Source organism: Rhipicephalus microplus, chromosome X (assembly GCF_043290135.1).
Source record: "Rhipicephalus microplus isolate Deutch F79 chromosome X, USDA_Rmic, whole genome shotgun sequence".
Lineage (NCBI taxonomy): Eukaryota > Metazoa > Arthropoda > Arachnida > Ixodida > Ixodidae > Rhipicephalus > Rhipicephalus microplus.
In genome coordinates, this window is record NC_134710.1 from 357,508,462 (window position 1) to 357,796,819 (window position 288,358).

The 288,358-nt window shown below is 45.1% G+C and overlaps 3 protein-coding genes and 1 pseudogene across 4 annotated transcripts; 2 read left to right on the forward strand and 2 right to left on the reverse strand.

The window, feature by feature from the left end:
- Positions 1-1,315: 1,315 nt before the first annotated feature.
- Positions 1,316-1,933, reverse strand: LOC142776349 (bublin coiled-coil protein). Its single transcript, XM_075879860.1, has 2 exons — positions 1,828-1,933; positions 1,316-1,660 (listed from the first exon to the last, which is right to left on the reverse strand). Exons 1-2 carry the CDS (start codon positions 1,916-1,918, stop codon positions 1,500-1,502), a joined length of 252 nt encoding a protein of 83 aa, XP_075735975.1. The 5' UTR covers positions 1,919-1,933; the 3' UTR covers positions 1,316-1,499.
- A 142-nt stretch (positions 1,934-2,075) lies between these two features.
- On the forward strand, positions 2,076-26,400 carry LOC119161134 (spliceosome RNA helicase DDX39B). The gene is made up of 9 exons (XM_037413483.2): positions 2,076-2,167; positions 2,504-2,723; positions 2,825-2,952; positions 3,942-4,218; positions 17,142-17,260; positions 18,575-18,816; positions 25,696-25,840; positions 25,929-26,076; positions 26,156-26,400. The coding sequence occupies exons 2-9, from the start codon at positions 2,531-2,533 to the stop codon at positions 26,167-26,169; spliced, it is 1,266 nt and encodes a 421-aa protein (XP_037269380.1). The 5' UTR covers positions 2,076-2,167; positions 2,504-2,530; the 3' UTR covers positions 26,170-26,400.
- Positions 26,401-27,460: 1,060 nt separating this feature from the next.
- Positions 27,461-195,975, forward strand: Sardh (Sarcosine dehydrogenase). Of its 2 annotated transcripts, none has more exons than XM_037413481.2 (19): positions 27,461-27,564; positions 28,244-28,445; positions 31,397-31,510; positions 37,156-37,334; positions 39,617-39,796; positions 39,873-39,996; positions 43,900-44,105; positions 51,382-51,511; positions 61,561-61,738; positions 65,612-65,753; positions 65,835-65,918; positions 70,402-70,515; positions 74,932-75,070; positions 89,520-89,630; positions 104,199-104,346; positions 104,819-104,912; positions 119,095-119,257; positions 183,588-183,756; positions 195,617-195,975. In XM_037413481.2, exons 2-19 carry the CDS (start codon positions 28,268-28,270, stop codon positions 195,906-195,908), a joined length of 2,745 nt encoding a protein of 914 aa, XP_037269378.2. In that variant the 5' UTR covers positions 27,461-27,564; positions 28,244-28,267; the 3' UTR covers positions 195,909-195,975. The 2 variants fall into 2 exon arrangements, with proteins under 2 accessions (XP_037269378.2, XP_037269377.2); XM_037413480.2 differs by having other exon boundaries at positions 27,533-27,672.
- On the reverse strand, positions 37,876-38,863 carry LOC142777019 (uncharacterized; annotated as a pseudogene).
- Positions 195,976-288,358: the final 92,383 nt, after the last annotated feature.

The following is a 288,358-nucleotide window of genomic DNA, read 5'->3' on the forward strand; positions in this document are numbered from 1 at the left end:
GACACTCTTGAATGGGACCCTTTGGGGACCCCCTCCTTCCCTCACGTTGCCACGCTGCACTCAACAAAACAAGTCACGATGATGTTTTAGCCATCACTTTAGCCATCATCTTTCTCGGCAGCTTGTTGTGAGTGCGTGTCTGTGGCGCACGCTTGAAAAGTTTTGCGTTAGGTGACAATGCAGTCCCATTTTCTATTCAAAAGTCATTATTGATGCGGACCGTGCGGAAGTGTGTCACAGTTCTGTGTGCTGCACATGCTAGGTGGCGACAGTTACACCCTGTTTTCAGAGCTCTCTCAAACCGAAACTGATCAATAATGAGGGGCCTGTAATTAGTTATCTGTCATGTGCTTCAGCAAACGATGTGTCGTGTCATGACTAACAGCAAAAAAATGCGAGGCCAAAGTTATTGTGTCAGTACCCCTTGAAGTCATTTAAATTGACATCCCACATACAGTTCACATCAGTGTTTAACATTTTGGCGTTATTGAATGTCAAATGTTCCTTTTAGAAAAGTAACCATTCAGCAGCCAGCACAGAAAAATTATGTTGCACACAAAGCATTGTAACTTATGTCAACACAAGTGTAATGTTTAAGCATTCATGGCCATTGAATGATACTTGACATTATATTTGTCGATATATACATATAATGCAATTATACTGGGTGAGACTCGCCATATTTTCATCCCTTTAACCATAAGGTTCCATAATACCACACTTTGCTTCCAAGTGCCAAATCATCTAGATTACTTAAACAATAGTTTTTTATTACACAAGCAGCTGAGCTGTACAATGAGTTGCAAACATTACATAAGTGAGCCTAATTTCTTTAAACGAATTTTTACAAATCTTAGAGATGATCTTAGCTTATGGTAATTGATGGTATTGCAGGATAAGGACACTCACATAAGACACATTCGACACAATGCAGTGTTGTGTCAAATATGCCTTTTTTTGTGCTTGCTTGCCACTAGCTTGCACGACCATCAATAACAAACCCAAATTATCTCCCTTATCAATGATATATTTAACTTTGTTTAGAAGCGACGGAATAGTTGATACCTGGCCTTTCTTCAACATTTATGTTCGAGTGATATTTTACTGTAATATATTAACACTGAAATTCGCAGGCATAGTGAACACCCACAGTACCATGAAGTCAGACTCGACTCATTTGTAAAGAAAAAAAAAAAGAAAAAAGTGCGGTACGCAATGCGCGAAGAGTGAACGGGGACTTTGTTGCTAATATCACGTACCGGCAAATGCACTAAAATAAAATGCCGCTAACTGGTGCAAAAGGAATAGACAGAGAGGGAAAAAAACTATTTATTTGGTCACACAGGCAGGGGAACACGGCATGTAATCATGTGACCGACTGAGGCGAAGACTACATTGAGCTAGCAGGGTGTTCTTCGTAGGATAATCACAGGACAGAAAATGGAATGCGGGTGTATTCGCGAGAGTGCGAAACTTGCGAACTTGCTTTCTCTTTCCTTTTAAACTTGTTCATTTTCTTCCATCGCTGCAGGGTCGCTGTCGGATCGCTTCGTTTTCTCGAGAAGTTGGCGCATTTGTTGAACTAAAGCGTTGTTCTTTCTCTCCAGAGCGTCCAGGCATGCGTTGATTTTATCCATCGCCTCGTTGAGGGCCTCACATTCTGCAATAATAATAATAAAAAGTTTTAATACAGGTAGGGACACCTCTAAACCCGCTTCTGTCCGGGCCGATACTATTACGCAAATTATCCAAGCGACGGTGGCAAAGCGCACCAAACAGAAGCTAGGCAAAAATGAAAGTTTTCAAGCATTCCAGTTGCTTACGAACCCTCATCACAGATCTGATCGATATCATTTATATCGAAGTCTTCAACGTTATTTTTCGGAGCTTCTTTCGGTTCATCGTTGCCGCGCGCCATCTTGCCAAACCAGTGTCTGCGCCTAATTGCAGCGCCGCATAAATTAACAAAGTACTCAACTGTACTTTGTAAAAATGTGCCTCAAATTTAGTAAATAAAAAATAAATAATTTAAAAACTAATTTTTATTGTTTTTATTTTTATTTAGTTTTGTTACGTTAGTTAGTGCGATTCTGTTCTATCCCATCTTCCATCGCTGCCTGCCGAAAATTACTAGCGCCATTTTGCGTTTTCTCTAGGCCTCTGTGTTGTGAGTATCGCATCAATCCTTTTACTAATTTGAATAATTAGTGGTGATTGCAATGAAAATGCATACGTGCTGCTTCTGTAGCTTTATAAAGACTCGTAGTTTGGGAAGACGAGTTTTGTTATCGTGCCAGAGGCACCAGTAAATTAATGTTATCAAGCTTCGCTTCGGTGGGTTCGAAAAGAGAAATAAATAAAAGTGCATGCGCCGGTATACACGGGCCGTAACAACTTCTTATAACTCTTACTGCTGGAAGGGTCTGAGTAGAAAGAAAAGAGAGAATCCAGCCCCACTGTTTTATTCGGGCGTTTCGAAATATTTTGTTGACGGCGTTCCTAGGACGAACCTTACGCACAAAGGATCGACATGGCCGACAACGACTTGTTGGACTACGAGGACGAAGATGATCAAGACCAGGCCGTGGGGGAAAGCATCCCCGATGTGAAAAAACCTACCGGAGGCTATGTATCCATTCACAGCTCAGGATTCAGGGATTTCCTCCTTAAGCCTGAACTCCTGCGCGCCATCGTTGACTGCGGCTTCGAACATCCATCCGAAGGTGACTGCATGCTTTCACACCTGCAGTTCATATCTCGCAACGAGCTGTTTTCAAGATCACATTGGAGTTGTGTTATTGAAATTTTGGCCTCGCTTTTGCAGTGCAACACGAGTGCATACCCCAGGCAATCCTGGGCATGGACATCCTGTGTCAGGCCAAGTCTGGTATGGGAAAAACCGCTGTGTTCGTTCTGGCGACCCTGCAACAGCTTGACCCTATCGAAGGCCAGGTACGAACGATAATACGAACGATTAGCCCTGCACGTTGGATGAAGGGCTGTGGGAGTGCGGACTTCATTAGTTTCAGTTGTCAAATCTCGTGAAAAATCCAGGGGACATAAGCCGTTCTCGCACGTGATGTTTGAACACGCTCTAGACTGGACATTTGGCAATTTGTTTACACGCGTCATGATTGCATTGACAAAAAAAAAAGGAAATTTGTTGCTCTTCGTGACATTGCAGTCTTGCGGCACAAAAGATGTACCCGTAGTGGTTCCCTAAAAGACGAAGCAGCAGCTCTGTCATTTCATTTGAAGTGATGATTAATGAAGCACTGCATAGCTAGAATGCCAGCTTATTGTTATGACTATACGGGAAAATGGTGCTGCCTAAAAACTTGAAAAATTGTGAGGAAGCTGTCAGGGCAGTTTTAAGTCTGGTTAAATAACAAATGCCGATTACAGTAGATAAAATGAAAAGAATTCGCATACATTTGCCAGGCATCAGATTCTCATTTTGTCTGCATTAAACCTGTTTATGCAGTTGGCTCTGTGTAAACTTGCACTGTTTTCATCCTCAATGGTTTAGCGAGTCTGATACTGCCCTTGATGGGCCCAAATAATTTTTCTTTATGCAAAGTGCCTATGCAGTACAGCATGTCGGCATTACGATCGTGTCACTGAAATTTAACAAATCCAGCTTGGCATTTTCTATTATTGATGCATATTTAACTTCTAGATTAAATGTACCTTTGTACAGTGTTGTCCAGTGTTATAGTGAACACTGCTCAGCCTGGCCGCGCAACGTCGTATGCGCACACGGGAGATGCTTTATGCCATCTGCAGCATCATGCGAGCATGGTGTTCTACAGTAGGCAAGCGCTAGTCTTGCTTTTCAGTAGTATAGCAAGAGTGACACGCTTGCTGGAAGAATCCTCGAGCTCCACTTGTGCCGAGGTTTTCATGCCAATTGCTGATGTGGCTTGGTGCGGATCATGCAGGTGTCTGTGCTGGTGATGTGCCATACCAGAGAGCTGGCCTTCCAGATCTCAAAGGAGTACGAGCGGTTCTCCAAGTATCTGCCGTCGGTGCGCGTTGGCGTCTTCTTTGGCGGCATGAACATTACCAATGATGAGAAGGTGCTCAAGAGCAGCTGCCCCCATGTCGTGGTGGGCACACCTGGCAGAGTTCTGGCCCTTGTTCGGTCTCGCAAACTGCAGCTGAAGTACATCAAGCACTTTGTTCTGGACGAGTGTGACAAGATGCTCGAGCAACTCGGTGCGTTTTAGTTCGCCTTGTTCATTATGTGTGCGGCATTCTGGCAGTGTGGTAGTAAACCTTGAATCCTTCATTTTTTAAGCTTGTGGTCATGCACTGTACCTCGAATAACTTATGGGTGCAGCAAGAATCAAGGCCATGTCTTAGTATAGGGGGTATGCATTGGACGTCATTTGCGAAGATAGCTAGCGTCTGGGTTTGCCGTTTTGGAGGTCTGTGTGCTCGCCACACGCGCAAAGAACTTGCTGCTCGTGCTGTGTCCAATATTTGTACAGCAACTTGGATGTCTTAGTGACCTCTGGAACACCTCCTGCACGCTGAAGCACGGCCAGCAAAACACGTACGAATGGACCTTCAAGATGTCGTTGCGATAGTGTTGCCCCCTTGCGGATCACAGCTCTGTGTGCATACCCCTTATAATAGGGCAAACTGTGGGCCGATGAGCGATTGGCAATGTATGGCCTCTGCATTGTTACTTGGTCACTCGGCCCACTTTTCTTTAGTGCCGATTCTGCATGACAGCCTGAGCCCCGCCGCCGTGGTCTAGTGGGAACGGTACTCAGCTGCTGACCCACAGGTTGCGGGATTGAATCCCGGCTGCGGCGGCTGTATTTTCGATGGAGGCGAAAATGCTATGGCTTGTGTGCTTAGATTTGGGTGCGTGTTAAAGAACCCCAGGTGGTCGAAATTTACAGAGCCCTCCACTACGGCGTCTCTTCTAATTATATGGTTTTTTTTTTAATGTTAAACCCCACATATTAATGAATGATTACAGCCTGCCGGATAAAAAAAGTACAACTGAAGGTAGGTTCTCTACGTGTGCAACCAGTTATCTTGCAAACTTGAACAATTGAACTTGCCGGAGGATTTATTTGAGAAGCATATCACGTTTATTTGCACATTTTTTGCTCTGGTTACACATTTCGTGCTCTACTGCAAGTGTGTGCAGTGTAGAAAGATAGACATAGTGCCGTCTTTCTAGACTACCAAACACAACTGCATGCACGCATTCCAAAAGGTGCCATGCAGTTGTGGTGCTTATTTGGTATTCTTGCTTGCTGCATCATTGCAACTGTCTTGTTTACAGGTAGGGTAAGGACTCATTTTGCCTTTTAAATGATTGAAAATTGTTGCACAAAGAATGTTCGGAGTGACTATCATAAGTCTAGGCTTGCTATTGATTGCTGTACATTTGGTGTGGTCAGTGTGCAAACCACCCGTCAGCGTGTGTGCAGGCACTTGCATGTGTGGGTGTGGCTGGCTATGAAGGTATTCAACTGAAACTTGTGATCAAGTGACAGACATTCAGTGTTAGTACTGCTTTTCAGTAAGAGACAATTGAATTGAAATTAATCTGAAGTTAAGTGACTGCTTGCCATAAGCCAGTTCAAGACACAGCTGCTGGTAGATTTTCTAGACCATAGATTCGGAAGGTTCATTCTGCCTAGAAAATAAAATTCAAAATTAGAGCTGCTTTAGGAATTTCAAAGAAGACAAAAAAAACGAATGCCTTGCTTCATAATATGCCTGGAAGTGGTCTCCTGTGACCACTTCCAGGCATACCACTTCCAGTTTCACAGGAGTCACAGGACTCCTGTGAAACTCTTAACTCTACTGTTGAAGTTTGCTGGTAGCAGGCAATGTTGTTGAGCGACTTCCTGGCTGCAGCTCACCTTGGATAAAATTCAGTTTGTGATCTGCACAGTACAACAGTGTTATCTACTCTTGTAAAGTCTTAATGTCACTGCGGTAGGACTGTTCAGCCTGCCAATTCAGATGTGCACATCAGGGCCTCCCATTCATATGCTGAATCTCTTGATGTCTAGGCAATCAGCCTCATGCTCTTCTAAAGGGAAAAAATTTGCATTTAAGGGGGGACGCGGGTCTTAAAATGGTGAAAAATGGCCAAAAAATCGATCTTAAGAAAATGCGATATTTGAAATTTTTAGACCTATAAGCACGTGTCCTCAAATTGTGAACGCTGAATTCGATCAGTAAATGAATTAAAATTGATTATGAAGTCGCCACGGGAGCCGCAAAACAACCCATGGGAGGTTAAATTTGTTCAAACTTCCCGCGCGCGCCACCGGCGAGGCAGTCGGCCGATGGCTGCCATCTTGGGCTTGTTTTGAAGCTGATTCCTTTGTGCGCATTTTGCCACCCTTCAAAATGGCGTCGCTTAAGGGGGGAGGTGGCATTGAAAAAAAACTTTATTTGTTGACATACAGCAATGAAATTTGGCATGCATACTCATAAGTGTCTAGAATAGGGAAATATAAAGTTTCATCATGATAGCTTCAGTAGTTCTCAAGGTACATAATGCTACACGATCCAATTACATGGTCTGCTCATGGAAAGCCTAGCGCTGCAACAAAACATGCCAGGAAGCTGTGAATGGTGTTGATCTTTACTCTAAAGAAAGCTACAGGGTATGGCACTCAGATTTTTTTAATAAGTTCTCTCTCTCTTTTTTTTTTTTAGAGATCATCATTGCTGCCGACACACATTGTCAGAAACAGTGGCACGGACAAATCATCGCCTAGAAAAATAACAGGGCCACAAAACAGAAATTGAAGATTGCGGTACCCACAAGCAGTGTTCAGGGATTCCGGAAAAAAAAAAAAACTAAATCGGTCCAGTCATTCTCGTGCTACTCTTTCCACGAGCAATGCACAATGTCCAAAACACACTTGTGAGAAAAAGCCTGTCGAAGTTTTGGACAGGCTTTTTTCAATTAACTTTTTTGTTTCTCGTTGGATATTGATGAAGATTGGCACAGACACTAAGAATAACCCCACAGTGCTTCCAGAAAAATTGTGAAGCGATACCACAAATACTTTATGAGAAACAAATTATTTCTTCATTGAACCATGTGGAGGGGCTGAGCATAATGTCAAAAAAAAAAAAAAAAAACCAGTATTGAGAAAGCTGCGTTTAAAGTTTCAACTTTTCTTTAAGTCTCTAAGACACGTAAAAATTGTGATCTCAGGTTTGTCTTGTGATATTTGACTTCTTTTCATGATTTACTCCTTTTCATGATTTACAAAGAACAAGTATGGATTTCAAACCAAGTTCTTTGTATGAAGGAGTGGTGTGATAGGTATGACAGAAAAGATTGTAATTGAATAAAACCATATACTGAAATTATTACACATACTTTTTGTGCTGAAGTTGTAATTAGCGTAATTAAGTACTTGATAACAAATATTCACTGAACTTTTTTTATTTGAAGAGGTTTATTGCATCAGAAAAATGGATCACACCATGACGGCCTATGCCTTCTTTCTAAATAACAAAGTTATGGGCGGAAGACTGGTGGCACGGGAATTTCTAGCAGTATAATTAATGATACGAAACGGGCATATAAAAATTTGTGCCCCTGATTCACACATGCTCTTTCGCCGCTCTAGCCGTGAAACGCATCATCATACAGCCGGTCGCGGAAACTCTAATCTACAGCAATTCATTAACCTCGGAACATTCATAGACGTTCGTGGCGATACCAAGCACGGACGGCTCCAAGCACGTCTGAATCTCATCACAAAAGCTTACTGACAGCACTCCATATGACCGTGGGGTGCGCGGCCGCGTGGACAGTGCCGTCGGCGCGTAATGCACTTGCCGGCGGCGTTTGGTGACGATGCGCGAAATGTGTAACTACGAAGACAAAAAATCGGCACACACTGCACTTGACATTGCATTTTCGAATGACGACGTGCGGAACTGCTAGCCGCTGTTCCGAGCGATCCTTGGAAGTGAAGCGGGGGGGGGGGGGGGGTGACGAGCTTGACTGTGTTGTCCGCTGCCGATGCGTAGAATGCCCGTACGTGATTGAGAGGAGCTAGCGAGTGATGTGGTACATTCTTTGCGAAGAAGCACTTCGCCAAGAGTGCGCTTGCCATCGTTCCTGCCCGCAGTCTCGCTGTCAGCGGAGTTAGGCCTAAAGCCGACTCCGATGACGCGCCGCTCTCGTAGACCGCCGCGCGCCCGCTCGTTGTAATCTGATCGAGCATCCGGTGCGGCCACTCGTAGTAATCAGATCGTGCCGCCGCTTACAGCTTCGTTGCTTGCAAAGAAGCACGTCGCCACGAATGCGCTAGGACGTCGTTCCTGCCCGCAGTCTCGCTGTCGGCGGAGTTAAAGCTAAAGATGACTCCGATGACGCGCGGCGCTCGTAGTAACCTGATCGCGCATCTGCTTACTGCTCGTAACCTAAGCGTAGTTATATCTTAAGTGATTATCAAGCCGTGAACACGTCATGAAGTGGTGATTTTCGAGAGCCATGTCCTCGCGGCGCACAAGCAGCAGACGACGATCTCCCGGAGCGAGCATTGGGCCAATGGCGAGGCGAGCTGAGGCAACATGGCGGCCACGGCCAATCAAGGACCTCAAAACGACCTTAAAACATTTGCTTTTTGCTCGCTTGTTAAAGGAAGGAGCCAGCTGAGGCGGGAAAGTTAAACACGGAGAAATGCTCTTTCCGATGAGCCCAAGAAGCCGGCTCCCGGCCCAAGCATCGCGAAGCTATAATGTTTTGAAAATCGCCGTTTTCTCGCCATTTCCAGAAAAAGTTTTGCTACCTAGGTGGCTGAAAAGAATTTTCCGAAGCACTTCTGCGCGGTTTTCAGTGTAGATATTCTGGAACCAGATAGAAAAAGGGTTCCAGAAACTACTTGAGTTTCAAAAAAATCAATTTTTTTGCCATTTTTCGCGATCCCAAAGCCGCGTCCTCTCTTAAACAGAACGGCTGCCCTCACCCCTTTTCCGGAGCCCCCTTCCGGGCCGCTGATTGGCCGGAGCGCGCGCGCACCAGGCGAGCCCCCATGTTCCTCGCTTCCCATTGGCTGATGCGGCCAAAGTTGCCCGCGCTTTTTTTTTATATTGTTCGTCGGCCGCCGGTTCCCGTTCGCGCGCGTTTTTCGTCTGCTTCCTGCATGTGCCTGCTTGTGCCACGCGACCGACGCACCGACTTTCCGTCTTTTGCCGGCATGATTGGAGACGCTCGTCTAAAGAAGAAGACGCGCCAAGCGTACAGCAAGAAACAGAGGCGCCCATGGAACACCCGCCAGAAGAATGCAGCCGATTTCGCCCGATGCCGCCGAAGCGGCGCATTCCGACGACGGCGCGCAACCGCGGCTGCTTGTGTCCGAAGCAGTGCACTCTCCTGTGCCTTGCAGCAGTACCTCATCGGATTGTGTCGTCGGATCGTCATCTTGCACTTCTAGCAGCATCTTAGACCACATTGACACGGCGTTTTATTCGGCGGACGAGTTTGCTGAGCACGCGAGAAATGCAGCGGGCTTGAAGGCATCACTCGCATCGCAGTGCGCGACGGAACGTAAGTTCGAGTTACTAGATATTGATCTGGAGGATAGTGGCAAAGAGAACAGGACAGAATTTGTTATTGTTGATCTGGCTGCGATATGCTCGTTATTTGGACTTGTCGCGTGCCCAGAATGCGGTGAAAGAAGCGCCACTATTTCAAAGGCCATGAAAGAGTACGGGCTGTGTTCGAAGCTGATAGTCGCGTGCGGCAGCTGTGACTTTCGCGAAGAGCGTTTTTCTTTTCGTCTCTACGTATAGCCACACGAGACCGACGCCAAAATAAGGCCGCTTGAAGTTAATATGCGTGCCATGAAGGCCATCACTAGTATCGGCAAGAGGGCAACGGCTCTGTCGGACTTCTTCGCCGGGATGAATGTTTCGCATCGAGGGCTTCACCACAAGCGTTACCAAAGCCACATGAATATAATGAAAGAAGCCTGCTGTGCGACTGCTGCCGAATGCGAAGCGGCGAGCGTTGCTCGCGTCAAGGAGCTCTATGCAGAGTTCGGCAACGCGCCCGGAAACGTCGTCATTTATGACGGCACCTGGCTTACGCGTGGACATAGCTCGCATATATGTGTTGGCTGCATTGTTGAGATGTATAGTGGCCTCGTGATAGACCATATCGTGCTATCGAACTTTTGCCTGGCTTGCACCACAAGACCAAAGGAAGGAGAAGAAGGACATTCTGCCTGGCTCATTCAGCATGCCCCTCTGTGCCAGAAGAATGTTGATTGTAATGCTGGCAAGATGGAAGTGGAGGCAGCACTACACTTGTTTGAGCGGTCACTTGAAAAGCACAAGCTTCGTTATACGACAATGCTGTCGGACTGCGACAGCAGGACATTCCATGCACTCACAGAAAAAGAGGTGTATGGCTTCATAAAGAAGGCCAAAAAGGACTGCATAAATCATGTACACAAGCGTATGGGAGCTGGCTTACGTACCCTTGTAGAGAAAAAAAAAAAAGCTCAAGGTGGCTCACTTGGTGGAAAGGGCAGACTTACGCAACAAGAGATAAAGATCACCTCATACTATGGCTACGCATTGAGAACTAGCTTAGGTAGTGAAGTTTGGTTAAGATTGAGCAAAAAATTAAAAAAAAAATTTTAGAACCCACGTCCCCCCTTAAGGGAAGGCGTGGCATTCAATAGCAACTTATTTTTTAAGGGGGGAAGCGAGTCTTGGAGCAATAAAAAATGATCGAAACATCGATTTTTGCAAAGCTTGTTTTTGGGGCGTATGTACTTCTGAGCACCTACTCTCAAATTGCTAACGCCGAATTCGGTCGGGAAATCCGTTAAAATAGGCTTTCAATGCACTCTGGTCGCACTGAAATGTCCCCAAAAGGACGAAATTTGTTCGAACTTCCCGTGCGTGTGCCATGTGTGTTGCGACGGAACGAGCGCCGCCATCTTGGGCTTGATTTGAAGCTGTTTTCTTTCTGCACATTTTGCTCCATTTCAAAATGGCGTCGTTCAAGCGGAATGGCTGCTGTCGTGGGTTTTCTGAAGGTAATTTCCAGCGATTGGCTCTCACGCGGCGCGATTTTCCGAGTCTCCCATTGGCTTGGGTGACCGACATGTCTTTTTTTTTTGTGTGTGTGTGTTGCATTGGCCGCTATGGCTGTGCGTTGGTGTGCGTCTGCTCTTGCGACCGTGCGTGTTTCTCGACGCACCGTGTTTCCTCTTTGCACCGGTACTTTTTCACCGCGATCGAGATGCCTGGAGACTTTTGTTTGAAACCATCGACGCGACGAGCTTTCGGAGGCTGTAAAAAAGTGCCTTGGAACAAGAAGGCGCCGGCCACAAGTGCCCTTTGGCAGCTAGTTGCAGTCGCGGCCAGACTCGTTGGGTCAGCCGAAAACTTCAACGATGCTGTCTACTGACGATACACTTCGGATTGATGCTGCGTACTACTCAATGGCGGAGCAGGCGCAGCGATTTGAGAAATTGGCGAAAAGGAAGACAGTTTTGTCAGGAAAGCCTGTTACCTGAAAGTTCGACCTCCTTGGAGTCCCTGCTTATAGCCTTCGCCATCTGCTTTCCGGCAGCGCCTACACAGCCAACGTGCTCGAAGTTGACGCGAGCATTGATAATATTGTCATTGGTGAACAGCGACAGCATGACGTATAGCTGAAATTGAGGCAGACATCATCGCGGGCAAGCGGAATGCCGCGCAAAAGAAAATAAGAGACTTCCGGGGGGGGGGGGGGGGGCAACGTGTTGACCACTGAGGTAGCATTGGCAACATCGATTTTATATATATATATATATATACAGCTCTTTTCAGAGCCACATACATGATGCGTTTACAAGATTGCAATAAGAATTTTGTACTTCAGCCGTGACCCTCTGTGTCAGCAAAAAATACCCATAAAAAAGGGGCATTTTCACGGGCATTCGTTTTTCCGGACGGATGCCCGATTTCCTGGACATTTTCTTAGTCCCTTGAGAGTCCAGAACTCGGCAACTTATTATCCAGGGCAGCATGCTACTTAACAGCTAGTCGTTTAAGCCTCATACCCCACAGCTTTTCCAGAACCTGTGAACAGCTTCTCATGATGGAGTTCTGATGATGCTTTCCACACTGGAAAAATTTCGACATCTGTAAAATTTTTTAGAAATGATTCTAAGGGTGGATAAGGCACATCTTGTTTTGTTTTGCAGGGGATTTGATAGGAAACATGTGTAAAATTTGAGGTAAAAGTTCCTTATATAAAGTTTTGCAGTGCATGTCGAGACTTCAAATGCGATTTTCTCAGCTTCACATTCTTTACCAACCTGACCAGCCTAACGAAACATTTCATCATGTTTTTGTGAAGCACTGTTTCAAAATTTTATACCAGTGAACTCGTAAGTGTGCTCATTGCAGTGTTGCTGAAGAAAATGTCAACAAGTTTTGATGTCAGAAAAAAATTTTTAAAATTCCGCCTTCTTCAGCATACATTTGTCTGTGCGTACAGTAATTACCAACTATTATTGTCATTTTATAAATCCTCGAGTCTCTCTACAAGGTTAAATGAAGAAATAATTTGTCTCTCATTAAGTATTTGAGGTATCGCCATGAAATATCTATGGAAGCACTGTAAGGCCATTCTTAGTGCCTGTGCCAACTTTCATCAATGTCCAACCAGAAACAAAAAAGTTTGTCCGAAAAAGCTTGTTGAAAACTTCGAGAGGCTTTTTCTCACAAGTGTGCTTTCTACATTGGGCATTGCTCATGGAAAATGTAGCACGGGAATGACGGGATGATTTTGATGCAGTTTTTTCCTGAATCCCAAAGCGCTTCTTGAGGGTCTGACAATCTTTGAATTCTTGTTAATGGCCCAGTTTTTTTTCTAGAAGATGACTTGTACATGACACTGTTTCTAACAATGTGTGTAGGCAGCCATGATGATCTATAAAAAAAGTGAGAGAAGTGATAAGAAAATTGATATCCTCATACGCAATACAGTCGAACACGGTTATATCGAACCCACATATATAGAATATTTGGGTATATCGAACTCTCAAGTTATCCCCTTGAAATTCATTTGTAAAAGTATAGAAATTGGCACGTTTATATCGAGCGGTAATTTTACCCACCTTCGGATATATCGAACGCTGCAAGAGCTGAAGGTGCACTTCAGCACTTGTCTTCGCCCCCCCTCGTGATCTCCGCGGCAGCGCGGCTCCGGGCGCGAGTTGGAAGGCACCCTTTGGTACTCGAGCGCCCAGCGACGAAAGAAGATGAGGGCGAGAGGGCTCGGACTGCACGATCTCTAGCTTTTTTTTCCCCGTTTCTCTCTCTCACGCTTTCTCCGTGTGCCCGTCCAGTGATTGACCCGATGGCTCGGAGAGCAGGAACGAAGGAGCTGACATCCTCCTCCTTTCGCCTTTTATTTTGTTGCTGTTTTGAGAGTTCTGATAACCCAACCACAACTCGCGCCTTTTGCTGTTTCCCTCGCAGGTGGCAATCAATCGCCTTGCGAGCGCTTTGTTGCCTCCGCTTTCGCTGCGCCTACGTAACGGGCATGCGTAGCATTTTTTTTTTGTGTGCTTGGTGTGCAAAGCCGCTGCAAACATTTTGAATTGTCGACTTATCTTGTAGCTATGGCCAGCGTCAAGTGCAAGACCTTTGACTTGTGACAAAGTTGAAGGCTATTCAGTGTGTTCAGGTGGGGTCGAAATATTCGACCGTCGTGGCCGACTTCAGGATACCACGGAGCACTCAGAGTACCTTGTTGAAAAACAAGGCAGATGAAGGCAAAGGTGGTGGAGCAGCAAACGTCGGGAGCCTGTCGTGTGCATGCTTCTGCCCACGGCTATGTCGAAAGGGCACTCTATGCCTGGTTTTTGTAAGCGTGCGCGTAGAACATTCTGGTGGATGGCCCAATGCTGATTGCCAAGGCCAAATGGTTTGCCGCTAGACTCGGTGAAACAACTTCGCTGACAACAGTGGGTGGCTTCACCGATTTTAGCAGCGCTACAACATCGCTGGCAAATCCAATTCTGGCAAAAGCGAAGCTGTCAGCAGCCAGGACATCTAGCAGTCGATGACGGAGTGTCCGGAAATCTCTGCGGAGTTTTCTCCCCTGGAGTTCTTCTTCAACGCCTGGCGAGACGGGAAGACTGACACAGTGGTCAACTGCTTTCGCAAGGCAGGCTTCAAGACAGCGGAACTTGAGGAAACCGGTGAAGACGACGCGTTTCGCGAGTTGTCTCGCTTCTCAGCAGCAGTTCCACACGAAGTGCCTGCGGACAACTTCGTAGAAGCAGACTGCAATGTCCAGGCTGATAGCTCATGTGACGAGTATCATCCAGACGAGACACTGGCTACACGCGCGAACTCCGCTGCTGAACTGGCGGCAGCGTTCGGCATCATTCGCCGGTTATACTGGCCACATGGAGAGAACTGGGCTGTCACACCTGGACAGCCTTGATAAGGTGGAGACTAGCGTCTTCAACATTTCAAAAACGAAGAAGGCCAAGATTAGCGATTTTTTTCATGTAAATAAATCATTCTGTTGCGACGTGTGTGCGGGATGAGTTGTCATTCTTGTATGCGCCTATTGTAGGTGATGATCCACTTTGAGTTCCACGATCCCTTTGATCCACAATTTCCTTCGAGTTCAATATATCGGTGTTTGACTGTAGTCTTCTTTTGAGTAAAGATCAACACCATTTGCAGCCTCCTGTCATGTTTTGTTATAGTGCATTACTACCATAATGCGGAAATCGTCACGCTCTTGTCTAGGCAACAAGGGTTTTTTTTTTCTGGTTTTCCAGTAGCCGGTGACGTAATGGGGACAAATAGCCCTTCGTGACAGCAGATGTATCGTTTCTCCAAAATCTTGTGCATGTGGTTGGGCGGGTTGGGTCTTAAAGTTTCATATTTTCAGTAAGCGACCATTGGTTGGGCCTGGGCTGTTTCATTTCCCCGCTCACTGTGTGCGTGTCAGCTGCAATGTTTCTACACTCTGAACCCTGCTGTGGGTGAAAGGGGAGAGGGAGGGAGTCGAAGTGTGTCGGCGTAATAAAAAACTGAAAAGATCGAACAGGCAAGGTGGTGCCTGCCAGTTGTTGGTTTGCGGGACAGCAGCGGATGAATGTAGGGTGTGCATTTATTATGTGGGAGAAAAAAAATCAAATTTGATGACCGAAGTGGAAGGTGCTTTTATTATGCAAGTGCATTCATTACGCGAGTACATACGATGGAACTTTTTGTAAGCCTAGTTTTCAGTCATCTGTGTCGCAAAATGAAACTGCATGCAGTCATTTCTGATTGAGCGATTGTTTAGATACTGCAATATTAATAGACTTTCGTTTCTGTCCTCTACTGTTGATAAAACTACTGTGTAAACATCACAGGGGCTGTTTATTATTTTTAATCAATTTAAGGCTAGTGTTACTGCATATATTGCTAAGTAGTGGGAAAAAGGGAGCAGGAGGGCATGTATAACTTCAATAGATCATTTTGTGTATTTGAAAGGGCTCAGTGTAGTCTATTGTTTTTCAGGGCTTTCTAAGGGGTTGAACATCTCTTGGAGGTCACTAGCCTCGTTGGGCGGTTCCTGGCGTGGGTTGTGCTTTGAGTTTTTTGCACTCAATTATGCCTTATGCTTTTGGCACGAATAATGAGCATCAATGATGAGGGCAGAAAAACTGTGCTTATCTCCAGGGTGGAAGGGCTGCACCAATTGCGCCATTTTGTGACAATTTGACCTGCTGTGCCGAGCTGCACCTAAACGGCAATTTGCACCGGCAACGTCAAGTTTAGGAGTTTTATCATCGACTGAGCAAACGCATTGGCTACACAAAGGACGCAACCATGTCAATATCGAATTATTTCGTTGCATCGTATTTCGGTTCATGCATGAATGTTGCGCCACGTAAACAGAATGCATGAGTCTTGTTAAGGTGTCGTTTGTGTGCATATCTTATTATGCAACTCTATATATGTTTAATGGCGAAGTCGAACTATAAGGCGTGGGGAAACTTATGCGTGGGGAATGTTACTTGTAGGTTACGTGGAACATGGAGGTGATGGCGAAAACTTGAGTGTCCACAAAATTCCTATCGTAATTAAAAAAACGTTAATATAATTGCCTAGCAATGATGTGGTGAGCGAATATAAATTCCCTCGCAGTTCTGTCGGCTGTGGCACTAGGTTTTTCATTTTTAGAGCCATTTTGTTTTAGTATGAAGATAGCATGTATTGTATTAGATCTCTAGTCTTGAGTTGGTGTTCATGTCGAATGCAGTGTTTTAATCACATTTTGAACATTGAAACATTTTAACATTAAATTTTTTCATTCGTCTGAGGTTAGCTGTCCAGAGTGCCACTTATGTTTTTCATTTGAGTTGCTGTGCTTTCAGCTTTGATGTTGTAAGGCAGTGGTTCTCGGCCATGGATGTGTCGGGGACCACTTGTGGACTGGTTGAGGTGATGGGGGGACACCTTGCAGCGGAGGAGGGGGAGGGGGTACATAGGTAAATTAAAACTCAACTTGAGCGTGAAACAGGTGCCTTTTATTGCTACCAAAAGCATCAAACAAACATGCCACATCACTTAATTTTGGACAGTTCATTAATACGTGACACAGTCACGCTTAAAGAAAAATGCGGGTGAGGGTTTCGTGGATCATAGAAATGGCTTCATGGACCCCTATTTGGGAACCACTGTTGTAAGGTTTAATAGATATCAAGTTGTGGTAAGTCTGGTTGCCTGATCAGTATTGCGTCCTTAGTAAAAACCACTCAATTTTTTGTGTTTACCAGAAAGTACAAATTCTAATTAACAGGGAGAAATCTGCTTCAAAACAAAATTTTGATGCTCCAAAATGCACATTTTGGTGCTCTAAAGCTGCTTGGAAACTTTTTTTACTGCTCCAAAGCTGCTCCAAAAGACTGAAGCCGGCTTCCGCCCCTGTTATTTATCTGCCCTTGTGTTTGTCAACCATTTTTCGCATATTACCAGCGAGGTAATTGGCATTTGTGTGCAGCCTTGTGTAATCTGTAATGCTTGGCCATGTACTGGGCTATTGTGTAATAAATCTGAGTAAGAAAAGGTTGTGGTTTGCATTTGTTCAAATGCTCTGTGTCTCTCCATTTCAGACATGCGTCGGGATGTCCAGGAGATTTTTCGCAACACTCCTCACGAGAAGCAGGTCATGATGTTCAGCGCTACGCTGAGCAAGGATATCAGACCTGTGTGCCTCAAGTTCATGCAAGACGTAATTACCCCCTCCACACACCATTCCTACCAATCCTTCTACAGACACACTGCTGTGTCTTCAGCTGCAAGATGGTCGTCCTGCAATGTGGGCCGTCATCGTCTTGCACAGTTGTTAAATCTAAAAAGAAGTTGTAGGTTGCGGTGGTTAGCAAGGTTAGGCATGTTCAGGATTAGTTATACTTAAGGAATTTTCAAGTCCTGCAAACCGTCAATCTGAAATCCACCGTCATTGGGAAACAAATTGAAGCCAGGTTACGAGGTTGCTCAAATGTGATTGAAGAGGTGGAAACAAATTGAAGCCAGGTTACGAGGTTGCTCAAATGTGATTGAAGAGGTGGCAAGCATTGCATTCATCGCTCAAGCCAGGTCGTACTTGTCTTCATAGTGGAGCCATCATGTCCCCGTGCCCCCCTGTTGCCACTCTACTCTGCAAGCGCTGCCTGTCTTCCACGGGTGCTGCTGCTGCTAAGGATAGCTAGTGTCCATCCTTGGAGCTTCGCCGTAGGGTAGGTCCCTTCCAGTCTCCACCACAAGCCCCTAATATCCTTTAGTTCGTTTGACACAAATTTGACCAGACGAGAAAAAAGTGCGCGAGATTATAGTGGGAGGTTTTAGATGGCGTGGCGTCGTCGTGCACATGTGGACTTTCGGGCGGCTGCCGTGGTGTGCTCTGCGGTGTCGTGCGTCGGGACATTTGATCACTGAAGACATTGTGGGGACGAAGAGCTTGTGTGTCTGAGGCGTTCCTGGCTGCTGCCTTCTCCGTGCTCTGGAGCGGCGCCGGTGGCTGGCTGTGGCGTGGCTGCGCACTCCCGGACTTCACCGGAGGACTCGTGTTCTGGGTGGATGGTACCTCAGGAGGGCGCTAAGCTATTGAGAACGGGCAGCTTTTTATATTGAGCTTTTTATTTCCTTTTTTGGTGCTGGTTTACACTTGGGCGCAGATATTGCACGCATCATTTCTTTTGTTAGTTAAAATATCGGGCTTATATTTACGATACCTTATACATAGGTGATTAGCTTATACATAGGTAGCTAGGTTATGCTTCAGGTTTTCATTGCGCTGCTAAGGCTGTTTTTGATACAACAAGCCAGTCTTATGTGTGATGCATGCCATATAGTACAGCTAAGCTGTTTTGCTTACTTTCTGAAGGATATCATTCATCAGAACTAGTGTGCCTAATGGCGTGACATGCAGATTTTGGAATCCTATCTTGTTCGCTTGAGCTATCTGGGATTTGTTGTTGCATGGGCGGCAGACTGGTGCAAAGTCTGGTGCTTCTACTAAAAGTTTGCGTTTTTTCATATGTAGCCAATGGAGGTTTACGTCGATGATGAAGCTAAGCTGACGCTGCACGGTCTCCAGCAGTACTACGTGAAACTGAAGGACAACGAAAAGAACCGCAAACTGTTTGAGCTGCTCGACCTCCTGGAGTTCAACCAGGTGGTCATCTTTGTGAAAACAGTTCAGCGTTGCATGGCGCTCGCCCAGCTGCTGGTTGAACAAAACTTTCCTGCCATTGCCATCCATCGGGCCATGACCCAGGAGGAAAGGTTTGTATTCTACTTTGCAGTCTGTCACTTCTGTTTATAGGGTAGCCTGCAACGGGCAACCTGCGGATTTGCCTTTCCTTTTTTCTTGCGCCTTGAACACGTTTGCGTGACGGTGCTTTTGTGTGCTTTAAATTATTTATCTGTACGTGATCAGTGCCATCCACAGTCTTACTGTTTGTTTTTTGAAAAGTTCGCTGGTTTTTGTTTAGTTTTTATTACTGTGCATTTTTTGTGTGTGTTTGTGTTGTCTATTTCGTGCGCGCGCGCGTGACCACTGCGCAAGCGATGCCGGGACGGCTTCCCTTCAGTCTCCTGCGGCCTTAACCGCGCCAACCCCCGCATTGAAGAGGCAAAGTACGAAGCAATGGATTTGGCTGCGAAGGTGAAAATATTAAAGGCGTTGCAAGCGGGAGCATCTCGAAAAGAAGTGACGAAAAAATTCAATATGAAGAAAAGCACCCTGAACACTTGCGTGAAGAACGAAGAGCAGATTATGCAAGCGTATGACGAGGACATGTTTGGGGACCGAAGGAAGAGACTTCGAATGGCAGCGCATCCCAATCTAGAAGCTCTGTTGCACTGGATTGTCGTTTCGCGCAATGTGAGTTTGCCCTTGAGCCAGCCCCCTTATCTGCGCACAAGCAGAGAAGCTCGCAGTGACCATGAACATTGAATCCTTCAATGCTATGGAAAGCTTGTTCGACCGCTTCAAGAAGCGACATGGGGGTGGAGTTCCGCAACGTGTGGTGAAAGAGGTGCGGTTGACGAAGGTGTTCTTTGGACTGGCGGTCTGGGCTATCCCACGCGCCTTTCTACGTACGAGTCTATAAGATTCTGCCTGACGAGACAGTCGGAAAATGAAATAAAGAGTGCGTAATCGGTGAAAAACGAAGTAAAGAGTGCGTGGCGGTTCTTTTGGCTGCTAACATGACCGGCACAGAGCGGCAGGAGCTGCTGGTGATCGGGAAGGCTGCGAAGCCAAGATGTTTTAAGAATATTAAGCAGCTGCCTGTCGACTACCGGTTAAACAGAACGGCTTGGATTACTGCTGAACTCTTTCAAGCCTGGCTGCGTCAGCTCGACCACCGCTTTGCGGCCAAAACTCGGAAGGTGTTTTTTGTGCTAGACAACTGTAATGCGCACACGAAGGTGTCCGGGCTTGGAGAACATTGAACTGCTATTCCTGCCTCTGAACACCACGGCTTCCCTGCAGCCGATGGACCAGGGAATAATACAGTTCGTGAAAAGCCGCTATCGAGGGCAGGTACTCGAGCAGATGTTGCTCTGCATGGAGTCAAGCAAGCAGTACGAAGTAAGCCTGCTAAGTGCTATCTACATGTTGACATACGTGTGGAACAACACACCGCCTGCAGTACCGTATTTACTCGAGTAATCCTTGCACTCGCATAATTCTCGCTCCCCCCACATCGCCCAACAGAAATAAGATTTTTTTTCCCTCGAGTAACTATCGCACCCCCGAAAATTGCCGCAATGTCGTCTGCTCGTTCCAGCCATTGATGATAGCATGCGCCATCTCTTAAGCTTCAAGCATGCTATTATTGCATGGAGATTCAATCCAAGCCAACGTGGCAAGTGCACGTTGTGGTGTGTGTTGTCTGTAATCTTGTCACCTTATGGGGCGATACTGAAGCTACAGGCTGCTTCAAGTTGAAAGTGATTGATCATGCACTAAACAACAGCAACAGGGCCGCCGGTAGGCCCTTCAGAGTCTACTAGTTTTTTGTTCGCTACTGGTGACGGCAGCTGAAAGCCACCAAGACGCGTTAGGCCTGCCATGTGCCTAAGACTGGGATTGATAGTAAACTTTATTTCTTCAGAAGGAAACTGCGGACGATTCTGTTCAATAGCCATTAGCCCAATATTGACGTCCTACGCTTACCTTTTGGGGGCTCCTGTTGAGTTACGAATGCAACCGCTACGCCTGCAAGGCCCACTAGCATTCTAACTCTCGACTATTTCCTTGCACATTTTGTGTCTCAAATAGATCTTGCCTTGTGTTGAACCTGTGTTTTTATTGTTGAGGTAAATTTTAAATAGTACTTCTCAAAGCTTGCTGTTGATTGCTGGTGTGAGAATCCCGATTTGCGGCCACTTCGTTTTTTTTTTTTTTCGCTCTATACGTTTTCGTGGAAAGCTTTCCCCGCGTAATTCTCGCGCCCCCCCAACTTTCCATCAGTTTTCCTCAAAAAAAAAAAAAAAAAAGCAAGGATTACGCGAGTAAATACAGTAGTCGCAAATTGCTTTAGGCATGACTGCTTCGTGCACAACGCTGTGCTGTGCGATGAGAGGCGTGTGTTTCTTGGTACATATTTAAAGTAAAAAAAAAAAAAAACTACGAAAAAGTTGATGTCGATAGAGACAAAACATCATTCTGCGATGCCAGTGCACGTTACAGAACACCGCATTGTCAAAAATTCCGGGGTCTTTCACTACGGTGTGCCTCATTTTCATATCGAGGTTTCAGCGCATAAAACCGCAGATATTTTCATTAACAAGCGTAGTTCTCGCTCAAGGAGAGAACGGCACATGTAGGTCTAAGAGATTTTTCAAAGCAAAGGAGCAACTCTTGATTCAAAAACGGTGCATTTTGTTATTGCGATGTAGAGATGCATTCATATCTAAACGGCCACAAAGAAAATAGAAGAGCACTTCAACTTAAAAGGAAAGCAGTATTGAAGCCATGCGTGGAAAACAAAAGCTATGTTTTTTTACTTTGAAACAGCAATGGCAAAAGCTTGCGCAGCTTTTGAGGCTTGTTTGCCTCATTCTTTTTCATTTGTTTGCAATATTGGTACATACACACTCCTACATAATAGTGTCTACATTATGCTCCCTACATGCCCTGCCGCGGTGGTCTTGTGGCTAAGGTACTCTGCTGCTGACCCGCAGGTCGCAGGATCGAATCCCGGCTACAGCGGCTGCATTTCCGATGGAGGCGGAAATGTTGTAGGCCCGTGTGCTCTGATTTGGGTGCACGTTAAAGAACCCCAGGTGGTCAAAATTCCGGAGCCCTCCACTACGGCGTCTCTCATAATCATATGGTGGTTTTGGGACATTAAACCACACAAATCAAATCAATCAAAGTTAATTTCCGATTCAAGATATTCTTAATCTTGACATAAGGGGACCAGTAGCTTTTGCATATTGCAGAGTACGCCCGCCAATCTTGCTTTTCTCTCCAATGTACTTTTGCTTATTATATTCGGCCCTAACTATTGGCATTTCTATGTGAGAATTTGACCTCTGTTGTAGTTTTGTGTCATGGAGGAAGGAAAGACAGGAGAGGGCATGCCCAGCCGGTGCGCTACGTGAGAAGTGTGGAGGAAATGACATCATGGCGGCCATATTCACTGGGCACAATGGCGGCGTTGCTATGGTTACGTGTTGCACAGTGGAGCCAATCTAGCAGTGAGCGGCCGCAGCTGGAGGCGAAATGTGTGCCTCCCCAGGTCTCGTGCTGAGCTGTGGCGGACAATATTCGTGCTCTGCGCCGCGTTATTGGTTATGCAGTGTTCTCCTGGCACTTGCTGTACTCTTAGCAGCGTTTACAAATCCTTTTGTCCATCACGGGGTTTCAACAGTGACGAGTGCATATCCATGTGTTGTGCGGCAGATGAAGCAATAAGTAAGTGTTCAGCAAAATTGCGTTTGGCACCATGTCGAAGCGGAACGACGACGAATGCCTTGCAGGTCAGTGACCGTTGGGCAGTGCTCCTGCTTGTGACAACGGACGATGCTGTTGAGCCCAGCAAGACGCAATGAGGACCATGTGCACATACGTAGTTTCGTGTTGTGTGTGTACAGTAACAACTTGCATGTGCGTATTAAAACACCTTTTTTGTTCCGCTTCATATAGTCTTCCCCAGCATTGCATGTAATCTCAACGTAACAGCAACCACGTTCAAGTGTCACTTGCACCGTGCTCAGTCACCACGGTTGCAGAATGTTGACGCCGGTGAGTTTCACGCGGAACACGGACACAGTGGGCGGACGCTGCGTTGGCCGCGTGGCCGAATGCAACCGTAGAAGGTGCACGACCGATATTGTTGTCTGTACAGTTGCTGAAACAGCTAGTGCTGAAGCACTAGCTGTTTTTAGTGCATCTAGCGCGCATTCTCTTGTAGTTGCTTCGTTGTCGGTGAGCTGTTACTCGCTGTTAATACTCGGACGAAATGATTTCGCTGAAGGTGTCGCGCTGGCCCAGAGTGTTGAGCCTTTTTCCATTACTTTCGGATCGTCACGCCACGCGCACTGCGCAGCTCACGTGCTTTCCGAGCCGGAGAGAGCCGTGACTTCTACTTTACATTTAGATGTATACAAGAGAGGAGAATTTGCCCAGTCAATATGGCCGACTTCCGGCTTCATCGCGGCTTCACATTGAGTGACGTCTGGGCCTCTCCTACCTTTCCTTCCTCTGTGTTTTGTGTACATTTTCTGTGGAATCTGTAATAATTCAACCGCTGTAACCGCTCAGTGTGCGAGTTGGCCATGTTTCCCTCAAGCTGCTTAAAGCAGCTTTTTCGCCTGATCTCCTCACAACCTTGTGGCACAATAAACTCAATTCTATTGGTGGACAAGCTTTTTTTCTAATCACTAAGCATATTGTAATGTTGCGACGTCAGCTATGTGGCTACTGCGTTAGGCACGGCAGTCTGTAAATGACATTGTCTTGTCAATGAATATTCAGACATCGAAAAGCTTGTTCGAAGATGGAGGCGGAAGTGTCGAGGCCCGTGTGCTAAGATTTGGGTGCACGTTAAAGAACCCCAGGTGGTCAAAATTTCCGGAGCCCTTCACTACGGCGTCTCTCATAATCATATGGTGGTTTTGGGACGTTAAACCCCACAAATCAATCAATCAAGCTTGTTCCAAGAAAAAAAAATTTTAGACATGTCAGTTGCGCTACACATTCTTCGGTATACACACAATTCTAAGCCTAAATGTCCACGTATGTATTGCGAGGAAGTGTTAAGATAACAGCTGTTAGGGCGCGCTGCGCGGCGAGCGTTCAAATGTGTATGATTGCTCCTACACGAGAACTAAGGTTCATAATAGGGCGCGCTGCGTGGCGGGCGTTCAAATGTGTACGGTTGCTCCTACATGAGAACTAAGCGTTGATTATTTGATGGGATAAACTCCGACGGAGAGCTCGTTCAGTCATTTGTACCTGCCAAGTATCCCGGATTGTCCGGGAGATCCCCGAATTTCGACCGTTTCTCCCGTTTTACTGTTGTCTCCTGGAAAGTGAACTTTTTGTGCGTGATCTCGCCGCATTAACACAAATACCGCTCAAGTTGCTCTTAGCCTTTTGCGAACCCACCACATTTTATTATAAACGAGTTTAGGAAGCGTTCATCTAAATGTACAGTTGAATCTCAGTGATGCAAAACCGCGGCAGATACGAATTTGTGACATTCCCCGAGCGAAATTCCACTGTGTTCATTAGGCCGAAATTCGAATGTTCCGAACACTTTTTGTAATCGCGATGGGTGATACCGAAACGGGGGGGGAGGGGGGGGTACCTTCAGTATTTCGAAACTGTTGAACGAAGGTTAAGATCAGCAAGCTCGAAGCTTCGAAAGTACGCGTGCGACCAGCGCGCTCAGTCTTCTACAGTGCGTGTGGTTGTTGTTGCCACAACCGCTGTTGACATAACTGTGGTCTTTCTTGACATGATCATGCATGGTGACGACGTAACTGACAGAACTCCGAAAGTGTGTGCGTGTCCAACGCTCGACCGTCCAAAGCAACGCTGCTTTCCGCAAACTCGGCGGTCGAAACCGTGGCAGGTGCGAATGTAGGTAGCATAAAATGACCTGCATGTGCACAGCCAGTGCATGTGGATAGAAAACGGAACTGCTGTTTGCCGGAACTGCCGCGCACTAAACGGCAGTCGCAGCAATGCAATAACGGTCTACGAGCTTTGAGCGCATGGGGCTAACGCAGGCGTAGATTAAAGGCAAAAAAGACGCAAAAAAGGCTAGAAGCGTTTTGCTGTCCTGTCAAAAGAATCTAGTAGCGAGCAAAGCTTTCACCTGCGCTTTCTTGGCAGCCATCTGTGCTGTCCCGTTCATTCATGTGTGTCCCAGGAAGACATATGCGAGTTGTTTTGACACAAATAGATTTTGCTAGTTTTGATTCTTTGGGACTCTAACCTTAGTGGGAAACCCTATCTTCGTGTCTTCGTGTGTTCTGCCACTCCAAGCGGCTCTCCATAGAAAAAATGACCTAGACTTTTGCTGGCCCAACATGCATGGCCAACCTTGTAGATGGCAAGTAGTGCACAGATAGATTTAATTATTTTGTACAAATGACCTTGTGCATTCTAGTGACAGTCGGCCCTTTCTCTCTCCACGTTGCGGAAATCTCCAGAATCAGAATCCTTGAAGTTCGCAGGCATGAGCATTAGTACTTGCAAAAGTGTTGCAGAGACCCATAAAGGGACCCTGCAACGTGGAAAAGGTACTGGTCCTGTCATTAAAGGTGCAGCAATTTGCTTATCTACCACCTCTATTGTGATGGTTGTATCTAGAACTAGTGATGATGATTTATTATGCATAAGTCATAATGATGAAAGGAAAGTACAGTAATGTTGATCTGTTTACTGTATTTAGTAAACAATTGAGCGTTGGGTAAATTAATTTTTGTGCAACTGAATTCATTTGAACAATTCTTCAAACAGAGTACTTTTTAGTCCAAGAGGTGTTAGTAGATTCCACTGTACTTTTGAAATGAATATTAAACATAGTATTCTGAGTTTAATTTATAACATTGAATACCACAAATGATCTTGTACTTGAAATGGAATTTTTGTGAGTTGCATCAGTGCTAATGTGCTGTAAAAATGTTCTTGTGCAGATTATCTCGCTATCAGCAATTCAAGGACTTCCAGAAGCGAATCCTTGTGGCCACAAACTTGTTTGGACGAGGGATGGACATTGAGAGGGTCAACATAGTTTTTAACTATGATATGCCTGAAGACTCGGACACCTACTTGCACAGGGTAAGTGGACCTCGCCACATCCCTGGAGCCTTGCAGCTCCTGCTTACCAAGTGAGACCAGCTATAAAAATTTTGCTTCTCTATTTCAGGTTGCTCGAGCTGGACGCTTCGGCACCAAGGGGTTGGCAGTGACATTTGTCTCTGATGAGCAGGATGCAAAAACCTTGAATGAAGTGCAAGACAGGTTTGACGTCAACATCTCTGAGCTGCCTGATGAAATCGACATTTCCTCCTACAGTATGTATCACTTTTCACCTGCACTCATTTCAGAAAGTGTGTGTGGTCATGTTGCTAATTGAAAATTTCCTATTTTCAGTTGAAGGCCGCTAAGCTCCATTGATTTCCAAGCACTTCCTGACAGCAGTGAAGGCCACTGAGCTTCATTGACTTCAAGAAACCACTGACGAGGTGTCTCATCACATCAGATTTTTTTTTTTCACCTTCAAAGTTATGTGCAGAATGTTTTTTTTTTGTCCATTGTCATTTTATTTCATGACTCAACCCTGAAAGTACAGTGTTGATGAAAAGTCATCAGTGAAAATACACTTTGAAAGAAAACAAGTGTTGTGTGAATTACTCTATTGAAGGTCACCTGGGCAGGGCCGTCGTGGGATTATTGAGCAATGCTGTCATATCACAGTACGTAGTGGCATGCGTCGTCACTTTGGAGTTGAAGTCTGGTTGCCCATTTCTTTAGCATCGTGCTGTCTGTCACTTGGTGCAGATTGTGGTTTATTCTTGTCTTTGAACCTCCGTGTTGGACATGCGGTGACTGCTGTCTTTGCATCTTGAGGCACAACTGGTTCGTTCACTTGTTTGTCCATGCTCCTGCGTGGGTTGCATGTCTCGTTATTGTACTGATACACTAATCTTCACATCCAGCAATACTAAGAACTTGGGCACGAACAATGTACTTCAGTTGCATCCCTAGAGGGGCACCAGGTAGCGATTGCCTGTCCCATTCACGAGGGCGGTCGTGTAATAAACGAACAGCGTGATATTTAACACGGGGACACAAAAGAGGAGACCAGCTTGGCGCTTGTCTCCGTTTCCTCTTTTATGTCCCAGTGTAGAGAAATCGCGCTGTTCGCACTTCCTAATGCGAAACAACTAGCCCATAGCTTCACGATGTCAACCCCTGTTTTGAGGTAGTGGTGTCTGTACACAATCCTCGTTTTTCTTGCATCGAATTTTTCTAAAGTGGTTCAGCTAAATTTAAGCTGCGCGGTAATTTCTCATATATGTTAACAGCACGGTTAATGGACGAAGGGGATGCACGACGCAGCGTCGACTTCCATGCTAATTTAAAATTTGGGATGGTAGTCTACGCTGTGTTGTGTCCCCCCTTTCTCGTAGGCGTTTGTTGTGCTGGTGGCGAACTCACTTGGACATAGCCATCTGTTGCGCATGGCGCTTTTTTTTAAGCGTTGAGAGGGCAGCACCCCGATCGGTGGAAGACCACTCGTTTTGGAGGCCGCCAGTATCGAGTCAACACTCTTATCTCTTGAGGTCTGCTCGTATGCAGTGTGTACCGGTTCACGCAAGCCTATCGCCCGCCCCAGCCTCTGCAGCGTTCGTGAGGTCGGAGAGGGACGGCGCGATAGGTCCCGAAGTAGTTGTACTACTTCTCCGTCATGTGATACGCCATATTGCGAAGCGCCGAGCTGCTCGAGCGATCTGTTGCATATTCCCAAGAGAACACTTATCTTCGGCGTCAGACACTGAGTGAGCATAGAATAGCTGAGTTTGCGGTATCTGGGTATAAATATTGCCTTGCCCTTGAGTGTTCGCACTACCTAAATTGGCTAACCTTGGAAGAAGCACGCTTCGCAGGTAAACATGCGTATATTTCATACCTGGATTACACACTTGATAGTATTCCGGGCTCTTTGGGTGAAGCGCAGCTTGCACTTAATGTTCAATGGCTATGAAATGCCGCTCGGCAACATTCGGTCCAGCACCTTTCACTCCACTAAGTAACTATGTGCGCAGGTAACTTGTATGGTTTTGCCCCAACGTTGCTTTTGCCCTCAGTATGTTGACAACATTGAATCTTTTTTCCCGTGCTCCTTTGCCCTTTGCGCGGCGAGTTCAGTTTGTTTTGATGGTTTTCGCCAGTTTTCACAAATGGAAGTTTCAAAGTGAAACGTCTCCTTACTTAGGCGGCTATATAATCTGGTGGAGTTGACTCGGCCAATCCTTATGCGCGATCTATGTCTGTTAGCGTGCCGATGTGATATATGTAATGCGGACCGATTTTGCGGAGAAGGCGCAAACGTCACAGCTAGCGTCCCCAGCAGCTGAGCAACTTTACCTGCACAGGCTACCGATTGAATTTACATTTCTTCTACAATAGTTTTGCGCCCGATCTTTATATGCTGTGCGCTGAACATTTGTGATGCAGTGGCTGTGAACTATCGGCGCCAAAATGACCTACTTGAGAAAAGTACCTGCTACCACTGTGCTAAAGCATTGCGGCCCTCGGTTACTCGGGGCAAGATTCAGATCGTCAAACATAGCGAGTGCTGTGCCTTACGAAACTCTTGAAAACAAGGAAGTGGAGACTCCTACCGCACTGCCTTCTTCAGCGGACGTCGTCATTATTGGTAAGGCGTTACCACACATTTTCACACGTTTCGTGCAAATAAGGCGCACAAATGTTTCAGATATGCGGATTCGGGGCTCAAGGACTATCTTTAATCGCCGTCGCTTCTTTTTAAATGAATGAAATGACTTGCAGTGTCACCGCATAATTGTCAGGGTACTTGTATTTAATGATGTGGATTAAAAGATATATCTATTTTTATGTGACCATGATGTGACCACTTCGCTTTGAAAAGCCAGCAAAGGTGTTCGGCCTGTTACGGAGTTTAACGTGGTTTAGCTGGTTTGTTTGCCTAAATCAGGCTGTCTGAAATGAAATTAAAGGCCGGGTGCTCTTGCCTTTTCCACATGACACTAAATGCCTGTAACTATACATGCATAAATGTATCGTTTAGAGCGCATCCATCTTTTGGAGGTGTTTGATGAAGTTACATATGTGATTACCAATTTTATGGTGGATGTGTGATTGAATATATGTGCAAAACGTTATGATAATCATTACAAAGAGTAGTGCATGCCCAGTGACCTCAGCTGGCATGAATTCAAAACAGTTTAATCCAGAAACAGGTGATTCCCTGCCATTGGTCATTTACAGAAGCCTCCATAAATCAGTGAAATATTCTAGAAATGCCAATTGTATTGTAGTTTGGCAACTTTTAATACGAGAAAAATTATGCAACCAGTATGCACAGGGCAAGGAGTTCAAGATTTTTGCTTGACATAACAGTTCCTTTGATACACTGTCAAACCTCATTGGAAGAAGGTCGCATCTGCCATGAAAGTAAATTAGTTATATCTGAAAATTTATATAAACATATCTTTGTAACATTGTGTAAGACAATTAAAATCATTCTTCATTTACTTTATGACCACCAATTTGTTATACCAGTTTTGTTATGTCAAGGTTTGCCTGTATGAATTCTAGTAAATGTTTCTTCGTAAAATTTGCTAAGTGCGTTTATGTCAAGATAGTTAGCAACACACACGTAGACCAGGTGCACATGTGAGGCATTTGCTTTTTTTCTTTTAATAAGTGCAACTCAGGGAAACGCAGTCGTTTGTTACTGTTGGTGTGATCTAAACTGCTGCAACAATTTTTCGTCAGTGTGGTTATGTCACAAAAATAGCTCAAACCTATGTTGAAGTTGAAATGTGCCTAGCCCACTATTGCCGGTATTCAAGAGGAAAGTTTTGATTTGGCACTCTTTCAGTAACTGTCCCATTTTGATTAGAAAAATTTTTTTCAGCGTGAATTGGATATTAACAAAAAGTGTAAATGGTGGTGCTTGAACGATATCGTAATTGTTTGCGACAAAGTTAACATCATCAATGTGCTTTTATCAGTACCATTTTCTGTTGCATGGGCAGATTCGTGATGATTAGATTTGTTGAGCATGCGGTTCTTCCTGGCAACAAGCACACCTGCCTTGAATGTTTGAAGGCTTTTCTGGTTCTTGCCATTTATTGAAAGCTTCTCAAAGGTAGCTTCAGCTCTTCTGAGCTTCTTCGTAGCTGAATTTATGCGGAGTCATATAAAATCACTTTTTCTTCGAGAAAAAGATTAGTCCCCAATGTCTTTGTTGCTGTTGTCTTCCATTTCAAATATACTGTCTTGGAGCGAAATACTGACTCATTATCGTAGCATGAAACTTGAGGAGGAAGACTAAAAGGCAAACAGGAACAGAAAAGATTGTCTCCTAGTCTTCCTGCCAAGTCGTTTCTGTAAGTACCAGCTCACCCAAGATAAAGTTATTGGGGAGAGAAAACAACAGCAAAGCAATCAGGTCACACATGAAGCAGATTAAATGCGATCATATTGGTTGTTCTGGTCACAAGGTGTTGATGCAGCAATCTTTCAATGTATCTGGCTCAGTTGTAGTCTAGCAGTTGTAGCGTTCGGCTCATTTTGGGTTCGAAACTGTTTTTTTTTTTGTGTCTCCACATTGCAATCAGGAATGAACCCACTTTGATTAGGAAGGTTTCTAAAATGAAAGCTTTATGTGCCTGTGAAATGTAGCCCAATATGAGGTTTTGAGGTTGGCTCTCTTAGAAAGAAAAACCCTTCATATATGTCCATCTTGGATATCTTAAGTTTTGAAAAGGACTTTTTTGTTAAATTGGTTCTTATATTGCCATCTTAAATTAGTTCTTACATAACTATATCTTACATTACTAATTAAATTGGTGCTGATATTATTATATCTTACATTACTAATTGGTGCTTACATTACAATGTTGCAAGTTTATCATACAGCAGACAAAGTTTTTTAGGTACACTTCACTGTGGTGCAAAGTACATTTTGTGAGAAAGGGAAGAACAAAGGAAAAAGTGAAGTGTCGACTACCAACTATTTATTGACACTCCAAGAAAAGGACAGGAAAAAGGACACTTTTCGTGATATAAACTGCTAGAGAGTTGTTGGAAAGCCTTCTGTGTCATAACGAAAGGGTCTGATTGTGTGAAGAATTGAACCTCTTTCTTAATATATGTGTCTTCATTGAACTTCATTCTGCTGTGTATTGATGCATTGATCACTTTGCTTAAAGTTGTTTGACGTGCCACTTTCCACAAGCCATACCAGAAGTGTATTGTTTGCTCAAAATGAATATTACTGAAACTATGTACTCTTCAGAAATGCATTTTCTTGATAACATGTTTTCTTGACAATGTCGCTTGACATCATACATTGGTTCTTTAAGAATGCACGGCAGAGTGAAGTGCACCTAGCAAATATCTTCTGAAAGCAGCAACAGCATATGCATTTGCCGTTATGATTTTGGCACGTGAAACACCACTATCAAATATTTAATTTATTTCAAATTTGTGCATACCAAGCTAAATAACTGCATAGCCATTTAAGATTCTGGCTGTAACAAACTCGGCATTCAAGTGCACTGATAATGTTCTGCTCACTTACATGTAAATGGTATCTTCCTTTTTGTGCGTGCTTAGGCGGTGGCATCATTGGCTGTAGTACACTCTATCACCTCACCAAGCTGGGCTGCAGTAATGTTGTACTGCTAGAGAAGGACCGTTTGACTGCAGGAACAACATGGCACACAGCAGGTTCGTTTGTCTTTGCCTTTGGAAATGTTAACTCTTCAAGGCACTTTGTACACATTTGTGTACACATCTGGTTTCTGCTTGTTGTTAGATAAAGCAAGGTACATTGAGCTTTGGAAGAATTGAACCTCTTTCTTAACATATGTGTCTTCATTTAACTTCATTCTGCTGTGTATTGATGCATTGATCACTTTGCTCAAAGTTGTTTGACGTGCCACTTTCTACAAGCAGAGGTGTATTGTTTGCTCAAAATGAATATTACTGAAAACAACGTTGCACTATACTTCTAGACTAAGATATCATTTGATTATAGTAAAATTAGAACATGTATGACATCAGGATAAATACATCTTTAAGTACAATTCAATGAAGATTAACTTCCGAAGAGCGCACTAGTAAGTGTTTATGACATTATTTTTGTTGCAATATACAACGCCTTGAAATTATGTTCTGTGAGTTTGATGCATTTACCGACAGTCCTTTATAAGTCATGCAAGAAAGGGTTAAAGGACACCTTGCTGAGCTACAGTGAATGTTTTCGTTGCGAGCTGTCCTCCAGGGATGGTCCTACCACAAACATTTAAAAAAACAGATTTAGGTACATGTGTTGAAAATTGGGCAACTTGGTCCGTCGTACTTAAACTGTTATAATGAATTACGAGAAGAAAAAAGAAACTGCTGAGCAGACCAACACAATAGGACAGAGCGCTCTGTCCTCTTGTGTCACTCTGCTCGACCATTTTTCTTTCTCGTAATGCTCTATACCAGTTCAATTTATTTACATGAAGGGGAGACAGAAGCCAATTTAAATCTTTCAAGTTTATCATGTTAGGAGCTTGACTACTTTGCCCAAAGCAGACTTTGTCTACCGGCGTTTTTAAGCTCATTCTTTTTTTGTCTTTTCATTATTTTGTCTGAGATGAGGGCTGATGGGACATTTTCATTTCAAGCCCCACCTGGGTTCACCTATCTTTTCTTTTATAATGGCACAGGGCATTTCTTGTGATTCTTTTTTTTTGCACACCCTGCTCTTAGTGGGAATTTCTGAATATCTGTAGGTAAAGTTGTGATAAAAATATTTTATTGCCTTCGTTGTATTGAAGTACCAAATGATGAACCTGCTACACAAATAAAGCTTGTATTGGTCTATTCTATCATGTGATAGACCTGACAGCCTATGTTAGTTTATTAGACTTCAACCAGATAGACCATGTGCACTAATAAAACAGATAGACTTTACCAGTCTATAGAATTATAAAGCAGTCAGCCTTATACACCGAACCTGTATAGGTATGTACAGTATCATAAGCATGCATATGCGTAGTTTTGAGCACTGTGTACAAAAGCAGTTCACAGCCACACAGTGAGCAACAGGGCATTATGCTCTGTTGTATGGCAATTTTCATATATTTTGTTCATGTGATTTTTTTGGCTTACTTATATGTGTTGAAAATATTTTCAGCTGTCACTTATTGCCACGTAATTGGCCTCCTGGGCCCCAGTCAAGCTCTTTGAATACAGCTTTTAGTCAGACTGTCTAATATTTCGTTAATTTTGAAAATAAAGAGAATGAATGAATGTAGAAATATGATTCAGAAGCTCTAAGTCATGTGAACATTAGGAGCACAAAGTAAAGTAATTAAATGTGCACACAGTGCACCAGCACAATAGTAGCATGAGCATAATCCAACGTTTTTAGATACTGTCAGTTGAAAAAGTCCGCTCCGGAGGTGGCACCAACTCGTATCCGCTCCGAGGGGCGGCGCCGGCGTAGCGTTGAGATTGAGCCACCACCGACTTCCCGCGGCAACGTTGAATGTTTTTTTTTTTTGAGGTCGCTTGCTCAGACGCAGTAGCGCGAGCTTGAACGTTAGATTTCGGTCATCGCAAATAGTATTTAACATGTTACACGACAATGAAGTATGCTTGAGTGAATTAGCAGTTTAACATAGTAAACATGCCGACCTGCGGCGGGCCGGGTTGTCGAAGTGGCTATGTCTCTGAAGAGAACACTTGCGATCGGCGGCACTTCTTCAAATACACAAATTACCCTGCAGTTCTCAAGGCCTGAACAGCTGCTATTCCACGAAAAGCCTTTCAGGTGGCAGTCAAGACATACATTTCTGACTTGCGTTTCGAATCCGAGGACCTAATCACTTGCTACTAGCACATTGTAAGGGGAAACCTAAAATTTCCATGTGGTAGGTGGACACTTAAGCCCGGTGTTGTTCCTCGAATTTTCCTGAATATTCCTGCATACTTATCTAAACCAGCAGCATCAAAGTGCAAAAGGAAACCACCGAAACTTAGAGAACCCGCGAAGTTCGAGGGCCGTGTGTCGGCAAGTGGTGGCGTTGTGTCGGGCATTAACATGAATAACAGCGATGTTGACAAAGCTACTGGCGTCCCCTCCGAACTTGAGTTGTGTCCAGAGGTAGCAACTTGGTTCTCTGCATTAGAAGACCAAATAATGTTCCAATCCTGGAATGCGTAGCTTCTCTAGGAAGTTATTTTTTTTTATTTCGCTCTTTGTGCTACGCTGGAAGCTTCAAAGCGAAGTCAGACAGAGGGTAGCACTATGAAACTGAGTGGCTGATTACTTGCCTGTTTCTTAAAATATTGAGCCCTGCTGCTGCTTATAGGTTGATGTCAAAGGTTAACATACTGCCTCGGCCGAAATCATCATGCCTTAAGGAAATAAATTATCAAGGGAATGCCTTGCGAATTGGTGTTCAAAAAGGTTTCACTCAGCAGCCTTGGTTTTTGTGCTGGAGGAAGACCGGTCATCAGATATTCCACTTGACTGGTAGAACCTTTTGAAAGCTGTGTTTTTTGATTTTCCAAATGTCCTTTTAACTTTTTCTCGAAAAACTGTTGCCCTAATAACCGTCTTTCTTAGTTGTTTAGTAGTTGAGCGTAGTTTCTGGTGAAATTTTGTTGGTTTTGTAGATTTCTTCTTTTTTTTTCTTCTACCGAGCTCACTGATTCTTCCTTGTGCTCTTGCACGGTGGGCATAAGTCTTTCCGGGACAGCCCGAAAGGGCTCCTCCACACATGCCGGATCTTCAAGGCTGATGTTGCGGTCGAAATCGAAGGGAATAAGTTTCTGTGACAGCCTGTGCATATCTTCAGGTGATCAACATAACTGAGAAAGGTTGATAGCATCTGCAAGCTCGTGAGTTTCAGCTGGCTTCCCAAACCATGTTTGCTATATGCGCACGAGGAAAAAAGCTTCCCTCTATAATTGAGGACAAAGGTGAATTCTTTTGTTACCACTCCTGCCTGGTCGATTTCAACAATGCCTCTGTTTTAAACAACTTTGAAAAAAATAAAGAACTCCTTCCTTGATAAGCTCGACATTCCTGCAATGGAACTTCCTTTGGTCTTGTACTGCAGGCAACCAAGTTGCTACTTCTGGTCGTAACTCTGGATCGGAGGGGACGCTAGTAGGTTCGTCAACATCGCTGTACTCCATGGTAACTAACGTCAGGCATATCGCCTCCAATTGCCGACACACGGCCCTGGAAATTCACTGTTTCTTCTAGTTTCGAGGGTTCCCTTTTGCGCTTTACTGCCACTGATTTAGGCAGGTGTGCAGAAATATTCGGAAAAGTTTGAGAAACAGCATCGGGCTCAAGTGCCAACCTTCCATGTGGAATTTTGACAGCGTTTCCGCCTACTATGTGCTCACAGCAAGGGATTAGGTCCTCGGATTCAAAATGTAGGTCTTGACTATCACCTGGAAGGCTCCTTGTGGAAAAGCAGCTGTCCAGGCCTTGAGAACTGTATGGTTATTTGGAGTTTGAAGAAGTGCCGCTGATCGCAAGTGTTTGCCTCGGAGGCATGGCAACTTGACAGCCCTGCACGCTACAGGTCGGCATCTTTACTATTCTACTGCTAATTCACTCAAGCATGCTTGATCGTCATATCACGTGTGAAATACGAATTGCGAAAGAGTTTTTTCAAATAAAAGGTATTTAAATAGTGGCTATATGTCATTTACTGTAGTGCATTCTATTTTTTCTTAATTTACTCTTCCATCAGTTTGGAAGCCCTTCTCCTAACTCCTCGTATAATTTCAGCTACAATCCAAGGAATATTTGTGTATGAAATGCATCTTCACATAAAGATCATACCATTTATGTCAGCTGGGTCACCTCTGAGGCTTGCAAACTCACCGATATAAAGCACAGCAGGATTGAGGTGCTCATTCGCGCAAGACTGCCCATGTGGCCTGTATATTTTTCCTTAGCTGTTCAAAAAGAATCATAATCATTTCTAAATATATTCTTACACGAAATTTATACGATGTGTAATTACAACAGGCTCGTTCATTTGGAATTGTCCTCAACCTGAAGGCGCAGATAAACCCTATTTATTGCAGAGGTGCAGGTAGAATTTTTTTTCAGGGGGTAAAGGCACCATTTTGGTCTTAAGAGGTTGCTGGACAGGCAAGTGTGGTCGAGTGTCACTTTTTGCTTTGTAAATAATAGCGGAAAGATTTGGGGGGGGGGGGGGGGGAAGAACGGCACAGGCTCGGTGTGCCATCCCCTGCCCACCCCACTGATTCCTTGCAGGCACAGAATCAATCATGCAATCATTAGGTACAGGCGCGGCCCTTATCTGTCACTAAGTAGTATTCATTCGTCCCTCATTTAGGTGCTTTAGCTAAAATCCGCGTATTTGGAAACGAATTTCTCGCTGTTTCGCATCCAGAGGTAGCAGACGACGCTTCTTCGCTAATCCCAAAGCGTCAGCAGCGTCGCCGCTGCGCGGAATACGGAAGGGGGCTGCTCCTTGCCGCTGTAACCGCGTGCGCTTACCCAACTGACAGTATCTAGAAACTTTGGCATAATCTAGACTCGAAACATACAATAAAATGTATGTTGCATTCTTATGCATATGAATAAAGTAGTGTCATCACTAATAAGTTCATAATTGTCATTAATAAAACAGTGCCAATGAATATGCATTTAAAATAATTCATACTAAAGCTCTGTGTAGCAGAAATTCACTTTTCAGATGGAATTTATTTTCCCATATGCTTTCTGCATATAGCTGTCAGACTCTCTTCTTCACACGACAAAATCTACCTTTTCTGCAAATTTTTTTCATTTTTAATTGTTCTTTTAAGATTTAATACACTGTTCTTGCACATGTCATCCACTGTGTTAGTTTCTTTTCCATGTTCTGTAAGTATCACTCGACACTTTCCACAGCAAGTATTTTGCGAAACATTTAGCGCAGTTATTAAAGCAAGTGGCTAAAGCATGCCAAGGCATTTTTTTCCACATTTGTGCTAGGCTGCACTAATGTGTTTTGACAGCCTTGTGTGCATAGAGAAGGTGCTGGCTTATTGCAAACTGCACTTCAGAAAGTGGCAATGCACCCCTGCATGTTTTTACCCCATAAAGCTGCGGCACCTATTGTGTTTTCAGCATATTTTGTTGTACTTGAGAAGTTACAGCGAGTAAAAAACATGGCAAAAAGAACTACTGTGTATAAATTTAGACTGTGTGTACTATTAAACTGGGTGCCTTTTTTTGGGCTAAAAATGGCTTATTTTTAAGTAAGCAAAGTGAAGAAAAATTTGTTGGCATATTGGTTAAAAGTGTATTGTGTCACAAGACTGCTTTCTACTCATGTCAGGGCTCATATGGAGGCTGCGACCAAATGACACAGACATCCAGATTCTGAATCATACTCGCCATCTTCTCATGAATGTGCTAGAAGCAGAGACTGGTGTTCATCCTGGATTTATCAATAATGGTGGCCTTTTTATAGCTAATTCAAAGGAGCGCCTTGATGAGTACAAGCGTCTAATGACGGTGGGTGACTTTAGTCTGTTAAGTTGCAAGTAGCTCATTGTTGTTTTTCAGGGTTGAAAATGAGCTGAAGGGTGTATACTGTTGCATTTAAATGACCTGGGGAGTACAACTACTTAGAACAAAGAAAAAACAAAAACCAGGGAACTTGATATTTTAGTGCAGTAATGCTCGTGAAGCCAACAGACGTGGAGCCAATAATTAAATTTACTTGAGACAAGTAAATTGAATTGGTGAAAATCGGCTATCAGTCAAACAATGTGCTGAACTTAATAACTATCATTGTTGAAGCAGTGACAATAACATTATCATTACAGAAAAATGGAAGCTGTAGGAAAGATTGTTTTGTTAGCACAGGAAAGCAGATTCTCCACCTCCATGTGGCATATGCAGGGCTCTACCACTCGAGCCATGGCAACTGCTGTCCTCTTGTTTATTGGGTATTTATGTACCGTTACGCATTACTAGGGCCTCTAACTTTATGTGGTGGAAAATTTGGAATTCTGCAATTTCAGCTAGAAAAACCTGCAAAATTTCATAGCAAGCCTAAACTTCACAAAATTTTGTGGCAATATTTAACGAATAGAACACATATGCAACAATTTATTTATCACACTTTCAGGCTTGAAATATGCCTGCAATAATTACATTTGGAGAAAGCTGTCGAGGCGTACCATCAGATGATGCTTAGTGCTATCTTCACCTCGAGAGTGACGCTAGTGGGACACAGTGTCACTATTGCAACTAAATGACCTCTCTTCATCAAAAGAGCTGATTGTTATTGCCTAGTACTTGGGGCAAATTACTAAAGGTTTGGAGTAAGTTGTTACATCCCTGCCCAGAAAGCCAGGACATCAAAATTTGCTCCTGGATTTAGTTGCTTCGGAAACAAATGGAACCAACTCCCTGTCACAGGTCTTTAGTTCTTGGCCGGTCTTCAGATAAATCTATCATTCATCAGTGAGAAGTAGCAATTTGTCTTCAAGTCGAGGTACGCCTGCCAGCTCCGTCCTCTTCTTTGAAAGGCACCAGACTTGCAGAGGATCCGAGCACCTAACGTCCTGTGAGAATTGCCAGGTATTAGACTTCGTAGAGTATACTATTACTTTGTGAGTGGCTTTAATTGTTGCAGCCTTCATTTTACTTACAATCTGACGTGGTCCTCGTTTTGTGCAACATCTTCTATCTTCATTTATGTTGCTAAGTCCTCTTTTGCAGCTGCTTCGAGGTATTCCCAAAGTGTAAACAAAGCATTGTAGACTTTGTGACAGGCTACGCGCTGGCCCTCTGCTGCTTTCAGCAAGCTTGAGACTTTTTTCTTTCCCAAATACTGCTATGCATTTAAGCTCAGTTGAGTCTTCACTAAGCAGTTTCAGAAGAGAATCAACACGTTCTGCTTCTTCATACTTCTTGTAGACTTGCCTAAGCACATGTGCAAATGCCGTTCTTTTCGGTTCAAAGGAAGTGGAGACAAACTTGAATAGTAGCAGGATTTGACTTCCTGTAGAATGCAAGTGATAATTTGTAGAATATATATGTTAAGTTATAAAATTTATTATACTCAAAGCACATAAGCCGGTACAACAAGCTTTTAAACTTAAAAAAAAATATAGATGTGAGGGTAATATGTTCATTTAATCTTTAAGTGAGGCTTCGCAACAGTGTGGCATTCTTTTTTTTTTTTTGGTAAAGTGTTTTCATGGTAAACCACCTTTACAGGGGGTTACATACAGATTAATATGCATCTTTTCGTTATTTTTGACTACGTTGAAATTTTTGATAATTTAATTTTGAATGGAAACAAATGCAAATACTTTAATATTCATCCAATTAGTCAAAGTACTCGAATATTCACACAAGCCTAGACTTTTGACATTTAAAAAGAAAGAAAATCTAGGATTTTTCACGAAATGTACCTTTTTTTGCACATTACTGCGAGAAGACGTCGATTTTACAATTTTTCACGGAATCGCAGAAAGCTAGGGGTCTTATGCATAACCTATTTCTGCAAATATCGGCCATCACAATGCCTTTGGCATCGCAGTATATGTGGAAGAACGTCAGTTCAACCACCAGAACTATATAGTGCAAATGTGGCCTGTAAGAAGTACTGATATTACAAAACATGTTTCTGCCCCCCCCCCCCCCTTTTTTTTTCATTTGGATCACTACTGACTTTGTACAAGACTTTTTCATACCTAATGAACTGATGGTAGTGGTTACCTGGCATCATAAACTACTATAAGGAATGGACTTATTTTATTTCCCATTCTTTATTTTGACAGATAGGCAAAGCTTTTGGTATTGAATCTTATGTCCTGAGTCCTAAAGACACTAAGAAGCTGTACCCACTTATGAATGTCGATGACCTGTATGGAACGTTGTATAGCCCTGGTGATGGTACTGTGGACCCTGCTGGGTTCTGCACAGCTCTTACAAGGGCAGCCACTGCTACCGGAGCAAAGGTCAGTAATTGTGCTCAACTTGGTTGAAGATTATTTAAGACTGAGTCTTCACCATGCTTGTGGTTTCTTACCACAGGTGATTGAGAAGTGCCCTTTGGTAGGAGTGGAAACGAGCGAGGATGACTTTGGAACAAGGCGTGTGTCTGGTGTCCAGACTGTGGCTGGAACAATCAAAACCAAAGCCCTCGTCAACTGCACAGGTGTGAAGTTTCAGAGGTTGATAAATAAATTTAGGATTTGTTCCTATAAGAACTGCCTTGGAGGCCTGGACAATCCAACAAACAGTAAATTCAGAGTACGGCAGTTGGTCACCTCTAGCTGCCTTTTTTTTAGCACTTTTTTTTCATCTTTCTGTTTCAGCTGTCTGTCATTAGCCGTTGATAGCCTTGAGTTCCATGATGTCTTGCATTAAGTACGTGTGGCTAGCTTCTTTTGGTGAGGTACATAATTTAACACGGACTATACTTAATTTATGTTTGTTTATGCACTTGGCACATCCAGCACAACTGTTAGTCATGAAACTGTAAGTGCACATAGCTTTCAAGCGATGCTTGTATTGACTGAGCTTTGAAGCTGGCGATGGTGGTGTTTCGAGAAATCCAGGTGACACACTCACCCAAAAACCCTCCTGGTCCACAGCTGGCGTGCACCATAGAAATAATAAATATAAATAAATAAATTTTATTTTTAGGGCTGGGGTTTGTATCTAGGTCCACCCAGACTGAAAGCAAGTACATTGACCGTTAGGCCACGCTTTCATGCTTACCCAATGTGATCTGAACTGAGGCATACGAATAGGCTCCACTGATGATGCGAAAACCAATTGGGAAACAGTATACTTGCTTTGGCTGTTTTATTGAAATGTTTCATGTTGAAAGACTGAAGGCAATCTGCTGGACAACGTGTTTGGTTGATATAAGGAATCACACAATTCAGGAAAACTTTAACTTTGAGGAAACTGAATTGCTTACTACATTTTTATGGTTGCATGATGGTCTTTTTGTCGGGCTATTCTATAAAGGCTGAGAAACACTTGAAGAAACATGAAAGACGCCACGCTGATTCAGTCCAGAAACAGCATTCTAGGGACGGTCGCTGCCTTTAATAAAATTGAACATTTTTATTAGAAGGAAGCATTGCCCACTGCAAAAAAAAAAAAAAAAGAAACAAAATAAAAAAAAATAAAAACAGTAGGTCAGGTATGCCTATGTCAAGCTTTGCTTGCCCCCAATTGCCCTGACAGAAGAAGGGCTTTGGAATTTTCGGATAGTTTTTATTTGCATCCTGTACTGTGTGGTTCATGGACATCGTTGATGCTCACGTGCCTCACATCTGGGATGGCTTCATTAGTAGTTTTCTGGTTGCATTGGGCATTGCTGTGAAGGAATTTGAACGGGAAACTTGTAGACGGGTACAAACTGCAGAGCCTATAATGAACTTGGGTGAATTAGATTTTTTAGCTCAAGAACCACTAAAACCTGTGTTTTCTTATAATAAGCCAATTTCCTTTTATTTCACATTTAATTGTTGTTTTGATGCAACAATGATGGTGCAAAACAAAAACAAAATTTTGTTATTGTCAAAGGTCTTGTAGATGAGTTTTTAATGTAATGTACCATACATACCATATTTATGAATGTTATAGATGATATCCTGTAACAATCTGGTTGCTCTGGGAACTCTTTCAGAAATTTCTTGTTAGTATACCTGGAGCTTTTTTTTTTTTTTCAGAAATAGTACTGTTCAAACAGAGAGCACATAAGAGATTGAACTTGTAGGTGAAGCATTTAATTAGGCAGTGTATTAAGGTCTCTGCTCTTTCTAAGCATGAATCCTGTGTAACAAGGTACATGGGATCTAATGTCTTGTAATTTGCTGAGACACCAGCACATGAAATCTGTGTTGTTTTACATGCTGGTTACTGGCATGGATTTTGTTGGCAGAGGAAGGGTGGCTGTTCACCTTGAGCAGGGACATTTTGAGCATATCAAGTTGCAAAATATTGGTGTGAGAAACGTCGTTTACAGTCCACCGAGTCTGTGCTGTTATTTTATCTGTAGCACTACTGCCGATGCTGTAGACGTTGGAGCAGCAAAACGATTAGGGCTATCACACTTGTACAGTAAAAGCTCATTAATTCAAACTCGACAAAAACTATAAAATTGTTTCAATTAAGTGGATTTCGAATTAGCGAGCAGGTGCTAGAATTAACAGGCATTGTGTCACACTTTGAGGAAAGTACCCAGAGAGGACTCTTTCCTGCAAATTAGTCGATTTTACATGTTCACGGCTGATAATTTGTGTCGAAGTGTGTTGGAGAATGGAATAAGCTTTCTGAAAAACAAGTATGTTGTGCAAATGAAGACTTATTTGTATCACTCTTGTACCCCCCCCGGCTGTAATGCCTAAGGGCGATGCCGGGTAACTTTTGAATAAAGAATATAAAAAATTAAGTTCATGCTCTGCCAGTGAACAGAATTAAGTCATCAGTCAGCGATACGCCAGACACAAGCAGTGATTTGCATTCACATGAACAGCGAGCCTGATTCCAAAATATACAAAACTATTTGTGCTGCAAAACACGTCTATATACATCGCAAAATTAACGCAATAAAAATTTAAAGCCTTTCTTAGTTCTTTTAGAACAATATCGAAATTGCCCAAGGTGGCACGGCTAAAGGAAAACATTGCCTTACTGAGCCAAGCCACCCATAGAGCAGTAGTACCAGGCACACGTCATTATAAACCACAACGTAAACATGTAAATCAATCTCTTCCCTTATTTTACCCAGACAAAAGTACTGTGTAACTTGGGTCATCATGCTGGGCCGCTTTGTGCGAGGAGGGACGAAAGCCAGGTGTTCCCAGTTCGAATTAACTGTTGTTCATATGAATGTGTTTGAAATAATAAGAGTAGTACCTGATAGACATACATAGGGGTGTGCATGCCGTGACCAGGGCATCAGTTCGAATAAACTGTAAGTTCGAATTAAAGAGCCTTTACTGTATTACTTGACATTCATTGCACCATGAAGCATAAAACCTTGAAGCAGTGGTGAGAGATGTCCTGTGTCATGTGTATTACCAGCATGTGATCGCAGCAGTCACTCTTTCAATGGTTATCGAATGCTCCAGAATACATAAAAACAGAGAGCTCTCTCTTGGTGGTAGAGTTTGCAGCTACAGAATGTATGAATTAGTACTAAGGGAGTGCGAATGTTCGAGTTTTGAATTCAAATTGAATGACACCTAACCGAATAATCTGATTCGTTTTTCAAATAGCTAGGACTTGAGGTTTCCAATAATTCAACAGGACGAATATCTAAAATGTGACAAAGGGCAATCAATAATGCAACTTGGTTAAAGTGGGTTGGCTGAAACTAAAGCTAACATCGTTGCAGTAGGCCTTTGATTACAAATTTCTCGATATCCTGGTTCAAAATCAAGCATACATTCATTTTAAAAGATATTGTGGCATTTCCGCATGTCATGGCTCCAGCAAAGAAGGTCCGGAAACACTCTGAGAGACTGTGAAACTGCTAGCATCAAAAAAACAAAAAGAAAAATCCAGCGCACTAAGCTCAGACCTTATATACAAAAGGATAAAAAGTACATTGAACAATGAGTTGTACGTTAATGAGCCCCTGATCCCCAAAAAGGATGATCTTATTAAGATACTAGAAAGAGCACGAAGCTGCACTTTATCTAGGTATCACCGAAATTGCTGTGTGATACGGTCCCACGAATGTTGCTGAAGTGTCTGATGAGCGCATGTTTTAACTTCAGGAAACGCCGTAAAATCACAATGAGATAGCTTGATGCCAGTTTGTTTGGAACAGCTTGTGTTTCCGCATGACAATTTGTAGTCTTTCGGTAACAGTCACTCACCGCGTGATGCGCTCGAGGACATGAGCAGATTCTTTTTTTTTCGTTCTTTATTTCCACTTTTCACTAAATCTTTTCTATTCCCTATTCGATATTTTTGGCAGCTATTTGGCCCTATTTGATTCAAATTCTATTCAAGGAGACATTTCACTAATTGCACACCGCCAATTGTTACGAGAGTGACAGACGTAATGATACTCCCGTGTGCTACCCTGCAGGAGCCTGGGCGCCAGCGATTGGTGCCATGGTGGGTGTGCCAGTACCCCTGGTTGCCATGAAGCATGCCTACGTGGTCACGAACCGTATTGAGGGTATTCAGAACATGCCAAATGTTCGGGATCATGACCTTTCTCTTTACCTTCGCCTGCAGGGAGATGCCCTCTCAGTTGGAGGCTACGAGCCCAACCCAATCTTTATCGATCAGGTGAGCAGCTCTCTCGTGGTTGTAGGTACAGTTCAAAACTGTCCGTGTTTCATCCATAGAGCTGCCTTTTCGAGGTATCGCCAAGCGACAGTTATTTCTTTTGGCCATGATGTGCGTTTCGTGTGCACCCTGAGAGGGTACATTAAAAAAAAATATATATACTTCTGATTGGTGTAGTTGGTTCTAACGTGTTAATATACTATCAGTAAAATTTACTCTCATTATGCACTCTTATGAAGGACATCAACAGTGAACCAACAAGTGATGTCTCAGGTGCCCGCAGTTTAGTATTGTGAAAACTTGCGCAAATTGGTGAAGCATGGTGAACCACGTGCAATTATCAATCAATGTCTCCTATTGGGACTGAAGCTCATGGCAGTGTAAAATTAATTGACACGCTTAGAGTGTTCTGTGCTTATGGTGTTGATGATATAAATCCAAGATTTCTTAAAAAGAAACTGAACATAGCTAATCTCTTTTTTTCTCGTGCGAAATAATTAAACAGTCTTCAAATGAAGGTGTGGTGCCACATGTTTAAGAGGCGAAGGTGGTTCAACTATGTAAGGTTGGAAAGAAACATATGTCACTAAGTACAGACTTATTTCACTTACTCGTAAACCTTGCGAACTTTTGGAGCACGTAATATTGTCTAACTTAGTCAGATTTCGTCGATTAAACTCATTCTTTTATTTGTCGCAGCATGGATGTAGAGAATAACTCTCATGTGAAACGCCATTGCTCTGTTTTACCCATTCTTTACATGCCATTCTGAATTAAGGTTCCTGGGTTGATTGCATTTTTTTTAGATTTTTCAAAGGTTTTTGACAAGGTTAATCACCACCTACTACCCTACAACCTTAGGACTGATGGCAGTATTGCTATTTGGATTGAGTTGTTTTTAACTATTTGCTCACAATATGTTATTGCCAATAATTACAGCTTACCTTCTTCCTCTGTCACTTTGATGTGCCCCAGGACTATGTGTTTGACCCTTTGCTTTTATTGTTTATAATAATGATTTACCCAGTGTTGTAACCTCTTCTATTAATCTTTTCGCAGTTGACTGCATTGCTTATCTTGATATTTCAAGTAACTTCGATGCTAGTTTCTTGCAAACTGACTTTACTAATGTTGCTGGCTGGTGAAAACCTTAGCACATGGACCTCAACACTAGCAAATTTAAAGTTATACACATTTCAGGTACTACCGGACCTCCTGCTGATTACACCCTAAATAATGCTACTCTAGATTCTGTTATTACGTACAAATACTTGAGGATTCACATAACATCTGATTTGAGCTGGAAACATTGCATTAACCACATTATTAACTATAACAGTCGCATGCTAGAGTACCTATAACACAACTTTAGTCCCACCCCTCGAGCCGTGGACTATAAAACACTAGTACATCCAAAACTCGAATATACATGTTCTATTTGGGACCCTTTTCAACAGTACTTAAAGGGCCCTGCAACACTTTTTGAGCATGGGCAGAAAGCACTGCCGATCGTTAATAGAGGCTCCTAAGAACTCACGAGCCAAATGCTACAGCGCAGCACGGGGCCTGGAATTCAGAAGCTCGTACACAGGCTCATGTACTGCGTGATGTCAGCGCACATTAACGAACACCACATGGTCGAAATTTTCGAGCCATCCACCACGGTGTCTCTCATAATCATATCATGGTTTTGGGATGTAAAACTGTAGATATTATTATTATTATTATTATTATTATTGTTGTTGTTGTTGTTGTTATTATTATTATTATTATTAGTGGTCGTAGTAGTAGTAGTAGTAGTAGTATTTTTATTATTATTATTGGAACCACCTTCCCCCTGACATTGTTTCCATTTCAAATTATGAATTTTTCTCCTCCGTTCCACCATACACAATTACACTAAAGCCTCGACATAACGAATTATTGGTTTACAGAGTAAATGAAAAATAGCTTTGTGATAGAGACAGTGCTACAAATATATGTCTACAATGAATTTTCAGATATATAACGAAGTATTTTCGTGGCAGGTGTGACTTGGTTATGTACCGTAATTACTCGAATCTAACGCTCACATTTTTTCCGGTTAAGCGAGTTCATAAATCGCATGTGCGTTAAAATCGAGTGCGAAAAAAAAATGAATACGGTCATTCTATTACCATCGGCATTTTCAAAATGGCCACCCCCTACGTGCTTTGGCATGGCGCGTCGGCCATTTCTGCCTATGTGTTTCCCATGTGTGGCACTTCGTACGTGTGCTGAGGAGTTCGTCATCTTGTAGTTCATTAGCATCGGCGGCATGGAAGGGCCGACTCCAAAAACTCGACGAGTGCACCACAATGCCGCTTTTAAAAGAAAAGTCATTGCGTGTGCCGAAACAGACGGAAATCAGGCCGCATCGCGGTCGTTCGGAGTTCCCGAAACGTGCGTGCGGGACTGGCAGAAACAAAAGCAGAATATTGTCGACAGCAAAGATTCACGCAAAGGCTTCTTTGAAGAGCTGCTGGCCGAGTATGTGCTTGAGCAGCGAGCGGCACAGCGGCCCGTGACGACAGAACTGCTCCAAGTGCGGGCTATGCAGTTAGCTTTAGAAAAAGGGCTAACGTGGAGCCAGTTCAAAGCGAGCAGGTGCTGGCTAACTAACTTCATGAAGAGGAAAGGGCAAGGTTCTGTTTGGCGTTGCATAAATTGTTGCCAGACTGAGAGGGTCAGTGTTGCCAGATTGTTGCCAAATTTGGTAGAGAAATTTGCCCCTGTAGTTGTGGCTTCCTCGCGTGAGTAGGGTGGCCCCCTTCTAGCCATCCTAGCGCGAGTTTAAGTGTCGTCTGCGGTGCATTTTGCGAGTGCATGAGCGATGCTGGCCGTTTTAATTAACGGAATGAACCGCGCCTTACAGATGTTGGGGCGCATTCTCTTGCTGTGTGCGCTGCTGTGCAATTAAGAGATCATGTCTCCGAGTTAGGGAACCAACGACGCGTCGTCCGCCGGGCGTTTCGCGAGTGTGATGAACTTTTTTGCGAGAGTGTGTGCGACGTAATTAACGCAATGAACCGCGTGTTACAGAAGTCGGGGCCCGTTTTCTTGCTATGTGCGCAGCTGTGCAATTAAGAGATTGGGGCTCAGTATTAAGGACGACGTCCCCCCCCCCCCCCTTTTTTTTCACAACTGATCGTGCCGCGTCGACCGCGTGTCACGACGGGGACGCTACGCTTCTCCTAGCTGGAACCCCACATAAGCATTCAGTATTTGGAATTTTGGTCGTTTGTGCTTATTGCGGGTGGGGCCCTGCAAGCGACGGTGGCTGATCGGCGAAGTCCTATTTACAGGTACGCGCGAGTCGCGTTAATTCGCTCCAACTGTGTCGATAAAGCAGCCTTCCAGGCGTATATAAGCTGTAGCATACCCGACATACCCCAATTAGCCAGCCTTGGGACGTTTATTCGCCACATTACACTAGTCTGAACGATATGTCTTGTGCTGACACAGCTAGGGGAACTGTAGCGTCCCCGTCGTGGCACGTGGTCGACGCGACACGATCAGCTGTGAAAAAAAAAAAAAGAAAGGGGGGGGGGGGCGTCGTCCCTAATACTGAGCTGCTATCTCTTAATTGCACAGCTGTGCACATAGCAAGAGAAAGGGCCCCGACTTCTGTAACGTGCGGTTCATTACGTTAATTACGTCGCACACACACTCGCGAAAATGTTCATCGCACTCACGAAATGCATGGCGGACGACGCGTTGTTGATTCCCTAACTCTGAGACACAATCTCTTAATTGCACAGCAGCGCACGCAGCAAGAGAACGCGCCCCGAGTTCTGGAACACTCGTCTTACGTTCATTTTGTTAACTAAAACGGCCAACGTAGCTCACGCACTCGCAAAATGCACCGCGGACGACACCAAACCCTCATGAAGAAGCCACAACTACAGGGGCAAATTTATTCACTAAATTTGGTGGCAGTCTGGCAACAACCACCCCAATGTCTGGCAACTGACTTATGCAATGCCAAACAAAACCTTGCCAAAGAAAAGGCTTTTCCCTCCGAAAGCGAACGGGCATTGGCCAAAACTTGCCGGAGGAGTACGAAGAAAAGCTTCACAGTTTTCAGAGGTTCGTCCTAAACTTGCGACACAACAACAGCTACCTGCTTGTGCAAATCGGGAATGCTGATCAGACGCCTCTTTACTTCGACATGCCTGGCGCCACAACCGTCGAGAAGGAGGGGCGAAGCAAGTTCGCATACTGACATCGGGCCAGGGTAAAACAAGAGTGACGGCAATGCCCCGTTGCACATCAGATAGGCACAAGCTTCTCCCGTACCTCATGTTTAAACGGAAGACGCTCCCGGAAGGAGTCGTTTTCCTAAGTAGTGTGATCGTGCGGGCCAACAAGAAAAATGGGTGTGTGTTGCAATCGATGTCTTACTTTTTTTTTTTCGTCGTGAAAACTGAGTGCGCGTTACAATCGAGGGCACGGTAGAATCGAGTAAATACGGTAGTGAGGTTTCAGTGTACTTACTTGATGATGCATGTAAAGTGTGTGTGCTTCTGTGTGTGTAATTTGTTTTGTATTTATCATACCTATATTGGCATTCACTTGTATTAGCCTAGCATCATATCTTCATAGGTATTATAATTGTTATTATTTTCATGTTATTTTATTGTTTCTTTATAACATACTGCAGACCACAATTCAGTCCTTGCAGGAAGGGCACTGATTTTACCTACAAAACAGGAAGTCCAATACAAAATATTCATACAGTTAGACCAAAAATATACAATACCTCAGACATAATTCACAAAGAACACTGATATGTATACATACAAGAAGTGCAACTTTATGCAAGAAATAAAACTTATACAAAAAAAGCAATTTTGTGTACACCACTCATCTCTGAAAAGCTATGTGAGATTGAGGGCAAAATAAGTTAAACAAAACTACCTAGACGAGGGTGATAATAAGAAGGACGAATGAGGCACCGACTTGTAACTGGTTTAGTTCCTTCATTTTAAAACTTCAGTTCAAAAACTCAGACACGCTTACCCGGGCTAGCTTTAGTGTCTATGAGAGGCATGGGCATCAGCAGGATTTTGTCTCTGGGGGGTGCAAAGTCAGGTTGCATGGCATTGGTGGTAAGGGTAGAACTGGTGTGTTATGGAGTGGGGTGTGGCTTGAGGGGGGTTAATAAGCGCTGGTGTGGCTTGAGGGGAGTTAATGCCCTTTTTGCACCCCCCTGCCAACGCCCATGATGAGAGGTGCAGTACGGTCATTCAGCCAGCATGAGCATATAGTCAAGCCTCACTCTAATGAAGTCGGAGGCGTTGTCACACTTACTTCACATAACAGTTGTACATTTTCACAGCCAACACTGGCTGTCATAGAAGACGGCGATGCACTGTTAGTAGTAACTATACTGAGTCAGCCATTTCAAAAGCCGTCTGCTGGACAGGTCATGATATTGTTCTCTATTGCATGTTCACTGACTTTATGATGTTACTTTATTTCTTTTGTGCAATTTGAAGTAGTCCCTAAATGTGTTTTTATTATTGTCTGGTCTGCATCAAAATTAATTGCTGATTTTGCCACCATTACAAGTATGTTATGTCAATATGAGTCACAATAAACTGAATATTTTTTTGCTGTGGAACTGAACCAGACCTGAAGTGTTTTCTTGTACCCTAGCAAATTTTGAAGTACAAAAACTTTCTGTTCTGACTTACTGGTAACTTTTCTTTTTTTCAGAACTCCAGTTTTTCAAAGTTGATGCCATGCAGTTTATTTCAGCCAGCTCATACCAAGCTTTTAAAAAGCAATCCTCTGGTGATAATGTAACAGACTTAATATTGCTCGAAGTTAGTATCTGGAGCAGTTGAGTAGAGCATGATATTAATTGTCAAACTTTTCAAGTATTAATACAAGGTCTTCACTGGGGAGGTTATAAGAGGGTATCGACAAATATTAAATATTGTAATTTTTTTTATGATGATTGCTTCTGTGGTTTTAACTTTACTGGGATACAAAGAATGTGCATGAGAAATGAAAAGGCGCCTCATGAATACCAGTTGGCACTGAAAAGTTTCTGTCTTCACACAGAAAGTAGGTAGTCAAAGGTTCGAAAGCGCAAATGGCCCTTCTCAGACTGATGCTCTTTTTACATGTTTGTGTCCTTTCTTCTTGTACATTTAAAAAAACAAGCTTGCGATAGGTCTTCAAACCAGCTCTAAGCAGCATGTTTGACATAAACGATGTTGTCAGAATGACGATCCTTCAATTGTATCTTCAACTTAGGAAACGGAATGGTGTCAGAAGGGTCCAGGTCAGGTGAATAGGGGCAATGGTGAACCAATTGGAAAGGTTCTTCATTTTGGCAGCACAACTTTGGACTTTTGCAAATGCTCGCTGCTCAAACATTTCAGCATTCACTTTGCTGAGAGCTTGTGAATATATGTAGGATATGGGCATGATGCTCCTGGCCAAGAAGCACCACCAAAAAGATGGCCCTGCACCTGTGCCATTTTTCTGGTGAATTTTAGCCTATCATCAAGAATCAGCTTGTGGGTAGTGTAGTAGCTTGTTACGTTACCAGATCTGTGGAACGATCACTGTCGGTTTCATCTTCAATGGTAAAATGCCCCATATTGAAACTAGATATTCAGCTTTTGACACTTCACTGTGAATGTCCTTCACAGACTTTCCCTGAAAGAAAAAAAACTGCTTGACACTCGGTAACTTCACCGACAAGAAATCTGCTTGTGCCTCTGACATCTCATGTTTCATCTGAAATAAAACTATGGTAGTTATGAAAATCAGACACGTCTTCTACCTGTGAAATTTATTGACAAGGTATCAAGCCTTGATATGGTTGTGCACTTATGTTTCATTTATAAATGGAAGGTGACAATGCCAGTAACTTTTCAGCAATCCCATGTAGTTGCATGCACCTACATTAGTGCTCTCAAATATGCTGTAATGCCATCACAGAAAGAAATTATTTAGATGTTTCTCAATTCTTCGAGGATTACTTTTCCTGTTGGTTATTTAGTTTTTAACTATTTATCTAAGCTCATAATAAGAGTACTCTTGTTATCAACAGGATGGCAAATGATGCTACGTAGGTTGCATTTTCGTAATGCATGCTTTGATTCTCCACGGCTTGGCTTAAGCCGAAACATCTTGCATAAAGTCTTGTAGATTGTTTTCAAGATGTTTTATATGTGTGGCTGTTTTGCATTTGTGTGTGTATTTCACCGTGTTTTTGGGTTTCTCATTTACTTTACAGTTGCCTCAAGACTTTGCTTTCGGACTCTTTGACCTTGACTGGGACGTATTTGGGACACACATAGAAAGTGGCATACACAGGGTCCCAGTGTTGGAGCAGACAGGCATCAAATCGACGGTTTGTGGACCTGGTAAGGCATGTTTGATTTTAGATGTTCAGAAAGTTGTTCTGTAGATTTATTTTCTGAGTACTCACACTAAAGGAGCAAGAAATAGCACTAGGAAACTAAAAATACAAGAAAGAAAATGCAAGTGGTATACAACTTTGGGCTGTCCCTCGATTTATTTCTTGACTTTTTTATTTACCTTGTGACATATATGTAATATAAAGAGTTCTCTTTATCTGCTGTTGCAGGACAGACTGATGTGGTAAGAAGTTGAAATTTTAAAAATTCAATTTGCGTGGATTTAAAACTTTCCTCAAACTTTGCTTTCTTTCACTTGAATGAGCACTTTGTAATGGTTTAATTCAAGAAATGGGGCTGTACAAATGATATTTCAAGAAACGTTCCTGCACATTGTTTTTAAAAAAACTTGCACACTGCCAGCTGATGCCTTACCTGTTTGCTCATGGCAGTCGTAGTTATGGAAGTCTTTTCATGTAGCGTTAATTCAAACAGAACAACCAATTTATCCTTGGAGCTAGAATAATTGGTATTTGTAGTGAATGGAGGGAAAATGGTAGGTTAAAATAAGTGGAAAGGAGACAAGGAAAATGCTAAGCAGTTGAGAAGAACTGAGTGCTACCACAATGTGTTTAACTGAAAGTATCAGTGAAAACTCCAAATGTTTCATAAGCTGTTTCAACTGGTCTTGCTCCTATCAATCAAACACTGTCATCATATTCAAAAGTACATGATACAGATGAAAGCATGAGTGTAGCCATAAGTTTATAGGCAAGGATTATGCAGGTATAACACACAGGAACTTAATTTGGCATAGACAAGGCATATGTAAATGATATCGCTGAAATTGTTAGTGATTCATACATTGTGCTGTACAGTTATGATACAAGTTTGTCTCTGGCCATGAATTGATAATCTGTTGCAGAAATCTTGCATTATTTTTTTAAGGTGGTGGTTCCACTGTCGCCATCTTGTCGCTAGTTCTGAAAACAACCCCACGCGCCACCACTAAGTGAAGAATAGGACAACAATTCGGAGGTCAACCTCCCGAACTTGCGCTGGCATGCGATACTGGATTTGGAGGAGGGAGGCGGGATGTCACATTTCAGAGAATTGAGGCATACAGCGGGGGCTTTCTTTTCCCCCTTCAACAACACTTCTATCTCTCCTTCTAAAAGCGACGCTCAATTGTCCACGTCCCCCGTGGCATGGTGCTTTCTGTGCTGCAAGCCGCTCAAGTTTGTGGTTTGCAATCATAGAGTTTCCTAAATATACACTAGAGAGAACTCTGGCGCTAGTGTCTATGGGAGCTGCAACGCATGGCGCTTCAGCGAGCATGGGAATGATTGGTACTACACGGATTCGTCTAATCTTCGTACTTCTGGCTTTGTTCGTGTTCGTGTGGCTTGGATCTTTTTTCTCACGAATCAAAAATCAGGAAATGTTCAACAATTACGCTTCAATGCTTTCCTTTAGACTTACCTTTTCAAATCAGGTTATGAAGTTCAAAAGGGTTCGTTATTTTTTTCAAAACAAAACCGAAACACAGCAATAAACGAAGCCATTAGTGCAATTCGCCGCGCGTAAGTACGAAGACTAGGCAAATCTGTATACTACCCATCATTCCCTTGGTCACTGGACGATCACTGCGCCAGAGTCCCCTCTAGTTATTATTAGGGAAATCTATGTGTGTAGTCTGTCGACGAGTCCTGCTCACTGGCCAGCCACTCACCAAGGCACTCGGTGTCGAAATGCGCGGCTGGTTGAGAAACTCTCTTGGGGAAGTCGCATCTTATTATAACCACGAGACAACCTTCGGTGTACATTTGTAAATACCGTATTTACTCGCATAATCGGCGCACTCGCATAATAGGCGCACCCCTAGTTTGGTCGCGGAAAATTCGATTTTTTTTAATTCCGCACATAATAGGCGCACCCCGAACTTGGCCGTGATCAGAAACGATTCTACCCCCCAGCGGTACAGTTGGAACGCGGTCCCCGTACCCTGAAGAAAAAAAGAAGGCAAATCGACGAGCAAATAAAAAAAATTCGAAGTGCAACGACCTAACCAACGTGTTTGTCGAAATAAAACTTGAAAAAAAAAAAAAAAGCGTCCATGAGCGAAAAAAAAAAAAAAAACGGCTGTTCCATCAATTACTGATACCCCCCAAATCGCCGCGCTTTTTGGAGGTCACGTGTACACTGCCGGGGGCTCGATCGCCATCACCACCATCAGAGAAAAAGAAAGAAACGCCACTTTGCAAGCGGTGTGCGTATGTTGTGGTCGCGTATTGAACTTTGGTTCCACCATGGGGAAGTACGCGAGGAAAAGTACGCGAGGAAGTTGTCAGGAAAAGCTTCAAGAAGACGGGTATCTCGAACGCACTGGATGCGAGTGAGGATGACATGTTGTGGGGTGCGGATGATTCGGACACCGAAAACGAATCCCCGCTCGGCGAGGATGAATGTGTGATCTCCGACTCGGACTCCGAATAGGGAAAAGGAGGAACAGCTGCGACTTTTGTGTAAATAAATTTTACGTGTGTGTGTGCAGTTGACGGCTCTCGCTTGTTCATTAAAAGGTACGTAGGTATGTTTGTTTTATGCTGAATTAATTGGTAAACGATAAAGTCGCTTTTTACTTGACAAGTGTGCAGATTTAAAGCGCGAGAACCGAGTTGAAAAAATTTTCGAAAATTTTACCCCGCGTAATTGGCGCACCCCTAACTTCGAGCCGGATTTTCTGAAAAAAAAGTGCACCTAATATGCGAGTAAATACGGTAATTTCTTGCTAGCGCTATAGTTTACCCCTGCCTCATTCAATCATTGCCACCGTTCAGTTGTGATATTCTTGAGCCAGGCAGCGGTCATATAACGAATTCGCCTTTTCCTTTTATTCATTTCTGTATAGTTTCTCAAGTTAGCAGCCATTCATTTCTATCACACTCTACCATGCCCTTTACCGGGTAGGTAGTCTGCCCATGCGGGCTGGCCTTGACCAGGCACGCGCCATGATTTTTTGGTGGCCAAAACGTGACACGTGCAGATCAAGTGACATCTGGTGTCACAAACGTGCAAATGTTTGCCCCAAAGAGAGGCGCGAGCGTTGGCCTCCGAGATTGCCTAGTGGCATGTGACAGGCAATGCCAGAGTCCAGAGCCACCAGTTTTGATTTCGACGATGTCGTCTTGCATCCTCTTTCCTGAGGAAATAGGATGAAAAGGGGACCGAGTGGAGGAATGATGCAAGGAAGGGGAGGGAGGGGGCTGAACTCGCGGCAAACTGGTTGGGGAGGGGGCGCAAAATGGGTTGTTGCGATTCAGTGAAACGAGGCTCTGATCAGGGGCTTTTTTCGGCCTGTCTTCACATTCATGGGAACGTGGTGCGTGACATGCCAGCTTATGGCTAACTGTAACCACAGGTGTACCTTTTTTCTTTCCTTGGGAAAACGAATGGCACCACACCATGATTCATCGTGGAGGCGAAGTACTGGCCTCTTGTTGAATGAATACATGTCAGTCAGTTTTCCCAGATGGCATTGGCAGATGAGTTACTGGTAGTCGCATTGAGCTAGCAGACTATAATCTCGTTTACATAAATGTGGCCATAGCGCATTTGCTCTGCAGCGTGTTTCTGAAAGGCAATGCGACACCATTTACAGGACCCCTCGCATTCTCGCCGCAGTGGCCATGTAGCGAGCGAATAAGGCTTGATGGTCGTGCCTTACTCTCTCGCTACATGGCTGCTGCTGGGCGAGTTCGTTGATCTCAAAGGGATACGTGTGCTGACCTGTGTGTCCAGCATGGGAGACAGAAATTAGCTTGCGCTATTATGAATTCCTAATAAATAAAGAGGCACGGTTAAAGTTCACACGACATGGGGCTATCATTCTCCTCCTCGTAATTTATGGCCTCCGAATCGACCAAGACTCGCAAAATTATCCCTGTGTGACACATAAGTGTGATGTGTCTTTCCGGCGAATTGCCTTTTTTATGGATGTGATGAGCATTTGTGTAAGCGTGTTATGAATAACGACGCCACTATGCTTGTTATGAACTTATTGTCTTCGAAAACTCTTTCCTCTTTGTCCGGCTATTGAGCGCAAGTCCAAGTTCACCTACGTTGGCTCGTCAGTGACTCACACAGTGAGTCTACAATCCACTATCTTCAGACATTGCAAGTTTTAAACATGGTAGATTTACAAAAGTCGTTGAATTGTTAGCCGCTGCTGCATTCCCCCAGCGTTTCTCTTTCAGGCGAAAGCGGTTGGATATAAAGAATGAGCTGAACAAACATAAAGAGGAGATGTTTCGTCGGCGAGCACAACAATACTATGCACTGTGCATATATGAAAAGCTGCTCATTTCAGCCGCCAGTGCAGCAACACAAGCCCAGAGGCATGCGCCTAGATTTCGAAGTGGAGGCTACGAATTAAATGTCACTGTGTTCCAACGGCAAAAGTGTGTTGTGTCAGACGATGTGATACTTTGTCTCTCCTGCTCACCACCGTCGTATTTATGCACGTAAATTCTCGCTAAAGCGAGAATTGTTGCGTAGTAACCAATCTCGGCTGTGCAATACTGTATATATAAAGCAACGAAAGAACCGGCGCACCAAGCCTATCACGCATACCAAACTTTGCCTGAGGTTGTTTACTGAATAATGAACAAAAATTTAGTATGGAAACATGTGAATCCGAGCTCCAAAAGAGATGTAGACCATTCAGAAAATCCCAATGAAAAGTGTGCCCACACATGGCACAGGGTGACCAGAAACACGGCCGAATTTTACCACTGAGGCTTTCGATATGAACTTTGATTGTGATTTGAGCGAACAGGTGCACAAATTTAGGTGTGAAGCTTGCGACGCATATATACAGGGTTGACAAAAACCACGTTTCACACCCTAAAGTTCATTCATGGAAAGCAAGAGAAATGAATCGGAGCAACACGCGAAGAGTTGGAAAAAACACGCTCGCACTTCTTCGGCATGACCTGAAAAAGGTGTCTAAAGGTGCACGCTGTAGGCGCGGGGGTAGATACAGGGTAACCATGGAACTGTCTTGTTGAATCATGTTCTACAAGGGCAGTGAAGAAAACTAACAAGTGGCCTACCTGGCGTAGCGGTCCTTAGATTGAGTGGTATAAACGTTCACTGCATAGGAAATATGGCTACACAAACTGCACGAAAAAAAAAGACAAGAAACAGAGAAGGCACACACACAAGCGTTTGTGTAGTTATGAATTACCAACTCACCCAGCGTTCAGTCCTCATAGGGAATATGAATTGGCTTTACCACTGCGGTTGCCTTGATTTGGCGTTCCTGGCAAAGGGTATTGTATATGTTCGTGTGTGGTTCTTGTCTATGGTAACATATACTCGCCTGCCTAATTTACCCCCCACCCCTGCCCCACATCAGGAAGTGTAGTCAAAACAGAGTGCATAAGTTCCCCTCATTTATGCCGTCCTGGAGGAACTGACTTGTCGAGAGTGCTCCCCACTGAAAAAAAAAAAAAAGGATCCTAGCACCGTCGTGCTATCTTTGCCGCAAAGTATTTTCTTACGTTATGGCCATCTGTCAGAAGTTCATTCTGATTCGCTTAGTTATTTGTGGCTGAAGTTTCCAAAAATCCATGCTGTGTTCCTGCAGTAATCAATGAAATAAATACTTTTTGGTTCTGTGGTTTATTCAAACCATTGACAAATATGCACAGCCGACTTCAATAAAGAGTTCGCAAACTCCTGCGTTCTCTTGGGGTGAGCTTGATCTACGAATGGGGAACAGCGTCAAGCGGCACCCCTGCACGATTGGAGTGCACGGCAATATGCACACGGGTGTTCCTGCTTTTCACTGCCATGGCAATGCACTTGCCGTATGTGGAAATCAAACTCATATCCTCAAGCTGAACAGTGCGTCGCATGACCTTTTGATAAGGTATACCACACACGGCTGGTTTGAGGGAGCGTATTTTGCCAAATTTTCATGTGCAGCCTATTCTAGCAAACTTGGAGCACAACAAGCGCACTTGACTGTGATATTCTTGCAAGACGCACTCCTGCCGCGCAGGTAGTTCGACTGGCCCACATTTTATTGACGCAGAGCTTGTGTTCATTTGTTTAGGTGCTTGTTTCGTAGCAATGACAGAGAGGAACACTTAGCAAGCACAAAACGGTTTTCGTGTTGTTTGAATCCTTTATGTGTGCATCTTCTTGTATTTATACTGTTTATTGCTATCTATGGATTCATACCAACAAGCCCGGAAAACTACACTTCTAACCTTCACTATTCGCCAAAAGAAAAAAAATAAGAAAAATGGATGTGGCAATCCAGAGATACTTCACGTCTACTCACTTAGCTTGTATCGCACATGGAGTGTCCGCGTTCCTGCTATCTTTTGTCTGTCGTTGCTTTACTTTATCTAGATGCAAATTCAACCACAGAAGTTGAGTAGGTTCTCACGAAAATGGGCAGAGGTAGGTCAATGTTTTGAATATATCACCCAATTTAGATCACTTCAATTCAAAAACCAAAGGTTGTACGTCAATGAAATTAAACACTCTGACGGAGAATGTTATTTTCTATACACACACCGAAAATGAACATCCTCTGGCCTGTAGTTAGTGGACAGTCTACAGCTAAATTTGCGAAGTTTGACTGTATTCAAGAGATGACCAACAATAAAGTAGAGGTACTACATAAATTTGGTACATTGAGAAAATAGATAAATATGTATTAAATGTGCTGTTCAAAAAACAGTGATGTAACTGTAGCAGATTTTTCAGAAAATGGTCACAACTGAGGCACAGTCAGGCTAAATCGCGTAACTAGCACTCATTCTTGCCTGCTCTATACCAAGCAGTAACAGTTGACTTGTTTTAAATGAACATGATAAAATTGTACGAAATTGAGGCTTTTCAATGATATATAAGTCAACTATATAAAGCCAGTAGAACTGCCACCGCATCAGTTGAAAAAGTGGCACAAATTATGTACTCGGGCCGCCGGAGTGAGATGGCCGCCTTAAATCTGTTGGCGTCGGTTCCTAATAAGGCTTTAACATTTAGCAACTCAAAATCAAAAGGCCATATTATTCAACGCCAGAGGCAGTCTCATTGAAGAATTGTTCTTGGATGGTGCTCCCATTGAAAAGAACGAAGAATATGATCTGTCCGTCACCACCATTCTCGCCGGGCTGAGCAGACCACTGCGAACGCCTCAGCGAATCGGCAGCCAAATTCTGCCTGCTGAGCAGATGACATGAGACTCAGCATATGCAATGGTGTAGAAGATTAGCAGGAATAATGCAGTAGCAATGAAGCATATAGACTTACATGGACTCTATGAGCAAATACAATAAGTATCCTTAAATACAATTATATGCACTGTTTTTTTTTAATTTGAAGCTATGTTACCAAAACGTTGGGGGAATATAGCACTGCACCTCATTTCATGAGGGCTAGCATGTATAGGCGAGCGAAAAGTTCTTCACATTTCTTCATGTTAACATAAGTCCGACAATTAGACTGTATAAAGTGGCAAACCATGTGTTTCTGGTGCATGAATTAAACTGACTGGCTCCTGAAATAAAGCGGTTGGCAATTGGATTAAACATGGTGGCACATGGATTAAACTCACTGGCACACGGCCTAATTGAGTTGGTGCTTGGAATAAATCTATGGCACATAGATTAAATAGCTTGGCTTTGAGATTATTTCAATGGCGTGTGGATTATTTAAGCTGACACATGGATTAAAATGAGTGGGAGAACCTGTAGTTGCAAAATCTTTGCCATGGGCTTGCTGTCAGCATTTTTTTTCTGGAGAGTGTGGAATTGCACATATATTATGCCTCGTCTGAATCGCATCTGTATTATTGTGCACTTGTGTGAGCCACCACCACAAAAGGTAATATTTGTGCACTTCTTCAAGTTCAATGTTGAGTACTTTGACAAATAGTGAATGTACCCAGTTTTCATCCCGCTGTGCAACTTTTTCAAAAACGTAATGTAGCAATGTAAAAGCTCGTTAATTCAAACTTGCAGTAATTCGAGCTGTCACTCTGGTTCTGGGACAGCCCTGTGTATTTTATGGGGAAAGACTCCCGATCAGTATCCATGACTGTTACTAATTTGAACAGTTTTCATTGCCCTGTGCAGAAGTCGGCCTAGAGCGACCACAATGTGTTGCAGAGTCAAACCATACCAAACTTATTAGAGATTCAAAATAATGAAACCGAGGTCTTTCTCAGCAGATAACAATTTGGGCACTGTGCTGGAACTATTGCAAAAGCTGCAAACAATGATCATGGAAGCTCGAAAGAAGAAATGCAAGCCAATACAAATTACTGATTGCTGATTACTGGAACATAAATATAGTATCATACATTATTTCTACATTAAGGCTCACTGCTCACATCAATGCATGTCGGTGCTTAATTGTTTCTAGAGTATCAGTGACTGATTAATTAGTTCTGTATGCTGTTAGAGCTCCATGATCCTAATTTGTGAAATCAACTGCCATAAACGTGTAGTAGTACTGATAACGAGGCCTCAGGTGGCTTCCTTTGGTACTGCCTGCACAGTGCGGTGCAATATTGATTAATTTTAGTGCCCGCCCACTAATTCAAACTCTGCTTGATTCAAACAGTTTTGTATGCCCCCTTCAAATTCAAATTAATGAGCTTTTACTGTACGTGCAACAGGTCTTTGCAAACACTGAGTTCTATATGCGTTTTGTTTTGGCTCCAACAATATCAAATCTTTCTGAAAACATACATAATGACTTAAATACAAAAAAAAAGTCACTCGTGAACTTGTAGCCAAGACAGGTGGTCCGTACAAAGTTATCTAACACAGTCACTGAAATATAACCTACTTTCATTGTTAAATAAACTGGGAAAAGAAAGACTTACTTTAAATACTTCGGTGTGAAAACAAATGAGAGAGTCTGTTGGCGGATCTGAATGAAAGCATAAACGAAACAATTCTTATATTTTCTTATTGTTTATTTTTGTATTATCTATTTCATGCTCAGTGTTTCAATAAACAATGTATCATCATATTGGGGAATCACAGTAATGTTTATAGTACTAGTGATTTTCTTAGTGCTGTAAGCACCACTGCTTCTTATGTATAACAATGTATTCTGACATTTCCTCTGACTAAATGTATTAGATTTCTATTTTTTAAACAAATGCCATGTGTTTGTGTGTGTTATGCAACATGTTCCATTTTTTTCAGTTGCATTGAAATTGTGTAATTGGATATATGCTGAACATGTGTCGTAGTATGCTGGTTTTAGTGTTACTTCTTTCATATGAAGGCCATCAGGCACATTCAAGCTGGACCGTGCAGATTTTCACCTGAAGGACCCTCAACATTTTTTTTCAAAAATTAAAAACATTTCTGATTCCGATATTGTCATGCAATATCAACAACTGTGGGGGCAGTGCCAAATTGTCTACTGTATGGTATGGAATGCTATAACAAAGCACCATAAGTGCAACCAATGCTCGCTGTTGAACGAGCATTGTTACGTGTGTTTGCTAGTTTCACTAAATCTAAGGAGCCTGTCAATACAGTTTACAGTGTTACTCTCAAATTAAAAGAAATTTTCATTCCTACAACTTTGCATTTGATGAGGAGCTTGCGAGGATACAAATGACAACTACGCGACAAAATTCGAGTAATATTTCATTCGTTATTTGATGGTTTTGACGCTGAGTCCTGCGTTTTGTTGGCCCTGTTCATGCAAAAATGAGCACATGCGAAATTGGAGCCTTGGCTCGAAGCATTGTGCAGCTAGCTCTACAGAGATAAATATAGAGATGAAAAAAAGCAGAGAAGTGGGCATGACAGAGCACTACTTCTATGACAGAGACTTTGACTATTTGTATAGCACTTGCAGCAATCACTTGTATAAGTGATCGCACTGACTAGCCTACCTCTCTGACAAATGACATAAAGAAGTTTCACTCAACAGTACTTGTGCTGTATCACTGATTGTAAGCCGTTTGTGGAGGGACACAGATTCTAACTGACATGCTTGCTTTTCAGAGTCATTTACGGCAGACCACAAGCCCCTGCTAGGTGAAGAGCCATCTCTTCGAGGCTTTTTCCACGGCTGTGGATTTAACAGCCTCGGGATGAACGGTGGTGGTGGATGTGGCCAGGAACTGGCGGCATGGGTTCTGCAAGGAAGGCCCAACCTGGACATGTATAGCTATGACATTCGGTACGTATTGAGCTCTTCATGGACGGAGTACATCATCGTAACTCGATTGTAAGCAACAAGTCTTAAAAATAAAATGAGAGTATTTGCAGTCTTTGTTTTCATATTTAATCATTGGTCTTAACAGGCTTATCAGGCATATGGTGACATATACTTTTCATGTCACCGTGCCTATGCCAGGCAGTTCACATGCCTTCATGTAAGCTCGGGAACACCCTTGCGAATGTGAACAAATGTCTCCTGTCATTTGAGAAGTTCCTGCATGTAGCATATACTGTTTCCTATGAGCAGTGTGACTACAAGGACATTGGGAATTTCAAAAGAAGACTCAAGAAGCATAAGCATGCGCAGAGTCCCTCATAGAGGAAGCGAGGGGGGCAAAGTTGATTGCACCCTCCGACCATCCTTCCCGCTTTGGTTGAGTCCAAATGACAAGATGCAGCACAAGAGATGAAAAAAAGAAAAAAGAAAATGGAAACAACGACTTGCTTCTCACAATGGCCTGCCTTTGGTCTCTTGCTTTCCTGAGATATAGATAGGAATTAAACAGTTCTTGAAATGCAACATCCGGGCTCTTTAGCTGCCATTATCATAAAAAAAAAACTGCATAGTCATAACTGAATAAACATGTGGCAGACTTTACGCCGCCCCTCCTTGGGGATTAGAAGGGCGGCTGCTACTTTCCCCTCCTCTGCTTCACTTATGCGAGCACCTATGTCAAGGAGCATCAGAAGGGCATAAACAAGCACTGTCTGGCCTTCTGTGCTACTTCAGAACATGCAGACTTTACCGGTCACCTGATATTTTTTGACAGTGCCTGTGTTACTTCAATTGAAACAAATACTAGTCAACGGCTTTACCTTCAGTTACTACATATCCGGGCTGCGACACACAGTTTGAACCACATCGACAGAAGTCTAAATCTAGTCTACACCCCAAAAATGAAGTCATGTACTGTACTCCACACAACCTCATTTGCTTCTCGTTTTACAAAACCCTTTGTTGTGAACAAGGCTTCCCCTTGGGGGTGCCTAAACATCTGTAGCAAATTCTTGCCTTGGTCAGTCTCTGTTCAAATTTATTGGCAAAAAGTATACAACCTTGAGCTGAATGTTACATTAAGTGGATTATTTTGAGATTTTCTTTTTTTTTTATATTTTGTCTGCTGGGTTTTACATGATTAGTCTGCATTCTTCTCGTTTCATTAGCAGAATCTTCAGTCACATAGCAGGGCTGCGCACATGCACACACACATACACATGCACACACATACACACAAACACACACAAAACATGGATAAAGAAAGGCAAGTACACAGGACGGGCACAGTTGAACTTTGCCCCCCTTATGTGTACTGGCCTTTTTTATTACTGCTTGTGTTTTTGTTTTTTGAGCTCGACCTTGCTATATGTGTTCAAGGATGTTCCAACTACTAGCCCAAATGAGTGATTTATTGTTAGTTTTGCATCTAAATGTACTCTTATAGCCCTTCTGTCATTTCTGTCATTTTTAGAGACAATGCATGCAGGCTCCCAGTTTTGCATATATTAATAATACTAAACTATCTGCTTTCTGATGTGGTCAGATTTCAGGCTAAGTTGGCAGCCATTTGCTGACTAATGATGCACATGCATGCATTATGAAAAGAAACTGAGCAAGAAGAAAATCTAGCCAAAGTGAAAGTTACTTGGAACACAAAATGAGCCTAGCTCCAAGTTCCTTGCGGTACTGCAGATTGGGGAGGCTCGTGCATTATAATGTCATTTTGGTTTAGTGCAGCTCAGTTTGGAAGTTAAGCACGCACCCTGCTACTTGAGATTTCCTTTTTGCTATTGTTTCTTTCCTTTGTGCTCAAACTAAGCAGTGCTAGAGCAAAACGAAGTTCCTTCCACTTTGTCTTCATGTTTTTGTGCTGTTTCTTTTCATAATGCCAGCACAAGTTTTCCAACTTTTCATCCTTATTGAGATAACAATGTAAATTTCCATTCTTATTGTGCATAATAACACACCTCTCTACCCAACCACTTTGTCTTCAATGCATTTCTATTGAAATGATAATGAATAGAGAGGTGAAGAGAAAGGGCAAGGTCTATGGAGGAAAGGAAGACCAGGAAAAAGAAGTGTGGAAAGTAACACGTGAACAAGATGCACATTTTGTTTGTGTGTTACTCTCTACATTTTTTTTCCTGTTTTCTTTCCTTTTCACCATTAACCTTGCCCTTTTTCTTTACCTCTGTATTCATTATCATTTGGATAAAAATGATAAAAGGACAAAGTGATTGGGTAGAGCAGCATGTTATAATAAAATTAAAGGAAAGGACCTAATACAAAACCCTGTATGACTCGAGCTCTTTACCTGGGGTAGTATTTAGGAATCATGGTCACTGACAGTTAGTACATATTGATACCAGTTACTTAAAGATCACGAAAACCAGAGAAGATTATTATTAGTATTGAGTAGAATGACCTAATTGGCTTTCATTTTAATTGGTAAATTGTCATTTACTTTGTGGAATAATGATAAATTGGGGATAATACAGTATATATGAGGATGTTTTTCCAGGGTTGTGTGCAAAGGCATGTAAAATAGAAGGGGTTGCATTCTCTAAAAGTAGGCTTGTGTGTGGAATGCGTAGTCACTTGAGCGAAGTTTCGCTGTCGAGGCTTTTCATCATTAGTAGATACAACACTGCTGCTTCGACAAGATGAAGCACCTGCTGTACATTCAAAATCCCAAGTGTGTTGCTCATGTATACTGTCGTAGTGCTTATTTGATGTTATTTTTCCAATCTTGGATGGAACCTAACCCCATAAAGCCCAGCGGATCATATTTGCTGTGCCAACTTTGAAGCTACGCCCGCTGCTGAAAACCGAAACTGAAAGCGCAAAAGCTGGTTGGCAGCGCTTAGGGAACGCTGAAGAGTGTTTAGAATCTCCGTGCTTCTAGTTCTTGCCACCAGGGCGCCGCTAACTCACTATCAAAGATGACCGCCTTGAGGACTGCACTTGATAAAATTCCTGCCTCGAAAGCTCTACACTAAAAAATATAATTACTACATTTGTTTTCTGAAAGCTTCTCTGAACTGTTTAGCCTCATACATTATCTGATCTCTAGCTATGATTTTTCGGGATGTGCCATAGCTTGAAACTCTACGATAGCGGGGTAATTTCGCCCACAGCATATCTGATACAGTGGACGTTACTTGAACGCCCACTCCAAGCTAATGAAACGGCGTGTGTTCATAGCTGTGCTGTCAAAGTGGCATATGGAAAGACAAAAAAAGGGATGCCCTTTGAGCTTGCCTTCACATGCCCCCTAAATAGAGAAAAGTTCCACTAAGGGAGCCCAATGTTGACGTCAGGAAAGATGGTGTTGGGCATTACCCACTGGTGACAAACCAGCGGCTGCGCCACAGGAACTGTGCGGCAAGTGAGAATAAGCTCGATTCCATCATTTGTTTCGAAAGTGGCATTACACTTTGCCTCAGCAAGGAAAGAAATTGTGTTTTTGATTATTATAGGTGCTGAAGCATGACATTGACATGCCGCTAATATCTTTTCAGGAAAAAACGCACTGTATCATATATGATACGAATTGTATTTTTTATGTGTCACATCTCTACTACGGGAACTTGTTTTAAATAACGTTGTATCTCAACAGCAAATAAACGAGATATCTCATTTTTTTCTACGACAACTTCTATACGTGGGCTTTCTGGGGTTAAGCAGTGCAACATGTTCTGTAACTTGCACTCTTCATTAACATAAACAAATTTTTAAAGCTGTAGCAGCATCTAAACACCTAATTTTCTTGTTAGTCTTTGTTTCTTATAGGTTGTTTACATACTAACCAAGTTTACTACTTTCATTTTTAAGACGATTTTCTCCTTCACTCACCAAAAATTCCCAGTGGATTCGAGAACGAAGTCATGAGTCATATGTCAAGAACTATTCCATTGTTTATCCAAATGATGAACCGCTCGCATCAAGAAATATGCGGAAAGATCCATTCCACGAGGTGATGCATCTTTTGAAGTCTGATATAGTGTCACATGTTTTACACCTTTTGTAAAAAAAACAAATTTTTCTGTATGTTAAGGTTCTTTCCCAGGCAGGCTGCGTGTTCCAAGAGCGACTAGGCTGGGAACGACCTGGTTGGTTCGCTAAAAATGGCCCTGCTCCAGTGAGTACTTATATCTTCTTTTTTTGCCTTAAGTTTGCGAACTGGACCTCTTTAGAATTGTATTCACTTGAGCTTGTGGATTCATAGCTAAGAGGAGTTCGACTAGTGGAACAAAAAAGACAAACTCAAAAGCTGAGACAGACAAAGATGTCAGTAACTCATCTGTTTTGAAGTGAAGCTGAAATGGTTCAGTTTAGTCTGCAGAACATAAAATAATGTCCATCTGTTGTTTTTGCTACTGCTCGTAAATTTAGGGCCAATCACAAACATGATTAGAGTTGTAGCTTGCACTCTTAAGTACTACAGCTCCTTTTTTTGTCTGTAACACCTTACATATTTTTTTTTAACAGCAAAGCTGTTCGTACTCAAGGCTTTCTTGTCTGTTAACATAGTGATGATCACATAACTTTGCAGTGAGGTGTAAGGGAGGCTTAGTAGGAAGGGGAGGGCTGCGCCGTGCTCCGAGAGGAGAGGGCATAGGATGTTGAAGCTCGGAGGAGCGTTGAACCTTCTAGAAATGTGCCAAGAGGAGGTGAGGGTGAGGCTCAGTGTGGTATGACACAGCGTGTCAGTGTTCAGGAGTTTGCACTTTTACAATGGCGAATATTTTTCACTGTCGCAATGATAGAAGCCACCAGATGCGAGCATCGGCAAAAGCGGGCATGTCATCGCCGAGCCAACCGCAGTGTTTGTGCAAGGGAAGCTGAAGCAACCCTTTTAGATGCCACCTTTAACTGCGAACTGCCTGTGAATGCGTGAAATCACCACAGTGTTATTTCAAGGCACTAAATAGTGTACAATACAGCAACAATAGTTTAATTGTACACAAAATGTCACAGTAGTTCAATTTATGTATATTACAGTAATAATTTGTAATTTCTTTATAGTTAATTACCTATTAGTTTTGAAGCCATTTATGCCCTCTTTTTTCATAAATAGGATGAAAAGTAAGGCTAAAAGTGTAGTTCCAATTTGTTTTCAGTTATGTCCATGTTTGGTGAAGAAAAATTATACTTTTTTATTGAACAACTCGTCGAATATGGTAGTGCCTTCAGCAAAGTGATCATATGGAGCAGTGCAAAGTGATCATATGGAGCAGGTTGAATGAAGACAAATTAATTATGCAGGAGGTAAAATTTATCCAAAGGCCAATGTATGTTGTTTTTTTTAGTCCCTAGTTAATATAACTAGCAAAAACAGGTGGTGTACACAATTGTGTACATAGTGTCTGAAAGGGCTAAGCATCAATGATGGGAAAACTAACACATGGTGGCAATAGTGAAGTAGCTGAGTTTTTGTACAACGTGAAGCGAGAAACAAAAAATGCACTCTTTCCTCGTGTGTGTTACTAATGCAGTGCATGTCTGTCTTAGGCTATGCACCCAAGCTATTAATGAATATCGGATCATTTTTTTCTCATTTTCGTATTCCAGCAACTTCTGGGAGCAGCTGTACAGTTGTCAGTAAAGTTTTAAACCTATACCGCCTGTGTATTGCACCGAGTTCCTGCGTCACGAAATTTTATTTTTGTAACATTCTTTTTCTTCTAAGTAGGTACTAAAGACAACTAGCTAGTTCTTGTGGAATTGTAGTTTAAAACAGTAATGAGAGGGTACCCACTTGACACAGAAAGAACGAAGCATGTCTAGAATATGTCCTTAAGTGATCAGGGCTTTATCTAAGCAAAGTTTCAGTTTTAATGTTACTTGAATGTGCACTTATTGAAGGCCTGAAGGCCTGCAGCTCTTCTTGTACCATATTAATGGTCTAGAAGTTAATGAAACTTTATAGAAAGTTTTATTCATTTATTTCTATTTGGAAGTAAATGCATTGCCAATAGTCACAGCTTAATACATTGTAATAATGACAGTAGCAATTTATTCAGTCATAAAAACATCGGCTATAAGTTTGGAAATGCAGCATTAGCACAACACTATGCTCATTCAAAAATAAGCCTAATATCACCAATGTGATACAATGTCAATAACGGCATCAAAACTTTTTTTGAATTGGCATCATTCAAGGTGTCTGTTGTTGCTGGAATGGTTCAGTGTATGCTGCAGTTGCATTGGTAATTGCAATTTTTTTCAGATTCACGGGTGTCGAGTTGTTAGTAACATGATAGATAGTAGCTTCTTGTCAGCATTTTATCTAAATGATCAGTGTAATGGTCTGGTTGCAGTGCTGGTGTGTATTTAAGGTAGTGAGAGAAGTCGAATACCACAATAGTGGAAATATGTGGTAAAAAACATTTCTATTCAAATTCAAATGCCTTTTCTGCCCATTATGGGAGATGCTTAAGGGCCTTATATAAACACTGGCTTCTGCGGCGGATATGTGTGCAGTCATGCTCGATTATTAGTGCAACTTCGGTCGGTGGGCTATTTGGAGGCACTGTCACGTTTTTTTACTGCATTGGCTGTTGCCATGGTGTTGCAGATATTAAATTGCTGCTTTTTCACTGCGTGGTGTCAGAACTGATAATTTGAGCCATGTAGAAAGTTCAGATACCACCCCTGAACTTTACTTGCACTTTTTCAAATGAACGCTGCTAAGCATTGGGCCCCATTTATGCAACACCAAAACAAATGAAGTTCAATCCTGCCTTTATTACTATGCCTGACTACAACCTAAAAAAAGTTATCGGCTATACTCCCCAGTCATTGCCATCCCTCCCACAGAAAATTAGCACAAAGGCTCTATCCAGTAACACTTGCTCATTTTCATGATGTCAAGCACTCCTTGAGTGTTTCAAATAGTCGACTTTTCTATACGCGCACATTTGTGTTGCTGGTTTAGGTCGAAAAGTTGAATGTCCTTGTAAATTTTGTCAGGGATTCTGACATCACTGCTTAGCCTAACATCATGTTTTAGGTAGCAAAGACGGAGCTTTATTTCCTTATGGTATGCGTAGTGCTATTCACATTAGCTTGCTTTTAGTTTGAGTGGAAACCAGCGGGCACGACTGTTTTCCACCGACAAAAGGCAGGTGACACGGTGCTGTGGGTGGAGCTGAGATTTTTTTCTTATGTTGTAAATGATTATAATTTATGAAATGCCAGCAAATGAAATTGACCTTTTGTACTGCAAAATGCATTCAGAATAATTACCGTACAACCGAAATATAGGTCGGACAGGAATACGTATAGGTCGACCCCCCCCCCCCCCCCCCCCAAATTTGGAATCTCCGAAAAATAAATGTTTGAAAATCTCAAAGTATCGTGGCGCACCCTTACCTTGGTAAATAGGCAACACAACCGGCTGCACTGTTGCGATATTTCTTTTTATTTGGACACTAATCTTACGTAGTTAAATGCCAGTAGGCCACCAAATGCTGTCTCTCAGACTCGTCCGAACTTCAGTCTGATGACGTCTGTGTTTTACTAGTAATGTCCCAGAGAGCATCGTCTGCCGTTCCATCTCACTCGTTGCTGATGGAGCATTTGCGGAAAGACGGAAGTATGCCGCCTCAGCACAAAGCCCTTCCGCTTCTTAAATCGGTGCACCCACAATGGGGATTCCTTGGAATTGCACCATCATGAGCCCAGAGTCATGCACTATCTCGAGAGCTTTCACGCGGATGCACTCCGCTGTTATAGGTAGCTACCTTGCAAGCAGTTCCCAGACGAATTCGGCGAGTAGCGTTTCCAGTTCGGGGTGCACTGTAGTCATTTCTGAAATGATGTTTTTTTTTTTGTTGGTGCTGCAAGATGTGATGCGCTACTTTTGGCTGCTCTAGTATCGGACGCTTTTCTCCAATGCACCGAATTCCCATTGTGCCGCCAGACTGTCGTGCACTTCAGCATACTCAATAACTTTTTCTTAAAGCCTATCGTAAACTGCCATCGACTACCACTCATTTCTGAAGGAAAAAATAAACAGCAGACTGACAGCAGATAATCGAGGCAAAATGGCATTGCTGGAATACTGTAGGCTTTGCCTAGCCTTGCCCAACAGCTTCGCTGCTGATGCTCACGATGGCAGTGGAGGCTTCGACTTCAGCTGCACATTGTTGCGGGACTTCCACATTTTTTTCTGCCAATGACAAGTATATAAGATAAGATTGCATTTTTAAAAATTTTACCTATATTTCAATTTTTACGGTAACTTGATTGTATTATTTGTTATCCCTTTGAATGCACTGCTTGAAATTCTGGTAATTTTTAAATATGTAGTCATGAATATGGTAGAAACGATTTGCATATTTTAGCATAGTAGGACTTGTTGATTTGTAGTAATGCTCAGTTTTTTTTATTTACCAGTAATTGGACATTTCATTCTGTCTGGTTGCATTTTTTAATGCTAAGGTTGCTATTATGAGCTGCATGAGAGAGCTACACTTTTTTCTTGTATAGGGCTTTATTCTGTTTTTGAGTGGACTGCTGTAATGGACAGTTGAATGAACCATATCCTATTCAAATGCAAGCCACTTGCAGTGCACATAAAGTGAGTGGAGTTTCGCATAAGTTTTTCTACTTTGCAGGTTCTTCCTTACGATTACTATGGCAGCTATGGGAATGAGAAACACAAGAATTATACCTATGAGGACCTGTTGAAATTTGATTATACTTTTGACTTTCCAGGACATCATGAAATTGTGAGTAAAGCATTATCTTAATCATTTTTCAACATTTTCCTATTCTTTCAGCATTTTCGTTCGTGCATGTATATCTGGCAATATAGCCTCTTTTAGAGCAATTTGTAGTGCCGGCAAATTTAGCCCAAATATATCGCTGTCTTTAGAAGTCCTGGTCACGAACAATGATGTTACCGCAACAAGCACTCTTCCAGAAATGATGTGTATGGCATTGAACTTAACTTGCGCTCAGAAAAGCATCACTACAATGACAACAGTAGTGGCAAGCAAGGTCGTCATTCTTCAATCCTTGAATAAATGGCCGCCATGGGTTTGCCTGGTACACACAAGGGCATCACCATACATTATAGATTTTCTTTTGGTAAACAATTGACCAAGAAAAGAAGATTAAGCTTACTATTATCTTTTATTCAAATTGAGAATGTCCAGTGATCAACCCTCAAGTGTACACTCTTTTGAGACAGATATATTTTTTTACACATGGCTGCAACAACATCGGAGATGCACAGGCAGCCCAATTTTTTCAGCTCATTTTGTTTGATGACATACTGATTACAGTTGAAGTGGTGCAATGCACAATGCTCACAGATTGAAATGTGACAATTTAGGGATAGGTAATGCTCATATTTTCATTGGCATCATTTTCAATGCTTCATTTTGCCATATCAGTGTAATTTCGACTCGAACGCTTTGATCAGAGCCAACAGTACTGTACAAGGTAAAAACAGTGTGAATTAGATGTAATGCAGCGAAGGAACACACAGAATTATCCAACAATATCTTTAGCTGCCAGTTTTGTAGTGATAATATATGGTTAGCTCGAGAAATTGTGCATATGAGTTGTTTCTATAAAAGTTTTGATGTTGCATTTCGATTTCTGAGCACCTTACATGGTAGTATTAACCGTAATGAAACGTGAAGTGAAAGTTCTGATGACCCAAATTTTTTTAAGTAGTATACATTATCATTGTATACAAGTGAAACAGGAGTAATGTAATCATAGCTGTAAATTTGAACCAGATGGTTTCAATTTAACAAGGTGTTAGTCTGCTGCAGCAGTGAATAGCTGCATGGCCCCACATTGAATGTCACAGGTCTGCACGGCTGCATGTTTCAGCAACTATTTGTCTCTCCAGTTCAAATATTTTAACAGGAGTGTCATATGTTTCTGTATTTTGGTTATTTTAGAAACTCTGCGGGTCGCGAGATCGAATCCGAGTTCCAGCGGCTGCATTTTCAATGGAGGTGAAAATTCTGTAGGCCCGCATGCTCAGATTTGGGTGCACGTTAAAGAATACCAGGTAGTTGAAATTTCCAGCGCCCTCCACTCAGCATGAATAATTAAGACTGAATAATTGACATGACAACAACTGAGGCTCAAAATTGAGGCTCTCATAATCATATGGTGATTTTGGGACATTAAACCCCACATGTAAATCAATCAATTATTTTGGAAGCTACATTTTGCTGCCTGTTATACAATGTCTGTCTTACCTTCAGCTCTCTCATTTTCATTTCGCTCATGCTTCATAGCTCTGCTACATAGCCCTTATGCAATGTAAAGTTGGTTTATAGCGCAACACTGGACACACAAACACAAAGAAAGACACGGTGCTCTAGTGTTGTGCTGTAAACCAAGTTCATAATGAATTCCAACCAACTGGCCAAAGTTGCTGTCTTACTGCCCTTATGCAAGCCCATGGTGTCCATTAGGCTTCAAGAAATTTGCGTTCCACAAAGCATTGTTGAAGTGTACTTGGGCTTGCTGCATTTCATAGTGTAAAGCTGAAAAACAGTGAAAGTGTTGCATTCAGGCCAAGCACCTGAAAATAATTCACAGTGTTGTCTCGAGTGAGTAATTTCATTGGTTGCTTGAGGTATTGCAGTGAATATTGACTGCAGTAATAGTGACAATATTGTGGACAAGATTCAGTACCTTCGTAACAAAATTTTGCATTATTTCTTCGCAGCTGGTTGTTGAGACTCCAAAAAAATCTTGAATAGTTGTGTGTCTGGGACTGTTTAATCAAACAATTTTGAGCCTCAGTTGTTGTCATGTCAATTATTCAGTCTTAATTATTCATGCTGAGTTATGACTGTTTCATTCTGGTGTTTCCTTTTTCATCAGTAAGGCGCAATGTTAGAGGTTTATGTACATAAATTTTTAGGTGCTCATTAGAAGACTCCAGGTGGCGGAAGTTTCTGGAGCCATCCACTACGGTGTTCCTCATAATCATATCGTGGTTTTGTAATGTAAAATTTTATATATTATTGTTATTTTTTGCTATCAGGAAAGCATATGAAGAGGCTGTTAAATTCACTCGCTTGTTGCTAAGCACTCTGTGCATACACGCTGGAACATGCACTAGGAAACTGGTTGGAACAGTTAGGAAACAGCCCTCTAAAGGGCGATAATTGCTCTTGACGTTGGTGGCAGCCAAAAAGTTTTGGCAAGGACTATCTCAAGATATTACACTCTTCCACACTGTTTCTGCTGGCCTGTTGTTATGCATTATGTCGCGTCTTAATTGAGGGTTGTTGTGCAGCCAGTGTTCAACCAGAAGAGCTCTCGTCATGTAAATACTGCTGGTTGCTACATAAATGAGCTGATTTGCATCTATTTGCAAATCTTTCTTTCTTCAATATAATGCCCCGTTCTCTTGAGAGTGTTCTCAAAAGAAGTGTGACAAGCAATTGCAGTACAGTAGACTCTCTGTAAATGGATCCTGAAGGGACCAGAAAAATATGTTCCATTTAACAGCAGTTTTATTTACTGAGAGGTGAACATGGGTTCAGAATACAAGCCCGAAACCAAGCATTGCAGAGGCAACAGTTATGTTCTAGCAGTAGTACCGTTTAACAGATTTCCATTTACTAAGAGTCTACTGTACTAGTGTCTTTAATTCCTGTCTGATTCACGAAGTCCCATAAAAAGTTTTTCTAGTCCGGCTTTCTTTTCCTATTGGGTTAGAGCGATATTATTATTGTCATTTGAATGCGCACACTTTTCTCGCATTATGCATCTAATACTAATCAACCCTCTTTCCTTTCATTTCCTTTCCCTATCTCAGTTGTTAGCAAAATTAGTATGATTAATTCGTCTTAAGGGGGCAGACTGGTCTTTGGGGCTAAAAAGTGACAAAAAAATTTATTTTTGAGAATTAACATATTTGGTTTCTGCAAGCATTTTTTTTATCTCTGTGCAAATTTTCACACACCAAGAAGTGGTTATTTTTTTTGTAATGCCATTCTAACTGTCTAAATTCTTGGTGCTGTTAACATGCAGAACCTACAAAAAAATGGGGAACCGACTTCAAGGCTTCTTTATAATTGGCCCCCATCTGTTTTAGAAGCTCTGCTACAAATTTATGAGCACCTTTATGAGGGCCCCGCCGTGATGGTCTAGTAGTCAAGGTACTCGGCTGCTGACCCGCAGGTCACGGGATCAAATCCCGGCTGCGGCGGCTGCATTTCCGATGGAGGCAGAAATGTTGTAGGCCCGTGTGCTCAGATTTGGATGCGCGTTAAAGAACCCCAGGCGGTCGAAATTTCCGGAGCTCTCTACTACGGCGTCTCTCATAATCATATGGTGGTTTTGGGACGTTAAACCCCACATATCAATCAAGCACCTTTATGAGGATTGCAAAACATGCGCATCATGATTGTTGCTTTTTGAGGAAGCTGTGTGTTTTCAGTTTTTTTCATTTTTCTCAAAAAAGTAAATTTATGACTGTTCAATTTTAAAGCCTCAATATCTCTGCAGCTAGGGCAGGTACAACAATAATTCTTTTTGCAATGGAAACATGTATGTGTGTAGAATGAAAATATGAGAGCATAATTTAAAGCACAAGCCCTTTTAATTAATTACTCATCAAAATTGTAATACAATTCCAACTGCTTTTAAAAATTTATGGTTCATTTTGCTGTAGAATAACAAAAAAAGGCCCAAAAACAAAAACTCTTGTATACTTTTACTCTATAATCATTAGTCTATGTTGGCATATCTTAAATATCACTTTTAATTGAGCACATTATTTCTATGGCGGCCTTAAATAATAGGGGGTAAACTTAAGTTATCTCAGGAACAAGATGAGGTACAGGAAAACTAATTAAATATTTGAAATCAGCAGAAAAAACTGCATAATCCTGGACAGTTTGATCAAGGTCACTGAAGAAATAAACAAAAAATGTCTAAGACCAGTCTGCCCACTTAAGGGGAATCGGCACAGAATGGTGCATTCAGAATCTCTTGCACTGAAACTGTGCCTGAGACTGGGTTTCTTCCAGGTTGGGTGGTGTGGTAAACTGTATCCACCGGTGACTCTGGGTGGTTCAACAGGCATAGAACTGCATAAAGAAGCATGTGCTCTGGATTTGTCTAAGTGTATCGCTCTCTTTCATACACTCTAATTTCAGATAAAAAACGAGTGCCTGAGCTGTCGAAGGAATGCAGCCATATTCAACATGTCATACTTTGGAAAATTTTACATCACCGGACCTGATGCTAAGACTGCGACAGACTTCATATTCAGCAACAACATGTGCAAGCCAGCAGGTTGTATCACAATCTTTCGTGCTTGCAATTTCATTATGCAACGCTTCTGGTGCAAACATTTTGTCATCTCAAAAAAGTGTGACTACATTGCGCAGCATTCTGGAGCTTTATACTTGTTGTTTTGAGTCGCTCGCCTAACTTGGGAATTACAAACAAATGTGGTGCGTAGATCATGAAGGGGAGATTACTGTCTGCAAAACATGGAACAGCTGTATGGCTTGTTCTTCTTCATGAGAAAACCATGCTTCAAACTGGTTAATGTCACACATGCAAATTTTTTAGACGACATGTGTACTGTGTAGCATAACTGATGGTGAAATCATTCATTACTGAGCATGCTCACACTTGGAAATGCACCATGAAACGTGCTGTAACAGGCAGGAAAAACAACGTGGTGCTTGTCACGAGAACGTGACACACTTGCTCAATGTGGGAGAACAAATGGTAATAATGCTCCTTGCAGATACTAGCTGAGGCAGAAGTAAAAGTTGTCTATGTGAATATTGCCCCTCGCTTCTTAGCAGGACACCATCACTTTCTTTTCACTCCATCAAAAATGAGGTAAAAAACGGTAAAGCACACTCTGGATCATATCTACAAGTCCCAGTGTAATACAAAATTTGCAGTGGGTGTCTGGTGAGGTAGCTTAACTTATTCCAGATGTCTTGTTTTATTCTAGGTGTATGTACTTTGTTTTATGGCCTCAGTGCCACATTTGGGTTGAAAACATGGGTTGAAATACATACATACCGAGAAATATCCAATTTTACTCAGTGGGGCTCTTCTAAGCCAAAAGTAGCCTATAAAGCAGTAGGGCACTGTTAAGATTATTTTATGTTAGCCCTTTAAAAAGACAAACAAATTTTTCAGAAGTAAGAAGCTGATTTTTTTAAGCATGCAAATGGCTTTGATAGTCATTTGAAGCAGTGCACTCAAACCTCATTATAATGAAGTTGAAACTTACACAAAATTAAGTTTGTTATATCCAAAAATTCATTTTAAAGGTACAAACTTAACTATAACTGTCAAGACTATTCTTCATTTACTTCATTTTAACCGATATTTCGTTACACCACAGATTCATTTATCGAGGTTTGAGTGTATTTTGCAAAGCATTTTTGTCAGAATAGTGATGTTTACAGGGGAAAAAAAGATATTTTCACTCTGGTCTGAAAGGAGTTCGCCTGCTCACCAGTGTCATCTGATGCCAGTTCTATATGATGTGCAGGCGTAAAAAAATGAACTCTCAGATTCACATGTTTTTTCTCCCTTTAAATGCAACTCAAATCATGAATACTTGTACCACTAAAAATTTTGTTCTGAAATAGACTGCTAGCAACAAAACAAAAGGACTTTTCTGAAATTTACTCATCAGTAGCTCCTTACGGTATCTGATCCTGATATTGTGTGCAAATGAGCACAATATACACATCCATTCACACCATCTGGATGAAGCATGGAGTATCACAGGAGCTTAAAACATCTTTAGGCCTGTATTGAGGAAAGAAGTGTAAATTTAAGGGCTCGTTTTCTTTGTTAAGCACAATAATAATGGGGACTGACAGACAATGATGCCAAGAAAAGTATAGGGATGTTATTAGAAGTAATTGTAATGTAAGTGTGAAGAAAAGTGAACGAAAAGATAACTTGCCGTAGGTAAGGACCGAACCTGTGGCCTTCGAATAGCGTGTCGAATGTTCTATCACTGAGCTATGGCAGTGGCCATCCCTCCGTCCACTTTGTAGGGTATATATGTGCATTTAATTGTTGGAATGTCAGTCAGTGCCGCCAGGAGCTATCATGGCGAGTGTGGAACACTTTTTTTGCCTGTTGGTGTTTTAACGCACATGATCTTAGTACAAGCTTGCTGCTGACCAGTGATTTTGCACATACTACCTGAAGGTATCGAGTCTACCAGAGCGAGATGCCGGCTATTAATGAAGGAAAAAAGTCTAACTTTAAGGGCTTGTTTTTTTTTGTTAAACACAATAGTAATGAGGACTAACAGACAGCGATTCCAAAGAAAGTATAGGGGATGTTATTAAAAGTATAATTGTATTGTAAATATGAAGAAAGAAAAGACAACAAACCGATAACCTGCCGCCGGCCAAGACTGGCTATGCTGACTGACACTCCCACGTTTAAATGCACATATAACAAAAGGGGGTTAAGAATATCATTGCTGAAACCAAGAAGAAGAAATGGACACACAAGGCACAAAGTGAATAGGCAGGATAACCACTGTAAGGGAAACTGACTGGATTCCAAGGGAAGGCAAATGTGTTAGGGGGAGACAGAAAATTATGTTGAGATATGAGATTAAGAAGTTTGCAGGTATAACATGGCAGCAGAAAACAGGACCAGGTTGATTGGCGGGGAACATGGCAGAGTTCTCAGTCTTGGGTAGTAACTAGTTATTAGTAACACGTTACTGGTAACTAGTTATTTTTAATGTTGAGAAAGTTGTAACTCTAGCACTGTAACTTTTTTTTTCAGTAACTGTAATACAAGATACAGTTACAGTTGCTTCAGTCTTGTTCTTTTACATCTTTTTGTTTTTTTATTATCCACTGAAAACATTCGATAAAGGCCAATCTTAAACGCTCTTTGCTTTATCAAACTTTCTTCTATCATATCCTCTTCACCTTTCAACTGTCCAAAAGAGGGCTCCCCTCGCAGTTTAGGAGTAGTTTCTAAGAGGAATATCTTTCATGTAGAAAGCCGTGTTCGGAGTTTACTTCATGACGTAAATCAGTCATGCTGCTTGTAAAGATAACATTCCTTTTCACTTGGTGGTAGAGGGGACCTATGCTCTTTTTGTCACTTGAGCTTCTAGCTCTCTTCTTTGTTTTTCTATGGAGCACTCCTTTGTCCAAGGCTCCGAGCTAATTGTGCTCGACAGGCGGCTAGAAACCAGCAACGCGAAATCGCTGAAAGCCAGAAGTGCCAAAACTTCTTTGTAACTGATTGTCAAAGATCTACACCGACTTAACAAAATTACAGACTTTTGGTTCATGTTGGAAAATTTGGTTGTAGTGCACCCTGTCAACCTCGTTTGTCCATGTTTTTTTGCTGCACATCAACTAAATTTTTAAACATTAACGTAATCTGACTTGCCTAACTTGCCATCTTGCTGAAGACTTTACATCTCAATGCGGGTGGCATGTTCATATACACTGAGAATGCAACAAAAAGAAAAAAGAGTGTACATCGATTAGTTCATTAGTTGCACATCCTTGCAGTTGTAGGCAGCAATTGCTGTTGCAAGACGATGCGTCGTGGCAAATGAAACACATTTCCAGAAGTCGGCCCCTCTACTTTTTGTTAATGAGCCAGTGTCGTCGCGTCATTTAGGTCGAAGCTATGCCCTGTTCAGCAGTGTTCAAGCTCTGTAAGGATGCGTCGCAGGCAGGTGGACAGTCTTTGGGTTTTGCAAACATGTGTGGCAAGTTACGGCAGGGCTTATACTCCTATCGCACAGCAAATATAATGTCATTTACAGCAAATGTGTTTCCTTTGTTATGTCACTTGTTTTCTCTCACACGGGGAAACTAACGTCATTCGAAGAAAATGACATTTTCTGTCGTTCTAGGAACTCGTGTGAATGAATTGTCGAAGCGGTGCACGGCTGCTGACACAAAGGTCACGGGTTCGATTTCGGCCGTAGTAGCCGCATTTTGATGGAGGTGAAATGCTAGAGGTTGTGGGGATCTGACTGCGCGATGTCAGTGCACATTAAAAAACATCAGAAAGTCGAAATTTCCGGAGTCCTTCACCATGGCGTTTCTCATATTCATATCGTGATTTCAGAACGCAAAGCTGCAGATAATGTATTACTTTTAGCTTCTCTAATTTGTAAACATGTTATTTTTTATACTAGACTAAGTTATAACTGGTTTGATGACGTTATAACTCGGGGGGAAGTTGCTCAAAGGCTACTCAACCATTGTGGCTGGACGCTGGTCATGTTTATTTATGCTCTGTTATTTTCGAGGATGCACACATGTTTCTTCAAAGTTTTAAGAGATATCTATTTCTCCGGAAGTCATGGTTAAGGTAGACAAGGTCATGGTCATAATTTTAAAATGGTATTTCTTTTCATCGTGCACCTATACCATAGTCCACCTATAGCCACCATCATTCATGAAGGTTCGGTGATGTCAAATCCACTAGACATTGCCAATTCATTTAGTGATTACTTCTTCTCTTCCATCCCTGTTCCACCCAGTGTGCATGACGTACTTGATCGATGTGGCCACTCATTTTTTCTTTTTCTGCTATGCCTGAGGAAGTAATAAGTACAATTGGTAGCATAAAATCCTCCAGCACAGGTATTGATAGCATTTATGCTAACCATGTGAAGCTGGTTGTTCATGTTATTACAGATGTGCCCACCTACCTAATCAACCTAATTTTTCAGTCTCGTGTATTTCTGCATTACTTAAAAATTAGAAAGATTGCTCTAGTATTTAAAAAAGGTGACAGATGCTCAATTTCTAATTACAGGTTTATATCCATTCTTTTTTTTAGCACAGTAATTGAAAAGGTGATGTATGTTCAACTGTCCAGCTACCTCAAGAAATTTCACCTATTGCATCCTAAACAGTTTGGGTTTAGACAAGAATATTCGACTAACTTAGCCCTCATTTGCTTTACAGAAAAATGCAAGCTAGAAATAGACAAGGGTAACTGTCTTGGTTTCGTTTTTCTAGATTTTACTAAAGCATTTGATACACTTAACCATGACATTCTCTTCACTAAATTATCATCTTATGGCATTGGAGGCAACTCTCTCAATCTTTCCCGCAGTTACTGATCTGATTTAGAGCAATTAGTATCTACCTCTGGCACCTATTCCACTAAAAAAGCATTGTCGGTGTTCCACAAGGCTCAATTCTGGGCCCGCTATTATTTCTACTCTACATTAATGACCTTTCGCAATGTCTAACCAGGTCAACTGAATGCATTTTATATGCTGATGTCACTACTCTCCTGCTTAGAAGTAATTCATTAAGCCATCTCATAGCAACTTTTAATGTTGAACTTCTTAATGTTAGTGCGTGGTGTACTAAATATAAGCTTTTGATAAAAATTTTAAAACGAAATTTTTTATTTTGAATTCCAGGTCATAAATAACTCAAATTTTACCACTTTTTATCCACTCATATCCCAACACATATCAGATCATTGTTTCTTCCTTGGAATTCAGTTGGATTCCCAGTTAAAATTTAACTTACATATTGAAGAGCTGGAGCAAAAAACATCTTACGATATTTGGGTACTACTAAAAGCTAGATGTTATTTTGATTTTACTATTTTGATCACTTTATATTATGTATTCATTCACAGTCATCTTAACTATTGCGGTCTTGTGGCTAAAGTACTCGGCTGCTGACCCGCAGGTCGCGGGATCGAATCCCGGCTGCGGCAGCTGCATTTCCGATGGAGGCGGAAATGTTGTAGGCCCGTGTGCTCAGATTTGGGTGCACGTTAAAAGAACCCCAGGTGGTCGAAATTTCCAGAGCCCTCCACTACGGCGTCTCTCATAATCATATAGTGGCTTTGGGACGTTAAACTTCACATATCAATCAATCAATCTTAACTATTGCATTGCTTCACGGGGCCAAACAGATCATTGTCATCTTTCTTGCCTCCAACATGTACAAAATTAAGCCATTCGCACTATCACCTGAAGCTGCCGGCGCTTCTATGCTACTGACAGTCTTTCAATACCTTTACTGATCGTGAAGCTTTGCCATAACTCTATGGGAAAGCCTTGTGCACTATGAGCGAAGGTCGCGGGGCGGCGCTCCATCAACGCACAGGGCATCGGGCAGACCGGAGGCAAGCTGGCTGCTGGTGCCGCTGTTGGGTCAATTACTAATGTCGTGGCGTGTCGTTGCGTAGTTTTTCACCGTATGATTACTATTGTGCCTAGTGTGCCTGAAGATCGGGAAGGATACTGTATACCTGCTGGGTACCTGGTTGTCGATCCAATCACAAAAGAAACGACAAAAAAGTCTCCAAGTTCTCACTGCCTAGAGACAGTGAACAGTGGGAAAAGTGGAAGTGTGTAATGCCGTGGCAAGAAACTGGTGGTTTCCCATTTGTTTCCCCGAATACGCCCGTGTGCTAAAAGCACTTCGATAAGAGTGACATCGTTCGCATGGACCAGTGGCTAATTGGAAATGTTGTTGTGAAGTCACCGCACAGCGTTTCGAAGCTTTTGCCGACACTGTGCCAAGGATTTTCCACCATTTCACAGTGTATTTGTACAATATGAAAAGATGCAGAGCTCTCCCGCCTACCAATCCTCGGCAGGAACCGTCAGCGAGCTGGAAACTGTTGAGGATGCATCGACACTGTGCATGAGCCCTTTTGACATAACTGCAATAGATAATTACGAATTTAACGAAGGTGAGCATACGGCCGCCTCTTCCTCGTTCTATGCCACTAGGTAATACAAAAGCCCGATGAGAGAAACGCTCACCGTTTTTGTTTATACAGACACCGAGATGACCAAAAGTGTAGAGGTGATATGGCGAACAAGTGGAGCTATATGCTGCTCCTCACAGCTTAAAAAATTCAAAGCACAGACCCGTTGCATAGAACAGAGACTTCAGTGCTATCGATAGCAGTTTGCTAGAGTGACAGCGCTAGAGAGGTTGCACCAAAATGCTGTTCAAAGCTTGCACAAGCTGTAAAAGCGTGAAAAGCCAATTTTCGGTATCAATGCGTCAGAGCACAAGAAGATAACTTTTTGCATCACATGTTGACGTCGCCGGCGCGGGACACAGTCAGTCAATTTTCACGTTTGAGGAGGCATGTAAGGCTTTCGCCTTAACAGGGTAATCAATAAAGAAGGACAGGAAAAACACAGCATCCATTAGCTACACAGCACAGTGAAGGACCAAGAAACTACATTGCATGGCCAACCAAACTTAGAACACGCTACGGCACCATAGTGATAAATTAAGCAAAACAAGACAGGAAAACAAGGCAAACATCATATGAAGTACTGCTTCATCCTCATCACTTGCTAAGTTAAAATCACTGATTCATTCAAAGTTGCCATTGGTTTAAGGGGAGAGACAGGCAAATTTGGGCAGCTGAAAATTTTTCGAAAAACCGATTTTTTGAAGTATTCTTTTTTTCATAATCAATAAGGTCTAAAGAAGCTCTTCCGAAAATAATATAGCTTTGTAACGTGTATTTGCCGAGTTATTGGGTCGCAAAGTCAGTTCGGTGTCCATTTTCGCTTGCAAAATTACTTCAAAAATGGTCATATTCATTGCCGCAGCGCGTGAGAACTGCGCAAAGTAGCCCGGCCATTATAGTCTCATTTTGAAGGCGCATTCTTCTATTATCTGTTACTAGCGAAAGAATGTTTTCCACTAGCAATAACTCAGCTATCGCTCGTAGAGAAAAACTGGATACTCGCGTTTCGTTGGTGCGGTTTTATCACAGGGGCAGTTCCCGATTTTTATTGGACGCAAAAAGATTCGTCTGCTAGACACCGGCGCGCAGACACCGGCGCGCAAGCCATCATTTTGGGAAGAGGCCTAACAACGGCTGTGCATTTGGTAGAATGGCAGGCGGTCTTTGGAAGTTCCGGACTACTCATACGTTTGGAAAATGTCGAAAACGGTGTTGGAGAACCCACGCCTTCTGCCGCCAAGAACACGTAAGAAGCAGGTGTTACCAACATTTTCACCGCCGTGGCACCTGCGATCATGGACGCGATAGTTGCGTCCTAAGATCACGCGATAGCTGTGCGCGTCGACACTCGTGTGGTGTCGAACGCTGAAAAAGTGGCCATCGAGCGTCGTGCGAGTGATGTCCTGCAAGACCTATCATCAAAGTCAGCCACACAGCGGAAGTGGTCTTTTTTTTCGAGAGACTGATGAAGCTGCAACGTCTGGTATGCGGTTCACCGCCGTTAGCTTAGAGATGGTGAATGAGCTTCTTCAGTTTATGAAGTGCAGTGTGTGTGGCATGCCTGTCAGAATCTCCAAGGAAGACCGCGAATATGGCATCGCTGCGAAACTTGTTCTCGCGTGTGATAAGTTCAGCAAACTGAAGACTGTGTAGAGCTCGCCAAGAGCAAGGGGGACACCGCGCCAGCCTCTTCTAAATTAACCTGCTCGCTGTTCGCGCGGCAATCAACACAGGGAACGAACAAACTGTGCTCAATGATATTTTTTCGCCCTGAATATTTCACAAAGAGGCCTGCATACCAAGACGTACCAGGACTACATAAAATGAACCCTGCAGCACAGAAGGCTGCCGCGTGCTTTGTAGACGACTGTGCGAGCATTGTGAAAATGTTGTATTCGGATTTAAACTACAGAAATCCTGGAAATATTGGCGTTTCCTTTGATAGGACTTGGTTAACCAGGGGCCACTCATCTCATATTTGTGTAGGGACCGTGATTGAACTATTCACGGGTTATGTGCTAGACTTCATCGTTCTATCCAACTTCTGCTTGGGCTGCCAGCTAGGGCCAAAGGAAGACAACCCTAACTATCAGTGGCTAGCTGACCACTGTTGCCAAAAGAATACCTCCAGTAAACCAGGAGAAATGAAGGTGGAAGCCACACAAATTTTGTTTGGCCGCTCACTGGAGAGACTTGGGCTCTGCTACACAACTATGCTGTGTGATGAAGACAGCCGTACCTTCAACAGTCTGCAGGAGGCACAGGTATGTGGCTTCGTGCCAATAGAAAAAGAGGACTGTGTCAACCATGTGCATAAGCGCATGGGCACAGCTCTTCGAAACCTCCTGCAAAAACAAAGAGCCAAAGGAAAGCCAAGCCTTGGCAGCAAGGGCAAGCTGACGGGTGAGCTGGTCACAAAGCATACTTCATATTATGGATGTGCTTTGCAAAGTAACCAGGGTAACGTTGAGGCCATGCATAATGGCGTCTGGGCAACCTTTCTTCAAGTTGTATCAACTGATGCAAGCTCTCAGCACACTCATTGTCCAACTGGGGAAGAGCCATGGTGCAAGTACAACAGGGCTGTAGCCAAGCAGGAGACTCCTCCAAAACACCTCTACAACCTGCCGGAGTGCGGTGTTGTTGCGTTGAGGCCTGTACACAAAGAACTGCTGGAGCATTGTCAGCGAGGCAAAACGCAAAACCCAAACGAGAGCCTTAACTCCATCGCCTGGTCACTCGTGTCCAAGAACAAACATGCATCGCTTTTCACTTTTTAAGCTGCTGTGGCCGAAGCCATCGCAAGATTCAACGCTGGTAAAGGATGAGCAGATGCTGCCATTCTGAAGGAGCTGCATTTGCAGCAGAGGGTTGTGACAGCTGAAAGATGCTCGAAAAATTAGAGTCGCCGACTAGTGGCATTAAAGAAAAAACATGAGCATGCTGAAAACTTCACACATGCCATGAAAAGAAAGCGCACTAAGGAGAATGACGATGACTACATTCCTGGTGGCTTCTAACTTAGTTAATACACTAATTTGTACCTTTTCTTGTTAAAAATATATGCTCAGCATGTTCTTAAACTTCTTTTCTCGTTTTCTCAAAACAACATTTTTCATCACACCCTAAGCCATTGCCCACAGTATCTTTTATGTAGCAGTTGGATTTTGATAATTGCAGCATTTGAAAGCTTATACTTTGACTAGTGTAAAAAAAATGAGATATTGTTGTTCAGAACAGTGATTTAATTAACAACAGAGCTAAGCAGCGATTTCAAATTTTTTATAAGTATACCTGTTAAGGTCATAACTCTGCTACCAATGAAGCTAAAAATAAAATTATGGTTTTATTGCATTCCATGGCTTTCACAGAATGCTGTCATATCACATTTATAGCGATAATTTATGAGAAAGATGTCAAAGTGCTGGGCCGAATGTAAGTTTATCTAACCGTCAATATTTAAAAATCTGGAAGTGATCGTAAAAAAACTACTTGCATATTTGTTTTCAGCGGTGAGAAATACATTAAGCATAAAAATTTTGCCTGAAAATACTGAAATATATAAAAAAAAAATTGGACCAGTGTCTTCCCTTAATAAGTGCGAGCCAATTTAAAGATATATATCTTCGCATATAGAAACACCGAATGTATATATAGTCTGTAAGGTTGGATATGCGCTGTGACAAATTGCAACCTCTGCACTTCTGCGAGGCGTTAAGAACTACCAGAGTCATTGAAGAACTCTGGATTGTACACAAAGGTTCACTAGATGCTTCAGAAAAAAAAAATAAGCATGCTTTTATAGCAGTAACATATCTTACAGTGTAATCAGCTTGCCATTGAATTTATAGCTCCAAGGCCTTATTCGACGCTAAATTTCACTGTATTAAAGCTTTCCCGAATTTCCTTGAAGCTAACATCACTCTGAAGACGTATTCAATCTTCACGGCTAGCTACATTTAGTAACGTTTCACAGCTCCAGTGCGTGTCGTACAATCGCAGTGCCACAGCCGCTTCGATTCCCCGCCACGGGCGAGGGCGCCCCTAGTGGTTGCTCCTGTCTCTATATCAAACTTTTGCCGAAGCTTTATGACCAGTAAAAGTATTGAAAAACTTTGCTACTGATTTGTACCGGGAACTAAACATACTATTGACAACCTGAACAAATTTAATGTCCACACATTTGCTTATCAGGTAGTTAAGGACTACAGCTTTCTAAAATTTGTTGTCATCCAAAACCTATCTAGTTCGAACATTACCCGTTTTTCTTCAGACAACAACTTTTTACTTCTCAAAGTGCGAACCAACTATGGTTCTCAAAGACTAGCTTTTGTTTTAATCAAACTCTGGAGTTCTTTGCTATATAATATTAACTGTGCATTTTCTGTTTCGTCATTCAAAGATCAGCTTTGAAAATTTATGTTCAATGGATATTGCCCCTAATTGAATGTTCTTTAAACACAACTCTAATTACTATGGTATGTAACGTTGCGCATATACTCGGATGAACACAGGAAGGAAAGAAGCGTAATTGGAAAGAGCGCTTTTTCCGTTTCCGAAAACATGCACCAACTCTCTCAGCACCAACTGCACCAACTCGCCCAGCAAGAAGTTCTTCTTAAATACAACTATAATTATGTCATGATTAGTATCTGCTTTTTATTCTACTATAGTTCCTTCTCCTGAGGTTTTTATGGCTTTGATTGTATAACTCTTAGAATTGCCATTGTTCGGATTTTTCTTTTTTTACTCTGTATTATGCATATTATGCAGCATTCATTTTGCTGTTAATTAGTATTTTCTTTTTTATCATTATAATAAGGTCCCCCTACAGTGTTTTCACTATGAGACCTTTTTCTGTATAAAAATGTCTACTCTGCATATGTTTTCAATACCTAATGAAGTTCAATATTCAAACAGTGGGCAGGTAAAATAACAGTAAATTTAGCTAATGCACTCGTTGTAAATGACGGTTGATTGGCCGTGTGACAGGGACATCAAAAACTCTTTCTATGCCCAGTAGAAGCAAAGCTTTCTGAACAGTGTTTGTTGAAACACCTTGAAGATTTTAAGGCATAGACACCATGAACACCGTCTTGGCTCATTAAGCACTTCCCGCGCCTCGGCTCTTCTCACACTTTATTACATAAATTTCATCATTTATTATATAACCAATAACTTGTTTTAAACGGTAACGGAAAAGTAATGATGTTACTTTTTTATGGTAACTGTAACTGTAACAAGTTACTTCTGGAAAATCGGTAACTGTAGCTGTGGCAGAGTTACTTTTTACTGGTAATGGGGTTGTGACTGAGAGGCCTTAGCCCTGTAGTGGGTGTAGTCAGGCCAGGGGCGGATCCAGCCACCCATTTTAGGGGGGTCGGTCGCTTGAATTAACACCGGAAATGGGGGTGTGTGGTCATTACTTTTTGTTTTTACTACCACAATAACCCTGTAATCACTTAAATACTGGTAATGTGTGCCATAGTGGTCCCACTCAATTGTCCTAACTGGTGAAAGCAGATGGACGGCAAGCACTGAAGAGAGGGGGAGGGGGTGCTGATAGACTTTTTGGGGAGGGAGCTATCGCCTTTTCCACTCCTCCTCTGGATCCGCCACTGAGTCGGGCTGATGATAATGATTTACCCTGTAAAGTGGACAGAGGGAGGACCGCTGCCATAGTTCAGTGGTAGAGCATTGGACATGTTTTTCGAAGGTTGCAGGTTTGGTCTCTTCTGGCAGCAAGCTAACGTTTTGCCTGCTTTTCTTTTTTCACATTTACATTAGAATTACTTCTAATAACGTCCCTAATACATAACTTGCATTGACTTCACTCTGGACGCCATCTTCGGGTATGAGCTGGTTTAAATGCTGCGTGAACTCTTGCTCGAATACACGTAGAAAAAAAATGGAGACATCAGATTAGTGCCAGGGCCCTCTCCATTCCTCTGTGCTCCCCCTCGGCTTGGCTGGCAAACATAGATAAGTGGGGAAAGCACAAAAATAATGTGGGAAGCAAATGACTCGCTGTCGTCTCCTACACTGACACACTCAAATGCTATAAAACATCATGGTGGCCACCATATTCAAGTACCCAGTGCGGAGAACCTGTCTGGGGTGTCACGTGGGAGTTTTGTATACTTTCCTTGACATCGCTTTCTGTTAGTCCTGATTAAAGGGACTCTGAAATGGTTTTTTGAAGTACTGTTAGCATTTAGTCTAAAGCATCATCAAACTATTCGTCCCACATATTTAGCAACATTCCGTGTGCCAAGGTTGCTAAGGAACAATTATATCATACCCTCCCTCACTTCTGCCTTGCCTCAACTCGTGAGACAAGCTGGCATCGCTAGCGATCACAGATCTCTCATGAATGCGCTCGACAATTTGAGCTTTGCTCAGTCTAGACCTCCGAGAATGTACACCGACAGGTTGCGTGTAGTCTTGGAGGCCTCCACTGCGGTGTTCTAGTGGCTAAAGTACTTAGCTGCTGGCTTGCAGGTCACGGGATCGAATCCCGGCTGTGCCGGTTGAATTTTTGATGGAAACGAAAATGCTGTAGGCCCGTGTGCTCAGATTTGGGTGCACATTAAAGAACCCCAGCTGGTCGAAATTTCCGGTGCCCACCGCAACGGCGCCTCTCATAATTATATGGTGGTTTGGGGGTGTTAAACTCTACATATCAGATTAAATCAAAGCAATCTTGGAGGCTATAACTCAGTGCATCCGGCAGCACACACGGCGTCTAGCAATAGAGGCGAAGATCGCAGAGCAGTTGATATCTGTTCCGACAGGTGCCGCCCTACAAGCGAATCTTACTGCTGCCCATTCCACAGCCAATCGGATCAGCAGCCTCGGTGATGTCGCGTTACCAGAGCATATGGTTCTGTGAATTGGTGGTTGAAAACAGCTTTGGCTGAGTCACAGCGATTTGCAGCAATTCACAGCTTTTAAAATGTTGTAATTAATTACACAGTTTATGCAGAGAGTTCAAATCAGTCTGCAAATGACCCTTAGAACTTAGTCTACCGGCCCAATGTGTTTGTACGAAATCGTCAAAACCATTTCAGGGTCCCTTTGATATTAGGCCTGCATGGAACATGAGCTGAGCTTTTATTTTATCCGTGTGGGGCTAATACAGAATGTTAGCATACTAGGGCTTCATTATTAAGAAAAACTTGGAGCACAGGAGAGTTTTTCTAATGTTGCAGTACCAACTAGCCCACTTATGCATCCTATTATACCACAATTTCATATTTCAGATTAACAGCTCGCTACAACAAAGAGTACTCACTGTTTATTTGTGTGGCGGTATTTTATTTAAGTGTATAAATTTTAAATAAATATCTTTCTGTCTTGTGCAGTGGCGTGACCTGCTACAATGATCTAGTGGTTATGGCGCTTTACTGCTAACCCAAAGATGGAAGTATGAAATCTTGGTTGCAGTGGCCGTATTTTTGATGGAGGTTAAAATGCCTGAGGCCTGTATACTGAAATTTGGCACATTAAAAAAATCCCACGTCATCGGAATTTCGGAAGCTTCTCCGACGGTATTCCTCATAATCATATGGGGGTTTTGGGACATTAACCCCCCAAAATTTAGTTGCCGGGCATGTTCTCATAAGCTTAGAAAGTGTCAGTAAAAAAAAAAAAACCTTTTACTACTGTTGATGAGTGTACATTTAACTACTGTGTCATCTTTCTTTTTCACAGATATGTTTCAAGTAAGTAAATTGCTTTGAAGTTTTGTGTTCCCGTTCTCTTGTGTATTGCATGTAAGCATGGAATGTGACACCACTTTAAAATTGCTCTGCCATTGCATCATGCTGTAAAAAGTAGATATGATTGTCATTGGTGTTAGTTTCTATGAACTAATTTTCTGACTGTGTGGTTATCTTCTACTCAACATTGATGGATGCATCAATTGGGTATTTCCCGTGTACTTACTGCATAGCATGATACGTACTGGCATGTTAAAACAAGATCATTTCATTTGAACGGTTTTTGACAGGTTCCACCACATACACTTGCATGCTGAACTCTCGAGGCATGGTAGAAGCTGACCTGACGGTTAGCTCAATTGCTGCTGGAGAAGGTTCTTCGTGTGACCCCAAATTTAGTGGTAAGTGCAATAACCACTGTGGACGCACAAAAAATCGGTTTCACCCCACACATTAAGCGATAGTACTGATAGTGACTACTCGTATATGTTAGAAAACTACACAAAGTAATGTTTATAGCTTTATCAACCATATTGTACTATGTCAAAATAAACATAAGCTTACTATTTAGATTGCTGTGAAACATTGCGATTCAGGTGACTAATTTGTGGAAATGTTGAAGGCTTGTAAATTGCTAAGTGACAGTTAGTTGGCAATGTTATGAATAAACTTACATGACTACAGCACATCTTAGCTATCATGTGCTGCATTTTAAGAATGTGAACGTTCTTCTTGAGTAACGGTAAGTGAACGGTTGTTCAGAGTTTTGTTACAAAAATGCCAGCAAGTTTAATCCACGAGATGCAATTGTCTAATGCACTTTTTAAATTACGAGCACAGTTATAAAGATGTCAGGGGGTTGTAGAGATTACAAAGAGATGTCAATATTCGAGCAAGGTAGACATTATCTGTCTACTTTCTTCAGCAAAATGAGATTCTAGATTAAACATGCTACCTTACACTGCACCTATGCTCTCAGGATAACAGTCTAATGAAATGATCGTGGTGGGGAAGCTAGCTGCTCATGTTTCATTCAAGCTAGTAGTAATGTTAACAACACAAACATCCACTCCATGACAGGAGAACAGAGACTTGGCTATCGAGATCAAGACAATGCACTTCTCAAAACAGCGGTCCTGAGATAGTTTGTTTTCCCATCGAGGGTGCCTGACTCCACTGCTATTCCATGCATGCTACACGAAGTCACATGTTATATTTTGCATTGGACAGGATTTATTTATTTCTCAGTAATTGTAAACACGTGACTTGTACTTTCCTGGAAACATTTCATTTTTACATGTCTTACAATTTCGTGCCACTGCCCAATTGACCTCTTGACCATTGTAACAATTTAAAGATTGATTTTTAACGAAGTGATGGTATCTCGGAGACAAAAAAATAACTGGTGGCTCCTTGATAAGACCTGGATAACATCGACATATTCTTAATTTTATTTTAGAAATTGGGCTTGTGAAAGTAGTAAATTTTATGTTGGAAGCAAATGGAGGCTTGCTCAAATAAAATCTAATTGAATTCGAATAGTATATATGACACTTGACAAAGAAAAATGAGCATACTTATCATTATGCAACTAACCTGCACAATATTTTTAAAACCTTGAGCAAGGCATGTGCAAATGTCAACCTTTTGCAGGATTTTACTTCCAGTAGACTACAAGTGATAACTTGTAAAAACATTTTGTTTTAGAGTTGAATGTAATTAGAGTATACGAGCCAGTATAACAAGCTCTTTAACCTAAATAAAACTTATGAATCAATGGGGAGATGGTATGGCACACCTCCACTGCTTTATGGGGAGGTTCATTTCGAATCCTTCTGAATTTCCAATAATTCAACTTTGAAGTGAAACAAATTTAAATATTGTAATATGTGTTCAAATATTTGAAGTGCTTGAATATTCCTACAAGTCTACTAGAAATACATTTCGAGAAAGAAATTAGTACAAAAGTAGGTCTCAGTCATGAGACTGAGTGCGGGATGTTCCTTTAATGCATAGACCAAAGAAAAATATTTAAACTATGAACATATTAGACTATGTATTTAGAAAAGCTAACATTATGCAGCGAGAAGAAGTATTAATTAGTAAAATGAATACAGCATTACTAGCAGAGAAGGTTCTGAATGTAAGCATAAATTCCTCTGATGGTACTAACAACCAATTTTCATGGTACTTGTTTTCTTTAGTGCAATGGAAAGATTAGTGGTCAGAGTGTCTAATCATGGAATGGTAATGAGGAAAATGCCAGCAAATGTTTATAATCAAATTTTTCATTCTGCGGCGATTTGAAGTTGTTAACTCGCAAGTCACAACACATGCTGTGAACAGTAGGTGGGGAATGTGAGAGCGCTCTATGTTTATGCACTGCAGTTTGCAGCACGTGCATGGGCTCCATGCACATGCATCGCAGCTTGACATGTTCTGCTAGTCTCCACAAAAGCAGTGCCACTTCTGAGTGTGTAGGTTTTTTTGCTCGTAAGCAGCACAGAATTGAGTGGGGATGGGTAATAATATGCTTACTCTAATTTTGAGCATTAACTATGGCACGCATTGAAGCACCTGACTATATATATATATATATATATATATATATATATATATATATATATATATATATAGTGTAGTGTGTTGTGTCAAATGTGTCTTTTGTCCTTGTCCTTGGCCTGTGCTACTGCTCTCAATTGTTATGTAGTATATACGTGCACCAATGCAAACGATCCTATGATACAGCTTCAAGACTCTTCTGTTAGGATGCATGACATACCGTTTTTTTGTGATTACGACTCGCAATTAAAATATATAAAACCCTACTCAGCTCGCGAAAAAATGCTCAGATCTGTCATTATAATTCACAGTATTTTCATTTCCACCAGGAACTAATCAGACATTCTGGACAGTTGGTTCCCTTAAGTGAATACTGAATCCACTTTTATAGCTACAGGCAATGAATTTCAATATGGAACAGATGAAAAATTTGCAGTAAGCTTGTTGCAATTACTTCTAGGTTTAAGGGGACACTAAAGGCGAATAATAGCTTACATCAGAGTGAAAAGTCAATGCTTGAGAATCTCTAAAGTAATGAAACTTTGTACAAAACCTCTCTAGTAATTGAGAAACTAAGGTAAGGTTAGGACATAATTTGCTCCACTGGCGGGACGTTCTCGAACAAGAGCTCGGTGACTTAGAAGGTCCTCAGTACCACAACTAATCAGTAGAACTCCAACTTCTCATGATAGAAAAAAACCATTGCAGTGCATTACAAGACAGAACAAAAATTCAACCTATGCATTTCAATTTGATTCTTAGAAAAGCAAACTTCTTAACACTACCCTTGAAAATGAGACTTTACTACGCTGCGCCACAGCCCACGCAGTCAGCTGTTGGAAGTTCAGGGCAGTCATGGTGAGTACTGCATGAGCAGGCTATTTTGAGATGGGCCGTTTAAATCATGCCAGTGATATACAGACCACCAAGACGTGGTTTTATTTCAAACCAAGCATTTTTTTTTGGCAGAAAATGAGCTCTGCAATGTTTCTGGAAGGCTATGTCAATGATCCATGTAATATGTGCATTTAGTGTTTAAGTAACAAGTGTAAATATTTAATGTCACTTGGTAGCTAAATAACTTTGTGACTGCAAGATAACTGCAAAATGCATTGAGCAGACATGATGCCTTTGCATTTATTGCAAGATCAAATAAAAGAACCTTCAAATAGTTTCTTGACGTTTTGTCAGCGTTTAGGCTACAGCAACATCTTATTCCCATCATGAATTAGGCAATGCACCTTGTATGAAGGCAGCTATGCACTATTGTATATCACCTCCCTTCTCAGCAACAGTGCCTTTTCTCCTTAACTTGTTCACTTCACAGCTGCTACTGGTGACAGCGCTATGCTTTCCATTTTAGGCAGCGGAGATGAAACAGATGGCGGAGTGGTTGAAATGTTTCTTGGCAGGTATCGCAACACTACCAGCCATTCTTATTTTATTCTTCTGAATGCTGATAATCAGGAAACCTTAAAAAGTATGCAGAAAAACAAAAAGTATTTAAAAAGGTCACCGATAACCATATTTGTGCTTGGGCAATTAATGTAGTGGTGTATTTAGGGGCGAAGTTACAGCCGCACATGCATAGATCCTGCCTTTGGTTAGATAGCAAGAGCACAACGCTCACTGCACTGATGAGCTGAACAGACTACAATCGATAGTTGCCTTGCATTTATTTACATGCTGTCACAGCTTTACTAGTCACTAATCACTAGATTTGCAGCACATAATGCTGCTAGGGAATTCACGGTTTTCAAGAAAAGAAGCCTCGAGATAAACACTGTTGCACAGCTCTCGCCAACATGGAGCATGTTCTAACACTGGCAGACAATGCTTGATGGCCACCGGAGGTTCAGTGATGCGGACTGGTCTTATCCAAGCAGATGTGTCGATGGTGCCACATTTAATAGAACAATGCTAGGTAGAAGGGAAGCAGCAATTTGAAAACTCATTCAGCTGCACCACTGCACTCTGTAGCGATTTGCATGTTCTAAGTCTTGTAATGAATTACAGACTTGATGCAGAGAGCTTCAATAAGTCTGCAAATGATTCTGAGGACTTGCTTTACCGGTTCAATGCATTTATCAAAATCATCTGTACGTCTTCAAGACCCCTTCAACAGAGAGATCGCACATTATTTGTAGTGGGCACTAATGCAACTTAGAAGTGTAGCAGCTTGGGCTAGTTGGTATGGCATGACGATAGTTATAGCGCGAGAAGAAAACGTGTCTTTCGTGCCCTTCTTGTCTCTGTGTCGTCGTTTTGTTCTCGCGCTATAACTATCGTCATACTAATGCAACATAGGGAAATGCAACTTTGAACCTAGTATCTTTATGGAATTTAAATTAAGTAGCGAGGAGAATCATTTCCATGGATTGTGTGCTTTCTGAGCACTTCGAAATTAGCATTTTATTAATGGCAAACCAGCAAGAGTACAATGCACTGTGTGTCTATTTTTCCATATTAAGTGTTATGACGACACCCATATTAACCGTTATACTAACGTTATGACATAATACTACCTCACTGTGGCTGCTGAAGTTATATTCACCTGGTGCGCCACCAATGGCGGTGCTGCAAATGGCCCTCTAATGATGCGATGGTGGAGATTCGGCTTTTGTCATCTGCTAGGCTCCAGCTAGAACAGCAGTATTTTCCTTATAGTAATTCGCTCGTGTCGCACGGCGTTGCTCGACTACTAGCTCTATTTTCTTTTGATGATTAGTTCTTTACATGGCCGCTAGAATTACAGCTGGTTAAGGAAAGTTAACATTTAACATATTTTCTATATACCGTATTTACTTGCGTTATCAACGCAATTTTAAAAAAAAATCGGAGCTAAGTTTGGGGGTGCGTTTGTTACGCGAGGTAAATTTTATGAAAACTTTTTTAAGAGAAGGAAAAAATGTGATAATGTAAAAAAATAGGTTAGGTTGCTCAGCCTTTCACAATTTACATACACGTACACCCTTTGGAAACAGCTTCTTTGTCGCACTTTACACATTTTCAGTGGTTGATGGCGCTATCTTCTGCAAGCTGTTCCTCAGGCTGCCCACGCACGAACGCTTTGTGACTATCTTTTTTCGCAATAATTTAACCGTAACAGTGGTATCTGCTTGTGATCTCGAAGGGCGCCCAAGAGCGTGAACTCACGGGGGAACGGCGAATGAAGGAACAGTCAGAATGAAGAAAAAAGAAACTTGGCTAAAAAAGAAAATTGGACGGGGTTCGCACGAAGAGGCTAACGTCGGTTGGCGCGGGCAGTTTGGTGACCTTTGTTCACTGTGTGCGTATCAGTAGGGATGTCTCTACAATCACAATGCTCGTAAAACCCGTACAGGTAGAAAGAAAAAGTCACAGCATTGCCAGAAAGGCGAAGCAACGAACGCGATAGCAACAAATTGAAAGGTCACGTGCAGAATTGAAAGCAAATCGAAACATGCCCCGCGTTCCTCTCATGCAAATGACACACAAAGCGTACTCACAGGTACGGATGCACGCGAATAAGCGTCTCATTTGTTACTTTGCTGTGTCTGAAAAGCGTGCACTTTTCGCAAATGGAGACTGCAATGATTGCAGTGACCGTTGTGCACCAGGTAACTACAGCAGAATCGTTCCAGGTTAAGCCCGAGACCAGCCAAGGTGTATGACCTTCCCCTCCTCGCTGGGCAAAGTACGGGTAGGAGATTAGAGTGGGCGCTGCCGCATAATGTGGCGATGCGCGCTCATGGCGCCATCTTGCTGTTAAGGCTGAAAACACGATTCCCCCCCCCCCCCCCCTGAAATACTCGTGAGCAGCGGTAAGTGGCAGATATAAGTAGCTTGCCGTTTCAACGGTGAAGGATGTGCTGCGGGGTGGCTCAGTGGTTAACGCCTCGCTTTCACGACGCAGAGGTCCCACGTTCGATTCCGCGCGCCAGAGTGTTTTTTTCTGGATTTTTTTCTTTCTTGCATTTTCGAACTTGTTAATTGTTAGTAGAAGGTATATGCATCGAAGCTCTAGTGGATACTGGCACTGCTATTTCGATTATTTCCTCTGACCTTTGCTCCTGTCTCCGTAAAGTCACAACACCTTACTCGGGCGCGTCTCTTCGTGCTGCGACGAATGCCATTACTTGCCCAGTGTACAGTTCGTGTTTTTATAGACGGTATTCGTCATCATATTGCCATTGCAGTTCTCCGTGAGTGCACCCACGAACTCATTTTGGGGTGGGATTTCCTGTCGTCTGCATGCGCTTCTATATCTTGTCGTCAGCGCCTCATCCACCTCTATCCCACTGACTCTTCTGTATCGGAACATGAGGAGCGCATTCGCCTCGTCACCACTTCAGATGATGTTCTTTTGCCATCCTGAGAAGAAGTAATCAGCGTTAATTGCTATCAACATTATTGATGGTGACGTGCTTCTACTACCTTATGGCCACACGGTACATCGAAGCATTCTGATCATTCCAGGCCTTGTTCGTTTTTCTGAAGTGTCTGCTTTTATTACTGCGTTAAATCAGACCCCAAACCCTTATTGTTGCCCTGTAGATCAACAGCCACATGCGCTATTGACCCGCATCCCATTGCAATTGTTGCTCTTCCAAGTCAAGAAGACCTACCAGAGCTAAGCTCGCCACCACTAAACCCTCCCACTCCTCTATCGGTGACGATAATCCCTGATCTAATTGCGGCCCAGAGTCAAGAATTGCTCAATTTATTGAACAGACATCTTTCTTTGTTTGACGTTCATTCAGGTGGCCTTGGTATGACATTCCGCGACTCACCGAATTCAGACTGACGGCTCCCGAATTATTCACCAGTGCCCATACCGCGTGTCTCTCGCAGAAAGGAAGATAATCGAGGTAAATGTCTCAGACATGCTTCGATGGAATATAATACGTCCTTCCTTGAGTCCATGGTCTTCGCCAGTTGTTTTGGTGCAAAAGAAAGACAGAGTAGTACGTTTTTGCGTTGATGACTGGGCACTGAACAAAATAACGCGTAAAGATGTTTACCCTCTCCCACGAATTGACGATGCACTAGATTCGTTGCATGGCGCAGAGTATTTTTCCAGCCTTGACCTGCGATCAGGCTACTGGCAAATACCAGTGGCTGAATCTGACAAAGAGAAGACGGCTTTTACCACCCCAGATGGGCTATATGAATTTAATATAATGTCTTTCGGACTTTGTGACGCACCCGCTACCTTCGAACGTATGATCGATAGCGCACTGCGTGTCCTGAAGTGGAAAACCTGCTTATGCTACCTCGACGACATCATAGTGTTTTCGTCTACCTTTTCGCAACATCTGCAACGTCTCAAAGAAGTTCTCGGTTGCCTTGCAAAAGCTGGTTTACAGCTGAATACGAAAAAATTCACCTTCGCAAGCAAGACGATCAAGGTTCTAGGGCACTTAGTCAGCAAAGACGGTATTCGATCGTATCCTGAAAAGCTTGCCGCCGTCATCGAGTTTTCTCGTCCATTGCGTCAAAAAGAGCTGCGCAGTTTTCTCAGCTTGGCATCCTACTTTTGGCGCTTCATATGCAATTTCGCAAGGCTTGCATCTCTACTTCATCAACTGCTTGCAAGTAACACGACATTCGTTTGGTCCGAAGACTGTGAAAAGGCTTTCCTGGCGTTGAAGCAAGCCCTGACATCTGACCCGATACTATGTCACTTTAATCCAGGGGCACCGACCATTCTTTACACTTACGCTAGTGGTCATGGTCTCGGTGCCGTTCTACTGCAGCGTGACAACACCACACGCGAACATGTCATCGCTTACGCCAGTCGTGCTTTGACTGCTGCCGAGAAAAATTACAGAATAACCGAACAAGAGTGCCTCGCTGTTGTATGGGCGGTACCAAAATTTCATCCATACCTCCATGGCCGTCACATCACAGTCGTCACCGACCACAACGCATTGTGCTGGCCTTCGTCGCTAAAGAACTTATCAAGTCGTCTTGGCCGCTGGGTGCTTCGTTTACAAGAGCACAACTTCGATGTCGTCTACAAGTCTGGTAAGAAGCACCAAGATGCTGATGCTTTCTCCCTCTGCCCTCTACCCAACCGTCATAGCCCACCGTCACTAATTTCCACCGTGGCATTACCCATCGCAGGTCTCAGTTGGCTAAGATCCGGCCGCCCATCTGCCCTTGTGTCGCATCAACGCGTTGAGCCTTACTGCCGCTTCATAATAGCATGCTTAGAAGGCACATTCGCTCCTTCGAATGCCCGACAACTTCGTCGACAACTGAAAAAATTAAAGCTTTACGATGGTGTCTTGCATAGCTATATTTACCATGTTGTGTCTTTACGTGTCCGTGTTTCGCTTCGAACTACATCAAATTTTTTCACATGCATCACCAACAAGCCCACATGGCAATTCTCGCCGATCATGGAGGCAATACAAAACCAGGTGATGCGTAGAAAGCTTGGCATTCCTCCTCTCCTGGGGGCAGTGTAAAACCACGCTACATCCAGCAAGCATTCAGAGAGGTGTGGGAAAGGAACAATACATGGCTTTACATGGCAGGAAAAAGATGGCTTATGCCTTTGAGTCATCTTGGGGAAAGGCATAGAGACCCTGTGACTCTTTTTAGTAAAGAGATCGCACCACACCCTGTCAGGAGTCGACCATTGATAGGGATTAACACTGTTATTTCAAATACATTGTATCACACTTTCGATGTGAAAGCTTTGTATTTATCCACATTGGTTAGAATACACCACAATAGAATCTCATTAAACAGCACCTGAAGGGACTGAAAAGATGTTTCCTTTTACAAGAGTTCTGTTTACTGGTGGGTTGCAGCATTCAAGTATGAAACCGATCATATCATAGGCAGTTGTTCCGTTCAACAGATTTCCATTTACTGAAAGTCTACGGTAATTCTGTTCAGCAAAATTTCAGATGATCGTGAACGAGTCGTCAAACGTCAATTTGCTATCTCAGAGATTAAAATGTGTGGCAAGAGAAAAAAAAAACTCCACACAACCTACCAGTATTTCATATAACCGTCGTGCATCCCCTTTTGACTTGTGCCTTCAACCTAATTATTTCTTAGTTAAGTTTCATAAAGTTACGATGCACTTAAGAATTGCTGAAAACCTAATCACAGGAGTTAATGAAAGGTTGTTGCCTGTGATGACCATTTAGTTTATTTGAATCTCATTGCACTTTGTTTCTCATGCGCTTAAAACTCCGAACAAAAAAATTGAACCGAAGGAGCCGGCTTGGCAACCAAACACTCGTAGCACGTGATGTGCATATGTTGCACTTCAAGGCAGACACGAAAGCCAAGGCCCTAACGCTGACATCAGTGACGAAAAATGGGCCAGAAAGTCATTTTGAGTGCACCATGGCTATAGAGCAGTCACGAAAAAAATCGTCGCCAGACATGCAGATGTACACATTGGTGGCGAGCAGACAACAGAAGCACTCGACACTGAACGCGCTCCTATTGGCAACACCACTTGATTTGTCCTAGCATTTTGCTTGAACATTCAGTACAAATTGCTTTATGAAATTGCCAACTAAGTTTCAATAACTCTAGCAGGAGAGACTGGCCGGCAGCGTCTAGAAGCTTTCATGTAGTGAGCTCGCACATGCAAAGAACGACACTTGAGTCCCCTCTCTGACGTCACACGCAAGACGGTGACACTCAAAGATCACTAGGCGAACAGCATAGTACAGTTTCAGAAAAACCAGGAACCTCTTTAAGGCAATAGATCCAACACCAGTAAATGCCCCAGTTAGGTTCCCAAATTAGGCAGGCTTCATTCTGACTACTGCACTAGCCATCACACTTGCACTTGGCGTAGGTGGTTCTCGTTGTTGGCCTACTGGCTCAAACATGTAACATGTCAGGCGAATCACCTGCAAGTGGTCAAAATTATTCATAATAGCTAATGAGCTCTACTGAATTTTATGTAATGTAGCTGGTGTGCCTAGCCAGAAGCAGGCTCTTGTGAACCCCTGAATTTACGTGATGGTGCATGCCAGATTGGCCACATGCCACCCAGCATTGGCTTAGCTTTTTTTTCTAATAATGTGTTTCTGGTTGAGTGATGTCAGATTTCATTCACAATTTGAGTTCAAAAGTACCGAAGTTACTTTATAACTATTTTTTTCGAACTGTTTAGTGTCTCTTTAAAGGGGACGTGCAACGCTTTTCAGCAAGGTCTAAAAATGCTGCTGATGGGTAGTTGAGGCTCTTGAGAACAAAAGAGCCAAACATTGTAGCAGCGCACATAGCTTGGAATTTACAGTTAATGCTCAAAGTCAGCTAGATATCGCTCGCATTTTTTTCGACAGATGATGCCATAAATCCTAATGACTGCACCATAAATAAACCCCAAGTCCACAGCCATTGGCTTATTTGAGCATCGTAAACTGCACAGTTACCAGGACTGCTGCGGGATGCCACCACGTGCCATGCGTGCTCGCAATCACCCTAAAAGTAGGGTGCTAGTTGGAAGAAAAAAAAAACGGAATGTGCTCAAGCTTTATGCACTGACAAAGGGACGCATTTTCTTGCCCTCTTGTCTTCCCCTCTATGCGTAGTTCTCAGTGGGCTCACTAGTAAGAAAGAAGAGAGAAAGCACTTGAAGGGTGTAATAAATCCCTGTAACTACACGCATACTTTATAAATAAAAAATTTGTAGGCATTCTTTTCGTGAGACAATAAACTCTTTTTAATAAAGCCATTCAGTCATTATCTGTAAAAGTGTTGCAAGGTTTTTTTAAGCTCTTTTTCACAGATGAAACTTTGTGCTGAAAAAGTAATAAAGTAGAATTGTATATAAAACAGGAGAAGGTTATAATGCGCATAGGTCAACTTTGAATCTGTTTACTGAAGGATAACAGATTAGTTAAGGTGTTATCACATGAAAAAATGAATTCGGTAATATAACAGTGAGTGTAGGCATAATATAGTTACAAGAAGATTTCAAAATTGAAATAAGGCCAATGTTTTACTGGAATTCTGATATTCCCTTTCTTGTAAATAAGGCTGTGTGGATTTTCAATTTTTTTTTTGTCAAGCTCACCTGATGAATATAATACATTCATTAGCATAAATGGCAGTCTTACCTTAAACAGTACGATAGCTAGGAATATTTTGGTGAAATCTTCATTTGCTATACAGGTGAAAAGATTTTGCATGGCATGCAAACAGAAAAGTATAACTTCATCAAGTTCTATCTGCTGCCTTTAGACAGGATGTGTCTCGTAAGTAGCTCGTGTTGAGCAACACTTCACCATGTGCAATGCAAAGAAAAGCCATGCACCACACTTACCATCACCAGACCTCATTAACAGGGTTGCCAAATGCCATTGGGCAAACAAACGAATAGTCATCACAAAAGAAGCCCAGAACAAGTGGAAACAATCAATTTTGTAATATTTAAAAATGATTAAAAATGTCACTAAAACTTGAAGCAGGGTTTAAAAAAATCACCTAATTATTTTGTATAGCACAAATATGCGCAACTATGAATGAAAGCACATAGCTATTTTTGATGTTGTCTCTAGGGCAGTCTCTATTTGGTTGAAGGCACGTTTGCCTGCACATGATTAACATTAGTTGTTGGTTCCCCCAACATTATGTTTAACTTCAACACTCAACCATAGGCATGCGCATGGGGGGAAAGGGCACGAGAAATCTGCCCCATACATTGATTTAGTAGATGCGAGAGGGCGCTGTGGTAAACCTTTGCTCCCCTTGATAAGAAACCCTGCGCTAACTTATACACTCAACTATTCGAAGTCATCGATAAACACACTCTTAGTGAATCACAAACATGCATAGCTAAACATCATGATCACTAAAATAACTATATTCACTAGAAAAATGCAAATAAGCGCACCAAAAAACATCACAAGTGAACAGAAAGTTTTACCAGCGAGTCGGCGAAAGAAGCAACCTATATCCAATTATTGTAAGCAGAACTGGCAACTCTGCCTTCAAGCAGCTGTGTACTAACTTGACCTATACATGAGTATGTTTAGAAAGAGTGAGTTTTGTGTTTTCACTTAATAACCTCCAAGCGGCGATGCAGCGGCCACTGCAGCACTGCCGTTTGGCTTCGCGCTTGCTCTAACTTTGCTTATAGTTATGCTTTTCGTAATTATTACGCAGAGCCAATCATATATTTCACCCTACTTCTTATCTTATATTACCTCTTGAAGATGCCAACACTTAAAAAAAAATTTGTTATTGCTTTTTGAAAACTTTTATTCATATTAAAACACAATGAAGTATCTATTAAACTATGCTGCACATGTTGATGGAGCCACCAAAAATAAATCATTGTTGTGGTAAACATTTTTATGTGTGTATTATATTAATAATGATTCAAGAGGTGATTCATTAAAAAAAACGTTTCTTTACTCAGTAGCTTAAGGCAATGAAATTTTTATGGCTTACATAAGTTTTTATGTTGATTTCAAATATGTAATCAGTTTTGCAGTAACTTGCATAATTTTGTTTTGTACTATGACAATGAATGTGTAAAATAAGCTTCGCCTTTAAGAGCTGAACGCAATAGCGATATCCTGTCCCTAACGCGTACTCCAAACACTTAGTGCATACTTTTTATTGTATGATGCTACTCAAGAAGTTTAAACTGTGGATTATTCTATAAAGTTGAAAGTGGCTTGTGTCAGTGAAGCTTTCCGATATGGCTACATTGTGTGTAATGGGTACTATGCTTTAAATAACAAGCAATCATGCTTGTAAAATGTTTTCGAACTTGCTATGCACCCTCTATGTGATATTAAGGAGATACGTGCAGTAACATGTGTGCTTTTTGTAATGAATGGCTGGCCTTATACTAAGCAGTCATTATGATAATTACACGTTCTCCTGATGGCAATGTACACTTGTACCACGCAATATTACTGCTAATTTATATGTTGTATTATGAAGCCTATGTACAGAATATGTGTGTTTATAAAGCATGATAGTTGTTTTCACTGCATTTCTAAGCAGACGCGTGGCTGTGTGGTAGAAAATCTGCTTGCAACATAAACATCCTGGGTTCACTCCTAACTCGGACCTAAAAATTTTTATTATTTGTTTTAGTGGCATCTTTTGTGATTTTTTGGACAAGATGATATTTTGCTCACAATCAACGATGCCCACGCCGGCACCGGTGTCGGAATCGCTGCGAAACGAGCTCTTTAGCGCTTTCGCGTTAATATACCTCTTTTTGGACAGACTTTTTTTGCCACTGAACTTTTGTAATTATGAATCATTAATGGCTAATATTGCTCCACATTAACTGTAGAATGTAAATAACTATTGAAAAAGTGTTTATCATGCATTTAAATAAAGAAAAATTTTCATGTGAGAAGTCTTTAATTCTCAGGCCATACTAATTCCTTGCTTTAAGTTCATCTTGATCTGGCTATCAGAAGTTCAAAAAAGAAGTTGCCTTAAAGTTTCATCTCGAGGAAAACTTATTTTAAACATATAAATGAAAGCTCAGCTATGTAGCAATGATGTGCTTTCTAAAATGATTTCTTTCATTATGAAGGCTTGGGAATCATGGCTGTTCTTAGCTCGTGGCTTTGGTGAATTCCTCATTCGAAATGCAATAGCAAGCAGCCAGGAGCCAATTTATAAGGGACTCTGGACAATGAGCTCTTTTTAGTTTTCTATAGCCACCTTGTGTTCTTTAAAGGCAATTTCTGCCTGCTTTCAGTTTAACTACAGCCCTGATTTTTTTGTCAGGAAAGTAGAGAAACTGAACTTCTGAAAGCAATTAAAAACAAAAAATATGTAGTTTTGGAAGAAAACTTCCGGTTTTCGAGTCGCATCTCCCCGTGATCCAGCTATGAACTACATTCTTAGACTAAACTACACCTGGTAATTGGGGCTGCTGAGGTATATGGCCTGAGGAAAGAGAAGAGGTGAGCTCCTTCTGCCTGTAATTGACATCTCTTGCTCCAGCCACATACCTTGTTTGATGATTTCTCATCGTTTAAAAAATGTTGCACTTAGTCTGTTTGGGGAGTGTAAAGCAATTAATGTATATATGATTAGAGACGTTGCTACCCATAGCGGTATCTACAACCAGTGCAGTGACCCTGACTACCTGGTGAAATAAATACAGCTTTTTGTGGCTGAATTTATCTCTTGTAGCTTGCGATCTCTTCCTGCTGATGGTGTCTCTTGTGTCCCACATGTCATTTTCTGGCCATGGTAGAAATATTAAAGTGTCAGAAATACTAGTTTCTGTCACACATTGTTTCAGACAACTACCTAAATATGTATCTCTGTTTAGTCTTTTTTTGTATTTCGTGAAAGTTGTTTTTGTGTAGTTGGCCCTCCCGAAAGCTTTCGTAAAATATTCAAAAGTATGCGCTTTGTCCTTTGTTCAGAGTAAACTCATGTGCATTCCTCATTTCTAGGTGATGGATTTTATGTGGCAGCTGCTGGAGCGAGCGCTAACCACTGCCTTTCTCACATTCGCTCTGTTGTACAAGATTGCAAGTTCAATGTTTCCATTGCTGATGAGTCTGAAAATATGGGGATGCTCAGCATACAAGGTCCAAAAAGGTTGGCATCCTTTCTGCTAGTATTTTATTTCCTTGTAGCTGCTTCAGGTTGCGAACTAGGTGAATGGCTGTGCATTCCTTTCATTCATACGATTTCATGTTCACTGCAGTTCTTGACAGAGCTACGGTATGTAACATATATTTCTTCATCACCATACTTTTGGAACTATGTTTTTATGTTTGTTTTTTATGAGCCAAAATATTAGAGTAATAGAAAATGGCTATGTACTAAACTTCATGAGATGGCCATGCTGAAAAATGTAACTCCGTGAGTTATTTGTGAGGTCTCTATTTCACAAACTGAAGGCAGGCTACTTACAAAAACAATATGAATTAGGCCCTTACCAAGATATTGCGACTCACACTGTTGACTCACACTCACATGGTGACTCATACTCACACTATATTATATTACTTTCGTTGCAATTGATGTTAATTATGCTTATTGTTTCTTCCTCTGCTTCCTCTTTTAGCCGTCAAATTTTGCAATCGCTCACCGACACAGATCTTTCGGATGCTTCTTTTCCCTTCTCCACAACCAAGGTCATCACTTTTGCTGGGCACAAAGTAAGAGTTGATCTTGTGAAATTATTGAGCTGCAAGATTAGTTGGCTTCATTGACAATACAACGAAAACGGCCATCTGGTTTAATTTTAATATATTCATTGTTGTACCTTTTTAAGGACTATCAGGCTAAAGTACTATTGTGTTGAGGCATTTGAGGCATTTGAGGCATTTATCAAAAAAAAAAAAGAGGTAACGGGGCCTTGACATCAATTTGAAGGCCTGTATTAAGCATTGCATGTTGAACAGTAGGCTGGTCACATTTTAGGGCAATGGCTACTGCAAGGAAACATGCATATTAAATTTTTTTTAATGTGTCAACTGAGCTATGTAGCATTTTGGCAGGGCTAATAGGCAGTTTAGTAAAACGCCACCCCCATCTGTGGCTTTTTAGTAGTAATGGAGGCTGACTTTAAAAATTATGCTTTTCTTGTATATAATACCCCTGTCACACGAGAAAGTTTAATGTCATTTGCACCCAATGACATTTACATTTAATGATATTAGTTGGCTGTCACATGGGTATGTCTAATGTCATTAAAAGAAAATTACTTGAGAAAATGAATGAGCTAGCCGAACTCATTCGAAGGAGTTTTCGTCACGAAGATGTACTGTCGCCGGAAGAGGGCAGTGAACAGATTATATATGAAGGGGTTAATAAATCATAACAAGTAATAAATGGTTTTGTTTTTAGGAATTCTTTAATTTATTTACATACAATTCAACTGAGCCGTTGAAAAAAAATGTGAATATTCTCGTTCACAGCGACATTCTCAAAAGCGTTGCCGTCCATGTTGGCCATGTCAGCCATGTGCTCAGTGTTTACGCCAGCCTCGGAGCTGTCAGGTAGCCCACAACTGACTCGCGGAACCCATGTATACCATGTCGTCGACGTGGTGGGTAGCGGCACGCAGCCTGCGTCGAAAGAAAGGGTCCGTTGGACGGAAGCTGAAACTTTCACTCTGATAAGATTATGGGAGGACGATTTAGGAGAGCAGAGATGCGCCAAACGCAATGCGGAGGTTCACGCGTCTTATCCGATCGGTGCGAGAAGTTGTAGTTGCTTCCTCGCACTCCGCCATGTCAGCCATATTGAACGGTTACGACGTGACCCCAAGAGCGATAGTGGCCGCAGTCTCGCCTCGACTTCGTATGAGCTACGAGCTTTTCTTGAGATATTTAAGAAACTGCATAATAACCTTTCATTCTCAATTTATTTCATCCATGTGGAAGCATTTTTTATAACCTTTAGTATACATAATAAATTTTTTACACACGCTGGGACTGTTTTTTGGACTGTTTTTTGTTCAGTCCCGTCCGAGCGACATCGCGATCGCCATCATTTACAAATTACATTATATCTTCCCATGTAGCAGCACACGTCTCCTAATGTCATTCGATATGTCGAATGTCATTACTCATTCGACTAAAATGACATTAAACTTTCTCATGTGACAGTGGTATTAGCCACTGAAAACAGTTGCAAAAACCAGGAATACATTACAGTTACCTTACATGTTTTGTGGATAGTTCCTCAACTGGTTCTCTGATTTATTTTACTTTTATCTGGTTGGTTTAAAATTTGGCAGGTGTTACATTCTTGTAACATAAGAAGACGAAAGCCTGGCTGCATTTAATTAGGACAACATGATCTGTAATGAGCAGTGGATAGTATGTTTGGCATTAAGGCAAAATGTCATTCGAAAAAAAAGTTTTGTTAATCTGTAGCCCAGGGAAAATAAATTTTGTGTTTTATATATAGGCTGTTATGCTGATTTCAAATATGTAATTAGTTTTAGAGTAACTTGCACAGTTTTCGTTTTGTGCCATGATGTGTAATATATAGTTCATTTTGAACAAACTTTTCATGCCATTAAACTGTTATGGTTCTGTGCTATTAATGGCTAGTATCGCTCCACACTAATTGTAGAATGCAAATAACCACCAAGAAAGTGAGTATAAGACATTCTAACGGACAACAATAATTGTAATGTGAGAATTCTTAGAATCATCAGCCCATACTAATTGCTTGCTTTAGCTTTGTAATAATTATACAGGTGATATAAAGTTTTAACGGTAATACATGCACTCTTCACATCTTAAGAAATATCTGGTCAAAACTTCATCCTGATCTGGCCATCAGAAGTACCAAAAACATGATGTTTAAACTAAAGAAGTTGCCCAAAAATGGATCTTGAGAAAAACACATTTTAAAGGTATTAGTCAAAGCTCATCTATGCAGCAAAGATATGTTTCTTAAAATGATTTCTTCCATCATGGTAGCCTGGCAATTATTGTGATTTTTGAGCATGTGGCTTTAGTTAACTCCTCATGTGAAATGCGATTGCAAGCAGCCAGGTGACACTTTTTAGGGGGCTCTGCAGAATGAGCTATCTTTAGTGTTTAGCTTCCGCCATGTGCTCTTTAAAAGCGATTTTAACTTACTTTTAGTTTAGTTACAACATTCAGTTTTTTTTGTTATGATAGTAGAGAAACCAAACTTGTAGAAGCAAATAATAAAGAAAAATAGATAACTGTTGTGTAGTGTATAGGGGGCGCTGTCAATGCTATCATCTGTATATAAGCGATTGCCATCAAAATAAAGGCAGTGGTTCCCCGTCCATGGATCGGTCCGACTTATCACTCGGCGCTTCGCGATACGGTGATAGCACATTCTGGCGCAGTCGGCGAAGCTAGCGAGCTAGCGACGAACCGTTTCCTGCCGTTTTAAGGGGCGTCGCCTACGAGATGGCAACGTACGGACTACCGCCATTACCGCCTTTTCTGGAGACTCCTGGAGATGCGACAATCCCATGGGAGCAGTGGCGCGATGATTTCACAAATTTCCTTGAAGCAACGGGGATGGACGCGCAACCGCCACCACGGAAAAAGGCCATTCTACTGCAATGTCTCGGGGTCGAGGGACGCCGTATTTTTCGCACACTGGGCCCAGAGCCGGCGCGGACGCCAGGCACGACAGAAGATAAGACGGAGGCAAGTGGAAGAGATAGTTACATCGAGGCGTTGGGCCTATTGGAGCGTCAGTTCTCAAGCACCGTCAACGTACTGGTAGAGCGACGTCGATTCACTTTACGTCGGCAACTGCCGAATGAGCCTATACGGGAGTTCGTCAGTAACCTCAGACAGTTAGCGAAGACGTGTGACTTCGGGGATTTCTTGGAGGCGGCTCTGCGAGACAGGGTTGTTGATGGAATACGGAGCACTGAGTTGCGACAGAAACTGCTCGTGAAGGGGTCCCAACTTACGCTGGCAGAGGCTGTAGAAATGCTGCAGACGTACGAGCAGGCAGCGGAGGGCGCTGCGGTCTATGACCAAGGGTCGCCACAAACGGACATAGTACAGCACGTATTCCAAGGCAGAGGCCCAGACGGCGACTCGACAGCGACGTCGGTGCGCAAGTGTTACCGGTGCGGCTCTACAAGGCACCTCGCTAATTCACAGGAATGTAAAGCACGGGGGAAACGTTGCTCCAAATGCCACAAGATGGGACATTTTCAAGCGGTCTGTGGCATGAGGAGGGAGCAGAACGTACGGACGGTCCGGAACGACGGCGCTAGCGAAGAAGGCGTGCTCACTGTGCTGGCGGTCAGACAAGTGGAACGACGGACTTTGGTAGTTGACGTCGTTGTTGAGAACGAGCCACTTCAGTTGCTGGTGGATACTGGGTCGTCGGTGTCTATTTTGCCCGACCACGTCTACCGAGACAAGTTCGCCAACAGGTTTCCTTTGACTGCGGCTACAGCGACGCTGCGTGATTTTTCACAGAAGAAAATTCCAGTCTTGGGATGGTTCACAGCCAGAGTTGTACGCGGGAAAAACTCGGCTTGCCTCCGCTTTTACGTTGTTCCCCAGGGCGTGGCATTACTGGGACTAGACGCGGTGCACCAGCTACAGTTGAACATCATCGGTTCTACATTGGAATGTCTACAAGTCACGGCCAGCCCCCAGTCGCTCCCTTCTGAATTGTGTGAGTTTTCTTTTCTTTTCGCTGATAAGTTGGGCTTAGCGAAAAACTTTGTACATTCTGTAAAGCTGCGCGCAGACATAAAACCAGTAGCAGCGAAAGTTCGACGCTTGCCCCTGACGCTGCGAGATAAAGTAGCGGCTGAACTGACAAGATTATTGGATGCAGGCATTATAGAAAGGGTTAGCGCTGCGGAATGGGTGTCTCCTATAGTGGTTGTGCAGAAGAAAGATGGAACTATTCGCCTATGCGTCGATTTGCGCGAGCCAAACAAAGCAGTAGTCATTGATGGATTCCCTTTGCCGCACACGGAGGAACTGTTACATGCGCTGAGCGGAGCAGCATGGTTCTCGAAACTGGATCTTGCTGCAGCCTACCATCAAGTGGAATTAGCCGAAGAGAGTCGCGAAATAACGACGTTTATTACGCACGAAGGCTTATTTAGGTTCTGCAGAGTTTGTTTTGGCCTCGCATCGGCACCTGCCGCGTTTCAGCGAATGATGCAAGAAATATTGAAGGGCTGCAAGGGCGTGTTGTTTTATATCGACGACATTATAGTCTTTGGAAAGACTAAGCACGAGCACAACCGTAACCTTCGCGAGGTATTGCATCGGATCGCTGAGGCGGGGCTGCAGCTGAATCAGAAATGCTTATTCGCTGTCAAGGAACTCTCCTTTTTGGGTCATCACGTGAGTGCAAGAGGTCTGGCCCCACTTAAGTCAAAGGTGGATGCTGTGATGAAAGCACAAACGCCTGCCGATGTAGTCTCGCTGCGGTCTTTCCTTGGGCTCATAGGCTATTACTCTCATTTTCTCCCCAATTATGCAGAGGTGGTGGAGCCGCTGCGACGGCTTCTTCGTAAAGGACAGAAGTTCGTGTGGGACCAGAGCACCGAGGAGAGTTTTTGCAGGGTCAAGAAGATGCTGTCGTCATGTGGGGTGGTGGCCATGTTCAACGAGTCTTTGCCTGTACAAGTGACCACTGACGCCTCGGCATATGGACTGGGAGCTGTGCTACAGCAGGTAGTCGACGGAGAAGTACGTACAGTGGCATTCGCTTCGAGGACACTAACGCCACCAGAACGCAAGTACTCTACCGGGGAACGAGAGGCGCTGGCATGTTTATGGGCGTGCGAACATTGGCATGTTTATCTGTGGGGCCGCAAGTTTGTCTTACGAACTGACCATCAGGCTTTGGTGACACTGCTGTCCACAAATGGGGTTGGAAGACGGCCACTGCGTATTGAACGCTGGTCTGCTAGACTTCTGAGATACAACTTCACGGTGCAGTACACAAAGGGGAGCACCAATGTCGTTGCGGATGCGCTTTCTAGGCTACCGTTGACCCCTGCAGAGGACGACCCTGTGGAGGAAGTAGTTGCTGTGGTTTCCAGCATGATCACAAAGAGTGAGTTGCAGGCAGCGACAGCTGAGGATTCAGTGTTAAATGAGGTGGCACAGTATGTTATGTCCAGATGGCCGGAAAAGGGCTGTTTAGCTGAAAACATAAAATTGTTTTTTCGTATGCAAGAAGAACTGTCGGTTATAGACGGACTATTGTTTCGCGCTGAACGGGTCGTTCCCCCAGCAGCACTTGCTTCCAGGCTGGTCATGATGGCACACGAATCGCATCCAGGCATTGTAAGGACCAAACAACGGTTGAGGGAACAGTACTGGTGGCCCGGAATGGACAGTGATGTTGAATCTTTGGTTAGGAATTGTGCTGTCTGCAAAGCATCAGATAAATCTGCAAAAACTGTAAGGGCCCCGTTGGAGCCAGTGCAGTGGCCCGAGAAGCCGTGGGAAAAGCTTGGAATTGACATCGTTGGGCCGATGGAACGAGCCCCTCCAGAGTGCAGGTTTGCAATCACTATTATTGATTACCACAGCAAGTGGCCTGAGGTGGCATTTGTGTCCACAATAACTGCACAGGCAGTAGTGAAAGTACTCGTGGAAATTTTTTCGAGAGAAGGGTACCCGAAAAGCATTGTGACTGACAATGGGCGTCAGTTCATGTCGACATGTTTTGAGCAGTTTTTACGAGACCGGGGAATTCAGCACTGTGTTACAACATTGTACTACCCGCAATGCAATGGGCAAATTGAGCGGTTCAACCGCGTTCTCAAGGAGTATATGCAGGTTGCGGCATTGGAGCGAAGACCACTGAAGGAGGCAATTTGGGACTACCTGGGTGTTTATAGGGCCACCCCGCATGCAACTACAGGAGCGTCGCCGGCTTACCTGCTGCATGGAAGAAAACCCAGAACGAGATTGGATGTTGTTGGCCTCCCAGAAAGGGAATTTTTTGAGGAGCCGCGTGTCGTCATGGAAAAGTTGAAACAGCGCGTTAAGGAGCAGCAACAACGAACAAAAAAGTACGTCGATGAAAAACGAGGTGCCAGAGCGTCTGTCATTGAGCCAGGAGATTTCGTAAAAGTAAAACAAGGCGGACCGAAGACGAAACACAAGTTTTCTTTGCCGATCCAGGTGAAGAGACGTGTGGGCACGAATTCGTTTCTACTGGCAAACGGGACGAAATGGAACGCATCAAAGTTAACAGTAATTAGTAAAGGAAGGACAGGACAGGCACAGGCACTAGCTGACGCGGTTACAGCGCGACGCAATGCATCTTCGGGGTTTTCCTACGACATGGATCTTCACATAGGAAAGATGGCTCAGCCACAAAACCCTATAGTCGTGAATGAATCGGAAGTGGGTCCATCAGAAGACACCCAGGGAAGCGCTAACCATTCTGACAGTGCACAAACCACGGTAACGGAGCCCATATTAGAGGTTCCCGATCAGCAGGACACATCTCGGTCGCAGTTGGCCACAGCCACAGCACCATCACGCACCAGGCCGGAACGAACAAGAAGAATGCCAACACGGTATCAAGACTACGAGCTGACCTGACTACAAGAACATCAAGTGTGGTGAAGTGAACGTGTGCTGTGAAGTGAGTGCGCGAAAGTAGACTGACTTTAGTTGTGTTGTTAATTTTTATGAGGGGGGAATGTGTTGTGTAGTGTATAGGGGGCGCTGTCAATGCTATCATCTGTATATAAGCGATTGCCATCAAAATAAAGGCAGTGGTTCCCCGTCCATGGATCGGTCCGACTTATCACTCGGCGCTTCGCGATACGGTGATAGCACAATAACTATGAAAAAAAGTTGCGTTTTTCAACATGCAGCTCCCCTTAAAGTAGATCCCTCGAACGATTTATGCAAGCCCTTTTTAAGATGAAAGTCTTAGATGCTTCATCAAACATGAAAACTGACCATCGGTGGCATCAGTGCAAGTGATGCAAAATATCACCATCATGTGATGGCATCATCATGACATTGCAGATCGCCAAAATTTGTGATGTCATCAAGATGTCACATAGTGTGACATCACAGGATGACGTCATCACATGATGTCATTGCTCGGTCAAAGGTGGGCCAACCATAGAGCCAGTACAAAACCATGTTAGATACAGAGAGCTTTCAAAGGGGGCAGGGGGAGGATCAGTACATTGACTGAAAAGAAAAAAAACATAGCTTGCACCTTCAAGTTATCTTAGTGTGAATGCACAAGGGACCCTGGGAGCTCTTTGTGTTGTTCATGTACATTTACATCTTTCACTTGTCATGCCTGTCGTTTTATTTGTTGCTTCTGCAGTTCGGGATCTCAATGTCTCTTGCATCGTGTTTGTAGAGACAGCGAAGCATGAGCAGCTAAACCCACATTTCTTCCGTCATTATACACTTGCATGGCCATACGTGCAAACCTCCATCACTCACCCTCTCACTGCTCACTGTAGCGCCGCTGTAACAACCCTTGCTGCAGAAACTGCACCTAATTAGACATAATTGCACTATGCACACACATCCATTTTTATGGGCAACACTACCTCTTACTCAAAGTAGTTACGTTAGTTGCTAATTCATCTTGAACAAACTGCACAGGAGTGGACTAAGAAGGAAATAAAGACAAAGACTGACTTCTAACTGGGGATCCGCTCACATACATCAGCATACTCCATCACATGCGCACACGCAAATCATCGTGTAACAGACTTCAAGAAGCTGAGTAGAAATATTGAACGTAACAGTTGTCACAATGCACAAATGCAGAAGTAGAAAACAAGATAAGGAATGAATGTCGAAGAGTGTGTGCCATGGCTTGTGCCTTCTGGAAATGCCAGTTCTCTGAGGGTCAAGGTAAAGGAGGGCTTGTGGACACAGTCTCTCTTGACATTTACACAGACCTCAACAATCACTCTTGTCTGATTATTCACGTGTTTTCACCAGTAGTGCAGTTTGCTGAAATACTGGGGTGCTATTGCACTTGTGGCAGTACAGGGTGACAAAACCCTCATTTCTTTTCTGCACCTTCATATTACGTTCTTTTAACCATATATTCAGGCATCACCCTATATGACCAACATATTTGACACCACAAGAAAGGTTAACATTCTACAGTTCCTTAGCACATTCAACAAAATGGATTTGATGTTTTCCTTTGCACTTGCACTGTGCCAGCTTCACTTAACATGACCTAATACAAAATTGATGAAGTGCGTGCAGCACGCACAAAAAAAGTAACACGAACACCTGAATGTAGGCCACTGGGGTTGTGTTAATTTTTTTCAACCCGTCATAACATATTGTATGTGGCCAGCTGCAAGCAGTGTCAGCTCCACAAACGCCCATTGACTGCTCCAGCCGGTCGTCTACAGACCCTGCCACCTCTAAGCACACAAAGTGGTGGAGGTGCGGGGCACCCGCACAAAACGACGGAACCATCACTGCTGCAGCTTCGTCGAAGCCATGGACTTGCCGGCCTCTCGCCATCTTACGAGATTGTCCCCAACATGCCTGAAGAAGGAGATGCTTCCAAGGCAGCACATTGTGATCTGCTGCAGTACTACCTCCGCCCTTTGGCGGAAAATTGGCAGAAGATGTCGACGCGTGGCTCATCCAGTACAAGAGTCAGCAAGTACAACGGCTGGCATGTCGCCGCTCAGTTCATCAATATTGTCTTTTGCCTTATGGATACTGTACTCGTGGGGTACGAAAATCATGAGGACACGCTGACGACGTGGGATGTTTTTGTTGCAGAACTGAAGGCGTGTTTTAGCGACTCAGGCATCAAAAGGAAGCAGGCTGAGCAGACATTGTTTCAGCACACGCAGCTGCCAGGTGAGACATGCACCACATATATAGAGGATGTGCTGAAGCTCTGCAAGGTGGTCAATGCTAAAATTTCAGAAGAAGGCAAAGTTAGACATTTGCTCAAAGGCATACCCGAGGATGTCTATAATTTCCTCATCGGAAAAGAGGCTCGGTGTTCGATCTCATTGGGCTTTGCCGAACTTTCAAACAGCTCAAAATGTGCAGGATTGCTCCAAAGTTTAACCGGCTTACAAATGTTACAACAGGTTTCATACCTGTATTTGACGATTCGACAGATTGTTTGCGAAGAACTTTCTTGCTATAGAGAGCAGTCACGTTCAGTAGTTGACCACAATTCAGTATATGACCAACATTCGTTATATGCGTCACATGAGGCTGAGACTGTGCTGCCTTCCCCAGCCCTTTCGCAGCCTATGGTTAGTGCAGCAGCTGTTGAGGGCAGTGCAGCCTCACAGCCAAGGAGGACATCAAGCTTTTTAGATCCCAGCCATGACCGGCGCCTTCAGCGTCTGCCTTCTTCACGACACTCTTTCTGTCACTATGATATACGGGACAAACCGACCCAGTACGCCAGAGAAGATGATGCTTGATTCATTGAAGAACATTCGATGTTTTGACCTCTCCCAGTCTGCTACTCCTGTGATGTTTAAAACAGATCTCATCATTTTGCAATCCTCGTCATGTAGCCCCACAGTATAGCCCGCCACTACACTTTACACAACTGTCTGAACGATCTCATGACGACCCATGAGCAACACACTATGGCCCACCTCAACACATTACACAATCGTCTGAATGACCACACGATGATTCGAGAGCAACACACCTACTGCCTGGTGACGGCTATTGGGCACACAACCTCTGGAACCACTCCCCTACGTCTCACAGGAGTTTTACACCTCAACTATCCTTTTGCGCACGTAGATCAGGGTGTACACTGCTGAAGGCACCATTTATTATGCCACGAAGGGAAGCGCAGGAGCGGACAACAGGTTGATGATCCTAGCGTCGTCGTCTTCTCTCTCGCTGCAGATTGGTGTGGCCAGCATGTTTACTCATCTTCGTTTTTCTTCCAGGTATACGCGACAATATGCTATGGACTACCAGGGCCAGGCAAAAATAATTTGAAACTGTATCGCGATATGATACAAGATGCTACTGTAATTATTGCATTCTATACGATAGTTCCCAGTTGTATCTTGAGATACTTTGATACATTTGCAAATTTATTATTACATTTGAACACCTTTATAAAAGACATGCACCGGTCAGTAGTTATTTTTTTTTTATATGTGGTGTCTTTTATGAGCAGGGTACCAAGTAAGCATTTTTTTATCAACCCCTACTTCACTCTAAGTCTGTTGCATCAGTCTGTTGCATCAGTGTCTCTTTTAAGTGGGTTCGAATGTGTAGATCTATATGATGATATAGTCTCCTGCATAAATTGTGTCAGGATACCACTGCTTTTCCCACTAGCACCACTTGTAGCTCCGATTGTCCAGTGATTTGTAATAGTAAAAAATTTGCGGTGATTTTATAAAAGAAAAATATATCTAAGTAAAATAGGGCCCCCTCCATTTTTCGGGAGATTTGAAATATGCACCAATGATTGTGCAAATGTTCCCCCCCTCCCCTCATGCCATTTTTACTGTTTCAATTACTCTTTTTATCTGCCCGCCGAAGTCTAATAAGAATAGTAAATACATGCGTATTCAATAAAGCATTTCAATAAAAGCACAGGTTTGGGGCCTTTACTCTTAGCGGCTGTTTTGCTGCAACCTTAAGTTATGATCTGCATTCAGCAAGGGCCCACCTCCAAATCTTGTCAGATTATTTACTGAGTTGTAAATAGAACCTTTGTTACTGTGTACTCCGGGCACCATACGTCGGCTTACTCACTCATGAGTTGGCTCATTTGGACTCACTCAGACTCAGACTAAGCTTTGAGTCTTTGTCTGAGTGGGTGCGGGTGAGTAATATTTTCGTGAGTTTGAGTCTAAGTGAGTGCAGTTGAAAAAGATTTTCGAAAGTTTGAGTCCGAGTAGGTTCCGCTTAGAAAAATTTTGGTGACTCTGAGTCCGAGTCAGTCCGAAGCGTAAGATATTTTTCTTGAGTGAGTCTGAGTGAGTTCGACTTTCTTTTGCTGACCAGTGACCATATATACTCATATTCAGCATTTCTGTCGCCCTTACCTGGATTCCCGTTTATACTCATCTACTCACATGTATTCCAAAGCAGTTTAATTCATACACCATTTCGATTTCTATTGATCAGAGGTGCGAATTACATAGGGGGGTGCTTTGACCTCACCCCCTCCTCCAACTCTTCCGGGCAAGTTCCTAATAAATATATTACACCATCTCTTTAAAAAAAAATGACCTTGCTGGTGTGCAAGCTCTCATAAGTTGCATTCAAAGCTACTTTATCAAAATGCGCCAAGCAGAGCACAAATTAGTGCAATATTGGTGTTAAAGAGTATTGAAAACATGGTTGAAAAAGCTAATTCTAGACTTACGAACGCATGAGTCGACTAGCTCAGACTCTTTCAGACTCTGATCAAACCGTGAGTCTGGGTTAGCAATATTTTGTTGAATTGGAGTCTGAGTGAGTCCAGTTAACAAAATGTTCGTGATTGTGAGTCCGAATAATTCCAGCTCATAAAAAATTTGGTAAGTGAGTCCGAGCGAGCCCTAAGTGCAAAATATATTTCATGAATGAGTCTGAGTGTGCACCACAAGTTTTACTTACCTATGCCGAGCACACTCAGATTACTTCATATTGGTCCTCAACGTCTCCTTGATATGACAGCAAACTCGAGCAGAAGCTAAATATTTAATATTAAAAATTATACAGACAGTTAAAGACATAATAATGCAGAGAACTTGTTTTTGCAGCAGATTACACAATATGTTTTGCTGTGAACGGCCAAAAACTATACAGAGGCCTAGGTAATGTAGGGCATGCAAGCAGAAAACAGCTGTGGGAGCTCGAGTTGGGTTTCGTTCGTCCTTCTGCTAGCCCTTGCTAATCCTTACACAGGATTTTAAAGAAGACAAGTGATTGTAGGTCATGCGGAGATTACCGCACGTTAAGCAAACATTTATTAGCCTGGTGATGAAGCTTTTGCTACGGCCATGAAGTCCGAAGTTCTCAGCCTCTTTGTCTTTTGCGGATGCAGAGCACACTGTCCACTACACAGCTAAGAAATCACTTTTGCTAATTATGGTTATGATGAAAAAACTTCACATTTAGCAGGAAAAACAAACTTGCAGTATGCCAAGATATCTTCTGTTACTTGAATGCGTGTTCTATTACCTCCAGCATTTGCACAAGCGTTGTGATTGTTTTTAGAATCTCTGTTGCACATTAGTCAATCTTATCATATGCAAGCCGAACTTGCATCCACAAGATTCTTCAAATCACTTATGTGTGAAAAGCGTGAGGCACAAAGCAACTCTATTCTCGGTTGAACTTTGTAATGAAGTAGCATGCAGGAGAAACTTTATAACCACTCTACAGTGGCATTGGAATTTGCATGTGAAAGGCACCGCATCTATTTGAGTACGCAGCACAATATAGTGGCTATGGGCAAGTGTCATGGCACTGAAAAAATTGAGAAAATAAATAAATAAATAAATTATTTAGGGCAGCGGCTTGTAGACATTCGCGCACTTATTTTTGTCAGTGAGCTTCAACACATGACTGCTCTACCAGTGGGGGAAACACAGATTTCACCGCCTGCCTTTGCTGGAGGACTTGGCAGAAAGACGAAAGAATGTCATGGTATTTAGGTGACTTAGCAGCAGTAGTGTCAGCTTGACAAGCCGAGTTCAGCCAATGTATGATTATTGGTTTGCACGTTGGTGCTGCTATGGCAGTATCTTGTATCTCAAGATACAGGGTACATTATTGCATATAGCAGAAATGAAGATACAGATACTAGTCTTGCAAGACAAGTTGGGACACCGATAGATACATGATGAATATCTAAGATATTACCCGAGAGACATAAATCTTCCATACTGCCCAGCACTGCGTACCGCAGTGTGTAGATCAGAATGCTTGAGGTAGTTTTGAATTTTATCTGAGAGGAAATAATGTCGCCTGTTGCAAGCAAGCAACATAGCCATGGTGCGTAATCTAGAACTTTATGTTGTTGCACAGGGCATGCCAAAATAGCATCACGAGCAGTGAGAGGGCCTCAAAGGCAGCAGTTTAAAATTGAAATCGCTGGTAAAGATATGTCCCGAGAGCCCAGTTTTTTTAGGGTCTTACAATATTGCTTCCTATGGCAGCTTATTTTCATTTACTATGACAAGCAGTCAATATATAAATGGCTGTATTATGACTCTTTTTAAAAATGAAATCCAGTATAGTTTTAGGGAAAACTAATAAAAACTATGGGGGAATTTTCATTGTTTTTCCGAAAAATCTGGTACAATGCATCTCTCTCTATTTTTTTCTTCAGCTTCTCATAGTATTGCTTTCATTACTTCACGGAATGAATGGCACATAGTACAACGGCAAAAGCTTACAATTGCAGTGATGGTTTTTTTATCGTACAGTTACTAAAAAAGAACATGGCACTGTCTTTTTTTGTAAGTTTTTATACGTTTTAAGACTAGTCTGAGCCTTCGTACTCGTTCGTTTGCACTTATCTGAATCTGTGCTTACCTTTACTTATATTCTTGATATGTCAACAGATGAAACTTATGATGCAATTTCTTCTTTCTTTTTTTTCTTTCCCTTCATAAACAGTATTTTTTATCTGTCAGCTTTTTCTTGTATTGATGGCAGTCATTATACCATCTCAAAGGGAGGATTGGTAGATTTTTGTTTCATTGAAATATTCATGGCAGAAGAGTCCTTTTGTGCATTTGTTCCATTTATGCTACCGTATCTTATGGATGTGATTACTGACACAGAAGATTTAGTGAAGGCTATAAATGGGGAATATTTTTGGATTGTTTTTGTTTTAAAATCAGTACGTCACTTCGCATAAAGCCCATTTTTTATGTTTCAGGTGCGAGCCATACGTTTGACATTCGTGGGTGAAATGGGCTGGGAGCTGCACATTCCATCAGCATCGTGTGTTCCCATCTATACAGCAATTATCCAAGCCGGCAAGGCTTTTGGTCTGGTGAATGCTGGGTACCGAGCTATCGACTCGCTAAGCATGGAGAAAGGTAAGAATTGAAACTTTGCCTTGCGTTGTTCCTATTCAACTTCAGGTAAACCTTGAAAAGTGGCAGTAGTTCTCATACAGTATTAATAAGAACTAACTGAGCATAGACGAGTTTCAAAAGAGTCTGTTGCAGTGCCATCTGTACATATGTACAGGAAACGACAAATGGCCGCCATTGTGCATGAGTACTAGTCCGGTGCGTTTGGCCGGCATACGAGCCACCTGAATCCCACAAAATGTTCACGTCGAAATGAATTGTCTATCTCACGTTCATGCTTATTTTCATTCGCATGAGCTTTGTGTTCTTGAGCGTCTTTTTGTTTTCATGCACAGTGGTGACTTAGCCCAAAGTTGCATCAGCATTTCGGGGCTTTTCACAGTGGTGTTGGTATTTGTGAAACTGGTTCATAATGCCGAGGAAAGTATAGGGGATGTTAGTAGTGATTGGAATGTAAATCTGAAGCAATGAAAGTGGACGAAAAGGTGACTTGCTGCTCGCAGGGACTGAACCTGCAGATTTTAAATAATGCGTCTGATGCTCTACCATCTGATCTGCGGTGGCGGTCATCCCTCCGTTCCATTTTGTGGGGTATAGGTGTGCATTTAAAATTGGGAGTGTTAGTCAGCAGTGCTAGTAGCCATGACGAGAAGTGTGGAACACTCTTTTTCTGCCTGTCGACGTTATGTAGCACGTGAGTTTAACGCGAGCTGGCAGCTGACCAATAATCCCTTGCATACTACCTGAAGGGGTCAAGTCTGTCAGAATAACACCCTCACTTTGAATGAAAGAAAGAAGGGAAAACCGCAACATGTGAGGAGCAGATGAGATGTGGAGAAACAAAGCTTGTTGTACCTGCATGTAAAGTGTAGGTGTGAAAAGTGCATGTACTGCATTAGTGGAGTTCTGCACATTCAGCTGGATGGCCTGATAGGCTGCTTGGTTTCGTTGTTGGGAAATCGTAACATTGTGCTTAGCCATTGTGCTTGGCTAGTCATTTGATGAATCTACAAATGATACTTTGTAAAATATGTAATATAGCTTTTGCTAATGCTGTCAATGCTACCTTTTGGATTTTTGACCCTTTGGATCAAGCTGCTACATTTCTCGAGTGCAAGTGCTGCAACTCAGTTGCACTCTGAATGCTCGGATATGCTTGACGATGCTCACAATGTGGTTGCAAGTAGGACTCTGGGCCAAAGCGGCTGTGACCTGCCAAAGCCACCATGAAGGAGGCCTTTGGTGTTGGGGCCGAATGTTCAGGACATTTTTAGCAGATATGTTTACATTATGCACATGAAAAACAAGTCAAAGCTAGAATTATAATTTTCTATTCAGCTGCCTTCCTATGGCTATGTATCGCTTTAAAACCCCTGGCATCCTCTATCATTGGTGTTAAAATAAAGACAGGAGGGGTGCAAAAGTCCATTGGGTGCTGGGTGATTGTGTGCTGCACCTCCCGAGCTCAAACCAATTTCTTCCACTACCAGGTTAACGCTTTGACATGTTATGTACACAATAGACCGTTTTTAAGCACGCCAGTGCTGCCAACAGGCACGCAAGTGCTCGTGGGAAAAGTGTGGATGCCGCAGCAGCTGTTCTGACGAGTGCAGGGCCTCACACTTTAGTGTTCCACTTGCACGATGCCATCACCTCTCAGATAATATGAATTTCGCTAAGCACAGCATATTACCACGTTACCCTATCACGAGCTTCAGTGTTTAGCTTGAATGGTCTCTAAGCCTTCCATCTGTCCAACTGTCGGACCAGCTGAGCGGCTCAGAGTTCTTCACCTTTCTCTTTTTTTAGTGCCACTATGCCTTGCAGCACGAAAGAAAAAAAAATGAAAAGATACAATCGATTGCCAAAGAAGTGCACGAGTGGCCTGCAATTCGTGGAATCTTTAGTAATCAATGCCCACCAATCATGCTGTTGATTACACTGTGAGCTTCTGATAGTTAATAGAGTAGAAAGTATAGTCGGCATTTAGTAAAATAAGAGGCATTCACTAGACATTGTGTGCATCGCACGCACAATTGGTAAGAAATGATAAGTGCCTACCAACCTTCTTTGGCTACAGGTTGAAATAAAACTTAGAGCACAAAAAGAAAGAAGCAGGACAAAGACAGAAATACTCACACCACAAGTGATTGCTCATAACTGAATGTTTATTGCATGTGTGAAAAACATACGAATATGAAGATGCATCATGCCTGTCATAATGAGGTGTAAAAGTATTCAAACAACTCAAGGCGTGTGTTTACAGTTGATTAATATAGCTGAATTCCTTGTTATGTAAAGAAAGTTGACTTTAACAAAGTGTGGTATTCTTTATGATACAGTATGTCTCTTGAGAGTCCTCGTGTGACCTGATCAGGGTACAATAAACAATTGCTATGCTTTCATATGAGGGATTACATTTGCATGACTGTCAATGTGATGCTCTTTGAGGTGCGTGTCTGGCTGACTAGTCTGGCCGTGGTACTTGTTAACACATGAAAGAGGAATTTGATGAACACCACCTACACAACTTTTGTCGTGCCTTTGAGCACATTTTTTTTTGTCAACAGGAGACCTCGGCGACTGCTTGCACACTACGAAACCAATGTGACTATGCTTGTTTGGTGCTGAAAACACTAGTCAGCCCATATCGTTTTTTTACGTCTTTCAGGCCATGTGACTTTTTAGGCATGTGTGGAATAACTGCAGTGTTCCTACTTTATTCATTATTTGTGTGTGGAGGACATCCATATTTATCTTTCGCTGCAATGAGAATGAGCTTTTTGCAAACCGATGCAATGATACGCATGATATGCCGCCTTCCCGAGGCGATCAGTGTGCAGCTTGATGCTACTGCTCTGTTTATAAGCGCAAGTTTTTTTTTTTGCAACACTGTGCTTAAGCATGACATCACAACTCATAATTTAACAATATTCGAATGCATCAACGCAAAATTTATCACCGGTTTTGCTGAACATGAACTGCCAGCAAACATGCTCTGCAGTGAAACTTAGCATGTACCAAGAAACTTCAAATTATCAGAGCAAGGCACCTCGAAAACTAATTTAGTCTCAGCACGTGTAAATGTATTCACTTGCTTATACAGCAGTTGACTCGTCAATTTAAATCAAATAATAATTTATATAAGTATACCTGAATACTGAACACCTCTCTGCAGTTTGGTGTTAACAACCCGATCACAAGCTGCTATTGCATCAACTCTTTCATTACCGCGCGAAAATGGTTGTTTTTCATGTCTCAAGAAGATTGTTTTTGCCAGTTTGAAAAGTACTCCAGCACGCATTGCAGCATACCGAACTTTGCACAATGAAATGCTCTTTTCAAAAAATATATGGTGTAGAGCAGTGAAGATATTTTAGAATTAATAAAAATTTGAAAAGTGTGGAACTTTTGGTTGTCAGCTAGTAAACAGAGCAATAAAAAACACTATATATGCAAAAATATTCAAAACAAAGAAATTGAGAATTTACATTTTGTACATAAATGACCCAGGAATAGTATAAAAAATAATTAATGTTGAACAATTGTTCCTCTTCACAAAGACAAATAAAATAAGAAGCGAGGTACTGCATCATTGCTCGTGACATGCGGTAAAGCATCGCATGGTTTTTCGCGAGACAAAAGTGTACTTGTACACTTTTTTTTTTTAGTAAATTTTTGCTGTCTTGCAATAGGAGTCTCCAAGTTTTTCAATATACATGGATACCCATGATGTGAATAATCTTTCTATAAATGAGATATCCAATGAACTTCGCTATTTCATCTAGTGTCGCCTCTTTCCTTGAGCCACCTCACTCTGCTTTGGTCAGCGTTCCAATATATGCATTCAAGCATACTTCTTTGCATTTTTGCGCATATCCTATTAAAAAAAGGGACACTATAGTGTGCAGTTCTAAAGCGTTTCACCCTGCTTCGTAGTCGGGGCAAAGATGTGCTCCGGGGGCCTTCTTGTCATTAGGAGAAGCTTTGCAGCCAGTGCCAGCACACCGCGCCCCAGCGAAGTCTGGACCACGCACGTAACCAGAGTAGCTATAAGATTGTGCACAAAGGTCAGAAGCTGTACGCACTTGTGGTGGAGGAGACAACTTGAGGATGTAAACAAAACAAACCGATGAACGGTCGATGAACAGTCTCAGGCTGACACAAAACATTGTCGCCATAAAACTTGAAGCTGAGGTGCTGTAATTCTCGAACTCTAACCTCGTTCTCACTTATTTCAAGTGGGGTTGCAAGACAGTTTTGAGCAGCGCATGTGTTTTGCAGCGCTAGTGCGCACCCATGCACGCGTAACGTCAACGTCATAGGAGCGACTAGTGATACTAGATGCGACCCTGTGTCTGACATAACAATGCCAGCGAAACCAAAGCAGCTGGAAACTGTCACGGAAGGCCACCTCGACACTTTAAATGCACGGTGGACCTTCATAATTATTTTTTGTAGAACGAATTTTTCCTGACTCCTAGAAACAGCTCTCTATTGATTAGCTTGCATGAATTTCTGGCAATTATTACTGCCCAAGATAGTCAAATTGCGAAGCTGACAATTTAATTTGATATTTGGCTTTTAGAGGTTCTTTTCATTGCAGAACTTCGATGCTACTGTAGCATAATCATGAGGGGCACGCACTTCTTGCAAGTTCGTCAACCTAGTGCACTTTTTCAACAATACAGGCACATTAGTTTGCTGAAAGGTCTGTCTAAAATCACTTTGTTCCCAAAACTGACACATTCAAATTGATTCTGAAAGTTTAGTGGCTGGACTGACTACTATAAAGTGCTGAGTGCGTGAGAAATAAATTCAACATGCCAAATCGATGCTCCAAAAGCGTCGATCACCGGTGATCGATTTGAATAAGAGTGGTATCAAAAGAGTTAAAGGGAGATGCGAGTCGAAAAACACATCTTTTCTTTTTTTCAAAATGACATATTTTTCATGTTTATTTGCTTTCACAAGCTGTGTTTCTATACTTTCATCATGAAAAAAAAACAACTGAAGAAGTAGGTTGAAATCGCTTTTCAAGAGCTCAAGCTGGCTACTCAAAATTAAGGAGAGCTCATTTTCTAGAGGCTCCTGGAAATTGTCACCTGGCTGCTTGTCATTTCATTTCGCATAAGCAGTTCACTAAAGCTACATGCTCAAAATAACCATGATTTCCATGCTCTTGTGATAGAAGAAATTATCTTAAAAAACGTATCTTTTCCGCATAGATGGGCTTTCACTTATAGTACCTTTAAAATAGGTTTTTCTCAAGTGCACTTTAGGGCAAGTTCTTGAGTTTGGACATCATGTTTTCGATACTTCTGATAGCCTGATCGGGAGGAAATTTCGACCACATACTTTTTATCATGTTAAGGGTGCAAGTATCTTATATAAATTTGATATTGCCTGTATAATTAACATGAGGCTGAAGTAAGCAAGTATTATGGGCTGAGGACTCTAAGAATTCTCACATTACCGTTTTTCTTGTCCATTGAAATGTTGTATGTACAGTTTCTTGATAGTTATTAGCATTCTACAGTTGATGTGGAGCAATATGAGCCAATAATTGCTCAGAACCATACATGTTTAGGGGTATAAAAAATCTGTCCCAAACAAACTGTTGTTGTGGCACAAAATGAAAACTGTGAAACTTACTATAAATATCACTTGAAATCAGCTTAAAAGCCTATATATTCAGCAAATAATTTCATTGCCCTAGGCTGCAGAATGAGGTAACTTTTTGTTTGCCGAACCGCATCTCCCATTAGGTGTCATAGGGGCTTGTGAACAAGTAATTGTTGGATAAATGTGAACTCACAATGCTAAAGATAGTAATGTTCGAGCACATGTACTGGCACGCGAAAACTCGCATAGCCATTGAACTTTTACATTCGATATACATAATTTCGGTAAAATAACTACACTGTCTGACTGGGTTATTCCTTTCACATTTCATTCCTAGAGATTCATGCAGGTGCAATCGGTTATGTTTAGTATACATAGTCAATAAGCAGCAACGCGTTATTTTCATTGCATACTGCCATGATGCCACCAAACAGCAGGCAAAAGAACAGCCAGCTCGCTCAATGTGCAGAATTTTCCCATAGTGCTCCGTGTACCTGCGGGGCATGCTGGCATTGTTTGAAAAAGGTCTGTTGTGTACACCACTTGTTTTCTCCATTTGTAACAACCAGAGGCTAAGAGAGAGCAAGATACATTAAGCTTTAGATTAAATGGACCTCCTGCATAATAAATTTTGTCTTCATTTAACTTCATTTTTCAGTGTACTGTTGTAGATGATCAGTTTTGCTGAAGACATTAAGCAGTTCGATGAGTCATTCTATGAGGCCCCGCCACGGTGGTCTAGTGGCTAAGGTACTAGGCTGCTGACCCGCAGGTCGTGGGTTCGAATCCCGGCTGTGGCGGCTGCATTTCCAATGGAGGCGGGAATGTTGTAGACCCGTGTACTCAGATTTGGGTGCACGTTAAAGAACCCCAGGTGGTCGAAATTTCCGGAGCCCTCCACTACGGCGTCTCTCATAATCAAATGGTAGTTTTGGGACGTTAAACCCCACATATCAATCAATGAGTCATTCTATGAGCTCGTTCCCGCAAGCCACGTCAAAAGTATTTTTCGTTTCTCTAAATGGACTTGCCAGAAAATGAACTTGCACTTTATTTATGGCATTAGGTCTCATTCGATGTCATAATAGAATGAAATAAATGAATAAATAAAGAATTAATTGCTATAGCCATGTAAAAAGACATGTGATGAAATGTTCTTGCGATAGAATTTCGAGTACCTTGAAATATTGTATCGGTTTGGTGTATTTACAGATAGTTCCTCATAGGTGGTGTCTGAAAGGGTTAATATATATCCAGCCAAGGTGGTAGTAGAAACATTTATTACCATTGAAAAGCACAGGGATGGAGCCCCTTACACGGCACGTGGGTGCTCCCTCATTGTGAGGAGGCACTTTTACAAAGTGAAGGAAAGCCCTTGAAGTGCAGTCCTCTGCATCATTGCGAAGGAGATGATCCAACGCTGATTGAAAGCAGGAGTGCTGGTCATGATATTATATCCAGTCAATGCACCGACATCTTTTTCTATGCCATTAACAGGACTTATCATTGCACAGCAACATATTGCAAGTGTTTTTTTGAAATCCGTGGCATTTCTGAATGCCTGTAATTTGACTAGCAGCCAAGTGCTGTAACCACTATACACCATTGCAGCAAACATGCATAGTACCGTTGTGCCCACGTGCTTTCATTGTAAAGCATATCATACTATCCCAGGGGGTAAAAGTTAATATAAAGCCCTCCACTATGGTGTATAACTCATGATAGTTTTTGAAAGTGAAACTCCAGAATATAATGCTCAAAATTATGTTCTTTGACAAAAGGTGAAGAGCAGTAAGTAATGTGGCTCTGGCCAGTGGGGGTTCGCAGCAGCAATTTCTGCACTAAATTTAAGAAGCCTGCTAAGAATGGCACAAAAGCAGAATATTTGTACTATTAACGAAAAAATACAAAGATAACCCTCCCTTATTATTGGTAGTAGATGTACTTGGCCACATAGAGCACGTTTTGCTCACTGGAAGGTGCTCACCAGAGAAACACATTACCAATATTATAAATCTCTAAAACAACAGATTTGGCTTTGTGCAACTGTAAGAGCTAACCAAGTGAAACACATAACATTTAACAATGTCATAGGCGATCGCAAAGGGCTAGAAGACATATCTGTTGTGCACAGAGCAGAAGGAAAACCCCAGCACAACACTAGAATCCTGGCATGCTACAAAGATGAGATATAGATTAATTTGCAAGACTTATATTTCGTTACATACAAAGGTGAAGTATACCATTATGCATATATATATATATATATATATTGAAAGCAAATACATGATCTGCGAATGATGTGCCTCGTGCATCATATTTTGCTTGAAACTTTTCACTGCGCTTTCTCTCGATCATAAAAACAGTCCAAGAACAACAGATTAACAAGAGGCATTTGTCTTAACAACCAACTTGTCTGACTTACTAAAGTTACGAGCTTTCTCTGCAACTGAAATGTCAAAATTACCGAGTTGTGCTCTGCAACTGAAATGTCAAAATTACCGAGTTAAAAAGCACTGTTGCTTCTATGCCTGATTTCAGCTCACATAAGCCACCATAATCAGTTCTCATCATTCAGGTGTTGAGCAGCTAAATATGGTGTCCAAGTATGCCAGCAACAATGCAATGAGTGATAGAGAGATTTGCTGGAAGAAATGAAGTAGTGCAGAAAGAATCATACCAAGCAGGATTTGGTAGCATGCTGTCTTCTGAAATGCAATTTCCTTTTGGCACCTAGCAAAATGTAATTTGTAGCCACCTTATCTGAAAGCACATCTCTTTTCATTCTCTTCACCGTGTGTGGCAAGCTAACCTCACTAAATTTTTTCCAATGTATTTTCTGTAAAAGCAACAAAACACAACACTTGCAGAGAGAGGCGACATGCTAGTTTATAAATTCATCCAGTCAAAAAATTACACAAATGCATTTCAGAGCTAAATATTTTAAATGATTTAGATCCATACATCTCTTTGTCATTATAGGATTGTGTCCTGAAAGTTGCAGCAGTTGGAGACTTGTGCAACTTTATCCACTATTTGCCAGAAACAGTCCCCTCCTTCAGCTTCCCTAAACTGGCAAAAAGTGATATTAAGTTTTCTTACTTTGTTTTTAAACTCTTCTCCACACCTTTCTCAGTGCCAGCCACAAAGAACGTTAAAGTAAAAGCTTGTTAATTTGACTTGCACGGTACCAACAAAATTATCCAAATTAAAAGAATGCTGAATTACCCAAAGTACCAAGAACACAACAAACAACTCTATTAATGATTGAGTTTTCATTTCCTCGATGAACACATAAATCGAGTGCCTACTTTGCATAAGAGCAGCGTGAAAGCTCCCACTTTCGTCATTCACAACATTCGTCACGTGAGTGCGGCTGAAGACCGCTGTCTACAGCCAAAGCGTGGTCTAACCACTACTACAATCAAGTGCATGAAACATTTTTTTCGTTGCAATGATAGTTGCACCCTGATTGTTTATCCAGATAAAATCCCTACAACAGCAGAGAACACCTACTAGCCACTTGACATAAGCTGAAGAGCCTGCTGAGAGTGACAATATCGAAGATATCGCGAGAAGGGTGTGACACCTTCTCTAACAAGGCACTGAAATGAACAGGCCCATGAAACACTTGCAGGTATCCTGTTTCGGCACATCATAAACACTGTACCGCAAGTTCGACCACGATGAACTTACCTCTGTATCTGCTCTGAGACCTTTCAAAGTTCTCAAAATCCACAGTATCGTTGTACAAAAGCTGAACCACGCAGCTGAAGCCATAGAGTTTCTCACTCACGCGACTTGCGTGCACACAGCTGCTTTGAATAAAAAAGGCAAAACAACACAACTACGGCAAATTATTTTGCTGGAATTTAGTAAATGCGAAGTTCATATTTTATTTAACAATAAATATGTCATGAGTTAATTACTGGAAGCAAGTAACACATTTTTTCCCATTGTTTCAGGTTTTGAAAGACTTGTGTAATGGTGTGGTGTTTAAACAAAGTTCATCTGAATTGTCATTCACGAACGCGCACAGCTTTCTTGTTTTGAAGATGTGAAGTAGTCCCAATTAAATACGTAATCTGTATTCTGACAATATAGCTCATCATTATTGCTTATTCATTTTTATAACATCTATATTTTTCTATTTTTTTTATTTCACTCGATGATCATCCATGAGCAAAGCAAAATGTAGCTAGTTTCGTTCTGTGTGCGATGGGCGCCAAGCCACAGTCAGAATTACCAAAGCAGGTTGAGAATGCAAAATGTGTACGGAACTACATTTTTTTACGGATTTCTGAGACATCATTAGGATATCCCTTGTGGGAAATTATAAACTGAAATTGTAATGAATGTCCATTTGCGATCCCTCACAGGTCCGTTTACGTCTGCAAATGTTCGAAATTGTTTCGGTTGTCCAACGGATATTGTGTTTTAATTGGGTATACACTAAATTTAGTATTGCGTGAAGTGACTGTATGACACATATAAATTACAAGTACAAGTCAGCATGACTTGCATACCACACTCGTGGTGCACTTGCAGCCAGTTCACTAGCATAATAGTATACTCCAAATTTAATATTGCGTGACGGGTCTGTATGACGGGCATAAATGACAAGTGCTAACATGTAAACCATGACATTCATTTTATGTACAACATGATTTAGATACCAAGCTCATGGCACGCTCACAGTTATTGTGCTAGCTTGATATACACCAAAATTGGTATTGCGTGTCGTGACTGTATGGCCGTGGAGTTACTTTTGTGTCACACCCGCAAGTGTGTTACGCGAAAAGAATGGGCACAAAACGTCATATGCAAATACTCAAATGAAAGTTATAATTGGCATAAAGAACATAACAGCTTCATACAAGCATCAACATGCAAATGACACGTTGAACAAAATAGACCACTCAATTCACCGAACACAACAATCTTCTCAATTAAAAGTATAAGGCATTGCATACAGAACAATATCTTGCAGATTATTGTCCATCATGCGAAGAAATGCAGTGATGATCAATGTCCATTGCTCGGTGGCTTTCCAGTGGTGGTTTGCAGCTCCAAATTAATGTTCACGACGGCTGTGACTGACGGTGTTGGTGATATCAACACTTGGCCTCGCGCATTGTTGCGGGCCGCTTTGTCAGTGCGTGCCTGGTAGCGCTTGCCCGATCCAAACTTCGGCGTGGCTCTCCTCCAACTGACGCTCTCTGCCCTGCGCTCATTCGACACCGGCTCAGGGTGCGGCCCCTCTGATCGTTCTGGAGGGGTGCGGCCCCTCCAGAACGATCGTTCTGGAAAAGGGAGCATCCTCTTGTTGCGAATAAAGGTTTCATTGACCTCCCCGATTTTTCTCCTTGGAGACAAACATGATCGATCCGCAAAAGGGAACATCCTCTTCTTCCAAGAAAAGTTTTTGTTGACCTTACCATTAGTCTTCAAGAAGATGACCACGATCGTTCCAGAAAAGAGAGCATGCATCCTCTTCCTCCAAGGAAGCATTTCGTTGACTACCTTTATTGGCTCCAAGGAGATCACCGCGGCTATTCTTAAATGAAGCTTTAATTGCCTTCTTCCATGACCAGGTTTCGTTGGCCTCCACCATTGATTTTTGAGGAAAGCGCCACCATGGTCGTTTCCCAAAATGAAATGTCCTGTTCCTCCACGAAAGCGTTTAGTTAACCTCTACCCTTGATTTCATGGGGTGAAGGTGCACCGTGGAGGTACTGCACATATGTCGTTTCCGAAAACGACCATGGTAACAGTTTCCTCAGGAATAAACGGTGGAGGTCAAGGATACCCTGACATGCATAGAGGAATAGGACGGCCCCGCCGTGGTGGTCTAGTGGCTAAGGTACTCGGCTGCTGACCGCCAGGTCGCGGGATCGAATCCCGGCTGCGGCGGCTGCATTTTTGATGGAGGCAAAAATGTTGTCTGTATGCCCGTGTGCTCAGATTTGGGTGCGCGTTAAATAACACCAGGTGGTCGAAATTTCCAGAGCCCACCACTATGGCGTTTCTCATGATGATATGGTTCTTTTGGGACGTTAAACCCCACAAATCAATCAACTGAGAAACAGGACGCTTCATTTTCGAAAACGACCATGGTGGTGATTTTGTCCTGTTCCTCCACGGAAGGGTTTAGTTGTCCTCCATCGTTTATCGCTGAGTAAACTGCCACCATGGTCGTTTCCAAAAGTTAAGTGTCCTCTCCCTTCATGGAAAGGTTTCCTTGACCTCCACCTTTTACCCCGATTGAACGTCGTTGCAACCTTAGTGACAGATGGTTTCGGACCGCTAACATGAACGCAGTATGCATCTGACCCGCAGGTCATGAGATCAAATCCCGGCTGTGGCGGCTGAATTTCCGATGGAGGCGGAAATGTTGTAGGCCCGTGTACACAGATTTGGGTGCACGTTAAAGAACCCCAGGTGGTCAAAGTTTCCGGAGCCCTCCTCTACGGCGTCTCTCATAATCATATGGTGGTTTTTGGATGTTAAACCCCACAAATCAATCAATCATCAAATGAGCAAGCACGAGGAGTTCACTTCCGTATATGCGTTGTAGTTGAGCTAATACCAATAAATCGGGATTCATTTTGATACTTGGCAGCGGGAATGAACGGGACAAAAACGTGCAGAAACAAGCGCAACTTGGGTTTGTTCGCAGCAAAAATATATACAAGAAAAGACGAGGAGAAACAGTATTACAAGGGGAAGAGTCAGCGTTTAGTCATCTGGTGTAGTTGAGAAACGCAATCTCATAATTTAAAAGTGGTACGGAGGGTGAGCTGACACAAATATCAGTGTTAAAAAATGCTTCGGCTATCTCTCTTGTCCTCTAGTCATGACGTGCTTGTTTGTTTGCCTTCTTATTTTGTTCCGTTTGTTTGGGCTGCCAAGTTATAATGAATCTGTACCAACTAGTATGCCTTTCAACTCTTTTATAAAACGGGATTTTGGAATTTAACTTGGGGGAAATGTGATTTTTATTGTGATAGCAATTATGTGGTCAGTCTCGGCTGGTTCTTGCCGTCGCCGCCGCCGTCATGCACTGTATATGTATACGTATTTATATATATACGAAAACTCGAGAAAGAAAAAAAAATCACAGCATATCTATGGAGTGAATTTATGAGTGGGACGAAGCGTCCATCTGTCCGTGTGTCCGTCCGTCCGTGCATGCGTCCGATCGCGCTCGAGAATGCAGATGGCGCGCGGGTAACACTGACGAGACGCGAACCAAGAAAGCCAAGCGCAAGCGTCATCAACGTGTTCGCCGCTCTGCTCCATCCATGCCCCACCAACGATCCGCCACCTACGGCGACTATCCAGGAGACATAGAGGTACTCGTTCGCGCACTATGGAGACGGCACCCGGGTAACACCGACGAGACGCGAGCCAAAGAAGCCGAGCGCAAGCGTCTTCAACGCGCCCGCCGCTCTGCTCCGTCCATGCCCCACCAACGATCCGCCGCGTACAGCGACTATCCAGGGGACTGACAGTCGAGGGAGGCACGCGTTCGCGTACTCAGGCAAAGCGCGCGCAGCGGCCGATCGGAGAGTAGCGTTAGGGTAACGCCATCTAGGAAACGAAACGAGAAATGGTCATTCATTTCTCTTTCTCGTCTCTTCTTCTCCCAGTTACGCGTCACTAGTGACAAGGTTACTTCGCCCCTAAAAAGCCGCCCGCGCTCGGCACCCAGCTCGTCACGATGCGCCAATGCGCGCTTATCTCCCACGTGTACTTTGCCCCGCGGATCGAAGCGGGGGTGGGGGTGGGGGTAGGTAGGTAGGTGCTTGTGTGCGCGCGGTTATCTTTCGGTGGGGAGAATCGTGTGCCTTGGCCTTTTACTGGAAAGGTTTCGTTGTTTAGTTGCCGGGCGCACAAAGATCACTGTTCTCGCTGGGCAGGCGCCGTTTGCGAAAAGAGCGCTTTTCTAACACAGCGAAGTAACCTCTGGGATAATCCTTAGTTGTACTCTGGGATACTCCTAAGTAACCTCTGGGATACTCCTTAGTTGTAATCTGTACCTGTGATTACGTTTCGTGCGTTGTTTTTGTTTGAACAGCGCGTTAAGCGTCGAGCTGTAAACGTTGTTAGTTAGCTCTCGTCCTGTGTGTGTTGTTTTCGTGCGTTATTTGTGCGTGAGCAGCGCGCTGCACGTTTCGATCTGCTAGCCGTTCTCAGCGTAACATTCCAAGATGTTGCCGTCGCATCCATTCCTTCGCCCTTGCGGCGAAACTGTGACTTTTTTTTTTATTGCGCAATAAAAAATAAGTGTTGGCAAGCGGATTTGAATCCGCACGCACCAGAGGTCAGTTCGTCTCCTCAGAGCGACGCTTCGTCTTTTATTGCAGCTTATTTGCGTAGCCTTCACAGTATTGCACTTTATCTTTGAAACAGAGTATTGTCATCATAGGCGTGCGTGCAAGGGAGGCAGCGCCCCCCCCCCCTATCCACCTGGTAGGGGTGTGCAAATTCCGTCTCATACGTTTACTGAGTTAAGGCCGCGCAGGTTTTTCACGAGAATGGCGGCTGCCAATGTTGCATTCCAAGAACTCCGATGTTGCATTTCATCGTTACTCCCGGAAATCTAGGTATCAAAAGCAAGCCATTGTTAGAAGTACGTCATCTCTGTATTGTATTTTCATTTTTTATTTAATTGTTGAGCATGTCCTTCGTTCTCCACCAACATGGGGGGAAGTTGATGAAACTTTGCTTTTCCTAACGGTGAACCCCGCCCACGCCTGTGAGTATTATGAACGTGATTACTGATAGCTGTCTGGGTTCAGGGGGAAAAGGTAGAGCAAGATACCTGTGTGACTTGTGTGACCCCGTTCAGCAGCTTTATGGTTAGCTGTTCTGTTGTCTTTTTTTTCTTGTTCTCGTTTTAACCCTCCGTGTGGCAGTTTAGCTCGTCAGTTTTGCACGTACGCCTCTAACTTCGAAAGCGTGGGTTCAAATGCCAGCCGCGGTGACCGCTTTTCGATGGGGCAAAATGCACAGAAACACCACATGTGCTTAGATTTAGGTGCTCGTCAAGTTCTTCCTCTACGCCCCGCCGCGGTGGTCTAGTGGCTAAAGTACTCGGCTGCTGACCCTCGATCATGTCGTGGGTTCGAATCCCGGCTGCGGCGGCTGCATTTCCGATGGAGGCGGAAATGTTGTAGGCCCGTGTACTCAGACTTAGGTGCACGTTAAAGAACCCCAGGTGGTCGAAATTTCCGGAGTCCTCCACTACGGCGTCTCTCATAATCATATTGTCGCGAGAGCCATGTTCCGCGGAAAACCTTGTTCTTTTTCGGCTACAGCTGGAGCTTGTTCTTTGCCAGACGCCCTTGTTAGCGGCGCCGTTTAACTTGTCTCGGGGAGCGCGCCTTGAGGAAGAAGGAGTGAACAGAAAGGGCTGCGTCTGGTCGGTCTCTGTGCGCTTGGCGCCAAGGCAGGCACGGCGCCGTGCTTTGGACCAGACCGCAGAAATTGGGTGCCTTTCTCCTCTTCTAACCACTGAGCCCACACGCTTCAAACGAAAGAGCCGCCGCTTCGGTCCTCCGGGGACAAAGGGCACCTAAATTTGAGCAGTCGTTAGCGCGTCAAGGCCGTTTCAGAGAACGCGCCCGTTTGAGAAGCTGCCACAGTGTTGTCGCAGACAGGCTGCAGGCAACCACATGTTGATTTGATTATCCTCGGCTTGCCCGGTTGGTCCGCGGAACCGGGGACGCTAAAGAAAACCCTATTTAAGCAGCGACTGGGGCTCTTTTTGAGGTGAGCGGAGTCGGGGTAAACAGCGGATCTCACCACCGGAGAACATGCCACACAGGCCGAGGGGTATGCCACCATTTTCTATGTTTTGTCTTTGTGACCTAGTGCATTTTGTAAATTGAAGTTGTGTTAGCTAAATAAACCCCCAATGAGTGCTCCCCGAAATCATCGTGTTGACTTCTCATCGATTGCCTCCGCGGAGTTTCACCCACACTTATTCGTCTCCCCGGTCGTCCGATGCGCCTAACTTTGAACAACCCTGACGATTCGCTACAAAGTGGTGGAGGTGCGGGGTAACGATAGTCCCGCTCTGAAATTATGCTCCGAGTCAACAACAAATATCAGGAACCTACCTCTGACAGCTCACCCCCTACCTTCTTCTCTGCTATGTCTACCCCCCAAGCTAAACCATTCGTCGGACCACCAGTCTTTAGAGGCGCGCCGGAGGAATCTATTTCCGAGTGGCTACTTTGCTACGAACATGTAGCGTCGCTTAATAATTGGGACCAAGCCACGAAGGTGAAATTTCTATATCTGGCTTTAGACGGAGATGCGAAAAAGTGGCACACCACTCAAATTCTAACCGGTGCCCCTAATACATGGGAAGAATGGGCGACGCTACTAAAAACGTCCTTTACGAGTCGCCACTCAGTCGAGATCGCCCATTTGCGGCTACAAAACCGCACCCAATTGCCGTCCGAAACCCCCGAGCAGTACTACTATGACGTCGTACAGCTGTGTGCAAGAGTGAACCCGTCCATGACAGAAAATGATCGGTTGCGGCACCTCATGCGCGGTTTGCGTCCGGATATTCTGGAGAAGATGATAATCGCAAACCCGGAGAGCGGCACTGCATTCCTCCAAATTTTGCAACGCATAAATCTGGCAGCTTTGATGAGCCGTGCGTCGGCGCCACAACCGATTGGCATCCAGTATTCTACCGGATTGCAGTCGTGGATGCAAAACATCGCGCATCCCGTAGGGTTTGCACCCGCCGCAGCGACAGGGCACTCTCCTCCTACGTGTGTCGCCACCTGCGCCGCGGCCGAATTGCGTTGCCCACGGGAGGCTGCCGACCGCGAAAGAGACCTGAAAGCGATTGCGGACTCGATCGCCTTGCTGTCTGACCGGCTAAAAAGCATCGAAGACGAAATGCGTCGCCCCCCAATGCTTTGGCCTCAGAGAACTTCCCGTGCCAACGACGGGCGTCCCCGATGCCAGATTTGCCGCCGTATAGGTCACATAGCACAACAATGCTGGCAGTGGTTCCGAGATGGCAGGAACGATCAGGCGGAGCTCCAAGGCAATCAGAATGTGCAGCCTAATTCTTCGGGAAACGAGAACGGCCGGGTCTAGGGGGCCAGCCCGGCCGCCCCATCGGCACATTGTCGGAAGGTCAGCTTCTTACAGTCCCCACACGAGCCAACGGTAGAGACAAAACTTGTAATTGACACCGGCTCGTCCGTAAATGTCATCTCTGAAGAATTAGCTAACAAAATATGTGCCTCATTGAAATCGAGAAAAGGCATATTCATCCGAGGAATTGGCGGAGGCTTGCTCACCCCCAATGGTGAAGCTGAAATAAAACTTGAATTTGGCACGACCAAAGTTCACGAGACGTTTTTAGTGGTCAAGGATTGCCCGTACGAGCTACTCGGTGGTCTTCCTTTTTGTTGAGCAGCCCGGCTTCTCATTGATTTCTCCAAGAAAGAGCTGCAACTAAACGGTGAAATTTTCCGGCTGCGTATAGACTCAAGTGCCCCCGAACATAATGATGTACTTACTGCGGTGCCACGAGCAAATTCGCATTGAACCTCGCACAGAAGTCGCTATTGAAGTAAAGGTCGCAAGGGACGGAATTCACCTCGTCGAACCGAACAGCACGCTCAGAAACGGACTTCAGGTTGCACGCACAATAAGGAGGATCGTGCATGGGAGAGGCCTCATTCGCATAGCTAATCCTACCATGTTGCCAGTAAACCTGCTCAGCGGAACAAAGCTTGGATGGGCTTCATCTATTCATGACGCACAGCTGGCAATCACGGCCCCCGAGAACGATCGAGTGCCTCAAGAGTTTGACATAGAGACTGGGGATCACCTACAGCCATCTGAACGGGATGAGCTGCTGTCGCTCATTAAGAAGTACCACCATCTATTTACGAGCAGTGACAACCCCATCCGGCAGACTCATGTCGCTGAACATGTGATCGACACAGGCGATTCTCGACCAATTCATCAGCACCCATATCGTCATTCCCCTTTTAAAAGACACCAGATTGAGCAACAAGTAGAAAAAATGCTGCGCGATGGGATAATTAGAGAGTCTCACAGCCCTTGGTCATCACCTGTCGTCCTCGTGAAGAAGCCAAATGGGACTTGGCGTTTCTGCGTCGATTTCCGCAGAGTCAATGAGGTCACTAAAAAAGATGTGCACCCACTGCCACGAATTGATGACATTCTCGACGTGCTACAGGGGTCAAAATACTTCACCACACTTTATCTAACATCAGGCTTCTGGCAAGTGGGCATCAAGGAGGAAGATAAGCAAAAGACCGCATTTGCCTGTGGACCCGGCCTGTACGAATTCAATGTTGTCCTTTTCGGCCTGTGCAACGCCCCTGCCACATTCCAGAGAATGATTAACAAAGTCCTCAGTGGTCTTCTCTGGAGAGTTTGTTTGGCCTACTTGGACGACATCGTTATTTTCTCGAAGACTATGGCAACTCATTTGCAAGATTTGGAAAGTGTGTTTTCGGCTTTGGACGCGGCAAACTTACGACTGAAGTCCGAGAAATGCAGCTTTGCCCGCCAGGAGATCAAATATCTTGGACACGTTCTCACAGGTGAAAGCATCCGGCCGGACCCAGACAAAGTAGCAGCGATCGAAAAATTCCCCAAGCCACGAAACAAGAAAGGTGTACAGAGCTTTCTCAGAATCTGTAACTACTATCGGCGATTCATCAAAGATTTCTCTCGCATTTCTCGACCTCTGACCAACTTAACCAAAAAGGATGTTCCTTTCGTCTGGGATGCGGCGTGCGAAGTGGCCATGCAATCCCTCAAAGAGAAGCTGATCACAGCCCCAATTCTGCGTCAGTTTGAGCCGGGAAAGCCGATAGAGGTGCACACTGATGCTTGTGATTATGGCATTGACGCCGTGCTTGTACAGAAAATTGGAACTCAAGAGAGAGTCGTCGCCTATGCCAGCCGCCACCTTAACAAGGCTGAGATGAACTACAGTACAACTGAGAAAGAATGCTTCGCCGTTGTGTACGCCTGCGGACAGTTTCGGCCATACGTCTTTGGTTCTAAGTTCACGGTCGTGACTGACCAAGCCAGCCTGGCTTGGCTAATGAAAGTAAGGAATCCGAACGATCGTCTTATGCGATGGTCTCTGTTGCTTCAGGTATTCGACATAACGTTGCGACACCGCCCTGGCCTCAAGAATGGAAATGCCGACACGCTTTCCCGCCTTCCTCATGATCCCGCGCCTGTAAGCGAAGAAAACCCCTTACCGTTGCTGGTTCTGGATCAGGTGGATGTTGGAAAAAAGCAGAGGGCAGACCCATGGATGAAAGAAATTATGCAGCACCTCGAGCACCCGGATGCGCCCGTTGTCAGGAAAACTAAAAGAACGGCACGGAGCTTTCGGTTGATCGACGGTGTACTGTATCGAAGGGCGAAAGGGTTTCAGGAGGATCGTGCGGCGCTCGTTGTCCCCAAGTGCTTGAGATCTGAGATTTTAAGGTACTGCCATGATGACACCACGGCAGGCCACTTAGGTGTCAAGCGCACATGGGAGAAAGTTCGTTGCCGATATTTCTGGCCGAAGATGTTCTCGTACGTAAGCAAGTACGTTCTCTCCTGCCCCGACTGTCGGACACGAAAGCAACCACCGGGGAGGCCGGTCGGTTTCCTCCAACCGATCCCACCTGCAGGTCGACCTTTTCAGCAGGTGGGCATGGACTTCATAGGGCCTTTCACTAAATCTAAAGCAGGGAACCGCTACATCGTCGTGATTACCGACTACCATACGAAATGGGTCGAGGCTGTCGCGTGTCCAGCGGCCACTGCCGCAGAAGCAGCAAGAGCTTTCGTCGAACAAATCGTCCTACGTCATGGTGCCCCTGAGAAAGTAATAAGCGATCGTGGGCAGCACTTTGTCGCCAACTTGACCGAAGAAATATTCCGGCTTGTGGGTAGCGAGCATGCCACCACAACAGCATACCACCAACAGGCCAACGGCTTGTGCGAGCGTTTTAACCGCACGTTGGCTGACATGCTCAGCATGTACGTTTCCTCACACCACCGCGACTGGGATGAATTTCTACCGTACGTTCTTTTAGGGGCGAAGCTCCTTAGGGCGTGGGCTGTGCGTCCCCTGTAGCCTGTATGTAGCCACCTCTAGTTTAGTTCTTGCAGTGTTCACTAGATGGCGGTACCGTCCCCTGTATGTAGCCACCTCTAGTTTAGTTCTTGCAGTGTTCACTAGATGGCGGTACCGTCTCCTGTATGTAGCCACCTCTCGTTTAGTTCTTGTAGTGTTTACTAGATGGTGGTACTTGTAGCTGATGATGAAAATATGCAAGATGTTATAAACTAGAAAACGGTACTTGTAGTTGATGAAACACGCGAGATCTTATAAAATAGGAATGATGTCACATATAGCGCGTGTCATTGGTTGAAGGCAATTGTTCGATTTAGTGCGGCGACGTACGCTAGGGGGAGCGATGTAATAAAATCGAGTGGGCAAAATGTACAGAGGATTCATGGTTTAGCAGGTTTACCTCCGGAGCTTCGCCTACTCATCATCATTCACTTCGTGGATATGGCGTAATTTTTTGCATACAATTCTTCCACCCACGAGATGACTGGATTCACTCCATTCTTTCTTCTTCACGGACATGAACCGACACTACCGGTGGATGTAGGGTCGGGCGCGCAACGCGGATTCGTCTACACCCTGGATGCAATGAAAGTGGCCCGTAGGCTGCGGCAGGCTCGAAAAATAGTAAATGAACGGGAGAAGCGTCAGCAGGAGAAAAACAAGCGCAGCTATGATGCTAGGCGACGAAGTGTTGTTTATCATCAGGGCGACTTGGTGTACTTGTGGACTCCCTCCCGGGTGAAAGGAAAGACGACGAAGCTTCTTCACAGACATCACGGACCTTTCCGTCTTGTGCGCCGGGTAGCCGAGAACAACTGGGAGGTGGTAGACCAAACTGGGAAAAAACGTGATGTTGTGAATGTGGCGCGTTTAAAGCCCTGCCACGTTCGATTGGGCTCCGATGCCGACGACGCGGACGATGAGTCTGATGAAAATCATGAGGTGCGTGATTCTAGGCGGTGATGTGCGTGAGTGCAGTGCTAGGAGAGATGACCGCGGATTGCATCGAAGTGTTGTGCGCGGGAACAGTGCAACGAGTGATGAACAGGGATTCTATCAAAGTGATGTGCGCGAGTGCGGCTCCAATGGTGATGTGCGCGAGTGCGGTTCGCGAGTGGGTCAATAACTCCGTTTGCAACATTGTGTGCGCGGGACACAGACCAGTGTTCCAGTACAGCAGTGCGAAAGCTACGACACGGACACTGAACTTTACTCTGACTGGAAGACATTTTCAAGTAATAACAACGCACAACAGAATGTCAGTGCTTACGAAACGGACACTGAGTTGTATTGCAGTACCGACGAGTGAACCTATATATTTCTGTGCCCAATGATTTTGTTTTGTTTTTTCATCTGTTGTTTTTATGTAATTTTATAAAGCCTCTCACCTTTTATACACATGCATAAGTGTCTTTAAATAAGCATCTCACATACTTGTTGAATGAAAAACCTTTTTGTATATTTAGTCTATTTCTTGTCGTGTTTTGCAGATAAAACGAGTGGGACACTCTTTCGTAGGGAGGAGGTGTCGCGAGAGCCATGTTTCGTGGAAAACCCTGTTCTTTTTCGGCTACAGCTGGAGCTTATTTTTTGCCAGACGCCCTTGTTAGCGGCGCCGTTTAACTTGTCTCGGGGAGTGCGCCTTGAGGAAGAAGGAGTGAACAGAAAGGGCTGCGTCTGGTCGGTCTCTGAGCGCTTGGCGCCAAGGCAGGCACGGCGCCGTGCTTTGGACCAGACCGCAGAAATTGGGTGTCTTTCTCCTCTTCTAACCACTGAGCCCCCACGCTTCAAACGAACGAGCCGCCGCTTCGGTCCTCCGGGGACAAAGGGCACCTAAATTTGAGCAGTCGTTAGCGCGTCAAGGCCGTTTCAGAGAACGCGCCCGTTTCAGAAGCTGCCACAGTGTTGTCGCAGACAGGCTGCAGGCAACCACATGTTGATTTGATTATCCTCGGCTTGCCCGGTTGGTCCGCGGAACCGGGGACGCTAAAGAAAACCCTATTTAAGCAGCGACTGGGGCTCTTTTTGAGGTGAGCGGAGTCGGGGTAAACAGCGGATCTGACCACAGACCGGAGACCATTCCACGCAGGCCGAGGGGTATGCCGCCATTTTCTATGTTTTGTCTTTGTGACCTAGTGCATTTTGTAAATTGAAGTTGTGTTAGCTAAATAAACCCCCAATGAGTGCTCCCCGAAATCATCGTGTTGACTTCTCATCGATTGCCTCCGCGGAGTTTCACCCACACTTATTCGTCTCCCCGGTCGTCCGATGCGCCTAACTTTGAACAACCCCGACGTTTCGCTACAATATGGTGGTTTTGGGACGTTAAACCCCACATACCAATCAATCAAATCAAGTTCTTCCTCTACATCGTGCCTCGTGGTTTGGTCCCCGAAACCGCAGCAGTTGTCATTGGTTTCTCTTTGTTGGGCGAGCTTTCTTACCACCGCTTTTCGTCTGATTCGTGTCATCCCTAATGCAATGCCTCGCTCAACGCAGGCGCTTACTTCGCGCGTCGACGTCGCGGCTCTGTTAGAACGTGGGTGTAATATCCTGAGATAGAATGTGGGGAACTGAGGTAAGATACGCACGTGCTGTTTTCTCTCTCGGTCTCAAACTTCCTCTTTGTCGCGTAATGACATGAGTTAGAGCGGCGCGGGTGTGTATACTGGAAGCGCCGCGAGAAGGGGACAACTTCGGGCGCCGGGAGGAGCCCAGCGTGCGAGGCACGGGTGGGCTCGCAAACGCCGCCGCCTCCGGCGCGCACAAGTGGCGTGGGATAATGACTTTCGCACACGACTCGAGTTTCGCGTCAATGTAAACACACAGTGGCCGCGCCGCAGCGGGGTAATCTCCCGCGCGCACTGCCTCTTCTGGTGCGCGGGGTGCCACCGCATTGGCCGCCGTCGGGGTGGCAGTTGACGATGGCCGCTCGCCATCCGGATCGATCTCTCTCACGACCTTGCGGATTTCGCTGCCTTTCCCCGGGAGCCGACGAGGGGCGTGCCCACACGAGGCTCTGTATGTTCTTCGCTTTTTTTGTAGCTTTCTCTCAATAAGGGGAGGCCCAGACCTCCCGCCCGTCACTGGGCCGCGGTGTCGTGTTTCTTAGAACTTACATCACGCTCTCCTCTTGTTTCTTTCTCTTTGAGCCGTGTCTTTCTCACATTCCGGAAAAGTCTCCGAGGCTGACTTACGAGCGTTGTTCAACCTATTCTGGTTGGTGTCTCTTCGTAGTCGGGAAGATAAAGAACAGGGAAGATCGGCCGTAGGCTGACAGAACCGACGTAACGTTGGACAGGACAGGGCGGCATCGCGTGTCACTTGCTTTCACTCTGTCTCTCCTTTCTTTTTTGTAGTGTTTTCCATCGTGCCTGGAAATGCGTCACTCGTGGTTTAAAGATTTCGGCTGACAAGAGGCGTGGGGAAGACGTATGTGCGACACAAACGTTGTTTGTGCATCGTGCTATAGCGTCTTCGCTCCTCGCTACCGCCGCATTCCCATGAGAGTGAACTACAAAAGTTTCCTCTTCACTGCCTATCCCAAGTTTCCTCTTCTCTGCTTTGACGCTTCCTCCGTTTTTCAGAGCGTGTTAAATTATATATATATATATATATATATATATATATATATATATATATATATATATATATATATATATATATATATATATATATATTCTATGCCGATCTATTCAAGTAGCAGGGAAAACTTTGCAGTCAGGATAGCGCTGGGCCCACAGCCCACAGCAACGAAGATTTCACGCACAGCAACTGACGCTCGATCGTATCTTCTTTTTCCTGTTCACTACAATTGCTCCGAGAGAGAAGACAAGCCATCCTGGCGTCTCAAGGCGTAGGCTGCATCAAGGGGTCGTAATACGGTTTTAATGCGATAGTGTTAGAAAACTCGTGTCGCAGAAAATCCGCCGTCGGTGTCGGCACGTTGGTTGTGACCGAAAAATCGTCCGTAGGCGAAAAATGTTAAATAAAGCATAAAATTTTCGGTCCCATTGAAGATCGGACACGGGCCGTTCGCGTGGCAAGTAGGTGTCCTACCACAAAGCCATGGTGTTAGTTGCAGCTGCTTCGAAAAAAAAAAAAAAACGCTACGTAAATGCTATGTAGTGGCGACCGCGTTTTGTTCGCCAGGTGTCACGACGAAAACGAGCCCATTCGGCGACTTGTGGGCGCTTTTGGGAGGCCATCTAACTACGTCGAAAAAGGCCGGGATAGTGCAGCCGTCGCCGCTAAAAACACACAGGAACTCTCAAGCAGCTCTAAAAATGAACAACTATGCCCATATGGCGGAAAACATATCATACCTTTCCAGAGGCGTTGATCAAGCAAACAGCAAACGCTGGATAATGTGTTGCCGTCTGTGAGGCATTGCGAGAGACTTTATGGCCTCCGAGATATCCGGCGCGTGGCGTGTATCATGGAGACCATGCGACTCTTGCTTTATATCAAAAACCTCTATGTACCATTCGCGCGCGCGCGCGCTGGTACAATCTACACTGTGTGTGTGTGTGTGTGTGTGTGTGTGTGTGTGTGTGTGTGTGTGTGTGTGTGTGTGTGTGTGTGTGTGTGTGTGTGTGTGTGTGTGTGTGTGTGTGTGTGTGTGTGTGTGTGTGTGTGTGTGTGTGTGTGTGTGCGTGCGTGCGTGCGTGCGTGCGTGCGTGCGTGCGTGCGTGCGCGCGCGCACTTAGCATTGGAGGACGCACTAGGGGCCGGATTTCGCTATCGCATTCAACTCTTAAAGGCGAAGCTTAAGGGTCCCCCAATTTTTCAGTCTGCTGACGCTAACCGTGTCACGACCGTGATGTCCGGGGACGTGTGTTCTATAATGCGGTAGGGGCCATCATAGCGTGCAAGAAACTTGTTTTTAAGGCCAGGGCTATGAGGCGGTATCCGTAACCAATTTAGAGAACCAGTCGGAAAATCTGGTGAAGTCGCATCACAGCCATGTCTCAGTTTTTCGAGACCTTGAGCGGCGGTTGTAAGTTTACGAGCGAGCTGCCTACAGTTATCCGCATATTTCGCCGCTTCAGACACCGGCGTGCATTCAGGAGTGTCGGGTCGGTATCGAAGCAGGGTGTTCACGGTACGAGAGGGCTCTCGTCCGTACAACAGGAAAAAGTGCGAAAAAAGAACAAAACAGCGGTATTGCTTGAGTGCCAGTTTCGTAGGCGTATGTGACAAATTGTACAACAGCGTCCCATTTGCTGTGATCCGGTGTGACGTACATATTTATCATGTGACCGAGCGTGCGGTTGAACCTCTTCGTCAAGCCGTTCGTTTGCGGGTGGTATGTAGTAGGCTTGAGGCGAATGATGCTGCATGCAGTCAGAAGGGCTTGGATGAAGTCGGAGAGGAACATGCGCCCTCTGTCGCTGAGCAGTTCACGTGCTGCTCCATGTCAAAGAACGAAATTACGCAGAATTAAAAAGTGCAACACGTGGGCGGTGGTGGCTGGTAGCGCTGCAGTCTCGGCATAGCACGTCAGATGATCGACGTTGACAATAATCCATATATATGTTACCGAAGGAACTCTAGGGGAGGGGGCCATATATAAGTCTATTCCGACCCGATCAAAGGGATGAGGAGGACAGGGAAGAGGCTGCAACTCACCGGAAGGGTGCTGATGAACTTTACGCGCCGTGCAAGATCGAATGTGCTGGAATACAAAGTGATACATTCTATGCTAGTAGAAACGTTGCCTGAGCCGAGAATACGTTTTCAGTACGCCGGTGTGACCATGCTGAGTAGCAGCATAGAAGTATAGCGCAGATGTCGGAACGCATGTGTCGTATAGTATCACGAGCAGCCATTTGCGACCATCGGGCGTATAATTTCGGCGGTAAAGGATGTCGAGCTCCGTAAAATAGGCGGCCTGGCGACGAAGTGTTCTCGAAGAAGGCGTGGCCGATGGATCTTGCAGGTAATTGAGCATAGCCGAAAGCCGGGGATCCTCGCGCTGTTCGAACGGCATATCTTCGTGGCGTCGATGCATAGGTGGTGTGAACGTTGACGGGGAAGCTACGTCAGAAGGTATAGCGGTGACCGAGAGAGGGCATCGGTGTCGGTGTGCTTCCTGCCCGATCTGTACACAATGCGAATGTCATGCACGAGCCACGTGCGATCGTCATCGCCTTCGGCGAGTGCTCATACAGCCGCCGAGCGCCCCGATACTATATATATAAACCATAATAAATATGTTCATAAGCTACTTGGATGTGACTGGTGGTCTCGAGCATGTTTCTCGTGAAGCATCCCATGTGGTCACCACGTGTTGAAACTTCGCGGTCGAACTCAAACTCTGGGTTGGTTCGATACGCTTGCACCACGTGAACCAGTTTACGAGTTGCTGCGCCATTCGTTTCAGCGGTGCGGCAATGCCGACCCCTGAACCATGTCATTGGTTTCAAAAGCTGCAGGAGAAGTGCAGCGTTGGTTCACGACTTTCCTTGCACCTCATACGCTGACGGTGCCAGCTTGGTGCAGCCGCGCGTGCAGCTGAGTATAGACAACACGTAGCATTTAGGCGTAGGCGCCGTACCCGCCTATACTAACGCGGTGTGTTTGCCAAGATGTTCGCGCCTCATAAAATGTCCACGTGTGCGGTTTGCCATCGGTCGATGTTGGTAGGACGACGTAAATTAAGCGAACAGAAACAAGGCTTGCACCTTTTCGGCACCTCGTCATTCGATTGGGGTGTTGCGCTGTGCCTGCACCGCTGAACTCGTGCTGCACAGTTTGTGAACTTCTCGCGCACCACTGTGAACTGGTTCCGACCCGTGCATGTTAATCGAACGTACACCCTCTGTTTCGGGATCAGAGTCGAGATTTCACTCATAAATTGTGCAGATAGGGACTTGTTTCTCGAATCCTGACGTCAAACTATGTTCCGAAATGGCCCGTATATTAATATGGAAAACGCCTGCTTTCGAATGGTAACGTTAGCGGACATATTATATTGTTCAAACCACTCTGCTTGCAGTCTTCGACGCTGCCCCGGCCCCTTGCGGGAGGCAGTTTTGCGACTGCTGCCCTTTAGCTGAAGTGAGGTTAAGATACCTGATTTATACGCTCTCAAACGGCGCAGGAAAAATGTCGGGCGCAATGCGGGCCGATATTATTATTATTATTTTATTATTATTATTATTATTATTATTATTATTATTATTATTATTATTATTATTATTACTGGGCACAACCGGCTCAATGTGCGTAGACCGATATTCGGCGACAGAGGAGGACAAGCGCTTACTACACCAGCTGAATTTCATATTTTGATGCAAATAGTTACATATCGAAGAAATGCAAACAAAAACATTGCGAAGAGAAAGAGACGGGGGGGGATGATCACGTGTGCAGTACGCGTGTTAACTTTGGCTGTGCGCAGGAACACGAGAAACGAGACCGGCCGTCGGAGCACGGCCGGGCTGGCTACACGCTCTTGTGCTAGCTAGCTCCACTGCGGTCGTACAAATGCAGTCGTCTCGTCCAAAGCTCGCCGACAGATGGCGTGCACGTGCTTTCTGCTGGGTCTGCCGTCGTTATACGCATCAGCAACAGCGAACTTCGAAACGCGAGAATGGCTGTAAATCGCGTACGCGTCATCGCGATGGAATGTGATATCGCATCTGAACCGTTTTCACCCATCACGCGATTGCGCGAAGTGCAAACGCGGTAGTCGCCCTGCAAATGTAGCGGAGCAAATACGCGCCCACACGCCTACACTAGGCACTTCTTTTTATACAACTGACGCCGCTTTTCTTCCTGCAATTATAAGCTCCGTCATGTCTGTCCTGGGTTTCACATGTTCTGTAGTATATTCCACCTCGATGACGTAGTGGTTCCGCTGCTCGGCTGCTGACCCAATTAAAGGTCGTGGGTTCGGTTCCGGCCGCGGAAACGGAATCGCGCTCGTGTATTGTGCCGTGTCAGTACACCAGACGGTCCGAAATTCCGAAGCCCTCTCCACTGCGGCGTGTCTCATAATCATAACGTAGTTTTGGCACGTGAAACCCCACATATAACTATTAACACAAACGAATACAGGAATTTATAAACTTCTTCGTCATACACCCACCTAACACCTCCGCTTCTCATATATATATATATATATATATATAAAGGGAAAGAAGTGTATACCTAAGGGCTCGTTTTTCCGTGTTTTAACACAATATTAATGAGATATAACAGACAGTAATGCCAAAGAATGTACAGGGGAAGTTATTAAAACCAATGCAAAGTAAATAACAAGAAAGAAAAGTGGATGAAGAAATTACCAACTGTGAGCAGGAATCGAACCTAAAGGTCGTAGGTTCGATTCCTGCTCACAGTTGGTAATTTTTTCATCCACTTTTCTTTCTTGTTATTTACTTTGCATTGGTTTTAATAACTTCCCCTGTACATTCTTTGGCATTACTGTTTGTTATATCTCATATATATATATATATATATATATATATATATATATATATATATAATCTAGACCACCTACCACTCTTACAGAGAGGCACTCATCCACCACCCTCGTGTTCTGGTATCCCTCCCCTTCTCTCGCAAATAAAAAAACATCGACATCCCAATATCTTCACAAGAGTCTCCAGTTTGGAACTTCCATCCTTTTTGTAACATCCACGTGCATCTCTTTCTGTACTCATGATTGAAACTAGTGGTCTCCCGGAAGGAGTCATTCGCGTTCGATGTGATCACTTCCCACAAGTGAAGTAGATGTTCTGTGCTATACCACGCCACCGGTGTGCTTTCGCGAGTGATTTCAAACTCTGCGATCGTACGTGTAGATGTTTACATATTCATTTTTACTCAGTGAAGCTCGGCGAAAATATATATTTTTTTGATTGGGTAGCAACGTGACCGTCAGCCCGGAATACAGTGCACAGTATCGATCAGAGATCGGTGACTTGTGCGCACGCAGACACAAATGAGATGCGGACAGAAAGGGCGCCAAAGAAGGTAGAAAGCAATAAATGGCAGTGATGTCGATGCCCTGAATAAAGATATAATTAATTAATTATTGTTCCGACTACAGGATTTGAGCTCGGAATGTGCTGCGCCAGGGTCTTTCATCCCCCGGTTCAGGAAGTTGGCTGACATGGGCTTTATGTCAAATAAGCGTGTGGGAAAATAACGCCAGTGTTGAACCTAATTAACAAACATTATTATTATTGTATTATTATTATTATTATTATTATTATTATTATTATTATTATTATTATTATTATTATTATTATTATTATTATTATTATTATTATTATTATTATTATTCAGTTAGCAGGACACTAATAGATGGAAAGTTGGATCCTGTCTAATCGGTTTCTCATTGGAATTTTCGCGCCAACTCGTTCCTTTAAAGGCCCGTTAATTAAACTTGCCTGAAAAAGAATTTCCTGAGGTCAAATACTATAGTACTATTTACTCGATGCAATAGTCAGCAAGATGCATCTGGTCGCGTCGGCATATATTTATACTCAGGCTAGAGTTGGTTGGGGCACCGTTTGTAGAGGTTGCTTGTACATTTCATGCATTTTTCTACGACCTCTTTCGTAGTTACCGCGTGGTCTCTTGTCCCGTGTACTCAGATTTGGGTGCACGTTAAAGAACCCCAGGTGGTCGAAATTTCCGGAGCCCTCCACTACGGCGTCTCTCATAATCAAATGGCGGTTTTTGGACGTTAAACCCCACAAATCAATCAATCAGCGTGGTCTCTTGTCGAGTATATTCTACGAAATCCTCGTGGTACTTTGGTAGATTGTATTCTAAGGTGCTCCTAATTCTATTAAGGATTACCTTTGTACATACCTTGTAGGCAATGGTTTGTAAGCTAATCGGCCAGTCATTTTTCAAGTCGTTGACGTCCCATTTTTTTTTATGCCAACATTATCTTAATACATTCTTCCTAAATTCTGGTACGCTCACAGTCAAGTGACATGACGTCTACAGAGTGTCCAGTGTTTCTTGAACAATTGGTCCACTGTCTTCTAGACCTGCTGTTACCTGATCCTCACCAGCTGATTTGCCCCTTTGCATTCCCTGCAATGCTTTCTTTACTTCCTCTATCGTATACGGCAGCATGTCCGATTCTTCTGGACTAATAGAATTTCTATTGCTGTTCTGATAGGCCCTGCTACTGTACAGATCTCTGTAGAACCCCTCATGAAGTAACTACCAGTTTATATTAGTCATGACATTGCCCTCCTTGTCTATTAGTGCATACATCAGATTTCTGTATGTACCTGGTCTTCGCCGCGTTTAAGGTTCGTTCGTTCTTTTGAAGCATGTTCAATTCTCTCCGTGTTATACCTTCCTATGTCGGCTACCCAACTTCTGTTCAATAATTTTGAAAGGTCTGCCAGTTCTATTTTATCTGCTGGGCTAGGGGCTTTCGTGCTTTGACGTTTATTTGTGGGGTTTTTCGTCTCCTGGGAGAGCTTTCCAGCGTTTTAACGACCGTACCACCGTCATCTATTGCTCATTACGTAGTGATTTTTGTCAGAGTATCGTTCATCGCGTGAACGCTATGGTCGTCTTCCTCGGTTACATCCGCGGTACCGGTTCTGCAGTGGGATTCTGAACTCAATTTTATTATCTTACCGATAACTTATCGAGGGGTTCCTTCCGTTCTCTCCTCATATTTAGGCTAATCCAAGCGATTAAAATCCTGTTGAGCCTACAGCGCACCTTGTCGAGCACATCCGCATCATTGCTGGGATGAGCACGATATGAAGTCTTTTTGATTTTTAGTATCGACAGTGTAGCTCCTCCACGTCCACTGTCTCTTTCCGCGGTATATGGTATTCATGATCCGTAAATTATTGCGCTTTTCGAACTCTGCTAGTAACTCCTCTCGGCTTGTCTTGCACGCTGTGTCATTTTCCCTTCCAGGCTGCTTTTTGGCTACTTTGTCATTGAAGTTTCCCATCAATACGCTATGCTTTGTTTGAACCTTACTCATTGTTCTGACATAAAAAAAAACTATGTTCCGCATTAGCTCAATTGTAAGTTGGGATATGCATGCTCGCAATAGAATCAGTGCTTCGAAGTTTGACAGTGTGTGACGCGGGTTCTTAAGCGTGAAGTTTTGACATTTCCGATAAAATGCTTCATCCGTCGTATGCTGCGTCGCTTGTGAGGTATGGCGCGTGGGTCGCCAGCCGTCCTTTTTCACATCTCAGGTAGAACTGACTATTCGTTTGTAGCCACATTCAGCACGTCGCTTGTATAGCGCCGTGGCGTTGTTCTTCATTTAAAAAAGATTTTTTTTTAGTTTATCTACTCTCACCGCGTTGAGCGGACTCCTGCTCCGCAAAGTATACGTTTGATGTTTTGGAGGATCGCCATGGCTTCGCAAACGTTTTTTGGTTGCTAGTTTATACGACAGCAGTTTTGCGCCTCTCCGTACAAGGATGACTTCTTGATGGCACGGGGTTGAGCGTACATTGGGAGCGTGTACAGGAAGAGCAGGAGGGTTTCAGCCTCGAGCGAGAGGATGACTTCTTGATGGCACGGGGTTGAGCGTACATTGGGAGCGTGTACAGGAAGAGCAGGAGGGTTTCAGCCTCGAACGAGCGTCGCCTGATGGCTGTGCAGCAGCCTGCTGCGCGCTAGCCTCTTATGTCGGAACAGCTTGCTGCGCAAGCCCGTGCATGCAGGGTCTGCGCCCCGGGAACTCGCGCAACCACTGCCGCCGGTGAAAGGAGCTTCTTTCTTGATCGGGGAGACGGGCTCGAGACGTTGTGGGTGGAAGAGCAAATTAAAATAAACCGAGCTTCTCGAAACACGCCCTCTCTGGCACTCTGGGGGATCAAGGACCCACTGTCGCTTCGGATTTCTGCTCGGCGCGGGACTGTTTATCATTTACTCGGGCGGTTATTCGCGTAGAATCCGATATGCGCCCCCGCGACCTGTCCTCCTCCTCCGCGCTTGGGCTTGCGTTCTGCTTTTTGCGGGGGAGGCGGTTGTTGTCGCGCTGACATGTGGCCGCGGTGGCCCCTTCCTGCCTTGCTCGCTCTTTTTTCACTGCACTCTTGTGGTGTGCCGGTGAAAGCGGAACGCGGAAAATAAACCATAGAGCATCCGCCTCCTCGCACATCGTGATCGCGCTGTTCGTGCACTGCTGCCCCTTTTTTTTTGTCTTATTTTGCGCCTCTGCCGAGCCCGGAAGCATGTTCTGTGCGTCTTGCATGGTGCTTCTCAGCGCCGCTTATGCGGACTGACGCGGTGCGCTCCATGGTGAGCGGCGATCTCGGTCCAATGGTTGGACGCAATGCGTAACTCTTCGAGCACGAAAGTTTTGGTACTTTTCTGTACATTTTTTTTATTCGTGTGACCGAAGCCAAGTGCGCTTGGTACACATTTTTATTGTTCTCGTAGTTGCATAGCCAACTACGCTAAGCGGTGACGGGGATAGCTTCGCAATAAAGCTTTGATTTCGGTACGCAGTTCTCTATGGGCGTCTCTCATAATCATATGGTGGTTTTGGGACGTTAAACCCCACATATCAGTTCTCTATGGAATACACGTAATGTGTTTCACTTCGGCGAAGTTTGCGTCCTGCGTTAGTAGTCTTGGGAGGAGAGAGAGAGAGAGATGTAGACTTTATTAATTTTCGGCAGATTGCTGGGATGGGCTCCCACCTAGGGGCCAACGGAGAGCCGTGTCTCCCGGCAGCTTCCTTGGCCTGCTGGATCGCCCGAAGTTGCTTGTCTAGGCCCAAACTGAGCAGCGCAGTCCGCCAACGCGCCCGAAGGTCTTCATTGGAGGAGCCCGCTTTCTTTTTGTGGCTCTAGGCGCAACTTCATTTGAAGTCACGTGCCGTTTCTCAACTTCGGCCATATAACATTACGAACAAACGAGAGCTGCTTGCTTTTGTGCTGATTCAGGTAGCGATTGCTCGATATACTGGATGAGGCATCACTTTGCGCGTAGGCTCAAAACGTTGCGGCGTCCCGTCTGGATTCGCTAGGCAGCAGCATGATACGAGGTTTAATCGTTCTGTTACTGCCTCTGCCGTTTGTCGGTGCCACCGTGGCATGTACGTAGCAGTGTATTATCGCAACACCTTGCACGTGTAATTGACAGCTGCTGAGGAGGTAATGGCAGTGTCCTTTCGTGCTACCGAGGGACAGTGATGTTTCTTGTGGGCATCACGTATGGAGGTCCTTGCCGGTGGCAAGTCATCTTTTCGTCCACTTTCTTCACATTTACATTTACTTCTGATAACCTCCCCTATACTGTCCTTGGCAATATTTTCTGTTCTCATCAAGATTGTGCCTAACAAAGAAAAGTAGCCCCTTAGATTTACACGTTCCTTCATTCATAGCGCTTGTCTCGTTCTGGCAAGCTTGAAGCCTCGAGGTGGATTATTGGTCAGCTGCCACTTCGGGATAAGATCACGTACGACGTGGCGCCAAACAGGCAAAAAAAAGGGTGTTCCACACTGGCCGTACTGGCAACAAATGGCAACAAATGGCGCTGACACGCCCCCACGTTTAAATGCACATGATACACCCTAAAACGTAGAAGGGGGGAGGGGAGATGACCGCCACCGTAGCTCAGTGGTAGAGCATCGAACGCGTTATTCTAAGGTCACAGGTTCGGTCCGTGCCGGTGGCTAGTTATCTCTGTTTACTTTTCTTTGTGCACATTCACATTACTATTACTTCTAATATCCTATACTTTTCTTGCCATTATTGTCAGTTCACATTAAGAGTGTGCCTAACAAAGAGTGTGCCTTAAATTTACACTTTTCGTCTATGGAGGCGACTATCACTTAAAGTTTGTTTCAGCTACGTACGCATTACCGTTTCGTAGTTATAGTGTACCTGTCCCCGCATTGTTATATCTCGTAGTTGCCGCCCCCATATCTGTATTTATGCCTTTCCGATTCGTCCATCCGTATCATCAACCAGGCAGGGGCGGATCCAACATGCAATCACTCATTTAAGTAGGTGTGGTTGATCACTTGAAATGGAACCGACGCTTAGTAGTAGTTGTAGTTACTATCATCACAAGAACCCCATCACAGCATAAGTGTTGTAATGAGGTTAATTTCGGTTCTGTGGTCCCATTCATTTATCTTAATTGGTGTGATAGGAGGTGGGCAACATACACTGAATGGGTGGGGGTGCTGACACAGGCTTTGAGACGGGGGGAGCATTCTCCTTTAACTCCCCCCCCCCCCCCATTTGGATCCGCCACTGCAAACACATCACCTAAAGCGGCGCCGACTACAGCACCCTGTTACGACCGGCCCTAGGGAACCAAGCAAGAAGAGTTTGGGGGAGAACCGGTTCTTGACCGACGAGGTCGTCCACCCCCACCTCCCCATTCAGGCTCCTCCTCTCGCCGGGAGAACTCCGGAATCTGCGGTGCGTTCGTGACCATGTTTAGTAACATTTTAGGGCGCCGTGACCATATATGGACATCGTGTTAGGTTGTGCCACTCCATGTGTTGTGAGAGGTGTTTCCACCTCCCCCGTGGCCGAGGTGCCGGGGACACCGTATTGGCTGACGATGCGGACAAGACACCCAGTGTCAACAACGCGGCGCTATAAAATGCCGAAGACGTTTTGTATCACTCTCACTCTTCTCTCTTTGGATCAGTTGATCACTTCTCCACATGTAAATAAATCTCTGTTGTTCGTTCGGGCGCTTCTTCTCGCTGAATTGTTGGACGATGGATCCTGCGACGGGGCCAGCTACCGAAAACGAGACCGGCAGGACCCGGAGTCCCAACAACTAGATGGCAGCGGCGGGATGCCGATAACCCCGAAAGCGACCACTGGACGGAGTGAGCCCGAAGTTCAACAACGGGACGACAGGAGAAGGATGACACGAGCTCATCGACTTCCAAAGGGAACCGAACGGCACTTCTGAGAGGCACGACGCCGGAGACATGACTGCGAACTGGGTGAGTGCCGGCTTTCTCTGTTAAATTTTACCAGGCATTTACTCTATGTGTTAAGTAAAAGCTGGTAGAGAGGGGCTGTCTTGGTCATTGGGTTAACAGGTAACTTGCGTCAGGCAGAAATTGTGTGATAGCTTGGTTAAGCTCTTTCTGTCAGTGGCGTCAAGGTTAACAGTGGCAGGGCAGAATTCCGTATAAGAGCTTTTTGAAGCTTTATTTGTAGACTAAGTTAACGGAAAACTTGAGGCAAGGCAGGAACCTAGAGCTGTCGTTGCCGTCAAGGTTAATTAGTTGCAGGACAGGAATCTTTGGGGAACAGAGACAGCGGTACTGGAGGCAACCATGAATCTGAAATCCCTGCGAAAATCTATGTTGTTGCTACTTGCAAGGGAGTTCAATCTGGAGGTGTTGGACTCTCAAAGAAAGCCAGAGCTGATAGAGGCGATTCTCGCATTGGGGGCGGAGGATGACGAGATGTCAGAATGTGTCGAGGAGATTCAGGAGAGGCAAGCGGCAGAGGCCGAAAGAAAGGCGGCCGCGGCCGAGGCCGCAGAAGCCGAGGCAGATAAGATGCGAAAGCACGAGCTTGAAATGAAGCGCCTCGAGCTAGAGATTAGCCATAATAGTAGAGCAGGAGGCAGCGAGGCATCCGGTACAGCAGAGCGGGTCAGGTTCAAAATGACGGACCTAATGAGATCGTACAAGCTAGGGGAGGACATTGGGCTGTTCCTCGTCAACTTTGAGAGAACTTGTGAAAGGCAAGGTTTCAGCCAGGATACATGGCCTCAACGCTTGTTGTCCCTACTTCCGGGGGAGGCCTCAGAAGTAATCGCGTGCCTCACGAAAGAGGAGGCTGACGACTACAGTCAGGTAAAGTCGAGCCTTCTCAAGAAATACAGGTTGTCAGCGGAAGGTTTCAGACAAAAATTTCGCAACGCCGTAAAAGAGAGCAATGATTCATACCCGGAGTTTGCTTACAAGTTAATGGCCAACATGGGGGAGTGGCTGAAAGAGGCGAAGGCGTATGGGAATCATGACAAGGTGCTCGAGTGTATCGGTCTGGAACAATTCTATCAAAGGTTACCAGAAAAGGTGAGGTTCTGGGTGCAGGATAGACCAGACGTGAACACCGTAACAAAAGCCGCAGAGCTCGCTGAAGAATTCGTTACGCGCCGCGCCCTCGGGGCAAGCAGTGAGCCAAAAAGGGAAAAATTCCTACGACCGAATAAGGCGCCGTTTAGAAAACAACCGACAAGTCTCGCACAAAAGGGTGAGGAAAACAAGGCATCTAACCATGAGGCGTCGGCAGAGGCAAGCAAAAGGAAATTTGAGGGAAAAAAACCGGCGGCTTGTTTCAATTGCCACGAAACAGGGCACTTCGCGAAACATTGCCCGAAAGAAAAGGTGGCCTTTTTATCTATAAATGAAGCCGACGAGAACATGAAGTTGTTAGAGCCCTATATGTACGACCTTACCGTGAACGGCAAGCAGTGTCGGGTTCTTAGAGACTCCGCAGCCACTATGGACGTAGTTCATCCGTCCTTTGTTCAGTCCGGACAGTATTCAGGAGACTGTGCCTGGATTAGACAAGCCGTAGAAGCAAACAGTCAGTGCCTTCCCGTAGCTAAAGTTGTCCTTAAAGGCGCATTTGGAACGTTGGAAATGGAAGCCGCGGTATCGCCATATCTACCCCCTCAGTATCCTTACTTATTTTCAAATAAGTCAGATCAAATGCTGAAGGAGAAAGGTCTAACGTTGGGAGAAGGCATAGTGCAGGCACTGACTAGATCGAAGGCACGTGCGCTGGCTGCGAGAGCAACATTCACTGAGGCAAACAAGCCTCAAATCGACAACGGGCCTGGTTGCGAGTTGGACACCACGGTAACAAATCGACTTGTGCGAGAACAGGCTGCAGAAGCCGTAGTCGCGGAGGCAACCATTCCTAAAGGCGACGATGAACCTCCTCCCGAATTGGAAGGGGTCAATTACGCCTCGTTGACCGAGCAAAAAGAAAATGCCGCTGCTCCCCAGCCGCTTCCTGGTAGTACAGAGGATAGCACAGAGGGTGACACATTCCAGGTACTAGGAACTACAAAAGAGTTGTGTGTCATGCCAACTTCGGATAATTTCAGTCGGCTGCTGCAGGTGAGCCCCGCTTCATTAATAACCGAACAAAAGGGGGACCCGACGCTTAAGCAATTCCAGGACAGTTCGAAAGAGGGAATCGCCAAACGAAATGTGAGATTCCAAGAGAGGAGCGGCATACTCTATCGAAAATATCTAGATAGGCGAGGAGTAGAGTTTGACCAGGTAGTCGTACCTCAGGCGTATCGTCAGGATTTGCTTAGTTTGGTGCATGGAGAATCATGGTCAGGCCACTTAGGCGTAAAGAAGACGAAAAATCGTCTGGCCTGGATGCTTTAAAGATGTAGAGAGGTTTGTAAAACCTTGCGATGTGTGTCAGCGAGTGGGTAAGCCGGGAGATAAGGCGAAATTTCCAATGAAGCTGGTACCCGTAATCACGGAGCCCTTTCGTCGGTTGGTAATTGACACAGTAGGTCCTTTGCCCAAGACAACTTTAGGCTACCGTCACATCCTGACCTTAATCTGCCCAGCTAATAAATTTCCAGGGGCGGTCCCGCTAAAAGAGCTAAGTTCCGTGGAAGTAGTGAACGCACTTCTGTCAGTGTTTGCCCGGGTAGGCTTTCCTGCCGAGATACAATCAGACCAGGGCACCATTTTCACGAGTGCCTTAACGACAACCTTTCTAGAGCGGTGTGGCGTGAAATTATTGCATAGTTCAGTCTACCATCCGCAGTCGAACTCGATAGAAAAGCTTCACTCCGTGATGAAGCGAGTGTTAAGAGCCTTATGTTTTGAACGAAAAACTGACTGGGAAATGTGCTTACCTGCAACGATGTTTGCACTAAGAACTGCACCGTATGAGACAACAGGGTTTACGCCAGCGGAACTTGTTTACGGCCGCAGACTGCGGTCTCCTCTTCGTATGCTGAGAGAGTCGTGGGAAGGTCAGGGTGATGATCCTGTAGTAGTGGAATATGTCCTCACCTTATTGGATCGTCTAACAAAAGCCCAAGAACTGACGGAGAGTGCGATGACCAAAGCACAGCAGAAGGCTAAGCTTTACTACGATCGGACAGCTAAAGGACGACACTTTGCTGTAGGAGACAGGGTCATGTTGTTGAGGCCCTCCCAAAAGAATAAGCTTGAAGTGCAATGGGTCGGCCCGGCCGAAATTACTCGAAAATTGTCTGACACCAACTATGTGGTAAAATTACCCGGAAGTCGTAAGGCACACCAGGTGTATCATAGCAACTTACTCAAACCCTACAAAGAGAGGGAAGCCATCGTGAACATGACTTTAAATGTTCCGGAAGAGGTTCCGGCAGAAATCCCTGAATTAGCTCCCGAATCGGACGAAGTCCCGATCGAGAAAAAAGTTGAGGATTTAGTATCAAAGTCACAACTGACAACGAAGCAGAAGCAGGAATTGCGTGGTCTTTTGACCGAGTTTCAGGACACATTTGTAAGCGAGCCAGGCCGGACATCCGTCCTCACTCATGACATAGAGCTTACCTCGTCGGAACCGGTAAGATCTAAGACGTATCGGGTGTCACCTCGCCGGCTTGAGCTAATAAAAGCAGAGGTTAACAGGATGCTGGAATTGGGCGTGATTGAGCCGTGTGAAAGTGATTACACTTCCCCGTTAATTCTTGTGGAGGTACCCGGCAAAGATCCGCGTCCTTGCGTAGACTATCGTAAGTTAAACCTCATCACCAAAAATCAGACATACCCAATTCCCCACATTGAGGAACGCGTCGAGAGGGTAAGCAGCGCGCAATTTATCTCAACGCTAGACCTAGTGAGAGGTTACTGGCAGGTGCCGCTCACAGAGAGGGCGAGCCGGTATGCTGCATTTATTTCACCATTGGGGACATTCCGCCCTAAAGTGTTGAGTTTCGGCCTAAAGAACGCGCCTTACTGTTTTTCAAACTTAATGGATAAGGTTTTGCGGGGTCAAGAGGACTTCGCATTGCCTTACTTGGACGACGTCGCCGTGTTTTCCTCGTCCTGGCCAGAACACTTGGCGCATTTGAGAGCAGTACTGACACGCCTACGCGAAGCAGGTTTAACGGTAAAGGCGCCCAAGTGTCAGCTAGCACAAGCAGAGGTACTCTATCTCGGGCATGTTATCGGTCGAGGGCATCGCCGTCCCTCTGAAATGAAAGTGGCAGCTATCCGAGACTTTCCCCAGCCCCGAACGAAAACCGATATTCGGGCTTTTCTTGGAATAGCTGGTTACTATCGTAAGTACATCCCTAGATATTCCGACATTGCCAGCACTCTTACTGACGCGTTGTGCAAGACCGAGCCCCAAATGGTCGACTGGAATGAGGAGAAAGAAAAGGCTTTCCGCGTTTTGAAAGCGGCCTTGTCGAGCCAACCTTTGCTTAGTTCACAGGACTACTCGAGGCCTTTCATAGTCCAATGCGACGCTAGTGATAGAGGCATGGGGGCAGTTCTTAGTCAAAGGGATGAGGGTGATCAAGAGCATCCCGTCCTCTATGTTAGCCGGAAACTCACCCTTCGCGAGCAGGTTTACAGCGCTAGCGAAAAGGAATGTGCGTGCTTGGTTTGGGCAGTCCAGAAACTGGCTTGTTATATTGCCGGAAGCAAGTTCATTGTGGAAGTGGACCACTGTCCTCTCACCTGGCTACAGACCATGTCCTCTAAGAACGGCCGCCTGCTGCGTTGGAGCCTCGTTTTGCAACAATATACGTTTGAAATACGCTACAAAAAGGGTGTACTCCATGGCAACGCTGATGGCTTAAGTCGGTGCCCCTGACGCGAGAGGATGTCCTCGAGAACTCTGGCATTTTTTTTCCTGACCTAGACAAGAGCTAGTGATTGTTTTTTTACTGTTTTAGGTGTACTTGTTTGAAAACGTTGAAGACACGGCTATTCAGGGTTTCGGGTTCGGTGTGCTTCCAGTGTTGTTGTTTTGTGTCACCTTAAAGTGTGAGTAACATTTTGAATAAATTGTGTATTTCCTTTAATACCAGTTAAAGGGGAAAATTGCCTGGTGGAGTTTGGCGGAATTGTCCGGCGCTCACCGGCTTAGTAGTTGTGTTTTCATGTGCGTATGTGACGTCTGTTGAGCCCACAATGAAGCAGGTGTTGCCCTCTACTTCATCAAAGATGGTCGTCACCAAACCGACTGCCGGCGCTGATCTCTCCGGACAGTGGCTGCAAACCTCAGCCCATCGAGATCTTCACCCCCCCGCGCGAGAGACTGTTACGACCGGCCCTAGGGAACCAAGCAAGAAGAGTTTGGGGGAGAACCGGTTCTTGACCGACGAGGTCGTCCACCCCCACCTCCCCATTCAGGCTCCTCCTCTCGCCGGGAGAACTCCGGAATCTGCGGTGCGTTCGTGACCATGTTTGGTAACATTTTAGGGCGCCGTGACCATATATGGACATCGTGTTAGGTTGTGCCACTCCATGTGTTGTGAGAGGTGTTTCCCCCTCCCTCGTGGCCGAGGTGCCGGGGACACCGTATTGGCTGACGATGCGGACAAGGCACCCAGTGTCAACAACGCGGCGCTATAAAATGCCGAAGACGTTTTGTATCACTCTCACTCTTCTCTCTTTGGATCAGTTGATCACTTCTCCACATGTAAATAAATCTCTGTTGTTCATTCGGGCGCTTCTTCTCGCTGAATTCTTGGATGATGGATCCTGCAACGGGGCCAGCTACCGAAAACGAGACCGGCAGGACCCGGAGTCCCAGCAACCCTCACTCATTGCCATGTTTCTCAGTTTAGGGTAGGGCGACACGTGTCCATCTGTTGCTGCAAGTGTCTGTGTCTGCTGTTTTTTGTCATGTTGTGTCGCGTTTTTTTATCTGTTTTTCGATTGGCGCCATTGACAAAATGGCGCCTTAACGACGCTTTGACCGCATGTTCTTTAAAGAAAGCTGAGAAAAACCGTCCGTGAAATGCGTCTTGTTGCGTACTGTTCCCGGCTTCCTCTGTAAACAACTAGTAGTCGTTCACAGGCTGTCGCGCCTTAGTGTACAAGTACAAAACTTACCTCCGGCTGAACTTGCGACTCTGTCGTCATACTTCGCGCGTGGCGGGGGTGTTTATACTCTTTTATTTTAAATTTATTGTTTCGTTTCATAGCTGAGTATTTTGATTCTAGACTGTCGTGTTTTTTTCTTTTTTGTTTCGCTGCTGGTGTTCACTTGCTGAACTGTTTCATTCTACTAGCTATAGCCGTATAATAGCCGATAGAATTACGCGTCTTTGCCTCAGCTGCACTGAACTATCGAAAATTTCAAGACAGTGGCACGATGCATTGTTTTCACCAGTTTTATGGCGATGTGCACCCAGGGAGATTATAGTTTGTTATCAGGAAGCTGGTTGAGAAGTCGAGGACCAACTTGCAGGATGTCAACGATTGATTGATTGATTGATTGGTTGATTGATTGATATGTGGGGTTTAACGTCCCGAAACCACCATATGATAATGAGAGACGCCGTAGTGAAGGGCTCCGGAAATTTCGACCACCTGGCGTTCTTTAACGTGCACCCAAATCTCAGCACACGGGCCTACAACATTTCCGCCTCCATCGGAAATGCAGCCGCCGCAGCCGGGATTCGATCCCGCTACCTGCGGGTCAGCATGTCAACGAGAGGGACTCAAGTAAAGCAGAAGAGACAAGCGTAGGGTGCATTTCTCAAAGGTTCATTCGCTTTAACGTGTATTTTTCGTAAGGTGTAAAAAAAGTGCCAATTTCGTGCGGGACAAAGCGATGGACTAAAGAGGAGCGCTCGTCCTTTGTCGTTAATTCGCACTTTAACGAAAAACGTGCTTTTTTTTTTGCTTCTTACTAGATTATACCAACGAGCCCATTAACACGTTTTGTTCATAGCTTTATACGCAAATCCAACTATGTCTGCACTTTAGTGACTCATGAATTCAATGCTTAAGTCGATGTCCGAATCCCCCCCCCCCCCCCTCTGTTTAACCGTTCTTATTGTGGAGCTCTGTTAAACCAACCAAAACTGTGCCACAAATGTTGCGGCAGCGTACTAATATACTCTTCTAATTCTAGGCGCACGTTCTTGTCGTGCCTTCTTCGTAAGGCGCCAGTGGCGTGACGTGTATACAGCAGAAAGGGTTTGTCTAGCTGTACCCCGCTTCTTCCGGGGCTTTCCAAGCAATCGTCGATCGCGACGTTTGTTGTTTCTTTGTTTTGCCTCCGCCATATTGTGTTCCTCCTCGGCGACGTGGCGTTAGACTCCGGCGCGTGTGTGTCGGCGCTGGAATGCCTCGGCCGTGAGGGCCACCTGTCGCGCGGGCGGCCGTGTTTGCGAGGCCGCGCTCTTCTCTCCGTCGTGTCGCGGCCGCCGAGTTATGTCACGGCTCCTCGCTGCCGACGCGTCGCCCGCATGCGCGCCATCGCTCCCGCTGCGACTATTGTGACTGCGGCAGGTCCACTGCGTGCTCTGCCGAAACATCGGGTTGCGGGACTGATTCATAGGCGCAGCTGCTGGCGCATTCCGTTGGCGAAATGGGCGCAGATTGTAGTGCACGCTTTGAAAAGCGGCCGTGTTGAATCTGGAGCCGTCCGGAATGCGTTAGTGTACTGGAAGTGCGCTGCAATAAGTTGTCCACTCGCGCCCCCTTCGCCACATAGTGTTTCGTCTTTCACTTCACCGTCATGCGTGTGGTGGCAGCTTCTTTCTTTCTTTCTTTCTTTCTTTCTTTCTTTCTTTCTTTCTTTCTTTCTTTCTTTCTTTCTTTCTTTCTTAATTTGGTGGCATGAGCAACGAGTAGCGCTTTCGTTTCACTTTTAAACGCTTCCGGTCGAGTACTCGCTTGCGGTTTTCCGAATGTTCAGAAAACTTGTTTAAAAAAATAATAAAACTTGTGCGACATCAATGAAGCTGGTTCAACGAAAGAGTTATATCAGATGCTTGTAATATTGGACCATAGGTTTATTCAGATTATGACCAATTAACTGTCATGTTAATTAATGAAGCTGAATTGGCTGAGTTCACAGATAGCACAGGCGATTTTCTTGAGAACAGCTGGGATCACTGCGGCACCTGGTGGAGTGGGTCTAAGCCACGCGCTTCTTTCTACGAGGCCTTTGAAATCGGCTTCGGCGCTGTGACGAAACACGAAGTTAACTTGAAGAAAACAACAGTACACAGAAACTTCTATAGGCGTTTTTTTTTTTTTTTTTCGTGGGCGCCGCCGTATTGCTAGCGTGTGGCCCTTTTCTGGTCTGGCAACCCATCTGGCATGCGGGAAGCTCGCTGTTTGCATAGAAGGTAACCGTGCCGCTGCGGTTTTATCGTTCTTTCTTACTTTTTACGCGGTGAATTTCGACTCAATTGATGCAGGTTCTTTAGAAAGTGAGTCTCTGAGACGTTCTGGCTAGGTGCAAGACGTTCAGGGTGAATTGTTTTATTACACAGTGCCGCGAACGAGTCCGCCTCTGTTGATACAGTATATTCGCAGCACCGACTGTCTGCTCGAAGAATGCGCAGTATTTTCAGGTCTTTCTTTTCCAGAAAGAGCAACAACACTTGGAGAGCATAGTGATTATCTTTCTTAAACTGTAGCCATCCGCTTTCCTGACAAGATTTCTGTACGCCACCGCCGTCGCATCGGCTATCGCCCTTGCATGAAGCCGTGCGTTGGAGTGTAGTGGCTCGTCTGTATTTCGTGGCACTGAAGGTCTGTATTAACTGCGCACTGAATGTTTTCTAAATTGTTTTTCAACTCTGAAGGAGTGGCCGTATCTTACTCGCTCGTTTGTTTTTTACAGGTGTGAACTTTAATACAGCTCGTATATCAAACGACGCTGACGTGCCTGCGCGTCCCCTTTTTATCTCGTTTTTCTTTTCATCGTGGAAGTTGGAGGGAAGTTGGAGCTGTGGTCGGAACACGCAGACTAACCATCACCTAGCCACAGCAGAAGCGAAACATTAAGTAAGCTTAAAGCTCTTAAATCACTTGAAACAACTTAGTGAAGCACCACCACCTTGCGGCACGCGAAGCAGTCCGCTGAGCTTAATTTTGCTGGGAGGTTGCTGCCGAACGCACCAGTGCACCATGTGCCTCCAAGATCTATGCCGGTGAATTGAGGAGATACGTAAACTTGAGAAACAGGAGAGACGTAGAGAATCGTGCGTAAAGTGCGCCTTCTACTGGTGAGTAGAAAAGTACGAGAACTAGAAAAAAAAAGTGGTAGCCCAATCATTTTAAACACCCAATGTAGAAGGCATAACTAAGTCGAGACTTAAGCTGAAAATCGCCAAAAATTAGCCATACCGCCACTCATAATTTTAGGTCGCCATGGGCCTCTCTAATTCGCTAATTCGGCGAAAAGTATACCCACCAATGACAACCCTGCTGCCTACTTAAAAAGGAAATTAAAATATTTTAAAGTCAACGCTTGCTGCTAACAATAGCTCAGAGGTGTCAACATATGCAGGACAAACAAGTTACTAAATAAACATCAAGAAGTTCCAGTTTCAATGAATCAATCAATCAATTCTTATTATTACGAAAATAGGATTGTTACAGAATTTAAAATATATAGACGAGGGTCCCATTGTTTTAAACTACAACGGGACCCTCGGTGATGGTTACAAATAAATAAAACGATTGAATAATTGATTGATTGATTGATTGATTGATATGTGGGATTTAACGTCCCAAAACCACCATATGATTATGAGAGACGCCGTAGTGGAGGGCTCCGGAAATTTCGACCACCTGGGGTTCTTTAACGCGCACCCAAATCTGAGCACACGGGCCTGCAGCATTTTCACCTGGCATCGAAAATGCAGCTGCCGCAGCCGGGATTCGATCCCGTGACCTGCGGGTGAGCAGCCGAGTACTTAGCCATCAGACCTCCGCGGCGGGGCATAAATAAAAGAATGATTACTAGCAGGTCGAACCGTAAAAAAACAATTTTGTAATACATACATGGAAAGGGGAAAAATGCCTGGAATCTGGGTGTACAAAATATGTCAAATTTTTCATGTCAGGAATCCTTTTGATATCAGGAGTCCAGTGTGGCCTGTGTAAGTTTTGCCGCAAGTGGTTGAGATTTATAGTAGACAAGCCTCGCTTCGCACCATGCACTCAATGCGCAGAACGTATACTTCTTGCTGCAGGAATGGTTTTTCTGGATCCTGTTCACTTGTTTGTGCAAAGAACGTGTTTTCCGGCCGCTGGGAATAACTACATGCACACCTGAATGTCGCGTGGCTCTTTTGACGCGGTGGCACACCGCGTCCATTTTCGATTCGTCGACTACAGGTGGCGCTTGCATCTTGAGAGACTCGATCTCCTGAAAGAGAACTTATACCATGGAATGTGTAGCTTGTCACGGGGCGTTTTCAAGTCGGCTTCTCCCTCGCGGTGCCGTTTTCAAACTGTATTGATTCCATTGAAGTGCCTGATACTACACTTAGTCGTTCTTTGTGATAGTGTTATGGGAACCCCGCTGGTCAACGTTATCCTTCTTAAAAAACTGCCCGGGCAGCTATCCAGACATTCGTCAGGATTAAAATGGAGACAGTGGGTAAAAATACGCGCACTAACTTTCTAGCGAAAGAAACTTTGCCCTGAGTTATGTGAACGGGTAGTATACAGTGAGGTTTGGAGGATTTGCCGGGCCTCCGAGGATGATATACGTATACAACATGGCCTTTTTAGTAAGATTTACTGGTCAGTCAGTATAGTATCCGCTGGCATTCACAGTTCGCTCGACGGTTTTCCATCACTCGAACCTCTTTCGTAATCTCTACACTGTCGCGTGTGTCCGACATGGTTGGGTGTCCCAATGGCCTATCACTCCTGAGGTCGAATGCTGGTCGACCTTACCATGGGGTGGTGGTCGATGTACGCATGTTTATAGGTTACTCACTTTCAAAAGGAACATGCTGCTTCGAAGAAAGTACACAGATCAACTTAAATGGAACCGCACAGAAAAGCCGTTCAGACTGCCTGCCTATACGTAAGAGCCCTAGTGGCCGCAGTAATAAAACCCTGAAGCCGAGCCGCGCAGTAACTTACTTGTGCATCGAAGTGCTCGTCAAGCGCCTCCTGGCGTCTGCCCCATTTTCTGCAGTAGCCTCAATTGTTGACAAAGTAATCGGTTTGTCCCCGTGCGTTAATAACGGAGAGCATGAGCGGTCTTTGCAGCTGAGGACCATGCTGAAAAGTTACTCAGCAACTTGGGAAGTTGGAAAGTTGACTTGAAACGGGCGCTAAATGTTTAGTTGTTGAAGTAGTATTACAAGTCCTTCAGTGTTCATCTTCCTTCAAATTATTACTACCGCAGAAACGGGAAGACATTGTTTCACTTCTTGAATTTCGCGCCATAACTCAGCGGTCAAGGCGTTAGTGTGACGTCACGGATATCAATGTATTTCTCATATGCACTATTTTGACAGTAGATTTGTATGTAACGGATTGCATACACTGAATTTGCTTGTAATTTAGATTTGTTCGAGGTTTTTTTATACTAGACTTTCTTGTTGGTTAACACTCACTGCGACTTATTCTCTTTATTTTTTAATTACCATATGAACGTGATTAGATACTTTATTGACGGAAGCCGTTGTAACAAGCAACGTAGCTTTAAGAACTTGAGTTCTTTTACCGAATGTTTTATGCGATACGTTTTTTTTTTCACGCGTCAATACATTAGGGTGTAACAAGGGAGGGAAGGGGGGATCACTGAGGATCACGATACCTTGTAATAGCAAAAAATCCGAGACAGACATGTCTTCTCGGTGGTGGCGGCGTGAACCTATGAATTCTGGCGTCGACGTCTCGCTAAGTCCGCTGCTCGGGCAGCTCGTCCAACAGCAGATGAAGCCAATCAACTTGTTGCGTCGCTCACTGTCCAGAGAGAATTGGCTGAGGCTACTTTGTAGTTTGATCATGAGAACGCTGGTGGCTGCGTGGCTAGCGCGGACGATCTTTGGTGCGGCGACTTGCATTGATGAGTGGGCGCATTTTGCCACAATCGCCGCATGCAGACCTCCGCTCGTACATCTCTTTGATTCCTCGGTCGCCAATCTCCTCCTTCGCTTTCCCCATCTATAGCTCTCTTCGCTGTCAGTGTCATTTATTATCCGCGTTTGTTCGTTCGTTCGGTTGGTCGGTCAGTTGGTCGGTGGGTTGGTTGGTTGGTCGGTCGGTTTGTCCATCCGTTCGTTTGTTCGTTCGTTCGTTGTTGTTTTTTTCATCCTTCGCTGTGCCAATATATCACTGGCAGCGACGGCGATGCACCAACAGATGCAGCTGTGCTTAAAAAAAGGCGAAAGTATTTCGCGAGGTATCCTCCCTTTTTACAGCAGGTAGCAGTAGTAGACCAAAGACATTCTCGTAGGGAAATGCATTGTAAATTTGGTCCAGCCTATATACAAAATGGGAAGAGTTAGGGAAACGATTTTATGGAGAGTACCTTAGTAACCTGCGCTTCACCGATGACATTGCTTTGCTGAGTAACTCAGGGAACGAATTGCAATTCACGATTACTGAATTAGCCAAGGAGAACAGAAAGGTAGGACTTAGAATTAACCCGCGGAAAACGAAAGTAATGTGCATCAACCTCGAAAGAGAACAGCGCTTCGAGATAGGTAGCAGTGCACTTGAAGTTGTAAAAGAGTACGTCTACTTGATGATTGATTGATTGATCTGTGGGGTGTAACGTTCCAAAACCACCATATGATTATAAGAGACGCCGTAGTGGAGGGCTCCGGAAATCGAGTACGTCTAATTACGACAGGTAATAATCGCGGAGCAGAACCACGAGATTGAAGTAACTAGAAGAGTAACAATGGGGTGGAGTACATTCGGTAAGCATTCTCAAATTATGAATAGTAGATTGGCACTATTCCTCAAGAGGAAGGTATAAAACAGCTGCATCTTACTGGTACTTACCTATACGGGGTAGAAACCTGGAGGATTACAAAGAGGTTTCAACTTGAGTTGAGTAAGACGCAGCGAGCAACGAAAAGGAAAGTGATAGGTGTAACCCTAAGGGACAAGGAGAGAGCAAAGTGTATCAGGGAACTAGCGGGTGTTCAGGACACCATATAGTAAACATCACGAAGAAGAAATGGTCATGGGCCGGGCATGTAGCGCGTAGACAGGATAACCGCTGGTGATTAAGGGTAACTAACTGGATTCCCAAAGAAGTCAAGTGGGTTAGAGTATAAGTTTTTGGGTATAAAGTGGCAGCAGCAAGCACCTTACCGAGTTGACTAGTGGAGCATGGGAGAGGCCTTTGTCCTGCAGTGGACGTAGTCAGGCTGATGGAGATGATGATGGCACTATACACTGTCCAATAATATCCAGAAAGAGAGAGAGATGACTGCGTATCCGCTTGCGCAGTTGACAAGAATAAGTACAAACGTAGAAACGGACAGGTTGCCATTTAAGATACTATGCTCGGATAAAAATGTCCACTTTGCACTGATGCGCACTTATGGCGATTTTTAAAGTGGCGCTGAGATTGGTATCGCATGAAATGAACAACTCATGTAACATAAGGGGCGAAAGTTTTGGAAAACAATCGTTATATATGGTCAGCTTAGTGTGCGTGACAGGTCGCAAAACTCTCACTAAAAATACCAGGTCTGCTTGTTGCTTTCTGCGGCTGAGCAATGCTATCAAAAACGTGGAGGGGAGTGACGTATAGACGTAACCGATGACACTAGAATTATCCCGTAGAAACCTTCGTGGTGTAGTAATTGTTGTAGCTGTAATGAATTGTGTGCTTGAATGAAACATTTGCAATTGGTTGCTTTGAGCCAAGTTTCTTTATTTCTTGTCTTAACTGTCGGAAAGCCACGGACCAAGGGCAAGCTATATATTATGAGAAACGCGTCATTGCTTCATTTTCCATTTTGTCATCCGATTGTGAAGAATCTTGTGTTTTAGACTCGATTGGGGGGGGGGGGGGAGGGGGGAGAGTGGCGGGAATAATACTTTGTCCCTCTCCTCCCCGCCATTTTCCAAGGGGGGAAAACCTACGCAGGCCTATATACGAGCTCAATCTATATGCACTATGCAGCCCGGCGAATTTCGATTGTCGACGGGCAACTTACACAGTCCCGAGGCTGACACTAATCACAGTCAGTTTGGTTAGGAAGCTTGCCGCCAGCATCGTGCGGGCGTCCTCGTCGGCCGCGTGTACCGAGGAAGTTCGGTGGTTCCTCTCCATGTTCTGTACTGATATCCGCGCATATTTCGTGACCGGATGAGTTTCGCAACGAGTGTTTCATGGCGGTGGCGTCTCCGTGCTGTATATGCAAATACTCGAATGAGGAAACACGTGCACGACGTGACGGTGATGCGCGTCACGCCGTCGCCCTCATTTTGGTTTTTGCTGCATGGATTGATATACCGTTGAAAAAAAAATAAAGGTCGGAGAGGGAAAGTTGGAAGGCGTTGTCCTGGATCGTTAGGACAGCTGCGTGAAAGCAGCGTATACGTAATCCTCCACGACGAGGAATCACGACTCTGCGTTGTTGGTGTTATTTATTTATTTATTTACAATACTGCTACTCTCCTTCGAGAGCGTTGCAATTGGGCAATACAGTAATTTTTTACACACACAAAAAAAGGATGTAGACGTAAAAACATGCAAGCATAATAACAGGACATGAGAACCATATAACCATTGAGCAGTGCAGAAGTTAAACGTTAATTATGTTATTAATACAGAATGTATGCAATAATCACAAGATACAAAGCAAGTTATAGCCATTATACAGAGCTGAAACCATGCCGAAAGGCGATAGAAATAAAATACATGGTGTAAGAAAGGAACTTATTTTAGCATTGGTATCGTGAGGGAAAACATAAATTGAACAGTTGTGACAGGAATAGTAAGCACTGAAAGCATACTTCAAAAATAGCTATACTACTGTGAAAGGAACATTGAAAAATGTCATGTGTTTTGTGGGTGATTTGCTTCACGAAGTAATTAGCTTTGTTGCGTTTTTATTCGTTGTAGTTAACCTTCGCTCATGCGCCGCTAGATGACTGCTGGAGGTTTATTGTAATTTTCCGGACCGATAATTCAGTTACGTTACTTCCGGGCTCGCCCCCAACCTCTTCTTGGTTATGACTACGTTGTATCGTACGCTTACGTTTTTTTTTTCTTTACATCAAATAGCCCAGCTGTCGACGTGTGGGTGCACGTGTGAACGCAGATTTTGTTTATATATATATATATATATATATATATATATATATATATATTTAAAAATATGCCGACACACGCAATTATGACGCTACCAAATACATGTTGCTGACCGTTGTGTGTAGTGAATTGGACTATGTCTTGTGTTTATTGTTCACTTAGACTTTTTTTAACTAACTACTAAAGATACAAATGTGGGTCAAAATTTTCAATAAGTAACGTTGTAGATCGCTTTCGGATTACACAGTTTCGAACTTTATATCTGTTAATTATTAGTGTGCTAAATACAAGTTCCCGTGAAATACAAAAAAAAAATACCACGTGACGTGATTCTGGTGATGGCTATATAGCGTTCGCACTGGTTCATGGCAGTGGTAAGCAGTCACAACGGTTACCGCTTTTGTTGCCGATAGCAAAACGTGTTCGTCGCAAGGCCACCGCTATTGTTGCGGCCCTGTCGAGACAGCACATTGGGGCAAATGCTATGGTCGTTCGTACGCGGAACGTTGGGGAGCACAAGAATCATCGTGCGCACTGGCGTGTGAGCGGGCTTGTCACGTGATATTTTTTTGTATTTCGCGGGCATTCGCAGTTAGTATAAAAACACTAAAAATTTGCAGATATAAAGCTCGAAATGGTTTAATCGAACGCAGTCAGCAACACGCATTTGATCGCGTCGTCATGAGAGACGGTATATATAGCGTGAGAACAGAACGACGACAAAGAGACAAGATGGAGACGTCGTCGATCTGTTCTCGCGCTGTATCCACCGCCTAAACCGCCACGCTTCTAAGTCGTGAGATATTTTTGCTTTAGTGTACGCAAGGCTGCACGTCCGCAACGTACTGCGCGCTGCGTACGCAACGTTTAAAGCTGCGTCCTACAGCATTAGTTTACCGTGCGCAACATCTGAAACGTGTACTGCACTTGAGCGCCAACAGGCCTGCCTTTGAGTGTTGCTTCACGCCATCTCCTGGAGAAACAAGAAGCTGTAATAACCGATATGTCGACGCAACACATAAGTCAGGGCATGAGACAAGGCGATCTTTTCCGAGGACGACGATAGTGCTTTTGGGTGTTTAGGCTAAGTGAACTAGCAGCATGAGGGACAGAGACGGCGAAGACGATCGCCTACTGCCAATTTAAAATTTATTGTTTGCCACAGACATTTTTCAAGATCACGAGACAAAAGAAAAAAAACAACCAAACTGGAGTTGTTCAGCGTAAATACAAAAATGCCCCCATTGGCGGCAGCGTCTTCACGTGTTATCCTTCACGACGTGATTGCTGCTTTCATAATGAGGGCACTGTGTGCGACAAAAATCACCTGAGCTTGGTAGAACACAGACGTGCATCTACATGCACGCTAAATGCATTAACAGAACTAACCTTTACTTTATAACCCTTGGAATGCTTCTGCAAACGATCATTCAGACATTTTTCGGTTAGACACACGCAGCAGCCACCACAGTTCGAAGGGATCACACACACGGCGCGACGTACACAACCCACAAATATGTCGTGGTAGTTCACGTCAACATCGAGTTCCTGCTTCTTCGTAGATGATGTTGTCTAGTCGTCCAACGTCGCGCTCCAGCTTAGCAGCGATCCCAATTCACTGCAGCTGTTCACCTATTGGCTCCAGGTTACATATTTAAGTTTCAAATGCACAGAAATTCACACAGACTTCGTTCGCCGCCACGACCACCCTATCGCCCTGCCGTGGTAGTCTATATGGTGGCTAAGGTACTCGACTGTTGACCCGCAGGTCGCGGGATCGAATCCCGGCTGTGGCGGCTGCATTTCCAATGGAGGCGGAAATGTTGTAGGCCCGTGTTTTGGGTGCAAATTTCCGGAGCCCTCCACTACGGCGTCTCTCATTATCATATGGTGGTTTTGGTACGTGAAACCGCACATATCACATATGAATGGTCACCGTATAGTACAGTCTAACCGCAGTGTTATTGGCCGCAGCCGTCTTGTCTGTTTTGGTCTCGGCTGTTCGAGATGTCGCGAGAGTCGCCTGTAAGGTACGCGGCGGCCGTTGAAGGTGCAACGTAAGCGCGGAGATCTAGCGTGCGCATCTCTTGCTCGCGCAAACGCATGTATGTCTCTTACGCTCAGCGCATGCGCAGTTTTGCTCTCTCTCGCTCGTTGCGTGCACTAGGCTGTTGGCGCGCTTAACTAAAACGCTATTGCGTGTGTAGATTGCTGGGAGAACATATATAACGGCGTTGTGACTGGACGGTAGTTACATTGAACTTTGTCTTCAGTGAAGTAGTCGTGCATATTGCCCAGTGAAGTGATTTACACAGATGGTGATTTCACAGTGAAGGCGCTGTCGGAGCCTCATAAATGTAAAAATACTAACGATGACGAAATATCTCGCTCCGGCAGAGCCCTTTGTATTTAATTCGCATTGGTTGGGAGCACGTCTGCACACTTACGGACGGACACTTGGCGTCTTGGTTATGATCGAGTGTGCCCGTACCGTTAGCTCACCTCTTCGGTCGGCATTGTGTGCTGTCCTTCGCGTCTGCTGTGTGCGCTTTGCCGTGGCTGTTCAGCGAGAGGCGTAACCTTGCGTCGTCTTCATCTGCGTGACTGTCGTCGTCGGGTGTGGACGAGCCCACGCACTCGTCGACAGCCGAGGACTGTGGCTTCCATACATTCCGCAATTTTTTTTTCTCGTGCGCTCGCTGTATTTTGCCGCCGTGCTCCAGCGCCACCACGCAGCACTAGTGCGTGTGTGTGCTAGCGTCCTTCTAGCGATGGATGGGTGCGACGAGGGTGCGGTGCTCTCGGGCTTGCCCCCCTCGTCACCAGCAGGGACCGCTTTCGTCGCCGCTGCCCTCGTCGTGTCTGGACGTCGGTATGCGCGGGACCTTGGGCTCGAAAAGCGGTGTCACGTTACTGCGATGTCCCCCTTGCCACGCCCCTTCTCTTTCGTCCGCGTTTGTGTGACGACTGGGACCCGGCGTGCCCCGTGACGACGAGACGCGGGCGGCGGCGATGCTGGTCCAAGCGGCACTGCTCTCGCGTGAGAACTGCGCTGTGTGTTTTCCCATGGAGTGAGGGGAGACCGTAACCTTTCGCTGAAGAAGGGATCGGCGAACCATTCGCCTCTCTCTCTTTAATTGAGATAACCTGAGGCTTTGAATCCAGCAATCGTTTTTCTTTTCGTCGGTGGTTCATTTCGAACACTACAACGATATCGGGACGCAATCGGTATTCACTCTCGCCTCGGGATGATACATGGTCCTCCGAGATGAGGCTACGCAGCGCTCCTTCCACTACTGCACTTTAGCTGTGTTTTCTTTACCCACATGGCACATACCCACTAAGCTTGGCCTCGCCGTTGTCTTTTATATGCGCGTGCACGTCTACATGTAGACGTGTTCACCGGGTGATGCTTCTCAAGGCAACAGGACTGACCGAATGGCTTACACCTGCTATAGCGACGCACTACAGTAAACATATAATACCAGAAATGTCATAATAGCCAACGCTGACCGGTGCTTATAACGTGCACTGTGGCTTCTTTGCCCGACCTCCCGTAAAAATCTAGATATACGCATCTACGCAAGCTGCCCGCTCACTTTTTCCCTGCCTCGGTGGTCTAGTCCAAAGCTACTCGGTTGCTGTCCCGCAGGTGGCGGGACCGAATCCTAGCTGCTGTGGCTGCATTTTCAATGGAGGCGAAAGTGCTGTATAATATGACCGTGTGCTCAGATTTGGGTGCGTAATAAGGAACCCCAGGTGGTCAAAGCTTCACTATGGCGTCTCTTATAATCATATGGTGGTTTTAGGACGTTAAACCCCACATATAAATCAATGCCCGCTCATTTTTAAACTGTCAACATTCCGAGAGTGGATATGCAACCCTTTCGAAGTATTATCGTCATACTGGGATGGCTGAACTCTGAGCTGCCAGTAGCCACTCGATCATGTGGCGTCTAATCCTGATGGCCGTAGTCAAATGGAGAATACTTTGATCGGTTATCTTGCGCCTAAAGCTATATGTACAGTGCCAATTTTCATGAAAGGGAACACGCGAACGCGTGGCCTGCACGCTCAGGCGGCTGCTTGTAGTTTGTTCAAGCGGGAGTTATAGCACCCACTGCCTCTATTCCTGACATCTACTGGCGAGCAAGACAACTGGTCATTGGTGACGTGGAACCGGCGGCAATCATAGCAACCGCCTCCCTTTCAAGGCGATTAAGTAAGAGACCGGGCGTAATCACCTTGAAGCCGGGGGAGCGGGTCGCAATCTTGCCGCCGGTTTTATATCGCTCATGTCTGGTTGTTTTGCTCGCCACTAGATGACAGGAATAGAGGCTGTGGGTGCTATCGCTCCCGATTTATTGCGCTACAAGCAACCCCCGGAGCGTGTGGGCCATGCGTTCGCGTGTTCTCTTTCATGAAAATTGACACAGTACGTGCTCAGAATGAAGGCCCCTTAGGTGCGTGGGGCAAATGAGGCCCTCATTTGTGTGTGTGTGTGTGTGTGTGTGTGTGTGTGTGTGTGTGTGTGTGTGTGTGTGTGTGTGTGTGTGTGTGTGTGTGTGTGTGTGTGTGTGTGTGTGTGTGTGTGTGTGTGTGTGTTCTGCGTTTGCCCGGAGAACGAAGAGATGGGAATTCAGAAGGAGTCAAATTCTGCCTATCACTCTCTTCAAGGATTTTCCTGCGCTACCACTCCGACATAATTTCGGCGGATACACGCAGGGGGCGCAATACACGTCCGCGTTCCGCCGCGCGTCCTAAGTACGCGCGAGAGGCGGCCGGGTGACTCCTCGCAGAGAACTGGAGGTCGGCCGTCGTCCCTCTCCCAGCGAGCCCAGGCGCCACCTCGTCTGCTGCGAGCGCTCGGCAATGCGTGCGTACCGCCTTGTGCTAGAATGACGATGCCGGCCTCCTCTTTCTCATCCCCTACGGCAAGAGCGGGCGCATGGATAAACGCCGGCGGAGGCATGGCTGGCGGCCAGTCAAGGTCTTGGGAACACGAGCACGAATAGGTCCGGTATTATCTGTGATGAAGCGGTACGAAGGCTTGTCCGGAGAAGCGCCGCGTTCACAATTACAATCTGCGTGACGTGCTCCGCTACGGCAGGTCGATGTAACGAGACTTCATTTAGTATCTAACATTCGGATTGATGATGCTCACGTTTTCACTATAAGCGGGACGCAGCAGGTCATCTGGACATTGGGGACTTGGGGTGTTGCCCAAGTCTCGCGGGCTTATTTTGCTGTAGTGGACGATTTCAATTGAAGCAGGAACGAATGACGCGCGGAAAATGGAGGCAGATTTGAAATAATTGCCTGTGTTTATCACTTTTCTGTCGTTAGTTTTCGTCGCTTATGGTTGTAATTCATTCCTCGATTTATAACATTATTGAGCGGTTTGTTGATTCTTGAAATCTTCGACATGACGGTGTTATGGTCAGCTTTTTTGTCATTACTGTTATTTATAGTTTATTTGTTTACAAGCTACTTCCAAGCTTACGCCAGTAAATACCCCCCCCCCCCCCCCCCGTGTCGGCAGCGGATGCATGTTCACGGGTATGTAGATAATCGGGTTGTACACTACAATTTCTCGTCGGTCGCTAGGCAATTGTAAATGTATAAAGATACGAGTTGTTAGGCGACCCTTCGAGAAATCGTTAGACGAGGGGAATATGTTCATACACAACAAGGAATTAATGTTTTATTATAGATAAAGTTTCTTATCCGAACGCCAATATCTTCTTATTCGGATGCAATATTCAGTATAACAGAAGCGTGTCCAGTGCATGGCCAACCCCATTTCAGCTCTCTTTAGCTAGCGTTCAATATGCTGACGAGCGCAGGTGCTAGGAAGTATTCCGCGCAGACTTCTAGCGGCAGTCGTGTTGGTCAGCGTTTTACCGGCTCTCGCTCTCTTTGTTTAATACTGCCTGGTGCGAAGAACCATTGATAAACAACACTCGTATATCATTCAGAAAGCACGTTTCGTTCCTATATGCTCTGCACTAACTATACCTCGTCGCGATTTGACCGCTCCTTCTCTGCAATGGCACAAGGGCTTTGTCGTGAAAATTGTGCAAAGAGTAACGGGGGCGTATTGATATACGAGTACAACAGAGGTCATGCGCGGCAGCTTTTATGTCCCTTTTTCACATGTCACCACCAGGCGATTTTCGAGGGTTTCTTTTCCAAGTACTAAACGAGGTATGAGTTAGAGCACGAAGTATCTGTTCTTTCCTGACGTCCTTGTTCCTCATAGAGTGGGCTCCTTTTTTTTTTTTTTGTCTAGAATGAATCACCACTGTCAGTGCTTTGAGGCCGTGAGCAAGTGGTAGAAATTTTGCTGTTATAATGCTGCGCCGAGTGTCGATCTTGAGAATCATCCACCGCGGTATATTATGTGCGAAGCACTTGCCATGCGCGGAACACCGTTTCATTTAGTCCCCAAGGTCGACGTCGGCCGGTGAGAACGAAATTGCGTTCGCGCTCTCCTTGCCGTCATTGTGTGGAACGACCGAAGTCGGTGAGAGGGTGCCGCGTCCATGCGCTCATTGGGGATTCCGTGTTTATGTCGGCGGGCTCCGGTGGGAAGGCTGTGACCCAGTAGCGGGGGATGTCTTCTTCTCGCCTCCCGTGTTTCGCCAAGGAGGCGGACGGGAAGGGGGAGCAAAATCGCTACGAAGGGCGCGGCACCGCGCTTCCACGGCGCCTGCAGGAAGCGGCGGCAAGGGGAAAACGCGACAAGGAAAAGGGCCCCGCGGGAGACATGCCCGCGTTTCTGCAGCCAGTCCCGTCCACAGTGTACGGCCACCTCTACACTGTGGTATACTGCTCTGGGCATCCTGTCTCGGGGTCGAACCCAGCCCCGAGAGAGGATTTCGCCGTTCGCCCTCTTTCACTTGTTTTCCTTCATGGGAACCAGACGCGCCCGCGGAGGCTACGTTTTCGGGGCGAGTGAAATATGTGAGAAGTATACATGAGGGAGCTGCACTTTCGGGAGGGAGGGCGCGCTCCTAGAAGCGCGTTTGTTGTTGTGTGGGTAAATTTGTGCGCTCGTCGTTTATGGGCACCTCCGTATGCAGTAAGCTATAGGGCTAGCATCCTCGCAATCACTAGTGGTACATATCAGCCTTACCGCTGTTGGTGTTGGTAATACCCAAGTTGCTATTGGCGTCGTCACGCAGCTGTAAACAACTGGTTATATACAACAGATCCGACTTTTCAACATATGTCTGTTTGTACAACGTTCGTACATATCCTTAGCGTCTGTTAGTGACGTTTAGCTCCAGAAAGAAATTACACCGTAGTCACCTTCCGTCCGCATGTTACGCATACCGATGATCCTCGTGACACTTGGGAGCTGCCGAAATTTTCTGGAGGTCTTGCATTTTTTTTGTTTTTGGCATAAGTGTTTGGTTATGGCATGCCTACGTGCATAAAAGTTTTCTCTCTCTCTCTCTCTCTCTCTCTCTCTCTCTCTGTGTGTGTGTGTGTGTGTGTGTGTGTGTGTGTGTGTGTGTGTGTGTGTGTGTGTGTGTGTGTGTGTGTGTGTGTGTGTGTGTGTGTGTGTGTGTGTGTGTGTGTGTGTGTGTGTGTGTGTGTGTGTGTGTGTCTCTCTCTCTCTCTCTCTCTCTCAGTCAATACGCGTATTAAATTGGCAAAACTGCTAGGACGGTATGCGCCGGTCATCTTCGCAGAACAGTTTTACGCCGTTATACAAATACGTTGCCGCTGCTAAAGTTACATCGACATCAAACGCATATTGTAGCGCAAGAAACGCCAAGACGGACACAAAGAACGACACACCACAAGCGCTTGCCGTTCTTGGTGTCCGTCTTCTCGTTTGTTGCGCTACATAATGAATTGGATCCGGTACCAACTAGCCCAAAAACAAGTCCTTCTGCATGTATAATTACAAGAAATCGATAACTGGTTTCTCAAGTCATCAAGTTAAGAGCAGTTTATATGGTGCCACATAATATGACTTATTATTTGTTCTTAATAACTTTCGTGTCCTGCAATGTTTTAGTCTACAGGCCTTTATAGTGTTAATAGAAATATCGTGTTGCCCCGCCGCGGTGGTCTAGTGGCTAAGGTACTCGGCTGCAGACCCGCAGGTCGCGGGTTCAAATCCCGGCTGCGGCGGCTGCATTTCCGATGGAGGCGGAAATGTCGTAGGCCCGTGTGCTCAGATTTGGGTGCACGTTAAAGAACCCCAGGTGGTCAAAATTTCCGGAGCCCTCCACTACGGCGTCTCTCATAATCATATGGTGGTTTTGGGACGTTAAACCCCACAAATCAATCAATCAATCAATCAGAAATATCGTGTATGGTGGCGCAAAAACTTGCCTTGGCGCCACCATGCGGATGCATTCCTGTGACGCGCAAGGTTGGATTGCTAGCCTTCTGCTGCTTTTAGAGTCTGCTTTTTTACTATTATTCCTATAGATCACTTCATCTAAGTCCGTAAAATTGTGCAACGGCTCCGTCGCTGAGTGTAAGAAATGGGAAATAACCGCTCTAAAAAATTTTACGTCCTCTAATTCTTTAGGTAATGCTGACTGCCGGCATCATCTGATATACATGGCCTCCGATATGGAAGACGCGGTGGCGGGGCATGCGGCTCTTGGTAATCAATCATTTTGTGTCGAACTGAAACTAAGCATCAAATGGACTTTAGTGCGTGCTTGCGGTAATGAAACATATGTTTGCTGCAAGAAATGCCTGCAACCATGCAACTTTATTTATTTCAGGTTTGCTTCTAAAAATGGGCTGTCGTTGACACAAACATGCGCAAATAATTTCTAGCATGCATAGCCCTACGAAGCATGGTGCAAGTGGCTTCTCCGCTTTGTGGCAAGCAAAGCAATGCAGCTGCAACCTTTCTCAAATGATTAGAGGCAAATGAGAGAGAACTGTATGCACACGCCCGTCTCATTCAGAATATGTAAATAGAACACGTTACACTTGCGCACAGTTTTCCCTGCGGCGCCATTTTATTTATATTTTGCTTCGTACGGCGCCAGTTGTCTACGCTTGTCGCGTGGTGCAATTTCGGTAGCCATCGAGTCATATAGGGACGAACCTGTCTAATGATTGCCCGACTTTTGGAGCGTCTACTAAGGTGCCAATCGCAATTGAAGAATACGGTCCCGATCGGGTTCGATTGCGGTATAGTATGCACTGTGAACTGCCCTGTGTGCGTGCACTGTGTGCTAGCCGGTCATATTACTTGGCGCACTTGATTGTGCATGCTGCGAGGTCTGGCCTAACATGCTTTAACCTTGGTGATTTCGTTTAAGCGGAAGTACCAGCGTCCAGTATTTACAGCTTCGTTGATAAACAGTGAGAGATTTCGCGGCTGTTGTTAGAAGATGAATTACTGTGTAAAGCTGGCAACGTTTTTTGCCTCTAGCGTAAAACACCGAGAAGAGCAAGTAACGCTGGTGATGAACTCATTGTACAGACATAATCTGCGAGCGAGGAACACCATGGACAGAAGTCGAACCGCGTGTGGTTCGGGAAAAGACATGAGCATAAAAGGTAGCCTGTGGTGGAAGTTATGCCTATGAAAGTGGTAACTTTCAGCATGCCGCGACTCAAGCAGCACATTTCGGGTGTAAGAAAGAAGGTCGCATTGGACACGCTGACCGAACACGTGCAAGTTATTGGCTAGGCCACGAAATAGACTGTGATAAGGCAAAGACAACCGAAAGAGATGTTGTCTTGAGTATATATGTTAAAACATACATGACCGGGCTGTTTGTGCATGCATTTTTCGTAGGGAACATGGCTCTCGTGCGGGAGCCAGAATATCTTGCTTTTGGGAATTAACATTTGTGGTTAGTGTGGGGTTGAAATAACAATACATACAGGTGACTGCGCCATTATCCAAGCAGGTTAGGGGTAAATGTGAAGGCTCACGCCTCATTACTTTTCGTAGGTAGCGCGCTGTGGCACGAAACAGAAAAGTACTATGCCGTCGATAACTTTTACCGCACTTTTTAGCATTTAGTAGTTTCTAGACTTCCGCAAGCATGAAGTGAGAGTGAAGTAGCGCTGTTCAGAAGAGAAAATGCCGTGAAACCATGGTTTAAAAAAAACAATGCATTCAATCGTCCGCTTTCCTTCGCCAAAGCGAGGTGATATCACGTTACCTAACCCTGCACGTCATAGCGATTGCAGCGTCGCGCCCAATACCGCTCTGTTTTGTGTGCTAATGTTTTTGGTGCGACAGTTTAGTGCGTTATAATATGCAGCCCCTGTTTGCAGTGTACGACTAAAGGTTGCCTTAAAGGCACCGACAACTGATTTGTTTTCTACCCAGTTTTTTTTTCCAGCGTGACTGAAAGCTTACCCTTCTCAGTGTTCGCAGTTGCAGTAGTCACTCCCAAAAGCACGTAGTTACTTTATAAGCTGTATTTTTCGATCGAATTGAACGGCTCTGAACACCGACGTGCCTTTTTGTCCAGCAACGCTGAGAATCGATAGAGAGGCAGGTGGCCCTTTAGGGACTTGTGCATGCTGTTATTGTTCTGCTTTCGCAAGAGTTCCTGTAACTATGCTTAACCACGTTTATTTTGAGCTTTATAAGTATTTTTGAAAATAACAAGCCGTTACATTGAGACGATGTGGCCTTACACAGCTTCACTGTATTCGTACCGCATTGCGGGCGCCTGCGCCCAAGATTGATGCGCCTGTGTCGTAAATGGCTCGTCTTTCGTCGTTACTCTCCCGACACACGAGCCAAGTCAAGTCACGGAAAACGTCTCTGCGCGCCATTTCTGAAACAAAGTGTAGGTAAAAAAAATACGTCACCCCAAAATGTTAGCAACCTGGAAACTACGTGGACGGTTTCATGAGCGCGTAGAAAAGTTGCTCAAGATGCGCTGAGGAGCACGGGATGATTACGTCACGCGAAATTAGCGCCGCTTTATTGCGCACTACTAACGCAGGTCTATAAGTACATTTTTCATTTTTATGTAGTGATATTTGTTACTATAAAGTAGCAAACAATAATTCAATACTAACAGAAAAATTGTTGACCGTGTACACTAGTTGACGGTCGGGTGACAGGGCAGCTCGGATAATTGAAATTTCTGCCACCAGGTGGCGGCACATGCTGTTTTTGCTTTTTTTTTGCTTGAGCTTAGAATACAGGAGGTCACGCTAGAGATAACAGATAAATACAAATATCTGGGCGTATGGATAAGCAATGGGACCGAGTACCTAAAGGAACACGAAATATACGTGACGACTAAAGGTAACAGGAATGCAGCAGTGATGAAAAATAGGGCACTGTGGAATTACAATAGGTATGATGTTGTGAGAGGAATATGGAAAGGGGTCATGGTTCCTGGGCTGACGTTCGGCAATGCGGTCTTGTGCATGAGATCAGAAGTTCAAGCAAGATTAGAAATTAAGCAACGTGGAATAGGTAGGCTTGCTTTAGGAGCTCACGGGAATACACCAAATCAGGGAGTACAAGGTGATATGGGATGGACATCATTTGAGGGCAGGGAAGCTAGCAGCAAGATAAAATTTGAGAAGCGATTGAGAGAAATGGGGGAAGAGCGTTGTGCTAGGAAGGTTTTCAGCTATTTGTACATGAAGAATGTCGATACAAAATGGAGGAAGCGAACCAGGAAATTGACTGGTAAATACTTAGAAAACAGCAGGTGGCCAAAACAAAAAGAACTATCGGTTAAGAAGAAAGTGAAGGAAATGGAGACTGACATGTGGAGAATTGGCATGATTAAGAAGTCCGCACTAGAGATCTATCGAACTTTTAAGCAGGAAATTGCCAAGGAAAGGATCTATGATAATACTCGGGGTAGTTCTCTACTGTTTGAGGCCAGGACGGGAGTGTTGCGAACCAAGACATATCGGGCCAAATACGAAGGTGTAGACACAGCATGCAATGCGTGTGGAGAGGAAGAAGAAACTGCCGAACACTTGATAATGTTCTGTAAAGGGCTTCACCCTATAGTTCAGGATGATGGCGCAGAGTTTCAAAGCACAGGGGTTTAGGGACAGGGAGGGCAAAATAGACTTTAAGCGGGTAGACTTAACTAGAAGGAGGTTATCTGATTGGTGGCTAAAGTCAAGGCACGAGTGAAAATTAAACCTTTCACTGCAAAGTACGAATCCTCAACCTCACTATTTAAATGGAAAAAAAGATAAATCTAATGGTTAGTTCACTAAGTATTATGGCTAGGTGGCGTCAGCCGCCGCTCGATTTAAAGGTTTCAGCCACATCCATCCATCCATCCATCCATCCATGCTATCTTCAATGAAGAAATAATAATATAACTCTACTTCTTACGAGAAAAGTATGGTTGGTCTGAATCACTGCGACAGACAATCTTTCCATCCGTGCAGTCATCTCATTTCATGTTCTGGGCAGTTGTCGGTCCCTTTAAGAGGCGAGAAGGGAGCAAAGTTGGTTGGGGAACAAACTAGTGTTAAACGGACACTAAAACAGAAATTTGGACTACAGCATCGTCAAATCAATCGCACTGTACATTAAGCGACGCGCTGTCTTTGAAATCAGCTACGGGTAATTATATGTTATCTTTATGTCGTCGAAGGTACAAGCGTTGCTGGCGATGACATCGTATTTGGCGGTTTGAGCGGCACTAATCTCTCCGTGGCCTCTGCAATCAACGCCGGCAGCGCGCCGTCAGGCAACGGAGACTTAACGCGCGGAGTGGTCAAGGTCCGCACCGACAGTGGTCGCACCACTATACCAGCCGTTCATAGTTTGTTCTGCTGTATGCTGACAATCTGCAAAAGTCAAAGGTTATGCGGGCAAACAAAAAGGTGTTTGAGAACGATCGCACATAAATGTAAATTTGGGCTATATGATTTTGTCTTCAGGGTTGACGTTGGGACGCAGACGCGTGGATACTGGCGTTGATCGGATAGCGAGAGCCCGGAGCTCACTGCAGCGACCATCTCTATAGATCGCTATAGATTGGCAGCGCACAATGCATGCAGCTTGGGCAATTCGTGGTGTCCGATAAAAGGAACCTCAAAATACATACGCTGTCGCCGAGATTTTGTCCATATCGAGCACGTTGCAACTCAAGCAGGCGACACTCGCTGTCCACCGGAGGTTGAGTGAAGTAGACTGGACATATAGGTCGCAGGTGCTACGCATCGTAGTACAATGCTACATGTAATGGGAGCGTTCGGTTGAAAACTCGTTCGACTGCGGCCGCTGTGATCTGCAGTGATTCGTACGTGTAACATCTTGCAATAAATTACGCAGTTAACGCAGTGGGCTTAAAATCGGTCTGCAAGTGGTTTACCGGCTCAATGTGCATGTTTATGCAATATCATCTAAAACATTTTCTGTGTGCAATGCGGGCAACGTGATTGCAAAGTAATCGTTCGTCAATATTGACAACAGACTGCATTGCAATATGAGGGAGGCAGAGTGGACAGGTGACATTAATAAGTCTGTGGAAATAACGTGGCCGCAGGAGGCACATGTCCGGGTTTATTGGCTAAACATGGGAGAAGCATTTGCAGTGGGCGTATGTGAGGCTGATCGTAAGGGCTAAAGGGTGGTCGAGCTTTCCTTGGTTTGGGACACGAGCCAGTTTATTTTAGAGGTGTGCACAGGCCCAGGCTAGCCCGAAAACCGAGCCCGTGTCTGGCTTAGGCCAGCTTTTTTATTTATCGGGTGGGCAGGGCCAGGTGCAAAGCCCGTATCGAGGCCGAAATATTGTTTTCTAACACTTAGTGATGAGCACGGAAAATGAGTTTTGTGACTATATCTATGGAATGACCCCCCCGTCCGGTATCTTAGGTACCAAACTTCTGGAATAACGAGGAGTTTAAATATCCCAAGGTTGTTACGCCTGAGAAAAATATATTGGCAATTCCGACTGCCAGTGCTAGCAGCGAACGGAACTTCAGTGCGGTGGAGTATGTGATGCAGGAACGCCGTACTTCACTGAAGCCCGAATAATTGGACACGTTGTTATTTTAACGCGACACCTTGTAATCGGTGTATATAAGGAGTGTCGCATGTCGTTTTCGTATGCATGTTTCACTTTGATACGTTGAATGAAATGCCACATTATCGGAAAACGATATCTTGTCTCCGAAGCAAACCTCGTCGCGCAGCGCCGGGCCAGGCCCAGGGTTTTGTTTTTGTATGTCAGGCTGGACCGGGCGGGCTCGCAGCTCTGTGTGATCGAGCTCGGACGGGCCTTCGGTGCAGTCGGTGGGCCCGGGTCGGGTTTGGGCTCGGAAAGGCGGCCCGTGCACAGCGCTACAGTGTACACTCAGTTGATGAGATTGCGTTGTATTTTGTGCGCAGGCTATAAGCACTGGCACGCCGACCTGCGCATGGAGGATACCCCGCTGGAGGCCGGCCTGGGCTTCACGTGCAAACTGAAGTCGGACGTGGACTTCTTGGGCCGGACGGCGCTGGAGCGCCAGAAGGCAGATGGCTTGCGCAAGCGCATCGCCTGCTTCACCGTTGATGAGTGAGTGGTTAAATTACTTGGCACCGTTGCTCTATAGATACGCTTCTAAAGGACACCGAATAGAATACATATACCTGGAATGAAAATATTAAAGCGCGGCGTACAGTGTAATTTGCCTTAAGTGTAACTTTCTCACGAAGGCATCAGAGTTTGTCGTTTATGTTATTCTAATTTTATGAGGTCGCGGGATCGAATCCCGGCTGCGGCGGCTGCATTTCCGATGGAGGCGGGAATGTTGCAGGCCCGTGTGCTCAGATTCGGGTGCACGTTAAAGAACCCCGCAGGTGGTCGACATTTTCTGAGCCCTCCACTACGGCGTCTCTCATAATCATATGGTGGTTTTAGGACGTTAAACCCCACATATCAATCGATTAATTCTAATTTTATGGGATGTTCTTTCGGGCTTCTCTTTATCTTCTTCTTTCGAATTGTTAACATTTGTGTCAAACATCGTCAAATACGAGTAAGCGAGTTGCTAGCTTGCGTAGACATGGTTCTCAACGTGTCCTTGTATTGTCCTCGCTTAAAGGGACACTAAATGCAAACATTAAGTCGGCGTTAATTGTTGAAACAGCGGCCCAGAAACCTCGTACTTTTGCGCTAGGGAAGTGATTATTTTGAAATGAAATCATGTTTTAGTGGTCCGCATCGCGTTAGCGCTCTTCAAATCACTTGCTTGAAGGCGGTATTTCAGACGTCACTGTTGCCGTGTCCAACGCTGCCCGCCTTTACTGCGCGGCCGCCGACACTATAGCAGCGGAGTGTAAGTATATAGAAGGCGCCTCAGCAGCAACGCCGGCCATAGCCAGGGCCGGGCTAGACTGCGCCTGCGCGCGCTTCTTTCCTGGAAGGGAGCGCGCAGGTGAAGTCTAGCCCAGCCGTGCCATAGCTCGCTCGGTTCAACTGGGCCCCGCTAGGTGGCACCATCGTTACGGCCTAACCAGACAAAAACGGAACTTATGAATCACTCGCGTCATTCTCCATAGTAATTTTAGGCAGTTCTTTCCATAAATCAAACAGAAACGGACATGTAGAATTTTGTTACGTCACTCGAAGCACAGAAGGTTCTTACCTTATTGCAGCTAGTTTGATTACCCGTGACTAATTGTAGTCGGGTACTCTCGTGTCATAGGGATCATGTGCAAAATATCGTGTCGCACGTCGTGTGATGCATTTTAGCTTAACCTCTCGGTAATTAGGGCACTGCTGTATAATGCCGTTTTAGACGTTTTCATACGTTGAAATTTTGCTCTGACATTAATAGTTATTTGCCTTTAGTGTCCCTTTATTAGCATTCAGCGCAAGAATAAAACAATAATGCGTGAATTAATTTATGTTAAGTACTGGTACAAGTTATATTGTACATACATACATACATACATACATACATACATACATACATACATACATACATACATACATACATACATACATACATACATACATACATACATACATACATACATACATACATACATACATACATACATACATACATCATACATAGTGCTACCACTGTTCCCTATAGGAAACTAGGGGATTTACTCACGTGGACAACATAAAATCCTGGATCCCAGCCATAGACACCTTCGCTGTATAGCTGATAGGTGGTATTCCTGTTTTTACTCATGTTCAACGGCCGTGATTTATCAGTTCAAGACACGACACACCGCGTCTCATTATTGCCGCTAAAACGCGTTAATCTTTGCAGCAGTGTGCTGGAAATTCCGTATGGTATAACCGGTGGCTCTTTCATGCTATCCTTGTCGTAGGAGTACATTAACATTCACCCACCCGCCCGCCCACCCATTTCCACACACGTGCACGCACAAACACACGCGCGCGCACGCACTAACACATGCGCGAGCACGCACAGATAGAGAGAGAGAGGCTATGAATTGAACCAGCGGCCTTGTGCGTTGCTGCAGCTGCGGATGGTCATTTCTGCAATCGAACATCGTTCTAAATTACAGTCAGCTGCCACATTCCCAAGGAATAGCGATGTCCTATTAATGATACATTCGACTCGACTTTGGCACCTCTGTACTAGAATTAAAATGTCTGGTAAAGCAGCTACGCTTTATTGCGATGCTAGGCCAGCTCTGATTCGGCTGCAATAATCACAGCTCATTATATCACCTTTACGTACCCGCTCGTACTCGCCGTACAATTAAGCGAGCGCTGTCTTACACGTGGCGTCGCCGCTACAGCGTGCGCATAACAGCCCAGCAGTTTTCCACTGTCCGCTACCTGACTGCGCACGTCGTCCAAATTGGTGCGTTCACGCCAACCGTAATGTAGGTTGCCGTGTACGTTTGCGATCCATCGGCCAACGGAGAAGAAACGTGGTGGCGCAATAAATTTCGCGCTTTGCTAAGAGCGAAGCAAGCTCGCGTTTTTCGAGGGTAAAGTCTGATTTACTCTTGTCAATACCGCTCAGGGACGGCCCTAGCAAGTGCTTCCGTCTCATCGTTTATTTGTGCAGATGTGGGAATATATATGCTTCGTGCTATAGTAAAACTTAAGCCTTAAAGACGAGCTAGTTGGCACATATAGTATACATCTTAAGAACCCTGGAGCGTGAACTGAGACAAGGACAAAGAGAAAGAAAACGCGGGTGATAGTTACCTCCCTATCTGTCCCTGTCTCACTTCGCGCTCGAAGGTTCTCAAGATGTGAAACTTCTTGTTGTTCGAGAAGCACTGTATTACCGGCTTAAAGCTGCGTTATTAATATTAGACGGTAAACAGTTATAGTATACCGGGGCTCAGCGGGATAGCGGGTTTACCGTGATAGCGGGATCGAAGTGCGCATGCGCAGATACGTACAGGCGTCAGCATAAGTGCGCAGACCACGGGATTGCGTGGCCGAAGGCACCGACGTGCTATCTAGCGACGAGACGCCTGTTGAGGTGCGCACGCGCGTCCCGTGTCGTATCAGAAGGCCTCTCTTGCCCCCGTATTCTAGGACGCCCCTTCACCTAATGCTCCACCTTCACTTGAGAAAGGCGATCGGAGCGCCATCTCTAGGCAGGGCAAGTCACTGCATATCAGCGATAATTTGCTGCTATTCTTGAGTAGCGCCGCGTCATTTTCAGCCGAGCAGCGGCGCAGTGCTCAACTCTGTCAAGTGAAGGGTGAAAGTCGAGTCCAGGAGCGTTCTGTGAATACGGGGGTCAGACGCGCTCGTAGCCAAAACAACGACTGGGTATCGCTGTCTTTGCTCCATCAAATTCGTGCCGTTTTTCTTTCTCTTTTTTTTTACGTAGTGGTTGCGACGGCACTGGTTCCAGCGCCAGGCTCGCGTCGTTATTTACACCAGTTGATTAGCATAACTAAGCGTAGCCAGCCTCGCGAAACCTGACGAAGTCAAGCACAGAAAATTAAAGGGACTGTCTACCGTCCTGTTTTGTGTCGCAATAAAAAGCGTACCATGTGAAGTGTCTAACCTTGCAGCGGTTTCTCTGGAAAGTGCGTAGAAAATTTTAAAACAGAATTTTTCTGTCCGCGTTTATGCCTCCTTCCATCGGTGGGATGAATGCCCACCACACTGGTTCGTGCTGGCGAAAGTCGAAAACTGAAACCGCATGCGGTTTTTGCAGGCTTCACCAAGTTTGGTTATTAATAAAACAAATACCTTAGTGGTCGTTTTAGGCACGCACACACTTTTTTGTTGTTCTCATGAGCGGCGGCGGACGCCGTGGTCGCGTTTCTGTGCCGTTTGCAGGCGGGCATGTTGGTATGTACATAATGCAGGCAAGACAACACACCGCTGGCAGCGCCACCGGGCGCCTATTTGAACGCGTGAGAAAAAAAAATCAGAAATTGGTCTCTGGCGCAAGCTAAAGCTGCCTCAAGTGAATAAAATACAATTTCAAGCTAAACGTGTTTCTTTTTAAGCAAAATAAGTTTACCTGCAAGGATTTTTTTTTGTCCTACCGGCATATTGTCATGATTGACCACATTCCCTGTTGGGTGACACTACTGGTCGCTTTTTATCGACTTTCAACATCAAGTTAAAATTATAATTGCTTTTTTTCTGGCACGAAAGCATGCTCGTTGCCGCTGTTGTGATGAACGATCTTTTCATTCGCGCCACAATCAGAAAACTTTTTCCGAGCGGTAGACAATTCCTTTAAGTTTTCTCAGCTCAGCTTGCCTTTGTTGCGTTAGAGTAAGTTGAACTTGAATGAGCCTAGTTGAGTGAATGTAAGTGTAGCCGATGTTAATCTAGCCTGAAGCGCGGTATGACCTCATAAATTCGGGCGTAATTCAGTCTAAGCACTGTCCAGGTTACTGCTCTTTATGTTAAACGTAGTAAAGCTTCGATGCGCCCAGATGGGTCGAGAAACGTACACGTACATTCTCTATTGCGAGGTATGAAAAACAAATCCTCAGGCCGCAGTGTACATGTGCAGCTAAATCCAATTAAGCATGTAGTTGATCATTCTATCATTTATTTAGGCGATAGAAATTAGCCCACACAAGGCAAACTTTATCGTGGCCAATTAAGCCAAGTCGACTTCCCCATGAGCGTAGAGATGCCAAGCCCTGGAAGATAGTATTTACTCATTACTGACACATACAGATTAAGCTCATTATTTTCTAATTTGTCTTACTTAAGACGCCTACCAGTTATGGCTGATTGAATAGCCCCGTATGGAATCACACACAAGACATACTGGAGTTTCACGTGGCATAATAATGCTAATAATGCATAACTAAGCTAAGGAGGCAGCACCAAGGTAAGCATTGAAAATTCTGACGAAGTATGGTCGATCATGGTATCATCATACTAATCTTATTATAATTAGGTGTGATTGAGCACGTTATAATAAAACGTATAAAGTAATTGAAGTTGAATTTCTATGGTCTCACAGAATGAAAGCACAAGAAGATACTAATAACTAATCACCGAGTGTAGTTTCGTTGAGCTAAACTGAATCTAACTAGCCTTGAAATATGTCAGTTATGTCTTCATAATTGTTGAGCTTTTTTCATCATAACTAGGCTCATTTTAGTTCAACTTCGCCTAACGCAACAAAAGCAAGCTGAGCTGAGATCGACTTCTGTGCTTGGCTTCATCGGGCTTTGCGAGACTGGCTTCGCTTTGTAATGCCAATAAACTGGTATAACTAATGACGCGAGCCAGGAACCGCCATCGTAGCTGCTACGTAAAGAAAAAAATAAATTGATAAAGTGGCACAAATCTGATGGAGCACAGACAGCGACACCGAGTTGTCATTTTGGCTACGAGCGCGTCGGAGAGAGTGACGTCAGAGGCCAACTGATACGACTGGACGCGCGTGCGCGTCGCAGTAGGCGTCTCGTCGCTAGATGGCGCGTCGATGCATTCCGCCACGTTATCCTGTGGCCTGCACACTTATGCTCACGCCTGTACGTTACTCGTTTACCGCTTACCGTACGTGTGCTATTTTCCAGATTTAACGTTACCGTGTTAGCGTGACGTACGTAAAAATGGCAGCGCTTTCGGACGCCCGCTTTGAAGTGATTTTTGGTGGTGTTGTTCAAAGGTTCACTTCGTTTGCCTTCAGTAAGCTTCGATGACCGAATATTACAGATAAGCTAGCGTTATTTTTTTTTAGATAACTTCCTATTTCGAACATCTCTAGGCCTAACTAGAAGATCGATGTGAACAAATCAGCAACACTAATGTTCTCGCGTTTGGTGCGTGGTTCACATTTATTTACTTTTATTGTTACTGAAATAAAGTTGTAACGATGCTTCGCGCGTTGACACAGGTAAGCGTTCTCGTTTTCTTTTCCTTTTTCATTGTTCCTTAAATTATCAACCCTCCAATAGGTGGCGCCACCATCCCAGCTGGGGCACGTAAACGCTATCTCGCTAAACTATGGAAGATACTGTGAACTATTTTACAGCTCTTCTGATTGACGCTCCTTGTCCGTGCATTCCCGAAGCGAGCAGCTCAGGTTCCAAACGACGTGTTTGTTCCCTGGTGAAATCAGGAAAGTGCGGAACAAGCAGAATAAAGTGCTGGAGTGAGATTCAGCGACAGTGGAGAACCAAACGAATTTTAAAATTGTAAACTCCCGAGGAAAGAAGACATGTCGGCGGGCTCGAAGAGAGAGCTGGCGAGAGATTTTATCGGTAATCAACTCGTATACAGATGGAAACAGTCTGGAACAAGGGTAAACGAGCTACACGGACGAGACACACATCCACGTCCTCTGGGGAGCACACAAGGATACAACTTAGAAGAGCAATAAGGCCTAAGTGCACATTTTCAATACGTCTTCAGCTCTTCACACTACGCTGAAACATTTTAAAACTATGAAACAGTCACAAAGCGACAGAATTAAGCTATAAACAATGTGTGCAAAAACTGAAGCCCACAGTAACCACTTCTTTTAGCAGAGCTACAGGCACACGAATAAAATAAACCCTCCAGCCACTTTCAGTCCAGAGTTTCTAATGTTAAAATTAAGAACTAAATACTGACCCAACGTTTCGGGACCGCTTCGGTCCCTTCTTCAGGGGTAACTGCTCGGCCGACTCAAAGCTACTTTTCTTAGTCGTGGCGCCCTCTCCATCATCCTTCTGCCCGCCGTTCTTGTTTCAGCGGTGTTTGCTCCACTGGTTCCCCAGTCTGTGCGCGTATATACGCTCAGCAAGGTGCCAGGAGAGCATTTCATGTGTCCAGGTGTGGTTTAGATATACCAGGTCCCCTCGCAGTATAGTCTATATAGTGGCTAAGGTACTCGGCTGCTGGCCCGCAGGTCGTGGGATGGAATCCCGGCAGCGTCGGCTGCATTTCCGATAGAGGCGGTACTGCTGTAGGCCCGTGTGCTCAGATTTGGGTGCACGTTAAAGAATTGCAGGTGCTCTAAATTTCCGGAGTCCTCCAGTACGGCGTCTCTCATAATCACGTTAAACCCCACATATCAATCAAATAAATATGCGAGGACTCTACTAAGAACTGCCTTTTCGTGCGGCTACCTTTTGTGCCGATGGCTCTAGATGACAGACAGCATTAAACAGTGGCAATAATTGTCCCGCGGGTCCTATTTATACCTCATGAAAAGCAGGAAAGTGAGTCCCAAATGTGTTTTGAGTTGAGAAGCGAGTCTTGGAAGTTTATTTTGATCATGATCCTGAATATCATAGAGAAAAGTTCTCCTAAGCACCCTCTTATTCGAAGGTTGTCATGTTTTGACCCCAGATAAGTGTTGAAGACAGAAATCTATCTTGGGAAGCTGAAAGTTGTTCTTAACCGCTTAATTGATAGCAAACTCCTTTCTGAGCACAAGAGATATTGTGTGCACAATATATTCGCTTCTGCCATGAAAAACAGCATGAACTGCAAAACTATGTAAGATACCTTGAACGCCTTGACGTTCTCTTTGTGTGCTAATGAAGCATGACCCGCCATTATAAATATTTTGGAAAATGCTGAACTCCCTTCTCTTGCATAGCCATGGACATGATTCAGTAAAACAAGGTTTTATTGTGAACAAACATATTGTGGTCGAAAACATATATATATATATATATATATATATATATATATATATATATATATATATATATATATATATATATATATATATATATATATATATATAGCAGAGCTCTCGTATATCTCTCAATGAGTCGTTTGCGAAGCTGTGAAAACCCACGGTAGACTGCTTAACGTTCCACTGTTGAAAGAACTCAAGTCATTAGTGCGCCAGGGCTGGCCTAGATATGCGTTACACAGGGAAGAACAGAAGAAGCAGGCAGTGACACAGCAGGTAACCTTAAAAAGAAAACTACTCGAGCTCGGGGAGCGCCCCACCGCGGTGGTCTAGTGGCTAAGGTATTCGGCTGTTGACGCGCAGGTCGCGGGATCAAATCCCTACTTCGGCGGCTGCATTTCCGATGGAGGCGGAAATGCTGTAGGCCCGTGTGCTCATATTTGGGTGCACGTTAAAAGAACCCCAGGTGGTCGAAAGTTCCAGAGCCCTCCACTACGGCGTCTCTGATAATCATATGTGGTTTTGGGACGTTAAACCCCACATATCTATCTATCTATGCACTTAACTTTCAAACTGCACCTCTTGCAGCTCGAACGTGTGCGCTGTTTTTCTTATATAGCCTATACTGATTTCATAAAACCTGCATGTCGTGTATGTATAGTTGTTTGTTGCCGTGCGCAGTGCAGTTGGTAGGCCGCTGAGCGCATTTCCATTATCCATAGAGCGCACTACTGCAACTTCCGGTCGTCTTCGCCGTCACATTCGGGGAAGTCACTTGGCCCGGGCAGAAAACTCACGTTCGACGTCAAACTACCGTCGCGCGATTCATACGAGAAGTGAGGCTCGGCCTGGCATTGAAAAGTATCGCTGTTGTGCCGGGTTCAGTGGTTGGGCCCGTGTCTCTGCCGTGCCAGTTCCAGCGTTAGTGGGTGTGGCGTCTCTTCGGTGGCCGTTCGCTTGCACTGTTACTCGTTCATTTAACTATGAACAAACTCGCCGAGAAAGAAGCGTGTTTTTGCCGGTAACCTGCGTCGTGCCTCTTCGCGGTTCTCGCTATTTTGCAAGCATCACCACCGCCAGAGTCTGTATAGTGACGTGCAAGAGACGTTTCTTGCGCAGGTCACGTGACCCAAAGACTCCGAGGGGGGGGGGGCAGTAAACTTTCCCGTGCCCTGCTTCTTCTTGATATGACGACTTCACGGAATATGCGTGTCGTATTGTATATATATAGTTCGCTCGTTGCCGTATGCAGCGCGCATGTCTGGCCGCACTGTGCACGTGCGAACCACGCAAATGGCACTTGCCGGGAAAACAGGAATGTGTTCGTGGTGGCAACGCGTGCAATTACACCGGCCAATCGGTAATCACACTGGCAGCTTTATAGAGGCTGGTGTATGTGTACGTATACTGTGCATCATCACGAGTCGCCATTGGAGTCAGGGTAGTTGTTGTAGATGTTATATATATATATATATATATATATATATATATATATATATATATATATATATATATATATATATATATATATATATATATATATATATATATATATATATATATATATATATATAATGTGTGTGTGTGTGTATAGCTTGCTTCTATTTACTGATTAGAAGGTCGCGGGTTTTATTCCGGTCGTGGCTGGGTCGAACATAAAACCGCAGATATTATTATTATTATTTTCTTCTGTAACGTCACATATTCGCAGGAAGAACGCGCTTTCAATGTTGGATGTTTTTGGGGCCTAATTTTTTTTTCGTTTTTTTATCTTAGTCATATATGAGACATGGATTTCTTTCTTTTTCGCGCTTTGACGTTAGAAAAAAAAGACACAAAGCACACAAAATGCGCCCGGAACGCTGGATCAAAGCTTTATTTGGGTGAAATTAACAATTTCGATGGGCCATCCGTAGCACAGCTTGTTACGGCAATACTTGATCAAATTTATCTCAGTGTGCCAACATACGTTCCTCTCTGTCAATCTCCGTTAGCATAGGAAGTACCTTTTCCGCAGCCTGTCCGGGTTCTTTTTTTTTGACAGATATCGAGCTGGGAAATCATTTTTTATTATGTAACCCAAATTTCTTTTTTTTTGTTTCGACTTTATTCGATTCAAACCGAAAGCATGGAGCCTCGTAGAAATCAATCAACAGTGCGGCTGCAAACATAGGTGCTCGGTGAGCTCTCCACCAATGGCATACCTCACTGGTGGGGCTGCAGCAGTGGTTCTCGCGGCTCTTCTTTTTTTTTTTCTTTCTGTTCTCACGAGTCGATTATAGTCGCCAAGGCGCTTACTCTCTCCGCTGTCCCAGCATGCGGTCACCTTACAGAGGTGATTCTGTTCGATCGATGACGACCATTTCCACCGTGTTCTGTGCTCTGACGGCGGCGCATCTGTGTCGGCGCTTTTGTGCGTCTGGTCGCGATGGCGTGACACGTCGAGCAGACTCGAAAATCAATCGGCGCGCTTCTTTTCTACGTGGATTGATTGTCTTCTGGCGTGGGACTGGAAAGGAGCGGCGGCGGCGGCGTCTTTTACTCCATTGCCTGGCGAATCGGCGACCGTCCCTGGTGTGGGTGACGGGAAGTTTCAGGTAGCACGGCGACAGGAAGGAGAAAGTGATCTCGTCTCGGAGCATAACGTCTGCTCCGTACCCGTATGCATGATGCCGGCGCTGACGCTCGGCCTGTCGCTATAGTCCAGAGCCTTGGTTTTTTTCCGACTGGTCTGTTATAAAAGGCGCGGGTTGGGTGGCAGGAACTTTCTCGTAGCACGCCGACAGGAAAAAAAAAAAGCGCGTAATACAAATGTCGTCGGTTCAAAGCCCACCGACGGAAAGGGTGATTTTTCATCACCCTAAATCGCTGTACTACAGCTAATAAAAAAACCACAAATAATGTCCCCTATGCTCTCGCTCAATTATTTGTCGCTTTCATATGCTGTGTTCCAGAGGTACGGTAGGAACTTAAGCAGGCCATTTAAGGAACACCATAATAAAAATAATCCTTTCACAATACTGCACGCGGAAGTCTCGGTGAGAAGGTCCTTGGTAAACGAGAATACGCAAAAACAAAAAACGCAGGTGGGTACGCCACCTCGACATTGCCGCACCAACTCGCTGGGACTTCGTGAATTTTGACACTGCTGCAACACTTCATGTAGTTATTCTGTTAGCTGACATGTATCTTTAAATTAACAATTGTAAAGTTTCAAAGAAGACGTTGCTGGCCTACATTGATTGTTTTCACTTTAGCGCCGCTTCAAATATTGTTGTGATATATAATCTAGGACTGTACCTAGTTGACGATGTAAGATCTGCGGCAGTGCCCCGCCGCGGTGGTCTAGTCGCTAAGGTACTCGGCTGCTGACCCGCAGGCCGCGGGTTCAAATCCCGGCTGCGGCGGCTGCATTTCCGATGGAGGCGGAAATGTTGTAGGCCCGTGTGCTCAGATTCGGGTGCACGTTAAAGAACCCCAGGTGGTCGAAATTTCCGGAGCCCTCCACTACGGCGTCTCTCATAATCATATGGTGGTTTTGGGACGTTAAACCCCACATATCAATCAATCAATCAAGATCTGCGGCAGTAGCGTGCATACGTCAGCATTACGTAGCCATTTTCTTTCGGAAGGGAAAACTGTGGAAACGATGCTTTCTGTCCCTCCATAATTTCACGAAACGCCGCAAGATTTTGCCACTAAATACCCTAAAAGGAAAAAAAAATCTAGGGACTTTAGTTGCGACCAGCGCTCTCTGTGACCGTCCACGTCTCCGGCTTTGCATTATTAAGGAAAAAAAAAATTCCTGAGGTGGTCAAACGCGAAAAGTGACTTTCGGCGGGAGCGCTAGTCATGCAGAAAAAGAAATACGATGACGTCATATAGGTCGCCAAAAATTTATGATGTCACCATGACCTCACGGCATGTGAATCGCTGTTTGATGATAGTTCGGCCGATCCCGGAGCGGCACTGCAAAAGCACGTGAGCTGCAGAGAGCTTTCGGAGGGACAATGCGATGATGGATGATTGATTTGTGGGGTTTAACGTCCCACAACCACCATATGATTATGAGAGACGCCGTAGTGGAGGGCTCCGGAAATTTCGACCACCTGGGGTTCTTTAGCGTGCACCCAGATCTGAGCATAGAGGTCTACAACATTTCCGCCTCCATCGGAAATGCAGCCGCCGCAGCCGGGATTCGAGCCCGCGACCTGCGGGTCAGCAGCCGAGTACCTTAGCCACTAGACCACCGCGGCGGGGTGATGCGATGATGGAGCGTGTGACTTTTGTGTACCGCACTGCCTTTGTATACGGACGGCGTGAACATCCGTCTGAATGGGGTATTCTTCCTCTTCTCTGCACCAGGGACGTGGCGCTGCACGGACTGGAGGCGATCTGGCGCGACGACGAAGTGGTGGGCTTCACTCGGCGCGGCGAGTACGGCTTTGCCCTGGGCAAGAGCCTCGCGTACGGCTACGTCAAGCGACCCGACGGCGCACCGGTGTCTGCGGACTACCTCGCTTCGGGCAACTACTGGCTCGAGTCCCTGGGCCGTCGCTTCAAGGCCACCTTCCACGCCAAGGCGCCCTTGGATCCGACCAACAAGAGGGTCAAGGGAGTGTACGACGAGCCGCTGCCCTGCGACAGCCGCCCCTGAAGACGCGCTGACATCGCTCAGAGGGGCGTTCAAGAGAAACAATAAATCAGTTTATGCATACGTGTTATTCTCTCGAAACTCTGTTGTTCATTCTTGTATCATCGGGGAAGTATTAGAAAGAGAAAATGAAGGTTGAAGTTTCATTTTTGAATTTCCCGCCGAAACTTCAGCATGTGCACGCTCTTCACTCGGACGCCACAAATTTATCCTTTTTTTTTTGGGTATTGTGGCCGTATTGGTTCAAATATATTTGCTAGAACTTGCTACGTTAAGATCCTTGGTCTGTCGTGTAGCATAATCTAAACATTTTTTACCGATAAGTGATTACTTAGGCCTTAGCCGACGCCGTCAAAATCTGTGACGCCAGGGTGCGCTGGTGCGGAAACTTAAAAACTCCGGCGATTTTTCGAGGTCAGTGAATCTCAATGAAATTCACTGGGTAGGCTCATTTGCCTGTTTGCGCCATTCATGCCCAATTGCAGGTCTGAGAGTTTTGCAGATTCTTTTCAAATGAATTTCATAGCTTGCCTCAAAACGCTCACCTCACTTGCCTGAATTAATGGAAACATTGCGTGTGACGTAGAGTTCCGCCTGGCGGAAGTGACGAACTGGTGTGTCACTGCAGCGTCTGCTTGTCTGCTATAGATTGTGTGGGTTTGGCCGGCGCTTCCTTGGTTGAGCGTGCGATTTCCTTTTCCGTGTTGGTTGGCGTACGATAGGTGCCAAGTGGTGTTGCGTTGAGAGCCACACACGATTCGCAATATATTCACCATAACAGCGTAAGCGCTATAACCGATAACCGCTGACAGGGTGTACAGGTAGTGCCAACTGGCGGGCTTTATGTGCAATCAGGCAGGTTCCGGCAGCGTCAGGCAAATCTTTACGTCGCACGTAGAAGCGCACTCGGTTGGCTTTCGGTTTCGGTGTTGTGGCTTGTCGGTAATCAAAAATTATTTTCGAAATTTTCGAGCCTTTCAGTTATTGGGCGCGTGACTAGAGTGTCTAAGAGATATGAAAGCACCATTATCCTGACATGGTCAAAAAATCGCCGGAGTTGGCCCTTAAAGGAGGCGCCGCCGCCCGTGTTGTGCGTTTTCTCCCATACAAGGTTTCAATCTCGCGATAAGAGTGGTTCTTTCTGTATTGGCAAATAGTAACTCACTAATACGCGAAAAAAAAAAAAAACGTTATTCACTTATATAGTGTCCGTTTAATGCAACGCCTGCCAGATACTCGACGACAAGCTAAAAATACAGTACTTTCTCAATCCGCCCGATCCCCCGACGTCGTTGGAGCAGTGGTTTTCGTTTTACGTTGGTGCGGCCCTGGGTTCCATTCCATACCGGGGCAACCACATTTTGTTCACGCCTGTGCCCCAAGATGTCCATGTAGCTAGATTAATATGCACGTTGAAGAACCGCGAGGGATCAAAGTAAAATACGGAGTACCTAAAACGGTGCCTCTCAATAGCCGCGGTGTGGGTTTTAGGCGTTCGGCACCGCCAGTCAGTCCCTGAACCGGGTCAGCGCACGAAAACCTTATTGCACGCGCCTCATGTGTGCCTCCGCGGTCTTAGTTCACGAGAGACACCACTACTGAAACAAATTCGCCTCCGGGGTATAGCGTCATGGTAATAAACGTATCTGATTGGTTGGCGCATCTATACGCCAGCTGTTTGACTTGGACAGGCATGCAGGTCAATATCTAAAAGTAGCTCGTATGTACCGTCTTTTATTGCGCTTTATGCACTACTGTATTACGGGCAGTGGAGAACTTACTATGCATCCTTATGGTGACATCAGATATACATCTGTCGCGCATGTGAACTCAGACTCGCTTGCAAATGTATGCGCGCCCGCAATCAGAAGATAATTTGTACTGGCGTTCACTTATGCGGCCTTAGCTGCGTTGCTGTTCGAACGTTCACACGCATTCGTGTAGCGTGCACACTGAGGGACAGAAATTCTGAACACCTCACAACCACTCTCCGGAAACTGTCACGGGTGTGCAAGGCATTTCCTCCGATATCCTTCTTGTTTTTTTTTGTTTTTTCGGTGTTTTGCGTTTACACTATACGGTCCTAACAGCCGTTGCGTCCTTACCGTGCCAAGTCACAGGTTAATCGAAGATGCACTGCCCTGAATCTTTAATTGTTCTGTGCAACTCCTCGCCTCATCGTGCACGTGTGTATTCACTCCTTCTTGACGACAAGAATTGACTTTAATCAACGTAATAGAGCTGCACTAAAGTTATTAGTTATCCAAGTTTACTTCCTGTGTGAATGTCTTGTTCCCGCCTATGCGGGGGAACGTCGTCTGCGCTGGTCGAATGGCCTCAGCGTCTCCAAGTAACGTACCAAGACGTTCCCACGACCTGCAGCGACTCGCGCATAGCCATCGCACTTGGTCCGTTATTCCGAGGCGCTCACTGGGAGTGTACTGCACGGCACCTGCCTCATTCACGTCGGAATGCCCCGGAGCGTTGTTGTGGGACGCTGCCGCCGAGCATATATATATATAGCGCGAAGCATCGTCTGGGTTGCGTCACCCGACGGCTTGTTCGTCTGTTGCCCCTGCAACCGGTTTATTTCATTCATTTTATTGCCCTCGCGCGTCGTCTTCTGCCGATCGGCGGCGAGTCGGGCGTAGTCGTCGACACGCGTCGCTGGTTTCCAGGAATCGATAGGTGTAGTCGCCCTCGTGTCGGGGATTAAACGAGATGAGAAGAAAGAAATCGATAAAAAACGAGTCGCCGCCGACTTTCACGCGACATCGGTCCTGCTCGAACCGTGCGGTTTGCCTTCGATCACACGCGGTACATGTATACCTGTGCTGTGCGACAAAAAAGAAAAAGCTCCTCCCGAGCAGTACACGGCCACGGCCGAGTGCGCCACCAAGGTATCATCAATGGGCACAGGGTGGTCCCCCTGTTTCGGTTGCGTGCCTCCTGCTTGATTATTATTTTTTTCCCCGAGCTGCCGAGAATTCCTCGTGGCGGACTGCCTTGACGCTGTTTGACTCCTGCCGCGAGAAAAAGGCGCGCGTCTTTATGGGAAACATTGCAACCTGTTGCGTCTGCGGTGGCGGCCACACAGACGATTGAAAGTGTGATGCCTATCTATATCTGAGCCTTGTGGAGCGAACGCTCGCGAGATTTCGCTCAGTTCGCCAGCATCTGCGAGACGTGTATAATTACTAGCCGCGCACACGATACGAGATAAGGTCGGTGCACGAAATAGCCGCAGGCACTGCTCGTAGAGTCTAAACGTACGGCAGTAACAAGCGCAGCGCGCCGTTGTGGGAGAGAAAAACGTGTAACACGAGTGCGTATGTGTATGCATGGTGCCACTGTCGTGTGACCTGTCTTTGCTGCTTACTTAATGAGCGAAGTGCCTCAGGACGATGCGGTGTGCCGACAGCTGCAACACACTTGTCTGTTTTAACAGAGCAGGAAAACATGCAAATCGCTCTTGTCGGGGTGGACAGCTGAATGATTTCGCCCATGTTCATTTTCTAGAGTGTCCTGTGGCGGGTCCACCCTCGGAGACTCATGAGTGGCCATGCAATGGAACCGTGTGATTTTGTTTACCGCGAAGTATCGCTATAATGTATCGTGGAAATTCGAGGCTACGTTGCCCCGGGCAAAAGCTGCGAACGTCGATGAATAGGGCGTGGTCGCGTGCCCTGTCTCGACTCCAGTGGTGCGATAACTGCGCCAAACTGCGCATGAAACTTGGTGTACATCCTGATACGTTTCCGTAAAAAAAAAGTCACAGCTTTGCCGCAAAGGCAAAACAATAAACGCAATAGCAACAAATTGGAAGGTCACGCGCCGAATGGCAAGCAGATCGAAGCATGCCCCGGGTTTCTGACGCACAAATGACGCATGAAACGTACTCACAGGTAGAGATGAACGCGAATAAGCGTCTCAGTCGTTACTTCGCAGTGTCTGAAAAGCGCGCGCTTTTCGCAAACGAAGTGTGCGACAATTGCAGTGGCCTTCGAGCGCCCGGTAACTACAACAGAATCGTTCCAGTGAAAGTCGAAGGTCAGCCAAGACGTACGATCCTCCCCACCGCGAGATAAGGGCGCGCGAGTAAGATTCAATTGTCAATTAAAATTGAATTATTGCGCATATCTGAGGCACCATAACAATACCTCGCTGTTTTGTATGTGTGCCTTTACACTATAGAGAAGTCACACACAAGTAATTTTAAGGACCGTAGCGTTTATCACGCTGCGCTGACAGTGAAACGCGATGCTCAAAAAGGCAAGTGTTTCCAACGTTTTGCTAAGACTAAAGTAACTGTATATGGTCCCTACGGACCATATACAGTTACTCTAGCTAAGACGACACGGTGGTGGCACCTGCCCGTCGCGTTGCGTTCTACACCTTATCGCCTCTGAGACAAGCGCGCATCTTTCTCCGCGGGCGCGCACGCCTTTCTTTGTTTTCGAAGATAACTGCCAGATCTATGGCGCTCGTGTCTAACGTGCCTCGATGCGCTCGTTTGCCTTCCCTGCACGGATCGAGACTCTCTAACGCAGCGCTTCCCGAATACAATTCACCGATTTTCTCGCGCAGAACACCAAATAAACTTAGAAGTGTGGCAGTTTGGGCTAGTTGGTATGGCATGACGATAGTTGTAGCGCGTGAACAAAACGACGACACAGAGACAAGAAGGAGACAAGAAGTCTTTCGTGTCCTTCTTGTCTCTGTGTCGTCGTTTTGTTCTCGCGCTATAACTATCGTCATACCAAATAAACGTTTTGTTCACTCTCTCCATACGCAAGACTATATCGTCTTTCGACGACATTTGCAGTGAAAATTGCAAATAGGGGGCCATTTTTTTTATTAAATCAGCTGGTACCCTAATGAAGACTTCTACTAGTCTTATTTCGTTTAATATTCCAGTTTGTTTTTCTATCGCATGCATTCATTTCTTCGCCCTTGTGGCGAAACTAACCTTTTTAACATTACAATGTTGAATAGCTGCCGACAAACGTTGGCCGAACACTGTCTATGATCTCCGACGTCAGGAACGTCTTGTGCGAGAAAACGTAAGGGCTTTGGCGTATACTCTACAGTTTTTAGCTATTTTCTCGCTTACCAAACATATTTAAGATTGAGAATTGGCACGCCTCTGGTGAAAATAGTATAATTTACTATTGAAGCTGAAGATCCTGCATCTGTTCAGTGCCCCGTTCATAGAAGGTTTTCGAACTAAGTACACGCCTTGGCTGTTAATTTTCGTTGGGTTGGCGTAAGTGCGTCGTATATTTATTGAAGTGCGCTTTGTTCTCCGTGAACGCAAGTGAGTCGCTCTTGATATTCACGAGATCAACGCAAAGCAGATTTGGGGGCGGCTTGCACCCTTGTCACACTGGAGGTTAATGCTATTAGGTTCAAATGTCATTCGGAGCAATGAACGCCATTCGATCAGTGGTGGTGCTACACAGGAAAAAGTGGTCATTACTTCATGGTATCGATGTTGATAATTCAGAGGGAAAAAAAAATGGCCGGAAAAAGTGAGTGAGGTACATGTGGAGCAATATAAAAGTGAATTTATTCATTTTGAAAGACATATGTGGGAAGTAGCTTCGCTTAATGAATATGCATAGATATACGCATACTATATCGCAGAATATATGGCCACCATAAGCCTAGACGACCCGCTTCGCCTGTAGCCGCGACATTAGAATGAATGCAAGCACCACGACGTGCGTGGTGTGGTGAAAAAAAAAACAGGTAAAGAAACGTGTCGAGTCTATTTAGGTTTTCTAGAATGCGAAGTAACAGATGCACACGTGGTGCTATCAATATTGCGGTGCGACCGTACATGTAAAGACCTGCAGTGTGGTCCGCGTTTGTTCGCTTTGAAACACAGTCTTACATGGGTTCACGCAAGCAAACAGCTTGCAACGCAACTGTCGTATCCTTATGAGAGCAAATGTCTCTACCTGGGTTCATTGCGCTCGTGCTGTTTATGTCATCGCTGCAAATACACGCATACATGGGCACAGAGGTGTCTGCTTGTTTACATCATGGCCGACAGCGCCGATGCCCAGATGCCACTGAGGTAGGTAGTAAACGACATTTTACGAGAGCCTTACGTGCTCCTGTCCTCGTTAAGTTAACAGAGGAGTTAAAAAAGTAACATTCATAGCGTGTTTTCATGAATGCGGGTCAAATTGATAATGCCAAATGCCACATTCTAAGTGGCTTCTGGGGTAGAGGGTATACATTCGCTTCGACTGCGGCGGCGAATGCGTTTCCCTAACTCATCAGATTGCTAAAGTCATTCGATTCTAACGGCAGTATATATCGCCGTGTAGCAGCCACATAATGTCATTAGATGCGAATGTCATTCCATTAAGATGACATTAAAACGTCCAGTGTTACGGGGGTATTGTTCACGCTATTTTCCAGAAATATGAGCCGCCAAGCTGAGGTCATGCACAGTCACAAAAATGCAAGGTGATTGTGTAAACGAAGTTCTGTGTACCCAATCATAAGCCGTCTAATGGACCTTGCCTCTGGATTACGTGTTTGTATGAGGCCGAGCAATAACTGGGACTACCCCGTGGATCAGGCCACGGGGCAGCGGTAGCGTTCACCTTCAGAGCACGGAGACCAAGGTCTGCAACGTCTCGTCAACTTGGTGCACGGTGACCCGTCCGGTGGTCTGGTGGCTAATGCACACTCGGCTGGTGACCCTCAAGTCGTGGGAGTGAATCCCGGCCGTGGCGGCCACATTTTCGGTGGAAGCGAGAAAGCTTTCAGGCCCGTGTACTTAGATTTAGGTGCACGTTAAAGAACTCGGGTGGTCGAATGTTGTGGAGCCTTCCCCTATGGCGTCTGTTATATCCATATAGTAGTTTTGGGATGTTAAACCTAAACATTATTATTAACTTGGTGCACTGCATCGAAGGCACGTGTCAGCTAATCGCTGGCGAAATCAACAACTATAGTAACGCGTTCCACAGGGTTGTCAAAAAAGCGTCCTGTTCTCGTTGTCGTTCTTAAATAAAGGCTTTCACTAACCCCGTTGAACTGGCTGGCCAAATGATGGGACAATATCATTACTGAAAATTTCGGAATAGTAAATAAAATAAGTTTAAGAACAAAAAATTTAAATTTTAGCGAGAAAATTGGGCAATTTCAATGAAACATTTTCAAACAGTGGCGCTGGCATGTTTCACATGTAAGTGCTTAAACTAGGAGGCTCTCTCCCACACATAAAATATTTGTAACGCATACGTCCAGCTCTAGTCTATTGAATGCTCTGTGTGAACTTTCTTAATTAATCATAGCCACCGCATGATAAAAGAGTGTTCTATTGGTGGCTCAAAATTAGCACAAAAGGAAGGGAGCCTCACTCCCTTCCTTTTGGAACTTTTCATCTTGGAACTCAACAGTGTAGCTTCGCAAAGAATATTTCCTGTTTCCGCTGAGAGCAGACATTTCACCGGCAAGGGAACAAGAGGTGTCGGTACTCGCATATATACGTTAGTGATGTGTTGCAATAGCCTGGTATTACTGCTCGCCTTTAGCAGCAGTTTTCTCTGACACCTGGAGTATCGCGGTAATGGGATTATTAAGAGCACCTCTCGCCAAACTGCCTTCCATTTCATTCGTTTCTATTCTTCTGTATTCCTTTATGACCAGTCACCCAGATACATATTAGTAAAGTGAGGGGGAGCAAGGAAATGAAAAAGTGCGTGGTAAGTGCGAACAACTTTTGCAGCGAGTGCTCATCCACTGGTTCTTGCTTTATGTTAAGCCTAAATAGAGGGGGTTCGCTCATGGTGTTCTACTAATCCGATTCCCTCGAGCTACTGTCCCGTCGTCGTGGAGTCGAGTGCGAAGAGAGGCAAGCAGCGGAAGAATTGTGTAATTCTCGTATTAATTTAAGGGCAGCTGACGTGATCCTCAGCCTACAACTCACTTCTCGGATTTTTTTTTTGTTTATATTAAACAGTGCATTACGTGCCCGTGATGAAGGAAGTGTGTTGGGTGCCCCTGCAGGGCCGTATTCACGATGCTCGGATTTTTCAGTAGAACTTATAAAAAAAAAATGTGGGAGGGGATATGGGGAGCTTCAGGACATGCGGAGGCCAACACTTGGTGGAATTAATGCTCAAAATTGGCGCTAGGCTAGCAAGCCCTTGGTCCGTACCCGCCTTTGAACTTCTCCAGGCATGTAGATGAAATAACGTTAGGTTGTCGGAACTCGGTGGACTTAAGTAAGCCGCGGTGCCAAGTGGCCTTTTCATGAAATACTGGTCAAATATCTCAGTTTGGTTTGTAAATTTTCATTGGTCGAGCTATACGTTCGTCCAAATGATTCGCTTTTGGGCTTGTTGGTCAACTTGCGTGTTGAGTGGATGCCCTAAACTTGCGACGAACGGACCTTCGTTTTCGTCCTTTCAAATCGAGGTTGCTGCAGCCAGCCACTCAAAACTCGATATGTACGCCAGATACTTGAAGTTTTGCTACAAATATCGTGCTTTTTGCTTGCTTGTTTGAAGTGTACTTGGTCTGCATGAAAATTCTGTAGTTAAACTCGACATCTCATTCCGGCCGCCGTGTTGGTCGTGGTACTCGACTGCTGACCCAATGGACGGGGGTTATATCCCGGTCACGGCGATCGCATTTTCGACAGAGGAGAAAAGGGTGGAGGCCCCGCGATATTTAGGGCACACGTGGTGGTCGAAATTTCCGGCGCCCTCCACCAAGGTGTGCCTCATCCTGGTTTTGGCACGTATTGCCCCATCAATTATTACTATTCAAATAATACATCATTTATACATAATCAATTAATACTACACGAGTAGCTTTCATTCTGACTATGATGCGGCAGAGCGTGTCCTTTATCAATCGCCCTAAGCTACCTACAGCCAAGGCGCTGTTGCCGGACTTTCCGTCTTGGCAAAGAGCCACGCGTTCATGTTCTTTTATTGTTATTTTCTGCTGCCCCTCTCCCTTCTAAGCCAGCCACGGAGCTCCCGCGTTGAATCACGCTCACTCCCAGAGCCTGTATCGAATGACCGCTGCTGTCAGCGCCCCGCCGCAACCTGGCGTAGTAGTAATAGTATCTGCTGGATTTACTCTATGGACGCGTGGCGATGGCTGCGGGGCGCGCACGGTTGCGCTTGTGTACGCTACGCACGTCGATTCGCGCGCACGTGGCAACTCGCCGCCGGCAACAGGACGCGATAATGCCGCCTCTTAACAACCTACGCTCGCGCTTCTTTCCAACTTTTCGTTGGCCGTGGTCACTATAGCGGGATCGGGTTTGTTTGCTCTTGGCCGTTATTGATGATGCACCGAAGCGCGAGCCGATCTGAGAAGATTAGAACGAGGCGTGACCGCCAGTGTCGTTCTCAGCGTGTATAGCATGGCACGTGTGAACCAGGCAAAAGATGTCATCAAGGCAAGGCGTTTTATTATTCACCCAGTGGAAACTGCATAAAAGCGAAAAAAAAAAAGAGCCTCTCTTTCTCTGCGATGATAAGTTTACGAGCGCGGGCACCACAGCACCGACACGCTTTGCGATTGGTTCGCATTCGTTTGTCGTCGTTTTTTTTTTTTTTTTGTGTCATACATGATGCCCGCGGGATGCCGTGAGTCGTTCCCTCATCCGTATGTAGTATGTAGCCACATATAGTTTATGATTGCTCAATATAAGACGTTACTTGCATATGTTCTTTCGAATAATATTACTACATGGCGTTAGTGGTTTTCACAGCATATCTACGGAGTGAATGATGGTGAGCGGGGCGAAGCGTCCATTCGTCCATCCATGTGTCCAACCGTCCGTGTGTCCGTCCGTACATCTGTCCGTGCTTCCGTCTATTCGTGCTTCCGCCTGTCCGTCTGTCCGTCCGTGCATCCGTTCACGCTTCTGTCCGTCCATCCGTGTGTCCGTCCATCCGTCTGTTCATCCGTGCTTCCGTCCATCCGTGCGTTCGTGCCTCTGTCCGTCCATCAGCCCGTCCGTGCTTCTGTCCGTCCGTCTGTCGGTCCGTCTGTCTGTCCGCCCGTCCGTGCTTCCGTCCGTCCTTTTGTTCTTGCTTCCGTTCATTCGTCCATCAGTCCGTCCATGCTTCCGTCCTCCATCTGTGCATTCGTGCTTCTGTCTGTCCATCCACCCGTCCGTGCTTCCGTCTCTCCGTCCATGCGTCCCTGAATCTGTCCGTCCGTCCGTCCGTGCTTCCGCCCGTCCGTCCGTCCGTCCGCGTGTTCGTGCTTCTGTCTGTCCGTCCACCCATCCGTGCTTCTGTCTGTCTGTCCATGCGTACATGCTTCTTTGCATCCGTCTGTCCGTCCATATGTCCGTCCGTGCTTCCGTCCGTCAGTACGTGCCTCTCTCCGTCCGTCCATATGGACGCATGGGCGGACGTTTCGCCCCACTTATCATAATTCACTCTGTAGATATGCTGTAATTTCTTGGTTCAGTCGTACACACCTCGTAAGTAATCAGTTGCGAGCACTGCGCACAGTTCTTTGTTCTCCTCGGGCAATGATTTTACCAAAAGGAAGAAGGAAAATAAGAAACAGTCACGTTGTCATTCTCGTCAAAACCTGTGGGTAGTACTTCCTTGCGTAGACATATTGGCTGCACGTACTTGTTCGATTTAAATTCAATATTAGGTTGACGCAAGTAAGTTGGTAGTGCTGAACGCAATAAAACTCTTACGTATTGAACAATTACGTGATGATCCCATGTATCATAGCTCGTCATTATTGCAGTTGCCCGATACATCGCCAAAACAAGCCAGCATATAAGATAACTTGCTACTGGGATGTCAATCTGGCTTAAGATGGTGAGTGAGCAGGAAATCCTTCTTTGAAATAGCTCATCTTTTTCAGGTGAAACGAATTTTGACGTTGATAATTACTTGGTTTTGTCAGTGAGCGCACCAATTTAAGCTTCAGCTCTATAGTGCGACGCAGTGACAACCATGCACCTCACGAAGCTGTAGGATCTGCATCCGGAAAAGCTGTTTTCGGCAACTTAATCTACGCGACATTCGTGGTGGCAAGAATTTAGTTGTTTCCTTTTCTTTTTTACTAGACATGGTTTGTTGATTTGTTTTCCGTTGGCATGTGAACAGATATAGCATTATCATGGCAAGTCGTTTTTGTCGCCCGAACTTGTTTATTGGCATTTTCGTCGCCGACTCTATTGATCTCAGTTTTTAGTTATATATACATATATATATATATATATATATATATATATATATATATATATATATATATATATATATATATATATATATATATATATATATATATATAAGAATTGCAACTCATGATTACGGAGTTAGACAAGGAGAGCAGAAAGGTGGGTCTTAAAATTAATCTGCAGAAAACGAAAGTAATGTACAACAACCTCGGCAAGGAGCAGCGCTTCGAGATAGGTAATAATGCACTTGAAGTTGTAAAAGACTATGTCTACTTAGGGCAGGTAATAACCGCAGAGCCGAACCACGAGATTGAAGTAACTAGAAGAATAAGAATGGGGTGGAACAGATTCGGCAAGCACTCTCAAATTATGACAGGTAGATTGCCACTATCCCTCAAGAGGAAAGTGGCAATCTACCTGTCATACGCTGTCATAATAGACCTTTGTCCTACAGCTGTATCTTGCCGGTACTTAGCTACGGAGCAGAAACCTGGAGACTTACAAAGAGGGTTCAGCTTAAATTGAGGACGACGCAGCGAGCAATGGAAAGAAAAATGGTAGGTGTAACCTTAAGAGACAAGAAGAGAGCAGAGTGGATTAGGGAACAAACGGGGGTTAAGGATATCATAGCGGAAATCAAGATGAAGAAATGGACATGGGCAGGGCATGTAGCGCGTAGACAGGATAACCGCTGGTCATTAAGGGTAACTGACTGGATTCCCAGGGAAGGGAAGCGGGTTAGGGGGAGACAGAAGGTTAGGTGGGCAGATGAGATTAAGAAGTCTGCGGGTATAAATTGGCAGCAGGAAGCACAGGACCGGGTTAACTGGCGGAACATGGGAGAGGCCTTTGTCCTGCAGTGGACGTAGTCAGGCTGATGATGATGATGATGATGATATATATATATATATATATATATATATATATACCAAAAAGTGGAGGACGGGCAAAACGAAAACTTTTTATTTTTGCTACGTTTGAGCCGGGGACTGGCCTTCATCAGGGTTTTTCCCTGATGAAGGCCGGTCCCCGCCTGAAACGTAGGAAAAATAAAAAGTTTTCGTTTTGCCCGTCCTCCACTTTTTGGTATTTTTCCACTGGATCCAAGGACACCCTATTTTTCACACACACACACACACACACACACACACACACACACACACACACACACATATATATATATATATATATATGTATATATATATATATATATATTTATATATATATATATCCAGCGAGTGTCTTCTGTGAATCCAGTGATGAATAGAAATTGGCTTGAGCGGACAAACTTTCGAAAACTTTTATTGCTCCATTCTAGCAATAAAAGCAATAAAAGTTTTCGCACGTTTGTTGTCCGCTCAAGCCAATTTCTATATATATATATATATATATATATATATATATATATATATATATATATATATATATGTTTAAGGGCTTCTTTTTACGCTTTTTCCATGACTTAGCGCCTGTAGGTTGTATACATGTATACGAGGGCCTGTTGGTTAGCTGCCAGCTCGTAATTGCTACGTGACACGTAACAGGCTCATAAAGAGTGCTCCACACTCGCCGCCATGGCTACTGATGGCGCTGACTGACACTCCCATGTTTAAATTCACATATATACCCAATTAGGTGGCTGGGAGGATGGGCGCCGTCGTAGCTCAGTTGTTGACACTTACGACGCGCTAGAATTGAACACTAAAAGACACACTGAAGCACTGGTAGGACACACGGGCACCCGCGAAGACCGTTTAACTCCCTCGTCCTTACGACAACGAAGATGCGGTCCGTGTCACACGGCCACCCTTACCCAAACGAAGGTAAACGGAGCGTTTCACAAAGGACGTTCAACGATCTCCCTTTGCAGCGAAACGAGGTACTCTCGTACCCAGCAGTCTAGAGGTCAGAGAAAAATTTCGAGCACTAAGTGGCCGCAGTGAAAGAATAATACATTTTGGCAATCTTAAACGTTCTTTCGTTGTAGTACTCATTCACAACGCGTGTTTGTTTACATATATTTACGCCCGCCAGAGTTCTCTTGCTCTCAACACCGATGCTCTACACTCCGTGCCTCGCACGTGGTGCCTCACGAGTCGGGCCGGCCGGCGCCATTGAAAAATATTTCGTCCATGCGTGTGGTTGTGGTCCTCGCTGGGTCACTCATGGCTGAAGAACACAAAATGTGCGCTCACGAGGCAAGGAAGCACAAGAACTTTCGTACACAGGCATGAACACAGGCAACAAAAAAACTAAAAGCACAATGTGGCCAGCGTCACTAGCAGCATCGCTACATTTAGCGAATTCGTTTTTATTTGAAAATATTTTTATGGTTTGTTAGCCTCTTACCTCCTTAATAGTGGTTTTTTTTAAAACCCCAGAACGAGGATTCACAAAAAAATCAATAGAGATGAAATTAGAATACTTTTCCGAAAATCAAACAGCGCCAGCTGAGCCCCCTCGCGCCAACTGTTACAACCTTTTCATTGCCGTGTGACACTGCCACAACTCCTTCTCCGTCGAACCATCTAGGGGAGATTTACGTTGACCATGTTCAACGGAGTTTAGTGGTGGCCGTGTGACAGGGGTATTACACGAACGCCTTTGCTTGCCGCATCGGATGGGCAAACAGTGCTGCGTGTCGCCATTGCGGCGCTGACGAAGCTATCGAACATATTTTGTGTCAGTGCCTTCAGTACATCCGTCAGAGACAGTCGCATGTCAGCAGTGCTTGCACGCCTCGACGACCAACCGCTTTTCGAAGAATTAATTTTGGGATGCCGGAAAGATCGAGCTTTACGCCGAAAAGCGACGAAGGCCCTCCTGAAGTTTCTGCGATCGACCCGCCTCGTCGAACGTTTGTGACGTTTTAGTGTGTGTGTTTTCGCTACCGTCCCGCTCTCTTTCTCTCATTCAATTTTCCTTACTTTTCAGTCTCCTGTTCCCCCTTCCCCAGTGCAGGGTAGGAAACCAGACACTTTCTTTCTGGTTAACCTCTCTGCCTTTCTTCATATTATATACTTTCTTCTTTCTTTCTTTCTTCTTTCTTTCTTTCTTTCTTTTTTTCTTTCTTTCTTTCTTTCTTTCTTTTTTTCTTTCTTTCTTTCTTTCTTTGTACCAATAAATAATCGTGATAACTGAGACATGGCTCCACGCATTGACGAATTCAGGTGGCCGTCATATTGGGGAAAAACAAGCAGGCTGAACGTGTTGACTCGGTTGATGTGCAGGTCTTCACCCTAATATATATAAAGAAAGTACCGGTGAATGTTTTTTGACGTGTCCTTCTTTGCCACTTATGTAACCCTTTAAATACACATGATAGCTCCCCTTTACATAATCTCGCCTGCCGCTGTTCCCCAAAGACAGTATAATAGCTGTGAAAGAATGCGAACGTTTATCTTTGTGTAGAGTTGTGTATGTGTCAAGTCAAGACGCACGAAAAAGGGATAAATGAACTTTCAAGAGTTTGCCCGTTTTTCTGGCATTCGTTCACATACAAAAACTAATTTGGTTGAACAAACATAGTGTTAGGGACAGCCAGGTGTTTTCTCGAAGGAGTAGTCGACCATTTATTTCATTGCCCTGACTCACGGTTTACGTAAACGTTGGCGGAAGCCATGGTACAATGTGATGCTCATGCGTGGCCCTGGCATAAAAAAAGTGTCACTCTTCTAAAAAAGGTACTTGTTCCTGTTTCTTCTGCGCAACGGTATAAACACCAGTTTATCTTTAAGAACATTCCAAGGTAAGACACTTTTTGTGAATACAGACCCTTTCTTTCATTTTTCTATGACCAATATGCTTTCAGGTCATGCAGTTCATGTATTCTCGACACCAGAAGAAGAAGAAAAAAAAATAAAGCCGGTGCGGATGCGTGCGAGAATACGCAACATATATACACGCAATGTGGCTGGACTCAAAGCTCGCTCGATCCTGGATATACTTCCCTCATTGTACCAGATATCGGTTACGAATACCGACGGCGCGACTGACAACTACGCCCCTAAAGTTGACTCTGTTGTGATTTCATAATAGCCTTCGTTGTCAAGACAAGAACGCCAACTTTACAAGGCTGCAGTAAATTGTGTCGTTTTACAGAGCATGATCTCATGACGGGAACCCAGAATGAGTAAATCAAGAACTGAAAAAAGCCAACAGGGTGGGAGCTCATCCTTTTGCACCTTGCTGTTTGTCTATTTCCGCTTTGTTTTCGCTTCGTCTTTAGTTGCGCTAAGATGTCAAAACCATAACGGCAAATTCTCTTTCGTTTCGAGAATGGTCTGCTTAACTACGACCGCTGGGTAGAAATTCATACGGCTGTGACTTAACAATACTACATTCTTTTTAGGTCGTGGGACAAGGGTACAGCGCACCCAAGGCAGCGCATGGAGTTTGATCGGGTGCAATTGATCCTCCGTTGCCTCGGCCGCTGAAGGTGCCCTTGCACGTCAAACGCCAGCGTTGTCACCGGAGTATCACCTTGCACGTGTCGATCAGGAGGTAAAGGCGGCCGGAAAGCGCCGCAATCCTACACGATACTGTCGCCGATGCATCCGCTCGCGCCTGGGAAGCCACTGTTCGCGTCGCCGTTTCGTCAGGATCAGGCGCACGGCGTAGGAAAAAGAACGTGCATTGTCGCGCGCCTCTGTGGCGCCGACACCTGATCTTTTCAGCCGTCTGTCGCCAAGGGCACCGCGTCCCTAGGACGACTGCACGAGGCCTGTTGTGCATGGTTTCTAGGTGCCTGTGCATACTTTAGCACAGAAGGATATGTATTCACGATTGAAAAAAAGTCATTCGGCCCATTAAGCATTAGCCAAAAATGGCTCGAATACGGAAACTATTATTTTTTATTAGAGAATGTGTTGTTCTTCTAAGAGAATGTGCTGACTTTCCATCTTCTATCTTCGTCGATTTCGCACTGTACCAGAAAAGTCTGCCGTACCAACTTGCGCAACTTTCAATACTGTTGCCACGTGACGTCTGCAGTTGGTCACTGCAGACGCGCTACCACTTGTTGCATCTGTTCGTTTCATTGCACGCATTAACCTGTATACACTCACAGTGTTTCGTGATGCTACTGCCTGTTTTTCTGAATCACTTCCTGTGTGACGTATCGACAAGAAGGGTCAAATTGTTCATGTTTTGTTTAGGAAGAGCGCGCAGCACGAAGCGGCGGTATTCCTGTTACGCCCACCAACAGCAATACTTGTCGACGTTTCCACCGGGAATTTCGGCCACCTGTCCGACAATATATAGTGGCAGCCTCCCAGAAAACCTTCTGGTTTTATGTATGCTAGTCGCCAGACTACGTGGCACTATTTGCACTGATCCTATTCTGCCAAGGGCGTAGCCAGAATTGTTTTTTTCGGGGGGAGAGGGGACACACTGGTATATGATTTTTTTCGTGACGTCACTATCGGCGGTAGTTAGAACAGATGATGTACATGTAGATCAAGCCATGAGATTACCCCTATCCTCATTCGTATAGCTGTGAAGAGAGCGAGTAAAAGTACTGTAAGAATGATTGATTAATATGTGGGCTATAACATCCGAAAACTACCATATTAATATGAAATACACCGTAATGGAGGACTCTGGAAATTTAAACCACGTGGGGTTTTTTAACGAGCACCCAACTCTGAGCAGAAAGGCCTACAGCATTTTCGCCTCCATCGAAAATGCAGCCGCCGTAGTAGGGATTAGATCCCGCGACCTGCGGGGCAGCAGCCGAGTACATTCGCCATTAGACCACCACGGTGGGTTAGTACTGTAAGAAGTACTGTAAAATACAGTAAACGACATGTACAGTACCCGTTTGGAGGAACGGCGTCTCGTCGCACCATTTAATAGACGAGTCTTGGAAAACACATCATTGCGATGACGCAGCCAATCGGAGAAGACATCGTTAATCGTCAATGTCTATTGAGCGTAGTTGGCGCAGTCCTCGTCGAGGTGAAGTGCGTTTGGCAAGTCAAGGATGGTTCAGCTCACTACGGGGAAAAAGAAGTATACACAGCATGTATTTGAACAATCATATTTGTATTTCGGTTTTACTTACTTTTTATGTTAAACTCAATGTGCCAAGCAGCCCTGATGCAATGGTAGCTTTTAGTCGACATTTTTTTTTACTTTACTGCGCGCATCCAAGCATGCTTGCGATACGCAATAAGTAACTTTTTTTGTAAGATATGCTGCACGTTGGCACCAGAATTTTGCCTCAGAGGGTGCCATAGCCTTGACAAACACCATGACACGTTTTTCCTTATGCACATATTATTCGTTGTAAAATCGCCAAGAAACGATATTGTCATATTTGCAGCCCTCAGATTCTAAATCATGTCAGCGCGAAGTGACGAAAAAAATATAAGCCGGGTAAATGGAGGGGAGGAGGGGTGTTGGACGAAAAATTCGGGAAAGAGTATGAACGCCCCCCCCCCCTTTCGCTACGCCACTGTATTCTGCCCACCTGCACAAAAGCTTTCTGCACCTAACGTGCCTTTGCACTGCAGGCCTCCAGAATCAGAGGCATTAGAGAGTTATAGTTTACCGTTAGCGTGGTAGCGGGGGTAAAGGAATAGCGTTACTGTGCAGCAAACGTTCGCTGCGGACAGTGCCTTATAGTTTACCGATGTAGCGTTTACGTGATTTGCGTGCTCCAGCTGGGATGATGGTGCCACCTATCGAAATGTTGATAAGTTAAAGAACAGTGAAAAGGAACAGAAAACGAGAATGCTTGCCTGTGTCATCGTGCGAAGCAGTGCTGCAAGCTTAATTTAGTAATAATAAATAAGTAACAACCCCGCACAAAACGCGAAAACATTCATGTTGCTGACTTGTTTACATCGACCTTCTAGTTAGGCCTAGAGACGTTCGGAATGGAAAGCTATCTCAAAAATTGCACAGACTTACCCGTATTACTCCGTCTTCGAAGCTAACTGAAGGCACGCGAAGCCATTTGAAACATTCGTTTGCTGCGAACGAACTGAATCTATCAACAGCTATAGATACTCCAAATCACTTCGAAGCGGGCGTCCGGAAGCGCCGCCATGTTTACGTACACTGTGTGCATGACGCTAACACGGTAACGTCAAGTCTGAAAAATATCGTGCGTAGGGTTAGCCGTACGGGTCAAGTACGTCCTTTCGCATGCGCACTTCGATCGCGCTATCCCGGTGAGCACTACACCGCTAAGCCAGGTAAACTGTAACTGTCTATTATGACGTCATAATGTGACACTGCGTTATGTTACGTCACTATGACATCATACGGTGACGTTATTGTATGATGATTTTTTGTATCACTGTTGTGAACCTCAACGCCCCTGGTTAGCGTTAGACGGCGACGTTCAATTTCCACGTTTAACGAACCATTCAGGGCCTTTGCCTTAACAATTGGTGGTGACTATATATCTTTACTTAGGTGCCCCGTAGCGGCATTTACACGTAGACATTCTCGCAATATGTACTGGTGTATTCTTCAAGTTATCTTTTTGTTTTTTCGCGTCGCTGATGCCTCTCTCAGAGGCCACAATGAAATAAGCGCTTAGTTTAGATTTGCTCCGCCAGGTGCCGCAATGATCCCAGCGGCTCACACGATAGCAGTTTATTATTTCAATGAACTCGTTAAAATGATTTTTATAATTATCTTAAGTTACGCTTATCTCTGAATAACTCATGCCCCGCTATCATAAGTATGATACATAACTGTTAACTTGAAACAAAGCCATTTCTTCTGGGACAGTTTTGTTTCTTAAAAGCATCTTTCATCCGAAAAATGGAAGTAAGTGCTGGACCGGAAGTGCGTCTAAGAGAAACAGGATGTGTGATTCGTTACTCGCCCCACTAGTAAGTGCCATCTTGGTCGTGTCCCTTCAGATTAATTAAACGCAGTTCATGAAATGATTGACGGCATCAGTACAGCGTCCTTTAGCATACCTTATATCGGAGCGTATATTGTACAGCAGCAAGGTGACGCATAGTTTCCTCATTGCGGCAGAGAAGGCGCCGCTGAAGGTTAAGGCACTTCTAAATTTAAATTAGCACAAACATTCAATATAGAGTATACCATCATCGTTCAGAAAGCGTTTTTAGTGGTTCTAAATTGTTGAACGCCACATACTTCCTACAGCAATGAGCTCTTCGCTGAAGAATAAATTCCTGTTCTTGCATGCTGAGTTAATCAAAAGAGCTGGTTTCGTTGTCTCACACACTGCCGTTTTAAATTTCTTAATTGACAGCATCGTCTATCGCTCTTGCTCGAAACCACGCACTCGGCAGAAGCTCTGGGATAGAACGGGTAAACTTGCAATGTAATATTTTGGGTCGTCCTCCCGAAAAGCAAAAATGATGACACCGCTAACCTTAACACAGATGTAACAGCGATGAAAAATAATTTTTGGAGATAATACAACAATCGTACATAATAGGCAACTTTAACAATGTGAATGGTATGGCATGGAAAAACTTTATTTAGGTCTGCGGGGCGGAAACTGGCACCTAGTGGACCACTCCCACGTCAGGTCAGATAGGCCTAACATCTCCGCCTCGGCATGGACCTCTTGGACTGCCCATATATTTGCGTCCTAAATCCATACTGCGTGGCGCAGCATCGCACTTGGACGATGTACCATTTTCAACCCGTAACGCAGGGCACCGCCAGAGCATGCGATGTTGGCAAAATTAATAATCAGTCAATAAAGGAACGACGAACTTCCTAAAGAAGAGCATATAAACTTTTATTGTGAGCAAGTGCCCTGTGCGCCCTATTGGCGGGCGGCCTTCTTATTCCGGGTAGCCGCGGGCCTTCGCCATCTCTCCTGTCCCCTGAACCAGGCCTTGCTACTGATTCTTCAGGCCTGGGTGCGACAACTTGGCCTCCCACTGCTCTTGGGTTTGAATAGTGGGCTAGGGTTTTTCAGGCATCCCCATACCATCGGGTGCCCGGGACATCGCTGTACTTGTAGATGTATGAGCACTCATTCGGTGAGATGCGGTGAAGTAGTATCACCTGAATGTGCAGTTTTCTGAGGAGTACTGCATGCCTCTTCAGTATAAAGTTAGGCTGGAGTAAGCTGGAGGATAGGTTCTTCAGCCTAGTTTGTAGTGCGGCAAGATATAACTGTACGTTTGGGGAACATCTTCCTTTTCTTCCTTAGTGCGTCCTGTGGGAAGGCCAAGCATAAGCTCAGGCAGATGTGTCGGCTGCCTCATTTCCCATGAGGTACTCGTGCCTAGGATCCCAAACGTTGTACATTCCTGGCAGGCCCTTCTTTGCTGTAGCTCTGAGAACTTTTAAAGCCGGCCTGTAAATGCTTACTCTCCGAAAATTTCGGCAAGATACTTGTGAATAGTGGTCACGAACGCCGTCGGCAACGGACAGCTACGCCACCAAAATCGACTGTGTAGTGATTTTGTAACAACCGCCCAGCGGCAGTGGTCCAGTGGCCAAGGTACTCGGCTGCTGATCCGCAGGTCGTGGTATTGAATCCCGACAGCAGCGGCTGAATTTTCGATGCAGGCAAAAATGCTGTACGTCTGTGTGCTCTGATTTGGGCGCACGTTAAAGAACCCGAGGTGATCAAAATTTTCGGAGCACTCCACTACGGCATCTCTCATAATCATAAGGTGGTTTTGGGACGTTAAACCCCATCATATCAATCAATTTCGTAACAACCTTCATTGTCAAAACAAGAACGCCAGCTATTTACAAAATTGCAGTAAATTATGTCACTTGATAGCAAATGATGTTCAGGCGTACTAGCGTAACTCAGACTGAGTAAAGCAATCAGTGAAAAAAGGCAACAGGGCGGGCACTCATCCTGTTGCACCTTGCTGTTTTGTCTATTTTCGCTTTCTTTTCGCTTCGTCTATAGTTCAGCTAAGATAACAATATCGTAAATGCAAACTTTCGTTTAGAGAGCGGTCTGCCAAACCACAATCGCTGGGTTGAAACGCACGCACTCGTGGCTTAACAATATTACATTCTTTATCAGTCGTCGAGCAAGGGTGCAGTGCACCCAATGCAGCGCACGTATATGGGATCAGATGCGATTGCTCCTCCGCTGCGTCGCCTCTGCTGAAGGTGCCCTTGTGCGTGGAACGCGACCGTTGCCATGGGAGCATTTCTTTGCACGTGTCGATCAGCAGGTAAAGGGGACCGGAAAGCGCCGCAATCCTACACGATACTGTCGCCGATGCATCCGCTCGCGCCTGGGAAGCCATCGTTCGCGTCGCCGTTTCGTCAGGACCAGGCGCACGGCGTCGGAAAAAGAACGTGCATTGTCGCGCGCCTCTGTGGCGCCGACACCTGATCTTTCCAGCCGTCTGTCTCCAAGGGCACCGTGTCCCTAGGACGACTGCACGAGGCCTGTTGTGCACGACATCTAGATGCCTGTGCATACTTTAGCACAGATGGATATGTATTCACGATTGAAAAAAACTCATGTGGCCTATTACGCATTAGCCAAAAATGGCTCGAATACGGAAACTATTATTTTTTATTAGAGAATGTATTCTTATTCTAAGAGAATGTGTTGACTTTCCATCTTCCATCTTCGTCGATTTCACACTGTACCCGAAAAGACTGCCGTACCAACTTGCCCAAGTTTCAATACTGTTGCCACGTGACGTCTGCAGTTGGTCACTGCAGACGCGCTACCATTCGTTGCATCTGTTCGTTACGTTGCACGCATTAACCTGTACTCACCGTGTTTCGTGATGTTACTGCCTGTTTTTCTGGATCACTTTCTGTGTGACGTATCGACAAGAAGGGTCAAATCGTTCATGTTTTGTTTAGGAAGAGCGTGCAGCACTAAGCTGCGGTATTCCTGTTATACGCCCACCAACAGCAATACTTGTCGACGTTACCACCGGTGATTTCGGCCACCTGTCCGACAAAATACAGTGGCAGCCTCCCAGAACGCCTTCTGGTTTTAGGTATGCTAGTCACCAGACTACGTGGCACTATTTGCACTGATCCTAATCTGCCAGGGGCGTAGCCAGAATTTTTTTTTTTGGGGGGGGGGAGAGGGGACACACTGGTATATGATTTTTTCTGTGACGTCACTATTAGTTTGAACAGATGATGTACATGTATATCAAGCCATGAGATTACTCCTATCCTCATGCGTATGGCTGTGAAGAGAGCAAGTAAAAGTACTGTAAGAATCATTTATATGTGGAGTTTAACGTCCCAAAACGACCATATTATTATGAAAGACACCGTAGTGGAGGACTCTGGAAATTTAAACCACCTGGGGTTTTTTAACGTGCACCCAAATCTGAGCACATGGGCCTACAGCATTTCCGCCTCCATTGAAAATGCAGCCGCCGCAGTCGGGATTAGATCCCGCGACCTGCGGGGCAGCAGCCGAGTACCTTCGCTACTAGACCCCCGCGGCGGGTTAGTACTGTAAGAAGTACTGTAAAGTACAGTAAACGACATGTACAGTGACCGTTTGGAGCAACTGCCTCTCGTCGCACCATTTAATGGGTGAGTCTTCAAAAACGCATCATTGCGATGGCACCCCCAATCAGAGAAGACATCGTTAACCTTTAATCTCTGTTGAGAGTAGTTGGCGTAGTCTTCGTCGAGGTGAAGTGTGTTTGGCAAGTCAAAGACGGTTCCACTTACAACGGGGAATGAGAAGTATGCGCAGCATGTATTTCAACAATATAATCATATTTCGGTTTTGCTTACTTTTTATGTTAATGCTATCAAGCAGCCTTGACGCAGTGGTAGCTTGTAGTCAACATTTTTTACTTTACTGCGCGCATCCAAGCATGCTTGCGATACACAATCAGCAGTTTTTCTTTTTGTAAAATATGCTGCACGTTGGCACCACGACTTTGTACACGTTATTTTACGGGCGAAATTTCACTTGCACTGTGACTTTTGAAAGCAATGAAGTAGTCCAATTGTGGAGGTTTTATCGAGCAATATGCGAGGGCAAGGTAATCATTGATGAGAAATGTTCACTTGGTCTCAATCTTAAATGCACGTGCGGCTGTACTATACCTATTCACATAAAACTAGCTTATTCGCTGCGTGCGCTAAAAAACTTAAATACGCAAAAAAGCGAAATGTTCTCGTTTTTTTTTTGTTGCTTTTGTTACTTGGCTCCCTGAAACGATAGCGTTGCGGCAAGGCGTCTTCTGTTGTTTGCAAGCGTGCAGCCGACATTTCCTTTTACGTCAACAGTTTCAGAACAATACAGAATATTTCACAGCATAGCAAAGTATACGTGCATTCATGTTTCCAGCACTTTGACTGGCACGAACAAGAGCAGCCTCATACCACACAAAATCTCGAGTAATTGGTTCACTAGTGATGAAGGAAGGAACTCCGGTCTTCTTCAGAGCATAGTGCATCATGATTGATTTCTCAGAATGCGTGAACTCCAACGAGAACTGCCAGCGCACTGAACAGGAGTTTCTTCACGTGGTACTGTCCACCACCCGTGCCTGTCGGTTGTCTGTTTCAGGGATCTTGATGCGAGTCGTTGCAACTTCACTGCTGGCATCAACTTTTTCGCGTCCATTCACGTTTGTGGTATATCATCGCAACGCAACAGAAACTATACCAGCCTTCCATATGGGCGAGCGCGACTTTACCGGCACCTGAAGGGAAGCGGAGGAAATCTATATCTGCGAATCTTTCCGCCAGGCGAGAAACGAGCGCTGGTGTTTTAGGCGGAACTTTACCAGCCGACATGTGTCGTGGCTAAAGTTCTAGTTTCTCGCATTTAGTGTCACTGCTAGAACTTTGCTGATCGCGTTGCTTCCTAGCAATGCGAAGTCAACTTCTGAAAATACGTTGCCTACACATATTGCTGGCTAGCTCGTGTCCTGGATCGATCAGCGCCCTTCTGTGAGACTCGATGGTCACGCCGAAACGCCGTATGGTAAAACGTTTGCTGATTATTTTCCGAAACGTGACGCCGCTCCCAGTGCACACTTAACAACTGGCGAAAATTGGGATGCGACTTGTCACAGCTAGGCGGCCTCGTCGAAGTAACGTGCCAGTGGCTAGTGTTGAAGAGCACTTAAGGCTTTCACTATTTCTGGCCTTTTCTGGACTGTTTACTAGACCTGTTGAATGAGCGCTTTAAAAGGCATCGTCACACCTTGAAGGTGCTTTCTTCTTTTCTGCCACAGAGCATTTCCGAATAGGCCGCTGTTCCCGCTGTTGAGAAGTTTTCTGACGTGTACTCGAGCAGTATCTCAACTTCGGCATTGCAAGATGAGTCAGCAGTATGGGCGGCGAAATCTAAGCGAGAGAAGCGAGAAATGCTGAGCATGTCTGCGACGCAAGTGGTTGCCGATTGCCCAGAGGTATTTTTCCCAAACGAGCACCGCCTTCTAAAGATTCAGGCAACTATGCTCGTGAGCACAGCTCAAGCGAAACGCTCTTTTTCATCGCCGGGACTCCTAAAGATGTACCTGAGAGCTATAACAACAAATTAAAGATTGTTTGGCATCGCTATCCAAACATTCACCCTGAAACGCAAGTCCGCCCTGAAGACATTATCTTTAATCTTTACCGGAAACGTGAACGGCTTCAGCTGAATGTGTGTATAGTATCAACCATAGGCGCCTACTAAAAATCAAGAAAGAAAGTTAACTGAAGTTATTCTTGGATTGAGATTTTCCGAGCAGCCGTAAAAACATAGTTATTAATGATACATTGATGCGGTTTAACATCACAAACCACGATATGATTACGAGAGGCGCCATACTGGGACGCTCCGGAAATTTTACCACTTTGGGTATTCGACGTGCACCTAAATCAAAGTGCACGGGATTCAAGAATTTCCGCCAACATCGAAAATACGACACGCATTAGATTTTGTGACCTACGGGCCAGCACTGGATCACCATAACACCTGGACCACCGGTTTTAGTAAAATCAGTATGCGCTTCTTTTCGTCCAGCTGTAAGGAAGCAAGTTCAGCTGCATGAGACATTTTGGGGAAAATCACTTTGACAGCATGGCAGATTGATTCCGTTCTCTCCTGTTACCTACTCCTTGCTTTTCGGTGGCACTTTTCACTTCCAGGCGGGGTTCGCGGATACGAAAGGTGTGAACGGCAATGCAACAACACAAACTTGCATGTGGTGATTCTCGCGAATTTTGGGTAACATATGGGGCATATAATATGACATGCAATGTACAGGATGATCGTCGTGTCAATCGAAAAAGATAATCAACAGTATTCCGCTATGTAATATGTCTGTTTGCTGCATGAAACGTTGCTTGCACATGGTTTTTTTTTTCATTTCTTGTAAAAAATTGTGGTTACTATGTATATTGCTCATAATTTTACATGCTAACTTGCCCACCCATGTTTCTCCATTCTGTGCATTTCTTGTCGTTCGTCATGTCACTTGTTGCAGAAATTGCTCGGTGTGCCCTTCTAGGCAAGTCAATGTAAAGAAACGAACAGATAAATCGAATGAATATATACATACATAATTTGTCGTATATTTCTTCATCATTTTGTTGCTTATTCTTGCGCTGTTTTCCACACTGCTGTACAATAAAGCTTGTGCTCACGAGAGCTTCCTACGCTTCATTTCTGAATACGCCGCTTTAGGTTTATGACCACCATTTTTTTATTTATCAGGCTATAAGTTGATGATGAGTATGATGAGTATGATGAGTATTTTAGTAGGCCTTTCTTAGGTTGTGATTAGCCTGCACGTTCGCCTGCGTTGCACCTTCGTCACTAAGCAACACTTCGGAGTGCCTTTAGCCGGTAGGGCATAGTATATATATATGCATACATATATGCCAGCTACGGATGGTTTTGAATCGACTTGACCCCGGACCATTTTGTGTGCAAAGATACTAGGACCTTGGGCATCTGCCTCAGTTGCGCAGAAAGCAACTAAAGCACTGCTACTTTACCTGAAGTCAACAAACCTGAGCGACCGCCTGTAGACTGTGTGTGCTCCCCGAGTGTGCTCGTGATTGTATGTACCTTCTCATCTTTCTGCAACCTCTTTTCTCCCCTTTATCCCCTCCCCAGTGCAGGGTAGCAAACCGGATGTGCGTCTAGTTAACCTCCCTGCCTTTCCTTGCATCTTTATCTCTCTCTCTCTCTCTACATATATTGAACATTCACTTACACTTGAAGTTAGGTGTATGAACCAAATATTCTGTCGCACGCATGTGTGTGTATGTTTGTGCGTGTGTGCGTATGTTTAAATGTCAGCAGAAGTGTGTGTGAAGGTTCAATGGAAATGTTATTCTCTGGCCTGAGTATATCTAAGCACATGTACGAAGACTAACACTGTAATATGCTTGAACGTGGCCTATCAGACCTTGGAACTGTGTTTGGCTTTTTCCATTAAAACAAACATCTGCCTATTCAAAATTATCTCAGTGATTGATTCCGGCGAGATTTGTTCCGGCGAGTTCTAGTATGACCACCGCTGAAGCATTAATCCCGTCGCCGAGCCAACCTAAAACGCTCGTGGCGGAGGTTCTTGCCCAAAATCACACAGAGTGCCAAAGCCTTGACAAACACCATGACACGTTTTTCCGTATGCACACATTATATTCGTTGTAAAATCACCAAGAAATGACATTGTCCTAATAGCAGCGCTTAGTTTCTAAGTCATGTCAGCGCGAAACGATGAAGAAAGAAAGGTGGGTAAGTAGAAGGGGGGGGGGGTGTTAGACGAAAAAATTCGGGAGGGAGGTTGAACTCGTGACTTAAGGCTTAACAATACTACATTCTTTATTGTTCGTCAAGCGAGGGTGCAGCGCACCCAATGCAGCACATGTATATGGGATCAGGTGCGATTGCTCCTCCGCTGCCTCGCTGCTGCTGAAGGTACCCTTGCGCGTGGGACGCAGGCGTTCCCACGGGAACATTTCTTTGCACAAGTGTCGATCAGCAGGTAAAGGTGACCGGAAAGCGCCGCAATCCTACACGATACTGTCGCCGACGCATCCACTCGCGCGGGGGACTTCTTTGTTCGTGTCGCCGTTTCGTCAGGACTAGGCCAACGGCGTCGGAAAAAGAACGTAACGTGCATTGTCGCGCGCCTCCGTGGCGCCGACACCTGATCTTTCAAGCCGTCTGTCTCCAAGCGACAGCACGAGGCCTGTTGTGCATGGTTTCTAGATGTCTGTGTGTATGGTGGCACAGAAGGATATAAATATATATATATATATATATATATATATATATATATATATATATATATATATATATATATATATATATATATATATATATGCACGGTTGGAAAAACTCTAAGAGTCTGTTATGTATTCGCCGAAGATGACCCGAAGGTGGAAATCATCTTATTTTTCTTCTAACAAAACGTACTGATCCTACCTCAGCAACCCATGAAAAATCTTTCACCGCTGACGTGCTTTTTGCACTGCATGCCCGCAGAATCGGAAGCATTTTGACGTTATTATACGACGTTGGGTTAGGTCGTGATGACGTCATACGGTGATGGTATTGTGGGATGATTTTCGGCGTCGTTCGTGTTAACGCCAAGGCCGCATGACAGTTGTCGAGACCTACGCTCGATTTCCACGTTTGATGAAGCACTTAGAGCCTCTACCTTAACAATTGGGGGCGACCCTAAATCAAAGCATTGGTGTCTCGTATGGCAATTGCACCTCGGCGTACTTGTGCCCTCGAGTAGTCCTTGGCTTTGCTTCGTGTTTCGTCACGTGCCCTAAGTGAATTTCATAAGCCACTAAGGAGCACGTGGTTGGGATCTGCTCGTCCAAGTGCCCTAACGATACCAGATGCTCGCAAGAAAGCAGTTTACTCTATCAATGAACTCATACAATTGATTTTCAATATTTATTTTAACAGCTGATTGTCCCTTATCTAAAGCAAACTGATGCCTCAATATATGCAATATGAGTTTCTACTTGGAGCAGAACGATTCATTCCGGGCCAGTTTTTGTTTTGTTTTTCAAAAACCTTTTACATCCTGGCCATGTCGACCAGCGTCAGCTCGTCCCCGTGGGTACCCTACGCCCGAGGGTTCTTGGAATAAGGGACCCTCTCACCTTCACTATTGTTTCTCTTTCTATTTCATTAGGAAAACGGAAGTATAAGTGCTAGGCCGGAAGTGCATCGAATCGAAACAGGAGGTGTGATTCGTTACTCGTTCCACTAATAAGTGTCATCGTTGTCGTGTCCCTTCAGATTAAGTACACGCACGTCGGTCCATGAAAGCACTGACGGCATCAGTCCAGCGCGTCTTGTCGCATGCCTTATACCGTGGCGTATATCGTACGGCATACAGATAGTTTTCTCATTGTGGCAGAGAAGGCACCGCTAGAAGCTAAAGCGTTTCTACATTTGAACGTACAGAGAGATAGAGAGATAGAGATGCAAGGAAAGGCAGGGAGGTTAACCAGACGCACATCCGGTTTGCTACCCTGCACTGGGGAAGGGATGAAGGGCGTTCTTGTTTCCTGGTCACGGCTACCTGACGAGAACCACAAAGAATGCCTTCCAAAGGATAGCGGTATAAAATATACTGAATGCTTCAACGTACAAGCATTCAGTATATTGTATACCGCTATCCATTGGAAGGCATTCTTTGTGGTTCGAAGCTATTGAGCACAACATACGTTTTACAGCAATTAACTCGTCGCTAGATAAAGTATTTATGTTCCTGCAAGCTGAAATTAAGCCAAATATCTTTGTTCTGTTGTCTCACGCACCGCCGTTTTATACGCCTGAGAATGGGCAGCATCCTCAATCACTGTTACTCGAAATCACGCGCTCAGCAGGCGCTTTGTGACACAATGGTCAGTTTACAATATAACGTTGTGGCATCATGCTCATAATAAATAAAAATAAAGAATGATGGCACCATTAACTTTCAAACAGGCGTAATAGCGTAGAAAATCAATTTCCGGAGGCAGTAGAACATTACCACGTCGTAAACAACTTTGTTGTTAAGTAGGTGTAGGAATAATTAATAATCAGTCAATGAATGAACGACGAACATCCTGAAGAGCGGGCATATAAACTTTTATTTGAGCAAGTGCACTGTGTGCCCTATTGGTGGGCGGCCTCCTCATTTCGTGTAGCCGCGGGCCTTCGCCATCTTTCCTGCCCGCTGAAACAGGCCTCGCTATCGGTTCTTCAGGCCTGGGTGCAACAACTTGGCATCCCACTGCTCTTCAGTTAGTGTGACGGGTTAAGGTTTTTGATGCATCCCCATACCATCGGGTGCCTGGTAGATCACTATACTTGTACATGTACGAGCACTAAGTCGGTGAGATGCGGTGAAGTGTTATCGCATGAATGTGCAATTTTCTGAGGAGTATACTGCCTCTTTACTACAGTTAGGATGGGGTGAGCTGGTGAATAGCTTCTTCGGCCTATAGTTGGCAGAGCTACAAGTAATCGCTGTACTTATGGGGTACATCTTCTTTTTCCTCCTTAGTGCGTCCTGTGGGAAGACCCGGTGAACATGCACTCGGGCGTAAGCATCGGCTGCCTCATTTCTCGTCAGGTAGTCGTGACCAGGAAACCCAAATGGTGTACACTTCTGGTAGTTTCTTCTTTGTTGTAGCTGTGAGAACGTATGAAGCTTGCCTGAAATATATTCCTCCCTGAAAATTCAGAAAAGCTTCTTGAGAATAGCGGTTACGAAAGGCGGCGGCGACGGACAACTACGGCACGAAAATCGACTATGTTGTGATGACAGCTTTCGTTGTGAAAACAAGAACACCAACTGTACAAGACTGCAGTAAGTTGTGCCACTTGAAAGATCATGATGTTTCGGCGTATAAGAGTAATTGAGTAAAGCAAGCAGTGAAAAAAGGCAACAGGGCGGGAACTCAACCTATTTGCGCTTTTTTTTCGGTGTTTGCACTAAGATGTCAGAACCATAAATACCAATTCTTTTTCGTTTGGAGAGCGGTCTGTTCAAAAGGCCCCTCACCAGCCTCTGAAAAAAAAAAGAAAAGAAAACGAGCGCAATGATTCTTTCTCAGCGTTTCTGGTCTTTCTTGTGAACTTCATTACGCACACAGTGATTACCGAGACGTCTATAGTGTATGTAATGCTTTCGACTGGTTCATATATACGCGAAATATCAGATGTGATTCGCCTCCTGCACTGCTTAGCCATGCAGCCTCCCATCGGTTCGTCCTTGTCCCACGTGACTATCGTGCACGATCGACTGATTTCATTTCATTTCGTGCGTTTATGGCTGCGCAAGCGGCGATAACAGCGAGTAGCCGAGAAGCGTGAAATGGTGATAGGCTGTAGCGCTTAATGCGGACATTGTCCAGCTGCTCTCAAGAAATAAGTGGTAAGGAGATACATGACTTGGGAGAGGGTAGACAAGGCGAGAAGGAAACCACTCCCTTGTTTTTGAACGCGCAGTGGTGAGGGGCCCTTTAACCACGGCCGCTCCATGGGTGGAAGCTGACGTCGTCGTGGCTTAACAATACTGTATTCTTTGTAGGTGGTGGTGGTGGTAGTGGTTAGAAGATGAGAAAAGGCACCTAATTTCTGCAACTCAGTCGGGAGCACGGCGCAGTGCCTGCGGGGAAGGGAAAGGGAAAAAAGTGGAAAGAAGAGAAAAAGATTAGGTGAGCAGTGGCACGGTCGTCATCAGCACGAACAGCAGTCCAGAAGCAAGGGTAGGGCTGTTTATAGGTCTTCGGGCAAAGGTATGTACAGCGCACCCAAGGCAGCGAATGAAGTTGGATCGGGTGCTATCGTTCCTCCGCTGCCTCGGGCGTTGAAGGTGCCCTTGTGCGCAAAACGCAAGCGTTGTCACCGGAGTATTACCTTACACGTGTCTATATCAGCAGGTGAAGGCTGCAGGAAAGCGCCGAAATCATACACGATGACGTCACAGACGCATCTGCACGTCCCCGGGACGCCTTTGTTTGCGTCGCGGCCCGCAAGCCGATCGCGTCGCACAGGCCCGCACCTGACTGCCTTTGTCGGACTTTTTTTTTTTAGCAAGCAGGTTCATTATGTATACCCAGACATGACTGGTCTAAACCATTGTTTTTGTAGTGGAAGCTCATGCGGCCGCCATGTGTTGATCGCATAAGCGAGAAACTTGAACTATGCTTCAGATTCGCCGTCCAGATTTTAGTAATTTTGGCGGAGTGGTATCGACATGTTGTTGGAATCCTTGCGCCAAATATCCTTAAATAATGACCAGTATATGAGATTAGGGAATTTTTTTTTTAATCCTAACGTTTGCTGGCAATTTGTACCAACTGCTATGAGCGTGCAAATATTCGAAAATTTTGAATAACGAATCGAATTGCGTTCTGTTCGATTCAGTACGAGACTCGAATAGCAAATATTGAAATACTGAATATTTTTCTAATAGCTTCCGAATAATTAGCAGAGATGAAAAATACACAAGGGTTGAGACGTGGGAGTAGCCAAGGGTAACTTTTCTTGTTCGTGTCATCGAATTATACCCAGATGAACGCAGCCCATATACTTATGACACTGCGTGCGCCGTATTGATCATGTAATGAAAGCTTGGCGTTAAACATTTCATTGTCACCGAAGCAACAGTGTCAATAAATAACTATCTTCACTATGAAATTGATAATGACGTCAACTCCTAAAATTGCTTATTATTCATGTAGCAGTTTCTATTTGAAAGCTGTTGGCAACTTACCACTTTGAATAATGTAATTATTCACTGCTATAATTCAGCCTGCAGTCACAACTTAATTCAAAGGCTCTACTTACAGCTAAGTTTAAATAACTGTAGTGTTTTTGTTGTTGTCTTTTTTTCTAAAATGTAACCGTAATATCTTCCTTTTTAAAGCGTGTGAATGTGGTTTCAAATGAAATGCTGTGGGATTATTGGGCTCTTACAAAAATTGTCAGCTTGCCAGTCTATGCCTGCTTTGAAAAATTGTTGCCTTACTATTCGAAAACTATTCGAGTTGTATTCAATTCGTATTTGATTCGGCGTCATTCCTATTCGATTCGGTGTCAGCCTCCCCTCCCCTTCACGCTTTTGCTTTCCTCTCTGTCCCCGGCTCCTGCGGAATTAAATTGCGTTGCGTGTGGCCCGCTGGCTGAGTGGAGTTTGAGACCGCCGCTCTAGTCATTGAACCAACCTTAGAACCACTACTGCTATAGATCTCGTTTACTCGTTTATTTTTCTTGTCTAGTAAATATAAATGTGATTACGCATCGTATCTTTAACATTTTCAGGACCTCGTCACAATGGTGGCGGATGCGCTCGAGTATAGCAATGCACGTCGACAACACCACCAGGTAGTTCTAATTCACGGCCTTCTAAGTAAAGCGTCTATCATAGCCCCAGTATTGCTGCGAATTGTTAAATGCCATCAGTCATTACCCAGTCGTCCCTGCATCAATCCACCCCATTTTCCAATCAAATCTATCTATCTATCTATCTATCTATCTATCTATCTATCTATCTATCTATCTATCTATCTATCTATCTATCTATCTATCTATCTATCTATCTATCTATCTATCTATCTATCTATCTATCTATCTATCTATCTATCTATCTATCTATCTATCTATCTATCTATCTATCTATCTATCTATCTATCTATCTATCTATCTATCTATCTATCTATCTATCTATCTATCTATCTATCTATCTATCTATCTATCTATCTATCTATCTATCTATCTATCTAAACTGTCGTATCTATGACGAAACATGATGATTTCACCAAGCATGTTGACTGCATGCCGTAAACACGCTTGTCGAATTACCACACTTCCAAAACTGTAAGGTTGATCCAGGAAAACAATTAGCGAAAACAATCAATCTCGAGTCATGCATGAAATAACGACGATAATAAACGCACTTTTACCGCCATGTCAAAGTAACTGCCACATTTTAATGTCCCGGTGGCTACACAGTTAACATGGTTGTTTAAGTGGGCCACGCCAGTAAGTTTTTTTGCCGACCCCCCATGGCTAAAGCACGACATGCGTGCTGCATTCAGACGCGCGGCGCTGCCTTCGCTGTGGCCAGCGCTGTTGTCAATCGTCTGCCGAGGGCGCGGCACCCATCCGGGAGCCCGGCAGTCGCGTTCCGCCACACCCGCCAACATTCCTCCAGCTGTTGCTCGAAGCGAACGTTCCCCCTACGGAACCAATCCAATGGGTCCCGTTTGAGGACCGGTTTCATGTTTGCAGTCGCGACAAACGAGGCAAACTGGAACGTAAGCACATGGGTGACGGTTGTGCGTCCTTCGCCTATCAGTGTGGCATGCCTTCTTCATTTTCACGGCATATATACACCACATGGCCTTGAATAAGAAAATAAAAGATATTGCAATGAAGATGAATCTACAAGAGCGTGTTGTTGGCAAGAGCAGTTAGGCACAGACAGGTCGTCATCACTACGGCAAAAATCATTGTTGTCTGGCATATGCTCTTATGCGAACAGCTATAGCGTGGTCCTGTAGGGGGCCCGTAAAACAAGTAGAAAATTGTAACAATAAACGAACACCTGTATAGTTACGTGCCAGAATTACGATATGATTATAAGGCACACTGTACTTTGGAAATTTGGACCTTCTAGTGTTCGATAATGTGCACTGTACATGGGCTTCTATCATCTTGCTTCCATCGAAATTCGACCGCCGTGGTCGGGATAGCACCAGCGCCTTTTGGGTCAGCTGCCCAGAACCGTGGCTGGGATCGCACCCGCGTTTCTCGGGTCACCTACCCAGAACCGTGGCCGGGATGGCACCCGTGTATTTCGGGTCAGCTGCCCAGATCCGTACCCACTGTATACCGCTGAAACGGACACAGGAAGGGAGAGGCTCACACAGGTGGAATACGGGCGGTTTTGTTTTGATACTGCATTTACTGCGTATACGCTCTTGAAGCGGTGTTTCGGGAAGGCGCGCTCGGTGGATTAGCGAGGGGTTCGAATGGTATTGAGGTGCCATGGTTTAATTCACAGTGCACTTATTCATCAGGGTTGCAGAGTGGCGCCTCTCCATGCCGTTCCATTCCTTATACTTCATTTTGAGGGCTGGAAATTTCCTCTCATCACAAAAGAAACCACGATACATTCTTCGGATTCACTGGGTTCATATGTCTACACGTCTACGGTGTACTCATAGGCCGTGTGCACGTCTGTAGTACTCAAACTATAGTGCCTTTTGTTTGTTATATTTACAACGCGTGGTTCAAAGCGACCAGATTTGAGAAAATGCACTCTGAAACCACTGCTGCGATTGTACTGACATACTTGTGGTTTGGTAGAGGGTTTAGCTAATATGAAATTTGGCGAGATGGTGCATGACTGACGGGAATTTTGAGCGCAAAAAAAAAGACAAAGTATTCACAAGACGAGATGACCGGACGGGTGTAGTACGTACATTACCCACCCAACCAGGGGGCGTATAATTGACGCAATAAAATTTATCATCTGTCTGCCTCAATGATTACCATCTACTAGCACAAATGCATGTACAATGAAGTGTCCATCTATATTGTTTGGATATAGAAACAACCGCGACTACCTTTTAATACCATCATCTCTTCGTATATAATTTCATTCGTCGGTTGCTGCATGCTGTACACGGAACTCGTTTTTCAAAGATGCGGCATTTATATAGCATGTCAGGTACTTTATGAGGATACAAGGGACAAATTAGTTTTTGGATAACTTTATCAGGAAGGTTGATGAAAAAATGGTGATTAAGGGTTCTTGTCTGGATATCGAGCGTGGAAATAAAACAAGAATTTCGGCAACCAAGTATACAGGGTCACTAAACGAGGCAAATGACCAACCCGGAGGCATCAGAAATAAATTCAGAAAAACGGAGATTGTATATCAAGTGAGAATGACAGAAACAAAAAAGGCTCGTGAAGATGACGCAGTATAGCTGTCAAGTGTTGACGACAGTGTCGTTTCTGTTTACCGCTACTTAGCTTTTAAGTGCGGAGTTTTTTTGTAGGGTACCTGGCTGTCATATATGCCGTCGTTGCCGCTTCACGTAGTGCAGACAAATCCACGCATAGCATAGGCATCTGCCGCATATTGAGTGCACGCTCGCGCCATGGAAAAAGCCTTCAGCCTCTTATTGTTCGAGTGCCTTCGTGATGATATTATGGGCGGAGAAGTGGGTTCGGGCGGTGATCACTTGACGTAACAGAGACGAAACCACGCATAAGAACTGGAAAAAAAAAAAAAGAGGAGGCAAGGTAAATGTAGGGGAGAGAGAGAGAAAGGGAAAGATAGGAAGAAAATAATAACAAAGAAAAAAAGACAGAAAAACAACTAGGAAGCAGAACACGAAACAAAGAGAAGATCGAAAAGAAAACAAAGCCCAGCTCTGTGCTTTTATCAGGCTTGGCACCGCTTACTACGAAGCCGCCTTAATTTATCGGTTCGCGCAGCGTTTTCGGGCCCCCGATATCGGCTCGTTTGACACTGCTCGTACATTACCCTTTCAAACGAACAGCCTGGGTGTGCGAATATCTGCGTTAGCACGAGTGTTGGCGTGTTGAGCTCAACGAGTGGCACGCGTCGCGGTCTTAAGAGAACGAGCGGGCTTACTGCAGCTAGAATAAAGAACTTATTCATAACCGCCGGTCTACACTATCGAAACTACGTAATGGAGTCTCATGCCTCTGCAAATTCTTAAATTGTTCAATGATTTCTATGTCAATTATACGAGTGTACACACCGCAATTCATTGTATCCGCATGCATTTTGTGTCTGTTTTTGAGTTGTTTCATTGATATCGTTTAGTTGTGAATTTTTACGAGAGTGACCTCTAATTCTTAAAATGTGTTATGTAAACTTCTTATGCTATGTATGTTTGAATTTTGTGTGTACAATTGCAGGTTGCTTGAAACCAATGTATTGAATATATATATTGTTTGCCAGTGCTGATGTCTAAGCTTTGCACTGTCACGGACTGCGGAGGGACAAGGGCCTTTGTCAGGCTGTTCGCCTTTAGCCCTTTGCCCCTGCAGTGAGCTCTGTATCCGGCTTACTGTAAATAAAAGTACTACTACTACTACTACTACTACTACTAGATGTTCGTGATCGTCGGCTATGTGCAGAACAGGCATGCCGAGCAAGGGGCGCACCGAATCAATGTTTGTTCGTCACTCTTTAGAGTTACATGACGGCCTTACATATACTGTAAGAGTACATATACGTGAAGAGCGCAAAAAGGCAACGGTAAGGTTACTCGTTCGCAGAAGGGCCTATGTCATGTTAGTAGACGAAATTTCAAAACACGAAGGAAGGCCGGAAGTTGAAATGTTGTTTTTGAAGTTATAAACGCGCATTTGATTACAAGATATGAGTACTTAATGATACTTCGCGGACCTCGTACTTGATTCCTTTTGTACAGATTTCTTTGTAGTTTTCTGATAAAAATCATTGCTTCTCATCCAACTTGCTAGCGGTGTATTAACTGTGTGCTTCCGAACAGAGAATTGCTATTAAATGGGAAGCTATGATCAGGTAATTCGGGTGCTATAATATTACCCCACCGGCCAGCATATCAGCAACGCGCCAGAGTCCTGCGTCGCTCTGTATATAAACCTTGACAAACTTACCGTGTGCGCTTTTTTCGCTATTTTGATGTAACCAGCACATTAAAACATGATCTTGCACAGGCTGCGCTGGAAGAGCCTGTGAAATTTCTCGGTTATTTCGGAATCGGCTTGCACATTGAGAGTGGTAGCTTATTCTGGAATTAACACGGCCACCAAAGATGACGTTAGAATCTTGTGTGCGACATGTATAAATGCTGAGCCGCCTTACCGATGCTCAGATTACCGACTATACCGATGCATGTGCATACCGTCGTCGCTGCACTTTTGAGTGTTGCTTCGTTTGCTGGGCACGAGTTCGTCAAATAAAAAGGTTTCATCTTTACCGACTGCGTTTTGCTTTGTTGATGGCCACAACCGCGGGACAGTATGTTCCATTACGGGAGCTCCCTGGACTTCACCATACTATATAACTGCACTGTACGGTAGCGAGCTCACTTGAGCATTTGCCCTCCCCCCCCCCCCACCCCCCAAAAAACAAGAAACACTGATGAAAACGACTGACGATGACGTCATCATCATCATCATCATCAGCCTGACTACGTCCACTGCAGGACAAAGGCCTCTCCCAGTGGACGTAGTCAGGCTGATGATGATGACGATGACGTGCAATTTCCCAAATGCGTATTCCTTTTCTCTTTCTTTCTTTCTATCTTTCTGTCCTATCTATCTATCTATCTATCTATCTATCTATCTATCTATCTATCTATCTATCTATCTATCTATCTATCTATCTATCTATCTATCTATCTATCTATCTATCTATCTAATCTCCAGGCAGCATGGCATGAAAGGTTCATGGGAAGAGAGCAAACTCAACATCACACAACGTTTCATGGGACGATATGAAGATCCTATATCGCGCCACACAGGCCCTGTATTTGCCAGCTTAGGTTCATAATGTGGCTGGGCTATAAACCTGCGTTCTTGCACTCCGTCCCCACAGATTCGTACTACAAAATCATACCGACCACATCGCTTCTAGTGCACTCTAACAGCACTGGAAGGCAGTTGAGTCATTGCATCGGGTTGGTCGTATTGGATAGCGAGGGTAAATGGGACATATATAGTAGAACCAAAACACTCACTGTTGTGAGCGTCATGTGTCCATCGTATTGCGAGCGTCATGTGTCCATCGTTCATCGTAGTCCAGCGTGTTCTTTCGGAAGGCATAAACATAGATCCCGCACAGCCGGGCATGATCCGATGGTGACTCGATCGGCATGGCTAAGGCATCACACGTTTTGAAAGATTTGTTTACATAGTTCTAGGTTTCCTGCACTGTCTCCGACACCATTGCAAGCTGCATTTAGCGCTGCCAGCGTGGCTCGCTCGAAATTCGCAAAGATGGACTGACGAGTAACATTAAAAAGAGAGAAAACAGCGCGGGCGCTCGACCACCTGTTGCGGGACTCCTCTGAAGGCCGGCGGTAATCGAAGCTGAGCTGGCTTCTCGCTTTTATTGCTTCTGGCCCTCGCCAATGACCGCGCCTGACTTCCTGGCAACCTTTGGAGTGCGGCGGAGCGCCCCCCTTCGTCAGTGTCCAATGTGCGTGAGAAATCCGCGCGGCCACTTTTCTTGTTTTCGCTTACTTTTGCTTCTCCGCTCGCGCGCTTTTCGCCGACAGCGGAGCGAGTGCGATGAGTGGCGCCGTTCCGGAAGAACACTGTTTCTACTCCCTTCCTGTCTGTGCGGTATAATGCGGGGCGGCGTACGCCTCACTGACGGTCAGCGCGGCCAAGCGTGCGGTATATTGAATAACGCGGGAATGCGGAGTTCGGCGCGAAACGGGTTCTCCCCATGAACGGACATAGTTGGGAAGTTTGACCACCGAGAGAGATGTGATATGGTCTCATTCACTTTCGACTGAACGCATATCTGCGGTTTCACGTATCAAACCACGATATAACAAGATTTTAGTCTGTCCGGCACTCCAGTACGTTTTGCGTATACCGGGTTGCCGCAGGGCGTCAAGCCGGATAGCGTTGAAACGAGCTTTTTGCACATTTAGCGCGTACCGCCCAAATTACACCCAAAAAACGCCCGCAACGCCTTCGTGGCCGTGGCCGCCGCATCTGCGTATGCGCAAAGTAGAAAGTCTTCGCGTTTACTGACTAAATCTGAAAAGAAAAAAACAATTGGGCAATGCCAATGATTTTTTCGTTACAAAACAGAACTTTATGTTTGTTTTCTTTACTTGTGCTATGATATAAACCTAACTATGAAGAAAACATCAGCATTACGGTGATCGGCTTCAGAGTCGGCATCACGAGTGTCCGCCGCAGTAGCATTGACACTCTTTCTGTTATCGTGTGCCCACGCGAAGCATTCTCGAAAGGGTTCGGCGCAAGAACTTCTTCGAGGATAATTTTATCGTCGGAAGGCGAGTAGCGTGTCCGCGGCGCCATGCTGGTAGCGGGCCTCGAAGTAGCCATTTTGTTTTTTGTTTTTTACATTTTGTTTGGCTCGACTTGACTCGGCTCCACGGTGGAGGAATATGAGTGTGCTCGGCTCAAAGGGAAGCCGGTAATGGCAACCTTGGAAGCATGTCGGGCGTTTGGGCGTTTGGGCGTGTGCGGTAAACGCCCGTAAGGCACGCGCATGCGCAGTTGAGACCCGGTAAACCGGTATCCGCAAACTTTTTTTCCGTATAGCGGTGCGCCGAACAGACTAAAATCCTCTAGAGTTATGAAAACCGCTATAGTGGAGCACTCCGGAAATTTTCACAACCTGGGATTCTTTAACGCAGTGTTGCACATGTTCAGCTAATGTAGTATATCTAAGGCTCGTTCCCCGTTCCTTCTTAATTTGGGAATGAATTCCCGTTTAAAGTTCCTCAAATGCGAAAGGAAATTGCTACAGTTACATATTGAAAATTGGAACGCGTCATTACATTGACGTTACATTTGGCTTTTCGTAAATACATAATGTCGGATAATTCTGAGGCGAAATAAAGTGGGCGATTTGAAGCTCACACCGAGCTACATATATTATACGAATTTAACATCGCTGACAGCTGCTTGTACATAAGTAAAAGGAATCTATATAAACGCTCCTATAGGCGAATTTTCCATCACATGCGTGGCGCTTTCCACGTCGGTCTTCAGAGGCGCAGTCAGGATACTGCGCTTCATACGTGCACCAACATGATAAAGTTTCTCGCCCAGAAAACGGCATCGAAAGGAACAATACTTGCACGTTTAATGAGTGCCAGTTAAATATTTCTGTGTGAGTAGAAAATAATGTCCAGGATGTACTGTTCCAATTGTTTAATGAAGTCCCCTGTTCACCGTAAGTGAACATACTTTTGCATGTTTTGTTCTGTATCTTCTCTTCTATTTCTTTCCACCTATTTTTTTTCTATCCCTACACTCGTTCTCTCCTCCACCTTTCTTTCTTCCTTGCTTCCTTTTCCCACCCCCTTGCTATAGCATACTCTACAGGGCCATGCTACGCTCTTCTATGCCATACATGTACACATGTTGCAGAGAAACGTACAGCCAATGATTTGATTCATTCATTAAAAACTTTATTTTGACCCTGAGAAGACGCAGGGGAGACTTCACGCCACCAGCCTGATCCCCCGTAGGGACCGTCGAGCCGAGATTGGCAGCCCGTTCGCGGGCACTCTGGACGGCCAGGGTTTGATCGTCAATTTCGGGGCTGCATAAGAGCACTGCCCACCTGTCCTCGCTGAAGGCGGAGCCGATGGCTTCAGATTCCCACAACAGATGGTTGAATGTTGCTAATAGTCCATAGGAAGGGCATTCCGCACTTGGATACTGTTTAGGGTACATGGCATGAATAATCGCAGGGTTAGGGTACACACTGGCTTGAAGTACTCTAAGGGGAACTCGCTCGCTGGATTCCGTGCCGACCGCTTGTGCCCTCGCGATCTCCGACGACAGCGCAGCTCTGGCTGACTGGATTACGCCATCTCCTGTCTCCAACAAGAGCTCTCGCAACTGGTGCCCAATCCTCGGACTCCTGTGACCGTGTTTCATCTTTACTATCTCTTCTGTCGTCACTCGCTGGCCTTGCGCATCTCTCTCTCTCTCTCCCTTTACTCCTATCCTTTGAATCCCTCCTTACCCCCATCCCTTGTGAGCTACTGTTGAAGTGTCGCACTCTGATGCAGACAGTGACGGGGCTCACTTTTCTTTTCTTTTCCCTTTAAGAATCACATAAGTAGTCTTAAGGGTAACTGCATGCGCCCTGCACACGGCAGGGTGTGGGAGGGGGAATAGCCGTCTTGACAGACTCGTTTCGTTATTTCGTTGAACATAAATTAGGGTTCTCCGTGAGGCAGAGGGACTGCGGAGGCGGGATGGTCAGTGAGACCTCGCGCGGCCTCGTGTGCACTCTCTTTAGAGTTAGAGGTAGAGCCCTCAATCGGCCCTGCAGGTGAGCGGGGAACCAAGTGAGGGAATGAGGCGTGATACTCTTCACGTCTTGGATAATGCGGACGGCCTGAGTGGCTACCATCCCAGTTTTGTAGGCCTTGATAGTCGCATTGGAGTCGATGCATATTGACTCTCTGCGACTATCTAGCATAGCCAGCGTGATTGCAACCTTTTCGGCTATGACGGGGCTTCGATGAGCGTATCGTGGCGGAGCAAGTGAGCCTGGAATTTTAGTCGACGATGGAAATAGCGAATGCCTCTTGTGGGACATATGACGCAGCATCCACAAAGCTTGCATCATTGGGATTCCTGCGGACGTGCTCGAGCAGAGCTCTACCCTTGGCTCTACGTCGACTGACGTTGCGCGCAGGGCGCATATTGCGGGGAATGGGTGCGATGTTCAGCTGAGACCTGATGTCTTTGGGAATCCACATTGAATCGGGACACGACTCAATAGAATTGAAGCCCAAACTGTCAAGTATCTTGCGGCTCGATTTGGTTCGGGAAAGCCTTAACAGCTTTGAGTGCTCTTGCGCCTCGATTATCTCTACGAGTATATTGTCAACACCGAGCTTGAAAAGGTTTTCAGTGCGAGTGCTTGCAGGCAAGCCAAGGGGGAGCTTGAAGACTTTTGTTATGAGGGAATTGAGCTTATTCCTCTCTGAAACATGCCGATTATGCGTGGCCACCGAGTACGAACGGTGGCAGAGCACAAATGCATGTATGATGCGGATGCCTATTCTCTTTGATTCCCCGTTTTCTGTTGGCGACCCTCCGGATGAGGCCGAGAGCACTTTCCGTTTTGGTAGTGGTCTGAGTGCGGCTCCGTTAGTTCCGTTAGACTCGATATACGTGTCGAATATTCGAAGCGAGTCCACTCAGGGCACTGGAGAACCGTCATAAGTAAAAAACCGTATTTCACTTTGAGACGCAGGTTTCCAGTCATGGTGGCCGCCACCTCGGGGTCTTTTCTTGTAGAGCAGTAGTTCTGATTTCGATGGAGAGCTGCTGAGTCGGGTGGGATGGAGGAAGGCAATGATTTTCTCAACATTCCTTTTCGCTGGGATTGTCACTCAGCTAAGACTGCATAACAGCTAATGGAAAGCTAGCCAAAATGGTATTTGCATTGGTGGGGTGTTTATCTTTACCGCCAGGCTAGTGTGTATGATTGGTTGTGACGGTAACTTTACACATTCTCACTAGATATGATTGCGATATCTTCACTGCTACGTGTTCTTCGTGGGGTGACGATACGAGTCGAACGAACGTATAGTGTTCCGTCTGTATCGAATTGCTGTAAAGTGGCATGCCTATGTAGAATAAGTACAAATAAAAACACAAAAACATAACTGCATAGCTGAGTGGTTAAAAGGCTCGCCTTCGCATCGTGGATAAGCGGTCTCGAATATCGGCTCACCGACATTTTCTTTCGCCAGGAGTTTTTTTTTCCCTGTTCCTCGTTGTCTTTTTCTTTCGCTTACTCCGTGATCATTGTTTCATCCATCAGAAATTTCGCATCACGCTCCGGACTAATCAGCGCACTAGTCCTAGGAGTGAAGCAAAAGAAAAAGACGAAGAAAGCGCGTGCCGGTTCAAGGTGGTGACAAGTTCCTTTCTACGACACGCAGCAAACCTGGTGCATAGCAGGGGTGCAATCGCTGAACGATTCTGTTCCTTTATTCTACGCTTTCTGCCGCAATTGGTCGTCTTTTGTAACCGTATAAGTGCTCGGCGTTTTTCGCTTTCCTGCGCCGCCGGCAGGGGCCGTCAAGGGAAAACCAGGATACATCATAGTTACGGTAAAGGCGAGTGGTGTATTTCCGCGCCTCACTCAGTCGCTCATCCGCTCTGTTTTGCAGGAAGGGCTGCGCGCGGGCGTGTGTTGAACGCCGCGCATTGAAAACGTTTACAAAAGTCACGCCGTTCCCTCTGCCGTTCCCTTGTAAACGTAACGAGTTACCGTTACAGTTACAGCTATCCTGAATGAAACGATGCCGTTCCTCCATTCTTCCAAAACGGAACGAGTTCCTGGATCACCGTTCCTTCGAACGCCGTTACGTACAGCACTGCTTTAACTTGCACTCAAATCTAACCCACAGGCCTCAAACGTTTTCGCCTCCGTCGAAAATGTCAGCTGCACGCAGTCAGTGCGCATTTTGCTGACGAGCTATTGGGGACTTGTTTATTAGGGTACGTCGATACCAACATGGCAGCATTCTGAGGCTTTCGCAGTACGTGAAGCCGTGTCATACCGGATGCCCTAATACAGATATCATTGTATGGCGTAGATACATATACAGCTTGTCCGTATGAGGTAGTCGCTCGGCCCGTAAAGTGCAAGGTTGAAGATTTTGGGGCTCAGGGCACCATCTTCCAGATCCCCATGGCTTGTGTCAAGTTGAGACGTTCAGCCATCTTTGATCACGAAGAGTGTGCCCCGATGTAATATCGTACAATGATGTACTTGACCACCTGAGCCTGCCGGTTCCAGTGCTTCAAGCATGTCGTCATGAAGAAAATTGTCGTAAGCTCCTTTTAAATCAAGAATCATTTTGACCTACAATTGCTTAGGTGTCTTGTGATGTCGATTGTAAGTAACAAGATCGATAACATCGTTGATGGAACATTGGTCCCGTTGAAAGCCATGATTAGTTCTCGGCGTCACTTTAATTTCGTTGTCATGGTGCCACGGAGGTCTGGCGAAAGAAAGAAGGAGAACTTTATGGGCTCGTTTTCTTTTTCGGACAGAATATGAAAGAGAATTAACTACCAATAATGCCAAGGAAATTGATTGTCCGTTAGTTTCTCCTAATATCAAGTTGATCGTTGATCAATCACTCTCTTGTACCTATACCCAACACAAGTGGCCAGCGCGATGGGTGGGTATGCAGTTCTCTAGCGGAGACTGGCCGGCCACAAGAAGCGGTACAAAGCAGCTGATCTTCCAGTCTAAAGAAACCTTACCATGCAGCAAGGACTCATTGCGGGTATTGAGGAGTGCTATTGGTACCCGTTCCCCACGGTGACAGAGTATCCGGTATGCTGTTTGGACAGGGTGACGTCGACCTAGCTTATGAGGTATGCGCCACGTCAAGCGCTTTCGTTGTGAACGGTATACATCCGTGCGCGAATCCAGTTACTCTGTGGTATGGTTCAAAGTAAGTGAACCGGTGCATATTGACTGTCCTGCAATCATAGCACACCATCGTTCCGACACATACGTGTCTTGTCGGCACTGTAGTTCGAAGGCTTTGAACGGAGGGCGTTGTACTGGAATGAAATGGATAAGCTGGCTCGCACAGTTCTCCAGTTTTCCACAGGGACTCTCGCGCTCCTAGCGACCCACAAATTTCGTCAATCACTGTGTCTCTAGTTTATCGATGCGGTGTTACATCTTTTTCTTGTGCTGAGCTTTTTTAGGTCCTGAATGGACTTAGTGCGTGGGTATCTTTTTTCGGCCCTGGATTCTGTATTGACCATTAGAAGCGATTGGACGAGTCTTTCAGAGCTCCGGTATCTGCGGGAGACGCTGCGGCGACTCATACGACGCTCTCCTCATTGCCCGTATACGAACTGATGCGTTTCGTAATACCGCTCGCCTGTCCGTCATCCAAGCTGTCTCCTCGCACGACCGAATACATTGTTTCTGCCGATTTCCTTGTCGCTTCGTCTTGTTGAGACCTATATACCCACGAGCTTAGCTTAGCTCCTGCGATGTGCACGATGTTTCACGGTTAGCATGGCAGGAGCGTCCCAAGCCTTCCCGGCACAGCCAGTGGCGTAGCGAGGCAGTGGCACTAGCATAACGAACATGCAATGACACTCGATCACATCTGCCTGCCCGCCCCTCACCGCCACCTCAGTTTTGTCGCTTCACGCAGTCTCTCTCTCTCTCACACACACACACACAAACACACACACACACACACGTATCGAATCTACAAACGTATACATATGCGCAACAAAAATATCCATAAGAACAATCACTGACTATCCGTTGTCTTGCACCGCCGCGGTGGTCTAGTGGCTCCTCAATCTTTCTCTGAGTCCCAGCTTTAGTTTTTTCTTTTTTAATCCCGCCTTATCCCTTCCCTCGTGCCCTAGCGCTGAGGCATCCCGATTGTCTAGAGATCGTTGAGGGGTTCACTTTTCTCTTCATATCTCCCTTAAATAAACACTTCCTTTCTGGTTCTAAATTCTCTATCAAGCCTTCTCAAGGCGTCATTGTCTCCTCGGTCGTACTGCAACTTTCTGGGTGGCTGGTGCTGAGGCGCCGCTGTTAGACTAAGGATCTGCTTGAATTCTGGGGGAAATGACTGATTGGTAGGTATAAAAGCACAAACATAACAAGACACCAACAAGACCTGAGAGTGCTAGGTGGCTTCCTGGTCTCTTGTTACGTTTTTGTGGTTATACTATATACGAACCATGCCCGGCAAACTAGCCTGCCAGGAAGTGTTAGAGAAGATGACATCAGGGATAATTCTCGCCCCGCCGCGGTGGTCTAGTGGCTAAGGTACTCGGCTGCTGACCCGCAGGTCGCGGGTTCAAATCCCGGCTGCGGCGGCTGCATTTTCGATGGAGGTGAAAATGCTGTAGGCCCATGTGCTCAAATTTGGGCGCACGTTAAAGAACCCTAGGGGGTCGAAATTTCCGGAGCCCTCCACTACGGCGTCTCTCATAATCATATGGCAGTTTTGGGATGTTGAACCCTACATATCAATCAATCAATCAATTGTTTTTCTTCAATTACCAAGGCTGTTTCGCCTAACAAGATAGGCTGCTGACGAAGCGTGGCGCGTGGTCAAGTGACCACTGGTGTTCCGAGGTATGACGCGACGTGTATAAAGCGATCAGTGTGCTAATGCGCGCGCGTGTGTGAGAAAGCGATAAGATGAGACTAGAAAGGCATACGCGCACATAATTTATTCTCATGATAGGGTAACCAAACGATCCTATAAATCGATTGTATGGGAACTCACGGAAGCACCCTCTCAGCTCGCCAGTACGAAAACATGGTGACATCATGCAGACGATGATTGATTGATTGATTTGTGGGGTTTAACGTCCCAAAACCACCATGTGATTATTAGAGACGCCGTAGTGGAGGGCTCCGGAAATTGCGACCACCTGGGGTTCTTTAACGTGCACCCAAATCAGAGTACACGGGCCTGCAGCGTTTCCGCCTCCATCGGAAATGCAGCCGCCGCAGCCGGGATTCGAACCCGCGACCTGCGGGTCAGCAGCCGAGTACCTTAGCCACTATACCACCGTGGCGGGGCATGCAGACGATGTATCGTATCTTTTCGCACCGAGAAATCGCTACATGCTTTACGGTATGGCTGCTCACCATGCAGCGGATTACAGCCCTCTTATTAATTTGCCTCGCGGCACAAGGCCTTGTTGTCGCACTGTCACGACTCTTATGCATACTTTATATATAGCAAGTCGATTCTAGTGTTTTTCTTTAGTAGCGCCGGTTTACCGTAGGCGGTAATACTATGCCATCGTGGTCAGTATGCAGATTATTCAAAAATTACTTTTTGGCCGTGCCAGCTGTTCATTGCTTACGCGAACTTTTTGAGGTGAGAAAAATAACTACAGGTTTTTCAGACTAAAACATGTTATGCGCCGGCCGCGATGGTATGGTATTTCGGTAATTTCCGTATGGTACCATAGAGTCGCAACTAAAACACCCGAGTAGCTTAACATGTTGTTCACAATGACGCCAATGGAAGCTATCCGTACCGGGTGTCTCTGTCTATATAGTGCGCGCTCAAACTAGCTCCGAGAAACACATGCGGATAGTTTCCATTTTCCTCAAGAATAGCGGCATCGCCTCTGAAGAATGACTAGACACAGCCTGACGGAGGCTTTTTGCAACAAAATATAGCTCAGCACGCCGACCTAATTGAAATTTCTAAACGGCATCCGTACCAATCTGAAGATTAGGTAATTTTTTAACAATTTAAAATGTCAATACTTGTGTCCGCATGTGTTTCTCGGAACGCAGAAATATATTATCACCATGGGAAGGAAAGCAGCAAGTCAACCCACATAGGTAATGACAAGCAGAAATAACAAGCATTATTGACTCAAAATAAAATCAAACACACTTAACATTGATTAAGTGATAAGTAGAAATACATGGAGGTTTTAATCAGAACTGATACTGTACTTAGACATATCAATGCTGTAAGAATGCGTTTAAACCTTTTCTTGGACTTTTTCTGTGGATTTGCTGAGTATAGCCCTTGCGTAAGCTCTCAAACTCTACAGGCGACTCCATTCCATCATATAGTTTCTTGATTGGTACGTAGTTAATTCCTCCTATTCGATCCCTACATGCAGTTTAGTTTGCGGAGCAGAAATTTCCTGTTAATGTCAAAGCTTCTTGCTGAAGGTTCGATTGGGATGATAAAAAAAAAAGCGCTGCATTACAATTGCCTGTTTGTGTGGGTGTCCCATTGAGCTTGGATTATTGGGATAGCTATTGAACACTTCTTCAGGTGTGGATAGTTTAGAGAGCAGAGTTCGTGGATCTATAAAGTGGATGCCGTGGCGAGTTGGTATGCAATTAACATACTAAAACAGCTTAAGAGAACAGCGCTCTTGCCCGTGACCGACCTTCTTGCCGTTTGCGCTGTTTTCAATTTTCTAGAATGTCGTTCGTGTCACGAATGTTGCCCGCTCGAGCGTCCTCGTTAGCAGTTTGTGAGGTCTTTACGGCGCCGAGCGGAATCAATGTTGCGAAAAATGCTGCGCTTCAATGCGCACGCTCGCCCATCGACTTCTAGGAGTGTTTTGTCGGAAAGGAGGCGGTAAGAGTCGATCTGTGCGCTCGAAATCGACTCTGGTCGCGGCCGCCGCACAGGCCCCGCGGCGTGCCCAGGAAGGGACGGTCAGCCGCATGCGGGCTCCTTGCGCGCCCAGCGTGGGAATTCGCACTTGCGCGCTGGCCACCGCACGATGGGGGTCGAGTGTATACGCCTCCTGGCCAGCGCCTGTAATGGCCACGCTATGAATGAAGCCGCCGCCAACTTTGGGAACCGGTGCGCCGCTCTCGCGATGGGGCGAGAGCTTTTAGCAACGCCCGCCGGCTTGCGAGGGGTGCTGGTCCGGACGCCGAATCTTGACTTTTGCATGAGCGTCGGCATGGGATCGAGACGTCCTCGAGTGTTGTCGTTAGGAGTCGGATATTGCATATGTACAGTTGTACTCACTGCCATCGGCGCCTCGAGAGATCTACGCTTCGAGCTGTTGGATCCGAACAATGGGAACAGCCATGGGAGAGGCAATGAGTTCCGGAGCCGAGGAGTCGGTGTGTTAGAGACGCTTCGTTTGGGGGTATGAGTAAACGACATGCTGAATGAAGTTATCTACGTCCAACGAGTTGTACAGGGGCCGACGACGCAACCACGCATCATATAGGTCGACCACGTTCACCATCGTATAGTATATATCACGGTACTATCATCGGTTAGTATATCTATACTGCCAGCAGTTAAGCGCTACAGCACCCGCAATGCGCATCTCCACAATTCCTACAGAAACTGCGTACAGGGGCGTACAGTGTCCTCACACTGCTTCAGATTACCTTGACTCTGAAAACTCCCCGCAGCTAGCAGAAAAACATTGGTAGATTGTACAACACTCAAACGAAGGAAAAAAAATAGAAAGAAGAGTGGTCATAGAAGGCCGGAGTACGAAGACAAACTATAGTTAAAGTTGATTTATCTTTCTTGTGTGTTTGTGCATACACTACCTCCGTTTGGGCATAATACAAAGAGTGCAGTCGATGATGTCACTCACTATTAATTTGTGGAGGCTGCCTCGGTGATTTCTTCAGTTGTGGCATTGTTGACCGTGGAGAACTTATTACAACAAAAGTCACCTTAATGGTTCATTTTGTACCCCAACATAATCTTTCTTCACTAAAAACTTGAACCGTGTCCAAACAGGCGCCGACAAAAAACTATGAAGTCACAGTGACGCGGCGTGGGAACATCACGGACGTGTCGCCAAGCTCACCTGCGCGGCGTTTGCGTATTTCTTGGGTGTCCGGACCCCAATCTGTACATTAATGGGTAGATTTTCGTTACTGTATCGGCACACGTTCTATTCAACTGCTTTCTTTAGTGCCTCTTTAAGTATGCACAACTTGCAGTGGTGTCAACTTCGTCGCGTTACTAGCTGCTCCATTGTATAAGCACGGGACAACCAAAGGCGCCATTGTTCTTCGGGCAGTATGATTATAACCCATTCTTCAGAGCGCACTCGCTAGTGCTCAGCCTCGTATTATCGCTTATGTGCGAGAGAGTCGCCACTTCCGCACGTTCCGTTCCATCGGGCTGGGGGTAAGCTGCAGCGCTGCATCACGCACGGATAGGTCGCCGATGCAGGGGGTGCCGTGGCTCATCAATCTCCCGGTGTACACGCTTTGACGTGACGAGCAGGCTACTGCCTGCGGGAGATTGCGATGCTATCGACGGCGACCTCGATTCGCGGCGGGGCAGCCCGAGGCCAGTGTAGTTAATGCCGCTCTTCGCTCGGATCCGGGATTTACGAGCTCGCTGCGCCGGAGCGCGCAAGCCGCCGCTGTATGGCTACTGCCCCCGTGTGCCGCCGCGTTTGGTGCACCGATAACTGCGGCTTAGTCTGAATGCATTCTCGCTTGTCTCATCGTGAGCGGCTTCTTGCCCATTGCTCCGCAGTAGCCGTCAGACTGTCATGCGGTTTTGCTCATATACAGCTAAGTTTCGTGTTCATTTATATTTCTCTGCGTTGGCTTGGGTCTGCATCGGCCCGCCAGACGGAGCGCCGCAGAGGGACACACGTTGGTAAATAGGAGGGAATCTTAAATGAATAAATAAATAAATAAATAAATAAATAAATAAATAAATAAATAAATAAATAAATAAATAAATAAATAAATAAATAAATGTAAAAGGCCTTCATGCAGCTTTTGGAAGTGTCGACACAGTTCGTACTTTTCTGTACCCTGTTGCGAAAGACGGACCGATCCCGCCGAAGCCACCACTGTTGCGAAAGACGGCGACGCCAACACGGCCCCGAAGGCGCCACTGCTTTCAACTCCGCCGGGAAGGTCACCAGCCGTTTGGTAGCGTATGTTTCTAAGCTCGCGACTGCTTCTGCGCAGAGCTGATGAGACGAGCGGACGAGACGACGGTAAGTTAAACAAGGTTTATGTACAGCATATATACAGAGGCGTTACAATTTCGGCACTGGGGCCGACAGAGACTCGAAGAGCCGAGCTCTCCTCTCTAACACATAGATCAGCCTTTCGCCTAAGACCGCTGACTCATACACATGTCGGCTCTCCGACATGGGGACTCCTCTCTCAGGACCGCCGATCGCGACGCGCCGCAGGGCTTCTTTTATTTGCACCGGGTCCAACCAAAAAGTCCAATCAGAAGCGCCGCTGGTCGTCAGGGCAGGTTCCGCCAATGGGGCCGCCGCGCCATGCGTCAGACCACCAGGCACGAGGACGCCGGCTCGCTGTCACGTGCGCAACTGACTCAATGCACGTGGGCCAGAGAAGCGCCGCGCGTGTTCACGCCGTTGAGATGTTCGCGTCAGGCGGACTGCGGGCTGGCCTTGACCCAGATTGCCTTTTTCAGAGGCACGGACGTTTGACGAGGACTCGCTGGCATAACAGCACCCCCGCCGCCAGACAATGCACCGGAAAGACGAGCTGCTTCCACGGGGCTCGGATGTCAGGTGCGCTCGTTCGCCAGGTCCCTTCAGGTTCGCCTCCAGGGCCATGGGGAGAATACAGCTCCAGACTGTTCCGGGAACACGTCCTATTTTTGACGACGGATCCCAGCTCCACTGGCTTGTCGCCACAACTTGTCGACCAGCTTCACTCGTCTCTTCTGACGATCTTCGGTTTCAGCACTTGTCGATGGTTCTGCAACTTGCCAAGAACGGGTCGACAACAGACAACACACGACACAAGCAAGTGCCCTCGGTCACCCGACAGAACACCAGACAGAGTATAGTACAACATATACCTATCTACGTGTCTATCGGAATTTTGTTCCCTCTACATCAAGAGGCACATGTGGGACAAAAGACCCTTAAAATGACAACTCAATTTTTTTCCCCACGTACAACAACGTAACGGATTAGAATACCACATAAAGTTGGCCCCTTGAGATCACTCTGAACGAGAGCGCTCAGCCCAGGTCGTGATGAGGTCAAAATTTTGCCCCGAATCGCCAGCGAGAAACCGAAAGGTTGAGAAGTTACTAGCTGGAACGCACTGCTCAATGCACCTGCATTAGCGTTTACCTTTCCTTTATTTTTTTTTATAGCGAACGTCAAAGTTGCGCTGTGGAGCAACATGCTCCACTTCAGTAACCGGCCACTTTTAGGCGACGATACCTATGCGGCACCAAGAGCGGCTCACACTTGCGACGTTGCACAGGGGAACAACGATACGGCTTGCTACTGATTGACTCCTCACCGCTTAGCTCGATATCGTGTTCGATCACCCTCGTGTTTCCGGGGCGGTCCGAAAACACGTCTTCAAACTCGGAACCAATCTTTCTCAGGTCCTCTTTCTCAGGTCCTCCTTCACTGAAGCTAGGCTCTAGGCTTATCTGCTCCCGGATTACTTTCGATCCCCCTTCAATTACCTCACTAGAACTCAAATTTTCTGCTTCCTCTTCCACTGAAGCATTCAACAACAGATTTACGACCGCTTGATGTTGAACGTATGGTTTCATCAAGTTGTAAATTTTGTCCGGCCGCCTTCCTAATTTCACTTCATAATTTGAATCGCAAGGCTTCGATAATACTGTGGCGGGCCCTTCCCAATCAACCTCAAGCTTGTTCCTTTTGGACGGCTGCAGCAGCATTACCTGATTATCAACTTCAAAAGTGCGCTTCTTCACCGATTTCTCGCAGTGCTCCTTCGACAGCACTTGTGCCGCGTTTTTCTGGCTTTCCACTAGCGCTTCAATCGAGAGATCCTCACGCTGCTCTCGAATGAGCGTCTCTCGATCAACTCTCGGCAGCTCGCTCCAACTTTCCGCTACAGGCGAGAGCGTTGCAACCCTCTCGCTCTGATTCAATGGCGCCATGTCGTCTCCCCCAACGCATACCGCGCCGGCCGCTTCCGCGACGGGCCGCTCGCGTGACTGCTCACATGACTCACGCGGAAAATTTCCTCTCTGAGGTTCCGTCGACCCGCCGACAAGGTCACCTGAGCGTTCCACGGATTGAACCAGATCAAGCTCCTGCAAAAGCTTTCGCGCTTGCGATCGCGTGAGAGCCATGCACGCTAAGTTGGGGAAGAACGATTTGCCCTGCTCTTTGAGAAGCTGCTCCGAGTTGTTGGAGAAAAGATAAGAAAAACGATCATTTAGCGCGGCAGACACAGCCGCTTCGGTGCGAAGCTCACCGAACGGGCCTTTAATGACAACCGTGGCGATTGGTAAGCGAACACTCTGCTCCTCGGCGACTTGCCTGATCCACGCGCATTCTCCTGTGAAGTCATCCGGAGACACCAATGAAGGATGGACAACGTCCATGGTTGCCGCTGAGTCTCTAAGTGCTCGGCACGTTTTCTCATTCACCCTAATTTCTTGGAGATACGGCTCCAACAACCGAATGTTTTTTTCTGATTCTCGGATTGTTGCGAAGGCAAACTTTTCCTGACAGTTTCTCGCGATGTGTCCTTCTTTTTTGCAGTTGTAGCAGATTAGCGACTTCCGTTTGTTTTCCGATTCAAACGCCTGTGTGGTAGAAACCTCACTCGATTTCTCCGCTTCTGTTTGCCCTTCCCCTACACTGTCCTTCGTAAGAGACGGGTCCTTTTTAAAATTACGGTGCGGAGCGGGTTTCCGTTGATCAGGTTTCTTTGAAAAGCCCCCTTTTCTCTCATCCTTTTCAACGCGCACTGCCCTGCTGTGCAACTTTCGGCGAGTATAATACTCCTCAGCTAACTCTGCTGCCTTGTTTAGCTGTACTTCACCAAGTCTGTCCTGCAGCCAAAGCCTGACATTATCCTCGATGCAGCGGTAGAATTGCTCCAATGCAACGCATTCCACCACTCTATCGCGGTCGTCATAAACACCTTCGCCCTTGAGCCATTCAATTAAATCGGCCTTAAGACGAAACGCGAAGTCAACATGTGACTCATTCCCCTTTTCAGCATACCGGAACCTTTGCCTGAAAGCCTCTGGTGATAACTTATAACGTCTCAAGAGCACTTCCTTAACCTCGTCATAGCTCTCAAACGCTTCCCTAGACAAGCAAGTTAATGCGTCGGACACTTCGCCGGGAAGAAGAGCTAACAGGTTCCGCGCCCAAAGAGACCGCTCCAAAGCGTTTCGCTCACAGACGTGTTCAAACTTGACGAGATACTTCGCCATGTCCTCGCCTACTATGAACGGTGGCAGTTGGTCCCGAATTCTAAAACCGCTGACCTGAATCGTCGGAGAAGCTACGCTAGGCGCTTGCGAACACTGTAGAATTGCCAATTATATTCGTTTCAACTCAAGGCGCTCCTGTCTCTCGGCCTCCTCGCGACGTTCGCGCCTTTCAGCTTCTTCGCGAGCTTCGCGCCTTTCAGCTTCTTCGCGAGCTTCGCGCCTTTCAGCCTCTTCACGTTCGCGAGCTTCTCGCCTTTCTTCACGTTCGCGAGCTTCTCGCCTTTCAGCTTCTTCACGTTCGCGAGCTTCTCGCTTTTCAGCCTCCTCGCGGCGTGCTTTAATATCCACCCAGGCCTCATCGACTTCCTCAGCCGACTCTCCCTCATCCTTCATGATCTCAAGGATCGCTTGCTTTCGTTTCGCACGGCCCAAAGTAATGCCGAGTTCCTCACAAATTTCGATGAGTTCCTTCACTTTAAGGTTCTCCATCGTTCACACTAGCCTCTTGCTGTTTGCCCCTGTTAACAATTTACTTGCCGTACCCACTATAAGTCAACTAGCAAGACGCGCAAGCAATTTTTCACTCTCCCGTGTTTACCCCCTCCGCATTAACTTTGGTTTCAAAGCACTTCGACTTTGCTTGAAACGATCAAAGCTCACTCTAATGCTTCACACAGCCCTTCTCTAAACTACTACAACCTGAGCTAGAGTAGTCTGGTGAACTGAGGGGAAAACATCAGGCACTCACCGCATCGATGTCGCTGACGCCGGCCGATCCCGCAGCTGCCAACCACTGTTGCGAAAGACGGACCGATCCCGCCGAAGCCACCACTGTTGCGAAAGACGGCGACGCCAACACGGCCCCGAAGGCGCCACTGCTTTCAACTCCGCCGGGAAGGTCACCAGCCGTTTGGTAGCGTATGTTTCTAAGCTCGCGACTGCTTCTGCGCAGAGCTGATGAGACGAGCGGACGAGACGACGGTAAGTTAAACAAGGTTTATGTACAGCATATATACAGAGGCGTTACAATTTCGGCACTGGGGCCGACAGAGACTCGAAGAGCCGAGCTCTCCTCTCTAACACATAGATCAGCCTTTCGCCTAAGACCGCTGACTCATACACATGTCGGCTCTCCGACATGGGGACTCCTCTCTCAGGACCGCCGATCGCGACGCGCCGCAGGGCTTCTTTTATTTGCACCGGGTCCAACCAAAAAGTCCAATCAGAAGCGCCGCTGGTCGTCAGGGTAGGTTCCGCCAATGGGGCCGCCGCGCCATGCGTCAGACCACCAGGCACGAGGACGCCGGCTCGCTGTCACGTGCGCAGCTGACTCAATGCACGTGGGCCAGAGAAGCGCCGCGCGTGTTCACGCCGTTGAGATGTTCGCGTCAGGCGGACTGCGGGCTGGCCTTGACCCAGATTGCCTTTTTCAGAGGCACGGACGTTTGACGAGGACTCGCTGGCATAACAACCCGCAGCCGTTTTTCTGTGTGGTTGTGGTTTTTGTTCTATTCGCAAATCGGAAAGAAAAAAAAAACAGAAAGAAAGAGAAAAGAAAGAAAAAAAAGAAAGAAAGAAAGAAAGGAAGAAGAAAGAAAGAAAGAAAGAAAGAAAGAAAGAAAGAAAGAAAGAAAGTGGCAGGCTACTATTCTCGAAACAGTTGCCATCCAGAGTTACCTGACCATTGAGGGTGAACTTGTCTATGCAACGTGCAGCTGAAGTGTCGTGTGGTTGGTTGCTCGATTAGTAAGAGTAAAACATGTACGTCGTGCGCTTTGTACAAGAAGTGTTAAGACAAACTGCCAGTGCTTTCCTAAATGTCACCCTGCGAGTCGTTAAAATGAAGCAGGTCTATCAGCTGATTCACAGCTCTTCCAGCAAACCAAGTAAAGCTATAAGTTGTATGTTTTTATGCTCATGCCACCTGTCATGACTTCATATATACTGCGGTTAAAGCGCGTGGTGAGCGTATTGTACTCCTTCTGTACGTCTTCTTCATCAGTCGCATCTTCACCGTTGCTACTCGACATATATTAGAACGACAAGCGATCAATACGGAGTGTTCTCAGGTGCCTCTAGAATCCCAATTCCGTCCCTATCCTTTTTTTTTCTATCGACTCTGCTGATGACCGAATCATTTGCAATGATGTTCAGTGGTCACCAGCCCACAGAGAAGCCTCCGTCCCTGCGCTGTCTCCTATGATTGTCTGAACCAACACCAGCCGTCAACACGATCCACGAGAGCTCACTGTCCTGCATGGCGATTTGGATTGAGATCTACAAACCAAACGTCTCTGTCGAATGAAAAATGGCTGCTGTGTTGCTATTTTTTCTTTCGACGTCATTGGACGAGGCCGAGTTCCGCTTTCGTTCCAGAAAGAGCGCACACACACACACACACACACACACACACACACACACACACACCTATATATATATATATATATATATATATATATATATATATATATATATATATATATATATATATATATATATATATATATATATATATATATATATATAGGGATTGTTTTTTCGTGTTTCACACAATAATAATCAGGTCTAACAGACAATATTGCCAAGGTTCTCGTTCTGGCAGACATGGTACCTTCACGTTGTGTACGAGAGACTATTGGTCAGCTGCAAGTTCGTAATAAGTTCACGATCTACGTGACGCCACATTGGCTCATAAAGAGTGTGCCACACTCGCCGCCATGGCTACAGGTGGCGCTGACTGACACTCCCCCATTTAAAATATACATATATACCCAATATAGTGGCTGGGGGGATAGCCGCCGTGGTAGCTCAGTGGTAGAACATCGAACGCGTTATTCGAAGGTCGCAGGTTCGGTTCCTGCCCACGGCAAGTTATCTTTTCACCCACTGTTTTTCTTCACATTTACCTTTAAGAAATTTGGCCTAATAACCTCCCCCATACTTTCCTTATAGTGGCTTGGGGGATAGCCGCCGTGGTAGCTCAGTGGTACAACATCGAACGCGTTATTCGAAGGTCGCAGGTTCGGTTCCTGCCCACGGCAAGTTAACTTTTCACCCACTGTTTTTCTTCACATTTACCTTAAAAAAATTTGGCCTAATAACCTCCCCCATACTTTCCTTGGCATTATTGTCTGTTAGATTTCATAGTAAACATATTTCCAGACGCTGTTCTAGTAAACACCAACCGGACAAGATTTGCAGTTAACAACAATTTATTATTGCCATTAGTCTATACTAATTATGGAAAAACACTCCGCTTATTTCACGTCGTTATCAACCTGGAACAGTATTCTCCTTAACATTAAGCAGTCTTCATCATTAGCTATTTAAAAAAAACACATTATTCACTTTTCTCCTGGATACCTTAGAATTCTAAGATGTGTAATATTATCTACACCTGTTCATATTCATGCACTCCTAATGGTGCCACAGCTACTCATCCTTTTCTTGCTTTTTTCGTTCCTCTGTTCGTTTCGTCAATATTATTTGGGTTTTTTCTTTATTTTTTATATGTTCTAACCAGTCTTTTGTTGTACTTTTGATTGTTAAGGTTTGTTTGTTTTCTTAGTCTGTATTCCATTTATTTGTATAACTTAATCCACGTTGCTGTCAGAGCTGCATTTTACTTGTGCATATTTATCACAATTTCTGAGAGGAGGTCCCTCTTCAGCCAAGTGCTCTGGGACCTCCTTCTGTATGTTTATGTAAGCATGTATGTTTTGTAAGAAAGTAAAAATAAACTTAAACTGAATATTGCGTCATAACGCAGAAAAACGAGCCCTTATGTATGTACTTCTTTCCCTTATATATATATATATATATATATATATATATATATATATATATATATATATATATATATATATATATATATATATATATATATATATATATATATATATATATATATATATATATATATATATATATATATATATATATATATATATATATATATAAATATATATATATATATATATATATATATATATATATATATATATATATATATATATATATATATATATATATATATATATATATATATATATATATATATATATATATATATATATATATATATATATATATATATATATGTGTGTGTGTGTGTGTGTGTGTGTGTGTGTGTTAGGGTGGTAGAGCATCAAACGCGTCATTCGAAGGTCGCAGGCTGGGATCCTGCCCACGGCAAGTTATCTTTTCACCAACTTTTATTTATTTCTTCATATTTACATTAGAATTTGTTCTAATATCTCCCCCTATAATTTCCTTGGCATTATTGTCTGTTAGATCCCATTAGTATTGTGTAAAACACAGAAAAACGAGCCCTTAAGTATACACTTCTTTCCTTATATATATATATATATATATATATATATATATATATATATATATATATATATATATATATATATATATATATATATATATATATATATATATATATATATATATATATATATATATATATATATATATATATATATATATATATATATATATATATATATATATATATGCGCGCGCGCGTGTGTGTGTGTGTGTGTAGCTTCTACTGTGGGGTGTGAGGCCTGCAGTAGGTGCGGAGCTGGGCAGCGCAGCGTTTTTCGTTTCTCATTGGTTTTGTTTTTCTTTTTAAGGGCGAAACACCTTAAGGCGTGGGTCATGTGTCTCCTGTATGCAGTAGCCACCTCTCGTTTCAGTCTTTGGAATGTCCGCTGCATGGCGGTACTTGTTTGTGATCAATATATCATGAAAAGATGCGAGGTGGCAGTACTTGGAGTGACGGACGGACAGATAGACAGGTGGACGGATGGACGGACGAAAAGACAGACAGACAGAGCATAAGATTCATGATTTAATCATAAAACTCTTCGAAGCTCCGCCCCATTCATCATCATTCGCATCGTGGATAGGATGATAGATGAAAGAACATTGTGGTTATAAGAGGGAAAAGAAGAGAAAAGTAAGCCCCGTAACTGTGTGCATCAGCGTGAGATACCTCAACAGTAGCTCACAAGGGATGGGGGTGAGGAGAGATTAAAAGGATAGGATTAAAGGTATATATATATAGAGAGATGCGCTAGGACAGCGAGCGACGAAATAAGAGAGATAGGAGAGATAGGAAAGATTGAAACACGGTCACACGAGTCCGAGGACGGGGCACCACTTGCGAGAGCTCTTGCCAGTGACAGGAGATGGCGTAGGGCTAATCCAGTTGGCCAGAGCTGCGCTGTCGTCGTCGTAGGGGACCGGCGGCAGGAGGTGGCGTAGGACCAACCCAGTCGGCCGGAGCTGCGCTGTCGTCGGAGATCGCGAGGGCACGACCGGTCGGCAGGGAATCCAGTGAGCGAGATGAAAGAACTTTATTAGGGTCCAATAGGTCGTGCTAGTGTCCTAGCCCGAAGCGGGCTGCTCCCACGTTGGAACCGAAAGACCTAGCCTTTCAGCCGCGTCGCGGGCCCGTTGAACTGCCCATAATTGTCCCTCTAATGTAGGACTGCGCAAAGCTGCGTTCCATCGTTCTTCAGTATTTTGCTTGTCGTTGCGTAACGCGGGGTAATGCCAGAGCATGTGAGCAAGATCTATGGTGTCGTGGCATTTATCGCATGTTGTAGGAACACACAGCTCCGGATAAATTCTGTTAATTAACGGCGGGTTCGGATAGGCTCTTGATTGTAATCGCCTTAGCGTAATGGCCTGAGCTCTGTTTAGTTCACTGTGTGGAGGTGGGAAGTCCTAGATAGAAATGTTTCGTTAGCTCATTGTAGGAGAGGAGGTGATCCTTGAATTATGAAACGTCAGCATCTTCTTGCCTTGTGGCTGCATGGTTGACAAGTCCTCGTGCAGCATTGTGGGCAGATTTGTTGAGGTTTGCGAGAGCACCGTTCATTTCTACCATGTGAGCAGGAAACCAAATAATTGTGCGTGGCTTGATTGTTTTTCTCTTGAGCATTGCCAGAGCATACTCCTCCCGCAAATGCTCGTGCGACTGCCCTAGAATAGCTGTGGATCCTCGATCTACTTGGTTTTAAAAAAGCCAATGCAATGACTACTTGCTCGGCAGTTTTCGACTTTGTGGTGTAGATGGAAGCCGAGTTGACTAGTTGACCTTTGCTGTTCACAATACTGTTGGCAAAGATCGTTTATTGGACGCGTAAGCCATCGACAAACGAGCATTCCTCAGCCTCAATTTTAGTTCTTTCTAGCAGAGCTTTGGCTCTGGCTTGCATTCTGCTCACATTATGAATGGGGTGAACATTTTTCGAAACAGGCATAGCTGTGATATTGTCCTTCGGGTCGTTGGGGATTTCTTTGTGGTTATCATCTATCACTGTAATTGGTGTATACCAATTCGTTTGAGGATGTGCCTTCCTGCTTGCGTTGTTGTGAGTCTAATAAATTGGGCTTGTTCTTGAGCTTCAGAGAGTTTTTCTAATGTGTGTTGCATCCAAAGCTGCACGAGTTTTTCATTTTCAGTATACATAGGTAGCCCAAGAGCTACCTTGAATGTCTTCCTGAGTAATGCATTAAGTTTGTCTCTTTTGGATCTCTGCCACTCGTGCACGGCTGCTACGTAGGCGAAGTGGCACAACACAAACGAGTGAACTATCTGCTGTGATTTTTTCCCCTTTCTGTTTCTTTCCTTAATTTTCTCCTTTTCTGTTTTTGTCCTGTCTCTGCTTTCTCGTTTAATTCTATTTATCGCTTCCTCGCTTTTTATTTTCGTATTGCTCTTCCTATTTTCTTGCTATTTTGTCCTTTCCCGCTATTTCTATTTCGCACTTGCTTCCTCTTTTTTTTTCTATTTTTACATGTGGTTTTTCCTGTGTTACGTCAAGCGCACTACCTACTTTTTTTTGCTGCTGCTGATAAGTGATCATCGAGAAGGTGCTCGAAGAACAAAAGGAAGAAGAGTTCTCCTTGGCTGGAGTGTTACGCGAAGCGACGGCGACCGCATACGACGTAGCTTGCCTCCCCTAATCTACTCCGTGCCTTATAAAACGGCGGGTGGAAGGGGATAATGTTTGGACCAGTTTTCATTGGCGCCCGTACAGAAAGGAAAACGACAGAAAGAGAAATGACAACGCCCTCTTTTTGCTGAGTAACTCGAGTGTCTGGATTAGTGTGCCCCGCCGCGGTGGTCTAGTGGCTAAGGTACATGGCTGCTGACCCGCAGGTCACGGGATCGAATACCGGCTGCGGCGGCTGCATTTCCGATGGAGGTGGAAGGGTTGTATGGGCCCGCGTGCTCAGATTTGGGTGCAAGTTAAAGAACCCCAGGTGGTCGAAATCTCCGGAGCCCTCCACTACGGCGTGTCTCACAATCATATGGTGGGTTTGGGACGTTAAACCTCACATATAAATCAAATCTTAATTAGTGCAATGATCTAAACGTAGAATGAGGGAGTCGCCGCGCGCTAACATTATGTCTAACAACGAAATTTAAAAAAAAGCGAAAAGAAACCAACAAAAACTGACAGACTCCTCACAGACTCGCACAATTCAGTCATAAGCGTGCGCAGGGTCGACCTTCAGGGGAGGGCGGGGGCAGAAGGCTTATCGCAGCACCCCCCCCCCCCCCGTCTCTCTATCGAGTCAATGTATAGAAAACACTTCTCCCTCCCCTCCTCTCTCCAGCTGAATAGGAAAAGGGCTGCCCCCTGCCCTTCCCCTCCCACCTTCCTCGCTCCCGTGCGCGTTACACAGTCCCTTGTGAATGACCACTCTGCTGACAAATTTTGATTGTTCGTCGTAGCGTTGCGCTTCCATGTTGCTCGTGTCCTTATCAACTTTCAGCAACTTTTTAAGCAATTACATCTTCCTTTGTTGAACGAGTTGATATGATAATAGCAAAATACAGCCTTGCTTCTACCACGAGGGTGTTCTCTTTCTCCGTCTCAATAGTTGCTTTTTTTGCACATAAGTGGGCATAAATTTACATTGCATTCTTGATAAATAGCTGACGTACTTCGTTTCTTTTTTCTCTTTAACGAAAGCCCTACCCTCGCCTGACGCTCTGCGTGAGATTCAGAATGCAGATTCCGGGGAGGGTGGGGTATGGGAGAATCCAGAAATGCAGAATCCTTGCATGCATAATTGTCCTCTAAACAATGACCAGGGGGAGGTGGTCATTGTTTGCAAGACAGTTATGCATGTAAGGATTCTGCATTTTTTCTTCCTCGGCGTGCCCTTTCTGAAAGCCGCAGTGACATCCTCTATATTGAAATCGAGCTCATGCTTATTTAGGAACGCGTAGCTCAGCGAAGGGATGAAAATGCGTATATGTGAAGCATCGGCGAATAAATTCGACTAGAACTCAGAAACCCACACAACCAAAAATACATACTAACCTTCCAATTCACACAAACACAAAACTGAAATTTCTTTTGTTAGGTAATTTTTATATTTTTTGGTAGTGTTTCATTTCAAAACCTGGCAGGGTTTGAAGACAACGAGTGCAGCTATACGTCGCCTCCATTTTCGCGCTGACTCACAATGTTACTTCACATGACGACAGGTTGTTTGCTTCTACTGGCCAGAACGGTCAACGATCGAAATCCTTTGACGCTTCGGGACTTGGGGTATACTGCCGCAGGCGATAACACGCATCGACCTCTACCACGCCGCAGGACATTGAGAGAGATCACTCGTATATCTGCATTAAAATTAACGACTCTTCCCTCATATCAGCCGTGTCCCACGGTATAACGGGGTCACTGCTTTCGAGGAGTTTCTTTCGCCATCGCCTTATCATTAATTCACTCCTTTCTCAGATACCTGACGGCACAAGATCTCTCGCGGTAATGCGCATCTTGTGTCCTCTTCTTGGGATGACCTCGTTTTCCCTTGTCAATTCAATCAATCTCCGCTGCCTCACTGTCTGTGTAGTTCTCGTCTCTCATTAGAACATCGCGAAGCCATACCAACCATCCCTATCGAACTCCGGCCCCTACTCCCGCAAGCAAGGTCTAGTCCTCGAATGTACTCACTCCAAACCTCGTATCTGTTTCTATCTTTTTTTACTCTTATCGATAGAGTCGCAATAACATCCGCTGGCCATGCCATAAACACTTTATGGTTCACCGACTTCAATTGAGAGTTGAGGACAGTTCTCGTCATCACGTTCACGCAACACACGTTACCTTGTTGCAAATGAGGCTACCTACGTGATAACGCATGATGCGAACTTGTGCATTGCCACCCTGTTTACTCGATCAGCAAAGCATCACCTTGAGATAAACGATAAGTGTTCATGATCATCGTGTCTTTATACTCTGCGGGGAATCGTTTCCACCGTGAAGTGATCCATAGGTTGGAGTCAGGGGTATACGCTTATTCACGGACAGTCGAATGAACCCTTGGCAACTGACTTACAGGCGCATTCTTTATCGCATGAAGTTTCCTAAATGAATAATAGCGTGAATGCTGGCTTTAGTTTAGTGTGTATGGAAGTCATGATTGCTTAAGCGTTCACTGCCTAGCATACGAGAGAGTCAGGGCTAGAACGTGAATTTGGTTAGTCAACTATTCTGATTTCATACGGCTTTAAAACAACACACACTAATTTCATACGAAATATCTCGCTATAAACGCAACAACTTGTCATGACTATAGGCACGTCCACAGACACTCAATGAGCTCACCCAGAAAATTGGGAAGACGTAGCCGTTCCAATGGTGCCTTCTTTACTCCGTGCCTAGATGCAGCAGCATTTGTAAACATACAAGTGCCATATGCCAAAGGTATTTTGTTACAAAACTGTAATCTGCTCACTTGTAAACTTACATATGTGCATATGTAATGTTTATAAAATCAGATAGCTAGTACTGCAACCACAGTTGACGTTACACGAACAGTAGAGATTATTTGAAAAGTATATCCGAGGCCTGGCGTGTCTCTGTGGTAGAGTAGTCCATTTCCACACAGAATGCTATAGGTTTCGATTCCTGCTGGGACATTAATTGTTTGCGTTCGTCCGGTTAACACTGCCTTCGGGAGCTTTTTATTAACGCTCAAGCGTTAAAGTTACCCATGTGTGTTCTCACCGTTCCTGAGTAGATATGCTCACATCCCCCCAAGAGTCTAGCGAAGGTTTTATTGAGATCTGAGCAACAGGGATCTTACCAAGCGCGTCGGTTGGGCTTGTTGTTGTTGTTGTTTCCCTCTGCACATGGCTCGTACCCAATGGAGGGGATTGGCCGATTATAAGGTGCATTTTCCCGATACTTTCCGCATTGCTTGCCAGAGCGGGGTCACGCGCGGACTTCTTTCTTTAGTGGTCTGAGCCTTCGCTTGGCATACGACCCACTACTAGAAGCAGGTGGCAGTATTCCTTCTCCACAAAACAACAACAACAACAAAGAGCATCGTTCTGATGTTGCAAAGTTATTACAAAAAACAAACAAAAAATCAAAGCAGCTTAAAACATCAATAGTCAAACGTTACATGCGAACAGTTCACCAATTATGAGGCAATGGCAGTAGCACTAATCAAAGGACTCAAGAAAAGTAGATGAATGGATGAATGAATGGATATATGTATAGATAGATGGATGAATGGATAGATAGATAGATTGAGGAATAGATAGATAGATAGATAGATAGAAAGATAGATAGATAGATAGATAGATAGATAGATAGATAGATAGATAGATAGATAGATAGATAGATAGATAGATAGATAGATAGATAGATGTTTGGATGGATGGATAGATATATATATGGATAGATGGATGCATAGATAGATAGATAGATGGATGGATGTATGGATGGATGGATGGATGGATGGATATATAGATAGATAGATGGATGAATGGATAGTTAGATATATAGATAGATAGATGTATAGATGGATAGATAGATAGATAGATAGATAGATAGATAGACAGATAGATAGATAGATAGATAGATAGATAGATAGATAGATAGATAGATAGATAGATAGATAGATAGATAGATAGATGGATGAATGGATAGTTAGATATATAGATAGATAGATGTATAGATGGATAGATAGATAGATGTATACTAGAGCAGAATGAGGGATATATATATATTATTTACTCTACCTGTACGACGAAGTGAGGACAAGGTTCCAAAGTTCACCGCCCTCAACTCTATCATATATATTGTCACGGGGTCGTGACGTGGCCGAAGACAGAAGACTTCGTGTTGGGATTTAACTGTTTATTTGGGCGAACCTGTGCCCGGTAAACGGAAAGCCAATTACAACAGTAGTCTTGCACAGATAGCAGTCTCGGACTGATAGCGGCGAACAGAGCGTCGGCCTTCGATCAACAACTGGCAAGCGGCGAAGCGCGTTGGCATTTATAGTCCCGCCGTCGAATGTTCTAGCGCTACCGCTGGCGGCGGCGTACGTTCCAGAACAATCTGTACCATTCGCACAGTGGGCGTGATCTTATCGAAATGATCTACTACAGTCCGAAACCCTCTCGAAAAACTGCAGGCGCGGTTTGCGCTGAGAATCGTGTGGTGGCTTGGGACGATAACAAAAACTTGGGAAATGGAACGTGGCATTGCCCCCCTCTGAAAAAGGCATCGTCTCGATGCTTTAACTAAAGATGAAGGTACAATAATAATGCAAGAAAGTACAATGAATAAATTGCGATACAACAATAATACAAAAAAAAAACACTGTTTCAGTTTGTTAACGCGCATGAAACGGCTTGAGGCGTGCGACATGGACGACTTCAGGTCGCGATCGGCGTCGTTGAGAGTTCGTGATGCCGTCGGGGACAACCTCGTAATCAAGTGGGCCGAGACGTCGAACCACCCTGTACGGTCCGAAGTACCGTCGCAGAAGCTTTTCACTTAGTCCACGTCGGCGTATCGGCGTCCACACCCAAACACGTTCACCGGGCTGGTATTCCACAAAGCGTCGTCGAAGGTTGTAACGGTGGCTGTCGGTCGTCTGTTGATTCTTGATACGGAGCCGCGCAAGTTGTCGGGCTTCTTCGGCGCGATGAAGGTACTCGCTCACATCGATGTTTTCTTCGTCGGTGACGTTGGGTAACATGGCATCGAGCGTCGTTGCCGGGCTCCTTCCGTAGACCAATTTGTATGGAGATATCTGCGTCGTCTCCTGCACCGCCGTGTTGTATGCGAAGGTCACATACGGAAGAATGGCATCCCACGTCTTGTGTTCGACATCGACGTACATTGACAGCATGTCGGCGATCGTCTTGTTAAGCCGCTCGGTGAGGCCGTTGGTCTGTGGGTGGTACGCTGTCGTCCGGCGGTGGTTTGTTTGGCTGTATGCCAAGATCGCTTGAGTTAAGTCGGCAGTGAATGCCGTTCCTCTGTCGGTGATAAGGACCTCCGGGGCGCCGTGACGTAGGACGATATTTTCGACGAAGAACTTAGCTACCTCGGATCCACTGCCTTTTGGCAGGGCTTTTGTCTCGGCGTAGCGGGTGAGGTAGTCGGTAGCTACCACGATCCACTTGTTTCCGAAAGCCGACGTCGGGAACGGCCCCAGTAGGTCCATACCAATCTGCTGGAAAGGTCGGCAAGGTGGATCAATTGGCTGCAGAAGTCCCGCTGGCCTTGTCGGCGGTGTCTTGCGTCGCTGACAGTCCCGGCATGTCCTCACATAACGAGTGACGTCGGTGGTAAGACGCGGCCAGTAGTACCTTTCTTGTATCCTCGCGAGCGTGCGAGAAACACCGAGGTGCCCTGCCGTCGGATCGTCGTGAAGGGCTTGCAGGAGTTCTGGTCGCAGAGATGAAGGCACCACAAGGAGATACTTAGCCCGAAGCGGTGAAAAATTTTTCTTTTGTAGAAGACCGTTTCGTAGAAAAAACGACGCAAGTGCGCGCTTGAATACCTTCGGGACTTCGGCGGTCCTGCCTTCGAGGTATTCTATTAGGGCCTTAAGTTCCGGGTCGGCCCGCTGTCGTTCAGCGAAGTCGTCGGTACTTATCGTTCCCAAGAAGTAGTCGTCATCCGGGTCGTCGGGTAGCGGTTGGTCGACAGGCGCACGAGAGAGACAGTCGGCGTCGGAGTGTTTTTTGCCGGACTTGTAAATGACAGTAATGTCATATTCTTGAAGTCTCAGGCTCCATCGTGCGAGGCGACCTGAAGGGTCCTTCAAAGTGGCTAGCCAACACAAGGCGTGGTGGTCGCTTACAACTTTGAAGGGCCTGCCGTAAAGGTATGGGCGAAATTTCGACGTAGCCCAGATGATGGCGAGGCACTCCTTTTCTGTTGTGGAATAATTTGCTTCTGCTTTGGATAGCGATCGGCTGGCGTAACTAATAACCCTTTCCAGTCCGTCGGCCCTCTGCACAAGAACGGCACCAACACCTACGCTGCTTGCGTCAGTATGTATTTCTGTCTCGGCGAATTCGTCGAAATGGGCAAGTAACGGAGGCGTCTGGAGGCGATGTTTAAGCTCCTGGAAAGCGTGTTCCTGTGGCGTTTCCCACTTGAACTCCACGTCGGCCTTCGTAAGGTTAGTGAGAGGATCGGCGATGCGGGCGAAGTTTTTCACGAACCGTCTATAATAGGCGCACAGGCCCAGAAATCGGCGCATGGCTTTCTTGTCAGTGGGCGGCGGGAATTCGGCGATGGCGGCTGTTTTCCGTGGATCAGGACGAACTCCAGACTTGCTGATAACGTGCCCCAGAAACAAGAGCTCTTCATACGCAAATCTGCACTTTTCTGGTTTCAGTGTAAGTCCGGAAGTCTTGATGGCTTGAAGTACAGCTTCAAGGCGCCGAAGATGCTCGTCGAAACTCGAGGAAAACACGACGACGTCGTCCAAGTACACAAGGCAAGTATGCCACTTCAATCCTGCCAGTACTGTATCCATAACGCGTTGAAAAGTTGCAGGCGCTGAGCAAAGGCCGAAGGGCATCACCTTAAACTCGAAGAGGCCGTCCGGTGTTATAAACGCCGTCTTTTCTCGGTCTCTTTCGTCGACTTCGATTTGCCAATAGCCAGTCTTGAGGTCCATTGACGAAAAGTACTTGGCGTTATGGAGCCGATCAAGTGCGTCGTCTATTCGTGGGAGAGGATACACGTCCTTTCTTGTGATTTTGTTCAGGCGGCGATAATCGACGCAGAAACGTAGGGTCCCATCCTTTTTCTTCACTAACACCACGGGGGATGCCCATGGGCTCTTGGACGGCTGGATAATGTCATCCCGCAGCATTTCATCAACTTGTCTCTTCATGGCCTCACGTTCTCGCGTCGAAACCCTGTACGGACTCTGACGGAGTGGTCTGGCATTTTCTTCGGTTATGATGCGATGTTTTGTGATTGGGGTCTGCCGAATTTTCGATGACGACGAAAAGCAATCTTCGTATTGCAGAAGCAGGGCCTTGAGCTGTTCTTGCTTATCGTTCGGAAGTCTGGGATTGACGTCGAAAGCTATGGGAGGGGCTTGGTTCCTCTGAGCAGGTTCCGCAGAATCGGCGAGGGCGAAAGCACTGGTGGCTTCGACAATTTCTTCGATGTATGCGACCGTTGTTCCTTTGTTCACATGTTTATACTCATTGCTGAAATTTGTGAGCATAACCGTTGCTTTGCCTCCCCGCAACTCTGCAATTCCTCTTGCGACGCAAATATTTCGGGTGACCAACAGATGCTGATTGCCTTCAACGACGCCTTCGAAGTCAGGTGATTCAGGAGCGCCGACTGAAATAATGACGCTTGAGCGAGGCGGAATGGTGACTTGTTCTTCCAGCATATTCAAGGCATGGTGTCCAGACGGCGTGCGCGGCAGTAGTGCTTCTTCTGTAGATAACGTTATCGACTTTGTTTTTAGGTTGATGACAGCACCATGGAGGCATAAGAAGTCCATGCCAAGGATGACATCTCTCGAGCAACGCTGTAGGACTACGAAGTCTGTTGGATAAATACGGCCGTTAATGGTGACTCTCGCTGTGCAGATTCCTGCAGGCGTTACGAGATGACCTCCGGCTGTGCGGATTTCAGGGCCTTTCCAAGCTGTCCTAACTTTCCTTAACTTCGCGGCGAACGACCCACTGATGACAGAATAGTCGGCTCCAGTATCGACGAGAGCGGTCACACTGTGGCCGTCGATAAGAACGTCGAGGTCGCTAGTTCGCCGTCTCGCATTACAGTTAGGGCGTGGCGTCGGGTCACGGCTGCGTCGGCTTGTTCCGCTGCTTGCATGTTTCGTCGTCAGGCCACCTTCGGTAAGTGAGCTTTCGCCATCAGGGCTTTGCCTGGTTGGCCTTGTGTTCGGAAAGCTCCGTCGCGGCGTCGTCGTCGTCGGAGGATCTTCGGTAGTTCGTCGCACAGCAACCGCACCTCCACCGGTTGCTGCCCTTAGTTTCCCGGATACGGGCTAGGAGACCGGCCTCGCGTTGGGCCAGAGTACTGTCGGTGGTGTGGTGACGTGCGGCGGCTGGGCGACGGCGAACGCGAAGGGCTTCGTGGTGTCCACCGAGTTCCTGTCAGGTAGTCGGCGATGTCACGTGGTCGTTCTCCTGGCTGTGGGCGCGGTGCATTGACGGCGAAGCCACGCAATCCCATCTGTCGGTACTGGCAACGGCGGTATGTGTGTCCGGCCTCGCCACAGTGGTAGCAGAGCGGGCGATGGTCAGGGGTGCGCCAGACGTCAGTCTTCCTCGGTGCACTGCGCTGGGCCGCTGGCGAATGGTATGACGTCGGTGGGGGTGGTGGCGGCGGTGGCGTCTGTCGACGGAAGTGCGATGGGGTGGCGGTTTGGCGTGGACGGGGAGGAGCGTTGTGGCGCAGTGCAGCGGCGTAGCTCATAGCTTCCGGCTCGGGCAGCGGTGCGTGGGGAATTTGAAGCGATTGCCGAACTTCTTCTCGCACAATGTCGGCGATCGAATCCACTTGAGGTTGCGCCGAAGGCAACAGTTTTCGCAGCTCTTCCCGCACGATCGCTCGGATCGTTTCACGCAGGTTGTCGGAGTCACTGGCTTGAGCAGCAGCGCATTCTGGAGTCAGGCGACGATTATATTGTCTGGTGCGCATGTCCAGGGTTTTTTCGATGGTGGTCGCCTCGGATACAAATTCTTGGACGGTGTTCGGTGGATTCCTCATTAGTCCCGCGAAGAGCTCCTGTTTGACTCCTCGCATGAGGAAACGAACTTTCTTCTCCTCAGGCATGTCTGGGTCAGCGTGACGAAATAGGCGGGTCATCTCCTCTGTAAAAATTCCAACCTTTTCGTTTGGTAGCTGTACCCGGGTCTCTAGTAGAGCAGCGGCCCTCTCTTTGCGAGCGACGCTCGCGAACGTTTGAAGGAATGCGCCGCAGAAAACATCCCACGTTCGGAGCGTGGACTCCCGATTTTCGAACCAGGTCCTTGCGGTGTCTTCCAAATAGAAGAACACACGACGCAGCTTTTCTTCATGGTCCCAGTGGTTGAGGGCGGCCACACGGTCGTATGTTTCTAGCCAGGACTCCGGGTCTTCGAACGATGACCCATGGAAAATTGGTGGTTCCCTGGGTTGATGCATCACCATCGTGGGCTGGGACGCTGCGGTTGTCATTGTCGCTGCAGTCGCGGTCATGGCCTTAGTCTTCCGCGGCTTGTCGTGTAGAAGCCCGTACTCCGGTGGTAGCCCTTGCTGTCGGCGGCTTGTTCGCTGCTCCTGGTTGGCGTCGGTGTCTTCTCCACGACGTGGGCTGGGTTCACGGCTTGACGGGGGCGTCCGGTACATGAACGAAGCAGCACCTCCACCAGATGTCACGGGGTCGTGACGTGGCCGAAGACAGAAGACTTCGTGTTGGGATTTAACTGTTTATTTGGGCGAACCTGTGCCCAGTAAACGGAAAGCCAATTACAACAGTAGTCTTGCACAGATAGCAGTCTCGGACTGATAGCGGCGAACAGAGCGTCGGCCTTCGATCAACAACTGGCAAGCGGCGAAGCGCGTTGGCATTTATAGTCCCGCCGTCGAATGTTCTAGCGCTACCACTGGCGGCGGCGTACGTTCCAGAACAATCTGTACCATTCGCACAGTGGGCGTGATCTTATCGAAATGATCTACTACAGTCCGAAACCCTCTCGAAAAACTGCAGGCGCGGTTTGCGCTGAGAATCGTGTGGTGGCTTGGGACGATAACAAAAACTTGGGAAATGGAACGTGGCAATATATATATATATATATATATATATATATATATATATATATATATATATATATATATATATATATATATATATATATATATAAATAATATCTGTAGTTCCCGGAAAGTGGTTTATGAAAACATCATTCCAAAGAGTTGAGCAATAACTTTCTAAAATTGCGTAAACGAAAGAATGATCTCACAGTAGCTTGCATTGATGCTGTTTGCTGTGTGCTGCCACGTTTAGGTTTCATAATCTGTCATTACGTTCCTATTTTCCGCGACGATTTCATAATGTGTAATTGGCGTGCCTTCTAGATCATCTGACGTAATTATAGTCACACGCCAGAGGCATCTGGTAGACTACATAACCGCGAACGCGTGTGCGTACACGTTAATACTGTGCTCAATCAACGTAGTTGTGAGTCTCCGCTGTGTGTGTGTTTGCCGTTCGAGTTGTATTTGGCAATACACAAGTCAATTCAAGACGACACAAACCACCTAAGGCTTGGAGTGATAATTTATATAGGTAGCTCTCAGTCACAGAAATTATCCCAATTCGGGTCACATTAGCTCTTGTCAAGCTTGTATTTAATTTTCCACAAAACATAAGCTAGTATCATTTACATGAATTGTAAATGATTGGTGTTGTTGCCATTGCTTTGATCCCGCGTACGCCAATTATAACGAGAAAGAAGTTCCCAAAACGCTTCCTCTTGGTCTGCCACATTCAGGCCCATTTTGGACTGACCATTTGATCTGCAAACTAGAATCTGAGTTCAGCATTGCAAATGGGATGACTACTGAGAACGTCTTACTTCCCAACTGTCTTAAAGCCTTTAATTTTCACTTTCTAAACAAATCATGTAGCTGACATAAAGCTAAGAGTTTCAGTAAAAAATCGAAAATAACCCGTGTGCTAATTTTTAACTGTAAGAGTCCGCTAGTACAGCAAAAGCTTGTTAATTCTATATGCACGTCAGTTCAGAAAATTGGATAATTCGGACGTGTTCTCTGGCCCGGCCCGCGTATGCATTGTTTAATGGCAGCAGAAATCTCACTGATTTTGTGAAATTTGGATGCAACCCGGTTCGTTCCTTGGAGCGTACCGTGAAGCATGCAAATATGTGACGCAAATGTAGGAAAACGAGCTTCGCTAATCGGCGCGGCCTTTTGGAAACTTGTGCTCACCACCAGTCATATTGTTGGTACGTAACAATGTATTAAATCAGAGGACACTTTGAATTGAAACACAGGGCTCTTCAGCCACGTTCACCATGTGAACGAAGTCACAAATTACGAAAGTTGTGGCTTTGCAATGTTCTTACGCAGCAGCAGCAAAAAAAAAAAAGCAACTTGGCAGCTATAGCATGAAGAAAGTGCGGACCTTCTTTGTTTCTTTCGTCCTGTCTTTGTTTTTCGGTTCTTTTTCTCTTGTTCTTCTCTATTTACTTTTTCATTTTATTTCTCTTTCTTTCCCTCTAGTTTTCTTCCCACTTTCTCCATTTCTCTCTCTGATTGGCGCTTGCTTAACTGCTGACACAGCATTGCATTTCAGGATGAAGGATAGGATAGCGCGCGACATTAAAGAAGTGTATCCCATTCAAGAAACAAGTAATTTTTGTGTCGCGAAACCCTTGACCACGTTAAGCTTGCCGCAGATTTAGATTTCGCGGAAGCGCCCTTGAATTCATCTCTGTTTAATCATGGCTTTTTAACGCGTATACACTTAAACACAAACACATTCGTTTTTTCAATGAATTCTGAGCTGATAGTTTGCACCTTGTGCGTGATAGGCTCTCTCGTTTTTTTTTTTTTGTTCTTTTGCACACCGCCTCACGAAGATGATTCTCCCTATATATAATGGCAAAAAAAAAGTTTGTGTTTGGTAAAATTGTTTGCCTAATACGCAATGTCGCTAATTTGTGAAAAGTTGTTGCGTTAAAATTACGTATAAACAATAAACAGTGCATTATTGTGCATGTGAAGTTTTTTTTTACGTCGCCGGACAGTGTCTCCTTTGGAGCGTAATTCAAAAAGGATTCCCCGCGATCAGTCTGGCGACGGCTTTTATTACAGCTGGCGACATGGAATCGTGTGCCTTTAATAAATATTTTCAGTTCTAGTATAACCATCTTGAGCCACATTTGCGCATGTACAACTATTTGAGAAATAAACATGATTACAAACAGGTGAGAGCCTTCGCAGGTGGGCAGTCTTTTTAGTCCTGAAAACTTTGTAAAGTCTGCCTGCTAAGGTCGATCAAGGCGCGGGGCAAGCCTCAAATCCATGGGCTTCCCTCTGTGCTCGAGTCGACTGCCTTACCTATGATGTTATCAGATTGTTGCAAGCCACCACGATTATTTCAACCTACCACAATAAGTTAGGCGACGCTGGTAAATCGGAGACTAAAGCACAATCCATTTTTAGCTCCCCTGACTCGGACACTTCAAAAACACTTCTTGGCACGCGCTGACTCATATGACAGTTATAAGATAGAGAGCAGCCACGATTCAATTCGTTTTTGAAGAAAGATAATAATTTTAATTATTTTTAGGGCAGGAAACGTGCGCGATCGGTTCGTGAATCATTTTTCTCTTTGGTTTCCGCCTGCATTTGCGTCACCCGTGATGTAAATCACAGGTGGCGCAATATCACAGGAGCCCCCATCACTATTCTTAGTGGGGGAAACTAGCGCCCCCCTTGCCCCCCCCCCCTGGATGCCTATAGTCCACGCTCGTGCCGTGTATGCTAATTTCGTGCGTGCTTTCTGCATGAGGTGCTCACTGAAAGCTTCGAGCTGCTTGCCATACTTGGCATAAAATTGCTGTTTTTTGTAGCATTCATTCTTTCGCCCCGTGGCGAAACAATGCGAAATAAATGCTCAACCACCTCGATGGAAACACGGTTGACTTCACACCACTTCAAAGAAAGGGGAATCAGCCATGTTTTTTTTTTATGTATCCGTATTAGTAATTGTGTTGGCGGTCTTAGTAACCGTCTCGCCCGTTTCTTGCTATTTTCTCTAGCAGAATTCTTGTAATGAGTCCCACGACGACGCCGTACGTATAGAGAGATAGAGTTCCACGAGGCCGCGTGCGTATAGAGAGATATATCCACGCATGGCATCAGTGGCACAGAGATGGCGCTGGGCGCCGCAGCATCTCCATCAGGCTGGCGGAAGAAGAAGACGGTCATCCATCCTGCATGCAGGGGCCGCCACGCGGTAGCAGTGGTCCCTCACCGTGGGTGCCCGGTCGACCCCCCCCCCCCCCCCTTTCTCGCAGCCAAATTTATTGGTCGCTAGGAATGCGAGGGACAGCTGGCTTGGCGGCCGCGCACACTGCATGCCGCTGTGACCCCTCCTGCCGTGCTGCCGACCGCCTTTCAGAGGACCGCCCGCTCATGGCGTCCAGAGCGGCAAGATTGCTGGATGAAGCGACTCGTCAAGGTCTCCCTCTGCGAAGGGGCACCCTGCATATGCGGAGGAATTTAGTCCTTATACATATATAAGCGACGTTTTTGCGTCGCTTGAACGCCGCCTGCAGCGACGCTTGGTGGATGCCCCCGCGAGAGAGGCGTTTCTGCTTTCGTGAGCGCCGTTGCGTGACCTCCCTGAAAGTGTTCGCTTCTTTCACTGTTGACACGGAGAAGCGCTAGGCGACGGGACAACTGACCATATTTCATTGAAGAACATGTATACGAAAAAAAACTGATACGTGCGAGCATAAAAACTCGTTTGTTGGGACGCCTCGTAAAAGTTAGTATTACAGGGCACCAGAGCACGCACATGTGACAAGCGATAACGCACCATGCCGTTACTATAACAGAGGTCCTCATCAACTAACGGATCCGTGGCGGGCTCACACAGGATGACGTGTTTGAGATCATAGTTTTGGCGCGCGATAGAATGGAGTTGCTCGTTAGAAGCTCTGACCAGTATTTGCAGCCATGCTTCAGTGAAGGTGTCCGCATATCTCACTTTGTTAGCTCATATGATTCAAGCAGTCCAGGTCACAACACTGTATCCTCCAGGAAATGTAACGCCCGGTGGGATGTTCGTATACCTTTCTCTCCCTCGCTGCAGTTCGTACTCATGAGTACAAGCTGCAGCGAGCGAGTGAAAGGTATAAGATAGAATAAGATGAAATGTGCACATTTCACACAGCTGCGGCATGTTGCATTATGAACGCAATAGTTGAAGGTATACACATGCGTCGTTCACGTGTGCCTCATGTGGATCGCTTGCATACCCGCTGCGTTCGATAAGCGGTGATTTGATTTCGCTGCTGAGCACACGACCGCCTGTTAGATCCTGAGCCACCGCTATGGAGTTCGCGTTCTCAATGCAAAAGCAACATGTGAACACGAGCTCATTAGCCGGGCTTGATTGTATGACGATGTAATGCGGCAAACTGGGCAAAAATGAGACAAAAGTTTAAGGCAACGGCTGACACGGGCGCTGCCTTCTAACTTTGTAATCCAATTTTTAAGGTGTTTTTTAAGGCTGCATTAATTTTGTGGCTTTTGATAAATATCGCCTCCGTGTTAATTTGTTGCGTGAAGATACGCCATGTCGAGCAAGATTCGTATGATTGTGTACCGGAAACCTCGATCGATAAACGTGGGAATATTTTTTGTTTCTTAATAAACGCTTCATGAGATATATCATCGTCATCAATTATTAATGACACATTAACAATAGGGTAGCTTCATGAGGTTCCAGAAAGAAACACATGATCACTTCATGCGCTGTGTGTCCACAGCTGGGGTTTCAATCGACGTAGTACTTACTTAGGAAGCCCCTGCAGTGTATAGTCATGCTGTTTCGACGGCGAACTGCGCAATCGGAGACACTCGCGCAACGATATCGTAGCTAATACACTCTCAAGTCTGGCCACGAATACTGTCAACAACGCCATAATCATGTGCGGGAAGAACGACAAGGAAAATAATAAGAAAAGTGTAAAACACACTGCAGTGTAAACGCAGAACCCTATAGAACAGTTCCTTCATTTTGCAACAAGATCAGGGAGGCCGGGAGAAAGAACTGAGAAGCAACTCGACAAGCTTCATCCCCCAGAAGTACATTTTGGTCAGTATACAGAAGGAACTGTGATGAATGCACTAACAAAAGAAAACAAAAACAACAAACAGTTTATACCCAAAGAATGTGAGGATTTTGGTGAAACCAACACAAAAAAAACGTGTGTTTGTTTTCAAAAGTAGGATCAAAAGGTTGAAATAAAGTGTATTCTAATATTGTATTCGCTATAATGGTCAAATAGTTTTAAATGTAAAAACAAAGCAAGAACAAAAGTTCGGCAGTTAGTGAAGTATTTCTACTTTTTTTTAAATACAGATAGGACGTGCTTTTGTTTCTTTATGTGATCAGGCTGCGTGGGTGAATATGCTATATTGCTTCCGTTCAGCATAAATCAAGACATTACCGTGTGATCGACATTTCGTCCTCAGTCAGCGCGCAAAGGGAAACGTAGTTGTCAGCCTCGTCAGTAATTTAAAAGTCAGTTTCGATAGCAAGTGAATCTTCGATGACCCATGAATTCGTAGTGGCTTCCTATCTGCGATACCAAAGCACTCCGACGCGTTCAAGTCCTTTCTTTTTCTTTTTTTAATGTGGCGGAGGTTCACTGCCCTGTAGGATCGTAAATATGCCCTTCCGCAGAGAGAAAGTATGGTTCGAAAGTCGTTAGTCTCAGAGGCGTCAGCATGGAGTCTTGGTATAAAGACTCCCCCTTTCCTATTCCAACTTGACCGCTACCAGAGCATCCGAAATTGCTGGTTGACTTTATTCTAGACATTCTGTTGCTTGCGTGAGTAAACTTTAATTTAGTGTGCGTCCATCAACATTCAAATTTACTCCCTTCAGCCGCCACCCCCCCCCCCTTTCCCCAACCGGATAAATGGGAAGGCTACGAGCTTTACTTGGTGTCATAACTTCATCAACTACTGATACTCTACTCATCAACTATATATATATATATATATATTGCTCATGGAACTGGGGTGCTGCTTCAAGCGCAGTGCTACGCGTAGCGCATATAAAGTGCACATAGGACGTCATCGATGAACAAGGCTCCCTGCGCTATCTGGGACTTTCTTTCACGATACACGGGAGACAATGACTGTCGCCGGGGTGTTGCCGATGGCGCGCCAATGGCCCCTTACCATCGCCAGTGCTCCAGATTGCGTTCATCGTTTCGCGGCGCGGGTCATGCTCGTCGCAGGGCCCTCTTTCATAACGGAAGCGAATGTGGCGCGTATTCGTGGCCTGTAGCGGCGTCAGCGCACTGCGACTTCCTGCACACGATTTCTCGCTTTGCCGCGCTCTCAGTCTGCGAGTTCGCGGGCACGACTGTGGGCCGCGCTGGGTATGTTTCGAGCGCGCGACAACTGTTTTTCCCTCCGCGACGGCGTTTTTTCGGCCGCCTCGTCGCTGGCCGGTACGTGGCGAGCCGGAAAAAGGAGGGGGTATCGTAGGTGGCCCTCAGCTCTTGGCGAGGCACTGACGAAAACAAACGGATAAGTATAAAATACTCGACTGGTCCCGGAATGTCCAGCGCGCGCGTGCACTTGCTGGAGGCGGCTTTCCCCGGCTTTCCTGCGTGATCGGCCGAGCGAACGCGTCAGCGTGAGCAGGCCTCACGGCGTGATCTCAATCGGCCCTCCCTCGTGCACGCGGCTCAGCAATGCGCTGCGTTTCTTTTTTCCCACGGGTGCCCTGATGGCCGTGCAGCAGTGGTGGCCCAAGGGGAAAACACGCCTCGGCCCCGGATGGACGGACAGCGCCACAGGCTAGACGCCTCCCCCGCCTTCTTTCAACGCTTCCAACCAAATACATGTAAGCTCCAACCCCTGCGCGCGTTCTGTCGTTCGTTTAATATCGCTCGCTGTACGCTGCGGGTCCAAGTGTCCGCTGTGCTACGGCATATTCTCCCCTTTATGTTTGCGAAACCCGAAGGGGAGCCAACCTGGCGAAGAGATCGTGAGAGACCGGCAAGAAGAAAAGCGGGACGACCTGTGGGCCCGAGGAAGGAATGCACCTCTCCCTGTTTGGCTGAGCCCCGGTCTGAGCGTCTCCTCCCCGCCACCGATTCCTCCCGGAAAATGGAAAGCAGGACCGGCATTGTACCCGATCTGTCTGGGTGCGCGATGTTTACTGCCTCGGTTGGACAGCGCATTGCTGCAGGGAAGGAACGCTTGCCTGAAGCCCGGTCGTCCCTTCCTTCAGAGGAGTGGCCGCTCCGGTGACACCGGGAAATTTGTACCGTGCGCACAACAGTGCCTTGCGCCCGCAAGTCACTTGGCTTCTTCCCAGCCCCGCGAAGAAAACCGGGCGCGCATACCAGCCCTGCCCTTCTACCGGCGGCGATTTCAGTGCAGCAATTCGTACCGCGCCTTCTTCGGAGCCCTCCTGTCCGAGCCTTTTTGTTCGCCAGCTGTACTCGTCTAACAGTCTGCTCGTTTCGGCTGCATACAGGGGCCATTCGGAGCTTCCCTTTCTGGGTCAACTGTTCGCTAGTTGTTTTGGCATTTTGGCAACTGTCTTCTACATGCTGCATGCAACCAGCGTAATGGGCTTATACGCTGTCACTCACTCTGTTGGTAAAGTGCCTCGAGCGCAGCTAGCAAGCCGCCCATCGTTATCGAGTTCGTTTAACACGACGCATTGTTCACTCTTCTCTCCACGAAGGTGTGACGGCTGTGTATCTGCTGCCTTTTTGCTTATTCGTAACGTTATGACCGTAAAAAAATGCCGGTACAGTCTCGATGGTTCACTTGGAGCGTTAAAACTCGATAGCAGGGCGCTTGCTAGCAATTCTCATGGATCCTGGATCTCGTGAAGTGATCCACAACCGTGGCCCGGGAGCGTGACCTCGGGATCAAAGGAGCCTCGTATTTCAGTGAGGAATGCGCGGCACCGGCTGTTGCCACTGCGACAAAGACGCTCCCAACCCTCGCGCTCGTCCTCTCTGTCACTCCCACATTTAGCGGTCGAGTACGAGGCAGCGGGTTCGAATACTCAGCAGCCACGGCAATCTTACGATGCTCGGTGGAATGCAAAGAGAGAGAGAGAGAGAGAGAAAGGTAAGCAGCTTGTGTGCACAAATCTCGGTGCATGTTGAAGAAAGAACACGCTTGTCGCATCGCCCTTTTGCGCTGACGCGTAAAGCCCAACCCCTGCAACGTTTATGACTGAAGAATTGAGATCCCCACCCGAACAAAACAAAACAGTGTTTTTTTTCTCTCACTAATAAATACGTGTACATCGTGCTGAATGAACGTTTATTATTTTTAGAACGCCACCTCCCACGTGATTGCCTTCGTAGGACAGTGAAAAAAAAGATCACAGCAACTCATGTGTGGGTTTATGCGTGGCAATCAATTTTCCTTCACTAGATGCAGAGCACGTTGCACGCGCACAACGCATACACATATCCACGTGCAGCTCTTGTCTTCTCACCACATGATGCCAAACAATACAGGGTAAAATTGTCCAGAAAATAGCAGGGCGGTTTTTATTTTCACCAAAAACTTGGCAAATGAGGGGAATGCTCATGTGCTGGTTGGGTGGTGGAGGGACCGAGCAATACCAGCGTACCAGTCGCCAGCCGTATGCAACTCATCGCGGGGTGTAGACCGAGCATACGGTGAATCCTTAGCCAGGTGCCTTGTCATGTCCGCAATGAATTATGTTGGAGCAGCAATACGCGGTGAAGTTGTGCTTCAATCTCTCTGAAATAGCACGTGAGACCCATGACACAAATTGTTTCGGGAAGAAAGAGAGCAAGTCGAAGATGAGCAGCGGTCAGGACGCCAATCAATGGCAAAAGGTCACGTCGTGCCCGATTCCTCTCACGAACCTAATTGAAAGCATGACATCGCAAAGCTTCTCCAGCGGCTCTACAACCCTGATGTAAATTTTTAAGACTTCTTTTTATTCCTCCGACAGAAAAGGGCCATAAAAGAACGGCACCATGGCTCAGCCCAGGCCATTCAAGAAGCCGTACCGGTCGAGGGAACTAAAAAGCATTCCGGATTCTGCGATTAGAATAGTTGCTGGAAACGTTGCGTTAGATGCAAAAGGGGCATATATTAAAAAAAAAACTAACATGTTCATGTGTTAAAGTTGAGAATATTATCTTCTAATTCACTCCGCGACTACTCTCTGGAGAGACCATGTACAGTCTTGTCATGCGAATTTGTGGCGGCGTCGTCCGGCGCTCCTCCACCACTGATGAAGTGCAAAAGTTCCGAACATTTGGGTCTTAACATCTTCGTTGTGTTCAGTTATGTGTGTACGACTTTGTGTAACAATGCCAGTCGTTGTACTCTTTGTCTAATTTACCTGAACTTTTAAATTTACAGATAATAATTGTCATGCGTAGCAATTGAAAAACCCTGTATTTTGTATACAAAATCACTGTATACAGTGATTTCTCCTCGACACGAACTAAGCATGGCTCTCTTGTTTCGATTATTCCGATAGCGCGAGCCTTCGCTCGAGCATTCGCTTCTCCGACGTATAAGCGGTAACACGCAGTCACATTTTGACATAGATGTTCTTTATGACCAATTCGTGCAGCAAAAGCTGAATGAAAGTGAAAAAGAAATCGGCAGATTCCACGTACCTCGGGAATCGACAATATGCGAAGCATGCGGAGGGAAGGTGACCGGGTTGTAATTTTTTCATTGAGCGACACGTTATGGGATGACACCAAATATACGTAAGAATGTTGCACGCATAGACGTATGATGAACAGTGGCAGATGTTTAAATAACCAGTTGTTTGCAGTGCACTCGTGCAACAATGCCAACGGAAACATGAGTATTAGAAAACTAGCAGCGATAAGCTAACATGAAGCGCGGGTGCTCGCGAGGATAGCCCTGAACACTGCTACGTCAAGGGACTGTCGATCACTAGGAAAAAAAAAATTCTGATTGTGGCGACATTGAAAAGATCGTTCATCACATCAGCGGCAATGAGCATGGTTTCGTCCCATACAAAAAGGAATTACATTTTTAATTTGATGTTGAAAGTTGACAAAGAATGAACATAAGCGTCACCCAACAGCAATGTGCTTCAATCTACTGGCAAGACAGAAAGTCCACACGGGTATATATAACCTCATCTTGCTTGGGAACAAACATCTATAACATTAAATTGTATTTCACGCACTTCAGGCCACTTTAGGTTAGGCTAGAGAGTAATTTTAGCTTTTTTCTCTCACGCGTTCCATGAGGCACCAGGTGGCGCGGCCAGGGGAGTGTTCGCTTGCCTGCATGGTGACTGTCTGCGAACGGCGGAGAAACGCTAGTGCTGCGTCCGTCGCTTCTCATACGAACAACAACGAAAAATGTCTGCCAGTTTTAAAATGAGCACTAAGGCATTTGTTTTATTATTACACAAAACCTAATGAAGCCTGCAAAAACTTCATGCTGTTTCAGTTTTCGACTTTCACAGGCAGCACAATCGGGATCGTCTCCACCGATCTGTGTTGTGAGCATTCATCCCACCGTGGAAGAAGACCGAATGCAGATGGAAAAATTCTGTTCTGAAAATTTCTACACATTTTTCAGAAAAACCGCTGGCTGGACACTTCATACGGTGCACTTTGTATTGCGACACAAAATAAAAAAACAGTAAACGATGCTAGACAGTCCCTTTTAATCATTTTCAGCGAATGGTACATAACTACAATTCACGTTAACCCGGCATGACAGCTGTATCATAAGAGAATATATGTAATGTTTATAAAATTGTATAGCTAGCACTGCAACCACCACTGAAGTTTCATGAGCATTGGGGCCTATATGAACAGTTGTTCTGAGACCTGGCATGGCTCTGCGGTATAGAATATCTGAGTGCCACGCAAAATCCTTGGGTTTAATTCCTGCTTGGACTCTGACATTCATTCTTTGCATTCGTCGGGTCAACGTTGCCGATGTCAGCTTTAGCTCACGCGTTAAAATTACTCATGTGTGTTCTGTTTCTGGTGTGTCAATCATATATGGCACATACTCACGTACCAGTGGCACATACCCGCCCTCGGATATGTGCCACTATATATATATATTTATATATATATATATATATATATATATATATATATATATATATATATATATATATATATATATATATATATATATAAAGAAGACACACGTCGAAAAAGAGAAAGGTTTCTTTACGTTTCGGCCGTGGGACCGGCCTTCGTCAGAATAACCTGTTTTTGTTTGTGTTTTTCGACGTGTGTCTTCTTTTTATTCATACTATTTATTTATACCCTGCAATATATATATATATATATATATATATATATATATATATATATATATATATATATATATATATATATATATATATATATATATATATATATATATATATATATATATATATATATGTATATATATACGTGACGTGAATAGCCGATGAACACAAATGCCATGCGCAAACATGATATTGATAAAATGGAAGTCATGTACGGCATAATTTACATTTACATGCCTACCACTGCTAGTCCGTCCGTCTCGTAACGTTGTGCTGATATTAAAGTGACATAGCAACCTTCCCCACTCGTGCTTCGCATATATCACCGATCCCAACGGTACGTGGGATCTGCCAGTTTTTTCTTAACCGTTTCTCTCATTCGTGAAACGTGAGTGCTGTGAAAGCCCTTCGTCTAACTCCTGCAGCAAGATTCGGTTTATCTATACAATGTTGAAATTGTGTGTATTGTTGAGATTGTGTGTCGAAAATTAAAGGCATATGAACGTAGCGCGAGCTAATCAAATATGTTGCGAGGGAATTCTGTGAGACTTAAGCTGCAAAGCAAATCAAGAAGGCCTTCCCGTACTTTTTCTCTCAGTGATTGTATAAACTAACTATATGTTCGATGATTAAGCTATTGCACTATAGCCGCAGTTTTTTTTTTCTATTGACACGATGCCGGGAGCATAGCGAGAACAATGGCGATTATCAATGCGTTAAAGAAAATGATGCAGAGTTTAGGTAATAAACCATATACGATCATTTTCGTGAAACTTGTTTTATAGTGTGTGACAAAGTGCTAACTCATCTAGATGGAACTGTCCCATGTCGGTGGAGGTGCAGGCTTCGGCACAGGACGAAGAATGATCAACGAGCTTGTCCTTTAAAGGGGCCCTGCAACACTTTTTGAGCATGGCCACAAAACGGTGCTGATCGGTAGTATAGGCTCCCGACAACACGCGAGCAAAATGATATAGCGCAGCACGCGGCCTTGAATTCACAATAAATTATCAAAGTCAGCTAAAAATTGTTTTCTCTTTTCTCGACAAATCACGGAAGATGCTGAAAAATTACTCGTAAAAAGCCCATCAACCATTGGCTGACTTGAACATGGCGTGCTCGGTCGTTACAGAGATCGCCGCGGGAGGCCGCGGCTTGTCCACTCGTGCGCTCGCGATCACACGGAAAAAGCCACGCATTCAAAGAAAAAAAAAAGTGCTCAAGGTCACAAGGCGTGCGGGATGTTTTTTATTTGCCCCTGCCGTCCCTCCCTGCTTAGCTTTCAGCGCTTTCGTCGGGACGAGAGAAGAGAGAATGTAATTGCAGCATGCGACAAATCTTTTTAACTCCACTCGCATTGGACGTATTCTCAAAATTATTGCGGTGTTGAGTTGGTCAGGCAATAAGCTTTTCAAGTAAATTCATTTTATAGTTACTTGAAAAAGTGTTTCAGGGCCCCTTTAAATGACTCCTTACACAAAATTTGGAAATCGAGGTGCTTGTGTTGTTTCATAGTCCTGCATGCGGAGCCACCTCTGACCGATCGATAGTTGCGGGCGTTGCATAGAAGATATTTTTATTTGATTTTAAAGTAAGGATGCGTGCTCCACCGAGTGTTCAGGTATAATCGACATTTTCTGCGGTTTCACGTAGACAGAGGATCCCCTTGTGACGTTGCAGAGGTCAAGAACATTTGTGGGGCACGCACAATACCCCGACTGGCACCCGGTGAAGACTATTGTTCGTCACACCTCTCGATGTGTTGTCGCACTGCTCCCGAGGTGGTTTAGCCTGGTTACGCCAGGAATGCTTTTCTTTTTTCTGAGAGGGACATGCTCAAAGCACCGGCATGGTTTCGTTCTTCACCACCCCTGGGTTCCCCTATCTGAAAACAGCGTGTGCACATGTCAGCGTCAACGAAGCTTGAGCACACGTAGTCTCAGGCGCTGCTCCGTTGTGGGGCGGTAGTTTCTTATGGTATTTAGCTGGGCGTTTCGAATTCACGCAAAATCCTTCTGACTTAGCACTGCTAGCACTAATTAGACGATGCGTTAGAGCACTTACGGTATAATTTCCGCGTTACCAGACGCAAAGCTACAAATTACTGTAAAAAATTTACAAACAAAGCTTTGCTGTCAGGGGTCTTCAATAAGAACGACGAAAAAGCAAAAACAAAAACAAAAAAATAGCATCATATCCACGGAGTGAATGATGGGGAGTGGGGCGAAGCATTCGTCCGTCCATTCGTTCTTGCTTCCGTCCGTTCCTGCGTACGTCTGTGTAACCGTCCATGCGTCCATCTATCCACCCGTCCGTGCGTGCGTCTGTTCGTGCGTCCGTCCCTGCGTTCGTCCATGCATCCGCGCCTGCGTCCGTTCGTGCGTCCATCCACGCATCTGTCTGTGTGTCCGTTCGTCCATCTATTCAGCACTCCAAGTACCACCATCTCGCATCTTTTCATCATATATTCTCCATATAGAAGCACCGCCATCCAGCGGACATTTCAAGGACTAAACGGGAGGTGGCACATGCACACTTTCTTACGGCTTGCGCTTCGGGTTTACTTCCCACCTTTAACCACCTCGAGTTCATGGTATATACTAGTTCACTGTATTCATGGCTATGTGGCCCAACGCTCGCTAAACCTTTCTAAAACCAAGGTGGTTACACCTCGCGAGTATTACGTAGCAACCCTTTCTTGTCAGATCGTGCTCAATGTACATGCCAATAGCTGCTAATGGGGATCGCAGCGTGCGCGTTACCTAAAGGCCGAATGCTCCTGTCTCTCATTCCCCCTTAGCAGCCATTAACATGTGCATTGAGCACTATCTTTTATTCTTCAACAACGCACAGAAGAAATCTCTCACCGGAACCACCTTGGAGGTCAAAATCGTAAGGAGCGCTTTTTCGGGTATATGCCACTGGTGGTTACGCACTACGAGGGACGCACAAGCCACGCTATAAGGAGCTTGGCCCCTAAAAATCTAGTCAAACTTTTCTTGGCCATGTCTTTAGTATATATGTGGTCCAAAACGGGAGTGAATTGAAAACAAAAATTGCTGTGCCTTTTTTTTATTCCGCTTCGTGTATCAGTTGCGGGCTCACGAGCGTGCCCCGGAGACAAACGCGGTTTCTACAGGCGAACCTCGAGGGGGCACCTGCTGCGAGGCACGCCGAAGGTGTCGATTCAGCAGGTTTGCACAGAAGGGGCAGCTTTTATCGTTGGCCGATCGCTACGGCACCAGCGACAGATCAGCGGGCAATCCCTCCGCGCGCCCACCGATCGGCCCGCTTCTCAATAAACACCGCCCACTGCGTTGAAGGTTCCGCGGCCGCCGGTCGTTCCCACGGCAGCCGCCAATCGAGTCGGCGACCGCTGCTTGAGGCGATGTCGTCGGGCTTGCCACCGCATATAACGCGTCGAACATGCCGAGGGGCACTTTTCGCACTGGCGTGCCCGTACGGTCTTACGTCAAAGTAAACGCCTTCTGCGTGGGAGGCAACTCGTTCGAATCTTTCAAAAATATACTAAGACAAAAACAGTTCAAGTAGTTCGGAAGTAACTGTTTCTGTGTCCCGATAATGGAGAAGGACTAAACAAGGCTCCTTCTGCTATCTTACAGCGCTTGTCAAAGTGTCTGGAAGCTTATATTTTGTGTGCAGGCTATGTGCTTTTGAAGAGAGTTCACTGGATAGCACGTATGACCAGTTCTCTTGTTATGCAGCTTTCAGGCCAACAAAACAGAAAGAGAGAACAATTTTGTTCTAGAAGCTTCAAGAGCTTCTCACTAGGCAACTTCGTATATAAAAAAAACATAGTGTCGAGGTTGTTCGTACGTTTTCCTTCGTATAAAATTACGAATGATAGTCGACACTTCGTCCTTTAACTGAGCGTCTGCTTCTGCTGATTCGTCATGGTCCGTAGGGGGGGGGGGGGTTGAACTGCATTAGAAAGTTACGTTTAGATCACGTCACAGATTAGATTAACCGGACTACAAGCAGAAAAAAGTTCGTTTCCCGTCCACTTTTTCTAAATACAATTTTTCATTTTCATAGCCTGTTCCAACTAGCGTGTAGTTATTTATTTATTTATTTCCAGCAATAATGTCGCGGTTGACCAGGCGACAAAACTGATCAATTAGCCTGAGGGTGTCCTCGCCACCCGGCACATATGTCAGCGTATGGTGGTTACAATCACAAAAATAAAATTCACACATAATATATTTCACATGGTGCAACTGTACGCAAGAAAAAAGCGTGCTTCCACAGACAACGTAAAGAAGCTTCTAAGAACTTTTCTTTTGACAAACAACAAAAATGTTTATTGCGCACACAGCTCTGCCGTGGTATAGGCAAGGCAAAGTTGAAGTCGGGACGACTCACTTTTTCCATGATACAAATGTCAAGCTTCTATGTGCGATGCGCAAGTGTGAGATTGCAAACCAGGACCCGCTGCGGTGGTCCAGTGGCTAAGGTACTCGGCTGCTGACCCGCAGGTCGCGGGCTCGAATCCTGGCTGCGGCGGCTGCATTTTCGATGGCGGCGAAAATGCTGTAGGCCAGTGTGCTCAGTTTTGGGTGCACGTTAAAGAACCCCAGGTTGTCAAAATATCCGAAGCCCTCCACTGCGGCGTCTCTCATTATCATATGGTGGTTTTTGGACGTTAAACACCACATATGAATCAATAATATTGCGAACTGCACTCCTAAATATATTTATTACATAAAAGTGAGAACATGTTTCGCTGTTTTCCGGAAGCTCAAAAAGCTAGGCTGAATGCGTTGGGCTTTTCTATCCACCTGTTTATTTAATAACTATAGAAATAGATTTATTACTTGCCGCTATACGTAAAATCTTATTACTACAATTATGTGAATAAGCAAAGGAAAAAGAAAATGCCTTATGTTTTTGCTACAGGTCTGCGTACGAATAGTGTAAAGGCATCCTACGAAGGTACAATAAATTCGTTCCAGCAAATTACACATTTGTATCATCAAGTTGAACAGTCGCTCGGGTGGTTCGGTTTTTGCTTCAGCAGAAAAGAGAACGGAGCTAAAGCGTACATCACTACGGCATTAACGACATGTCGTAGGCTGTCTCTTGTCAGCGAGGCAGGCTTGGCTTGCTATATGAACAAGTGAAGCGCAAAGGGTGGAGTGTTCAGAAACTTGTGAAATGTATCGTACGGAAGTAGAAAGTAATTAACACACTCTCGCTGATGCTGCACGTAAGTAATGAAGCTGTGACGGTGATGTGCTCCCATTTCACAGACTGCATGAACGCACGCACACACACACACACACACACACACACACACACACACACACACACACACACACACACACACGCACGCACACACACACACACACACACACACACACGCACACATACGCACACACACACGCACGCACACACGCACACACACGCACGCACACACGCACGCACACACTGCACGCACGCACACACACAGGCACACGCACGCACAGACACACACCCACACACACAAAAAACAGTAAATGTGCAACATGCCCATGCAGTGTGTTATATCCTACGCTGATTAACCCTGTTTACCAATTAACTTATCTCCACTTACGGCAGGCACACCCGAGTCACGCGCTGTTGCAAAAAAAAACAAAAAGTCTATCGCTGCATCTCTTTCGTAAGCAAAGATGAAAGTTAGGTTTAGGACGGTGTCGCCGAAGCCATGCTTCATGTGTTACGCGATATGTGCAGCGTATCAAACCTCCGGTGCTTAAATGGCCCCGTACAGGAAGGCCGTTGGCAGAGCTGGTTTCGCGACCGGCTTCAATTAGTCATCATGTGTTGCCTTGCCACGTCTTTTCCGACAGAGCATTTTTTCTCCTCTCGCCTCTCTTAAAGAGACATTTCAGGTTGTAGCCGGCGGTCATCCGAGCGGAGTTCTCCATCGTCAACAGGCGTATACGAATACATAGTGCGCGTGGACCGCGTTCAGGCGCGGCTGCCCCATTCTTCGCTGCTTGTGCGTAGGCGAAGGTGCTTTCCTGTTTGCGGGTCTTGCATTCGGCGGCGGTTTTCCCGTGGCGCCGTTTTCGCCCGCCGCTAAAGCTTTCGCGTTCCACATACGCGCTGACGGCAGCTTCCATTATTTCCTCTCGCTCGCTTACTTATTCTCACGAATGTCGGCGTTCCCAGTGGGAAATATAGATAAACACATATACAAAGAGGTGTATATTTAGGTGTGAGAAGGTACGCCTTTCGTCGTGGGTTTTCTCTGCGAAAACAAACTAATAAGAAAAAATAAAGCATCGAATTGCGGTTCGAGGAGATTGTAAGCGAAATATTTATCTCGCGATCATAAGTAATTTTTCTCTCGCCGACTTCGCGGAACCGAGGCGGTGTCATCTTGTAAAAGCGCGGGAAACTCGCTGCTTACGTCAGCGGGCAGAGTATGCGAAAACCTTCAGCGTTGCCTCATCGCGGTGTTCGGAGGGGGGGGGGGGGGTGTGAAATCGCAGACGCACCAAGCACAAAGCGCAATGCATTCGCCCTCTTGCGGCTTGATCGTCCAGAAAAGTAAGTCTTGGCTTTAGCGGTGGAGCTCGGTGTTGGGTGCTTTTTACTTGATGCTATGTTTAGAATGATTGGAATACTTTGCTTGCCAACTGTACAGGCAAAGTCGATTCACGTAGCAATTACATAGTGTCACCTTGGTAAATGACACGCCTTAGTAAGGATGACGGACATCGTTCGGACTTGAAAAGTAAATACGGCACGTTACTATAAAATATAAAAGTCATCTGAATGCGTTGCCATGTTAGGTTTTGGCGTCATTAGAAGTTTGTCTGCTGGCATTTTTGTGGCAGAAAGACGTGGTGAAAGGGGAGACAGAAAAAAAAAAATACTGGAATGTGCATCACAACATTAGAATAAAACATGAATATATACCAGACTATCTTATCAGGCAGCACTTCACGTCAGAGAAATGGTCAGCAAAGAAGCATGAATATAAATGATAAGTTTTGCTATAATCAGAAGTTTCGTTTTGTTGCCTTTCAAAATGATAGAAATGATGCATGCATTTAATCACTCATGCAAGCACGACTAAACCTATTCCCTTCCTCCCCGGCTGCCTTTATACCTGGTCTTTGCGGTCATGATTCAGGAATGTCTTACCTACGCGTTTCTGCTGCTTATTTTTATGCTTCGGTGGCCTTCTTTACAAGAGGTGGCTCCCCTGTTCGTAACTGACCTAGATGTATACACCCTTGCATTGGACCACTTGTTCGATCACATGTCATGGCCAATCGATTGAGTCAATGGTGTTCTCATAAATGTGCACTATACGCAGTGTATACCATATGGGATTAACAGTCGAACACTAAATTACTGAGCTTTTTTTGTTGAGGCACCACAAGACGGTATGCACTGAGTGCTTGCTTTTGTTCTGCCTTGCACATAACTTCTTACAGCCCCTTTCCCCCCTCCCACCAAAGAATAAAGAAACAAAAAAAAAGAAATTGTTAACGCTCGTCCTTTTATCACACAGTAGTCGGCAACCGAATACCACCGAGTGGGAAAATGCTCTTTTGTCAAAGGATATTTGCGAATGCGTACAGGCCCAGTGCCTTGTGAACGATGGAGGTTGCGTGTTTCCATGCAGTCGCTTTGTTGAGGCTTCGTACAGATACTTCCAAGATTTATTGCTGCTGTTAGTGAGCTTGTCTCTACTAGTTCGAACCGGTAAATGATGACAGCAGTTATGATTTCAATTAGCACGCGTTTAAAGGCATCAGTTAGTATTAGTGGTGGGTTAATATCATCGTAAAATTAGCTAATACATCATTATATGAGGGACGTAATAGTGGAGGGCTGTGGAGATTTCGGTGACGTGGGATTCTTGAACGTGCAGCTAAATGTAAGTATACGGCCCTCAAGCATATTCGCTTCCATAGAAAACGCGTTGGCTAGCATAATCACGTAACTTAAGTCACCTCGCTGACCCGCAGGTCGCGGAATCAAATCCCGGCTGCGGCGGCTGCATTTCCGATGGAGGCGTAAATGTTGTAGGCCCGTGTGCTGAAATTTGGGTGCACGTTAAAGAACCCCAGGTGGTCGAAATTTCCGGAGCCCTCCACTACGGCGTCTGTCATAATCATATGGCGGTTTTGGGACGTTGAAACCCACATATCAAATCAATCAGCTTGATTCGCCTCATAAAAATAATAACAACTGTGGGTGGCCGCAATTGCGAAAACACGTGATTCATCAACGTGCACCGAAATCTAGGGTCATGGGCCTCGTTAATTTTCGCCTCCACCAAAAATGCGGCCGCCATGGCCGGGATTCGAACCCGTGACCTGCGGGTCAGCAGCCGAGTTCCGCAGACCACCATGGCGGGTCCGGTTCACCTCAAAAGGTTTTTGCGGGAGAAGCAGCGCACATAGATAGATAGATAGATAGATAGATAGATAGATAGATAGATAGATAGATAGATAGATAGATAGATAGATAGGATGTTTGATTGATGGATTGATTGTCGTTACAAGATTTTATCAGCGGAATTTAACAACCTAAGGTAACACTGGAGAGCATCGAGAACTTGAAATTACTCGCTAAAGAATGCTGTTTCGGGGTTGCGCGCACGGCAGATTGCGTCGGCCGTGATTTATTAAAGGGTTCCTCATTGGTCACTGCGCGCACTCGTCTACCACGAACGCCTTTTCGCGGCGCTCCATTGGGTCTTCCCTCGCGAGCTGCGTGCAGGCGTTTTTCGTCTTCATTGTATATCACCCCCGTAAATGCCGTATCACGCCGACGGCGCGTTCGCCGAGACGCATACCGCGTACCATCGCGGGTGCGAATGGTGTCGCGAAAACGGATCGCTTCCTTGGAAGCGGCCTTGCCACCCTGAACGGCCATCGCCGGGCACGGTGGTGCCGTGAGCCTGATGCGGGCCGTGCGTGCCAGGGGGCGCCGTTTATTTCTGTTATTTCTTCCTCGGCTTGAGCGCGAGAAGGGCGCCGCGATAGGAAGGACGATGGCGTGCCCGATGTGCCAGCAGGTACGCATGTTACACGAGCGTGAACTAAATCACGGAGAACGATCGAGCGTGCTTTAAAAAGAGCGACGGCGTGTGCCAACAGCGTCTAACGTGGTGAATTAAATCTCGAAAGGTTTTTTTTTTATTCAAAGAAATAGAGGTTAAAGGTGAAGCCTTGCCCTTGCCGCCGATCAACAGCAGTTTGACAACAAAGTTTGCCCCGAAGTGTACATATACTACGCGAAAGAGATATGGATGGCGATGGCGCTTTCGCAGTTGCACGATCGACATTCTGTGCGTGGTTTCACGCTGCGCGACATTTTGAGCGTCCTAAATAGACTTAGTCTTTACTGTGGAATGGAAGTTGGCACCGAGACGGAAAACATATTATACCGAGGGTCAGCATGTTCTTTAATGCAAAAAGGGAGCGCATCGGTATTATTATTATTATTATTATTATTATTATTATTATTATTATTATTATTATTATTATTATTATTATTATTATCATTATTATTATTATTATCTGCTTCAGCTAGGAAGGTTCCAACACGTCATATGCAATTTTTTTCCAGGGAAGAAAGAAAGGGGTGGCTTCGGCTACCTTTACGCATGCTCGTGCATGTGGATATAAGTGCGTATATAAGCATGCAAAATGAAAAAAATTTCACGGTTAAATGGTTGTCCCCCATCCCACGCCCTCCTTCGGACGCTGGTGGTTGTGGAGTAAACTGCAGTGATCCTGCCCACTTATTTGGGAGGTAAGCGATGCTGCCTGCCTGTGCCAAAGAAGGGCGCGGCAAGGCTCGAGACGCATGAGCCGAAATATGTTTGACTGCAGCGCGTTTACTCAATTACGTCGATGTACTTAAAAACAGAGCGGGGGCTATACGCTCAATGCAGGCACGGGCGACTGAGAATTGAGCTCTAAAAAACGGTAATCATGTTGACGCCAAGATAGATGCAAGATAGCTGTGGTTTTCGTTCTTATACCACCCTGTATTCCCTGGAAAGTTTAGTCATTTTAACAACCATGTCAAGTGAGCTTACTATGAGCTCATGAAGGCCTGTATAATCTTATCGCTATACGAAGGTTTTGAAACAGTGTATTCGCCTCTTGCAAAACTACGGGAGCTAAACTACATTGAAAGCCCTGCCTCGGTGGTCTAGTGGCTAAGGTACTCGGCTGCTGACCTGCAGGTCGCGGGATCGAATCCCGGCTTGCGGCGGCTGCATTTTCGATGGAGACGGATATGCTGTAGGCCCGTGTGCTCAGATTTGGATGCACGTTAGAGAACCTCAGGTGGTCGAAATTTCCGGAGCCTTCCACTATACGGCGTCTCTCATAATCATATGGTGGTTTTGGGACGTTAAACCCACATATCAACAAAATTACGGGAGCTAAACTACACCGAAAAAAAAAAGCGATTGGAAGGGCGTCAGAACACATACTGTGTTTTACGA

Excerpts from the sequence above, each read along its gene's own strand:
- LOC119161134 (XM_037413483.2), top strand. The coding sequence starts at position 2,531 with ATGGCCGACAACGACTTGTTGGACTACGAGGACGAAGATGATCAAGAC. Across the intron at positions 2,953-3,941 it reads TTGACCCTATCGAAGGCCAG|GTGTCTGTGCTGGTGATGTG; the intron begins GTACGAACGATA and ends CGGATCATGCAG. Across the intron at positions 18,817-25,695 it reads GCCATGACCCAGGAGGAAAG|ATTATCTCGCTATCAGCAAT; the intron begins GTTTGTATTCTA and ends GTTCTTGTGCAG.
- Sardh (XM_037413481.2), top strand. The coding sequence starts at position 28,268 with ATGACCTACTTGAGAAAAGTACCTGCTACCACTGTGCTAAAGCATTGC. Across the intron at positions 75,071-89,519 it reads CAACATGTGCAAGCCAGCAG|GTTCCACCACATACACTTGC; the intron begins GTTGTATCACAA and ends GGTTTTTGACAG. Across the intron at positions 119,258-183,587 it reads CTCGCTAAGCATGGAGAAAG|GCTATAAGCACTGGCACGCC; the intron begins GTAAGAATTGAA and ends TTTTGTGCGCAG.
- LOC142776349 (XM_075879860.1), bottom strand. The coding sequence starts at position 1,918 with ATGGCGCGCGGCAACGATGAACCGAAAGAAGCTCCGAAAAATAACGTT. Across the intron at positions 1,661-1,827 it reads CGATCAGATCTGTGATGAGG|AATGTGAGGCCCTCAACGAG; the intron begins GTTCGTAAGCAA and ends TTATTATTGCAG.